This window comes from Cupressus sempervirens, chromosome 5, assembly GCF_028749045.1.
Source record: "Cupressus sempervirens isolate cs-2001-9-10 chromosome 5, ASM2874904v1, whole genome shotgun sequence".
In the NCBI taxonomy this organism is placed as follows: Eukaryota; Viridiplantae; Streptophyta; class Pinopsida; order Cupressales; family Cupressaceae; genus Cupressus; species Cupressus sempervirens.
Genome location: NC_143122.1, coordinates 317579465 through 317867822, shown reverse-complemented (window position 1 = coordinate 317867822; position 288358 = coordinate 317579465). Strand labels below are relative to the sequence as shown.

At 36.6% G+C, this 288358-nt stretch overlaps 1 protein-coding gene across 4 annotated transcripts; it reads right to left on the bottom strand.

The window, feature by feature from the left end:
- Positions 1–47720: 47720 nt before the first annotated feature.
- LOC149555931 (5'-3' exonuclease family protein) lies at positions 47721–282504 on the bottom strand. 4 transcript variants are annotated; one of them, XM_089830036.1, is made up of 16 exons: positions 282327–282504; positions 273236–273439; positions 272866–273085; positions 259599–259678; positions 242695–242733; positions 240292–240310; positions 199003–199059; positions 196351–196478; positions 168227–168295; positions 164859–164944; positions 164566–164675; positions 105999–106049; positions 68124–68182; positions 67912–67956; positions 48453–48527; positions 47721–48103 (listed from the first exon to the last, which is right to left on the bottom strand). In XM_089830036.1, exons 2-16 carry the CDS (start codon positions 273401–273403, stop codon positions 47993–47995), a joined length of 1317 nt encoding a protein of 438 aa, XP_089686162.1. In that variant the 5' UTR covers positions 273404–273439; positions 282327–282504; the 3' UTR covers positions 47721–47992. The 4 variants fall into 4 exon arrangements, with proteins under 4 accessions (XP_089686162.1, XP_089686163.1, XP_089686164.1 ...); XM_089830037.1 differs by lacking the exon at positions 282327–282504 and adding an exon at positions 282185–282292; XM_089830038.1 differs by lacking the exon at positions 105999–106049.
- Positions 282505–288358: the final 5854 nt, after the last annotated feature.

The following is a 288358-nucleotide window of genomic DNA, read 5'->3' as shown; positions in this document are numbered from 1 at the left end:
ATTATACTAATAGTGTAGAGTACCATATCATTTGATTAATGAAGAGGATTTTAAAAGAAGAGATCATGAGATAACCTAGTGAAAGGTTGAGATGTGTTAAGTATCATAGAATTACAATGGGCACTTGATAAGCTGGTCCTTGACATGATGATGTGTTGTTCAATAAATACATGAAAAAATGAAGACAGTTAAATGAAGCTAATAATTGAAACAAGTAAAAATGATAAGCTTGTTCGAGTATCAATATTGCATAGTCAATGAAAGAGTTGAAGAAGAAGATTGAGGAACTTATATAGAAGCCGAACGAAATAGTTCACGTCGAGTGCTAGTTATTTCTGAGAAAATGTATAAAGAAGCATAGTGGCAACTATGTGTGGTAATGGTTGAGAGAGCATGTTTGTACCAAGTGAGACAATATAGTGATTGTCAAGTTACACAGTGACAACTGAGCTCAAAGTGATTGTTGAGTGGCACCAAAAGTTACAGTTTGAGAAATATATGATTATGAGGCTAATAGAGTTAGAATTTTGAATTAGTCAAAGTGCATGGAAGATAAGGATTTTAAATTTGACGTATTTAATGTAGGAGAGTTTGTTATATGATCAATGGAAAAAAATTGATTAGAAGTTTCTAGAAGAAGAAGGAGAACAAAAAGATGGAAGGATTTGATGAATCTGACCTAACCCTAAGATGAATGGTGATGGTTAAGTGGAAAAACAATTAAAATTACCTATTTAAGGAGGCATAAGGAAAGAATTTGAAGGTTGGTTTGTTGTTGATTGGTGATTTTAAGGAGAAGTTGTGAAGAGTAGAACAACAAAGGTGAAGTGTGAAGAGTTTATGAAGAGTGATTGCTTGAGGAGATGCCAATCAAATTAGTGTTGGAGATATCAATTGGGGCCAGTCGATGAACTCATAGCTCAGTGAATGGAGATCTAAATTTGCAAAGTGAGTTGTACTTGACAGATCAAACCTACTATTATATTCTAACCATTGTATCAGTCAAAAATATTTTAATCAAGGTTGACCTAATAGTCATTTTGTAAATCCTCTAATCAAGGTGACATTCTAATGGAATGATCTAAAATCCTCTAACAAGAACAATCCTAACAGGGTGATTAAATCCTTTAACAAGGTCACATTTAACTGTGTGTTGTATTACCTTTAATAGGATTAGCTCTTAACCAAGCTCACTTCAAAAGAGTGAAAATTTGGTAGCATGTTACTTGGTGCATTTTCCCAAATTGGGTTTCCACTTTAAATCCTAATGTCATAGTGTTATTGTTTTTCATGTTGTATTTTATAGTAGTTTATTTATTGGCAATCGGCACATATAGAGATATAAAGTTAACATATTGCATGAAATGTTAAATTGATGATGATATGCTATATGGAATGAGTGGGTTTCTGATATTGATTAATCTATTTGAAGTGATTAAAAGTTTAATTGGTACATCTGGACCCGAGGATAGCTTATTCACACCCCCCCCCCATCCCAGTTATTCCAAATCATTATAACAAATTTCATCTGTTGAAAAAAGGTTGTTTAACATTTTGTTGTCTTCATCAAAGATTAACTTAGAAATATTATTTAATAGATGATTTTGTGAATTGAGGTCAGAGTAATCTCAATTATTTAAGTGTATTTTGGAAGAAGTAAACAACTTCATTAGCAATATCTATAGGGTCTTCATGTAGTTGTCCTTGAGAATTCTTAATATTTGTAATCCTATTGATGTTTCTCCTAATATTGGTGGTACTATGAAAGAAAATTGTATTTTTGTCACCATTCAAAAGCTATTCTTATTTGGATTTTTGTTTCCAAAATGTTTCTTCTTTTCTTAATAAGGATTCATGTTTGGATAGGATTTATTTCTCTTTAATGTATAATTATTTATTAATATCTTCTTTTAAAAATATTTTATTCAATTCCTTGATCTCATTTTCCACCTTTTCTTTTTCTTCAAAGATGTTGCTGAAGTGAGCTTTATTCCAATCAAGGATGTTTATTTTTAGGTGTTTGATCCTAGAGATGTTACTCCTATAGGAATTAAGTGTTTTCATTAGTACAAAAAGTATGGTTGGTGAGAGAAATTGGTCGGTGAACATAGTTATCGAACTATAATATTGTTACCAAGTACAAGAAGAAGAATGTGTGAATATTGAACATAATGGTTATTGAGTCAATTATTACCGAGTGATATAGATGTCAAGAAGATATACATTGACCGAGTGAAGGATTAACCAAGAGAGGAAAGTATGGTAACCAAGTCATGTTCTTACTGAATGATAGCATCATAACTGAGCTAAAATATGGAGGCTACCGAGTTACACTAGATGGATATGAAAGTTTGAGAATTCACAGAAATCAATCTATTTATATTCTATTAAGCGAGAAAATATGTTTTCAAGATTGATGAGAAGATTCAAAATGTTGGGAAGAGAGAGCTGATTGTTTATGATCCCAAGGTAAAATGTAAACCAATTAAATAAAATGAAGGCAAATGAGATGATAAAGATGAATGTAGATCGTGTTGGAAACTACAATTGGAACAATTGTTATGTTGTCATTGATGACGAACCTAATTGGTAAGACTATTTGCTATCTGATTAGAGTGTCATATCTAGATGATTGATGAAGAGGATTTGAGAATGACATAACAAAAGAACCTAGAGGAAATGTTGAGATATGAGGAACTACAATGGGCACTTGATTAGTTCAACTTTTTCAAGGTAAAGTGATTGTTTAAACATGCTACAAGAGAAGAAGACAATTGTACTAAAGCCTAGAGGAAGTGATCAAAGATTGACCAAATACATAGGCTTGAACGAGAAAAAGAGAAGAAGATTATGAAACTTAAAGTTTATGTCGAGTGATGCTAGTGTCATTCAAGTGCCAGTATAAGCTGAGAAAATATAGTGTTGACCAAGCATCAATATTGATCGAGTGTCAGTATATGTGCTAAACATAAAAGTTAGTAGTGACCAAGTAATCCAGTGATGGTCAAATGTCAAAACATAGTGTTGGCCAAGGGACACCATTTGATAAATTATGAGGAAATTGTGATTTCCAACCAACACGGTTGATTTCTTGGAATATGTAAAACATGTGGAAGATAAGGATGGATGACTTGGAGTATTTAATTCAAGAGAAACTATGTTTTATTGTTTCTATGGAAGAATTCAAAGTGAAGTTTGGAGAAATTTCTAGAAGAGAAAAGAGGAGACAAAATGTTGGAAGGATTTGATGAATCTGACCAAACCCTAAGATCTACAGTGATGTTTAAATAGAAAAATATCAAAATTACCTATTTAAGGAGGTACAGGGATGGCCCAAAGGAGGTTGGAGTAATTGGTGATGTTATTGATTGGAAAACTTGCTGGAGGCTGAGAAGAATTGTGAAGAGTTGAAGTGTGATTGCTTGAAGGAGTGCCTGGCATATCAGAGACATATAGAACAATAAAGGCTAGTTAGTGGATCAACATCTAAACCAAATTATGATCTGTATTTGCAAAGTGAGTTGTATTTTTTAGATCAAACCTATTGTTACTTTCTAACCATTTTATCAGTATTGGAAACCTTTAATCAAGGTTGATTGCATAGTCATATATAAATCCTTTAATCAAGGTGGCATTCTAATGGAATGTTCTTAAGCCCTCTAACAGGGCCACTCCTAAAATGGTGATCAAATCCTTTAACAAGGACACATTTAACAATGTGTTTTGTAACCTTTAACAAGGTTGGCTTCTAACAGAGCTCACTTTAAAAGAGTGAAAAATTGGGGACATGTTACTGGTGATTTTTTCCAAATTGGGTTTCCACGTTAAATCCTAGAGTGAAATTGTGTGGATGTCATTTGAGATGTTTTACTGTTAATGTTTTACATTCTACAAGTTTGATAAATATTAGCACAATGGGCTTTAAGTTGAGGTTATTGATAATCTACTTTAGTGACCGAGTCATTCAATGATTAGATTTGAAGTATTTGAAGTGATTAAAAGTTCAATTGGTACATCTAGACCTTGGATAACTGATTCACCCCCCTCCCCTCTCTCAGTTATTCTAAATCATTCTAGCAATTGGTATTAGAGCATTGGTGCTTGTAGAGAAAAGTTTGAAGGTACTTCGAGCTAAAGGTCAAGATGTACAAAAAGGAGGTGTTAACATTGAACAAAGAGAACTTCCTTGCATGGAAGAGCTTGATGAAGTTCCATTGGATTGGAATTGGAGATGGTACAATATACTATACAGAAAATGCATATGTGACAATAACAATAGTTCCTCTAAAAGCTTAGTAGATGAAAGAGAAGCAAGAACATAACATTCTATGTTGGAGATTGCATCAACCCTTAACTATGCCAAGTTTGACAACATAAAGGATTGTACTACTAAAAATTAAATGTGGGATACACTGTAGACCATCTATGGAGGAGACACAAACATTTTGAGAGCAAAGTTAGAAAGCTTGAGAGGTAAATTTGATGAAATGAGAATGATGGAAGGTGAGAATATTGTCCATTATTGTAGAAGAATCAAAGAGGTGGTAAATTCTATAAGAGAAGCAAATGGAAAGATTGCTGATGAGATTATGATCAACATACTTCCTATTTATGCTATTAGAGTTTCTACATTACAAGAATTGAGATGTACCCCTAGTAACAACTTAACTTTGGAAGGTGTAATTGGTAGGCTTACTACTTTTGAAATGTCAAATTTTGATGATTTCACTCCCACTTCTGTTGTATCTACCTTCAAATCTCATTTGGTTATTAGTAAGAAAGAAAAATGAAAGTCTTTGAATAGTGACAGTGAGGCTTTTGATGATGAGCTTGATGAACTTGAAGCATTGATGGCAAGAATACTTTCAAGAGGCAAAGGAAAATACAAAGTTACACTTCCTATAATTTGTTTTCATTGTAACAAAGTTGGTCATATTGTTGCAAGGTTTCCTAACAAAGAAAACAAGGATGAGAGAAGGGAAAGGAAGTATAAATGAAGAAGAGATGATAGATACAACAAAAGAAACAAGGAATACAAAGACAAAGGTAAGAAATCTTGCTACATTGCTGAAGAAGTAACTGACAATGAGTTTGAAAGTAATGATGAAGAAGTTATTTATGTTGCTATGAAAGAATATTCTGATGAAGATGAGAAAACTACATTAATTTCATATGTGAGTGAAGGTGATAGGTGGATAATTGATAGTGGTTGTTCACACGATATGACTAGTGATAAAATTAAAATTGAAACCATGCAAAGGTAGCTATGCTAAATTTGGTAATGATGCACCATGTCTTATGAAAGGTAAATGATCAATACAATTGACCAATAAGATCAAGTGTGACAATGTTTATCAGGTTGAAGGACATAAATATAACTTGTTGAGTGCTTCACAGTTGAACAAATTAGGATACAGAGTTGAATTCCATCACAAGAAGGCCAAGATATTTGATGCTACTGGTGAATTGATCGAAAGTGGTGATTAGACAAGAGGTAACTTGTTCTATCTATATTTATCTGACGAGACATGTTTTTTTGAACAAAATGAAGATATATGGTTATGGAATAAGGGGTTATGTCATGTGAACTTTGATAATTTGGTAAGCATTAGTAAGATGAAAAGATTAAGAGGATTACCAAAATTGAGAAAACTTGATAATGCTATGTGTAAACAATGTCAATTGGAATAATGACAAAGTCTAGTTTCAAGAGAAAGACACACACATCTAATGATATTTTGGAATTGGTTTATACCAAACTTTTTGGACCTATTGGAATGCAAAGATATAGTGGAGGCAAATATTTCATTACATTTGTTGATGATTATTATAGAATGATGATTGTAATGTTTCTTATAGAAAAATCCAATGCTTTTTAGTTGTTTAAGTGGTATTTGGTCATAGTTGAAAAGGAAATAGGTAAGAGTCTAAAGTGCTTGAGATTTGATAGAGGAGGATAATTGATATCTAAAGAATTCAATATATTCTGCAATGATAGAGGAATCAAAAGGAAGATGTCAACACCTATGACCCCTCCCTAAAATGGAATCATTGAAAGGAGAAACAAACTAATCATGAACTATGCTAGAACATTGATAATGAAGAAGAATGTGTCACATAAATACTAGAGAGAAGCTACAAATACATTAGTTTATACTTTAAATAGAGTGCAAGACAAGAAATGTACAAATGTTATACCCTTTGAATTATGGTATGGCCATGCACCTAATGTGAAGTATTTAAAAGTTTTTAGAAGCAAATGTTATATAGTAAAGGATAATAGAAATGAAAAAATTGATGCTCAAAGTGATGAAGGTACATTCCTAGGATATTTCACTAAGAGCAAAGCTTATGAATGTTTGAACTCTAACACTATCAAAGTTATGGAAACTACAAATGTGAAAGTTGATGAATATGTAGAAAAGAATGAAGTTGAATGCAAGAAAGAACCTAAAGATTACAAAGCATTAATTTATGTGGATGAAGGTGTTCCCTACACCTTACCTAAGCAAGAGAATAAAGCTATCAAGCAATAGTGGACATGGAATGCTGAGTTGCAGTAGTAGGCTGCCGAACAATAGATTGTAGGTATCGACCATTTGTAGACCAATGTTGAGAGACATGTAGTTGATGCCAAATATCAAGTAGACAATGCCGAGCAAGAAGAATTTGAACTTGAACCAGAGAGACAAAATGATCTTAAAATCATTTTTCAAGATGAACCTATTCAGTAAGAAAGAAGGAAAGAATCTACACTAGCAAAGTATATGAGAAGACACCATGCACTTGAAAAAAATATTGGAGACAAAGACTTTCGATTTATGACAAGGAAAATACTTAGAAGTGATACATGTTTACTTTGCATGTTTGAGCCTAAATTGGTAAAAGATGCTTTGGAGAATCAGGATTGGATTCATGCAATGAATGAAGAAATTGAAAGATAGAAAAGAATAAAACCTTGACAATGGTACCTAGAGAAAAGGACAAGAATGTTATTGGAACAAAGTGGGTATCCAGAAATAAGTTGAATGAAAAATGAGAAGTCACAAGGAACCATGCTAGACTAGTATGAAAAGGATATGCACAAGAAAAAGTAATTGACTATGGGGAAAAAATTTCCCTAGTTGCAAGATTAGGAGGAGTTAGAACACTACTTGACTATTTGATGCAGGAGCATCCTGGGTTTCCTTGGAATCCTGCACTTTTGTTCATTCTGCCAGTTCCTACCAAGTAACCAGTTTCCATTTGTTGCCAAGTAACTAGTTTCCAGTTGATATCAAGTAACCAGTTTCCAATTGATGCTGAGTAACTAGTTTCCACTTGATGTCGAGTGACTAGTTTCTAGTTGATGCCGAGTGACCAGTTTCCAGTTGATGCCGAGTGACCAGTTTTCAGTTGATGCCGAGTGCCAGTTTCCAGTGGATACCGAGTGCTAGTTTCTAGTTGATGTCGAGTCATCCAATGGGTGCTGAGTTGTCTGTGTCTGGTTCCTATTTGGGCCGACTTTGCTCACATTTAATTTTGATATAGGTAGTTATATTTGCTGAGAGCCGACTTGTGGCTTCTCTAAGTTCTAGAATGTTTTGTAAGCCATTTTGGAAAGTATAAACAGAGTGCTTAGGCTTAGATTAAAGGGAAATTTTGAGGAGAGTTTAAAAAGAGTAGGGTATGAGTTTAGAAATGCGAATTTGAAGTTGGATCGTGGATCTGGAAGTTGTATTCTATACCTAGCTGTAACCCAGAAGGCCTTACAACTGGGCATGTATCCTGTTTACTTGATGAATTAAATAAAGATATCTTGTTCTCTCTCCTTGGTGCTATATTTGTGTTGTGTTTTCCGCTATGTTAACTCTTGCAGGGTGGTTTGGATAGCTGGGTATGCCATTGGCCCTAGTTGTTCACCAACTTGCCTGTGTCAATTGGTATCAGAGCTTGAGGTTTGTCCTTGTGGAGATTGAATCATGTAGAACCCTGATTTGGATTTGGTTGTAGGGTGGTAGATCTGTGGATTTGACCTATAACTTGCAGAGGGTTACGATCTTGCAAGAACCTGATTTGTGAAGATGGTTTGTGGTAGAGGAAATAATGTTGATAATGCTATATTGGATTAGTTGAGACAAATTACAGCTAGATTAGATGCTGTGGAGACAGCCCCAAGGAGAGGAGCACATCTTGATGATGTAAGTGATGACGAAGCAGTAGCACCAAACCATAATCCAGAACTTGAAGAAGACCAAGATGAAGCAAGATTGTTGAGAGTATTGTCTAGAGAGAATTCAAAGCTCGTTGTAGAAGTTGTTCCTTATGATGGAAAATTGGACACCAATGTTGTGTTGGATTGGATCTCTGATATGGAGAAGTTCTTTGAGTATGAAAACACTCTTGATAATAGAAAGGTGAAGATTGTAGTCACTAGGTTGAAAGGTCATGCATCTCTATGGTGGGAACACTTGCAAACTAATAGACAAAGGAGAGGAAATGAGAAGATCAAAACTTGGCCAAAGATGGTGAACAAGGTAAAGAAAAAATTCCTTCCTACTGATTACCAAGTTAGCTTGTTGAGAAAGATGCAAGATTTGAAGCAAAAAGGCATGAATGTGAAAGAGTATACTGAGGAATTCTATAGACTGGACATCAAATCTGGACATGTGGATGATGATGTTGAGAAAATTGCAAGGTACATTAATGGATTGAGATCTAGAATACAAGATGAAATAAGTTTTGTGAAGCTGGAAAGTGTAGAAGAAGCATATCAATATGCCTTGAAAGCTGAGGAGATCTTGACAAAGAAGCATGAACAAAGATAGAGAGGTAGAGGTGGTAGATTCGAGAGAGGCGAAGGTAGATCTTATGGAGAAAGTGATAGATCTTATAGTTCTATGTAGGATAAAGGAAAATTTGAATGGAAGAATGATGACAAAGGCAATACTGAATGAAAAAGTGGTAATTCTTACCGAGGAGGCACTAATTCTTACCAAGGAAGAGGTAATTCTTATTCTAGAGGTGGATTTCATGGTAATTGTTTTAGATGTGGCAAAGAAGGGCATAGATCCTTTGAATGTAGATCTTCTAAAGGTGGGCAGAATAATAGAAATGTTGTGATTCAAGAAGATGATGAGGGTTCACCAAGTGGACCTGAGGCTAGAGAAAATTTGATGGTGAGAAGAACCTTATGTAATAAGGGAGGTGATGAAGAACCTATTTTAAGGAGAAGTCTTTTCAAGACAAGATGTAAGATGGCTGAAAAATGCTGTAAAGTGATCATTGACAGTGGAAGTTTTACAAATCTAGCATCAGAAGAGTTGGTTACCAAGTTGCAACTTTGCAGAGGCTGAAACATCCCAAACCTTATCATGTTTCATGGATCAAAGATGAGCATAAGATATTGGTAAGTGAGCAATGCCTTGTGAAGTTCAAATTTGGACATTACTTTGATGAAGTTTTGTGTGATATTATGCCCATGGATTGTTGTCATATTTTGTTGGGTAGACCTTGGCAATATGATAGATATTCTGTACATGATGGAAGATTGAATCAATATACTCTTTGGGTAAATGGGAAGAAACAAACATTGTTGCCTTTGATCGAAAGTCCAGATGAGGTTAATTGTACTACTATAAAAATTTGCATCATTAATGGGAAACAATTTGAAAAGGAAGTGAAGAAGAATCAGGTTTGTTTTGCTATAATTACAAGAAAATCAAGTTTTGTCAATGGAGACCGAGTGCCAGAAAACAATGTTAACCGAGTGCCAGTCAGTGCCAGAAAACAATGTTAATCGAGTGACAAATGGTAGTATTGACCAAGTGCTAGGAGAAATTGCAGAGTTGCTGAATGAGTATAAAGGCATTATTGCTGAAGATATTCTTGATGGTTTACCTCCTATAAGAAGTATAAGTCATTTTATGGATTTGATCCATGGAGCTAGTTTTCCAAACAAAGCACCATATAGATTGACACCTGTAGAGAATGAAGAACTTAACAGACAAGTCCATGAGTTGTTGCAAAAAGGTTTGATTAGGGAAAGCTTGAGTCCATGTACTGTACCTACTGTATTAGTACCTAAAAAGAACGGAGAATGTAGAATGTGTACTAATTCCAGAGCCATTAACAAGATAACAGTGAAATATAGGTTTCCTATGCCAAGGATGGATGACATAATGGATTGTTTGAGTGGAGCAAAGTATTTTACCAAGATTGATTTGAAGAGTGGCTATCATCAGATTAGAATCAGAGAAGGTGATGAATGGAATACTGCTTTCAAGACAAAAGATGGTTTGTATGAATGGTTGGTTATGCCTTTTGGTTTGACTAATGCACCTAGTACTTTCATGAGGTTGATGAATGAAGTTCTAAAAAAGATTCTTGGGTAATTTTGTGATTGTTTATTTGGATGATATTCTGATATTCAACAAGACTAAGGAAGAACATCTTGAACATATTAGACAAGTATTATAGAGGTTGAAAGAGGAAAAGTTGTTGATTAATCTAAAAAAGTGTTCTTTTATGTAAGAGGAGATTGTGTATCTAGGATTTGTGATTTCAGCTAATGGATTGAGGATGGATCCTGAGAAGATTAAGGCAATTCTGGAATGGCCTACACTTGAGAATGTGAGTGAGGTAAGATTTCATGGTTTGGCTAGTATTTACAGAAAGTTTATAAAGAATTTTAGTGTTGTTTGTAATGCTATGACTGAAACAATGAGGGGAGATAAAAAGGAATTCAAGTGGACACATGGAGCTGATAAGAGTTTTGAGACTTTGAAACAAAAGGTTGTTGAATTACCTGTATTCACTTTACCTGATTTCAACAAAGTATTTCAAGTTGAATGCAATGCAAGTGGTAATGCAATAGGAGCTGTATTAAGTCAAGAAGGTAAGCCCGTTGCTTTCTTTAGTGAAAAGTTGAATGATGTTAAAAGGAAATATTCTGTGTATGATCAAGAATTTTATACCATTGTTCAAGAATTGAAGAAATGGAGACATTATTTGATGCCTAAGGAGTTTGTGTTGTATACTGATCATAAAGCTTTACAATACTTGGGAAGTCAACATAAATTGAATCAAAGACATATGAAGTGGGTTGAGTATATGCAGAGTTTTACATTTGTGATCAAGCATAAGAGTGGAGTTACTAACAAAGTTGCTGATGCATTGAGTAGAAGATGTTCTTTGTTGACTAAAATGAAGGTTGAAGTTCTTGGTTTTGATGAGATGAAAGAATTATATGATGTTGATCCTAATTTTTCTGAGGCGTGGAGAGAGTGCAGAGTACCAAATTTGATAGATCACATAAGTAAGTATGATGAGTATTTCATTCAAGAAGGTATGTTGTTCAAAGGTATTTAGTTGTGTATTCCTAGAAGTCCTATGAGGTTGAATTTGATTAAGGAAAAGCATAGTGGTGGATTAGTTGAATATTTTGGAATTGATAAGATATTGAGTTTGCTGAAAGATAAATATTATTGGCCACAAATGAATAAGGATGTTCAAAAATTTGTAAAGAGTTGTGGAGTTTGTCAAATTGCAAAAGGAGTGAGTCAAAATACTGGTTTGTATACACCTATTACTGTTCTTGAGAAACCTTGGATTGACATTAGTATGGATTTTGTTCTTGGATTGCCTAAAACAGTGAAGGGGTATGATTCTATATTTTTTGTAGTGGACAGATTTTCTAAGATGGCTCATTTCATACCATGTAAGAAAACATCAGATGCTGAGCATGTTGCTGAACTTTTCTTTCAAGAGATTGTGAGATTGCATGGATTATCAAGAAGCATTATTTCAGATAGAGACAATAAGTTTGTTGGTTATTTTTGGAAGACTTTGTGGAAGAAGATGGGTACTGAATTGAAGTTTAGTTCTACATTCCATCCATAAATAGATGGACAGACAGAGGTTGTGAATAGAAGCTTGGGTAATTTAGTTGGGAATAAGCCGAGTAATTGGGAGATGGTATTGGCACAAGCTAAATTTGTATATAACAATTTTGTGAATAGAAGTACAGGGAAGACACCTTTTGAGATTGTTACCAGAATGCATCCTAGAGGTATATCAGATTTGAGAGATGTTGCTAGTGAAGAAAAGAAAGCATTGCAGGAGAAGAATTTGCTAATTTTATTGAGTCCTTGCATAGAAAAGTGAAGTTGAGGTTGGAACAAAGCAATTAGAAGTATAAGGAGAATGCTGATCAGTCTAGAAGACACCATGATTTTCAAGTTGGTGATGAGGTGATGGTTCATCTAAAGAAAGGAACATTCCCAATTGGAACATATAGCAAGCTGAAGATGAAGAAATTTGGACCTTGTAAGATCCTGAAGAAGTTTGACAGTGGTAATGCTTATGAAGTTGAGTTGCCTGATGACATGGATATATCTCCTATATTCAATATTGCTGATTTGTATAAGTATCATGAGTCAAATGATGAATTTGTTGTACCTGATGATTATCCTAAGAAACAAATTGAGGAAGTTGAACAGATATTGGATCAGAGAGTTGGCAAGAGTACAAGAGGAAAATATTACTATGAATATTTGGTGAAGTGGAAGAATAGACCTATTGAAGATGCTTCATGGATTTCTCAATTTGAGTTGGATTCAGCTTAGGTTGGCACATCTCAATGATTTAGGAGAATCATTTCTTTCAACCCCAGTTGTCTGATGTAGGAGCATCTTGGGTTTCCTTGGAATCTTGCACTTTTGTTCATTCTGCCAGTTGCTGTCGAGTAACCAGTTTCCAGTTGATGCCGAGTAACCAGTTTCTAGTTGATGCCAAGTGACCATTTTTTAGTTGATGTCAAGAGACTAGTTTCCAGTTGATGCTGAGTGACTAGTTTTCAGTTGATGCCGAGTGCCAGTTTCCAGTGGATCCCGAGTGATGTTGAGTGCCAGTTTCTAGTTGATGCTGAGTCATCTAGTGGGTGCCGAGTTGTTTGTGTTTGGTTCCTATTTGGGCCGACTTTGCTCACATTTAATTTTGATATAGGTAAGCTGAGAGTCGACTTGTGGCTTCTCTAAGTTCTAGAATGTTCTGTAAGTCGTTTTGGCAAGTATAAATAGAGTGCTTAGGCTTAGATTAAACATATATTTTGAGGAGAGTTTAAAAAGAGCAGGGTACGAGTCTAGAAATGTGAATTTGAAGTTGGATTGTGGATCTGAAAATTGTATTCTATATCTGGACATAACCCAAAAGGCCTTACAGCTGGGCATGTATGCTGTTTACTTGATGAATTAAATAAAGATATCTTGCTCTCTCTCCTTGGTACTGTATTTGTGTTGTGTTTTCCATTGTGTTAACTCTTGCAGGGTGGTTTGGATAGCTGGGTGTGCCATTGGCCCTAGTTGTTCACTAGCTTGCCTCCGTCACTATTTTAATTATAAAGGATTTAAAGTGTATCAAATAGATGTAAAATCTACATTTTTGAATGGAATACTAGAAGAAGTTTACATTGAACAACTAGAAGGATTTGTAGATCCTAGCAAGAAGAACATGGTATATTAATTGCACAAAACTCTATATGGTTTGAAATAAGCCCCTAGAGCATGGTATGAAAGGCCGCATAATTATTTGGTAAATATTAGATTTGCAAGAACTAATGATAACAATATTCTGTACTTGGAGACTGGAGGTAACCATGATATATTGTTATCTAATTTTTTTGTTCATGATATCATGTTTGGAGGAAATGATGCATTATGCAAATCATTTGGAGATGAGATGAGGAAGGAATTTGAAATGTCTATGTTTGGTGAGATCAAATTCTTTGTTGGTGTAGAAGTGTATTAGATGAAGCAAGGTATCTTCATTACTCAATCAAAATACATCAAGGAGATACTGATTTTTTTGGGAATGAAAGATTCAAGACCAATAAATACACCTATGGCTACATGACATAAGATATCTAAGAATGATGTTTCTACTGATGTGAACTAGAAATTATATTGATCAATGATTGAGAAATTACAATATGTTGTTCACAACAGACCTGATATTGTCCTAGTAGTTGAGATTTTTGCAAGATATTATGCAAACCCTAAGGAGAATCACATGATGGTAGTGAAAATGATATTAAGATATCTAAAAGGAATAGAAGACTATGGTTTATATTACAAGAAGAATGACAAGTGCGAATTGAAAGTGTTCACTGATTCTGATTGGGAAGACAATGTTGATGACATACAAAGTTCTAATGGTGGAGCTTTATTTCTAGGAAAGAGACTAATCTTATGGGCAAGCAAGAAACAAAATTGTATTTCACAATCAATAGTTGAAGCTGAATATGTGGTAGTAATAGTAAATTGTGCAAATATTATATGGATTAAGCAATTGTTGAAACGGATGAAAGAAAAGATCACTAATCTTGTTGTTATCTACTGTAACAACACAAGTGCTATAAACATATCAAAGAATCATGTGATGCACATAAAGACTAAGCATATTGCTATCAAGTATCATTGCTTGAGAGAGTTAGTTCAAGAAAAAGAAGTGAGATTGGAGTATGTGAACACTAAGGAGCAAATAGTTGATATTTTTCACTAAGGCTTTACCTAAGGATGCACATGAGTATCTAAGAGGTAAATTAGGGATGATTCCCCTAGACAAGTGTACTTAAGCTAAGATGGAGCTCTGCATCAAATGAGTTGATTAGAATATCTTACAAATTGATGTAGAAAGTCATACTTTAGGAGTTGCCTAAAGTAGTGAAGGAAGAAGGACAAAATGTTATATCAATCATAGACCAAATGACATAGGTGAATTCCATACTAACATGAAGATCTCTACATGATAAAAATGTATGAGACCAACGAAGTGTCTTTGGCATTATTATCAAAGAGGTAGAATATGATAGTTACCATGGAGTGACAAGAAAGAGGGAGAGTATGTCAATTACCATATGAAGATGGAGTTATTCAACAAGAGGTGTTGTAAAGAACTAGAATCCATGTAAGAGGTGTTGCTAGAAATACTAAGAAATCTTATTGATTTCATGATTTTATATGATAGAGGGAGCTTATGTGAGTTGCATGGATGAGAATTAGAATGAATTAAGAGAGAGAGAGATGGTTGGACATAGTGATAAGAATCAGAATGAAACTAAGGATATTAATGAAGATCTAATACTAAACAGAGAGGGAGATGCTCGAAACAGTAATTTTTTTGATTGCATGGTAACTAGAGGTGTTGTCATCAATGCCAAAGAGGGAGATTGTTGGAAACTATAATTGGAACAATTGTTATGTTGTCATTGATGTCAAACCTAATTGGTAAGACATTTTTCTATCTAATTAGAGTGCCATATCTAGATGATTGATGAAGAGGATTTGAGAAGGACATAACAAAAACACCTAGATGAAAGGTTGAGTTATGAGGAACTATAATGGACACTTGATTACTTAGAATTTGACAAGATAAAGTGATTGTATAAACATGCTACAAGTGAAGAAGAAAGTTGTACCAAATCCTAGAAGAAGTGATCAAAGATTGACTAAATACATAGGATTGACCAAGCAAAAGAGCAGAAGATTCTAAAACATGAAGTTTATGTCGAGTGATGATAGTGTCGATCGAGGGCCAGTATAAGGAAAAAAATATATAGCATTGACTAAGCATTAGTATTGACCAAGCATTAGTATATGTGTCAAACAAAAATGTTAGTAGTCACCCAATAATCTAGTAATGACTGAGTGTCAAAACAAATTGTTGGTCGAGGAACAACAATTGATAAATTGTGGTAAATCATGATTTCCAGCCGACATAGTTGATTTCTTGGAATATGTAAAATGTGTGGAAGATAAGGATGGATGACCTAGAGTATTAAATTTAAGAGAAGCTGTGTTTGAATGTTTCTATGCAAGAATTCAAGGAAAAGTTTGGAGAAGTTTCTAGAAGAGAAAAGATGAGACAAAATGTTGGAAGGATTTGATGAATCTGACCAAACCCTAAGATCTATAGTGATGTTTAAGTGATAAAAGATAAGAATTTCCTATTTAAGGAAGTACAAGGGATGACTCAAAGGAGATTAGAGCAATTGGTGATGCTATTGATTGGAAAACTTAAGCTGGACATTGAGAAGAATTGTTAAGAGTTGAAATGTGATTGCTTGAAGGAGTGCAAAGAAGATTAGAGATAGAGATGACAATGAAGGTCAATCAATGGATCATCATGTGAACTAAACTATGACCTATATTTACAAAGTGAGTTATATTTTTTAGATCAAACACGTTGTTACTTTCTAACCTTTGTATTAGTATTGAAATCCTTTAATCAAGGTTGACCTAGAAATCATATGTAAATCCTTTAATCAAGGTGGCATTCTAATGGAATGTTCTTAAGTCCTTTGACAAGGCCACTCCTAATAGGGTGATTAAATTCTTTAACAAGGTCACATTTAACAGGGTTGGATCATAACAGAGCTCACTTCATAAGAGTGAAAAATTAGTGACATGTTACTGGTGGTTTTTCCTAAATTGGGTTTCCACATTAAATCCTAGTGTCAACTTGTGTGGATGTCATTTGAGATGTTTTACTGTTAACGTTTTACATTCTACAAGTTTGATAAATATTAGGGCAGTAGACTACAAGTTGATGTTATTGATAATCTACTGTAGTGACAGAGTCATTCAATGATTAGATTTGAAGTATTTGAAGTGATTAAAAGTTCAATTGGTACATCTAGACCTTGGATTAATGATTCACCCCCCTTTTAGTTATTCTAAATCATTCTAACATATTGTAGATCTTGATAAGATGCGATCTCCAGAAGTTCCCTAAAACCTAATTAGGTTATGCATCAAAGAGGAAAAAATATTTCTATTCAAGGACCTATCTATAACATATAAAGAGGTGTTGCTATGTTCTGTTGATCGAATGAATAGGTGAAGAATCTACTGCAAAGCAGAGTGACAAAGTAGCAACAAATGATGTATTAGAGATATCAATCACAAAAGGTGATATAATTTTTGTTGAGCATAAAGGAAATCTAAATTAGCAAAGTAATTGCATTTCAATTAGGTCACTATTGTTACTTTCCTACCATTGTAGCAACAATTTTTTTTAACAAGGTAGACCTAATAGCTTGTATTGTAAATCGTTTGATCGAGGGCACATTTTATGAATGTTACAATACTCTTGAGAAAGGTAGACTTTGACATATCTTATTGTATTACTCCTAACAAAGTAAGTCACTAGAAGTGACACTTTTGTAAGCCCTAAAAGGCAACCTTTATGCTGTAGGGTGTCATCCCCACTACAATTTTCCCTCTAACCAAGCGTTTACATGTGACCAAAACTATGTGTTATATATGTTGATTTGATGATGTGTTTATATGCCTATGATGAAGTAGATTAGATAAGTTTCCTTTCATTTTAGTTTATGAGATTATGGATATGCATGCAAATGATTGATTAGTTAAAAGATGGAAAACATATTTTTAAAAGTAGATTTTGATTTTACCCCCTCTCAACACCTTGCCTTTCCCTATATTCCAACAATAAACAAGGATGTGTGAAATATTGGAATAAAAGAGGCAAGTAGTGGATGAGAAGAGAATGGTTGAATATCATAAAAGATAGATCACTACAAGACTAGATGCAAAGGTTGATGAAATTATGAGGTTAACCTAGAACCACTATGATTTGGTCAATCACCTACTTGATGCAAACAATGAGATTGGAGAAGCAAGTTAGTAAGACTATTGCCACTCCTAGATTTGATGGTTAAATTGTTATAATTGCAATAAGTATGGTCATCAAGCATATGAATGTGGATCCAAGTTAAATTAGTCTCTTAAGAAACATGAGTTCAATGGTTTTTGTAACACATGCAATAAGTATGGGTACAAGTCAAAAGGTTGCAAATCACATAAATAGTTCAAGCAAACAATGCAATACTGTCAATCGAGATTACAATACAAGGATTACCTGCACAACATGTGAAATATATGGTCACATTGCAAACAACTATATGAGTTTACACTTCGGAGGAAGATTTAGCAATTGGAGGAATACTGCTATGGCATGTTTTCATTGTCATAAGCTTAGTCACCTAAGAAGATACTACAAATATTGAGAATCAACACCAAATGAACATGATACCACAGAAAATAACAAGGTTGATGTTGATGATATATGCAATTAGATGGGTAAGATGTGGAAAAAGAAGATTGAAGAAAGTGGAACATCAAATGTATTAGTTAGTGACACCTCACCTAATGAAATAGGTTAATCCACTACTAGAAACTAAACCATACAAGGATGTATGTGAACTATATTAGAATTACTATATATTACATTAGCTCCTTATAATCTTGAAGTGGAGTAAAAATTTTCATATTGAAAGATGCATTGGGACAACTCATGGTACATTGAAGGATAGTATGGTTGGTAGACTTGACTGAGCATTGTAGATGGTCAACGTAAATGAAGTGTGAACCGAGTTGATAAGTCAATCAATAATGAAAGTTGAAGCAATTGATTATGGAGATGTAACTATGTTAAGTGTGGTGGTTGGTATGGTGTGCCCTACCTACCACAACAAGTAACTTTACCTATAAATACAAGCTCAAACAACTCATTTTCACCTTGTATACGAGAAGCGCATTTGAGCGATTTTAAGCAATTGAAAAGAGAAATTGAAATTTGAGCCGAGATTAGTAAAATTGTGAATATTTTGAGTAGCATTAGTGATCTGCTGAAGTATTTATAGTATGCTAAGTAAGTTTGAATAAACCCTACAAAACCTTAAGTATTCAATGAAAAATAACATCAAGCCAAGCACCTACAATTGCACCTAGCTCCATTCAATCCAAGGGTCAAAAGGTTGAGAAGTTCAAGTTGGGGAAAAAGGAATATTGTGAAGAGCCCTATTATAAATTATAATCTAAATTCATTGTACAAATTGATGAGAAAGAAAAAAGTCATCCATAACCCCTAGGGTTCTACTAGTTTGTGACATTCATACATACTTTCATTGCAAGATCGGTGAGGTCTAGGATTATGAATTGCAAACGACCAATAATAAACTTTGTGAGAATGGGAAGCTGAAAGATGATCATAAAAGTCTTGAAACCAAGAGTTTGAACCATGTTTTTCTATTTCCCAAAGGTCTTTAAGACCGAATGGATAAGATTTTTTTAAAGATGAATTCATGAGACTACAACATGTTTGGATGAGCTAGTAGGGATTACAAAGGATATACTTCACATGGTGACAAAATACCCCATATCCAAGAAAGTGAAGTCAATTAGGGTAGCACTGAGGAAAGAGATGGAGAAAAAGATTGGAGCAATTCAAGATGGAAGATGTTTGAAGGTTGCTACAATTTTAGATCCCAAGACTAGGTTTGGCACCTATGTCATGCCTATAAAATATTTCACTCGAGTAGACCAAATAGTGTTCCATGTAGAGCAGTTGATTTGGCATACAAAATTGTCAAGAACAATTTGAAACCTAGCCAAGTTCCTATTGAAGTAATTGGAAGATAAGATGAGGAAAACTCAATTCCTAAAACTAACACTTGTAAATTTGGTTCTCCATTGGTATGTTTATTTTCCTACTACTAGCAATGTTGAATGGGGTGTTAAGAGACAAGTTATATACCAAATAAATGAATTTATTCATGGTCTCAGTGATAACTTTGAAAGTGTGATGGATGATTATTTTAGTCAGTTTAGAGAAAGAATGCATAAAAGATATTGATTTCCCTAGAAATTAGTTGAAGAGTATGGGATGAAATATGTTTCTTAGTAGACACAGACACTGCATTGATTAAAGTAATGGAACCAAGAATTGTCTGATTACAACCAATGGAATATAAGTTGGATATTGATCAAACCACTAGCTCAATTAAAAAAATTAAAACCAACCTAAGGATCCAAAAGAAAAAAATTGGTACTTACAAGGAGGCCAAAGAAAAAATTAAGATGGATATTGTTGGTCCTAAGTTGATTAAGAAATCAAAGAAATGATCAATACACTTGAAGGAAAGTTCGGTGGAGAAGAACATGCAGGTAAGTCAGTTGTAGCTACAACCAAGAGCAATGATGAAGAAGGTGGTGATGAAGCAGAGAAAGAGGTTAAGGTGGAGAAACCTAAAGCTAAGAGAGGGAAAACTAAATAGACTACCACACCACAGAGTCCTAAAACTATGTGTTATAGGACTAGAGTTGCTACCTTGTCCACCCCACCTATTAAGAAAGGTGTTGGAAGATAACCAAAGCTATGCAATCACGATAAAATCTTATTAGATGAGAAATGATGTTCAAGAATCCACTAGGAAACTATTAAAGAGAAGAAGAAAGTTGATTGTTGAAGAAGATAGTGACAAAATTGAATTAGATGATAGAAGCCAATTTAGAGTGGTAAGGACAAAAAATACCAAATACTATTGACGAAATTGTAGATTCAATTAGAGAGACTGAAGGATTAGCTATAATTGGGCACTTCAAGTACCCTACATTCAATGATGAAGACAAACTCAAGCTTAAAGAAGCAATTATTGACATGATGTAAAAATTTAAGTATGTGCATATTGAGTTTGGTAACATGATTCCTAATGATTTGTATCAAATTTTTTTCACAAGATAGAGATATGCATTGGACATTGAGCCCCAATTGAGAGAGCACACTTGTTGTCACAATGCCACATTTATTGGTAGCCAAAATGAATGAAGCAATGTATAAATATCGAGGAAGATTCATACATAAGCAAAGAACCCTAAATGTACTAACTTAGAGAATCAAAGAAGTTGATGAAGTTGATGCAAAAGTATGGAATAACATATTTAATATAAATGACACTGAAGAGGTAGTCCATGTATCAAACACCGAACCAGAAAAACAAGTTGAACTGGACAATAAAGAAGATGCATATGAAGACACCTCAGTTCAAAATATTCTTTATGATTTATCTAATATGGTTAAGGATACTGAAGAAAATGTGATAATTGAACATTTGATAGACAAAGATCTAGATGGTGATGTTAAGAAAGATCAAGATATTATGGACACTACCAAGCAAAATCCTGAAGAGAAACCATGTACCGAGACAACAATTATAAAAATACCATGATATGTACCTTTGATTGAGCAAGTCAAAGCTTATCAAACACCTGCTACACAACCTAAAATACAAAATATAAATACTAATGTAAATGATTCTTTAAATTCTTTAGCTACTAATATTCCTATAGATGCAGATAATGCAAATACTCAACAAACTGAGGAACAAGGTGATACAAATAAAGAGGAGGAAAATAAATGAATCAAGATAACAATTGGAGAAAATGATGGTAAAATATAGAATAAGGGGGACATTAATGTGAATACAATAGATAATTTTTCTATTGGCACAAATATAAGCCTAGATGCTCAAGGACCTAAGACCAAGGGATTAAAGGAGAAAGTTCAACAACCTCAACACGAACGAGTATCACAAGAAGGGAAGGAAAAAGAAAAAGAGAAGCCTACCAAGGATCAAAATCTTGTACATATCAAGAAATTTTTTTTGAAGGAAGCCCTAAGAAGCAAATAGATGATTCAGAGAAGAAGAAGAAGACTATTTTGCAAACAAAGACAAATAAGGAGCAGAAGGCTCCTATGCCACCAAAAGCATTACTGAGCACAAGCTCAAACACTTCAAAGGAGGAGAAGAAGAAGAAGAAGAAGAAGAAGATAAGGAGAGATCTAGTTACATTGGATGAAGTGATTATTATTCCTGAGTGTAACACTCTCACACTTGATCCATAAGCCTTGAAAGAGTATGGTGACCATGTACACGAAATGCAGAGTAATATAAACTTAGAAAATACATAAAGAATAAACAGAGTAAGATAAACTTAGAAAATCCATAAAGAATAAACAAGTGTTGATAGATGTCAAGGACATTTTGTTAAAAGTATGTTTGACACACCTTTGGAGGAGAAAATGCCAATCTTGGAACAATTGTCATTACATGTAGAAAAGGTGAAAGCACCTGACATAGATGCACAAGAAAAGTTGTTGGAGCATGCAAAAAAAAAACTTGAACACAAGGTCATGGAAATAGTTAGACAATTTATTGCTATCCAACAAGTGCAACTATCCATGTTGGTCTCCGAGATTGAGAAATTGATAAAAGTTGTAGTTACTTTATTTCAAAGATTGTGCAATATATAATTCTTTACTGAGGACACCAAAGAGAAACTGGGGAAAATGAAAGAAGATGTTAAGAATAATGTAGATGGCCTAATTTTTGACCCAAGTTCATTTCAAGTTCTCTTTTGAAGGGTAAAATATTTTTTGGGAGTTCAACATCATCTAAGAAAAGAAGAAGATGTGAAGAGAGTAGAATTGAATGAAATCCAATATTTGTTGCTACCTCACATTGAGGTTGTGCAAAAACATGTAAAGAAGGCCAAAGATCTCGTTGCTACTCCTGGTCTATCAATCACCGAGCATATGCTAGATCTTTCAGCATAGTAACATGTAGAGGAGCTCACCCTGCAAACATTGAAAGACATCTAGAATTCTACAATGGACAATCTCAAGAAGACCCACAAGCATGTATCTAATAAGTTGTGAGCCTATGATGTAAATTTTTTTTAGTTTTGAGTTTACCTTTGGCATCGAGGAGGGAGATATATAGGAGATATGTTGATAAGGGGAGTTATATGTGATGTTATGATATCATGAGATATAAGGATTCCAAAAAAAAATATTTTACAATTTTTTTTTTTTGAATAAGGTTTTGAAAATACAAGGTATACTGGAAGATTACGTATTTAAGGGGAGATGTGCAAAATTTTCACTAAGTCATTTTTGAGTCAATATACACAAAAATTTTCCACTAATGCTAAAGGGGGAGAATCTTACTCCTATGTGCATTAAGTGTTGACATTAGTGTAAAAAGTATGGTGAATGGCTATTGAATAGATTAGTCAGTGAACATAGTTATCGAGCTACAATATTGTTACCGAGTATAGGAAGAAGGAAGTGTGATTACATAATAAAATGATTACAGAATAGAATTGTTACTGATTCAATTGTTACTGTGTGATATGGATGCCAAGAAGATATACATTGACTGAGTGAAGAATTAACCAAGCAAGAGAAGTATGGCAACCGAGTCATGTTATTATCGAATGGCAACATTATAACCAAGCTAGAATATGGAGTTTACCAAGTTACATTAGATGGACATAAAAGTTGGAGAATTAACAGAAATCAATGTATTTCTATTCTACTGAGAGAGAAAATATGTTTTCAATATTGAGAAGAATATTTCAAAAGATTTTTTGGGAAGAGAGATTTGATTGTTAATGATGCCAAGGAAGAATATAAATGAATTAAATAAAAGGAAGGCAAGTGAGATGATAAGGATGATTGTAGATCATACATCTTGATCAAATGCAATATCTAGAAGTTTCCTTATCCCTAATTAGGTCATACATTGAAGAAGAAAAAATATTTTAATTTAAGGACCTATCTATAACAAATTAAGAGTTGATGTTGTGTTATGTTGAGAAGGTTATGTTGATGGAACGAATAGGTGAATAATCTACTACAGAGTATAGGTATTGAGCAACAACAAGGGACATATTAGATATATCAATCATAGAAGGTGGTATTGTTGTTGAGCATAAAGGAAACCTAAATTAGTAAAGTAAGCTAAATTTCAACTAGGTCACTACTGTTACTTTCTTACCATTTTAGAAGCAAAATCCTTTAACAAGGTTTAATACCTAACAGTCTATATTGTAAATCTCCCAACCAAGTGCACATTTTATGAATGTTGCAAAATCCTTGAGAAAGGTGGATTTTGATAGATCTTATTGTATTACTCATAATAGAGTAAGTCACTAGAAGTGACACTTTTGTAAGCCCTAACAGATAATATTTATGTTGTGGTAGTGAAGGATTTGTGGGTGTCATCCCACTGCAATTTTCCCTCTAACCAAGGGTTTCTGTGTGACTAAATATATGTGTCATATGTGTTGATTTAGTGATGTGCTTATATGCCTATGACGGAGTAGATTAGATATGTTTACTTTCATTTCAATTTATGAGATTATGGACATGCATGCAAATGATTGATTAGTTATAAGAAGGGCAAGAAATTGTTAAAAGTAAAAAAATTTAAAAGGTACTGATTCACCCCCCTCTCAACACCACCTCTTTCCCTAAATTCCAATAGGAGATAAATATGTACATCTTGGAGCCTTCTATTACTTTTTCTAGACCACTAGTATTATAGAAGCTTCATAAAAATATCATCTAGATACCAAATATTTTTGAATTTAAAGTAACATCTCGATGGTTTAGATTCTTCTATGATATTTAGTTGAACCGAAAAATGGTCAAATCTTGAATTGGAAAGAATAGATGCATATATTCATGATCAAAGTTTAAGTAATTTCTTGAGAGGAGAAATCTATCCAATTTCTCTGCTATGCAGTCTGATCCTATCCTCTTATTGTTCTAAGTGATGTTATTATTATTATTTTTAATATCTGTTTAGAACATCTGATTAAAGTCCTTCATTGATTGAGTTATTGTTCTATCATCTCTAGTTTTTCACTAAGATTTATGATGTCGTTAAAATCTTCCCCTATAAAGTAATTAATGTTATTATTATTACTAATAAAATTAGGAATTTTAGTCCATAATCATGTTTTTCCATTAGTAGTAATAGGGCCATAAATATTTTAAAGAAAAATTGAGAGATTGCTATTTATACTTTTTACCTTACCACCCATCAAATATAGATTGGAAATTGATAGTTCAAACTTAATTCATCTGGTATCCCATATTATTGAGAGACCACCCGATACTTCTACTAATATCCCAATTCCTATCTTTTTGTTAAATTTATCAAGTTCCTCTTTATTTAATTTTATTTCCTTAATTAATACTGTATATGATTGAAAAGTATTAACACATTGTTTTAAAAGATGTTGTTTCTTAGGGGCATTTAAGCCCCTAACATTCCAAGTAATGAGCTTCATGGCAAAGTGGGAAGGTACTTCCCCTTCTGTGCATTAAAGATGGTCAAATTTTAGTTTGGTTTTCAGCCTCATCGTCTCTCATTCTTAGTTCTAAAGCTAATTTTCTGCCTCTTTTTTTAGGGTTTTTTTTTTCCATATTTTGGCGAGTTGACTCCTTTTCAATTGGGTTCAACTATTATCAATTGCTATTTTGAGGCTTTCATTATCTATATTTGTACATTCAATATTACTTTGGTTGTCTATTTCATTATAAATTTTAAAGTTGTTAAATTATTTTCCATTCCTAATTTATTATAAACCACTTTTGATTCTAGAGGGATTTTGTTATCATGTTCTGTGTAATGTCCCCTTTTTTGAGGTAGATTTTAATAATAATAATATAGTTAAATATAAGATAATAAATTAGTACTAAATCAATATTATCATTATAATAATCTAAATTATATAATGATAATATTGCTATGATAAATGTTATAAAATATTTCATCAAAAATGTGTTTATGTTAAATATGATAATTATTAAATATAAAACATTTAATACAAAATATTAATTATAATAATATATATATGAAAGTGATATGTTAATGGAAAGCAACCTAACTTTTAAAATAAATAATTATAATAAAAGTAATATTCAATTATTAGAACTATAACATGAATATGTAATATATGTCTATATTTAATCATATATATTTAATAATAAAACTATTATGAATTGTCTAAAATATATATTAGACATAATAATAATATCAATAAATAAATAAACAATAATATCAAAAGTAAGCAATAGCTTCAAAAGGGCATGACCATTCGATCATCTTTTTGATATATATATATATATATATATATATATATATATATACTATTAGGGAGGTATTTTTGATATTACTACCTTACCTTTATAAATTAGTTTAAGGGAGAACGAATAGAGCAAGAAACCATAGGTCAAAGCACATCAGAGCTAGACGGGAATTGAAGAAGACCATGAAATCCAAATAGAATCGCAGGAAGAGCAGAAGGGAGACATTCACGTCATGCACAAAAGATGGACGGAGGAGCATGGACAGAGGAGAGAGAGGGTAAGACGACAGAGCACCAGCAGTCGGAAAACGGCAGAGGAAAAACATGAGTCCATGCCCATCAGTCGAAAGGGTAGAGATAATAGTGAAGAAAGCACTATCACCAACCCAGTAACCCGCACGAGGTCCAAGATGAGAATAAGAAGCAGCCCATCCACGACAAGCACAGAACCTTCATACTCTTTTGGCGATATCAATCACAGGACATACTCCAGCATACCCGACATGCATAGCAAGGAGGAAATGCTGGGAAGTCATATTCAGAGGAGACTCGAAAAGGAATGGAACAAAATATATGTTTTGAAGGAAATATTTCTCAAGGGACCTGTATATAGTTGCATTCTATCCATTGTGAATAATCAGTCAACGAAGAACACATTAAGGAACAACATGAATACTTCAGTTGACGCACTCATCAGTTAGTCAAAATGCATACCCAACGTGAGAAGACAAATGTGAGTGAGTGAATAATAAAGCATTGTATATAGTAAGGAACGAGGACAATTCAGAATTGACATGAAGCGACAACAAGGATGGATTGGACTTTGATGTTTCTGGAGCCATCCAAAACTTAGTAAAAACCCGATGAGAATATTGATATATACATTTCTTCTTACCACATACAGTCTAGTGGCAACAGTAACAACTGTCAGATGAACTATTGAACTTGGCATCAAATTTACCCAACTGTGGAGTAGCGATAGATAATTCCTATTTTGGCTTTCAATATCCACAATATGATATGCAGGAAAGGCTTAATGTACGTAATATTTATTAGCCAATTACATTCAAGCATATACTGGAAGACATATGGAAGGGCTTAATGAGATCATACATTGAAACCCAGATAGCAGCATTGTTTAAATAAACAGAACAGAGAATCCATTATCGAGTAGATAAGAGGACTATTTTACATTTGAAGACAGTATAAGCGAGGGGAGGGATATCTATCCATGATCATCAACATTATCAGCTAAAAAAGGAATAAGAGCAGTGATAACCTTACTACAGATCGTCAGTCTAAATAAAATTTATCCAAGGAGGGCAACCAGTTTCAGATAATATTTGGAATGGAAGACTAGTACTTGCTCATATCAACAATAAATGGATAAACATCCTATCATATTCGGAGGTGAATACTAGTTTATACACGTTCAGATCAACCCTTTAATTCACATTAGTCTGTGAAGTATGTCTGATATAAAGTCAATCTTGCCTGGAAAAGGAATTCCTCTTATATTTAAGTATATCATTATAAAAGGTCAAATCAAGATATTGATAGACATCACTACTCTATCATAGCATCAGGACAAATCTACATTGGAAACTATATATATATGCTAAGTAAGGTGTCTTTATATAATCCAACAATTTGGGAAGAATTAAGCTTTAATCCTCAGTTTGAAAAGAAAAAAAGAAAGTCTCTTACAAAATAAATAATGAGAGTTTAATTCAAGGGATTAAGTGGGGATATTACATTCTGGTGCTAGGGTTTGTCTTTAATGACGACAACCATTTGGGACTGACTAATGACTCTTTTCTTAGCTTCCTCTTAACAATGTGTTTCATCCAGTTGGTATTTTAAAGATTACCAAGAGAGTAGATCTTGACTTGTATCATAATGCATTTCCATTATATCTCCTAAGAGATCACTTAGGTCTCTCATTTTTAATTCTATGCTTTGAACCAATTTCTCATGTTTAAGTAGGTTAAAGAGAACAATGGTATTTGTTATTAAGTGCTTTTCTTGAGGCGTAGAAGTCTCGTGCTTCACCCCTGTGAGCATCACCTAGATCCAATGAGTGCTAAGTGTTCCATTTATTCTCATGAGAGGTGGATTCATGTTGAATCACTACTCATGAAATATGGGTCATCGAGTTTGACTCAAAATCACATAGTTAAATCCTGATATTCATATCACAATTTGACTACCTGTGGAAATTATCTCCTACTTATCAACTAGTAACAAAGTTATTCTTTGTCAGAGTTCATTTTCAGAAAGAATTACAGGGTTTTTTTATGGTTGAGATAGAGGCTACTATGTTGGGCTAAACCCAAACCTTTGGATTCGATGCCTATTTATCCCTTAATTGAGAACCACAAGGGGGTTTTGTGAGGTTCTACCATGTTGGTGTCTACATTAACTGGATGGTCTTTATACAGTTTTCTTGTTGTCGTTCTTCATTTTCCTTAATTTTTTTTTTTTTTCAAAACCAAGCTCCCGTTATCTATAAATTTAATATCTAAATTATTTTTATCGATAGACAGTGTGGGTTTTTTTTTTGTTAATGTGGATTCGGTGATCATATAATCCTATTCAAGTTTAGGATTATGAAAAGTTATATTTGTATTAACCGCATTATCAAATTTTGATTTCAATACATAAACAAAGTTATTAGTTATTATTTGACATTTGTTTGTAAAATACAAAATTGGAATTAGAATTCGCCTATCCTAATTTGACTTCAAAATGAATATAGCAGAATTCCTAAAAAATGTGGAATAAGAATAGCTTATTCTTATTTTAGTTTTTAATAAACCCAATTTGATGGGTTGTCCGGTCTATGACTGTCGTTTGATGTATTTTGCCACTCATGCATTTTTAGACTATTTTCTCCATTCATCATAAGATATAAACTAAGTCAACATTATTTAATATTTAATATATGTTTTTTTTTAATGACAAAAAAAACTAATATCATATTTGATATGTTTTCTAAATTTTCATAAAATTATCTTTACATATAAATCTTGTGTTTAGTCTTATAATTAAAACTATGTTGAAATATCATATTAATGATTTCGACTTATTTATATTTTTTATTTTCTTTAATATATTTAAAAATAAAATGATTTTAATTTTGATCTTATACTCATTAAAATAATTTGATTTAATTTATAATTAAACTTATAATATACAATATAATATGTCCTTTGAATTTTGATGAATTTCAAAAGTTGTGGTATATCTTTCACTTATAAAGTCAATTTAAAAAATAAAATAAAGGCTAATTAATATAAATTGACTTTTAAAAATAAAATAAAAACCCAGTTTTTATAGATTAAAAATCTTGTTTCTTTAAAATATTACCAAATGAAAAAAATAATTAATTGTTAAAATTTTAAAACAAAATTTATGTTAATTGTTGTAACCAAACATAGAATATGCATCTTTCAACTCCTCTTCTAGGTCAACCAAATACGTCCGAATGATATTCCAGAACTTATTTTAAGAATGCACAAATACTAGAAGAGAGCTTATTCCAGCATAGATGAATATCACATTTAACAATTCATGTAGCCAAATGGACCCTTACCAATTTGAAAGATAATCTTGCTATGTAGGAGTTCTACTAGGAATTTCAGAATAACAATCTTTTTGAGAACATAGCAGTTTTTATATTTGTCAATATTAAAATTTGGATGCCAGTCAAAAAAATGAATGATCTTGTATCAAAGTCCTAAATCTTCAAGTTGTGGCCTTCGCAGGTTGGTAGCTCAGAGACCTTGTGCTTCTAAGTTTGAACCCTCCATCCAAAAGGGAAAAAAAAAAGAAGAAAAGAAAAAGAATGAAAAGCCTTCTTGCAGTAAATGTGTTTGCCACGTAATAATTGATTTTTAGCTCTTTGTTTTTACATTCAATCAAAATAAATTTGTTTTCTTGAGTTGTCCTAAAAAAAAGAAAAGAAAAAGAATGAGAAGCCTTCGTGCAGTAAATGTGTTTGCCAGTAATAATTGATTTTTAGCTCTTTGTTTTTACATTCAATCAAAATAATAATTGATTTTTAGCTCTTTGTTTTTACATTCAATCAAAATAATAATTGATTTTTAGCTCTTTGTTTTTACATTCAATCAAAATAAATTTGTTTTCTTGGGTTGTTATACTTACCTGGTCTGCAAAGTTCTTTTCTATCCAGCCAGGGAAATCAAAATTTGTGATGTGATTACCTTCCCATAGAGCAAAGACTCCTTTGTCTTTGCAATGATTCCACAGACCGTTTGAGAAAATATTACTGGAGATTATTGTTTTCGTATCAGAAATCGTAGTGTTTCTCATCTTCATGTTATGATATGAAATTTTTTGGTTGCCAAATTTGTAAAAATTTTTCCCTTAAGAGTTTTGAAAAGAATTAATTCTTTTTGTTTCCTTCCAAGACCCCTGGACGTTTGTGGTTCCCTTACAATGCCTTTGATAGTCTCTCTGGTAGCCAGATTTAGGGCTACTTTTAAGTGCTTGTGATTTGATATGCATTCTTTTTAACCCAATCCTAGCAATCCATTGTTTGCCCTAATTTCCGAGCTCAAGGATGATTTTCCTTTAATTTTCCTCTCGGCAGAGATAGTTTTTCGGCTACGAACAGTGACCAATACCTCATCCTTCTTGTTGCTTTGTTCTGGACGACCATAGTCATTATTAGGGCTAGGAGGTTTGCTGCAACATATGATGTTGGGATGATTAATTGTTAGAGAAGCATATTTAGTGTGAGCAAAGTATGAAACCTTCCTATTTACTACATTTTTTCCTATTTTTAGTTGGCTTTCACCACATTTGTCACTTTTATTTTGGGTTCTCTACCCACATTAAATTCCTACATTCGTACTTGGGTGCATTTCGCCAGCAGAATCTGAAAGTTTTTGTAGACCTTGTAGACATCCTAATTTTTGAAACACCAATCGTTATTTGTGATGATAGAAAAGGGAATACCTTGTCGAAAAATGATGTAGTTGAAGATAAATGTAGTAATTTATTTGTCATTGATATTTTGCAATGGATTAATTTAGATCGATATTGAAAACATTATGTTGTAGTGATAGAGAATTTATAGTAACTAGAAGAAGGCAAATAAAGTTATTCTACGAGGTTGACTCTCCATTGACAAAAGTGCCAAGGAGTAGTAACTAGGTATAGTTCTTGAGCAAGTGCATGTATCAGAGATCCGCGTATCTGGCATTGTTTGCATTTCTTGACAATATAATAGGCATATTTTCCCATGGTAGGCTAGCAGTAACTCATACATAAAACTTTCTTAGCTAGGGCAAGATTGCTAGGATTTTCCCCAAACATACCTAGGTGCACTTCTTGTAAGGAAATGTTGGACTCATTCACACTCAAGACATCTAAGTAAGGTACCATTGATAACTTGATGATATAAGGTGTCAACGACAATGATGTAACAATAATCTTGGTGAATAAAGGTTGAGAGCTATTCAAAGAGTAGATGATAAAATGTTGTCACATAAGTAAGCATATATTCTCCATACCATTAGGAATAGGACCAATGATAAGGTGTATCATCTCATATTAAAAAAAATTATAGGTAGGTTCTAAGAGTGCCTTCACCAAGAACTCATGGTAAGTAATTTTATTTGGCATCTCTATGAGTAATGTCATAGTGGTCATGGAACTAGTCTCTCTATTCTTATTTCCTCAAGAATTTGCTCAAAAAGTTATTTATATGAAATCATCTTTAAAGTTGTCCAACATTTTCTTATCAAATCTTATTTTACAATTATTATTAATCTATTTGATCATGGGTTTAGAGTCGCCAAAAACACATAAATCGAGGATTTTCCATTGTGCAACCATATAGAGTCTGATAGTCATTGTTACAAATTCTACAATATTATTGATACACTAAAAATGGGTCTTGTAAGATTTTGGTATACAATGTTGTGATGTGGAGCCTAATTAGACTCAGAAGTTAAATTTTTCCCATTATATTTGGTGTGGTTGTAATGAACCCATTTTGGGGGTCCATTGTTTGTGCGACTTTCCTTCTAAAACCATATGAGGTTGATAATTGTTATGACACATCCAGTGCTATTGTCATTGCCACTTCATTTCGTCTTATAATTCTTGTTCAATTCTTCCATTGACATGCCTTCTATCTCCATGCAACTTGTGGCACTTTTCTCTGTGTCTAATTGATTGGGAATCTTTGTATAATGATCCACATCATTTCTATATTTTTGTTTCAATTTGTGATTATCAAAGACTTTTTCTTTCCTTATTACCTTGATCTATGTACTGGTCGCTTATTACTCGACTATGTTCCTTTTCGACTGTAATCACTGTGATTGGCTGCTGCTGTTGTATTATGTGAGACGTGTTTAGTCTGAACATCGTTTCATTCAATTCATATCTTCCTTTGTGCAATTCAATCTTTAGATATAATAATTTCTCAAGCTGTGATTTTCTCAAGAATAGTGGTGTCACCCCTTTGAATGCCGATTACACATATTTTGCAATCCGTATGTAATTTAGTTTTATATCCGTTGGAACGCTGCTTTGCAAGTTAAGATATAAGCTCCAATGTTTGATGAAAGGATGCGGTGGAAAAGTCGCCACCCTTAATAAATAATGATGGAAGGTTTGTTGGTTCACCATGATAACCATTGTTAGATTTAATATTATCAATATTATTTTTACCTTTATTTTAATCTTGTTATATATAATTTTTTTTACTTAATTTATTCATCATCTATTTATATTATAAGTAAAATAACATAGTTAATTTTACATTATCAAACTTCCTGAATCCCATTTCTTTTTTTAGATAGAAAACTTGATCATTCATATATATATATATATATATATATATATATATATATATATATATATATATATATATATATATATATATATATATATATATATATATATATATATATGTTTTAGACACTCAAAATATGATAAATAATTATATACTATTATAATGGTATACTTACATGATAATATTATATATCTATAGAGTCTTTACTTTCTTTATTAATAATATTTAATTCTCAATTATATTATAATATTATCCTTGAATATGTCCATATCATAATATAATATCATTAATCGTTTATTTATATATTTTTATACTATCATTAAAATAATTATATATCAATATTATATAATAATGCTTGATGCACTAATTCAATATTTATTTAATAATAGTGTACATAATGTATTAATAACATTATTGTTATTATTATGTGTACGATTGATATCCATGAATCTTGATTACCTTACTAATATTATCAATCTTTTATTTATTATATCTTAATACTGTTATTATAATTATAATGTAATATCATACTGTATGATAATAACATTATTATTATTATTTATTAATAATGATTTGACCTTTAATATTACCTTATTACCTTAGTAACATATTATTATATCAATAGTATATTATTATTTGTTCTTTAATAATATATTATACCATTAATAATATATTAATATTTCTTTTAATATATTATAACATTAAGAAATAACATATTTATTTATTCATAATAATTTACTTATATTACCCTAATTAGGGGACATGACAGTGGTTTCCCCCCATATATTACTATGGGGGTTTGGGCCAACAATTCCAAGATGGGTTTAAGGGGTAGCATATGTTCTCTATTGCAGTATAGAGTGAGGTAGAGGGGCAATATGCCCATGGGGGTTTTCGAGGGCAACGCCCCCAAAAACTCAATCGACTTTATTATTGTAAAAGGCGCCAACTGCTATTTTTCTATTGGACAACTTATTCTAGCCCTAATTTTGTAAGCGGCAAAAAACTTGTATAAAATGTCTTAGGGTTATGGATTTTAGAATGTATGATGAGATTGTAGCTTCTTGCAGCGGTATTGAGCTATAAGGGATTGCGGACAATAATAATAATATTGGACTTGTTATTGGTGGACATAGCCCAAGGATTGGTTGAACCACGTTAAATCTTTGTGTTTTTTGTTCTCTTCTATGCTAATTATTATCTGATATTGGTTATATTTGTATTTAATTGTTATTTATGTCTATGGTTAATCCTAACATACAATCTCCCTGCAATGTGACAAAGAGGATGTCGACATCATACCCACTCTATATGTAAGAGCCATCAAATATAACATCAAAAGAAGTGTAGATTCCACATTGAATATTAATTCATTAGGTAATTCTATACTAAGTGGATGATCATTTTCGATATGAGTGTCTACCAACTAATCCGCTACAACTTGTCCTTTTATTGTTTTTCTTTCCACATATTCAATGTCAAATTCACTCAATATCCTAATCCATTTACTTAACTTCCTTGTAAGTATTGTTCTTATCAAATGTATTTAAGAGGATCTTTTTTTACAATAATCTTTGCTTAGTGTTTGAACATATAATGATGTGTCTTTTGTGAAGCTATCACTATGGAAAGGCAAGATTTTTTAATAGGATTTTAGTTCAATTCATAACCATTAAACTACAACTAATATAATAGATAGCCCACTCTTTTCCATCTATCACGTTGTGCCAAAAGTGTCTGCAATGTTTTGGTAGTTGTTAATATGTAAAGGATTCGTGACTTTTCATATAGGAGGTACTAAAACTAGTAGTGACATCAAGTATTCCTTGATCTATTCATAAGTGTATCCACATTTGTCATCCCATTTAAATGAAACATTTTTATGTAACAAATGTGAAAGCAACAACATTTTTCTGAGTTGTTTTGTTAAGTGATGAATAAATTACAAATCATCTTGCAATGATTTCAGTTGACTAACATTCTCTAGTGGTAACATTTCTAGTATAGCTTTAACTTTAGTAGGATAGACTTTAATTCCTTTAGCAAAAATAATGTCTCATAGGATCTTCCCAATGATTACTTCAAAGACACTTTTTTTTTCTCGATTGAAGCATACATTATATTAAAAAATTACCCAATATTTCCAAATCTCCAACTCTTATGCAATATTATCTAAGCAAGTCATCCAATAATCATCTAGGTATGTATGCAACATGTCATGAGAAGCAATAGTGATAACTCGTTGGTATGTAGCTCTATAATTTTTCAACTCAGGGCATTACATTCTAGAAAAAAGGTCCCCAAGAATAATGGAGTCTTGTCTTGACTTGATCTTATGGGGAAATTTTGATATGGTTATAACCCAATAAACCATCCATAAGGGAAAGCATTTCATGTCTTGTGGTGATATTGCTATCAGGATTTAACTGTGTGATTTTGAGTCAAACTCATTGACCCATGTTTCATGAGTAGTGATTCAACACAAATCCATCTCTCATGAGAATAAATGGAACACTTAGCACTCATTGGATCTAGGTGATGCTCACAAGGGTGAAGCACCAAGACTTTCCGAAAGGTCACCCATCCTAGTACTACTTTAGCCTGAGTGCACTTAATTACGGAGTTTCCTCCAGGTTAAACCCAAAGCTTGCAACCCCATTTGCAATCTTGATAGCAATATCACAATTTGACTTGCGGTGGAAATTATCTCTTACTTATCATTTCATGTCTTGTCGTTAGATATAACATTGTGTCAATGTTTGGAAGTAGGAAGTTATATTTCAAACAAGCTTTGATGATATCTAGCTATGGTTACAATTACATGAGACTACCCCATACCCTATGTTAATTATACCTAACTGTGCTACAAGAAAGACATACATATCTTCTCTATTTAGATTTTGAACTAAAGACCTCTTACAAGAGTATAGACTCTCCATGACTCCTATAATATTTAACATATATAAATCTTATAAAATAATCACACACAAAGATCTTTAATCATGTCATATTATAAAAGATCACAAGTATATAGTCATTTAGCCATCATGATGCTCATTTGTTGATAAAGATATATATCACAAATAAATTACATGAATAATTGTATGCCTTAAGAAAATAAACAAAACCCAAACAAATAAAGCTTTATAGAATCTTATTTTATTTTCATTCTCAATAAAATAAAATAAAATTTAATTACTTATTATCTATAACTAATAATTATATTTCAAAATTAAGAATTGTGTGACACTAATTTTATATTGTTTATTATTTAGTTAAATAATCACATATCTAAAACTCAATTAGCACAAAATTTAAGATAAATCAAAGCGTGAGTATATTAAAAACTCTTGAAATTAGAAATCTATACAAAAATCTAATTAATTAAAAAGGTGTATGCTTTAAAGATGATAAATGTTAAGAGGTTCAAAATGCTATAGATGTTTAAAGATGAATGAATACTAAAAATGTGAACAGAAATATTCAGGATCTTAAAAATTTACAAATTAAATCTTAAATTTTTTGAAAGTGTAATGACCCCAACAGGTTATAACTTCTTCAAACACCAAAAAAATTTATACTTCAGTTGTTTGACATTTCGTCAAACACTTTGCAAGCAAGCTCTGATACCACTGTAATAACCCTCCTCAAATCTGCCCTAAAAAAAAATGCCGATGAAAGCTCAAGGAATTTCATCAAACAATTCACATGCAAGGGACGTATGACTGATATAGTATTTCAGCTAGCTTCATATGACTTTTTTCTTCAATTTGCATCAATGAGAATCTTGTGCTAGAAGACTACAATGGACTACACAATGACCTAACATGAGTGTGCTACTAATTTTGACAATATTCAGTGTATATTTATGATCTAAGCATGAGAAATGAACACCTACAACCAACTGGCATTTTAATAAATAGTTGGTATGCAAACTAACTAGCTGATAAATAATGATATTAAATTGCTTAAATGACACCAGCAACTATTATCTTCTTAATTGCAATGAAAAATACAATGCTCATGAAATATGGCCAAGACTTTGGCATTTACATGGATTACAAAATGGTAATGTTGGTATAATGTACACTTACAGTTGAAACTTATAACACCCTAAAAAACAATACTAATAAAGGAACCTGTTTGTAGATGGCTGTAATAATTTTCTTCAATGCTGCCCCTTCTGCTTTGCATTTCTGATTTGCTTTTTCAAACTGCTTTTTCGGCCTGCTTTTTCGATTTCGCTTTTTCGTACTGCTTTTTCAGTTCCGCTTTTTTGGACTGCTTTTTTGTATCTTCTTTTTGAGACTGCCACCCTGTTGAATCTCAAGACCATATCTTTCAATGGCGTCAAGATTTCCAGCTTGAAGGGATTTCATCCTTCAAACTATTGAGATATAATCTCCAAAATTTTTTCCAATTTCTTTGATATTTCCAAACATGCTAAAAAGAAGCTCTTCCATTTCTTTTATAGTGTTCTCACAAGAGCTCCATCTTTCGTTTTCTCAATGTGGGATAAAAGATAACTCTCTTTATGTAACTTATGTCTCCAATGTGTTATAAAATAAAGGGGACTCTTTTAATTTAAATATTTTTCACAAACTATAGTCTATGCATTAATAAAGTTAAATATTTAAATTTAACTTTATAAAATAGCTTTATCAATGCATAACAAATCTTTCAATGATAAACAAGTCTTCTTGTCGATTTTAAACAATTACCATCGACATACCGCTGCCACTGGATGTCCGACCATATCCAAGATGACTTACTATAAATAGTAAGTATGCCCAAAGTTGCCTCAAAACCCCTTAGAAAGACCTACAACTGAAATTATCTAGGCCAAATGGCCTCTAAGTCCCTTTAATGTCCTGGTTAGCCTACAAGACCATGGGGAAATAGGCTAATGACAACATCATGCTATGAATGCTAAAAAGGGGACATTATAGAAAGTTTATTATTCTGTACTTTAATACATTTACAATAATAACAATTGTCACTGTTATCATAGTTAATAATTAGAGTTAATTGAAATAGCTTTGAAAACATCAACCATACCAAAATTGTGTTCATTGGATTTGAACTTTTCTCCCTCTAAAAGTATCTCAAATTACATAACCACCAAGCAATAATAAATAAAACCCCAAATTACTATCATTATTTTCTTTGACAATTTACAAAGTTATTTGTAAAAACCTTGTTCCAAAGAATATACCAAATGCCAAACTTGTAATATCAACAATTGCAATAGTAAACAAATACAAAACTATTGGTATAGTTTTATGTGTTAACCATTGCTCCCATACATTTATAAATAAAAAATCTGGATTGATAAAGAATTTACTCAAAATTTTATGTTGTCTGGTTTCAAGAAGCCAATATTATGAGGTTATTTATTGACCATTAATGAGATATAGGCCTTGCAACATTAACTAATGATTTTATCCAAAGGCCATGAGTTTTTATGCTTGACTATATTGCATGTTTACGCATTCACATGAGATAGTGCATGTTCTTCATTATTGTGGCTTCCATGTTCTTCCTTTTTCATTTTAATATAGAATCATTGTTGTTTTATATACATTTTAACTTGTAAACATCATAAATTTTTATATTATCTTAAATTGTTTCATGGAAAGATGATTGGTTTCAATTAATATACATTAGCTAAATTTGTTATTGTATGCTAAGTATAATTTAAGTACATGTAATATAGAAGAACGAGTAAAGAACAAGAAAATGAAAAACTATTAAGATGTAACATAGAAAAATGGAGCTAACTACTCCTGAAAAACAAAATCCCAAACAAATTTGTACATAACTACTATAAAAGAGGAAACAAATAGAGAACAACATCACACCAATGACTTGAATATGTAAAGCTATTATATAAATGTAAAACCTTGGTAATCAAAGTCATAATTGAGTTTTTCAGCATTGAAGATAACATTCAAGGGTTACAAAGGTTCGCAAGATGAAAAGCTCAAGATAATGATGGGTTGCAAGTTGAACATCTAAAATGGGCCATTGACATTCTTGCCCCTCATATCAATTGTATCTTCAACAATGTCACTAAAGACGATTTTCCAAAAAAATGGATGACTAACATTGTGATTCATATCCAAAAAAGCGGCAACATGAATAATGCATCAAATTACCACACTACTATGGTTAACCCCATTCTTGGAAAACTTTTTGGAAGTATGTTTGAATGCAAAATTATCATGCACGCATAAATAGAGGGTAAAGAGCTGAAGGGCAGGCTGGTTTTAGACTAAAACATTCCACTATTGATCATAGTGTTACCCTTAGATTCTTTGTTGATGGAATACACATGGTGGTGAAGTCTTTTATTGTTTTGTAGATTGAAAAAAAATTGACATGGTACCATGCGACAAACTTTGGGATATGATAGAAGAACTGAAAATCTTAATGAACTTAGAGTTGCGTTACATTGAATTTATGAGCAAGTCAATCCTAAAATCAAAACCATTGATGAGATATCAGAGTGTTTTAGCAGTGATATTGGTGTCAAACAAGGTTGTGCTCTCTTCAACTCTATTTGGATTATATATTAAGAACTTAAAGAATGGCTAAACAAGACTAATGGTGAGGGAGTTCAACTAGCGAAATTTGCAACAAAACGATTTCTCTATGCATATGGTCTCATTTTAATTGCTAAAATAGTTGATCAACTAAGGGAACACTTGAAGGTCATTCAAACATTTTGTCAGGAGGTTGGGATACAAGTGAATAATAAAAAAAAGAAAATGATAATCTTCTCTTTGAGAAGAAGTAAGAAGATGCAAAACACTTTAGTTCTCAAAGAGAATTCTTTAGAGATGGTGAACAAGTACAAATATCTTCTGACCGATTTTCACAACAAACTCATTTGGGAATTGCGTAGAGTAAAAAAATACAAGGATGTTAATTAACACTAGATTCATTACAAAATGGATGTAAGAATGCAGAGTTATAAGATTGAAAAACCAAAAAATGTTTTTTGATCACTTGGTGATCCTCTATGAACGTGAAATTTGGGGTAACATGTCAGATCAGAAAAGGAGGAAGTAGAAACAATCCAAAAACGCTTAATCATCAACAAAATGGGTGTAAAAGTCTACTCTATAAAAGAGTTTAATACCACAAGAGACCATGGGGGAAAAACTTACATAGGAGCAAATATTAAGAGGAAAGCAAAAATGCTAAAAAATCAAACGAAATTAGTTCTCATCATTTAAGTGTAATGTCCCCTTTCTAGCATTCATAGCATGATGTTGTCGTTAGCCTATTTCCCCACAGTCCCGTAGGCTAACTAGGACATTAAAGGGGCTTAGAGGCCATTTGGCCTAGATAGTTTCAGTTGCAGGTCTTTATGAGGGGTTCTGAGGCAACTTTGGGCATACTTACTATTTATAGTAAGTCATCTTGGACATGGCCGGACATTTAGTCACAGTGGTATGTCGATGGTAATTGTTTAAAATCGACAGGAAGACTTATTTATCATTGATAAGATTTGTTATGCATTGATAAAACCATTTTATAAAGTTAAATTTAAATATTTAACTTTATTAATGCATAGACTATAGTTTGTGGGAAATATTTAAATTAAAAGAGTTCCCTTTATTTTTATAACACATTGGAGACATAAGGTACATAAAGGGAGTTATGTTTATCCCACATTGAGAAAATGAAGGATTGAGCTCTTGTGAGAACACTATAAAAGAAATGGAAGAGCTTTTTTTATGTATGCTTGGATGAAGATTAATGTTATGTTGCTGGATATCTGATTATCGGGCTTGGAGGACGGAATCCCTCTTTGCTAGCATTCTCTTCGCTGTTGGAAGACACAGTCAGGAGGATCAAGGGTGTTTTCACTTCAGGAAATACACTGGGTTTCATTTGGGGCGTTTGCATAAAGAAATTTACAAGGGTTTGAGGTGCAGATCTGAAGTTAGTTATTGCTATAGTGCCGCATGAACAATATTTTGCTACAGTCAGCATGAACAGTATTTTGCTACAGTATGGCGTGAACAGTGTTGGTATCAAGTTTACTTGTTTTTCCGGTTGATTAGAAGTTTGGAGGGCTGGCCGACTACATCTGCAAAATACTATGGCAACTAATTCCAGGTTTCTTCTGTCAAATTTTGATATTTTGCATAATAATTGTTGAATACAAGTCTGAATAGTTGTTGCAGCCTTTAAGGCAGCTTTAAGTGCACATCTACATTTAAAAATCACCCTTTATTAGCAGATTGAAAGAGTTTCCAGAGTTTTCATATACTATTGAATGTGTGCCAAGTGTTTGTGAAAATGTTATGATGTGTATTATGCATTTTAATGTCACTTCATAGTTGTTCGTAAATCTACTCATTGGAAAGCAATTTATTGAGGAAATCAACTTTATGAGTTTGCATACAAAGTGTTTGACAATATTCCTTAAGTTAAATTTTTGCAAGTCAAAGTTCAAATCAGGGGAGGATATTATAGTGGTATCAGAGCTATAAGTCCTGCCATCTTGTGGAGGTCTTATAGGAAATTTGGAACTGGCGGATAGAGGGGAAAGTGTTTGATGAAATGTCAAAACACTAAAAATCAGAGCATTTATGTTTGAGCATGCGACAGGGGCCTTATAATTTCCGCAATACCAGAGCAAGACAAAGTAGGAGTTCAGACCTGCAAAGCAAACGGTCTAGTTCATCCGTATAGAGGGGTATAGAATCCAATCATACAGACATAGCGGAGGTATTCTTTGATCAAGACATCAATATGGGTGACCGAGATGACAGGAATACAAGATTAGGTGGAGGCGGGAATGCCGGTCCAGACCCTGTAGAGGAAAGATTCTTACAGTTATTAGAGACCTTGGTACAGGGTCAGTGAGTAGCAGAACAAAGGGCACAAGAACAAAATCAGAGATTGGATCTTATGATGCAGATGATGGCTCGTCAAATGGGGTTGAATGCTAACATGGGTGGAGGAAATAATCAGAATGGAAATGATCAGGATGGGACACATAATGGAGATGAACAAGTTGGGAACAATTTCGGTCATGCACCCCAGCGAGCTAGGACAGTGAGTTCAAGGCCCATGATTCCTACATTTCCTCCTAGAGCTCCAGAGCAGCTCGTACCAGAGCCCCAGATTACTGATATACAGGACTAGTTGAGGAGAGATTGGGAAGCCAGAGGGCCAAATTTTACTGCTGCAATTACCTTTAGGGAGTATATGGATGTGCAGATGAAACATATGCCACGTGGACATGACAGGAACCAGAGCTATGAGATACGGAAGAAAGTAGGGAGACTTGAGTTACCATATTATGATGGCTCAGGAAAGTCTACAGCAAGAGCTTGGGTTCAAAAGCTTGACACATACTTTCAATTGAACCCTATGCCCGAGGAAAAATCTATTAAGTATGCAGCAATTCATCTGGATGGGTTAGCACACAAGTGGTGGCATCATGGTATGGTCACTATGGGACATGAACACATTACCTCATATGTGGAGTTTACAGAGAGGCTGATTGAACGTTTTGATAGGAAGGATCCAGAACTCCATTTCAAGGAGTTAGCTCAGCTTAAACAGTGGGGATCATTGGAAACATACATTTCAGAGTTTCAGAAACTTGCAGTGTTAGTAACAGATGTATTTGAACGGAGGATACTAGTTCTATTTATGGATGGGTTAGCTGATCCGTTGAGAGGGTGGATTAAAGCTCTCAACCCTCCCACTTTGCAAGAAGCCATTAAGAAAGCTCGTGACATGGATTCCTCTTCATCTTCAAAAAATAAATTGCAAGCAAAGAGTTTCCCTTCAAGGAAAGATAAGGACAGCAAACCTTTTCATAAAGAGGTTCAGCCAACTAAGGAGGAAAGTAAGAGGTTGGACAATGAGACACTTAATGATCTCAGGAAGAAGAAGCTTTGTTTTCATTGCAGGGAGCCTTGGGATTTGTCACATAAGTGTCCATTGAAAACAAAAGCTAAGCAGATGGAGTACTTTTCAGCCGAAGAGTCAGTAGATGGAGATTCAGAGCAATCATCCGAATCAGATGGAGATGATGATAGTTCTTCACAGGAGGTAGCACGCGGTGATAACACGATAGCTCAGTTGTCAAGTATACAGGAGGCCGTCACTTTCAGAGTTAGGGGAACCTTGGATCGATAGAGAGTTGTGGCACTCATTGATACAGGGGCGACACATAACTTCATTGATGAGAAGTTTGTGACACGCAGAGGGCTACATACAAAGGAGCATAGGGGATTTAAGGTGATGGTTGCCGATGGCTTCAAAATTGAATGTACCAAGAAAATCTCCAACTTGCAGCTTCGTTTGGGAGATTATGACATGACAGGAGATTTCTTTGTGGTCAACATTGGTGATCAGGATATGGTGCTTGGGATGAACTGGATGAAGTCTCTGGTAGAGTTTACATTTAACCTTGAGAAAATGGAAATGAGGTTTGAGGCAAATGGTAAGAAGATAGTGCTCAAAGGTTTTTCAGATGGGAGACTTCGAGTGGTGTCACTCAAGCGAATGCAGAGTTTCTTTAGACATGATCAGGTGCAGTGGGCAGCAGAGTTTAGAGTAATGCCTGAGATGACAGAGCAGCATAAACTAGAGTATCCACCTAATGTACAAAAAATAATAACCAAACATACTAAGGTGTTTGGAGAGATACCTCCAGGGAGACCCCCGGATAGGGGAATCGAGCATGTTATTGAATTAGAGGAAGGGGCTAAGCCAGTTATCATCACACCTTACCGCCATCCGAAGAGATATAAGGATGAAATAGAAAAGGCAATTAAGGAGTTGATTGACATGGGGCACATACGGCCAAGCAAAAGTCCTTTCGCTTCTTCAGTAGTATTGGTGAAGAAGAAGGATGGTACAATGAGGATGTGCATTGATTATAGGGAGCTAAACAAGAAGACAATCAAGAATCGATACCCTATCCCGCGCATCGATGAGCTTATTGATGAATTGCATGGTGCATGCTACTTCTCCAAGATTGATTTGAGATCTGGCTACCATCAGATACGGGTTAGAGAGGTGGATGTGGAGAAGACAGCTTTTAGATGCCACTATGGACATTTTGAGTTCTTAGTCATGCCCTTTGGGTTGACAAATGCCCCTGCCACTTTCCAGTCCTGTATGAATAGAGTGTTCAGAGATCAGTTGAGGAAGTTTGTGTTGATATTTTTTGATGATATACTGATATACAGCCATACTTGGGAGGAACATTTGAAGCATATTGATACAGTGCTCAGTATTCTAGAGAGGGAGTCATTATATGCCAAGATGAGTAAAAGTGAGTTTGGGATGACAAAGTTGCTCTATCTAGGGCATATTACTAGTGCAAGAAGTGTTCGAGTTGACCCAGACAAGATTAGGGCCATTCTGGATTGGCCACCACCGAGGAACACTTCACAACTCAAGGGATTTCTCGGGCTTTGTGGATTCTACCGTAGATTTGTGAAGGGATTTTCACAGATAGCAGCACCACTTACAGATTTGACACGGAAAGATAGTTTCAAGTGGTCAGAGAGGGCTCAAGATTGTTTTGACAGGTTTAAGGAGCTGATGAGTACATGCCCTGTTTTAGCCATTCCAAATTTCACCAGACCTTTTGAGCTGCAGTGTGATGCCTCGGGAGAGGGCATAGGAGCTGTTCTCATGCAAGACAAACATCCTATCGCATATGAGAGTAGAAAATTACGAGGTGTGGAGAGAACCTACAACATCTACGACAAAGAGATGCTAGCAATCATGCACGCGCTAGCTAAGTTCAGGCAGTACTTAGCGGGAAGCCGATTCACAGTAAAAACAGATCATAATAGCTTGAAACATTTCTTTGGACAGAAGGACCTTAATGACAGGCAACAGAAATGGGTGAGTAAATTATAGGCCTATGATTTCGACATAGCCTATGTCAAAGGGAAGAAAAATATTGTTGCAGATGCTTTATCTAGAAGGCCTCATTTGCTTGATGTTGGGATAGTCATGGATGATTGGAGAGAGATGATCTTGGCAGAATATGCTAAGGATAGTTGGGCATCTAGCATTATTGAGGGAGCTATTCAAGAGAGTCGATACACTGTCGTAAATGATCTGATCATCTACAAGGAAAGGGTTTATTTAGTACCCGAGTCTGCTATGAAGCAGAAGATTTTGAGGGCATTTCATGATTCACCAATGGCAGGACATCCCGGATTCTATAAGACATATCGGCAAGTGAGAGAGCGCTTCACTTGGAAAGGACTCAAATCTGAGGTGCTTCAGTTTGTGAGGGAATGCCCTGTGTGTCAGCAGAACAAACAGGAACATTCTTTTCCGGGTGGTTTACTACAACCCCTACCCATACTAGAGAAGAAGTGGGATAGCATTTCCATGGATTTTATCGCAGGCCTCCCCAAGGCACAGGATCAAGATTGTATATTTGTTGTGGTAGACAGATTGACGAAATTTGCACATTTCTTTGCAATTTCGTCTACATATTCAGCAGCACAAACAGCAGAACTATTTTTTCGAGAGGTATTCAGACTACATGGGATACCACAGAGCATAGTCAGTGACAGAGACAACAGTTTTATGAGCCACTTTTGGCAGGAGTTGTTCAGGTTATGTGGAACAGAGCTCACTCCGAGTACCAACTACCACCCCCAAACTGATGGGCAGACAAAGATAGTGAACAAATGGGTTGAGGGGTACCTTCGAAACTACATTGCAGGAGAGCAGAAGGCTTGGGTGAAGTGGCTACATCTAGGGGAGTACTGCTATAATACCTCTTTCCATATGTCTATTCAAATGTCCCTTTTTATGGCACTGTACGAGTATGATGCTCCTAATTTTTTGGATTTGTTATTTGGGGACAACAGGGTGCCTAAGGCCAAGGATACTTTGCAAGAGTGTCAGGACATTATGCAATCCTTGAAGGAAAATTTGCAAAAGGCACAAAATCAGCAGAAGCAATATGTTGATCAGCACAGGGTTGAGAGGTCTTTTGAGGTGGGAGATATGGTGTACCTCATGTTATAGCCGTATAGACAGTCCTCTCTCAAGAAGAGTGGAGCAGAGAAATTGAAACCACGCTACTATGGACCGTTCAAAGTAATCAAGAGAGTGGGCGAAATAGCTTATGAGTTGGAGTTGCCTGCAGACAGTAAAGTGCATAATGTGTTCCATGTGTCACGCCTTAAGAAGGCATTGGGTCACAATGTGGTGCCTTCAATAGTATTGCCACCTCTTGATGATAAGGGAAAGCTTATCTTGGTTCCCGAGGCCATACTTGACTCCAGGGAGAGGGTGCTTCGCAGGAGGACTATCAGGGAGTATCTAGTGAAGTGGAGGAACCTACCTGTCGAGGATGCTACTTGGAAAAATGAGTAGATATTGCAGCATCCAGAGCTGAAATTGCTTGAGGACAAGCAATTTTGGGAAGGGTGGACTGTAATGTCCCATTTCTAGCATTCATAGCATGATGTTGTCGTTAGCCTATTTCCCCACAGTCCCGTAGGCTAATTAGGACATTAAAGGGGCTTAGAGGCCATTTGGCCTAGACAGTTTTAGTTGCAGGTCTTTCTGAGGGGTTCTGAGGCAACTTTGGGCATACTTACTATTTATAGTAAGTCATCTTGGACATGGCCGGACATTCAGTCACAGTGGTATGTCGATGGTAATTGTTTAAAATCGACAGGGAGACTTATTTATCATTGATAAGATTTGTTATGCATTGATAAAGCCATTTTATAAAGTTAAATTTAAATATTTAACTTTATTAATGCATAGACTATAGTTTGTGGAAAATATTTAAATTAAAAGAGTTCCCTTTATTTTTATAACACATTGGATACATAAGGTACATAAAAGGAGTTATGTTTTATCCCACATTGAGAAAACGAAGGATTGAGCTCTTGTGAGAACACTATAAAAGAAATGGAAGAGCTTTTTTTATGTATGCTTGGATGAAGATTAATGTTATGTTGCTGGATATCTGATTATCGGGCTTGGAGGACAAAATCCCTCTTTGCTAGCATTCTCTTCGCTGTTGGAAGACACAGTCAGGAGGATCAAGGGTGTTTTCACTTCAGGAAATACACTGGGTTTCATTTGGGGCGTTTGCATAAAAAAATTTACAAGGGTTTGAGGTGCAGATCTGAAGTTAGTTATTGCTATAGTGCCGCATGAACAATATTTTGCTACAGTCGGCATGAACAGTATTTTGCTACAGTACGGCGTGAACAGTGTTGGTATCAAGTTTACTTGTTTTTCCGGCTGATTAGAAGTTTGGAGCGCTGGTCGACTACATCTGCAAAATACTATAGCAACTAATTCCAAGTTTCTTCTGTCAAATTTTGATATTTTGCATAATAATTGTTGAATACAAGTCTGAATAGTTGTTGCAGCCTTTAAGGCAGCTGTAAGTGCACATCTACATTTAAAAATCACCCTTTATTAGCAGATTGAAAGAGTTTCCAGAGTTTTCATATACTATTGAATGTGTGCCAAGTGTTTGTGAAAATGTTATGATGTGTATTATGCATTTTAATGTCACTTCATAGTTGTTCGTAAATCTACTCATTGGAAAGCAATTTATTGAGGAAATCAACTTTATGAGTTTGCATACAACGTGTTTGACAATATTCCTTAAGTTAAATTTTTGCAAGTCAAAGTTCAAATCAGGGGAGGATATTACATTAAGGTGTGAAACATGTAGATGGATGATATCTAAGGAATAATGGTCGGAAAAGAGAATATGCCTAATTTGCAACATAGGAATGGTAGAGATGAAGTGACATCTTATCATGTAGTGTCCAACATACAATAACATTTGTCCCAGCTATGTGGATATTTTAGAAGCGAACAATTTAAATACCTCTATTTGAAGAAACAAAGCTTGCTTTGTTATCAAAATTTACTGTCAAAGGGCAGATTTGAAGACGAACTTGCAAATTCTTGAAGGTTTTGGCACCCTATTCTGTAGTATGTGCTATTTTGTGGGTCCCATTGGGTTCTTTGGCCTTGTGAATGTTATTAAAATCTTTTGTTCATTCAAATTCATGCTTCCCCATGAAGCAATCTCAATAAAGGACACAAAACAATGATAATCCCCCGAAAAAGGCATAACTCATTTACAATTTTTTACTTTCAATCAATGTACTTTACATCACAAACTTTTCTGAGAATGACCAATGCTGAATTGCTCCAATTATCATAAGATATGCTACAAAACCTCGAAGTATTCATGTTTTATCATTGCAGCCCTTTCCAAACATACAAAGCTATCTAAATCATTAATGAATGAAGAGAAATCAGTGCCACTACAACAATAAGCAAGATATGTGCTAAATTGAACAATTGAATGTGTCCATGACAACTAATACTTTTCCCAAAGAGATAAGGTCTGGGTTTCAATAAATTTGAAAGAGGAACCTTGAGCATATGCACTCATTGCTCTCAGAAGGTTTACAAACTTCTCTCCTTGGTCCTGAATCAGAAGAACATTTCCACCAAAAAGAGTTAGTATAGGATATGATGTGAAATAAAGTACTCTAGTTTTTTGGAATTTACAATAAATCAATTTCAAATTCATATAAGTGAGATGCATCAACAATTTTTGCTATAAAAATCTTTGAGATAATTTTCAAAGTGCTAATAAAATTGTCTGAGCTGCTTACTGTGTCATGGTTACATCTGTGTAAATTGGCTGTGCATAAAGCAGTTATTCTTCCAACAGATTTTCAACTAATAGTAACCAGGAGCGAAAGCACAGAGACCTTAACAGAGATTATAAGAGCTTTACTCTAGAGATTACTTTGTAAATAAAAAGAATATACCTCGGGCTTCTTATAAAGAAGATCAGTTGTCTTAAATGGAACCATATGAAATGGAAGATCCCACCTTAGAGTTGCCTGATCAACAAAAATCTGATTAGCTACCAACATCTTGATGACACACGATTGTGGCATAAATATTTGATCAATACAATTTTGTAGTAAACCATACCATATGTTGCCTTATATAGCTGTATTCTAATCAACGTGCTAATCATGGCAATTATTTAAAAGTAACATGAAAGAAAAGATGTTTATCATAATCAGAATCTGATTGATTTACCTGGGACCATTTGTAAGGAATCAGCTTATTCTAGTAAGATCTTATTCTGTATAAACTATGATAGGAAATTTGTATCCATAACTAGGTCATAATCTAATAACTGTTGTAGCTCAAAGCAAGACATCACATCCATTTCCAGTAAAGAGATGTTTTGAAGTTCCATTGACAATGAAAAACGGTTTGCTACCCAGATTGAAAACTTAAGTGGACTGAGATCAGTTGCTGATGCAAAATGATTTTTTAGAGGTTTCTGAGTCTATGTGTAGACGGCCAGTATGGTAAGATTATGGTGACGTAAAAACTATAAATTAAGAGCTACTTGGAGACAACATTTTTAATAACTAAACTTCAATAAACATATTAAATTATATATTATATATTAATAATTAAAATCTAAAAAACATATCTAGAAATATTAATTATAATGCTATAATATGTTAAAGAAGATAAAAACAGAATAAAACAATAATACACTTTAATATATTAAATTTTATTAAAAGCAGAGAATATTTAAATATTGCTCTTTTTTGAATAAATCATACAATATCAATTTATTATATTTTAATTACAGATTTTAAATTTTTAATATTCTAAATTAAAATATAAATTCTATAGAAACCCCTATATACAATGCTAAGGATATAATTAAAAGCATCTTACATTTGCAGACACTTCACTATATTGAAGTGTAATCTTGAAGTTTGGAGGACACCACTTAGTTTTGTAAATTGATTTATGGAGTTTTCAAATATCAAGATGTAAAAACCCACAAGGCTGAAACACGCATTTTGACCTAGTTTAATGCTGACGTCAAAAAAATATTGTAGGAGACTTGGAGCCGTGGGGAGACGTTGGAGCCTAAGTACTCAAGTACCTTAATAGTCTCCAATTAAGTCACAAGATACGCCAAATTTCATCCATAAGTCCGAATTTCAGCAAATTTTTACCCTTTCCAAACTTCATCCGAACTTTATAATATAATATTGTTATTTATAGTAATATTATTTTATTTTAAAATTATAGAGTTATTTTGTTTAATTATTTAGCAATGTCCAACTATTTTGACAATTTTCAGGAAATATTACTTATATTTATAAATAAATAAATTTATTTAAGCTTAATTTAAATTGATTTTGTCCTGAAAGCTTAACCTTGCCAAATTTCATCCAAATTTTATGATCGACAAAATCAAACTCGATTTCGAAAGTGAACCTTGTGACTTAGGTCTCTAGAGACATCTTGAAGGCAAGAGATGTGTCCTAGTTCCAGGGTTGTAATCTCGGGTGTGGAGACATCTCCCAACAACAATGGTATAAATTCTTACAACTAAAAATTATAACATTAAATCAACTGCTAAATAAAATCGGATCCTTGTGACCTTAAATATGAAATTTAAGGCATTTAAGGCAATCAATGAACCAATAAGATATGTTCATCCAAATTTTTAATGTAGTTTTTATGTTCTCTTAAATGCCTTGGGTACAAGATGTATTGATCTCAGAGGTAGGAAATGTGTCCTAGTCCCAAGGACATGTCCTAGAGGTCTAGCGAAAAATCGTTTCCTTTTAGAATAGACAAGAACACGGGAACACAAGCAAAAACCCTTGGAAGGAGGGAGTATTGGTCTTACAAATATGTGCACGAGAGGGGTGGGAGGGAAGGAGACTTCCACATGCCTTGAAGTGAATAAGAAGCATGAGGACACAGAGGACAAACTAATGCACCAGAGTCTAGTGACATAGGGTTCCTATTGAATGCAAAGGATGAATCCAGACAAGCAAAATTTTCCCATATTCAATGGGGATGAGTCAAAGGATCTCGCCTGCTACTGTAAGACATGCACAACCATATGGGAAGTGAATGGTCAAAATGATGACGACTACTAGTTGGAGGTGTTCCTAGCAACCCTACGTAGTATAGGAATTGATAAGTGTATATACCTCATAGCAATAGAGTAAACATAAAACGACTCGAAACAAGCATTTGAGATTGAATTTAGATTGCTCTATGATGATAACGAGGTACTAGTTTTGAGATCTATAATACTCGCCAAGTAAAGAACGAGATAGTTTGGGCCTACCATTCTAGGCTAAAGGAGCTGATTGGTAAACCAGAAAATCAGCCAACAGACAGGTTCAAGAAGAGATGGTTCATATAAGGATTAACCCCATTCATTTGCATAAGAAAAATGAAGATAGTTCCTCCATCTTATGAGGGGTGTAATAGAGCTACAGCCATTGAAAGTGAGAACAAGACATCCAAAGTAAAGAAAAAGGTGAGTGATGATGATAGTATGGATGATGTCAATGAGCAAGAATCCAAAACAATACAAACCTTTTGAAAGGACAAGATGGAAATGATGAAAGAAATGTGGCAGACAAATAAACTAAGGAAAGAAAGGAATTGTGGTGTACGGAATGCAAAACTAAAAGACACACCATGGCTAATTGTCCAAAGTAATCCTTTTGTGACATATGCCAAGAGCTCGAACACTCTAATAAGGAAAGCCCATACGATCTGAAGGTGAGAAGCACTCAAGTGCTCCTCACACAAAGGGAGCAGGCAATCCTGCCAACCATAACACTAAGACCCATAAATTCTAATGCCTCCTCGGATAGTTACTACAACAACTGAAGAGGCCGCAACAATACTAGAAACATCCCAGGGGTCACATTCAGTATGATATAAAGGGACAACCCATGATACAATGTTGTAGGTGTAGCCAATGGGTTCACATCGGGCAAGATTGTCCGAGCAAGAAAGGGGGTGGAAGTCTGCTATACAAATGGTGTGGTATTGGCAACTGCAAAGCTGTTGATTGCTCAAGGAGAAGGTGGTGAACATGATAGAAGTAACACACCTCGAAGAGGAAGTCATTGCAATCATGAGACTCTAGGTGAAGAAAGCCAAATCCCAATCCATGTATGAAAATAATAGATTGAACGAGGCCAAAATGGAAACATAACTGGCAATGAAGAACAGAGGTGGACACATGGCACAACCTATACACCTGTAATATGGTCAACATCAGAAACCAATGTCATACAACAAATGTTACAGGCAACAGTCCCAGTATGAATCGTGAACCTACTGGAGACCCTACCACAATTGAAGGTGGCAATCACGAAAATAGTGACATACAAGGTGGTCAAGAGGTTGGCAACCAATAGACGAAGGAGATAGAAATAGAAGGCCTTGAGAAGGCTACTTCCACAAGTGGCACCATAGACCTTGTGTTGTTGGCAATAGTTGTTGGACGAACCCCAGAGTAGTTGAAATGGAAATTATGTGTCAAATCCTCAATAACACCATCATGGATGGAGGCTCCGAAGTAAATGTACTTCCAAAAGAGACTTGGAAGGCCTTTGGCAAACTGACACTAAGTTGTCAACTTTTCACTTGGTAGGAACAATCAACACGACAAAAAACCAATTGGGACACTCATGGCCTAGAAAGTAATTATTGGGACCCATCAATTCTTTCTTGACTTTGTGGTAATCGCCCTAGAAAAGAAGGGGTATGACACCCTCCTTGGTAGAGGATGGCTCATCACGACGAAGGCCAATCACAATTGGAAGAACACCATTTCCATCCAGAGCAAAAAAGATGAAATGTGTCATCAACCTCCAAAACTAAACAATGAGTTAGGAATTGGCATCATATTTTGAATCCTATGAAGGCAAGTTCGCTAAGGAAGGAATGGACCCTGATGATGGAGCATTGCGACTAGGGAATTGCTTGGAAGACAAGACTGGTTCACTCAATGGGTTATTCCATTGGCTGATGGAAGACTATGAACTGTTTCACCCCATTTGCAATGTACTGGAGATTTTGGGGATCGAAGTGAAAAAGGACACTTTTCCCCTTAAGTATGGAGATTACAAGGTAGGTGAGGCAAGGGTGGATGATTCCCCAACCCATCAGTTCGAAAGGGACAAGGAAGTCAAATATGAAGAACCAAACATGCACGAAATGAATCTCAAGAAGGAAGAAGACCCCAAGGTGATTTTTGTTGAAGATGAATCGGTACCCACAAAGAGATTGAAGGTTGGCCACCGGAAAAGACAAGGACCAAAATAAAGGAAAAACATTTGAAGAGATTCAAAGGAAAATAGCCAAAATGGCACAAAGATGCCAAGGACCACAAAAGTGAGAAATTCAAAGGTACGAACACTTTTTAAAAACTCTATTTGAGCAAAACTAAAGAATTAAGATTAAAAGGATGAGAGTAAAAAGAGTGAACAAAGTACAAAAATATAAAGTCACCATCATAAGACTTCTATTAAATGTGAAAAGATTAAAAGAAATGATATTTTGTAAAATGGCATGCCTTATGAAAAACCTAGGTTCCTTCATCTTTTTCGTTGTTAGTGCCTTGCCCTTCTTGCTAGAGATCGCCATTACGCTATGAGTTTGTAACGATTTTTTAGACGAGGTAGCCTATGGCTAATGGAGGATGATCATCAGTTATAGGCTTCATTACACAAGGTTGAGGTAGACAAAATTGTTTTCATTTCTATTTTTAATTTGAAAGAATATGAACTTGTCTTGTGTACCATGGTTCAAGGTTATGACAAGAACACACACAAGTCCATAGTAAGGTATTTGCATCAGACTATCATAGTATCTTATTTAGTGAAAGATTTCAATAGGGTATTTGAGGTATTGAATTAAGGACACTCAGCAACAAAACCTTCTTCCAGAATGTCCAAAGAGGATAAGAAACAATAGCTAGAACACATATGCAGAGAAGACCTCGCACCAAAGCAGTTTAATAGTTTTTGGAGTAGTAACAACAATTGGGGTATGAAATAAAATCTTTAATTATCTCCCTAGAGTGGAAGTGTATAATGGATTTACTAAAGAGAAAGATCACAAGGGTAAGTAGAGCATTCAACATTGTGATTTGGATGTTAAGTCTAATGAATAGGGTGAATAATGGCAGAGTAAACAAGTGGGATCAGTGCTTGTCAAATAGGATTAAGGAGTTCCTAAAACTAAAGCATAAAACATTTTATATGCCACACTAAGTTATTGTGTTTTTTTCAGAGGTACTTTGTACACAAGTGGTGCTAGAACACTAAGGCACTTTTATTGTTGCTAGTTGAGTGCAACCTATAAGCTAACTATAAATTACAGGTTGCATCGAGACACATTTTCAGTAGGAAATTTTGAACACGTAAGGAAGGAGATTAGACAGGAAATCATAGCTAGTACGAAGGCGGGAAAAGATGAAAATGGCAGCTCGAAGGAGGAAGAAATAGTTGAACAAGGTACCTCTTTGAATTCAAAGGATGTGGAGGTAGGAGATTAGATAGGAAATCATAGCTAGTGCGAAGGTGGGAAAAGATGAAAATGGCAGCTCAAAGGAGGAAGAAATAGTTGAACAAGGTACCTCTTTGAATTCAAAGGATGTGGAGGTGTTTAGAACAACACCTTGTTGTACTAAACAAAAGGTAGCAATATAGGAAGATGTTGGGGAAATGTTAGAGGAGATTGAATTTGTTCTGGTATTAGAAAATGCATTGGAGGCTCCAAAGGGTAATGTGTCACCTAACACGAAAATCGTACAATGTGAATTGGATGCGCGGATCGAGGAAACATGACAGAAGATAGTGCAAAATGAATTCATAAGTGGAGTTAGCAATGGAGAGATGGAAGGTAGATGGTAGATGGCATTGGGATGGTTGTTGGCCATGGAATGATAGTTGGCAGTGAGATGGCAGTTAGTAGTGGAATGGAAGTTGGCAGTGGAATGGCACTTGCTAGTGAAGGGATGGTTGTTGGCACCCAAATGGTGTTTGGCACCCCCATGCTAGTACGAACACACGATGTGGGGATATGTGGATAACATTTACAACATACAACACTCTTTTTGAATTGGGGGGGCGAATTGGATAACATTTACACCATACAACCTGCTAGCAGTAGCACGCTTCATTCCTACGGATCAATTGCAACAAGTGAGGGTAGATCTCAGATCTACTAAGGGATCCCGCATAGTACGAATCACCACCGCACACAGAATCGAGAGAGCATAGTCGGTAGCACTTGTGGTTACACTAGCAATGACACCTCCCACTATCATTGTCACTCCATCTACAGTACTTACCACCTCAGTGGCACCACCTTCCCCTACTTCACTTCTAGGCATGGCAAGAGACCAATAGAAGAGGGAAGTGGATGAGGAAGCAAACAACTTGCTAGCAAGGTCCAAAATGGAAGTACATGACATTCCCCCACCTTTACTTGCCCTAATGATAGGGAAACGAGAGGAAGAAGCCACCCATGGCCAAAAGATGGCAGAAGAAGATCAAAAGTTGGAAGGAGCAAGCACATAGGGGAGCAGGGGATAGGAGCCATGGAAGGTGGCAGTACAGAGAGCAATACCCCTCATTTTGGGGACCATCTCGGCATTTTCTTGAGAAACTAAAAGCTATGGCATCTACCACCTGAGACATGGAAGATAGAGCAAAAAAGTAGGATATGGAGTCGGCGAGTATGGCAGCAGAGGCATTATTAAGGTTCATGATAGAGGGATGCCACATAGTTCATGGAGAGCCTTTCAAAGCAAGGATGGCCGGACATAGAGAGGGAGGAGAAAGTGTTCGAATGGAGTACACAATAGGAGGTGAGAGGACATAAGGGGCATATAACTATAATGGGCATTGGGAACCCTCCTCAAATGGAGCAGATTTTTAGAGACACATTCTTGCAGCTGTAGCAAGCTATATGGTGAGCTCACAAAGTCGAAGGAGAACAGGCCACCCTAAAAAGGAGAGTAAAAGAGCTTGATGTCGAGTTGGCACAAGGGCAGTCCACATGTGGAGAAAAGGAGAAAAAGTTGGCCACAATAGAGAAAGACCTGATGAGTGCTCTTAGGCTAGTAAAGTTAGCTAGGGAAAAGCAACTGATGCAAAGAGGGACTTAAAGATTCTTCGGTAACCACAGGCCACCTCGTCTACTACTCTAGGGATGTCTTTTCACTTGTCCAAGTAATAGATTTGTGATGTTTCCATTTTTATTTTTTGTCGTCTGGAAGACAAGTTATTTTTTGGTTACGAGGGTGGGGTGGGGGGGGATGAAGTAGGTAGATGATATGCCATTAAGCCTCCATCTTCCTTCCGCCTACCGTGCCTTGGGTTCTACTTAGACAACAATGCCAGGTATGTTTATGCCAATACGATAGAGATGTTGCCAACCACATATGCATATATAATTTATAGTGCTATTATATAATTTATCTTGGTAATTGAACAATACAAAAGATGGTAAAATATATCTTTTATTAATTGTACCAAATAGAGTTACATACACGTACCAGTGGTCGTCCAGAATTACCATGCCAATCTATTCCATATGCGTACTACATATAGTGCTCAAGTTGGTTACTAATACCAACCGACACAACGCTTGGTACAACTCCTAATAACTACTTAATTACTTTTATTGCAAAAATACTCACTACAATACTTTTGTTAATTGAAGGGGTGGGTTAAGAAAATAGTTGTTTCCAAGCAGTGTCGATTAGAGACGGTTGGCAGACTTAACCAACTGTCGGATCTATTTGTATCCATGCTGGAACGAAGCAAATTGTTGTTGTGTATTGGAAATTATCATGTTATGAAAAAATAAATCATATCTCATTGTATGTTTTGTATTCTCTTCGGATAATTCTGCTATTTATGTTTGGTATTGATGTTAAATGGTCATAATTGCATCGTGTTGGTAATACAAATCTTGAATCAAGCATTTAACAACACGTGCTTTAATGATAGATTGCTTTTTATGTAATGGATGGGAGTATCACATCACATGGCTAGAAGTCAAACTCACTTCTCTGAGCTGCTTACAAACTTGGAGCACTATACTATGAATCATAAATATATAAGTAATCCAAGCTCTAGGTAGCAAGATTGCCAACTCAATAGTGGATAGGGACATGAAGCTAGTTGTGGGCACATTTTCTATAATGAGAAGCATGGAACATTCATTATTTAATGGCAAGAGGGTTACAAATGATGATTGATGCATTCAGAATGTTGATGTTTGATAGCTTCAATTTCATTAAATTTGAGATATAAGTTTATTGTTATATGAGAGAAATTGATATTATGTGTGCGTGTGTGATTAAATATGATTGTATTAATTATCTGATTAACGAATAGACATGTCCCATGAAGGGACATGTCCTTTCATGGCTTATTCTCAATATAAATAAGAGATCTCTGTCATTTGGAAAACACATATCGAACATTATGGCAGTGCTATTACATCTACAGCAGTCCCAAAAAAAACAACACAGACCATGGTTTGGAAACTGAAAAATGTGAAGATTCATGACCATAATGAAACTTTCATGATATTCACTCCTCACCTCCATCACTCGTGAAATTAATTTGAGCCTCACTTATTTCTTGGTGCTTGATCATGCATCAGACACATACATTTTCACTCTTGCTTCTCTATATTTGCATTATGGAAACCCCTATTAGTCTTGTAAGCTCTTATAAGCAACTCACATTTCTTGGCATGGTATTGAAGAATAAATTACGTGTTTTTCAAGATGTAACATGGACTAATTCTGTTCACGATTAAATGGGTTTTCGGTGGCAATTTTCTCATACTGGGGCAAAGTGTAACAACCCCCTATTGACATGCAACATCCATAAACATATGTAACATCCATTACCTTAAATGTAAACAAACATATACTTGAACCATTGTTTTGGTTGCCTATAGTAATTAATAACAATATTAAATGTATTTATACTATTCAAATGATATGTATTAAAAAGGAGACATATGCAATCCTAATACGTTGATATATTAATAGTCATTAAAAGATAAAATAACGAAATTATTGAACTAACTATAGGATAAAATTAGATTTATATGACTAAACACAATATATATTTCATGACCCATAGACAAGGGGTCGCGAGGTGGCAGTTCCACCACATATTAATAATCAAAGACATCAAGGGGTAGAGAGATAGGTAGAAAATATATACAACTTATAATGCAAGGTTGATGTGGATTTGCAGTCTTCAGACATTGCAAATGGGACAGGAGTTTAATAAGGTCACAAGCATCAGACCCTACCAATGAAATAGGATGGTATGCCACAAAACTGATAAGAGTCAAGGGTATGTAAAGTGAAATATGTTGTGCTTTATTTCATTATTGTTATGGCAGTAAAGTAACGTTTTCTTATATTATTATTATCAAACCTACATTTGTATTAAGATGTCAGATATATGATTATATACATATACCATAGTAACATCACTCGCAGCGAGTCATGAGAGTCACGCGAGTCAGCGAGCTGCGTTGACCCCGCCGAGTCACAATGACCCGTGACTCGTGAGCGGCGAGTCACGTGGCTTGACACGCGCAAATCGCGAGTCACAAAGTGACTTGCCTGACCTGGCTGAGCTTCACCCGGTCGCGGCAGGCAAAAATTCGACCATTAAAATATAATTTTTTTGCAACTTTTTTTAATGTTTTTTTAAATCTTTCTCACTCTTATAACCCTAAAAGGGCTCCCATAACACTCTATAGTGAAAAGAAGAAAGAGAGAGAGAGGTAGAAGAGAAATAGAGTTTTCTTATTTTGCAACCAGCTGAAAGGAAGAGGAGAAAAGTTTGCATTTGTGACAGTGGAGCTTGCATTTGGATCATCAAGGAGTTTATAGGAGCTCTTCTCAAAACTTTCCAAAGCATTTGAAAGAGGTAAGAGTTGATTGTTTAGATTTTGATGATTTTTTTCTCTATGCTTATGGGTTTTTTGCATGAATTTTTTTTGTTTGTTTATGAGTTTTTTTTTACTTTAGATCTTCATAAAATACAATGCTAAAATGGTAATATTTGGTCTAAAATGTCTTATTGCAGCAACCTTTACATTTTTCTTTACTCATAATGGCTTCTGGAGGTAAAAAACCCAAGCTCTCTAAAGGCAATAAAAAAGATGAGTGTTGGAAGTTCACCATAGACTTTTCGGGTAGAAAGAGAACTCAAACAAAATGCCTATTTTGCAAAATCATTAATAGTGGGGGAATAAATAGATTAAAATACCATATTGCTAGCATACGTGGTCATGATACTGAGCCTTGTGGAGCTGCAACTGTTGAGGCTAAACATTTTTGTTATGTAGCCTTGGAAAAATATGAACAAGAAAAAGAATTAAAAAGAAAACAATTAGAAGAGTTAGCTCAGATTGGTTCTAGTTCCCTTCCACGCTCATCTGCAAATGTTTCTGAGTCAGTAGGTTGCGTTGGAGAAGGTTCTTCCCGTCCCCCCTATCGTCCTAGTGCTTTTGTTGCTCATTTTTCTTCTTCATCTATTCCTTGCACTTCTAGTGGTGCTGCGGTTGCTGCCCCTTATAGTAGTACTGGCTTTGCCTTTCATCCTAGAGTTAGAAAATCTAGTAGGTTGGACAATTTTTTTGAACCGCGTACCACTCCTGGTGCACAACCCTCACTTGAGAGCACAGGTTGGAATAGGGAGATACATGAAGCTGGAGTAAGAGCAATTTGCAAGTTTTGATTTTTCTACAACATTCCATTTATAGCAGCCAAGTACTTCAACTTCATTGATATTTGATTGTTTTACATTTTAAGTTTTAAAATTTATATTCAATTTTATACTTTTAACTTGATGTTGAAAATTTGAAATATGCTAATTAAAATATTTTTATAAATATTGTTAATGTTATAATTCTATTGTATAAATAATATTTTATATATATGAGATATATAATATATGACAACGTTATTTTATTTAATTAGCTATATGGAATAGTTATAATGTCGGATAAATAGTTTTTATAAATATTGAGAGTATATTATTGTGTTATAACTATAACTAATGTAAGTTAATATATTAAAGAGACATGTCTCTTCAAGAGGCATGCCTCTTTATATCATATACATATTCATTGGAATAGTAACTTGGAAAACACATAAAACTCCACAAGTGCTATTATAAGTTCAAATCCTTTTTCACTAACATGGTATCAGAGTAGAAGATCTGACGCCTGTGTATTGAAGATGAACCACCACAGAGGTATAAATTAAAAGATTGAAGAAATTATTTAAAAATTGCTGGTAGTGTGATGGATGCTCATTAATAGAATGTGTTGTTGGCTCTCACCTTTCCAAATTCTTTAGTTGTGTTGAAAAGAATATAGTCTCATGTGCTGGACATTCGTGACTCAAAAAGAAACACCCTGTGGAGGAGATTGGAGTAAACTGCTCGTGGTAGAACAATATCAGATTGTTGAACATAGACTACAATGTCGATGTTGATTGGTGTTGTAGAATGTGCCTATTGGTGGGTTTTGTTTGAGTATCTGCCCAGTAGTTCTTGGACCACTACAGATGATACAAAGAGATGCAAAGGCCTTCAAACCACAATAATTCAAATAGATTTAACTATATTGGTCAATACACATGCAGAGGCCGATAAAACATATAACAAGGTCAGAAATAACATTGGAGATCGGTACAACTCAGATATACGACAGTTGAGAAATATAAATATATACTGAGATATATATCAGATTGTCAGGACTCAGACAAATACCTATAATGCTCATTGATATTTGTACTGGTAACAATCTGATATACATTCTGCAATCTGATCAGTTCCAGTGATATTCAGACAGTTTGACATATAATTTTTGAAGATCAATCTCAACATATAGTCAATTGGATACATATTTCAGAGTATTAGTTTGCTTCAGTTACGTTGCTTGAAGAGGGGATTGAATCGGGTCCATTGCCTTCTACACCTTCGTTGTTAGTCTTCTTTGTAATTGATGCGTCATTAATAACTTGGTTTCATTGCTTCATTTTCGCCATCATCATTCCTTATTATGGAGGACAAAATATGTTTTCTTGAACAGTTTGGTATTTATCATCGATAGGATGAGAAACAACCACCATTATGGATTTCGTATGCGTCTCTTTAGTTTTCTTGGATATGGTTGTGCTTAAAAAGTCATAATGAGACATGTTGATTGAAACTCAAAGTTTTGTGAATTATATACAATTATCTACAAGTGCTACGATCCACACCTTTGGGAGTGCATAGTTAATTGTGGGACCTTTGATACAAAGTGAAATTCTTGTTCCAACAAATCTAATGACAAGTGTGAGTTGTAACTACAAACACACAAGGGGTGGTAAAAGGAGGAAAATGCAACAAATATATATTAGACTGTCTGCCACGCAAGACAAGGGTCTCGCCACATGCAAACAAAAGTCCCGCAGGGAATAAAGTAACGTAGTTGGACATAAATATTGTAAGAATTGATCGTGTCGGGTCATCTGTCATTGTGTTGAAAAATGGAATTAGTCAATAAAACGTGTATTTTAAAATGAATGCTATTCTGCACAATAAAAGACGAGCAAACATTAATGAAATAGTTTGACCCCATGCTATAGTGTGCTGCTATCATTGAAGATAGGGGAAGATTGGGGAGTGTATAAGAAAATGAGTTTGAAAAGATTTAGCCTTCAAGTCCCCACCTACGCCATGGCGGTAAGGAGGACCCTCTTTCAATTTACTTCTTGATTGTTGAATCCCAATTTTCCTAACCTGCTATGTATGGATTAATACGATGCCAACGAAGACCATAAGCTATGGAATACACCATACCGAAGACGACATCAACAATATTTTCACTAAATATATATAAGGTAACATTGAAGAAAAAAAAAAAGAGGGAGTAGCTATGATTCAGTTAAACTTTGGTGAATCCAACCATATAATATGCAATGTTGTTGGCATACTTATATTTTCAATAATTTAAGAGTGGGTATCCAACATTGTAAGGGGGTATGATAACCAATGTTCTATTCCCATTTGAACCATTCTTATATGGGAGCAGAAAAGACGTAGTCAAATTGTTTAATTCTTACATGGAGGCATTTCCTGATTTGATGCATATGGACCTTCATTGGAGCAACTTATATTATTATTGTAGATAAGTATTTATTATCCTCGGGTATTGCATGTATCTACTCATTGTAATCTCTCTCTTATTTTGTATTTCTATAATTACTATAAAGAGCTATTTGCCTTGATCTTTTCCTTTGTATCTGAGGATGTTCTTGCAGGAAAAGAAGATTGGTACATTAGGTATGCTACCAAATATTGTGCAGACTCAATCTTATGATAGTAGCTCTAAAGAAGTTGTGATTTAGGATTCACGAATCATCTGATGATTAGGTTAGATAATGTGAGTTTCTTGAAGCAAATATCCTTGATGAGTGAAATTATGAGAGGGAGTCTGATAGTTCATTAGAGGCAACCTTGGAAAGAGGGAGCAGAAAATAAAAATGCTTAAATCAAACTTTTGATGATATTGGTTCAGAAGGAGTAGACCTTGTTGATGGATTCAACACTAGTCAGAAACTATAATAACTAAAAGATTATGATTCATGGAATAAAGTCTCATGTATGTAGGCTGGAAGGCTTTATGCTATCAGGATACCCATTGAACTAAGGAAGCATGACATGACTTGCTACCAAGAGATTAGAAGGATGATAACAGATTCAGAGGAAGTTTGATACTTCATCGAAGAGAACTTTGTGCTAAAAGGTTAAAAAAGTTGATATCAAACTAAGAGGGAGAAACCTTATTCTCTGATATGCTTATGGTGAATGTTGTGACAACACCACATGATAGTAATCATGGAGACTTCATGTGAACTTGTGATGTCATACATGTATGAGCTTGTCCCCTGTGTACATCATGAAGAAGTGACGACTTCCAAATGATTATCACTTGTATTAGAAGAAGTTGTTGTAAAGTGACGTCCTTACAATAACTTGTAGCATGATTCATTTTTGTGAAATTGTTTCATGTAAAGGCTTTATCTTATAAATCAACAACTAGGCGGTTGATATCATTAATTTGATTATCTACAAGTTGCTTGTATAAATATATTTTTCGGTACATGGTGTATATCTTGCCTTGATATTCTGATAGGCCATTACCACATTGAGTACTTGGTGGATAACATTTAGTTGATGTTCTGATAGGCCGTTACTCAGAGTATTTGGTGAATGTCATTTGATTGATATTCTGATAGGCCAATGCTCATGTTACCAAATATGATATCAAATAGTAATTGGTGAATATCATATGTTGATATTCTGATAGACCAATACTTACATGATATCATACTCTAGAAATCTTCTGATCAAAGATTTCTTATATGTATTATTTTTGAAATATTACCTATGGTGTAATATCTATGTGTTTTATCCTTCTTCATTAAGAGAGAGTGTTAATGTTATAATTCTGTCGGATAAATTATATTTTATATATGGAATAATTAACTTATATTAAGAGTGGTATATATATATATATATATATATATATATATATATATATATATATATATATATGTTTCATTATAATATATTGAAAGTATTTTATTGTGTTATAACTATAACTAATGTAAGTTAATATATTAAAGAGACATGTCTCTTTATATCATATACATATTCATTGGAATAGTAACTTGGAAAACACATAAAACTCCACAAGTGCTATTACAAGTTCAAATCCTTTTTCACTTAAAAATGTAATAGGACTCCTTATTGGCAGGGGATGATTGATGCAGTTTCCATCTATGGTGTGGGGTTCAAAACCCCCACTGAAGAAGAGTTGAGTGGCCCCCTCTTACTAGATATGGTTGAGGAGATGAAACTTGAGTTGGAGGACCAGAAAAAGATTTGGAGCCAAAAGGGGTGTACCATTATGATGGATGGATGGACAGATAGGAGGAATAGAACCCTCCTAAATTTTCTTTTTTCTAGTGGAGGTAATTCATCATGCTCTACTTCTTGAAGTCTAAAATTTAATGTATACTATTATTGAATAATAAAATTTTTGTTTTATTGACTATTGATTCTTGAATGATAATTATTTTGTTTAATTTTCACTTTTAGGATCCACTATGTTTTTGAGGTCCATAGATGCTTCCTCTCGTGTGAAAAATGCAACATTCTTATGTGAGACTATTGAGGAGGTCATACGGGAGGTGGGGGAAGAGAATGTTGTCCAAGTGGTGACTGATAATGCAGCTAATTATGTTGCTGCAGGTAAAATTTTAACTTCTAACTTTCCAAGTTCTACTCCTAAAAAAATTGTTTTAGTTTTTCATTAAATTTTGGAAATTAAAAGCCTTTTAATACATCAAAAATTTTCATTGTTTACTAACTAATTTAAAATTGCTGCAGGAAAACTTTTGATGGAGAGACACCCAAAAATCTTTTGGACTCCATGTGCAGCCCATTGCATCGACCTCATGTTAGAGGATATTGGCAAGCTTGTATGGGTGAAATCATGTGTTACCAAGGCCAAAAATCTTTGCAAGTTCATCTACAATCATGCCTTGGTCCTCAACACTATGAGACAATACACGAAGGGAAAGGAGTTGGCTCGTCCTGGTATCACAAGATTTGCCTCTAACTTTATCACACTAAAATCCTTGCTGACTTCAAAGTTAGAGTTGAGGTGCATGTTTGTTGGTCCAAAATGGAGTTCCTCCTCCTTTGCCACCAGCCCTGCATGGATAGATGCAACAAAATGCATTTATGATGATGAAGGTTTTTGGGAGCCGTGTTCGAAGATTGTGGAGGTAATTTAAATTTTAAATTTTAAACGCTTGAGTCTTAAAATTTTCTAAATTAATTTATCTCATACATATTTTTGTTTTATTTTCATTGTGCAACTTTACAAAGTTTCATCATTCACTAAATTGTTTTTTTGTTTAATTGTTTTGTAGATCACTGAGCCCCTTGTATCCCTCTTACGAGATGCTGATGGCGAGAAGCCCTCTATGGGCTACATTTATGAGGGCATGGATAGGGCCAAGGAGGCTATTAAGGCCAAATATGTAGGAGTTGAGGAAAACTATGGCCCTATTTGGGAGATAATTGATAGGAGATGGCAAAATCAGCTTCATAAGCCCATCCATGCAGTAGCCTATTACCTTAATCCAGCATACCACTTCCGTGATGATTTCAAGGCGGATGAGGAGGTTCTTAGTGGCCTATACACAGTGATATCGAAGATGTCCCCTAATCCCACAGATATATTGCTTGAAATGGATGCCTATAATAATGCATCAGGGGCCATTTTTTCAAGTCAAATTTGCAAAGAAGGTCATATAAAATTGCAGCCAAGTAAAAATTGCAGCTTAAGCCTTATACAATCTAGTTTCTAAATTTCTAGCTTTAAACTTAAGGTTCAAATTTTGAAATGAGACTAATATTTTTTTGTTGTCTTTTTTTCAAAATTCAGATAGATGGTGGCAAATGTTTGGGCCTTCAACCAAAAACCTTCAACAAATTGCCATTCGCATTTTGAGCCAGCCAAGTAGCACTTCTGGATGTGAGCGCAACTGGAGCATGTTTGAGCACATCCACTCGAAGAGGCATAATAGGTTGTCTGTGGAGAAAATGAATAGGCTAGTCTTTGTGCACTACAACCTGCGCATTAGGATCAAGGAGATTTTGGATAGTGACACCTCTCCGATTGCTCTAGAGGAGGTTGATCCAAAATCTGAGTGGATCACTGAAGCTTCTGATCCTGTCTATGATGATGAGGACCTACAGTGGCTTGACCAGGCAGATAGAGAGCGCTAGGCTGAGGCTGTGGCTATGGTAGTAGAGGACCAGAGAGCTCTAGTTGTTCCTAGTGGCACCTCACAAACATTGGCAGAGGCGGAGGCAGAGACTACAATTGATCCTAGAGGCACCTCACAAGTTGAAGCTATGGCTACTGAGTCATCCAGGACCTACCTTAGACGCCTTACTAAGAGGCATTTTATAGATTATACTGAGCCTGAGGTTGAGGATGAGGATAAGGATGAGGATGAGGATGATGATGAGGACTCTGACTAGGAGCCATAGCTGTAGACTTATAGTCTTGTTTTAACTTAATATATGATTAGAATTTGGAACATTTGAATTTGATGATGACTATTGAATCTTGATGTGTTGGATTTCATAATACATAATACGTATACATTTTGACAGTTTGCATGCATTTATCATTTTATATATGATTCTATGTTTTACACTTTTACTTTTATAATATTTCCTTTAGGCTTCAGCTACTGTTTAAACTTTAAACTTTAATTACTAGTAATATAGTATTTAGCAATTTACCTTTGTAGTATTGTACTTATGTAATTGATGTTTGACTTTTAAGTTTTAACTTTAAGTATGGGCATTATGATCAAATTATCTTCTATTTAATGATGTTATTGTGTCTTTACGCTTTATTCAATAATGGGTGCATGGAATGTTTTTTAAATCCTAAAAAATCTCAAAATTTTGAAGTTTTTTCACTTTGCCGAGTCACCGCCAAGCTGGGTCATGAGTCAGAGCCGGGTCACGAGTCAAGTTACCCTTGCCAAGTCCGAGCTGAGTCCGAGTCTCATTACTTTGACATATACACACACAAATATATATATATATATATATATATAAAGGTATTGGCAAAGTACTCTAGGAAATGGTATATAGAAATATAATTTAATTATTGAGTCTAAATATTGTCTGAAGGAAATTAGAAGAATAATAGTATCAGTATAGGGACATCACACACCTATATATAAATGGCTAAGTTGGAATTCACAAAAATCTCATAGTGCCAGTACAAGAGATGTGTCCTCTCGTATAAATGGCTTATGGTGCCAGTGCAAGAGATGAATGGCTAGATGAGAATGAGATAATGGCCAGAACTATGGCAAGAATAGTATATCTATAATTGTTAGTATTTAAACCTAACATTTATTTTGCAGGTATTAGTATTTCAAACCAACCCTAATAGTGGGGACATTACACAAAGGTATAGGGTGAACTAAGATATTGCTTCTATGTTTGTGGTTGTTATTTGGTTCTAAGGGAGTTTGAGGACAATGTGAGGAGTGTGGCTACAATTCTAGTCAAAATATAGTTTCTGGGTGGTTTTAACTTTAAACAAATTGTTGAGTTAATTGGTTTGGCATTGGTGCTCCTTTCTTGTTGATTTTCGCCCGCTCTAGGCTAGAGATGACACAGTGAACTGGTTCCCGTCTATTTCCTCCAGTCAATTGGCTTTGATGTTCTAGAGGTGTTAAAAAGTTGTCAAGCGTGTCAGTTTCTTAAACAAGACATTGGGTTTGGCAAAGGCAGACTGCATGCACTGGTCAATAAAATTTTCTTGTACCAACTTGGAGAACTACTAAAGGGCCTTTGCAATTTTTTTTGAACTATGTTTCTCCTTATTTCCTTTTATTATAGGCTACTAGACATTATAAGTTAGTTTATGTATTTAGGAAGGTAGAATCTAAATGCTAGGAAGTTGTTAGTATAAATGGGAGCATCCCCAAGGTTGCAATTTACCAAAAGAAAAAAGGAAAAAATAATATATTAAAATTATTTTATTAGAAAAACTAAGCCAGTCCTCATTTGGTTAGTTCATGATTTTCAACAGACACACCAACACAAGAGTTTATTTGTACCCATAGAAGTGTCAACCTTCTGTAGAGAAAGCAATGGGAAAAAGATATGGGAAAAAACTAGTGGATGGATTTGTTGTATTTCAAAATTCACATTTAAGAATGACTCATGGAGTAGAAGAATGTTCATGTTAAATGGGTAATCATTTAAAACAGACATGTGAATTAGCTATTGGAGGGTTCATGACTGATCGACATGACCAAGGTTGTTTGATGCCTACACTATCATATTTCAACAAACATGTAGTTGGATTTCCACTAGCTTTCAGGATCTCTCTTTGATATTCTCCTTGAGTTGTATTGCTGTAAGTATCAGATAAATTTGAAGAATTTTGTATTACACTTTTTTGATGGTGACTAAATGCCATGTTCTATTCTACTTTCTGAGTTGTTCTTTATTCAATTTTTTCCCATCATCAATACCTGGTGGGTTTAACATTATATTGTACATATATATGTTGGTTCTACTTTCCATAATACATAGTTTACCCCTTTGAAAAGAAGGATGGATTGCTTTAAATGAATATATGACAATCTGCAAGTTTTGCTGCATCTCAGAACAAAAATCACAATCCTGAAAATAATAAATGACAATTGTACTAGAAGAAAGCATTAGTATAAAAAAAAAGTGAGGAAGTGTCCAATGTTACCAAGTCCTTGCTAAGAAATGCTTGACCATTATCAGATAACAAGGCCTGTTAAATTACAACAATGGAATGCTGTTAGCCTTCATAAGGCAGTTCAGGCTATACTCTCTTTCTGTGTGATTAAAAGCTTAAAAACTAATCGAATACAAATGTCATGCCCAAACTCAAACTAATTTTAGACTCTACTTGAGATGGATTTGAAGCCAATAATTTACCTCTTGAATATTCCGTTCTGGTACTTTATCAATATTTTGAAATAGATTCTCCAATGAACCTGGCAATATGTCCAGCAAACTATAATATTCTGAAGCAACATCAATTTTGACAGAAGATAATGTTCTCTCAAGCATCAAGCAGAGAAAAATAGTTCATATGAAAAATGACTTATGGCGAATGGTTCTAATCTATTCTATCAATAAATAATGTTTATACAAGATATATCATAAATGGCCTTTGAGATTAGACATCTTTTGAATATATATATGCCACTAAACTTTTCTTCTAGCGATCAGCATTTGTATTTGTATTCACATAGTGGATAGTATATGAGATTGCAGGATTCTGGACGCACTAGAAAAAGTACTAACATTGGCATCCAGTATGGCAGGTATCAGCAATTCCCTCATTTTGTGCACACACATTGATGTACCAAGTACACATATGGGTACGATACACTTGGTCACAGCCTGGATACAGTATATGTCCATATACAAAAACAAACACGAAATCTGGTTGTGCCGAACAGGGCAGGATACAGTATTCAAGTTGTCCATGCAGTGTCACCAAGTCACTTCTCTTCTTTTTTTCTTTTTTATGTGATGCATTTTATATTATGCAATAAAAATAATCACTTTTTGGAGCTATTAACCCCTGAAACCCTCAGAAAATGAATTCAAGTAGTGGCAGTGATCTATTTCAAGTAGCAAAGCATTTCCATGCAGAAAAAGATCTGTGCTGTGGAGCATTCAAGCAACAACGAAGAGAAGGCAAGGTTTTTTGAGTACTTTGCTCTGTTTGTAGAGCCAAGTCCTTTCTGAAAATGCATTTCTAACCTAAATTTTGTTTTGAAACTCCATTGTGCCTACACAAACTTCTCTCCAATTATTGTGAACTACATTCTGTTTATGATTCGATCTGATTACTGAATCTGCGAAAGAAATCACTTCTCAAATAAATGCAAGGCCTTAGGAAAAATATTTCTTGAACAACCCCTGTAAATCAGATAAAATGTAGTGCAACAAAATCCAAGGTGAAGGTAGTTATTTTCGCTACCATGAAATCATCATTCTTTTTGTTATTGATGGTTAGGGTTCTGACTTTTAGCTAAGACTAATCTTCTTCTTTTTTTTTTAAATATTAAGAATTTCATATTATAACTTTAATTTATGACATTTAATCTTAATCATTTTTATTTTTTATTTTTATTTTTTTTAATCAATAAATGGCCGAAGCCTAGATTAAATATTATTATTTGTTAAGTGAGGGTAGATTTGAACCCAAGACCTCCCACATGAGAGGCTCAAAAGTTACCGTTGCCTTGTAGGCTCTTGCCTATCTTATCGTTTGTATTATCTAATAGATTAATATTATTTTAATAAATATTTTTATTTTCAATTTTGAAAAGGACTGAAAAATATTAAATATGAGGGTTACAATATTAGAATTTGAAAATACTAGAAATAAAGTTAATTTCTTCTTTAATCTGATAACAGTAATATTTGAATACTATCTAATATCTGATTACTTTTTTAATACTAAACCAAGCTCCAAAAGACTTTCTGCCCCATAAAATCTAGAAAGTCCGGGACAGGGATGTCATCAAGACATGGAATCAAGGACGGGTCTACCCATGATCCCTTAAGTGTCAACCTTGGTGGGAATGTTTGATGTAGGGGCATTAGGAGCCTCATACGCGTGCATTATGTCACATTTCGGTTTTAGTGTGTTTACGTGTTTTGGGATGTAATAAGATTATTTAAGACCATTGGGATCATTTTGATCCATTTTGGAGAGTCTGAGGTCAAGTTGTTATAAAAGTTGCACAAAAGTTGTGAAGCAATTTTCTCAAAGTTGTCAAGCAATTTTCGTAATCATTAACAAAATGGTTTTTTGGTTACTTGTAACAGTTGAAATTGGTTGTAAAGGTAAAATATGGCCTCCCAACTCAAATGCAGAGGTTGGGAGAAGAATTGAACAAAAGAAACTTGATTTTAGCACCATTTTTTCCCTGTTTTTCTTGTATAAACAGTTGTTATTTTATGTAATATATGTTTCTAGATTCAACTGTGTCTGTTTTTTTAGCATCAACGTTTCGGATCACCCTCTGTGATCCATCATCAGGATGAGAGACTGCAAGACTGTAAAAGTAAAATATGCAGATCCAGCTACAACAAATGGAGATAAAAGTAAAAGAGATGGGGAAGGGGAACACGCAAAACAAGGAAAGATAATAAGAAAGAAGGAAAAACAAAATATGTTCAGAGCGTCGGAGACTTACATGGATGGAAAGACAAAATATTTGAAGATGTTTATTATTCTAACCAATCTCAAAGAAAAGATTGTTTGACTGGTCTAATAAGGCAATCTTTCTAACAGACCAATTCGGACACTAGGGTTTCCAGTTTTTTGAAAACAATCTGTAACTTTATTTTCCACTGTCAAATCTTGATGAAAATTGGGGAAAAAGTTCTATATCTATGTTACCTTCAATCTCACTGAAGGGATTGGCTTAGTCATTTGTTTTGTGAAAGTTATTAGTGACTATTCTTTGTATTTCACAGTCAGACAGTCTAAAAACCATAGTTTCATGAGGGTTTGTTAAGTGAATATTCTATTTTGGATCTTCTCAAGTTAACACTTGTTTGAATATAATCCTAGGTGTTATAGAAGTTGCGTGATGTCTGCCCTTAGGTGGGTTGAAACAAGATTAATCAAAAATGCTCTTCGTGCATCTAGACTCTAAAGAGAAGCATGTCATTTTATCTATTTATATGTCTAACAAGAACATACTGTATTGGCATGATTGGAATGGTGTTTGTTTTCATTTCATCAAAATGTGTTGTAAAAGGGTTGAAAAGTCCGAGATCCCATGCTTGTTTTGGCGAATGTGCATCCAGTTGCTTGATTAAGTTCACTAAGAATGAATCATGGTCCTAGATTGAAGCTATGCTTGCAATGAATCAAGATTTGTTGTGAAAAATGTTTTCTTTGTTGCTGTTCTCTGCATCAATGTCCCCGGGTACATTTGCTTGTGTAGGAAATGATCAAGAGAACATGTCTTCCCACCATCCCTCCAACTCCACCTGTTGGATGGAACATCCCAAGCACAGTCCTTGAGCAATGGCTAACCATGAGACTCCTTGTCATCCTGATTCCCCAAGACAGCCAATGGAAAATTGGGCATCTCTTGACCATTCCAGGAACAAGAGGGAGTACATAAAGTCATCTCGGTTTGCATACCATCTTAAAAGACCTTGTTAAACCATGCTTCAATCATACACAAAAGGATTTTCTTCAGTGTGCAAAGTCTAAGAAGCTTGTTTACATTGAAGTGTCTCCCCCTTGTCTCTATCATGATTGATCAGCTGACCCATGTAATCAAGGAGGTTGGTAAAATCGTGCCACAAATTAACTGATGTACAAGGTTTGTATATTATTTGTTGTATGCCTTGTACACAATCAATGCCTTCTAGATCTCTTTAAACTCTATCATTAATTCTCCACCATATCTACGGATTCTCTATGAAGGAAGTGATGCTGCCCCCTCTCTGTTATCGGCAAAGTATAAAACAGCCGACCGGATTAGTTAGTATCCAAAAGGTTGTGTGACAGTTGAGTCACCCCTTCAGGATATATATGTATATCGTCCGATTTAACTATGGATCATCATTATTGTACTCGTGATTGTATATTCTGCTTATATGAATAAAGTACTATCTTGTTCTGTGACATACTCTAGTCTCTGAATGCAATAACTATCCATAGTCAAGTGCAATCATTAAATATGTCCATTGATGATTACAAATGTTGATTGATGACAACCGTTAAACTTTTGTTCAAATAAAAAATTACAAGTTTTTTTTTTTCATATTTCATGTTCAACTAAGTAGTGCATGGTTGATGCAAAGTGGTTGTTAAAAGAAATTTAAAAAAGAGAGAACAATTACAATTATTACATTGTTATGTTTACTAGGAAATGATAGTTGCATGGTGATATTAAACATTTGAAAACAAAGAGGGGGGACATGTTGTTTATAATATCCCCACACAAGGATAGTCTTAAATCTGATTTGGGTTATCAATTTCAGATGTTTGACATCTTGTACAATACTTTGCATGCAATCTCTAATACCACTGTAAGAACCCCTTGTGTTTCTACCCTTAAAAGACTCTATTTTGACCTTTTGACGTTTTGTCAAACAGTTGGCATCCAATGTCCAAGTTTTGATTTCTAAGTTTTTATGTGTTTAGTTTCATTGGTTTTGCAATTTCAAACTGTCATTGTTGTAACTTGTAATAGCACTTGTAGTTTTCTATGTGTTTCAAGTTACCTTCTCAATGCGTATGTATTTGATATTAAAAGGTGTGTCTCCGAAGAGACATGTCTCTTTAACTCTCATTAGCTATCAATGACATTTGCTCATTATCATGATTAAGAATGTGATATATATATATAAACAATTTTATCTAACTGAAACTACACTAATGTTAACACTCCCTCCTGTTAACGTTTTATCCCAGAAATAGAGATAAACAACAAACAAAAGAGTACATACAATACAAAAAACACACAAAGCATTTATCTTGGGAAAACCCTTCCACAAGAAGGGAAAAACCCAGCCGCACCAGCAATCATATATTTTATTGATTATTAAATATTCAAGTGCATGACTTTCCACTTCATTGATTTGTAATATATCAAGCAATCATATAAATAGATTGCAAAAGACTCTTCATCTTTCACATGAAGGTCTCTTTGAGTCCCAAAAATAAGACCCTTCATATTTCCACATATTTAACACTTCACATTTCCATATGCATACCTCTTCGCATGATGTACAACATGACTTTTTGCATAAAATTAACTTGAATCTAATCACAAATATCTCTTTTTGCTAAAGATGACCATAACAGTCATAAGAAACATATTTCTATCTCATAAAATTAGAGAGTAAGATCTCCATCACAGCTACAAACTTCAACACTCCCTCTTATCAAGAGAGATCTTTAGTCAAGCATTCATACATAGCCACAACCAAAGATGATAAGTTCACATAACGTGTGTTATCTCAACATAACATAATCCACCATAGTTACTTTATAAGTACATAGAGTAAAGTGATACAATATTACTTTATCATTTACTTTATAAGCACATCCGATCACTTACTTTAGAGGAAGGGAAAGAAATTTTTATGGACTGAAAAATGTCAATCAGCCTTTGAGTAATTGAAAGAAAAATTAACTACTGCACCTATACTAAGAGTGCCCAACCCACAAAAGAAATTTGTAGTCATAATTGATGCATCAGGGGAGGAAGGAGGAGCTGTGCTAATGCAGGATGAACAGGTGATTGCATATGAGTCAAGGAAGTTGAAGAATTACGATTTGGAACTAGCAGCTATAGTACATGCCCTCCAAATGTGGAGACACTACTTGATTGGGAAAACTTTCAATTTTCGATCCGATCAACATGGTCTAAAATATATTTTTACTCAACCCAACCTTAACACTAGACAAAGGAGATGGCTGGAATTTCTAGCAGATTACGAATTTGATATTAACTATATTAAGGGTAAGGAAAACAAGGTAGCAAATGCCTTAAGCAGAAGGAGACATTTCTGCAATGGCTGTGATAGATTTCAAATTAAGAGATCGGGTACTGAACATCTAGAACATGATGAATTTTATGCCAAGCTCTCATCAGAGACCCACAAGATCCCAGGTATTTAGAATTTAGAATAGATGAAAATGGATTGTTAAGATATCTTGACAGAACTTATATACCCAACAAACCTGAACTTCAAAGAGTGATTCTAGAGGAATCCCATTCAGCTCCTTATTTAGGACACCTTAGAGTGACTAAAATGTTGTCAAATATAAAACCACTATATCTTTGGAAGGGAATGAAAAGAGAAATAACAATTTTTTTGGCAAGATGCTTGGAATGCCAAAGAGTAAAAGAAGAACATCATTACCAAGCTAGCCTTTTGCATCCAAATTAAGTACCAGAGTGGAAATGGCAGATAATTTCCATGGATTTTGTACAAGGATTACCTATGACAAGGAATAGACACAACACCATCTTAGTAGTGGTGGATAGGTTGAGTAAGGTTGCTCACTTCATACCGGGAAACCTAATCGATGGAGCACTAGAAATCGCTCACAAACTTATAAAGTAGATTTTTAGGATACATGGAATTCAATGAAAATTATCTTAGATAGGGATGCGAGGATAACCTCCAAATTTTGGCAAACATTATTTTCGGCATTGGGAACTAAGCTAAATATCAGCTCAGCTTATCATCCCGAGACTGATGGTCAAACAGAAAGAGTAAACCAGGTTTTGGAGGATCTTTTAAGAGTTTATTGTATGGATCGGCAATACTAGTGGGAAATGTAACTACTCTTGGTGGAATTTTCTTATAATAATTCCTATCAATTCACCATTAAAATGGCCCCCTTTGAGGCTTTATATGGTCGCAATGTAGAGCTCTTGTAAGCTGGTATCGACTAGAGGATAAAATAATTGTTGGATCCGAAATGCTCAAGGAGATGGAAGAACAAGTAATACAAATTCGTCAAAGATTGAAAGAAGCTAACGATATGCAAATGCAAAAGGGAAACCTAGAGAATTCTTAGTGGGAGAAAAGGTGCTATTAAAAGTAAAACCTCAAAAGAGTACCATCAAGTTTGGAAATCATGAACCCGGTGACCTACAAAATTGCCCTACCTCCAGCTCTTGCTAGGATGCATGACATCTTTCATGTGTCATATCTTAAGAAAAATATATCACTCATCATGATCATATAATTGATTGAAACCTACTGCAGGTTTGAGATCCAAGGGTGGTGGAAATAGAACCACAAAGAATACTCGAGGTGTGTAAGCTATGCTTACGAAATCGAGATGTGACTCAGTGCAAGGTCCAGTGGTTTATCAATATGCAGAGGATAATGCTACTTGGGAAGACTACAATGAGATTTTCCAAAAAAGTACCCCCATCTTTTCTCCAGGGCTAGAGCTTGAACTTTTTATTTTCAATTCTTTTTTTTTAGCTATAATGATTTGGACCAATATTATTTTTAAGTTTTGTTATGATATTCATCGAGAGCAATGAAAACATAACGGGAAGGGTATGTTAAATCCCAAATTTTGACCTAATTTAAATTATTATAGCCATTGAGTTGAATGGATTTTTCTTTCCTATTCATGTGAAAAAGGTAGTTAAATATAACCGTTGTATCTTATGAAACGGGTTGTCATCAATTATTTTGTATAACTGTTTAATGATGATGGTCGTTATCCGTTATTTGTCATATGATGATGATAGTAGTTAGTAGTTGCTTTGTTTCAAAATTATGGTTATTAACTAAATTCCTTACTAATATCTATGTTAATTGTTATTATGGATTTATCATGGAACTTGTTATTATTGTGGAAAATGTTGCAATCACCATGTTATTATTGTGAAAAATGTTGCATAGGTGATTGCAAGAGCAAACAAAGGGGGGAAGCATTGCCTAATGGGATCTACGGAATGGGGTACTACTTTAGTCCATTTATCTGATTGACAGATATGACCTTTAATTGTTTTGGTAAGGACCTAGCGACTTGTATAGCTGAATACAATCGTTGGACATACATGAGCTATTAGATAAACATTAAAACATTAAACATTTTAACTTAATTAAAGTACATACCTTTAATGGCTTATCGTTGACATTCTCATCAATTCAATATAATACATATTTATGCAAGTGCACATAGATATAAAAATAAGGTGACACCATAGTATTAATTTATACAAAATTATATCTATTAAAATACACATATCTAGATATGCATACCTTAGTAGGTACAACCTTGGATAAATATTAAATATTATGCCATCATAGTAATGTATATATGTGCAAATATATAAGTATGTATATAACTTTATAAATTATCCTTTTGATTAGATAACCTTCAAGTTCTCTTTCATATTTATTTATCTTCCTCTTATAAGGCGAGAATGTACACTTGGCAATTTTATTAGTAATTTTGTAATGATCCGCTCCCGTACTTGAATTCACCAACAATCTTTCTCTAGACAATATGGCAATTAGATGGAATAGGAAAGGACATTTTTTCTTCCAATGTGTGTAGAGAGAATGGAGGCCATACGGTTTGTCGCGTGCAGTGCATCAAAGACAATGACAAATGTCGGTCGTACCCTACTAGGAAGTTGGTCGTACGACAACTATGTAAGGACGTACGATATGAAGGAGATGGCCGTACAGATGCTACAGTGGGATGGTCTCGGCAATGAGCCAAAGGCAATATAGTGCAGGCCGTACAGTTAAGGATAGATTGATGTGTGGTGATAGCCAAGATTGCCGTATGGTGAGCCAAACGGGGGAATGGGAAGGGAAGTACGATGGCGTGGTAGATGGTGAGAATGGTGTACAGGGTGATGACCAGGTAGTTCGTACAACAAGCCGTACGGTGAATGGATGGAGGAAGCAAGGAAGGTATGGGGTGTGGTGGAAGATGTGTGGGAGAATGAAGGCCGTACGGGCAAAGAGGGGACTGTACGGAAATGTTGGATGCCACATGATACAAATGCAAATTCATTCATACAAAACAAAAGTAGAAGAGATACAAGATTAGAAACTTGAATACGAATAATTCCTTCAATATATGCCAAAAGATAATGCTCCGATTTGCCAGCTCCGAGCGAAGTGTTACAGGCGATGGAATAGGGTGAGGGTTAAGTCTCACTGAAGTTGGATAAACCAAATAGGGAAAGTCTTTCACTTCCGAAATGGTGAACAACAGAGAACTCCAACCGGAATTCACAATGCAGAGAAAATAATCCAAATTGCATACCTAAAGACTACCTACAAGCCGTGCTTAAATACCCGTTAGGAAAACTTCTAAGGTTGTACAAAGATAGCCGACAGCGACACAAACTACAGAAACAAAATAAAAATGGGTCTGAGATCTATTAAATCAATCGACCCATTAACAATAGTTTGATAAACAATTTATTTTATAACGGGAACATTACAATCCTCTCGTCCCAAAATTTTGCGACTATCTCCCCCACTTCGAAACTCCTCTCCATTCGATGTCTATCGGCGTTCATCTTTTGTTGATTCTGTGCGCGTTGTTGGTTTTCCATTAGGTATCATAGGATGTCTTGTCCCTCCTGAAGCTAATCCCGCACCCTCGGTGTGCGACTATCTCCCAGCATTGTGTCAATGAAGGAGAGGGATTCGTACCCATATAGAGCTTTAAATGGTGTCATCCCAATGGACATGTGATACGTGTTATTGTAACAATATTCTCCTAGATGTATCCACTCGACCCAAGTCCATTGTTGTGTTGAAACATAGTTTCGAAGGTAACCTTCGAGCCACTTGTTCACAATCTCCATTCATCCGTCTGTCTGAGGGTGGTAACTAGTACTTGGCGACAATTCTGTCCTTGCCAATCGAAACAACTCTATCCAGAAGATACTGATGAATCGCCCATCTCGATCACTGACAATGTTTTCTGGGTAACCACGAAAATACAATCCTTTCCATTCACCTTCGGAAGTCTTGTTATGAAATCCATCGAGATACTTTCCCACTTATGTTCTGGAATTGGCAGAGGTTGCAGTAACTTGGCAAGTAGAGTATGTTCGGATTTGGTTTGTTCGCAGACCGCACACTCTCTTACATACTGCAAAAGGTCCCCTTTAAGTCCTTTCCATGAAAATCTCTCCTGGAGACTTTTGCAAGTTTTTAGGAAACCCGGGTGTCTTGCCAAGGGTGAGTCATGTACTTCCTTCAAGATTTTCTGCTTCAATTTGGATTCTGGTACTAAAAAATCTGATTCTTACAATAGATAATGTCATCCACCACTTTGAACCAATCATCCTTGGTGTTGCCATCCATTAGCTCACAGGTAAATGTGTTTTTGGAATATTCTACCAACAGATGTGCTTTCTAGTAAGCTAAAATTTGGGTTTGTAAGCAGATGTTAGGTTTCCTGGACAAAGCATCTGCAACCATTGTTCTTTCCTTTTACATATTCAATGTCAAAATCAAAGGCTTGAACCTTGCTTACCCATTTTTGTTGCCTCTCGTTCAAATCTTATTGCTCTAGAAAATATCTCAAACTATTGTGATCAGTGCGGACGACAAACTTGGCACCTACCAGATACTGTCGGAACTTGGTTAGTGCATGTACGATGGTCAACATTTCTTTGTCGTAGATGGAATATAGGCATTTTGTTTGTGTAAGTTTCCTGCTCTCATAAGCTATGGGGTGTCTTTCTTGCATCAATACCTCGCAAATGCCTTCTTCGGATGCATCGCACTCCAAAATGAACGGTTGAGTGAAATTAGGTAATGCGAGTACGGGACAAGTCCTCATTGCCTTTTTCAGCTTATCAAAAGTCAATTGTGCCTTTCCATTCCACTGGAAAGACCCCTTCCTTGTCAGATCTGTTAAGGGTGCGCTAAGCTGAGAGAAGCTTTTAACAAACCTCCAGTAATAACTGCACGGTCCAAAAAAACCTCGCAAATCCGTGAGTGATTTTAGAGAAGGCAAATCAAGGATAGCTTGAATCTTCTGCTAATGAACTTGAACTCCATATTTACTGATGACATGCCCCAGGTACAATATTTCTATCATACAAAATTCACACTTGGATTGCTTGGCGAACAAAGACTGCTCCTTCATGATCCTTATGACTACATCCAAATGCTTCAGGTGTTCCTCCCATGTCCTGCTATAAATAAGATCGTCAAAAAATACCAATAAGTATTACGCAATTGTTTGTTGAAGATACGATTCATGCATGATTGGAATGTAGCAAGTGCATTTGTCAATCTTAATGGCATGATCAGGAACTCATAATGCTCGTAGTGACAATGAAAAGCCCTTTTTTTCACATCTTCCTCCCTAATGTAGATCTCATGGTATCTGAAATGGAGATCTATTTTCAAAAAAAAGACTGCGCCATGCAATTCATCCAACAACTCATCTATCCTTGGAATGGGATATCTATTCTTTTTTTTTTGTTCAACGTACAGTAGTCCACACACATACACATCGTCTTGTCCTTTTTGACCAATACCACTGATGACTCGAAAAGGCTAGAACTAGGATGGATCCATCCTTTCTCTAGCAATTCCTGAATCGTCTTTTCAATCTCATCTTTGAATTTCTTGGGATGGCAGTATGGTGTGGTTATGACCGGTTTGGCTCCTGCTTCCAATTCAATAGTATGTTCAAACCCTCGATGCGGTGGCATGCCGGAGGAATGTCTATAAAAATTTTATCATGGTGGCTCAAAATTTTCTGGAGATCATAATCTTGGGAAGGTGTTTGTTGCCCTTTTATAGGTTTCGTTGAGACAAAACAATGTGCAACCCACACAACGTCATCATGCCAAAAAATTGCCTCCATCCGATGTGCAAAAACTTCCTTCAAACTTTCATTTACCATTCCACGGAGAACAACCTTCTTTCCATCGACAACAAAAGTGACGTCCATCCGTTTGAAACTCTAAGTGTATTCATCAAGTGTCTCCATCCACTCTATGCCTAAGATAACCTCCATATCATCAAGATCCACTATGAAGAAATCTTCGATCACCGTGTGATTCACCATTATGAAATTTAGCTGAGGAACAAGGTGTGTGCAGGGTAGGAGAGTCCCTCCGGCAACCCTGACTTGAAATCCTACGTGTGTCTCTGTAGGTAGTCCCCTTCGCTTCACCAGAGATGAGTTTATGAAGTTTAGAGTAGCTCCGCTATCGAGCACTACCATAACCCTTTGCCCTTGAAGGGTTCCCCGTACACGAAACACAAAGCACCTCGGGCTACCAGCTAGGACAATAGTTCTACTGCGCCGTACTGAAGCTACAAATCTTTCTGTACAATTCAAATTAACCATGTTGGTGTCATCGTGATGTTGGTTGTCTTCGACGAGTGTTTCTTCTTGTTCGTCCTCATCATCAGACACGACCTTAATGTAATAGATCTTCCCTTTTCCGAGGCATCTGTGGCCAGGCTCCCAAGGTCCCTTGCAATTGAAACACAATTTCTTCCTTCAGAGCTCCTGTCAAGTGGTTTTGTCCAATGACGACTTCTTGGGTGGAGGTTTCTTATCTCTGTCCCTCGAAAACATTGGCGGTTTGGAATGTGAGTAACTTTATGGGGATGATGCCAATGATGATATCGTACTCTGTGCCTTCTTAATGGCCTCCAATAGGGTGGTAGGATTGAACCCCTTTACCCAACCTTTCAGTGGTTTTGTCAGTCCATCCATGAAGAGCACTATCTGTCTTCTTTCAAAAATGTCTATGACCAAAACAAAGAGTTTCTAAAATTCCGCAATGTACTGGTCGATCAATTCGGTTTGTCTCAACTGTGCCAAATCTTTGAAATTGAGTTCCAGATCTTTACCATCAAATCGATCTATCAATCTCTCAATGAATTCCGCATAAGTATTTATTTGATCATATGCCCCACTATGATGATGTCATGATGCCACCATTCATGCGCAACGCCCTCCAGGTGCAATGCTGCAAATTTAATTGCTTTTTCTTTTAGCATGAGATTAAGCTGGAAGTAAGTATCGGCCTTCATTACTCACGCTTGCACAAAGATGGATCTGGATCCGTCAAATGGAGACAAATTTACTTTACTTAACTTTCTCCTAAGATCATCATTAAAATATCCTTTGTTTCCGCCTCTCGAATATCTCATTCTTAGATCTACATAATGTTTGTAAGATATATCTTCCTCATAATTCGCATTCTTCTAGTCTTCTCTCAGTTGTTCTTGCATTTCTTCTAAGGTTGGTTGCTTCCCTCTGGTTGGTGTCTGAAAAGACGACATGGAAGGTCGAGAGCGTGCTGGATGAGAGTTTGTTTTACCCAACACCGAGTCCGCACTGTGACCATTTTGTTCTTCGAATATTTTATTGTCTGCCAAATTCTTGAGTCTCTTCAATGAGTCACTCAGTATCAATGATCTGTGCCTGATTCTTTGCAAGTTCTCTCAGTAGTGCCGCGAGTTCGGCAGCTGTTGTTTTTGTTTTGGCAGCCATTCTATCAACGGAATGGGTTCTTTGTCTCTTCTGGCTCTAAACTCTAATTCACTATTCATAGGCTGGTAGGATCGAAGCGCTCTGATACCACCCTAATGATTTGCTCCTATGCTCGAATTCACCAACAATCTTTCTCCAAACAATATGCCAATTAGATGGAATAGGAAAGGACATTTTTTCTTCCAATGTGTGCAGAGAGAATGGAGGTTGTACAATACATCAAATACAATGACAAATGTCGGTCATACGGTACTAGGAAGTTGGTCGTACGACAACTATGTAAGGTTGTACGGTATGAAGGGGATGGTCATATGGATGCTATAGTGGGATGGTCTTGGGAATGAACTAAAGGCCGTATAATGCAGGTCATACGGTTAAGGATAGATTGATGTGTGGTGAGAGCCAAGATGGCCGTACAGGGGAATGGGAAGGGAAGTACTATGGCGTGGTAGATGGTAAGAATGGTGTACGGGGTGATGACCAGGTAGGACATACAGCAAGCCGTACGGTGAATGGATGGAAGAAGCAAGGAAGGTACGGGGTGTGGGAGACTAAAGACCATACAGGCAAAGAGGGCACCATATGGAAATGTCCAAATGCAAATTCGTTCATACAAAACACAAGTAGAACAAATACAAGATTAGAAACTTGAATACAAATAATTCCTTCAATATATGCCGAAAGATAGTGCTTGGAATTTCCAGATTTGAGCGAAGTGTTACAGGTGACCGAATAGGTGAGGGTTAAATCCTACCGAAACCGAATAAACCAAATAGGGAAGGTCTTTCACTTTCAAAATGTCGAACAACAGAGGACTCCAACCAGAATTCGCAATGTAGAGAAAATAATTCAAATTGCATGCCTAAAGACTACCTATAAGCCGTGCTTAAATACTTGTCGAGAAAATTTCTGAGAGTGTACAAAGATATCCGACAGCGATACAAACTATGGAAACAAAATAAAAATGGGTCTGAGATATATTAAATCAATCGGCCCACCCATTAACAATATTTTGATAAATGATTTATTTTATAACGGGAACATTACAAATTCAAGAAGATGATCCTTCTTCTCTTATAACCGATCATAGAGTCACGGCTTCTTGGAAGCCTTTATGATTCCGAATGCCTCTTTTATTTATGCAAGTCGGGAGAACCGAAACATCATTCTTCTTCTGCACGTTATACCTCTGCTCTCCTACATTTTCTTCATTATATTTTTCCTGCGAATGACCAAAGACAAGTCGTGTTCACTTTTACCCTGAGCTTTGCATTTTGGTTGCTCATGACAAGAACCGGCTGCATAGAGTCAAGCCAAGCCCACGTTTTCCAAATCAGGCTATGTGGTCAGCTTTTCCAATCATAAATTGTTATATATTTATAATTGCATTCAAATTTACACTAGTAGGAGATGTATCCATGAATTCCGTACATTATTATTGTATTGCGATATTGAATAGATATTCGATGAGTCCATTCTTCTCATGTTGAGTCAAGATCAAATGTACATGATATATTCATACATCTCTGTTTACTGATGGATTTCATAATCAAATTATATTCCTTGCAAGTCCATTAAGATCAGTTCTCAAGTCTTAAAGACTGTGATATGACATACTGAAATTTTGTAATATTCTTTACACCAGTTGAGGTTCAGCAAAAAGAGTTGGATTACTCTAGGATTTGAACATCTAAGACTCACCCGATTGTATGGCCAAGGAAGAGGGTGAAGACTTGAGAGAAAAATCTGCAAGAACATGAAATAGAATCAGATGTGATACAATATATATATATATATAAAATTTAAAATGAATCATTTAATAGCTCATGCATGTCCATTTATATTGTTTTCTGTTGTCAAGTCGAGCAGTGGTGATCGGGTATTAAAAACTCATCCAAAAACCTTGGCCAAGGTCGTTAAAGGTGTGCTTCCCTTCTAAAAATTACATGATGTTGGTAGTGCTAGTTATTCAGACATGTCTGTCCATAATTGTGTGGACATTCTAAACACTGGTATTGCTTGGATGGTTGGACTAGTAGTACCCCAAGCCTAGCCCCGGAGTAGGGAGGACCTTTCTTTTCAAAAGATTGTGTGGAGATGGATATGGTCCGTAGTTGGGAGGTTAAGCCTAAGTCAATACTTCTCCTCTTATCCGAAAGCTGAAACTTGCACAACCTATTAAAGACTCACTAGTTACCTTTTTGTATGTTCTTTCTATATCCCTGCCATGCATTTGTTTTCTCTTGCATCGTAGTAAAAATGGCAGTAATTTACTTTACTTGTATACAAAAAATGATTAGGAAATGGTAATTCCATTTGAATGATATTCCAGTTAATCGTTATTTCAGTTAATATCCCATGAACTGGATGATAAGATGTAATGTCTCGGAAGTTAGTTCAAGTATTACTTTCATTTCTACTTGAAAACAGATTTTAGTTCCTTTCTTTTCTATTAAGAAAATTTGTTTGTTACATCCACTATGCCTACTTACAGAGGGTGGCCCAGTGTACCTACTTGCAGAGGGTAGAACAAGGGCTTTCACCTCAGACTTCTCCAAGAGAAGAATACATTTCCACCATACCTACTTGTAAAGGGTGGTCCACCGTACCTACTTGTAGAGGGTGGAACAAGGGCTTTCACCTCAAATTTCTCCTAGAGAAGAATGCATTAATAATTGAGATTTTATCTTCACAAACTCTCTCAACAGGGACAACTTTAATAACTGAGTTTCTCTTAATAGAGATTCCCTCTCAGCAACTAAGGTTTTCTCTTAACAAAGACTCCCTCTCAACAAGGACAACTTTAATAACTGAAATTCTCTTAACAAAGATTCCCTCTCAGCAGGGATAACTTTAATAATAGACTCTCCCTCTCAGTAGGGACAACTTTAATCACCACAATCAGATGGTTGACTATTGCATAAACTTGCAAAGGGTTGGACATCTCCCTCTATCACATAACCTCCCTCTGAAGCTGAATAGTCTCCCTCTCTAAATGATGTGGCATCAATTTAGTCAAGGCTATAAACAACGTTGCATAATCTCTCACCATCCCATTGCATCTTGCAACCATGAGATATTTATCACAACTCATAAGATTTGCTTATCATAGAGATCAAAGCAAAGGTATACTTTCTTTTGCAGGTAGATACAAAAATCATAGAATACTTATCTCTTTGAAGTTTGATCTCAACACATATAAAAAATGCATCCCAGTATTCATATGAACAAAATTTGTTACACAAGAAAAATGCTACCATATAAATAAAAATTGAGGTCTTTCAAAATAACCTGCTAGTCTAACCACAAACAATTAAACAAAGTCAACTCAATATATGCATCATAATTGATGGCATAGAACATAAAAGAAAAAAGAAAAAAATTTGACGGCATAGAACATTAAAAAAAAAAACTACTTATTTATGGTTAATCATTCGATCAATCATCAACATGTTGATACCATATAGATCATGCCAAAGCCCCTTATTATATTCATTATGTTGATGCCAACCTGTAGTCCATTATTTCAATAAATCCCTACACAAGCATAGTGTAACTTTGCATGCACAAATAATGATCATTACTGATCAATCAAAAACTTGCACGTTAATAATCTATAGCCTCTACTCTTGAGGATCACGACATGATTGTAATACTGATTTCAACCTCTGCTAAAGAGTTCCTTGTGACTCACAATAGAACATAGAACAGACCACATAGAGGATAAAACTAATAAAGAATAGGTTACACAAAGAACAAAAACAAATTATGTCCCATGAACAAAAGCACACTTTACTTAGAACATGATACTACTTTCTCATCCCCAATCACAAGAACAATAATTATTCAAGTTATATAAATAAAATAATACTTCTCTTTGAAGTCTAATCTTCCTTCCTTTGATCCTAACACAAGAGTAACGATCCTCAAAAATATTGGTCAGGTATATAGAAGAAAAAAAATATAAACTATATACGTAGACACCCCCCAAAATAGAGAGGCAGCTGCTGGTACACACACAAGTAGGCAACTCACACTATAACACCCACTGATAAACCATACCAAGAATAGGAAGAACATATAATAAAATTGTTCCCCATGGAAAACACTAGGTCAACTAATGTATCAAAAGAACCAACATAAAGTCTCTGCTTCTGATAAAATTGAAAGTTCTTCAAGAGCAAAAGTCTTTTAGTACCAAACTGAGAGGGGTAAGAAATAAAAAGACTCTAAGAAAATCGAAACATAAATAGACTCCATTATTAGCAAAGCATAATATAGAACCTTCATATCAAACCTGTAGATGTCTATAGTGTTGCAAAGTTTCTTTTGAAATTCTTCAAAAACTGAATGAATAGCTAATCTCACACAATGCTCAAATTCCATAAATATTTGTGAGAAAATATATTAAAATGATTGTTTCGGCACCCATCTATTCTCCAAATGGAAATCACTCGACTCTCCAAGATATCAAGGAAGATAGCGAACATTTGATGGTGTGGGATGTGAATTAGACAAGAAAGAAATACTTATCTCAATCTACACAAAAGCTTCAATTGACCATTGCTCTGCAACACACAAAACTATAGAAAGAAAATCTGTTACAGATATCTCCTAAAGGAATTTACCAGCACATACAATCTAGGTCAACGGAATGGAGACTGCCGATACAAAAGAGACAATCATCGACCCAACAAGATACAAAAAATGACAAAAGAAAAAAAAATGCACTAAGTTTGGAAACAATATCAGCAAGATTTATGATGGTGTTAAAAAAGAAAATGCATACGATACACCAAACATAGCATATTATTGAATCAGTCACAATGAATTTTCTCGCCGAGGTGACTAAACTTGATAGGAGAGTCAAATCATCATGCAAGGGATTTTAGATGCTTGAGGCATATGAGGTCGTTTGAGATACATCTCGATCATGATTAACGATCACTAATAACGGCCTTGAAAATTTGCTCCTCATGCTTGAGAAAGAATGAAGAGGGCAGATAGCAAGATGGAAAGACGACATTCGTAGGTGGTTCGAGAAAATGAAAGCAATTAATTACGCAAGCAAGCTACCAACAATTTTGATTCATGGACACATTATTATGACAGGAACTGCACTTTACAGTTACACAATTCACTTTTCCTTCTAGCTCAATAGCATCTCCAAGCCTCAACGTGCCATTAACATGCAACAACATTGAGCTTCATTGTTGAATTCTTATGTCTGAGGTGTTGTCCTACATTTTGTCACCACAAAATGTAGGTAATAGTACGAAACTTTTTCAAACTAGTTTCACATTTTTCTAAGCTTATTTGATTATTTAATTGGTTTGTATTGATCAATCAAACAACACAAATTGATATAATGAATCCTTTTACTGAAGGCTTTCGTCAAGTCTTTTTCGTTTTGCTTTCTGTCGGGCCTTTGCTTGATTTTTGAGGCTTTCATCATCTTTTCTTTGCTTTTGAGTTCGTGTTTGTTGGGTTTTTAGTAGTTTGGTTTTTCTTATGTCATGCCTTTCGTTTTTCCCTTCGATTTGGTCTAACCTAGAGTATAATCGGAGTTGTCAGTCAAAAAATATGGTTATTTTAGTGCCCAAAAAGTGGACATTTTTAATGCAACAACACAAATTAAAAATATCATGTTATATTTCTAATTTGACATTCACTTTTTGAAAAATATAACTTAAATTCACTTTATGTTATGTTTTTTAATTACTTTATCTTTTAATTTTTCACTTAAAGTAACTATAATGCATTTTATGTTATATTTTTAAGTTGAGTTACTTTTTGATTTTTCACTTAAGTGACTATATTAACTATATAGTTCAATTTAATTTTTAGCATTTAAATCAAATGCTCTAGTAAATATTACTTTTTAAATGATATTTACATGTTATATTGTTAATATGATATGTAAATATAATTTATATCCCATTTAAGTAATATTTTAATGAATTTAAACAAACATGTGCTTATTAAATCACTTAAAGTCATCAAAAGTGGACCTTTTCCATGTCTTTGCATATTTAAGTCATAGAAAATGGACCTTTTATATGCAATTACATGTAAAATCTATCAAAAGTGGGCATTTTACATGTCACTGCATATAAAGTTCAACTTGGTGGACTTTTTTGATGTTGTTACATCAAAAGGTTATCAAAAGTGGACCTTTTTGATGTCATTGCATCAAAAGGTAAGTATTTATGCCTTTGCATCTAAAATGTGAGATGTAACTTAAAATATGTAATAGCACCCAAAAGGTCCGATTTTGATGACTTACACATTTTAAAACATGCAATTGACCCAAAAAAGTATGATTTTAAAACAAAAACATATTTTAATATGTGCAATGACTTCCAAAAAGTCCAATTTTGAAGAACATGTCTTTGCCCTACAAGAACCCGAATTTGGAGATTGTGAGAGATTTACTTGATGGTATTGCATGAGATTTTCACCAATAAAGTCGTTTTTTCTTGGCAATGGATTTTCTAACATCAAGAATGGATTTATCTTGCTAAAAAATGTTTTTCCAAGCTCCCATCTAGGGCACTTTTTGGAGAAATCAGCAAAAAAACACCATTTTTGGCTTATGTTTTTGCCCAATAAGGAATCGATTTGGCATTTTAAGTGTTTGTCATTGCATTGTGATACACATTTTCAACTTTAAAAGCCAAAACGTTTTTGTTTCATGTCTTCTTTTTTTGAATCACGTTTTTGCTAAAAACACCCAAAAAATTGAGGTTTTTATCCACTTTTTTTGCGTTTTGGAGTCACTTTTTTGCATTTTGATCTATGTATATGCATTTGGGGAAGTCATTTTTGCATTCACAAATCAAAAATGACTCAAAAACATGCATTTTTTTGCCACGTTTTTGCAAAACCGGCCCAAATTTTTGCATTAAAGTCATTTTTGTTCAAAAAACTCAAAAAATGGCATTTCAGCCCATACATTTGGATCAAGAGGGGTCATTTTTTAGTTTTAATGTGTGCTCTTGTCTTTGGAGACCACGTTTTTGGCCTTCTCATATCAAATTCGACCCTTCATTGCTCATTAATATTTGTTGAATGCAAGTATAGAAAAAGTCAAATTATTGTTTGAGAATCCGGATTTTGAGGAGAACTGGTCTTCAAACTCTATGATTCTTGCTATTTTGGTTCTTTAACCTCCAAGTAAGTGGACATTTTCAAACTTGCTCATCAATTCATGCTTATCTTGCTATTTCCATGCACATAATTGCTTGATGATTGCCACTTATTGAAATTTATGCCATGGAAAGTGCATTTTTCCTTTAAAAACGAAGAATTTGTTCATTTTCATGTTTTTGGTTCTTTCCCAAGTTCCAATTTCAAATTTGAGTGTTGAAGTGTTTTGCATCTTGGCATGTTTGAGTCACTTTCCAAAGGTGTGTTTTTCTTTGTGTTTTTGTGTTTTGTGCTTGCTTGTTGGTTTTCTCCACTTTGGAGAAATTACAAGCTCTTTCCCAAGAACTTGTTCTTTGTTTCACTTCATGCGAAAGCATCATCACATTCCACTCCCATCTTCCATGTCACAACACATCCCATCCAACAAATGCGGTTACATGTTTTCCATCTCATTCACCATTTGCACATGCATGTAATCTCATTTTCCACTTCCATTTTCACTCATCTCTCTCACTTTCTGTATCCATTCACATGACACGATTACACAAAATGTCTTACGTGTAATTGCATCTCAAAGGTCTGATTTTCATTAAAAGTCACTTTTTGAAAAGTCAAAAAGATGTCATTTTTATCTCCTAAGTACTATGACTTACCCTTTTTACCAGAAGTGACTATAAAGCTCATTATCCCTTTTCCATTTTCCATTTCCATTCCTCATGCATTCGCACCTCCATGAGCAAATACATGTTTTTGCATCTTTCCGTGCTTTTCATCTCCCGTTGGATGTTGCATTTACATGTAATCCATTTTCCATGCAATAACATCTTGAAAGCCCAAGTCACTTTTTAAAAGTCAGAAGTTCTCATTTGCACGCATTCCCATGCACCAAACACTTTACTTCAAAAAAAAAGTTAAAGGTGTTGATGGAAGTTATCCGAGTTTACATCTGGACATCGTCAAGAAGGTTTTCAAAGTGTCAGAGAATCTAGAATGTGTCAATCTACAAAAGAAGAATTTACGAGAACTTGAGTGAGAAAAGTTTGATCACATCAAGCTATCAAAAGACACAACACCATGATTATCAAGGTTGCAATAGTACAAAATACAAGTACTCTCAATACTATTATTATCTAGGATAGCATCACCAAGTACAAGGCCCTTCAGAAAAATCCTTAGAATTGTTTCCTTTTCTTCCGTCTTTCTTCTTCTTCTTTCATGTTTGTAATTGGAGAGGATGTATTACAAGAAAATATGTAATTACATGTAATGCGAGTTGCATATGTATGTAAAAGATGTAATGTGAGTTGCATGTAATCCTATATTTTCTCTTTTAGTTAGACTAGGTCAAAGTTGGTTGAGTTGCTCTCACTTTTTCCTCTACCTTTTTCTCAACTCTTGTGCCTATATAAAGGAGTCCCCCCTCATTGTAAAAATCATCTTTTGTTGTATGTAAGAAAGCTCTATCACATTTGTGCAAGCATAACTTTGATTGTGTTGTACGAATTTGGGAGAAAAGTGAATAAAAGAAGCAATTGGATTTGAAGCTTTGACTAGAAGCAATTGTGAGAGCAAATTAGAAGCTTTGACTGTAATTTGTGCCTATTTCTTGATTCATGTTATTATTGTGTGTTCAATAAAAGAGCATAGTGATTTAAGAAGCAATCGGAGCCGAAGCTTTGATTGGGAGCGATTGTGGAAATATATAGCTAGAAGCTTTGTCTGTAGCTTATACTTCTTTCTTAATTCGCAAAATAGTTAAATTATTTTTACTTTTACAAGCCTTTGTGCCCTAACTGTAAAGTTTTTCCATATAGAAGTACGATTGCACTTAGAGCCAAACCGGTATATTTTTAGGTAGCCTTTGAGTTAGTGAAGGTTTATCAGTATCATTGTTTCCAACTCTTAATAGAAGTGTAGTTAGAGATTCACCCTGCCCATTACTTGCTTCACGAGTAAGTGGATTCTTTCTCGAAAAATAAGTAGAAAGGATATTGGTAACACCTATTTTATAAAAATCTCTCGACTTCTTGCTTACCTTGAGTTGATCTAAAGAATGGTGAGAAGGGGGAGCCTTCCCTTTAAGGTAGGAGAGACTCTATCTCACATGTTGTGGTTGGTCATCCTATTTTGCAACTCGATTTTTACCCAAAACTGTTGGTTGCAAAATATCCACCCAAAATGAGGATTACGTTTTAGACGAGCTTACAAATACCAACGAGCTTGCAGTGCCAATAGAATCATTTTTCTAGCAAGCTCTTTCTACTATAGTCCAACTCAATACTTTGATTCCTCTGCTCCTTAAGCCGCCTAAGATTGATAGCTTCACACGGATCTTTCACAACTGCCTCTAGTTTACTTAGAGAAACCTTTCACGCTTCCCCTATTATACCACACACTAGCATTCTCCAGCTCCTACACAATAAGGTCGGACAATATTCTTTCAAACTCCTCCTGATGCCCAGAACTGACAGCCCTGAGAGTATCTTGAAGCATTGAAGTTTTCCTTCGCATCTCCAAAGTGCAAGCGATGTCTAAGGTGAAACTGGAGGAAGTGCTTGAAAAGATTAGAGGTTGATCTCTAGCCTTAGTACAGCTTGAGCATTACAAGAAAGTCTAGTACATATGTAGATGGAACAAAGTGTTAGGAATAAGGTGTCTCAACCTTGAATAATTCCTATTCTTATTATTTGTTTTGTAAATGCATTTTTTGCAAATAATGTAATTAAGTGTGAGTGTACATGTCTAGTTGGCATGTTGATGTGTCACTCCACTTGTATGTGTCGACATCTTGAATTGTGTGTAAAGAGATCATAGTTGAAACAGTTATGATGTATTTCTATGATGCGTCAGAGTTATCTCTAGAAGATTTGATGATAGGTGAAGACGTGAAGACATGTAGCAATTGATCATTGACTATTGTACACTTGAGTCTCCATCTAGCGCACGAGGTTCAGGGCAACAGCCTGGAAAACTTTTTGGGTTCCTACTTTTCCGAAGAATGGTAAAACCCTAATATGGTTGTTCATTGGAAGTTGCCCTAAAAATGCAAAGCGCATGATATAAGCGTTTTTAGGGTTGCAAATAGGAGAGTGTGAAAAGTGTATTGTTGGTTGCTACTGGATTTGTCTTCTGTGTCTTGAAAGAACTTGCATTGCAAGTGTGTTGTAACCTTTTATGTTGAAGATAATACATTATGCAAGTTTTGGAGGGGTGGGGTTGTTTTACCGAAAGGATTTTCCCCACCGGCATATCTTTGTGTTTATGTATTTTCTTTCTCTATCTGTTTTCTATATTCATGGTTGACTGCAATATTATTGTTTACATAATATTGAATTTGAAATTGTAAGGATTAAATAGGAATTTGCACAATACTTTCCTTAAGGGATTAGTGTAGGAAGTTGTTTCCGCACCTAAGTTTCCTTACACAAAGAACTCAGCAAATATAATACATAAACTAAATAAAAAGCACCGCTCCTTAAAACATTGATATGAATAAAACTTTGCAGTATATTCAGAATACATAGATGATGCCTTTTCAACAAGCAGCACAAAACAGTCTCCTTCATCGCTGAAACCTAACTAGGCTCTGATACCATCTTAATGTTTTAGCCTAGAAATAGAGATAAACAACAATAAAAGAGTATATACAATACACAAAACACTCAAAGCATTTATCTTGGGAGAACCCTTCCACAGAAAGGGAAAAACCCAACCACACTAGCAAAAATACCTTTTATTGATCATAAACTATTCAGTGAGTACATGACTTTCCACTTGATTGATTTACAATATATCAAACAATCATATAAATAGATTGCATAAGACTCTTCATCTTTCACACAAAGGTCTCTCAGTCCCAAAAATAAGACCCTTCATATTTCCACATATTTAACACTTCACATTTTCATATGCATCCCTCTTTGCATGACATATGACATGACTTTTTGCATAACATTAACTTGAATATAATCACAAATATTTCTTTTAGCTGAAGATGACCATAACGGTCATAAGAAACATATTTCTATCTCATAAAATCAAAGATGAAGATCTTTATCGCAACTGCAACACCTCTTAAAAAGGGAGGATAAACACAAGAACGGATATAACCTCAATGTAATATCACGAATGACAATTTTAAGGATATCTTTGATAAGAAGATATCCACCATTTAGATATCATCTCATGATATCAAGAGTAATGGCCTCAAAATTTTAAGCTGCGTGATATTCACCAAGTACTCTGAGTAATGCCTCTTGAATGTCAATTTGCAAGATATTCACGAAGAACTCTGAGTAATAGCCTCCTGAACATCAAGTCACGTGATATTCACTAAGTACTTTGAGTAATGACCTCCTAAACATCAAGTTGCATGACATTTACCAAGTGCTCAAATATTCATAAGGTCGTATCCTCAGTAATACTTACCATAGGAACATTATATTCATGGTCTGTTTTAAGGAAATTAATCCACCATGCAAGATATAATCTATCATGATCTTCTAAGACATTATAAGATATCCATCATTGTAGATGGTTAAGTAATTGTAAGATCACCACTTTTCAATAACTTAAACAAATACAAGTATAATCATTTGGAAGTTGTCACTTCCTCATGATGTACACGGAGCCCAAATAATCATGAAATATTACTCATGAATCATAGTCCTCTAACTGCTATAGTTTTTTGATCACTGGAGAATCCATCTCGACATGGTCTACTCACTCTAAATAGATATGATCAAAATCTTCAAAAATCAACAGAAACATATCCTCTATCTGCTCTTTGTGCCATTAAAGCATACCTCTTTGTCCAAGGTTGCCTTTAATGAGATGTCAGGCTCCCTCTTGATATAGAGGGGTACTAATAATATCAATCATCAAAGATATTCCCTTCAAAAGCCTTACTTTATGTAGTGTATCATTCTTCTTTTCCTGCAAGAACACCCTAAAGGAAAAGATCAAGGCAAATAACACTTAGAGTACATATAGATATATAAATAAGAGTGACTAGATAAATGTGATGCTCAGGGACAATAACTACTTATTTGCACATCAACATCCTTTATACAAGTTGCTCTAAATCCTTTACTCAAATCTGCATAAGATATTATATTGAGGAACTAACACATTTCCCATTTCTTTAGTATTCATCAAGAAGTTCCAAGACAACCCCTAAAAAGAGCAATGAGGAAAAATAGAATAATAATAATAGTATATTTCAGAGTGAAGTGTAAAGAGCAATGAGGAAAAATAGAATAATAATAATAGTAGAAGGTGATGCATAATAATAGTATTTGGTTTTATACATATGCGTATATTACTCCTATTGCTTTATTACTCATTATGCTTCTTATCGCCACACACTCACTTCTGATTATTATTCTATTATTCCTCATTGCTCTTTATTATTCTATTTTTCCTGATTGCTCTTTACACTCCACTCTGAAATATATTTCAGAGTGGAGTGTAAAGAGCAATCAGGAAAAATAGAATAATAATAATAGTAGAAGGTGATGCATAATAATAGAATTTGGTTTTATACGTATGCGTGTATTACTCTTATTGCTTTATTACTCATTATGCTTCTTATCGCCACACACTCACTTCTGATTTTACTTTTTATTCTACATACTTATTGGTCTTTTCCATTTCCCCATCAATGAACTCATATAAGCGTGATACAGCTATGTTCAAGTACACTACAGCGCACATCCTGTCATTCAACACAATGTTGCAACCTCTCGTTGTTCCATACACATGACTTGTTAACTTGTTTTCCAGATATCTTTATTTCCAGTGTATTCGTATTAAAAACAGACATCATATAATAACAAACCTGTATACCCATATGTTAAAGATACCAAAATCAAGTAAACAGGGAAGACAGGCCCAACATGATTCTGTAGATTATTTGACACCAGCAAATCACTTTCCAGTTTGATGTCATCATATGTCTCTAGAACAGAACAAATATTAGAGACCAAACCTGATATAACAAATATGAATGCCTTAAATCTGTCGCGTGCTTGAAAAGTTGCCATCGACATGTGTTTCCAATGCTACATGTTCATAGATGGCAAGAGACATGAAGAAACAAGTATTTCGCTGAGATTGTGCTATGGGCACCAACAATCGACATTGTTCATCGAATCACCCAGAATTGCTAAATCTATTTGATTTTAAAAAATAAGCCGCATGAATGCATCTAATTCACACGAAAAGGCGCAAAAATGTATTACTTGAAACATGTCATATACACATCTTGGCATTCATCGGGATTACAAAATATATTTTAGAATTCCATGGCTCCACATTTTACATGTATGTGTAAATACTCAAACACATAATGCCCCTTTCAACATAGCAGCCTTTTTGTTCTTCAAATGCACACCAGTAATTATTTGATGTATTATCCTATGTTCCCCAAGTTTTCGGGACAGATTTTTTTTCTCCATTTTGGGGACAGGGGGACGGCAAATTGGGACGACCACATAACAATAGGGAAAATTAAAATATATAGAGAAATTTAAAATATTTATATGACAACATGGATAAAGCATGTACTTATACATAATAGAACCTTAAAATATAAGAATCAACAAAATTCATATGCCAAATTTGTGTTACTTTGAAAGTCAAAGTCTTATTTGTTGTAGAAGTTAAAGTCAAAGTCCCCTAGGTATCCCCAAGTCTCTGAAACGTTTCCGGGTCACGGATGGCTAAAAATATACCAAGAACGCATCCCCAGGTAACACTAATATTATCCCATGTAGTGGAATGCAATTGTCTGATTTGAATTTCATCATCTTCCAATTTGTAGGGAATGAAAAATCTCCTCCCACACTTTGCTCTGATACCATGTTAAATTTTAATAGATTTGTCATAGTTGTAACTTGTAATGGCACTTGTAGTTTTCTATGTGTTTCAAGTTACCTTCTCAATGCATATGTATATGATATTAAGAGGCATGTCTCCGTAGAGACATGTCTCTACAACTCTCATTAGTTATCAATAACCCTTGATCCAAAATGTACCCCTTGATATGCCAACTGTTGCCTTTAAGAACAAAATGTAGGCCCTTATATTAGAAAATGCAGACTGTAATAAGCATGCCATCCCTTTATTCATTGCAGCAGCAGCAGCCTGTATAATCAAACGTAACCCTCTATTTGTGAACAACCTTAGAATCAAGGCCTTCATCGACCAGACTATCTGCAATAAAAATCTCCGAACCCTCGCAAATTAATTTCTGAGCCTGAGATGACCCTTGCTAATTAAATCAATATTGATATTGATATTACACTAGAGAATTTTGTTAAGTACTTTAACTAAATAAGCGAATCTGTGCTATTTTAGATTGAATCTAACCTCAATACAAATGGAAAGATAATCATGGCAAACACATAGAATAAGCAGTCTGTAATATCTTCTTCATTTATCAAAATATATGACACTGACGTTACATTAACAAAAACATATAAGAAAGCGTTTGGAACCTAAATGGATATGAATCGCCAAAGGTTTGTTTGGGGTGATAACGGGTCTTCAGAACCTTGTATTACTGCTGCCGAATATCATGAACAGTCGATTTTCACAGTAGATAGACCAAAACTGGAGTAGGTATCGAATCCCTGGAGATATGCAACCCGTGAACAAAGTCGACGCCAATTTCTTTAAATATGTCCGCCGGAATTAATCACAGACTTAGTTGAAAAAAGAATCCTGAGAATGGTTGTCGATTTGTTGAGTAAATCGCCCAACCTCTGGAGTGATTGAGTTACTGAATCATCCCAGTTTAGGCCCGAAAACCGCTTCCAAATCTCTTCACGTAAATTGGTGCCTGCAAAATTTATCCTCCCGATTTCCAACCTAGTGATATTCTCTTTGGTTCCGAATTAATCATAAGGAGGGACGCCGGAAATCAGTTGGCCCGCACTTATTTGCTTGAAGAAGAACGCTGCTTGTAATCCCCTTTCTGGTTTTAACCCCTCTGTCCTGAGGCGTAAATCAGACTCTTGCCGGATTCCAATCGATATTTCCTCCTCACTTCCACTGCGAATTTTTGCAATCATGCAATAACTTGAAGGATGGCGATTTATTCTTCTCAATAAATCGATAATGCACAAATCCCTCTCTTGGCCTTAGGCCACAGATTTCAGCTCGGATGAAGTGACTGTAATATCACTTCTAATATTGCAATAATTCGGATGATATTTCACATCCTCAAAATTGCTTACCCATGGAAGTTTTCGTTCCCAAGGATAATCTGAGAATTTGCAAACCAAATGACTACAAATTGCTCCAAATGGAATAGAAGTTGAATCCACAAAACTGCTTGCTTCCAATGGGTGTCCCCTGCTCTCTATTTATTTACTTTTTTAAGAAGTCACTGGAAGCTTCTAGAACATTTTTTATTATAATGCACTTTATTATTAATTAACTTTATAAAATTAAATAAATAACTTTATAAAATTAATAGTGCAATCTCAATTTGTTATTAGAACAAATAGGCCCCACTTACTGAATTATAATTCTCCGAGAGCAAAAATGTAATCTTTCGGCAACAGAATGACTCTCTCTCCAAAATCATTTGCCTACGAGAGCCAATGATAGGCAAATCTACGGCAGAAGTCATGTCACTAGAGAGGGGACATGACGGAGCCAGATATTGAAAAAACTTCTATAAACTCGACGACGAATTGTAACAACGGATGGCACTGAATGATGCCACCTCTGGGCACAATTTCACTAGATAATTTCATCACCTCATAGTGAGAAAAATACTTAGAAGAATTTTCAAATCTTCCAGCTCTCAATATCTGAAACCCTTGTTTCAGCTTCTTCTCCACACACAAACAAAAAATGCACAAATCATAAATGAGTTCTATTCCTCTCCTCTAATGGCTTTTTATAATTCACGAGAAGAAATAGATCATAGCTTCTTCAATACACTTCTCCAGACTTATAAAATATTTAGATTCTGTTGCAGTTTCTTTTTTATCTATTTGTCTTTTGAAATATAAAATTTTATTATATTTCCCTCCATTTGTTGCACAACAAAATAACATCAAGTATACTTGAATAAACATTTACACCTCCATTTAAATTGGAACTTTACATTATACCTCATGCACTTTATAATTTGACTTTATAATCATTAAATAACCCCTTTTAACAAAAAAAGTCAAATAACATTTAATGATGTGCATGTTTTAATTAATTATTAATAAAGTATTACTTTATTAATAATTAAAAGTCATAATTCCAAGATACTCATTCTCTCTCGATTCTATCAAAACCACGAGGTAGCCCACTGTATTCACTATCAACCAGGGTGTCTGACTGAAAACAACACTGAGATATAGCAGATCCTCAACAATGACTTACTATGAATAGCAAGCCTTTGAATAACCTCTCCAATCATCGATATTGAATCTCAACACTTCCATCAAGTTGTTTAGGCCCCATCCTAAAGATAAAAACCCTGACCTTCCCAAAATAGTCACTTACTATAAATAGAAAAATGTGTCAATCTGACTCAAACGAAGAGCAATCCTCACATCACTGACCTCTGGAGTGGGAATTTAGCCTCTCGCTCAACCAACTAAGACCCTTTATCCACCAAACTTAGCCTACACGTGCCAATGATAAGCTAAAGTAAACAAACTCTAATGCTCACAAAAAAGGGTACATTACATTGTTTGGTCCATTGATAAAAAGATTTATTGCCTTTGGTTTGTTTTTAGAGGGCAATAGGGGCATCACCTTTCACATTCAAATAAGCAAGTTTTGAAGGGGCTACATGTTGTAGAAGTACATTTGTTTTGTTGAGAACATTGAAGTTTGGAAGAAAACCAATGTCATTGCACAAGCAAATTTGAAAAATACACAATTGCTTGTAACAAACAACTATTTGCATGCAGATACAAGCTATAAACCTTTGTGGCTTATAAATTCTAATTCATTGTTTGTTCAAAATCCAAGGCCAAAACATAATATTGTTCCTTTAATTTTCCAAGCACTAATGGGGTTGCCCAACTCATATTTGTGTATGTGACTTATGCTCATATTGCTTGCTTTACAACCTTTAATTATGATCACCTTTCATCTATACAATATGGTATCATTTCAAATTAATTTAAGTACAAAACACAAGACAATATTACAATGTTGTTGACAATACAAACAAGAGAAATGAGACTCACCTGGACTTGTGAGTCAAGAGGAAAGTGATGCTTGTGAGCATATTGACTCTAGCCCTGAATTTGGCGGAGTTTTTTTGAGACTTTTACAGTCTATTGTCAGGTTGAACTTTTGCCTCGCATCAAATTAAAGAACCAGTTCTGTGAGATTTGCCAAATTATGGGACATTCCACAAAAGAATGCCACTTCAATATGAAAAACAAGAGGACATCAACAAGTGCTCTTGCCAGAGGAGGCTTCCGCGTCAGGAGGGAACAAAAACACCAGCAATGATGGTGCCACTTTGAGTGGGTACAGAAATAATAGAAGGCAAAACAGCAATACCAACAACAATGCCAACAATAACAATGGGGGCTGCAGCTGAATTCAATACGATGCGAAGAACCGACCGATGGTTCAATGCCGAGCATGCAATTTGTGGGGCCACTTTGCACGGAATTGTACATCAACAAACGCACCAAAGTTGCTATGCAGATGGTGCAGTCCTAGAGATCATGAAGATGCCAAATGCCAAAATCAGGAGTGAATTTGATCAGCATCAATGCGGACGAAGAAGAAGTCTTAGCAACACCCGTAAGCAAGCAAAACTGTACCCTGACCTGACGGAAGAAAAGAAGAGATTGAAAGAAGCACAGGCAGAAATTGAGAAAGCAACACAAGCAGAGAAATCACAATTGAAAGACACTACTAGTACCTCAACAAGGAATTGCGCGGAACAGAACATCATACGATAGATATTACAAACTGAAGTACCAGTCAGAATAAACGATCTGCTGCTCACAATGCCTCAACTTCGATTGACACTCACAAACATCACTCCAACTGCTAAACCACCAGGAGAACATGGAAGGGAAAAGGAAAGTAGAGTAAGTGCAGCGGACCCAATGCTGCTAACCTTCACATCTGGACGGCATCCGGCGGTCGTAGAAATGAGTATATTAGGAATGGTCCTTTCAGACACAATTGTGGACAGAAGTTCCGGGGTAAACATCCTACCAGAAGATACCTATAAGAAGCTGGGACAACAACGTTGTGGCCACCTACATTCCAATTACTAACAGCGAAACAACACGGCATTAAACCTCTCGGGATCCTAATGGCACAACCAGTGACTATTGGAACACAGCCATTCCTACTCGATTTTGTCATCATCCTGCTGAAGAGGAGAGGATATGACGCCATTCTGGGCCGAGGCTGGCTTGTACAAGCAAAGGCTAAGCATGATTGGAAGAAGAATACACTATCAATGGAAAGCAAAGGACGAAAAATTCATTATTGATTTAAATTTTACACACAAATGGTGGGCGAAGAAGCCGTATCATCTGATTTCGAAGAAGAGGATGAAGGAAAGCAGCGATTGGAACCCAATGAGGAAGGAGTCTTACAGTTGGAAGGTGGATCGACGGACGACGATTTGGATTTGGTGAACGGCCTTTTCCACTGGCAGGTGGAGGATTATGAGCTATTCCAGAGCTGCAACATACTAACGATAGAGGAAGGGCACAACGGAAACGAATTTCCAAAAGAATTCGGCGAAATAAAAATAAGGGGATGCACCGCTGGATGAAACACCTGCACATGTATTTGGTAAGGGGAAGCCGATAAAATATGACGAAGCTACAGTACAGACCATGAATTTAGGAGATGAGGCCAAACCAAAGAACATACTAGTGGGGGCTAACTGGAATCCAATACTAAAAGTAGCAGCATTCAAAATATTTTTGGGATACAACGATGTATTCGCATGTAAGGATCTGGAAGGAGTTCTATCCGAGCTGTGTTCACCGCATTCCGCTGGTCGAAGGTGCAGTGCTTGTACGGAAGCGACCTTACAGGATGAATAAAAATTACGCGGCATGGGTTACAGAAGAAATTAACTGAATGCTGGAGGCCAGTATTATTTTTAAGGTTCAAACAAGTGAATGGGTGTCGTCCATAGTAATATCCCTGAAGAAGGATACCACCCAAATCAGGATATGTGTTGACTTCAAATGTCTTAATGCAGTAACAATCAAGGACCCCTTCCGAATACCCTTCAAAGAGAGTATATTGGAGGAAGTAGCTGGACATGAGATTTATTCATTTATGGATGGGTTCTCAAGATATAATCAAATTTGCATAGCAGAAGAGGACAAACTGAAAACAACATTTGTGGTAGAAGGCAGGGTATATGCATACAACTGAATGCCATTCGGCCTGTGCAATGCATTGGCTATGTTCCAAAGAATCATACTGCACATATTCGACAAAATGTCTGTCAGAAATTTCAAAGCATTCCTAGATGACTGGTCTGTATTCAGCACCGAAGACAAACATCTAGCAGCGTTGGGTGAATGCATGGAAAGATGTCGAAGGGCGCGCCTCACTTTAAATCGAAAGAAATCCAGATTCATAGTTCCGTAGGGAAAATTACTGGGACATATAGTTTGTAAGGAGGGATTGAAAAAAGATCCAGACAAAGTCAGAGTGATAATGGAAATGCAGCCATCTACAAATGTAATGGAGGTAAAGTCATTCCTAAGACACAGGATATTATAGGAGATTCATCAAAAGCTTCGCCAAAGTATCATACCCGCTGGACAAATTGACATGTAAAGGGGAACCATTCTAATGGGACAAAGAATAGGATGAGTCATTTGAAGGGTTGAAGGTACGATCGGCCACAACACCTATATTGGCGTACCCAGATTGAAACAAGGAATTTCATGCTCATGTTGATGCATCCAATTATGCAATAGGAGCAACTTTGGCGCAAACAAGCAACCACGGGTTAGATCACCCGATATACTTTGCCAGTCGACTACTGTCAAAAGCAGAACAAAACTACAATACAACAGAACGGGAAGCCCTAGGAATGGTCTATGCAATGCAAAAGTTCTGACATTACTTGCTAGCGACACCATTCGTGTTTTATGTAGACCATCAGGCTCTATTGTACTTGGTGAATAAACCTGTCATCCAAGGCAGAATCGGTCGGTGGCTACTTTTGTTGCAAGAATTCACCTTCAAGATCATTGTATGGTCCGAGAAGAATCATGTCAACACAGACCATCTGTTGTGAATTAAAACAGGTGAACCGGCCGACGGAGTGAATGCTGAATTCCTTGATGTACAATTATTTCAAATTGTAGTATTGCCAAAATGGTACACGAGTATTAGGGAGTACCTGTCCACAGGGCAACTAGCGAAGGAGATGCCACAAAATGAAAGGTGGAAATTAGCAATAAGGAGCCGCACATTTCAATTGATTAATGGATTACTGTACAAAATGGGGCCTGATCACATCTTGCGACAGTGTGTGTTAGAGGAGGAAATACCAAGAGTATTGAAAGAAGCACATGAGTGTCCAACAGTAGGACATATGGGACTTGATACCACAGCGCGAAAAATATTGCTAGTAGGACTGTTGTGGCCAACAGTGTACAACGACACATGTGAATGGGTCATCAAGTGTGACACTTGCCAAATGGTTGGAAAGCCACTAAAGAGAGACTTCATGCCACTTAACCCCTCACATGCACAGGAATTATTCAAACGATAGGGATTGGATTTCGTGGGACCCCTGAGAGTAACCTGAAGGCACTGATGCTGATATATAGTTGTAGTTACGAAATACTTAATGAAGTGGGTGGAAGCACGGGCTCTACTAGATAACTCAGTAGTCAGTACAACGAAATTCATCTATGAACACATAATCACTTGGTATGGGATTCCACTTCAGATAACGAGTGATCGTGGAGGGCATTTTGTCAATCATGTCATTAAACTGTTAATGACGAAATTCAAGACACTCCTTATCGAGCCCGTACTACCCAAGAGCAAACAAACAGGCTGAGGCTACAAACAAGATCTTGGTAGCAATCATCTACAAGTCATGTACGATCGGAGGTGAAGACTGGGAGGAGAAATTGCCCTCTGCCCTCTAGGCATACCGCACGACATACAAGGCGACAACGGGACACACCATTCCAGTTGATGTTTGGACGGGAGGCAGTGATACCAGCAGAATTTATGATACCAAATCCAAGGATTGCACTAGAGAATAAGTTAGGCGACATGGAAAGCCTAAGGGAAAGGTTGCATAATTTGAACAAACTCGAGGAGAAGCGGCTATTGGCACAATGGGCCATGGAGGTGACACAGAACAGGTGCAAAGCATGGCATAATAAACACCTGAAATTGAACAAGTTCCAACCAGGACTGTTGGTGTTGAAGTATGACAGACGGAACGAAATCAAACTAGGCAAGTTTAAAGTTAAATGGGTCAAGCCATACCAAATCCAGGAAGTAGGTGATAACGAAGCAATAATGTTATGGACATTGGAGAGGCAAGAAATTCTGGAAAGGGTGAATAGTTCCAAGTTAAAAATATATCATGCGTGAATTGTCCCGTTGTCGACAAATATCGAGGAGCAGTAAGACTTGTCTTAGGGAAATAAGTCTGTAGAAGATGGAGAAGACCATACGCTGGTAAGGAAATAAGGAAAAAGAATTAAAGGCCACACGTGCAAGACAGAGATAACCAGTTCATACGCTCAAGAAGAGCAAGCAAAGCATAACCAGTTCAAGCACAAATATTGTACGCCGTACGGCCGAAGCAAGCAAGAAGCAAACAAGTATCGTACGGTCATTTTCTGGAGAAAGATTACAAAAGGAAAGGTCGTACAGCCAGTCAGATGAAGTAACCAAAGCAAATTACAGAAAAAGTCTAAAGTCTATATCATTCAGCTGTTGAAGTGAAGGATTGTTTAGCTATAAATCCATAAAGCTGGAGGAAGGGCCGTACAGATCCATATGGACTCTAGGAAAGGGGAAAAATTGTGTGCAGAAGGATAACTAACCTAACCCAGCAGAAGAATAAATGGAGTCTGCAGGCAAGAGAAAGTGGAGAAGAGAATTGAAAGAATCTATAGCTTGGAAAGGCATGAAAATGTCGACCGCAGGTAACTAGGGTGAAGGCACCAGTAGAAGTAACAAGCAAAAGCATAAGGCACAGGCACCTGCAACCGCTGAAATCGCACTGCAGAATATAGCATTCGAGGGACTGAGCGGTATGGATTGTAGGAAGTGGTGGTAGGAAAATCCTGACAGTCATCCGGTAAAAGCCAACATTAGAAGGGCACAAGTGGAATGGGGGATTCGAATGCCTCTTTTTTGCATCCGGGACTACGAGGGTGCCCTGAGCACCATGATTGAGACTTATGGCAAGGCCTCTCGAAAGAGCACATTTCAATACCTAGGAAGAGACCTGGTAGTTTCATTCAAAGCAGCAGATTTCACGCGTGTGTTTGGCATACCAGGACCACAAGGAAAAATGGCATAGCCCAAGAAGATTACCAAGGAAGTAAAAATGTTTTTGATCAGGTTGGTATGCGGAGACATGGCTGAAGCAGAACAGGATGTATTGGCTGAAACATCAAAAGGCAGGGGACTGAAGAAGACGGACATCCAGGAGGGACCATGGCGATGCCCGATGGATTTAGTCAAGAGCAGACTTAATGGATCAAGTAGGGCATCTGATATCTCCTTTCCACAGGTATCCATGATGAACGCCATAATGAATGGGAAGGTGTATGATTGGGCATCTATGCTGGCTGAACGCATGCATGAATTTATGACACTCTAGAATAAGACATTTTATATGCCGCATTATGCCATAGGCCTCTTTCTCGATGCTACAGCACGGATGATTCCAGAAGATAGGTTGGAGGTGAGACCTAGACCATTAGCCCCTGGGGAACCTTCTATCATGCGGTGGAAACACTTAGACTCAGCCAATGGGAAAAAGGGCACTACAGGGTAGAAGAGACCCCAGATAGATACAGGAGGTGATACAGACAGCGGACGACAGGAGACATCTTCTGAAGAAAATAGCACGGGAGAGGACGTAGGGGAAGACAATGATGAAGAGGTTGAGATTGTCACAGCAACCCCTTGTTATTTTCGCGCCATACATTGTCCACCACTCCCTGCCTAGTCCCAGCAAGTGTGCACATGGCACATATACTAGGGTTTGGACAGACACGAGAGTCGATAGTGATGATTGTAGCATCGAAGCAGGCTGTTACAGTAGTTGCACCCTGGCAGCACGGGGTAAGACCTCCCCCAGTCCGACCAATCGGACCAGCAGTATTCCCATGGGGTTTGCACAAGTGCCAAAACCCATCAGCCGAGAGAGTATGCTAGCTCCTGTCGGAGCACTACCGGTAGCAGAAAACATGGCACCTACCAAAGCAAACCAATAGTAGAAACCATGGCACCGGTCAAAGCACAACCAGTAGCAGAAATCGTGGCACCTATAACAGAGTGTATCGAAGGAGAGAGAGAGGAGACTACCATGGCGATGCCCGAACTACCAGTACCAGAGATAGCAGAAAGCCAAAATACATCTCGTGTGCACTTGGATGTAGTAGTTACAATGGATTCAGCACTCTTCGCATCACCTGAGCGAGATAGGGAGAGTCGAACTCAGAGGCTGAGTTCCTACTTAAGTATGCGGTTCCACCGTACTCCAATACCTCAGATGGCCTACATGTAGACACCTACGCGGGACGAAATTCCGGAGAACACTCAACAGGCACAGGTAGCGAAACTAGTACAGGATGTGGGACCGTCACATAGCGCTATTGAGCATATGGTGGAAGTAGTAGAAAAGGCTATGGGGATACAACAGGAACACCCGGTGGCGTCAGAAGCAATGGAAACATTCTTTGCTGATATAGCCGCTCTAGCGACTCGGGCTTGACAGGTGGTGGTATCTGTGGAGGCGCAGGCTTTAAACTCAGTGGTGAAGGAGCTGGAGGGAGTGGCATCTTTTATGAGATCAAGATGCCCGGCTGCCTTTGCATTTTTCTTTGAAGATAGAGGTTGGCCAAGCGTGGAAACTGCAAAAATGCGTTAGGATTGGGCTGCCACAGGGAGTCCGGGCTTGGGGAGCTGGATAGAGACATTGACTTAGGAGATTGAGAAGATATACACGAAGGCATATTACACCCTTCAAAGGAGCCAAGCGGATCAAGCAGTAGTTGAGAGGGCTCGGGAGGAGTCAGTTGCTAAGTTAGCCGCGAAAAGGGCGGCTTGGGAATCCGAGAGGGCAGCCTTGATAGAAAAATAGAGTCAATTACAGCAATTGGCAACAGAGAAAGAGAAGCTAGCAGATTAAAATCTCCTGTTTTCATCTTGTATTAGCATTAAAACAATGTTTTCTCATGTCTTTGACATGTGTATATGAATACAAATTTTTTGAGTTCATATCCATATTTGGTGGCCACAGAAATTAGCCATATATACATATCCCATATCCATATCTAATCAACACTGCCAACACCTATCTATAGAGCATCCAGAATACCCAAATTCCAAAACTAATAGAACAGTGCAGGTATTCAATCAAATCTAACAGTCAGAAGAATATCGTGTCATACCAAATTTGGTGATCAGCCTCAATGCGTGTACAGGGCCTATGCGATCAACCCCTACATGATTAAAACAAATACCCCTTGTCACTTATCATAAATGATATCTCACACAAACAAAGATGTCAAGTATTCCTAATTTTGCAATATTTATACTTGACATTAAGAAAATAAAGGTGCACAAACAAAAATGAAGAAGATACAGCAATAATATTCCCACATATATGATTCTAACATCTAGAAAAAGAACTGATCAAATATACCACTACATATATCCAAGGTATGGCCCAAATATGTATTCACAACTAGAAAAGAACAAATTAAAGTAGGAAGACATATCAGATATGGTGGAGATGGACCAGATATGGTGAGAATGGACCTGTGTTATATTGCATTAAAGCAGCAAAAGTTAAAAAAGCATTAAAAGTGTGTTTTCAATATTAAATTTAAAAAAAGGGAAATGTCTCTCCTACTACTCAATGTCACCCTGCCTTTCCATTACATTGTCAATAGAAAAATTAATTCTTTCTGCTCTCTTCTTTACATATCATGCTCCCAGCGATTGTAAAGGTGATGAATTGAGTATTGATGCATCATTACACAATTCATGGATAAGCTATTTACAACACCGCTTTAGTGCCTCCTCCCTTAATATTCTTATTCACCTTTTATCAAGGTTTTGTTAAAGAAATATAATCATTTATAATTTTATGACTTGGTGTAACTTCTCGAGTCCAAAATTATTGCTTTATCAAATTCTAGCATTATCTATATGTGATACAAATAACTATATTCAATTTTTCAAATTTATTCTGGTGGTAGTTGAGAAATCAAGACAATATAGCTCATATTCTAGTAATCAGTCTAGCCCTAATATCTCTAATCTACCACTCAATTTATTTCTATGGCTTCATAGGTTTTGTTGGAGTCCCTAGCATGTAAAAATGAATGAGAACTAAACCCCTTCATCAGTCAACCAAAGCAATATGTAGTGTCCCTTCTCTTTTGTTAAGTAAAACGAGTATCTTATTCCCATCTTACTGCGTCTTTAATCTCTGGGAAAGGACTGTAGTAAGGTGACTTGGTTCCTTGAGTAAGGGCTCGCTGGGGAAGTAGTCCCTTTGTGGCTGTCCTAGAATGGCCCTTGAAGCTATTTCACCTTCTCTTTACATCTTATCTCTTCCCAAGGCTTAATGAATACACTACACTTTGTTATATCCTTACAATCCTTGGGAAGAGATTCATCTCTTCCCAGGCCATATGAATACCCTATACTTTGGTACATCCATCCTCAAATACGCATGTATTATATATATTTTAACAGTATAACTGACATTCGGAGATGTTCGATCTCTGCCTTAATTCCGTACATGGAATTATGATACTCAAGCTCAGTTGAAAATATCCTGAAACTGAATGCTAAGTACAAAGCAATATATGTATCAGTATATCCTTCTTGTGCTCTATATCATTATAGACTCTTATTACTGATCTTGTATTATATTCTTTCCTTGCAGTATTGACCCCAAGTCTCATTGTTAATTCTGATATAAGTCTTATTTGAAAATGCTGGTTCCCCAAACTGGACAATTGGGGATGATTTCTCGTCTGATTCTTCACCATTTTTCTACCAAGTATTGCCGAATTCTCATTTGATACAGATCTTAATAAGTGAAATGGAAAAGAACTGCATTGCTGATGTGAATCCAAGTTTTCTACTGATGATAGATTTCTATTTAATATTAATCTTCAATTGGATTGCATTCAATGTCTGAATGTCTCAATGGATGACCCGATATGGATACTTAAATGGAAGAGAGAAATACTCTATGCTGTATTTCCCTCCTTATTCACTCATATGCTCCAACTATTGTTTGCTGCTCTGATGATCGACTGCTATTTAGTATTTAGTATTCGATGGTCTTTTGGAAAGAGATCGAATGTCTCAAATACCTGCACTCTTTCTTGGGAATCAATGCATCCCTCCCTTAATTACATCTTGTCATTAGAGATTGACCTCCTTATTTCTCTTGCTTGGGAATGCACGCATCCCTTCCTTAATTACATCTCTTCATTACAAATTGGCCCTCTTATTCTTATTCACACCTTATTAATATTGGTTAATGGATACAAATCAAACTTTATTTCTAATAACTGCTACCGTTACATCTTATAATTCTTTTTAACTAATAGCTGCTATCAGCAATTTGTAACCAATTTGTTTATATTATGTATGTAATAGTTTATCCTGATGATCACAATCAGTGGTCATGACTAATCAAAAATTCCCTTGATTCAAATTTCTTGGTAATTGCTGTTAATATTATTAATAATCATTTAGCAATAATAAGATGATTAACAATCTTAATTGATGCTATTAATTTCTCCATCATTTATGCTTTAGTTGATTTGTCAATCTACTTTCTACTATCACTATGTGATATGCTCGGTGCTTTTTGGCTACCAATTCTGATTAGTCGAAAGATTTGTTATTCCATGATGATGCGTTATTTTGAAATGCCCTGCCAACTGTCCCCTGCAACAATTAATTTTCACAATATGATGATATGAACTTGATTTAGTAAAGTGCAACCACACAATCACAACTAAGATCTAAATGGATTGTTTCTTGTACAAAAATGAAGGTACCAACATAAGCCCAATTTCGTAACCACTGATTTCCACAAGTGCCAAGTACAACAGTTGAAAAACTCAAACTCGATAATATTTCAGCTAGCGAATAACAAAACTAGAGAACATCCTCGATCCACTCCGCAAAGCACAATAAACTGCAATCAAAAGAGGTAGAGGACTTGGTCTATGTGCATTCAAACTTGTGGCCCCTTGCACACAAAGAAAGTGCTACAAGGGGACACAAGCAAGTGAAAGATTGAGTTAGAGCATTTTTTCTGGAAGCTTTTGCTTCCCACTTTGTTGCACTTGATGCTGATAATAAGCCAACTAGTGAGCATGAGAGAGCTAGTGCTAGTGCCAATGCCAATGACATTGCCAGTCACAAAATTCGAGGTTCTCTATATAGCAAACAGCTACATCTAATATGGATAGTAATAGTGTGATTGTTGAAGACTCGTACGAGTAATTGTTATCAATCATTGTTGATTACTGAAACTTGCCATTATTGTTTTAACTTTAGCATATACAATGGCATTCAACTTTGATTTATATTTGAATATTACGGCTTTCTTTCTAATATAATATAAGATGCTATGTGTGGTATATTTCCAACTTAATTACTGATGCAAATATGTATATATTTCTGACCTCTTTGAAAGGGCAAACTCAAACAAAAAAAAAATGAGTTAACCTATGAACAAAAGTACCAAGACCCAAATCTAATGTCCCAAGTTTAAACTATATTATTATTTGACTATTTTTCAGGGTTTTCCAAAGGTTTCTAGGTGAGGTAGGAGAATTCCAGCATCCATGGAGAGCTTGGCTTAAGGTTTTCTTGCCACCAGGTGGTGGTTTGGACTTCATATGGCTTTCAAAATTGTGGTGAAGCTCTTTGTAGCATTTGGGGCCTTTAAGATTGTTCTCCATAATTGCTTGAGAACATAGATGAAATACTCATTGAGAAGTGAAAAACTTGCAAGATTTTATACTTGGTGAGTATCTACCTCTTTTACTTGCCAAAAAAGATCACAAGGTTTTACCAAAACTCAGTGAGATTTCGGGAAAAACTTGGCTATGGCATAATGAAAGGCCCATGATGCAAAAAAATGAGTTCTAATTCATTTTTTGTGCTTCCTTTGAGATCCTAGATACAATCGGAGCTTGTTCGAGGCCACCATCCATGTGAAGAATAGGAAAAAGTTAAATCGGAATAACCTCAGTGACCTTGTCTTTGTGCAATATAATCTTCAGTTGTGCACAGGGAAGGTGGAGGAAACACTAGCAGGTCCAATTGATTTGGATGATATAGATCTTCACAATGATTGGACGTCACAAGAGCAACATCCATTGTTTACAAAGATACTATCTATGGTTTGGATAGACAAGTTGTGGAGGTTGGGAGTGGAGTTGGATTCACAGTATATGATGTTGAGTAGGCTGAGGCGGTTGAGGATGATGAGTCATTTACAATGCTAGCAGCATCCACATCCACGATAAAGGTCAGGCCATGACCACTCATGCCAAAGGAGGCATATCCACCATGGACTCCTAGGGATAGACCCTCTAACTCTCCCTTAGATTTTACCAATGTTACATAGGGACACTTGTCCCTGAAACCCTAGATTTTGGAATAGGGACGTTTGCAGGACATGGGAACGTCATTCCCAAGTCCCCAGCTGCATCGCTCGTCAGACGATGGAACGTCCTGCAATCCTAGGATGTCAAGGGGGGCGCCTAAGCATCCCTCAAGTGTCTCATGGACATCTGTGTCCCTCATTGAAAAATTATTTTTTCCCATGAGTTTTAAAAATATACATATATTTTTTAACTCCTTTTCTGCAAATGAGGATGCAGCAGCTTTAGATGCAAGGTCAGTTGCTGTTCCTTTGACAGATCTTGATCATGATAAGTCTAATAGTTCCAGTAATGAAGAGTTTTCATTGAGGCCCAACAACACGAGGGATGATTAGAGGTCTCCCTTCACTGCATGTTGACATTTTGTATTTGTTTTGATATCATGCTACTCATTGCAATCATCTTTATAATAATTTTGATATAACAGAAATCTTCCATTTGTCGATTCAACAATTTAAAACTTTATTAAGTATTATAATATCTAATTGGCAATTCTATCTTCTTTTTTTAAGTTTTACTTGAGCTGGGAAAAGAAAGCTGTAAATTATTTTGATGTTGTATTTACTATTTACTTATGGTTTTACAAACACAATTTTCAATTTTAATCTACCAGCCATCACATGATAATCCATTTTGTATCTAATCTGCATTTAAATCAGTCAAATATATCTAGAATCAGCTTGTTTCTTTTGTGTGCTCACTTATTCATTTGTTGGATGCATCTCCTAATTTAATTTTGTAAAAAAATGCATTTCTAATTAATAAATTTAACCAGATTTTTAAGTTTCAAAGTTTTTGCCAAGCCTTTTTGGACCTTTGCAAGTTTTTTCTTTTGGTGAGATCTTAACTATGTTTGAGAAACACTATTATTTTTAGCAAGTACTTGTTTTGGCACTTGGCATCCTCCTTTATCATCAACTATGTCTTGGAATCCTCAATTTCAATTTTTGGAGCCTTGGCGAGACTTTCCACATTGTGGTTGAAATTATTTAACTATTTGCACTAGAGCTAGTATTCACTTTAGTATTTAATTAATAAAGTTATGTCCCCACGTTGTTTTGAGATGTTAGAGAGCCTTTTTATGGGAAAATGAAATAAATTAAAATTAAAAATTGCCCTGTTGGAATTAATACGAAAGTCCTTTTGAGGATTAAGGGCAAGAACTCTAATGAAAACACTAGTTTTTGTCAACTGACTGGATGGTTCCGGCGGTGTTTTTGTAGCCGACGGATTGACTGTTGTCGGTGTTTTGTATTTTGTAGCCGACAGCTAAATAGTTTGTAGCGGATGTAATGTTGTGGCCAATGGAACCCTTCGGGAAGGTTCGGCGGCAGTATTTATATCCCGTCTGGGATCATTGTAAATCATCATCATCTACTATTACTGATATTATGAAGCCTAATGTATGTTCTGGCATATGCGAGTATAATTCTGCTCTTCTGTTCCATTGTTTGTATGTGTTGATTTCTTTACCAGTACGGTAAACATTTGGCACCGTTGCCCGATGGACCTGGTACGCAGGCAGGCGGATGAAAATTAAATGCCGAATCTGTTGAATAAAAATAAGAACACGGTGAAGGATAAAGATGAGATTCGCACAGCTCAAGCTAATTTAATTCTGGCACAGCAGGCAGAGCACCGGAGGAGATTCCAGAAGATTGCCGACGGAAACCGAAGCGCAGAGGAATTGCTGGAGGAGACTCGACAGCGGGTGGAGTTGATGGAAGAAGCACAGGAGGCGTTCTTGAAATTGTGTTCGCCAAGGGAAGAGAATTCAGACGGAAGAGCATCGACTCGCACGGCTCGTAGTGCCGAGGGAGCACGAGTGTGGAGTGACCTCTTCGTCCGGGATAGACTTCTGTGGGAAACAACTTCAGAAGATCCTTCTTCTTCACCAAGGTTCGCAGCTGTTGACACCTCTGGTGTGGGAGAGCAATCCGCCAGTGTGGGAGTGCAGTCCGCCGGTGTGGGAGAGTAGACTGCCGATGTGGGAGTTCAGACCTCTGGTGTGGGACTGCAGACCGCCGATGTGGGAGTGCAGACCGTCGGTGCGGGAGTGCAGACCTCCAGTGTGACAGTGCAGACCTCCAGTGTTGTGATGGCGGGACCCAAAGAAAAGCTGCCAAAGTTTGAGGGCGATGGTACAGTCGACCCCATCCGACATTGTAAGACATGTGAGACAATCTAGCGGGCAAATGGAATCACAAATGCCAACGAATGGGTCAAACAATTTTCGACAACCCTACGGGGTGTGGCGATTGATTGGTTTTCGGATACGGATCCACAGAAGCTAAATAGCTGGGATAACATTAAAAAGGAGTTCTTGGCGGAATTTAAACTCTTGCGGGATGATAATGAAATCGTAGCAGAGATTTTCAATACCAAATAGGGGAAGCACGAAACTGTCCGCGTCTACGCCAGGAGATTAAAAGACTTAATAAACAAAATGGAAAGCAAGCCGGCGGACGAATTGCAGAAAAGATGGTTTGTGGACAGCCTACGCTCGAAGTTGCGGAGGAAAATGAAAATTGTGCCACCATCATCATATGTGGACGCGTATAACAAAGCACTGGACCTTGAAAGTGAGCAGAAGACAAAGAAGAAGAAAATTAGCTCCTCTGATTCGGATGACGACGAGCCTGACGGAGATGATAGTAGCGACAACGAAGGCAGCAGCAAGAAGGTTCGTGCCCTACAGAAGGATATGGTTCACATGATGAAGGAATTTAAAAACATGCAAAAGGAGCCAAAAGGCAGTGAGCTGTGGTGCACGGAGTGTAAGACAGATGGGCATACTAAAGGATCCTGTCCAAAGAACCAATTCTGTGACATTTGTCAGATCATGGGCCATTCGACAAAGGAGTGCCCCTTTAACATGAAGACAAGAGGATCTCCGCAGGTGTTTCTCACACAGGAGGCTTCCCCGTCGGGTAGTAGCGGAAACACGAATACCGCCGGTGCTACATCCGGAGGATACAAGGATAATAGCAGATGGCAAAATAACAACAATACAAATAATAACAATAATAATGGGAGCCGAAGTCGAACTCAGTATGATGTAAATGGACGGCCAATCGTTCAATGCAGAGCATGTAATTTGTGGGGTCATTTTGCGCGGGATTGTACAACGGCAAACACACCGAAATTATTATTCAGATGGTGCGGACCTGGCGATCACGAAGATTCCAAGTGTCCAAAGTTTGGAGTAAACTTGATCACTGTCGGCATGGATGTAGAGGATGTTCTGGCAATTACACGGAGGCAAGCGGAGGAAAAGAGGAAATTGGGGGAAGTGCAGGCGGAAATTGCAAAGGCATCATCGGCGGGGACATCTCAGTTGAAGGACATCACCGGCACCTTGGTAAGGAACTTCGTAGAACAAAAAATTGTACGACAGATCTTACAAACAGAGATACCGGTCAAGATAAGTGACCTCCTTCTCACAATGCCCCAGTTACGGACAGCCATTCTGAATCATACACCGTTTTCGAAAGCACCAGAGGACACAAGAAGGGATAGTAGGGAAGTGATGACAACAGACCCAATGCTGCTGGCACTCACATCTGGACAGCACCCGGTGGTCGTCGAGATGGGGATTTTGGGAAATGTTTTGACAGCCACAATTGTCGACGGAGGGTTCGGCGTGAATGTGTTGCCGGAGGATACTTGGAAGAAGTTGGGAAAGCCGACATTGTGGCCACTTGCATTTCACTTGCTCACGGCAGACCAACATGGAATCAAACCGTTGGGAATCTTGAAAGCACAACCGGTAACAATTGGTACACAACCATTTTTATTGGATTTTGTGGTCATTCCATTAAAAAGAAAAGGATATGATGCTATTCTAGGACGGGATTGGTTGGTGCAAGCAAAAGTAAAACATGATTGGAAACGAAATACCCTATCAATGGAGCGTGGAGGCAAAAGATTCATAATTGACCTACACACGCAAATGGTCGGCGAGGAGGCAGCATCGTCAGATTCTGACAGTGAAGGTGAGAGTGATGACGAAGGAAAGAAGAGAATGGAACCGGATGAAGGAGTATTGGGACTTGACGGAGGATCGAATGACGACGACCTAGACTCGGTGAATGCCCTTTACCACTAGCAGATAGAAGACTACGAACTCTTTACGAGTTGTAATATGCTTATGTTCGACGAAGGTGAGAAAAAGGAGGAAAATGAGTGTCCGGAGGAATACAGAGAAGCAGATGACGCAAAGGAGGTTTCGGATGAAGAAGGGAAGGACATACAATACAGACCCAGAAAAAAGAAAGATCCCACTGTTCGGTACATGGTGAATGGACCGCGCGGAAAGAAAAGGTTACACCGCAGCATAAAATTAGTGGAAGGGCACCGACAGCAAGGAAATAATCCAGTTGTGCGACGACCGCAGGCACAGTAGGCGACGGAGGTGGCACAGAACAGACGTAAGGCATATGACGGTCGGAATGAAATCAAACAGGAAAAGTTTAAAGCGAGATGGGTTGGACCATATCAGACCCGGGAGGTCGGTGATAATCGGGTGATAAAATTGGAGACATTGAACGAGCAAGAGGTGCCTCCGGTAGTCAACGGATTTAAATTGCAAATATATGGTGCCAGGAAGACTCCGTCGCTATCACAGAATGGCCAGCTAACTCCGTCGTTGTTGCAGAATGGCAACGCCTGGAGGCAAAATTAAGGTGTTGTCTTTTAATTTTATTTCATTTTTGGCAAAAACAAAAAAACAAAAAAAAAATTTGAAAAAAAAGAAGCAGGCCGAGGGAGAGCCCGTGGGGAAGCTGAGGCTGCTGGCGGGCATCTCTCCGCGGGAGATGGCCCGCGGGCACTTCTTCGTGGGAGTTTGCCCCGCAGTCGACTACCTGCCGCCTGTCTTGTCTGTGGAAGCAACCCGCGGGGTTGTTTTAAAACCACGAAATTCACAGTTTCTTTCAGCGCCACAGACATTTGGTGTATTTTGATTTTCTTAGCCATCCATAATGAAATGGGCTCAGGGAAGGATCAACAACAGCAGGAGTTGCAAAAGTTCTTGGTAAGAATTCCTTCCCACGAAGAGGTGCTGGAGAAATCCGACGTGCAGAGTTCTTCTGTCCACCTATATACGTATAAGCAGCAGAAGCTCAGGGTTTTGTGAGTAGGAAAGAGGAAACAGTAAAAAAAAAAAAAAAAAAAAAAATGACGACAGATTCAAGTTGTTCGGAATGAGTAATAGATGATGCCAAAAGGAAGGGGAAGCAGCAGTGGTTACCAGAAAGAGTCTGGAATTGGCAGAAAATGGCAAAAACAGTGTGTTCCGTGCATTTTTATGTTGCCCCTGGACCCCCAGTCGTTGCTGATATCAGTTGTGGGAGTCTGACCAGTTGAGAAGAGTTCAAGTTGCTGCAAGCATGGACTTTCTATGTACCAGAGGCAGTGGGAGCAGGTGTTGGCTGTGAGGCTGTCTTGATGGATGCGTAGAGAGCTCGGAGGAGCTGATCATCCAGTTGGAGGCAGTGCAGCGACACTTGGCTTGGGGTACCGAGGAGTTGGACAGAGAAAGCAGCACGGGTGGCTATCAAGGTCAGCTTGAGGAGACAGTATTGTGTTAGTAGAGACTACAAATGCAACGGGATGAATGTAAAAGTGATGTGGCAGAAGCAGATTTTTCTTGTTGCAGTTAGTTCGTTAATGTATTTTGTTTGTTAATTTGTCTCAGATATTTTGTTAGTCGTCAGGAGACGACTATTTTTTCTGGGCGGGATGGTGTCAGCCGACTGGATGGTTCCGACGGTGTTTCTGTAGCCGACGGATTGACTGTCGTCGGTGTTTTGTGTTTTGTAGCCGACGGGTAAATAGTTTGTAGCGGATGTAATGTTGTGGCCGACGGAACCCTTCGGGAAGGTTCGGCGGCAGTATTTATATCCCGTCTGGGATCATTGTAAATCATCATCATCTACTATTACTGATATTATGAAGCCTAATGTATGTTCTGGCATATGTGAATATAATTCTGCTCTTCTGTTCCATTGTCTGTATGTGTTGATTTCTTTACCAGTACGGTAAACAGTTTCAGTGATAAATATGGCCCTCTATCTAGTTTGGGTGCATTTCTACCTCTCAAAACACCATTGCTTCATAGTTGCAGATCAGGGTTTTATGAAAACTGAAGACTTTCAAGGCATTTTTGTTAATGCAGATTTCTGAGGTTTGTCAATGGAAATTTTTGCAAAGTTTGTTGTGTTCCTTTTTAAGGTATGGGATACATTTTTCTGAATTTCATAGTGGTGCCCTAGATGGGCCATACCCTTGTTTGACAGAGGAAAATATGAAATTGAACGAATCCCTCAAACCCTTTCTGGGTTACCTCTTCCTTGACTAGGCAATCAGGTTACATCTGATCTTGGAGCAAGCATGCTGCTGGTTGATCTTATTCTAGATGACCACCCCTTGTGCTGGCTGTCCATGTACTAGGAGTTAGCATGTTAGTTAAGGTGCAAATTACAAGGGGCCTGGGAAAAATATCCAACAAGGAAGAGATGCCTAGATCTTGGCACTTATCTGATGGTGTTAATTTACTGGTTTCGAGTATCGGTGCATAAGTAGAAGTTTTCAGGTCACCCTACATTGCACCATGGGCACATGGTTGCCCATTCAGTTAAAAAAAAATGCCTGGAAATGACTATTACATGCAATCAACAAGTTACTCTTCATGATCTGGAGCATGCATCAAGAGATTATTCTTGACTGGAAGTGTTGGATGACTATTAGAGGGTTTCAAAGTGTCCTTGCAAGCTAATATTTGCTGCAGATTTTAAGAACGGCAAACTTGTCATCAGATGTATTGGTTATTACCACTGAAGGGTGATTCAGGGAATTGTTGGAAGTGGGTGACAAAGGATCTCTCTGATGCTGAGACTGTATCAGTCCATTTGCAGATCTATTTATTGTTCAGATTTGCATAACAGTCTTAAGTTCTGACCAAAACAGAAAATAAAAGCTATGCTCCACGGAGTTTCCGGGACAGGGACGTTTTAAGGGATAGGAACATGTTTCGAATACAGGTACCGGTCAAAGCCAAAATTTAGGTGACAGGACCTCAGGGGACGGTTACAAAATATAGGGGATATTAAAAAAATTATATATGGAGTATTAGACTTTAGAAATATATTTCAAATAGGCATATCATAACATTGATAAATCATTCACCATAGAATACATGGAAATTGAAAACTATCAAGATTTTTTCTTTTTTAAATTAACTTTATTCAACGCTGACTGCGTGCTGGGAAAAAGGGGACGGGATGGGGTTCTGGGGATGCCCAAGGGACGGGAATGGCATCCCCAGTATGGATATCCGTACCCAAGTTTCCGGCGAAACAGGAAACGGCATTTCGGGGACTGTACCCGAATTGCCCATTTGGCAGGGAATGGGGGATGGCCAAAAAGGGTACCCGCATCCCCATTTTGTACCCAGTATGGGTGCGAGGATAAAACCCCAGGAAATGAATCCCTGTGGAGCATAGAATAAAAATCATTTGGAGTTGTTACCTGAGTAGTAATTCATGTCTGCAGTCCATAGGTTGTGGTCTCAGGGAAATTGGAAACAAAACAGGCAAGACTGAGTGTTATTGCAGACCTGAGACATCGTTTGGTATCAATTGGAGGGTAAACAACGGAGCTGGCTTGTTGTTGGTGATGACTTCCGGGAGGTATCAATGGAGCAGTTGGTGGTTAATTTGATGGCCCCAAGGTTGCCATAAGCTGCAACAGGAAAAAAAACAATCCTATGGTTAGTATCACTAGTCAATATGGACTTGTATTGTGTCTCTTCTCAATATCCAATCTTTGAGACAGTACTTTATATGACCCTTAATTTAAAGTATTGTTAATACTTGTGAATGCTTAAACATCAGTCAAGTTGTAGACATAGTTATGCAGCATTAATAGTTTATACCAAACTTTTAGTTAGGAGTTTTAGTTAGGAGTGTGTTCCCTATTTGCACATACTGTTATTCTTCTTATTGTCAGAAGACTAACAGAAGACAAATCAGAGGTGACTATTCCACTGAGCTTGAACTAAAACCTATAGAATTTTCTCTAGCTTGTTTTCTCTAGGCTAATCATTCTTGTTAAGACCTATTCTCATGTGTCTAAGTTATTTCTTGTTTTCACTTCATGCATAGAACTACCTATGATTAATTTCAGCTTTTAGCAAACACAATTCTATTGCAATACATTATTTCACATGGAAAATGATAAATAGTAATAGAACAGCAAGTTCAATTAACTAAGACATTATTTTTAGTTACGTGTTGGTGATATAGCTATGAATATCCATGCTAGTCACAGATCAGTGCTTCCCATACTAACAAAGCCATAAAGAATTCAATAAAAACTCATGAAAATTGAGAGAAAGTTTGGAAATTTAGAAAGTTTGAATCCTTAATTGCCTATAATGTCCATCACTTAAATACCTTGTTGCAGTCATGTATTCATTTCAAGTTGTCTTATACTGTAACTCTTCTCATTGTTCACTACCACAGTGTCTGTTTTGTATGCTAATATTGCTGGGACGCCTTCCACTTTAACCATCAGAATTGCTTGGTAACAGTTTCTCCTTCTAAACATTGATAGATCTTATCCTAGCCCTAGGAATCTTCTGTCACTAACAGTTAATGTGAAACCCAATCTCATCATGCTCTGAATAGGGTACCTGCTGCTCCATTCTAAATATTTGTGAGGCCATATGATGTTTTTACTTCATTTGTATTCAACCTATTTCTTAAGAGCATGTCACCAATGCTTTCTAACAGCTACAAATTAATTCATTTGAATTGTATATGCTATTTGTTATCTTCCAATCGTGTTGGAACCTTTTGAGGTTAATATTCAACTCTTTTGGTACCCAACATCCTAACCCAATAGTTCATAACCTTTCTAATCTGACACCATACTTATAGTGATCATTAAAAATATGTGCAAGAAGAAAGAAATGAAACTAGTAAACTCATCTTAATGCAGACATGAATTTGTATTAGTATGTATCATCAAATTTGATTTTCAAAAAACTTAGAAATTAACAGTTATTAGCTATTTAATATTGTTCCTCCGAGGTTCAGGAAGAGTGTTGAGGGCAAGAGACATATACATGCCCAAACATGCACACATTCAAACATACACACACGCACAAATACAAAACCACATACACAAACATTTTTTTCCCTATTGGGTAACAAAACTAATGCATACAGAATGGAAAAGTATTTAACATAGAAAGTAGAGAACAATCATATTATATTCATTGCATAGTCAACATCTACAGTAGTATTCAATACCAATATATCCTCTATGAGAGGGAATCAGGGTTACATATAGCATCTGAGGAGTCGCAACACGAACCATCACAACCATGCAACTCCCTCGGATATGCCAACCATTTAACTACCCGTTTTCTCGACATCATCCTCCCCCCAAAAGAAAAGTCTGTAAGGAAACTTGGAAATAAAGAATATAACCGTTTCCACATAACCCATAATAGATCTAAAATAAATACGGAATTAAAATCCACATGCAAGAGAATAGACAACATAACCACAAAATGTGACACAAGATATACCCTGAGAAACCCTCGTTGAGGGAAAAACCCAGCATCCAAAAGCATCCATCACCATGTATTATTCAGCAAAAAAATCCTTTGTAATACAACCATGAAAGCCTTCAAAGCCATAGCCACCACCAAGCAATCCATGTGAACAAGCATGAATCCACACATCCCATGCCATGCTTCCAACCTTCACAAATGCTCCCTTGGTTAACCTGTCAAGCCTTGTCCCGCTCGACTCTTGCCTTTTTCACTCTTACTCTACAACAACTACCCTTGTGGCTGCTTATATAGTAGCAAGTCCCACAAAACCACCAAGTGGTATTACATAAACCATGTGCTAAAACCATGTGTTACCTAATCCACTGACCCCACATTTCATATTGGGCATTTAATTCTTTTCCCCAATATTAAATAATTACATGAAATATTATCACAATGTTACAATACAACTCATCAAGAATATTCCATAGGAATCTTTATATGTTGCACGTCCATCTAGGCACAACATTACATAATAAAATAAAATAATAAAATATAACAATATTATGCAATGTGTGGAACACCCATTATCTCAACAAAGTCGTCTCCTAGCAACTCAAAATTGACAAAATTAGGAGACAGCATACAAATATAGAAGCAAACATAGACTAGGGAGGAGTTTGCGTCTCTAAAGTGTTCAACAACTGGCGCAACTCGTAAACCTGATCAGTGCATATACGTAAGTCCTTCTGTATCCGTGTGTTGACCTCCAGAGCCTCCTTCAGTAGAAGTGTTGCCTCCATAGCTTGAGTCTGAGCCACATGCAATCCTTTTTTAGTCTTTCCCTTGTCTTGCAAGAGCATTGCTCACTCTACCACCCATGTTGCCTATTGCCTAGCCAATTCAGCAGCTAGCTTCTCTTGAGCCTTTGCCTCGACTACCCTGGACCTCGCAGCTACAACCTTCTTTGCTTCTCTATCAGCCTCTGTGCGTCGATGAGCATAGTAGACGTCTTTATATGCCCCTACTATCTCATGTGCAAGCTACTCCATAGCAATGTTGCACAGTCACAACTCCGGTTATGTAGTCCAATCAGCTAGCATCTCTGACCTTTCCATGACTAGCCATCCTTTGGCCTTCAATCAAGAGTGCAAACACTCCGGACAGCCCCTCTGGATATAAGCCCGAATCAACACCAACTCCCTTCTACGAGTCAAAGCATGTTGTCCAATAATTTGACCTCTCTCCAACACATCCTCCATGGCCCTAATGTATGCCATGGTTCTCTCCTCATCCGACACATAATTCAACCTATCCTCAGTATCGGCATCCTGCTCTGTATCCATCTCTGTCTCCCTCTTTGCCCCTACTGTAATAGTCACGTTCACCTCCGGTGTGGCCCTCTCATCTCCGGGCGCATCCTCAGATTGTGGTACTCTCAACTCTTCTTGTGTTAGAATGGCAGATACTCTTGTCAATACCTCTCCCCACCTCAAGGACTGGATGGAGGGTCCGACATCTGCAGGGGTGAGTTGGAACTGTTGTCTTAAGAACACACTAGCTCGATCCATCACTTCAACACTCTCGTACTCTGGCTGTGTTGGCTAGGCCATTCCAACACTGTCGACCTCTAGTTGTGCTGGTTGCGCTGGCTGGGCCACACTCACAGGTTCGGCCAACTGGGATGAAGCTATAGTGACAACACCCTCTATGCCAATCACGTCTAGTTGAACTTGAGGCTGGGGCTCTGGTGCCTGGTGCATCTCCACGAACCTTGCCATTGGAACTGCGACTATTAGATCTAGACAACTAAATCCACTAGGACGTCTACGATTGGAGTTCCCTCAGGGGTGGCTAGCTAGGATGGCTCCTTGACAACCTCCATCTTAGTCAATACATTTGTAGTCTCCGCCATGGCCGTGGTGGAGTCATAAGAACAGGCACATGCCTCTGGTCGAATGGAGGAATAAGCGGCATGGGGGTGGTGGCTATCAAGTGCGCAAAAGTCAGGAACTAAGGAGTGAAAAGTATCTTAGGTGGGGACCTCCATCTGCCTCATTGTTCCCAACCTTTGTCAAAGTACCATATCCCTCTGAATCGGTCCCACCACTCTCCATGGTATCCTCTCGTCCGCTATCAATGTTACCATGGGCGTCTAAACCCTGCATTACCCTCTTTTGGTCAGTCATCGTGCCACCCGTGTCTGAATGCCTCCAGTAGAATATTGGGGGTTCTCCCAGTGCTAATCTTCCTCTCGGTGGGACTTCAAACTCATCTGCTGGAATTTGATGGAGTGTTGCTTCAAGAAACAACCCAATAGCATGGTGCGGCATATAGAATGTGCAATGTTGTAGTGTCATGAATTCCTCCATTCTATCAGCGAGGACAGTCGCCCAATCATATACAATACCACTCATAATGCCATTCATGAAGCCCTACTCGCCCCAGTTAACCTGCTCTTTTTCACGTCCATGATACACCGCCAATGGCCTTCTCGAATGAAGTCCTATCGTAGTCCTCGACTCTTAGTACCCTTTATGACGGACTGAAATTCCTCTGGCATGAGGTCGCGTCCCACCAACTTCACCCAGTACTCCTTTCGTTCTTGCGGAAGTTTGTGGTTTGTAGTTACCACTTTGCGACCTCCTTGGCCAAGAACGCCAAGAACCCTAATGAAGTCACAAGTTTCAAATGAGACCGTAAGACAATACTTCTTATAAGTAAATATACTTCTTATGTTGTGTCTATTGTATGTTTCAACCATAGCTCTTAATATCGGCTTAAATAGTTGTATGGAAAACATCGAAAGTTGAATCGCCCAGTGTATTTGCGCACAAACTAGAATTTGTCTAATGAGGTTTGTGTCAGTCGTTTCTTGCCATCATCTACGACATTCATTGTCATCCAACCCTTCAAACTGTACTATTGGATGAAAAATGTTGGCCTTCTATGCGGATGGCCGCACTTTAGGACGCACCTTCTACTTCTTGCTACTCGATGCTCCTGGCCCTACAACATAGACTCCTGAGCCCAATACTCTCGCATTCCTATCCATCTTGGCACTATTCTCCTTGAACTGATCCTTCCACTATCTCCTTTTCCTTGCAGACTGCATACTCCAACTGATTAATGGTCTCTTGTTTTTTCTTTATTGCAAAAAAATGGTTAGGTTTGCTCTCTGCAATTGCTTCTCCTTTTATTTCTCCACGACACATCTTGCATCAACCTTCTCGGTTTGTTTCTTGTCCTCACCTCCCCAATATTCTCTATCCCTCTCCCGCAACGTATATTTCCTTCATCCTTCGTGGCACTTTGTCTTACTACCTGTGGAATGCTTCTTTTTTCTTCTTCCTGTAGCAATGCTTCTCTGGATGACAATGGCTCCTTTTTATTTCTTTCTTCTTTCCTGCGACTAATCTTTATCGACGGAGTTTTTGTTCCCTCTCCTCTCCATGAGAGGTGTCTATTTATCCTCCTCTACACATGATGCATTTTTCCCTTTCTTGCGAGAAGTTTTTTCCCTCTCCTCTGTAGGCCACGATATGTTCGAATACTATGCTGACGGACATGTACATCCACGGGACATTTGTGTCTGCGGATACTCGTGTCTGCAGCCATGTTGTGTCCGTGGGGCACTTTCGGCGATTTTTTTTTGTCAGATTTTTTTTCTTTTTTTTTCAATTTTTTTTCTAATTTTGGTGTATACGACCGAACTTAACCATTTCAAGTCTTTGGTTTGCCTGGCTCCCTTTATGCCGTTGGTGATAGATCTTCAATTTCAATCCATTTATCAAGTCAGTTATCACCTGCTTGTCGAGAGTCCACTGCTTGATAGCCCCATTGTCACCAACTTCTCGTACTTTGTATGGTCCTAGCCATTTTACCTTGAACTTCCCTGGCTTAATCTCATTGCATCCATTGTATTTTCGTACCAACTGTCCAGGCTGAAACCTTGTCCGCTTCAAGTGCTTATCATGCCAGGCCTTTCGACAGGTCTAAGCCACCTCTATAGCCCATTACGCCATTAGTCTTCGTTCATCCAATTTGTTCAGTCTATAAAACCACTCTCGAAGACTTTCCATGTCGCCTAATCTATTATCAATTGCAATACGAAGGCTTGAAACCATGAATTTTGTGGGTACCACCGCTTCTTGTCCGAACATTAATTAGAACGGTGTTTGTCCGATTGTCACTTTGTACATTGTACAATACGCCTAAAGTATTGATGGCAGTTTCTCTTCCCAGTTAGCTTGTTCGACCTCACACGACTTATAGATGACCAACACAAGGATCTTATTTGTTGCCTCCACCTAACCATTGGCCCTCGGGTAGTATGGACTCGATAAGGAGTGAAAATTTTTTAACTTTGTCGTGAGAAAATGAATCACATGGTTGACAAAGTGGTCTCCTCTATCACTTGTCAACTGAATAGGAATGTTCTAACTTGTGATGATCTACCCATAGATGAATTTTGTTGTGCTAATGGCCGAATTGTCTAGCAATGTTTGTGCCTCGACCCACTTCGTCAAATATTTTGTTGCTACCACAATGTAGCAACACCTCTGAGTCCTACTTAGCTTAAGGGGCACCACAAAAACTAAACCCCACCATTCAAACAATTCCTCAGCATGTGATGGGTTTAGTGGCATAAAATCTCGTTTCAGGGGTTTACCTACACACTGGTAGGTGTCATAGCTTACCACCCACTCCTTGGCGTCATTATACAATGTAGGCCACCATAGTCTTGCGAGGAGTACCTTCTTTGTCGTTGTGTCCGATCCCATATGCCCTCCTGTCCGATCCCATATGCCCTCCTGTTGGGCCTTTGTGGGCTTCTCGAAGGACACTCAGTACCTCTTCCTCCATAACACATCGTCTGAATATTTGGTCTGGCCCAATTTTGTACAACAAAACATTGATTAAAGAAAAAGTTCTACTCCTCAATACTAGCTTTTGTCGTTCTCCTAGTAGCATCTCCCTCGGAAATTGTGAAGTGGAGAGGTAGTGTAATGTCCCCAGTTTTCCCAGTTAGAAACTAAGGACATTATTCTTAAAACTTTGATAGTATTCATTATTTTCAGAGTCTTCCTATCCTTTTCCTATCATATCTTCTCATGTCTTCCCTTTTAAATCTAATCTCCTTATATACCAAGTCCATATTATGCTCAAAAGACATGACCTATCAAGAGTACTTAATAACATTAGTTTGATAATTGTTTAATTATAATTATATTTATAATTATTAATTTTTATAATCATATTTTACCTTTGATTAATAAGGTATTATGTTTGTTAATATTATCTTATAACACCTTTTTTATAATATTCTATTTTATTATTATGATATTCCTTCTTGACATTATTATAATATTATCATAATATATTTAATAATATTATTATAATACTATAATAATATTATAATATTATTATTATGTTTTCTTGTTAATTATTCCTTCTTGGCTACTATCATATTATAATATTATTATCGACATAATTATTATAATATTATGTTCTCCCTTTAAAATTTATTATTTCTTTGACTTATTATATTATTGAATTTTATTAGAAAAATAGGGGACAGGACAGTCCACCCTTCCCAAAATTGCTTGTCCTCAAGCAATTCAATATTCTCTGCTTGCGATTTGATTGATGCATCTTGAAACAGTAATGTTACTTTGATTAGAACGATAATATTACCAACAACTTACTAGAATAAATTTATAACTATAAACATGTCAGAGCTAGAAGAAAATAAAAAATTGAATACTAAATTAAAATACTCGAAACAATTCAAGGATACTTATCTGGATGTGTTGCAACATATTTGTACTCCTGATTGTATATTAACTTGATCCAAGATGAGTGTTGATAATCCTCAGGAGAGACTTTATCTCGTCCTAAGCCCTTGTGGATATTCCTTTAGAATTATCCCTCTTTATAATTCTTAGGAGAGACTTTATCTCGTCCTAAGTCCTTATGGATATCCCTTTAGGAGTATCCATCTCTATTTAATCCTTAGGAGAGACTTTATCTTGTCCTAGGCCTCTATGAGTATCCCTTTAGGATGTACTCATCTCTATGATCCTTGGGAGACACTGTATCCCATCCCAGGCCTGTACGGATGTCCCTTTAAGACTATCCCTCTTTATTTAATCCTTAGGAGAGACTTTATCTCACCCTAAGGCCTCTAGGGATCTCTGATTAATCACTTGGTAATGATCCCTCCTTTACCAAGGCCCTGTGACATATGTATATTTTTAATCCTTACAATATATATATATATATTGTCTCCTGCAATTTCTCTCTAAAGAAACTACTCTAAAGAAACTGGTAGTTTCTCTCTAAAGAAACCAAGCATTCAAATATTGCCATAATATCGGGTACCTCTGTTTAATTTGTCTTGGTCGGTTAGCACATTAAGTGTCTCTCCAATATACTTGTCTTCCTTTTAAATTCTCCTTCTAAGTTGACAAGTAAAATATATTTAATGATTGTGTATGTGTGATTGTATTGATAATGATCAATAATATCTTTATATCCTTACAATATTTCAATTTATAAGACAAACTTTGGAATGTAAATATATAGATCAACCCTCTTTTCCTATGTCAATAATAATTATGTAATGAACTTCTTGCAGTGTTGCTTATAATCTGTTTCCTATGAAGTGATGATTTGATATTGGTGGGATTGTTCAATCACAAGGTATTGCCATGCATATGTATTCTTTATTGGTGCAATCTTTGATAGCATTTTAGATACCTACAATAGTTGTGCCTACCATTCTTTGCTTTCTTTGTTGTATTGAAGGTCGTCTGTCCACAGTCTGTGATTTCAGAACCTTTTTGCTGACATGTCTGCGTAGTTTATTCCATCTCCTGGCTCATCTTTAAGCAATTCCCTTATATGGTCACTTTGTTAGTGCTGAGTGTAACCATTGCCAGCCTTTATGTCTTCATGTCTTCTCTCTATTGTGTTTAGTCTAAGTGTGTGGAGGCCTTGAAGATGGATTGGTTCTCTTTCCTTACCAACACCATCCATGCCAATTGATGGGAATTCAAGTGTTTGGCAATTCATGTCATATCGAGTTGTATTTAGCAAGTAAAAGGACCTTGCAAACAACGTCTAAATTGTTTCTTGTGATGCATTGCCATGTTATTGTCTGAAGCACTTGGTGATACATTGCCATGTTCATGTCTAAAGCAATTTGGAATGACATTGTCATGATTATCTATCTCCAGTTTATGAAGGTGAATCGGTGCTCTCTCAACTGTCACCGGTAATTATGAACCGTCATCGGGTTTTGCTTGCTGGCAATAGTTGGTATGTGTTTTTCTTCCATTATTATTGACTTTTATGGTTTCAAAATAAAGGGTATCAAAAGACATGAATTGTAACTGCCATGGAATAGTTAACGCTCTATGGGTGGTGACTCTTGGACTACCATCAGTTGTAGTCTTACCAGGCCATGCAAAGTACAGACTGGAGGTTGATCATTGAAGAAAGGAAGTGGGTGACATTATCGTGATAGACAAAGAGCTGTTATTGCGTCCACTTCTAGCTTTGTGGCATCTGCTCTTTGAATCTTTGCTTTTGGTTATAGACATTAGTGCCTTTGCTTATTGTTGTATTTTGGTTCAGGCTGCAATGTATGATCTGTGGCATGACATTGTCCTGATCATCATTCGAGTTTATGAAGTTGAATCCAAAGTCAAATATGTATCTTATCCATAAATCTCTTTGTCCAGGAATGGCTATCTTTTTCTTTCTAATTTGTTGTTTGATGAGAACTCTTGAGTTAGCGTATGCATTTTCGGCCTCTGCTTTATCCATTCATCCATGCAATTACTTATTACCTCAACCCAGCATATAGTTTTGTAGAGGATTATTTTCAATGATCGATAGAGAATTCATTCCCAAATAGATATGGAGCGTATTTTTGATGTACATAATTATCCTTGCAAACAGAATTGAAATCCGCATACTCCTTGGTGATAGGGTTTATAACAAGTAAAAATCTCCAAATAATATTTTGAACCAGACCCGATAGTAGTTACAGCACAAACTATTTTGCTATTTTTCTATCATCCAATATAAACAAGGATATAAAATATGCACTATGCTTTGTTTGTCAAATCATTCATTGTGGTTTTTTGTTCTTATTTCATAGGTCTGCATAAATCTTTATCCATAGGGTAGCAAGTTTATGCTCTGATACCACTGTAATGTCCCCAGTTTCTCCAATTAGAAACTAAGGACATTATTCTTAAAACTTTGATAGTATTCATTATTTTCAGTGTCTTCCTATCCTTTTCCTAGCATATCTTCTCATGTCTTCCCTTTTAAATCTAATCTCCTTATATACCAAGTCCATATTATACTCAAAAGACATGACCTATCAAGAGTAATTAATAACATTAGTTTGATAATTGTTTAATTATAATTATATTTATAATTTAGATTATATTTATAATAATATTTTACCTTTGATTAATAAGATATTATGTTTGATTAATATTATCTTGTAACACCTTTTTAATAATATTCTATTTTATTATTACGATATTCCTTCTTGATATTATTATAATATTATCATAATACATTTAATAATATTATTATAATACTATAATAATATTATAATATTATTATCAACATAATTATTATAATATTATGTTCTCTCTTTAAAATTTATTATTTCTTTGACTTATTATATTATTGAATTTTATTAGAAAAATAAGGGACATGACAAGTAGTTGCCAATGCTTTTGTACCACTGAAATGTCCCCTCTTTTGATTTACAAAATATGGAACAGTTTATTTCTTTCTTTCACCCTTATTTCCCCAATTTCTTATTTATGAACTATATAATCAAAGGATGGCTAGATTATCAGTTCATCCCTAAATCAATATTATATGTGGAGAATCAATTTGGTCTATCAATAATTTCCAATAATTGCACCAAGTATAATTCTCCCTTATATGTGCGATGTTATTCCTTTGCTAAGTATAATATATGCCACCCGTATGGACTTTTATGCTTGTGGATATTGGTGATGAAGGTTATTACTTCTTCAGATATTAGCTTGTCTCCTGTGACTGGAGGTCGTGGATGCTTCAGACACTCGGCAACACTCTTACATCCGATACTTGCTCTATCTATAATAAGGATGTGTTCCCGCTTGGCCCTGTATGTCAATGATTTACTTGGATGGTGAGTTTTGGATGTTATGCATATCTATGCCTTTGATATATGCCTTGACCATTCTGAGTTTGTCGTTCTTGAATACCTCTCTCGACACGCTTAATGTACGCACTTTTATCAACACTGAGTTAGATGTCTAACGCTATCGGCTGATGTTCTTGTGATTGCGGCCTGCTTAATCCCACTGTCTATTTTCCTTCTGTATCGTTCCCTAAATGTTGGCTCTACTAGTGATATCCGATGCCTTGTTCAAGCTTTTCATCTTTTATTTATATTGGCATCTATACTCCTAAGAGACACGTCTATTTACTCACCCAACTAGGATTACTTCTGTCTTAAATAGAATATAATTATTTATTCTCAACCATAGATCATTATTATATAATATTTTCTGTCTTAAATAGAATATAATTATTTATTCTCAACCATAGATCATTATTATATAATATTTTCTATTATATTGATAACATATAACGTGTTAATAATACATTACTATTTTTTATATTTTATTAATTATATTGTATTCTTAATTCATTTTTCTAATTTTTTTTCTGTTATTATTTACTAATTATTCTTTTATTCTTTTATCATCTACATTTTTCAATCTTTTCTTTTAGGGGAGAACGTGAAAACGGGGGACATGACAACCACTCTAGAAGGATAGTTATCTGTAATGTCCCCATTTCTAAGATGTATTTTTAATAGTAATAGAGTTAAATATAAGATCAAATAATAATAATTATGTTGACTAAAACAGTAATAATATTATATATGATCTAATATAATATTCCCTCTAAAAAAATATTTAAGGTGTAAATATCAGTATCAAAATATAAATATAAATAATATTAATTATAAAATTAAATATGAAATAAGATAGATAATAACTAAATATAATATAAATCAACTTAAAGACGTGTCTATTAAATGCTAAGGGGTGTGACCATTCGAGAATATCATAGAAGGGATATAAATAAAGTAAGATATATCAAATACTTGGGAGGAAGGGGTAAGAAGAAAGAAAGACTTATGGAATTTTATAAAGGACATTTAAATCAAGCTCTTAGCTGGAAGATTTAAATGAATTGAGAAGGATTCTGATTTGGAGTCTTTACAGTGGTATCAGAGCATGATCTTGCCATCTTGTGGAAAATAGTGAATGCAAACATAAGATAGAGGAGAATAGGGAAAAGCATAGATGAAAGTGCAAAACCATTAAAGCACAAATAATGGAATCAAAACAAATAGTAGTACACTGAATGATCACAGAGGATAGTGTTGATGTCATTGATGACAAGCACATTGCAATCAAGAAATATTTGTTTGAGATTCTAAAATATTCATATCCATGCTACTACGATGAAGAAGGTCAATCAAACCTGACAGCATACTACTGGCAGAGATTTGTATGAGCAGTGTGTCAAGGGCATAATAAATTAAGAATGCATTTGTCTAAATTTGATAAGTTGAAGAAAGTTGAATTAAACGGTGAAGTATTATCAATGTAATATTTAATGGATGGTATTTCTCTTCTCTGGGCATATAAAAGATTAAATAAAGACAAAATCAGAAAAAGATGAAACCAGGAAAAGACGAACAGAGCAAAAACAAACAATCTCAAATTCAAGAAGATTTGCATCTCAATATTTAACAAAGTGTCGGGATCTGTCTGCTTGTCAGTCTTTCGAGACTTTATCGGGTGCTGCCTGTTTGCCAACCTGTTAAAGACCGGAGATAATGATCAAATAATTTTGTATTATTATACTTGGCCCTAAGATAGTTCCAGTTTGATAAAAAAACGAATCACAAAGGGTATGCAAACATCTATGTGCAGATTGACATATGCAGACATGTGTTTGAATAAAAATAAATTGACCATTTCAGTTATCAATAGTTGGCACATTACCAATGAAAGGAGTATGGTTCATTATCGGGCTTTCAGAGAATTATAATGTTCAGCTAAATATATTGTTCAGTATCTTATTTTGTCTTTTCTTGATGAAACGGTGTGATTAAATCATCATACCTCATGGATTAAGGTTGCCAAATACTTTAACGCCATTTTTTGAGGTAACTTGTTCTGGCTGGTGAAAACCGTTTGTAACTGTCGTAAAACTGGCTCTATTCAATGATTATAAATATACTTCTAGAATGTTGAATGAGGTGTGCAATGTAGGAGGAAGAAAATTCAAATAGCTGTCTTTGAGGTTGAAAAACAAGCTTCAATATAATGGAGTTTGCTGCTTTAAACATATAAATCACAGAGACATGTTCCACAGACACTGTGATATACATTGAAGTTCTTGCAGAACAGATCAGAAAGTGTACTGTTGAATGATTGTTCCAGATTTTCATATCTTTTTTTTATTTAGGAAAATAGATATAAATGAGAAACAGAGATAGCAAGATAAAGAGTTTGTAGGAGATCATAGTCATATCAGGAATACTCAGTTTGTAATAGAGATTGCAGCCTATATACATATGATCACAATATACATGATTGAAGAAGATAATATATAAAATGGGACATGTATAAGAATAAGAATAAGACATAATTTTTTAATTTATCATTCATTACTTGATCTAACGGGAAGCATTTGACTAGTAAGAAAGTTTTGGAAGTTATTGATAGATCAAGTTAGTCCTCACATATATTATTAATCAAATAGAAGCAGTGCTATTGGTATATCTTTGCTATTTAGTTCCTATACAAAAATTTGAATAAGTCAGTACGAAGAAATAAAGAGGTTATCCCAATATTAAGATATTCAAAAGAGGGGACATTACAGTGGTATCAGGGACATCAATAAGAGTTAAAAAAAAAATGGATAGTCTTAAAGGGATATCCATAGAGGCATTAGGGCGATATAAATCTCTCCCAAGGATTATAGAGACGGGTAGTCCTAAAGGAATATCCATAAAGACCTTAGGATAAGATAAAGTCTCTCCTAAGGATTAAGTAGAGAGTGGCATTCCTAAAGGGATATCTCTACTGATCTGAGATGAGATAAAGTCTCTTCTAAAGGATCAAAGAGATGAGTACGTCCTAAAGGGATACTCATAGAGAACTTAGGGTGAGATAAAGTCTCTCCTAAGGATTGTAGAGATGGATAATACTAAAGGGATAACTGTAAGAGGCCTTAGGAAGAGATAATTTCTCCACTAAGGATTAAATAGAAAGGGATAATCCTAAAGAGATATCTCTAGAGACCTAGGAAGAGATGAAGTCTCTCCTAGGGTTAATATGGATTATTCGTCAGGAGTCATCATGGAGCAAGCAATAGGAAGTGCTACGCAGTGAATCAAGATAAGTTTTATCTTTTGAATTATTATTTTGTTTTAAGATTTTTTAAATTAAATAGTATGATGCAATAGTTTCATGTTGATAAATTTATTTTACTATTAATATATTACAGTTCTAACTTCAAGTCAAATTGTTGCTGCAGGATCATTGGATTGGATATTGACATATCAAGTCACTACTAACACTAGAAGTTTGAATTGCCAGAGGACAAGTAATTTTGGGAAGGGTAGACAGTAATGTCCCCATTTCTAAGATGTATTTTCAATAGTAATAGAGTTTATATAAGATCAAATAATAATAATTATGTTGATTAAAGCAGTAATAATACTATATATAATCTAATCTAATATTCCCTCTAGGAAAAAAAGATTTAAGGAGTAAATATCAGTATCAAAATATAAATATAAATAATTATAATTATAAAATTAAATATGAAATAAGATAAATAATAACTAAATATAATATATATCAACTTAATAAAGACATGTCTATTAAATGCTAAGGGGTGTGACCGTTCGAGAATATCATAGAAGGGATATAAATAAAGTAAGATATCAAATACTTGGGAGGAAGGGGTAAGAAGAAAGAAAGACTTCAGGAATTTTATAAAGGACATTTAAATCTAATTCTTAGCTGGAAGATTTAAATGAATTGAGAAGGATTCTGATTTGGAGTCTTTACACTATCAAGAGTGATGTGCATCCGGAAAGTCATCATTGAATCCTTCAGGCAGCTCCCCCACTCTAATTCGGGAGAGTTGATCAGCTATGACGTGGCTCTTCCTAGGTCGTACCACAATTGTAAATGTAAATCCCTGAAGTACTAATAGCCACTGGCTCACCCGCCCCTGAATAATGGGTTTGTTTACTAGGTACATCAACGCCCGGTGATCCACATAGAATATGAAGGGCATTGCTAATAGATAATGCCTGAATTTTTGCACGACATAAACCATTCCTAGGGCCTCCCGCTATTGTGTTATAATTCCTTTCTGCCCTCGATAACAATCTGCTGGCAAAATAGACAAGATGATCCAAACCATAATCAAAATAGACAAGATGATCCAAACCATAATCTCCCGTATGTGCAAGTGTTGTGCCAATTGCAAAGCTGGAGGCATCCACATACACGTGAAACTCTTTATCCCAATTTTGATACGCCAAGATCGGTGCCCCTAGCAACCTCATTTTTAACTCCTGAAAGGAGGTTTCTTCCTCTGACCTCCAAATATAGGGCTTTCCTTTTCGTGTTAGCCTATCAAGGGGGCATGATACTTGTGTAAAGTTCTTTATAAACCTTCGATAGTACCCAATGTGTCCCAAAAAGGATTTTACCCCACTGACATCCGTCGGTGCTTCCATCTCTACGATCACACGTACCTTGTTAGGATCAAGTTTAAGTCCAACCTTGCATACAATGGGGCCTAGCAGCTTATCCTGAGATACCATAAATCTACACTTCTTTGGGTTTAGGGAAAGCTTAGCCTGACGAGACCTTTCTATACATTCTCCGAGTGTTGCTAGATGCATGTCTTGTCCACTAAAGATAAACCAATCATCCAAAAATGCACAGAAGTTTCCCACAAACATCTTATCGAGGATATGAAGAATTATCCTTTGGAAGGTTGTCAGTGCAATGCACCACTTGAAGGGCATCCGGTTATAAGCATACACGTCATCTTCCACCACAAAGGTGGTCTTCACCTTATCCTCGTCGGCAATTGATATTTGGTTATAGCCTGAGAATCCGTCCATAAAGGAATACCAAAATTGTGTCTTTGAATGGTATATGAAAGGGGTCCTTTATAGTGACTGCATTCAAGCACCGGAAATCAACACAGATCCTGATCTGATTCGCCTCCTTTTTCAATGAGATCACAATCGGCGAGACCCACTCACTTGTATCCACCCGAAAGATGATTCCTGCCTCTAGCATATGTTGTATTTCTTCCTCCACCCTTGCCGCATAATTCTTATTCATCTTGTACAATCTCTTCCGCACAAGTACAGTTCCCGGTACTAAAGGTATACAGTGTACGCACAATTCCGATGGGAGACCCTTCAAATCCTTATAACTCCAGGCGAACACATCTTTAAATTCCATGAAAATTTTTAATGTTGTTGTCTTCAACACAGGACACTAGTCATCGCCAACTAGTATGTTGCACTGGTTTTCTTCACCCCCAAGATTCATAACCCGTACTGATGGCTCTTCATATTTTATTGGTTTCCCTATGTCGAAGTTGTGGGTTGGTCTTTCATTCATCCTGGCTTCCCCTTCCTTGTATTCCCCGTATTCCAGCGGAAACACCTCTTTTTCTTCTTCATCTATCCCCTTTATTCCTAACATATTACAACTTGGAAATATCTCATAGTCTTCCATCTACCAATGGAATAAGTCCATTCAAGGATTCCAAGTCACCATCTGAGCATCTTTGTAATTCCAACACTCCTTCATCGTTAGGCTCCATGTCATTCCTTTCCTCGTCCTCTCCACCAAATTCTCTGTCGGAGTCTGACTCCGAAACCATCTCCTCAGTCACCATTTGGGTGCGAAGATCAACAATAAATTTCCTCCCACCGTTCTCCAATGAGAGCATTTTTTTCTTCCAATTATGGTTAGCCCTTTCAGCTACTAACCATCCCCTTCCGAGTATGGCATCATACCCCTTCTTTTTCAATAGGGTTACAATAAAATCCAACACAAAAGGTTGGGTTCCAATAGTGACGACTTCGGCCATCAATGTTCCGATGGGCTTAATTCCATGTTGGTTTGCACCGAGTAGGTTGGAGGTGGGTGGCCATAGGATAGGCTTTCCAAGTTTCTTCCATGTTTCTTCTAAAAGAACGTTTATGCCCAATCCTCCGTCAATGATGGTCTCGCTGAGAATCATTCCCAAGATACCCATCTCGATGGCGGCGGTGACATACCATCCATTGTTCAACAAGTATCATTAGGTTCATGGCTGAGCCTCCGACAACGTTTTGTTGCTGTACACTTTGTGGAACCGTGTGCATATTCAACAATGCCATTTTTAATTGAGGTATCGTGTGGAGGTCTTGTATCTTAATTGGGAGCTCTATTTGTAGTATCTGTCCTTGTATGTTGTTCTCGACCTCCATTCATCCTGATGTACTTGCAATCCCGCAGGAATCCCCTTTGGCTTTCATTAGCCTCTCTATTTTCTCCTTCGCTTCTCGTACTCTCTGCTTTTCTATGCGAGGATCAGGGTAGGCGGCTTGCTTTGCCTAGTCACAAGTGACTACCAATATGTCTTCAATGTTGAGTAAATTCACCCACGGTTTCAGACAATTAGCCTCCTTCTGATCCCTAGGACCACACCATCAACACAATTTCTATGGTATGTCATTTCTTCTCGTAGTCTCGGGCGATGTGGCCCCATTGGCTGCACGCCCGACACTGAATCATCGGCCGACCCTTCAAGTCATATTGTATCCAATTTCTATTTTCATTACCTCTTCTTCCTCCGGGTCGGTTGTTTGGGAACACGCCAGATGATGCATTATTTGTTTGTTGATTGGTTGTGGCTACCCCAGAGGTAGATGGTTGCCCCTGCGTGAAGAGTACCTGGGGCCCTCTTGTCCGTAGGTTATATGGGCAATCTTTGGTAGAGTGGTCTGTTACTTGGCAAATGTTACATATAGACTTCTTCGGACATGCACCTTTTGTGTAGCCATTTCCTTTACACTCTGTGCACCATAATTCTCCCTCTTCACTCCGTCTAGTGCCTCCTTTCATCGTTTTGAATTCCCACATCATACACTCCATATCTTTTTAGAGTGCTTGAGCTTTTTTATTGGATTCTTCATCGCTGCTACTGTCCTCATCAGATGATTCATCGCTTTCAGACAATGAATTGCTTTTCTTCTTTTTCTTTAGTGTTTTGTTTTCACTTTCCAAATTCATGGCCCTGTTGTACACATCTTTGTATGACATCAATGGTGCTATCCTCAATTTTCTTCTGAGAGATGCATTCAGTCCATCAACGAACCTTCTCCTCTTCAATTCGTCGGTGGGTTGGGTTTCTATTTTCCCAAGCAACTCCTTCAACTTTCTATTATAGGCTCGAACAACTTCCTTTCTCCCTTGTTTGGCATTGTATATTTCTGTGACGATCTCATTATTGTTGCGTAGCAATTTGAATTCAGCATGGAATGCCTTCTTGAGGTCGGCCTATGAACCTATTTTTGTTTTCTCAATGTTTGAGTACCAATCAATGGCAACGCCCCATAAGGTTGCAGGAAATTGGTTAAGCCATTCATCATGATTGATCACCCCGTTTGTCGCCTAGATAGTTTCACAAGTACGACAGTGTCTGATAGGATCTTCCTTGCCATCCCCAATAAACTTGGGAAGTTTCTGTTTCTGCGACATGTTTTGTCACGGTGCTTGACCCACTTGTTGTGTTCCCCAACTACTACTACTAGGATTGGATCATGGAGGAAATCCCTAACCACCATGCAGTGTCCTTCTGACACTTTTGGCTGCCTTGATGTCTTCTACCTCTCTCGCTTCCTCTTCTCGTCCAGTGTTTCTGCCTTAGTTCCCTTCCACCCAATGTTTGATGGATAGATTTAACAATTTGTTTACCATACAGCGTAAACAAATACTTATCACATTAAGGTACGGAAAACGCAATTGTTCACGTGTCTCTTCTATCAAATCCAATCTTTGTCGTGTCTTTGCCAACAATTCCTCACTACTTCTCGCTTGTCAGCGTTCTGGTGAACCAAACAATTCCTCTTTGGTTACTACTCCTGCGGTACCCTCCTCGTCACCCTCTCTGACCCCTTCGTAAATCCCTTCGGCGAGTTGCTTTAACCTTCGTTGCCGCTCGATTTGTTGTGCAAGAATTAAGGCTTGATGTTTGGCTTGTAAGACATCTATTTGTTCCTTCTTATTTCTATCCTTATTTAGTGTTTGGCATATAAACTTTTCATGGGTGATTTCAAAACAACACATTTATAAAAGAACACTTTTATTTATATATAATCTCCATACATCATTATGGTCGTCTATGCGACTGTTACAGAGGTCAGTGCTCTTTTCCCTCACACTTTACTCACATTCCCATGACGTCGGGCTCATGGGTGGGGATAGTGGTCGCTTTCATCACACTCTTTTGCTTTTTGTTGGATATTTTCCCTGAAGTTCCGCAAGGTTTGTTGCCATTGTTGTTCTTGTTAAATCGTCTCATTGTTGTGCTTGGAAGGCTTGTCCAAACAGTGTGGGAACCTAATGCAGCAGTCTATTGGCAGTGGGGCTCATGTTGTGTGAGTCCCACACTATGTCCTCGGGAACCACTTCGCGTACGACTTCTCTCCATACGAAAGTTTCAATGCTTGACCGGAATATAACATGGAAATTCTCCGTCAGTCTGTGCTCTCCTTCGAACAACTCGGGAACCCCATTTTCATTTAGTCTCACGTTCTCGTCCAGAGGTATTCCCATTGAGTCCTACGTGTCGTATGTCATCGGTCGCATCGCTTTCCCAGATTCGAAACGGCAACAGCGCCAAATGTTTTCCTTATTGGGTAACAGAACTAATGCATACAAAATGGAAAAGTACTTAACACAAAAAGTAGAGAACAATCATATTATATTCATTGAATAGTCACCATCTACAATAGTATTCAATACCAATATATCCTATATGAGAGGGAATCAGGGTTACATATAGTATCCAAGGGGTCGCGAGGCAAACTGTCACAATCGTGCAACTCCCTCATACATGCCAGCCGTTTAACTACCCGTCCTCCCGAAAACAAAAATTTATAGATACACAAAACATGAGGCCAAAAAATCTTTTTGTATTTTCTTTTAAAACCTACTGTAGGGGTTAAAGGGCACTACATGCCCCATATAATGTCCCAATTTTGAGAAAAAGTGATTGCAAGCATTCACCTCAGTTTTTCAGTTTCCCCATAAGCTTCTTGGTGAGTTGGGAAGAACTCCAACCTTTTTAGTGTGCTTAGGGTTAGTTAGCAATGACTTACGTTCTTGGTAATGAGGTCGATGATGGTCTTGATCATCATGAACGTTTCAAAAGTGATTTCCAAACTTTGGTGTGCTCTCCAAACTTCTTGACATCCATCCTATTTTTACTAAGTCAACTGGTTGATTCAAATCATCAACAAAAGTTCTTTGTTCCATGTTGGTAATAGCAAAGTTTCATTTTGATGTTGCTTCAGTGCTTTCAAAGACTTGGATAAAATCATGTCAATATTCAATTAAGTTCCTAAAGCGACAGCTTAAGTGTGATATCTATTCAAAATAGTTGTGAAGTAAGCTCAAAGTGAACACCTAGGATATGGGTGGGGGTTTTTGTAAAATGAAATGCTATTAATATCTGGCACTATAAATGCAATTAATTCCTATTGCAGGCCAACATTGTCATGTTATATGCATTACACATTGGAAATGAAAGAAAATATATTTCTGCAATTAATGTGGAGCTAGAAACATTGAAGTCATTGACTACATGAAGTAGAAAGGAGAGAACATGCTAGTAGTGGAGGATCCAAGCAAACTACTTGCAATCACAAGACTACAAACACAAATTGCAATATATCCAATGTTTACCGCTTCGGCTAAGAAGTTTAACACATACAAAATAAATAGCAAAGAATATAATGGAACACAACACAGTGTTAGAGAACTCGCCAACTTCTTTATTAATATCATGAAATGTTTACATTCATATTTCCAGACTCACAATGATCACATTACTTCTTCATTCACAATCATGATGCTGATTGGATACAAGTATATAGAATATATAGTGTTGAAGTGTTGCAACTACAACCAACTACCTGAACTACCTACCACTTTGGACATACTAACTACATGTTAACAACTAGTTCTATGGACAATATCATCCCCCCTCCCCCCCACCCACAAAAAAAGGAAAAAAGAAAAAGAAAGTCGTCTCTTGACAACAGGAACAAAATTTTGACACAACCTTACATACAAGAATGATATCAAAAAGGGCTAAGGACGCATCACTGAATAATGAGTCTGTAGAAGCCACCAATTGCTCCATGAGCTTATACACTTGTTCTGTCAAGTATTTTAGATTACTCTCAACTACCATCTGACGCTCCCTAGCTGACTTCACCATATATACGACCTCAAGGATCTTCTTGTCCTTATCTACCAAATCCATAGCCATGGTGAGACAAGCCTCCAACAATGCTCACTCGGCTCAATCGTCCGCTATGTGAGCCTTTCTCTCTGCCAATCTGGCTTCCCTCTCAGCAAGCTGATCATTACACTGCCCCAACTCATCCTCTACCTCCTATAATCGTCTAGCTAGCTCCTCCCGAGTTTTGATTGTGGCCAACCATTGGGCTTTAGGCCCTAAGGCTACACGTTGAGTTTGCCTTCACTGGAAATAACCCTCAAAAAAGATCTGCTCGACTCTCCATATGTAGGTTTGAATGTGACTCACTCTCATAGGCTCACGCAGATCCCAATTCTCCATTATCTCGAGGGTCTCAGTGGTAGGCCACTCCCAAGACTTGAAACACCTAGAAAACTCCTTTGCATAGCCTCTACTTACAAATGCCAAAAGATGCTCCACCTACTGGTCAATCCCCTCACGAGTGCATGGCTGCATTAAATCCACCACCCTCCGGGCACTTGCAACCATGCTTTCCAAGTACAAGTTCAGGTCCAGGTCACCAAATCTTCCCTGAGCTTCCTCCTATAAAGATATTTGTGGAAGTTGTGTCTCCATTACATCCATGCCTCCTGTCTCTATCCACAACACCATGAACCCTCTCTGCCTCAAGTTCTCTCACAAGTGAAGATATAGCCTCCAAATCTACAATGTTGGTGGATAGTGGCAACTGTCGGTGTGGTGAACATACCCTAGGCCTCACAGGTCTGATAGGAACGAGCTTGAACTGATTTAGCCTACTATCCATGTTTGGCTCTGACAGAGTTCCCACCCAAACAAATTAATCCACCTCTTCATCCCTAGGCATGTCCTCACCTACACACTCCAACACAATAGTCACCTTCATCTCTACTAACTCACCACCTTACGACAACTCTCCTACCTTCTCACCACCAGTACTTCCAACCGCCTCTACACCTCTGATTACTTCTGACACTACCTTTGCTACCACTTGTAGTGGCTCAAATGTTGGCACTAGTACTGGTGTGCTCATGCTCACCAACATCCTCATAACTTGACTAAATGTTGGCAATGGGCATCATGTTCGTTGTCGGTAAAATCTATATTGTAGCCGACAGGTAGAATAGTATCCGAACAGGCACGTGACAGTTGAGTCACCCCTTTGGAAAGGTATATGTACACTGTCCGAAATGGACTTTGGATCATCATTGTAATCATCAAAATAATTGTAATCATTGTAATGAGCATAATCAAATTGTAAGCATTGAAGTGTGTATTGCGTATATCAATAAAGTATCTGTTATGTGTTATATCTTGCTATATTACATGCGATAAGTATTCTTTTACCCTGTACAGTAAAAATTTGGTGCCATTGCCACACGAACCTGGGACGAAGGAAATGTTATGAAGATTAATGCCGAATTTGCTGCTTAACAAGGATAGGAACAAGATAAAAGATAAGGATGAAATACGTATAGCACAAGAAGTTTTAATTTTAGCATAGCAGGCAAAGCGCAAACAGAAGCTTCAACATACTACCAAGGGGGTGAAGGGGCACAGACGGAGGGAGCACTCACCTAGTAGGTTGAGGAGTGCCGAGGAATTGCTGGAGGAGACTCGACAGCGATTGAATTTGGTGGAAGAAACAAGAGAGGAGTTCCTTAACCTATATACGCCAAGGGTAGAGCATCCGAAACGAAGGGAAGCAACTCGCACAGCTCGAAGTGTCGAAGGAGCACGAGCGTGGAGTGAACTCTTCGTTCCCAATACACTCGACAAATGAATACAGGCGAAGAATCAAACAACTTGACTTAAGGAGGATCTTCTTTCACCAGGTAATGCAGTTCTTGGAAGTAGGACAGCTGTCAGAAGCAGCACGGGTGTACAGAATAGCGTGGTGTGCAGAACAGCTCAGGTACACAGCAAGTACCTCAGAATCAAAAGAAAGTAGTAATGGCAGGACCAAAGGAGAAGTTGCAAAAGTTTAATGGTGACAGAACGGCAGATCCAATCAGACACTGCAAGACGTGTGAAACAATATGGACGGCAAATGGTGTAACAGATGAGGATGATTGGGTCCAACAGTTTCAAGCAATCCTACGGGGTGTGGCAATTGATTGGTTTGTAGACGCGGATCCTTAGAAGCTAACTACATGGGCAAGAGTTAAGGAGTTCATAGCAAAGTTCCAACTGCTAAGGGACAATAACAAAATTGTAGCAGAGATATACAACACCAAGCAAGGAAAGAACGAAACAATCTGTGCCTATGCAAGACGGCTAAAAGAGCTAGTTGGGAAGATGGAGAGTCAACCAGCTGATGGATTGAAGAAATGATGGTTTGTTGAGGGGCTACGGCCAGCTCTGAAAAAAAGATGAAGATTGTTCCACTAGCATCTCAAGCCGATGCGTATAATCGCGCGATGGATCTGGAAAGTGAACAGAACACAAGTAAGAAGAAGAAGCATAAATCGTTGGATTCAGACGACTCATCGTCCGAAAGTAGCAATAGTGATGAACAATCAAACAAGAAAGTTCAAGCATTACAAAAAGATATGCTATGAATGATGAAAGAATTTAGGAATTTGAAAAAAAATCTAGACTCAGTAAAGGGAGAATTATGGTGCAAAGACTATAAAGAGGATGGCCACACAAAGTGCTCGTGTCTGAAGAAACAATTTTGTGATATCTACCAAGTTGCGGGACATTCCATAAAGGAGTGCTCATACATGAAGTCAAAAGGACATCAGCAAGTATTACTGACGCAAGAAGCATCCGCAGGAACAAACACAAACAACGATGCAACCTCAAGAGGTTATCGCAACAATAACCGACACGAAAGGAGTGAAAATAATAATAACAATAATAATAATGGAGGCCGGAGTTGGATTCAATACAACGCGAGTGCATGACCAATGATACAGTGTCGTGCGTGCAACCTCTAGGAGCCACTTCGCCAGAGATTGTACCACGAAAGAGACGCCACAGCTATTATGCAAATGGTGAGGTCCGAGAGACCACGAAGATTCAAAATGCCTGAAGCAGGGGGTAAATTTGCTAAGTATCGAAGCATGTGATGAGAAGGTACTAGCCATTACATGTGAGCAAGCTAAGAAGGCAAAATACCCTGATGTAGAAGAAGAAAAGGAGAGGTTACAGAAAGCACAAACAGATTTGGAAAGATGGATGAAAATAGGAAAGTTGCAAGTAAAAGACACTGTCGATACCTCAAAAAGGAACTTGGCTGAACAAGACATGATAAGACAGGTAATGCAAACAGAAGTCCCTATTAAATTAAATGACCTTCTCACAATGCCTTAGTTATAGACGGCCATTATAAATAAATAGGAAGAGATGGTAGTAGAACAACGACAGTAGACCCAATGATACTGGCACTTATGACAGGAAGGCATCTGACAGTAGTTTAGATGGGCATTCTGGGCACTGTATTAAAAGACACAATTGTGGACAGAGGGGTCAGGCGTGAACGTGTTCCGGAAGATATATGGAAGAAGTTAGGACAACCTACACTATGGCCACCTACATTTCAGTTACTCACAGTAGATCAGCATGAGATCAAACCATTGGGAACTTTAATGGCACAGTCAGTAACCATTGGAACACAATCATTTTTACTAGATTTTGTAGTCATTCCATTGAAAAGAAGAGGGTATGACGCTATGCTTGGACGAGGTTGGTTGGTGCAAGCAAAGTAAAACATGACTAGAAACGAAACACCCTATCCATGGAACGCAGAGGCAGAAGATTCATAATTGACTTACATACACAAATGGTAGGAGAAGAGGCAGCATCATCAGACTCAGAAGGTGAAGGCGAGAGTGATGATGAAGGAAAAAAAAGAATGGAACCAAATGAAGAAGGGTTATTGAGATTAGAAGGCTCAACTGATGACGACCTAGACTCAGTGAACGGACTACTACATTGGCAGATGGAAGATTACAAACTCTTTTTGAGCTGCAACATGTTGGGTGTCGAGGAAGAAAACGAAGGAAACGAGTTCCTGAAGGAGTATAGGGAAATAAAGGAGGGAGAAGCGCAAGTGGATGAGACACCGACCCATATGTTCAGTGAGGATAAACTGATGAAATATGAAGAGCCTATGGTAAAAACAATGAACTTGGGAGATGAGGCGAATCAAAAAAATATTCTTGTAGGAGATGATTGGAATCCAGTTTTGAAAGCAGCAGCGTTCAAAATATTTATGGAGTACAAGGACATCTTCACCTGGACATATAAAGACTTAAAAGGAGTTCCACTGGAGTTATGTGTCCACCGGATATTGTTGATTGAAGGTGCAGTACCCGTACGGAAGCGGCCGTATTGAATGAATAAAAACTATGCCGCATGGGTCATGGAAGAAATCGATCGGATGCTGGAAGCAGGAATTATTTTTAAAGTACAGACCAGTGAGTGGGTATCACTGATCATGATATTTCGGAAAAAGGACACCATGCAAATAAGAATATACATAGACTTCCGATGCCTAAACATGGTAACAATTAAGGATCCGTTTCCAATACCATTCACGGATAGCATCCTGGAGGAAGTAGCGGGGCATGAGATTTATTCATTCATGGACAGATTCTTGGGGTACAATCAGATATCCATCGCTGAGGAAGGCAAATTAAAAACAACACTCATTGTGGAAGATGGAGTATATGCGTACAACAAGATGTCGTTCAGACTGTGCAATGCCCTGACGACGTTTCAAAGGATTATCCAACATATATTTGATAAAATGTCTGTCGAAAGTTTTAAAGCGTTCCTAGATGATTGGGGTCAATCTTTAGCACAGAGGATAAACACATCACGGCGCTCGGTGAATGCATGGAGAGGTGCAAACGAGCAAGATTGGCACTGAATCCGAAGAAGTGCAGATTCATGGTGCCATAGGGAAAGCTGCTCGGACACATAGTTTGCAAAACTGGGTTGAAGACGGATCCGGACAAGGTTCGCATAATCTTGGAGATGTCACTGTCGACAAATTATCTGAAGTCATTTCTAGGGCACATCGAATATTACCAGAGATTTATTAAGAACTTTGCGAAGGTTTCCTACCCGCTGGACAAACTCACCTGCAAGGATGAACCTTATGAATGGGAAGCCGAATAGAATAAAGCTTTTGAAGGATTGAAAACAAGGTTAGCCATAGCACCGATTCTAGCCTATCCGAATTGGGACAAAGAATTTCCTGTTCATGTAGATGCACCAAATTATGCCATTAGAGCAACACTGGTGCAAACAGGTGACCACGGATTAGACCATCCAGTCTATTTTGCAAGTAGATTGTTATCTAAGGCAGAGAAAAACTATAGTACGACAGATCAAGAGGCACTAGGGATGGTGTACACAGTACAAAAGTTCAGGAATTATTTTTTGGCGACGTCATTCGTATTCTATGTAGATCATCAGACATTGCTATACCTGGTGAATAAGCCAACTATTCAAGGAAGGATAAGTCGATGGTTACTATTATTGCCGGAGTTCACATTTACGATCGTGGTGCGCCAAGGAAAAGTCATGTAAGTGCAAACCATTTGTCGAGAATAAAATCGAGACCCATCGAAGGGAGTTAATGATGATTTTTCTGACGCACAGCTATTTCACATCACAGTACTACCATCCTGGTACACACATATTGGAGAATATCTATCGACAGGACAGTTTCCAAGCGAGATGCCACCAAATGAGAGAAGAAAATTGGTGTTAGAGGAGCCGGACATTTCAGTTAATCAACGGGCTACTATACAAAATGGGTCCTAGTCAAATTCTAAGGCGATGCATCCTAGAGGAGGAAATTCCAAAAGTACTAAAGGAAGCACATGAAGGACCGGCAAGATACATGGGGCCAGACACAAATGCGCGAAAGATACTTCTGGCAGGATTATGGTGGCCAACCGTACACAACAATGCCAAAGAGTGGGTCATTGCATGCGACACATGTCAGCGAACTGGGAAACCATTGAAGAGGGATTGCACGCCTCTGAATCCTTCGCACACACAGGAGCTTTTTGAAAGATGGGGATTGGATTTGTCGGACCCCTCAAGGTAAGCAAAACCAGAAGCTGTCGATACATTGTTGTGGCAATAGACTACTTGACCGAGTGGGTGGAGGCACGCACATTACCAAACAACTCGGCAGTAAGCATAGCGAGATTTATTTATGAACAAATCATCACCAGGTACGGGATTCCATTGCAGTTGATAAGTGACCAGGGAGGGCACTTTGTTAATCATGTTATCCGACTACTCACTACTAAATTTAAAATCGATCATTCATTGTCGAGCTTGTACTATCCGAGAGCCAACGAACAAAGCCAAAGTCACAAACAAGATCCTGGTCGGAGTAATTTATAAATCTCGTACAGTTGAGGGAGAAGATTGGGAAGAGAAGTTACCATCAGCCTTATGGGCCTATCATACTTCATATAAAGTAACTATCGGACATACTCCGTTCCAATTGATGTACGGACAGGAGGCAGTGGTGCTGATCGAATTCATGGTACCAAGTTTGAGGATAGTGATCGAGAACAAGTTGGGCGACATGGAAAGCCTAAGGGAAAGATTATACAACCTGAACAAACTGGATGAGCAACAATTGCAGGCGCAATGGGCCACGAAAGTCACACAAAACAGATGGAAGGCATGGCATGATAAGCACTTAAAATTAAATAAGTTTCAACCAGGCCAGTAAGTGTTTAAGTATAAAAGGCGGAAGAAACTAGACCTGGAAAATTCAAAGTTAAATGGGTCTGACCATACAAGATACAAGAAGTTGGCAATAACAGGGCAATCAAGCTATGGACGCTAGACGGGAAAGAAGTACTAGACATGGTGAACGGGTCAAAGTTAAAAATATATCATGAAAGAAATATTCCCCCGCTAAACATCTGACAGAGAAGAACGACAGTAACTAATGTATATATGTCAAATAAGTAACTATAGATAAAATATAAAATTGAAATACTTTCTGAGTACGGCTGCGGAAGTAATAAAATAATAAAAGACAGTAATAGAATAATAAAAGATGAGATTATTAAAATAAAGGAAGATTATGAAATTAAAAAGAGTAGGTAATAAAAAGAAAGTACGACCCAGAAAGGAAAAATTTGAACCCTATGACAACTAAAGATAGGAGTAGTTGACGTACAACTCATGTATAAGATTGGTGAAGATTTAAGGCAAAAGTAAATATATTATTAAGCACCGTACAACCTTTGAATTCTAGAAGCAAACAAGCCACCACCGAACGGCTATACGGAAGGAGGCTAAGTTCGGATACCGTACGATGTACGGCCCGTACAAAGGGCAAAAACAGGCAAATCACAAAGACCGTACGACAACGTGCTTCTGTACGGCTTAGCAAGAAGAAAGCAATCAACGAATGATTGTTCGTACGGCCTAGGTGTTTGTGGGAGAAAGGAAAATAACTGTACAGTCTCATTTTTGTATGGTCTTGAGGAGAACAAATCGCCCTAGAAAGCAGAGAAGTGCAGTACGGCATCAAGAGCAAACATCAAATCGGCACATACTAAGGTAGAGGCTCGCAAGTACACACCACAGTCATACGGCCAGACGTACGGTAATAGGAGCAAGGAAGTCATACGCCTTGGAACAAGGAGAATAGGGAACATATAGCATCAGCGACTACAAAACTCAGAACAGGAAAGGAAGCCATTTCGTACACCAAAGAATTCGGAGATGGAGCCACATCTTCAATTCCCGTATGTCTAAGAGGAGTACAGAAGGAAAGTACCGCACAATGTACGGACCTTGTGTTACCTAAAACACTTTATTAAAAAAATCAAGAAAAAGTGTCATCCGTACAATCTCAAATGGAGAAAGGTAAATTGTAGTTGTACATTGAAAGAGGGCAATCGTACCAAATCACCCTACGAGAGGAGTTGTACTTCTCAAGAAGCAAGGACCTTACTTTTCACAGTCTTACAATAGTAGAGCAAGACAAATCCAGGATCCGTACGAATGCCAAGGCAGGAAAGGGATTTTGAAACAAGATTGTACGAGGAAATAACTGACCTAACGGTTTGTGCTCCATCCAGCAAAATGACAAAAAGTGACAGTTATGCATTCAACTCGCAAACAAGCTTAGGAAAAGAAACTAGACGAAGATTCAGCCATGAATAGGAATGTGAAGACATTGCCATCCGAAGTCCATGTAGCAAGAGGAACCAATACAGGACCAAGCAAGAAGAAAGTAAAGCAACCAAAACAGTCGGCTACGACAGATATTCCTATAGTGCAAAGTGTTACATTTGAGGGATTGAACGGCGCAGAATGCCGGAAGTGGTGGTAGGAGACACTAGATAACCATCAGGTGAAGGCTAGCATTCAGAAAGCACAAGTGGAATGGGTGATACAAATGTTGGTATTCTGTATCAAAGACCATGAAGGGTTTCTACGCATCATGATAGAAACGTATGATAGGTTCTTTTGAACCAGTACGTTTGAGTATCTTGGTTGCAACTTGGTGGTGTCATTCAAGCTGACCGACTTCACACAAGTATTCGGGATACTTGGCCATGCTCAAGGCAGTAGGAAGATAGAAAGTAAACCTTAAAAGATGAGCCAAGAAGTAAAGATGCAATTGATACAGCTCGTGTGTGGGGACCTGACGCCGACAGAACAGGAAGCCCTTTCAGATACATCAAGGGGCAGAGGGTTGAAGAAATCCAACATACAAGGTGGTTACTGGCGCTGTTTGATGGATATCGTGAAGAGTTGACTCACAAGCTCTAGCCGCGCCTTGAATATTTCATTTCCACATGTAGCGATGATGAACGAAAATCTACACGATAGGGTATATGATTGGGCAGCATTGTTGCCCGAACAGATGTCGGAATTTATGACATTACAAATCAAGACATTCTACATCTCGCATTATGCCATTGGCCTATTCCTGGAGGCAATGACGCGGATGATCCCCAATGATGCACTGGAGGCCAAACCGGGACCACTCGCGCCAGGCAAACCACCGATTATGCAATGGAGACATGTGGATACACTTGGCACCAAGACCATCGGACAGAAATGACCGAGGCTAGTGGAAACATGGAAGTAGTCGAGAGGAGACTTCTTCGGAGGAGAGTGGGACCGATGGGGAAGAGGAAGAGGACGAGGAGGTAGAGGTGATCAATGGTAGAGGCAGTAGCAGAGGCACATCCATCACCAATGGAGATAGCCGCTTCGGAGGTAATGATGGAGCTTGCTCGTGAGGCTTTACCAGAGGTTGGAGAGGAGACACACGTACCTGATACTGAGATGGACACGAAGATAGGGGTAATGGAGGTACCGACAGGCGAAGGTTTGGGGGCGTTGGGTTTCTAATTGGACGTAGTAGGTTCAGATGCAGTGGTCACGGTGGATACGACATTGCAGGAAGCAGTTTCGGAGAACCCATTGCAAACATAGGATGAGGGACTACTGCATAGCGTTGTTGAGCGTATGGCGGAACCAGTAGAGAGGGCTATGGGTGTGCAGCAGGAACATCCACTAGCGCCGGAAGCAGGGATGAGAGAGACATTCTTCGCTGATATAGTCGCTCTAGCGACTCGGGCTTGCCAGGTGGTGGCCTCTGCAGAGATTTTGGCTTTGGACTCAATAGTGAAGCAGCTAGAGGGAGTAGTATCCTTTATGAGATTAGGATGCCCAACTACCTTTACAGTTTGTTTCGAGGAACGAGGATGGCCGAGTGTGGAGACTGTAGAGATGCGATAGGATTGGGCCATGAGGAAAGGACCTAGTATGGAGAGCCGAGTGGATGCTTTGACTCACGAGATAGTGGAGATATACAAGGAGGCATATTACACCCTGCGGAGGAGCAGCTAAGAGGGCTTGGGAGGAGTCAGCTATAGAAACTGGCAGTAGAGAAGGAATAGACAGCAGCAAAGAAAGAGAGAGTAGCAAAGGAGAAGGAGAAAGAGTTGGGAGAGAGATAGCAAGGATGATGCAATTAGCTTTAGAGCTTCAGATGGAGGCAGAAGTAGAATTGAAAGCCAGGAAGGAGCAAGTCTACAAGTTACGGGCGGAGCTAAATGAGTTGAGGGCACGGATGGCCACTAAGCCAGGGACACGTCCCGCTATTTAGTATCTATACATTGACGTAATTAGTTGTTTATTTTTGAGTTTTGTTGTATTGCCATCCAAAGACGACTTTTCTTTTGAGGGGGATGACGTTGTCGATAAAATCTATATTGTAGCCAACGGGTAGAATAGTATCCAAACGGGAGCGTGATGATTGAGTAACCTCTTCGGAAAGGTATATGTACACCGTCTGAAATGGACTTTGAATCATCATTGTAATCATCAAAATAATTATAATCATTGTAATGAGCATAATTAGATTGTAAGCATTGAAGTGCATATTGTGTATATGAATAAAGTATCTGTTATGTGTTATATCTTGCTTTACTACATGTGATAAGTATTCTTTTACCCTGTACAGTAAAGAATGTTCATCAAACTTGTACTAGTGGTCGAAGGAGTTTAGTGGGCCTCTGAGAGTAGTGGGGGAGCAAAAAGATATGGGTCATTGCCAACTCCACCACCAATTGATGCAGATCTGTTATGTGTTATATCTTTCTATGCTACATGCGATAAGTATTCTTTTACCCTGTACAATAAACAATGTTCATCAAACTTGTAGTAGTGGTAGAAGGGGTCAAGTGGGCCTCCAGGAGTAGTGGTGAGAAAAAAGAAATGGGTCATTGCCAACTCCCAAGCCAACTCCACCACCAATTGATGTCGATGTGATCATCAAATCTACTATCGCTACCTCCAAGGCCTTGTTGTCACCCAACTCCTCAAACCTCTCACTAGTCTCCTCTCTGCTACTACCAATGTCTCCCTCTGACTTTGAGTCGGAAACTACCTAGCGCTTTCACTTATATCAGCCAGGTGTTCTACTAACATCCAAATGTCTCCAATAAAATATCAAAAGCTCACCAAGTGCCAAGGTATCCTCTAGATTCCCTTCCACCTTGCCATGCGAAATCTACACTTGGTTAGCATCCAAGAGCTGACCAATAACATAATGCGCCATATTCAAAGTCACGTACTGAAGGGTAAGAAACTCATACATTTTCTCTCCTAGTAAGGACACCCAATCATACACCTATTAGTTTGTGGGACCATTAATGAGAAGAATCTATGGGAGAGCAATATCTGAGGCTCTATTAGAACCAGTAAGCCTACTCTTCACCCCATCCATAAGACAACATCATTGTCCTTCTAAAATGAATGACTTCTTCATCCCACATCTATTAGAGGCATTTGCTATAGAATTATTCTCTACTGGTGTGAGTCCTTGAGACCAGTTTTATCAAATGTTCTTTCTCGTCATGGGTCATTTTCTTTCCATTTCTTCTAGGGATATCGAACACCCTTGTAAGTTCAGTCATTGTCAAGGGGACCTTGAGATTGTACCCAAGATACTCGAAAGAGTTGGTGTGCATAAATCTATCAAAGCTTTCGACCAGCATACAATGGGCACCTTCATAACCCCAGGTGCAAAATATGGGCATTTGTATCGCCCAATGAACTTCACTATAGATATTTTGTTTCACCAAGTCTGTATTTGTTGTTTCTTGCCATAAGTTTTTGCACTCCAATCTATTCAGCCCATTGAAAACTAAGTTATCTGTAGTGAAAACTTCCTCGGTGTGGGATTGCCCTAGCGGCTTTGGTCTCACCATCTCCTTCTTCCCCAAGTCCATATCAGTTTTTCATAAAACTCACTCCTGAAGCCAAAAATTTGGTTGTTTTGTTCATATTGGAGGAACTACTAGATGTTACAGCGACTGTAACTTTTTTTCCAATCTTTCTTCTTGCTCAGACCCATCAATAATTGTCTTTCCTAAATCGTTTTGTGCAATATGAACAAAAAGAAGTTAAGTGCATACCTTGTCGACTTCTTCCTTCACAACTAACTTCAACCACAATCCACAATCAATTTGGTCATCTTTCTATTGTGTATCCACTGAGCGTCCATGTCCTCCTTCACTGTTTCACTGACATCCTAATTTTCTCTTCTTTGCCAATCAAGTGTTGTACGTCAACCTTCAAAGAGCGCACAACTTATACTACTATTAAACCACCAATACGCCAAAACGATCACCACTTGATAGGTTAAGTGTGTGTGTATGCCCCTCTATGTGTGGTTGATGCCTCTAATCGTTACTTCCAATGATGCCTCCTTGCGATGCTTGTCCATTATTTTGTCATTCGAGCTCCATACTTCTAACTTCCACTCTTCATCCTAAATCTACAAAACATGCAACCACTCTAGTCAACGATGGCTTATCACAGATGTCGTGGCTTCTTAAATAACTCCTCTTGTAGTTATCTAACACCATACGATTTCTGTAGTGTGCTTCCCTTCCGCACAAACCTGCAACCCCTTATTATTCTTTGTAAACGGTGTTTGAGTCTTTGTAGCTCTCTAACTACTCCCATCCTCTGTCTCCTTGTATTTTGTGTGCCTTATGTCTATACCCACCATACGATGGTGTGTTTTAAATATCTCTACCAAGTGTCATATGGCCTCCTACCTTCTATTCATCTCCTCCAGTATGGTGAGCACGTTTTCGTCTTTGCCTCCTGTACAATATTTTTTTCGTCTGTCTCTTGATCTACATTGCTATTTTTTTGTTGCAATATGAGCTGGACCTGTATAATTGATCATGTGCACCGTGCAATGACCACCACATGGGCCCATCATACGTTGACCACTACACAAGCATGTCATACGCAATGCACCGCACAAGATTACAACATGATGACCACCACACAATGAGCTTTTTCGAAAAAAAAAGTGGAAAAAAAAACCTAATCTATTTCACCTTGTGTGGTATCGTCTACTGGCTCGAGATGCCCTTCCTTTCACCTTCGCCTTTCATGGAAGGTCACCCTTCCTTATCATGCTTTCTCATAAATAATCTAATAGCCTTTCGAGATCTTTAGGAAGACAAAAACTGAGAACTATGTTAAAAAAAATACTATAATCAATAATAGTATAAGGGGAGGAAATGAAGGAAGAGAAGCGTGAAACAAGCAAACGTTATACCTTCAACAATTACAACAATTAATGCCTCTTCATTGAGACTAGGGCAAAATAAGACGTGTTGTGCATACTCGAGAAGAGAGAGGACGAATATGGGTGAGAAGATCTCTCAAAATCAAAGAACAAAGTGAGACGCGACAACAATTGCTAAGAATCGTCAAAAAATCTTAAGGCCCTTCATGAAGCAAAAGTTGAAGTGTTAGCCAAAGTCTGAGTCGAGATACGCAGAATGTAATGACCCCAAATTCCTAATAAAGCAACTATAATGTCCCCGATTTAGCGGGTTTCTGGAGTTTGGTTTTAGTCAGCTCATCAGCACGATCCCTGTGACTTGACGTTTGGTTTTGGGGGTCTTTGATTTGGATTTGTTATTTTTGGACTTACTATTTTTAGTCAATCACTTTTGGCCATTTTATATTTTGGTCAAGGTAGTTTTGACAATGTCTGTCACTTATCATCTTGCTTTTGAGCTCTGAATGAATTGATTTGGTGGTCATATTTATTGCAATTATATTGAGTTTTAATGATTATTTAATGCACTAGTAATTCATTATGGTGCTTTATATTATAAAGTAATTGGACTTTATATTATAAACAAATCTTTAAGGGACAAGTGTCAAGGTGAAGTCAGGTTGCACAAAGTCTTATAAATATGACTTCATTTCAAAGAGAAAAGGTATCTTGAATATTATATATTTCCTTGTTCTTACATGGCCTGAGGGTTTTATATAGAATTTCTGAGATTCATTATTGATAATTGTGCTACAGTGAACAATTATCGTAATTATCCAACTGTATTCATTGTGGCTATGGAGATTGATCTTTTGAAGAAATCAATTGATGCATATTGGCAATCGATTGATTAGGATTTTATGAATTTGGTGACTGTTGTTTCATTGCTGAGATTTTGTGTCAAGGCGGTGGGGTTTGAACGAATTCTTGGAGATATATATGCTAGGCAGAATTGTATTAGATGGCACCCTAAAATCAATAGCCTACATTTGGTGAATTGAGAGGATATTTGAGTGGTCGAATTGCCTGCTGCAGTTGTAATTCTGGAACACGCATGGCAATTTCTAACTGTTTCGTTAACACATAATGACACCATCAGTTGGGCATCAACACACAGCTAGCAAGGATACGACATTCACATTCAGAAAATTCACGTGGGCACCCCTGCAATTTCTGATTGTCTTCGGACATCCAACATTCTGCTTGCCAATTATTCCTGTAGTTTGAATTGCCTGCTCAGCATTGATCAACTGGTGCCTAGGAAATTACGTTTGCAGTTGAAGGGTGTTGACATTGTGTTGGGAGCTGCCATTGATGCATTTTGTGGTGCGATTGAATACTGCAATCAGGTTCTTTATTAATAATCTCATGAAAATTTAGATTATGAATTTGATCAGAAATCTTGTCTTTGCTTAATCAATAAATTCAAGTATTCTCTAGAGTTGTTTTTAGCCTTAAAGTTTCTTGCATCATTTGTTTAATCTGAAAAAAAAAAATTTAAAAAGAATATATTTCAAAAACAAAAAAAAATTCAACCTCTAGCAGACAAAGATTAGCGGAAGTGAACATAGGGATTTTACAGCGACTTAATTGAATTGATTAATTAAATGGTCACAAAATTTAAATGATATTATAAAGGACCTTTAATCACTTAACAGTGGGGGAGGGGCAGCCAGTAATAAAATGATAAATAAAGTATGTTGGTTATTTTGTAGCCCTTTAGGAAACTTCCTAGAGCTCTTTAAAAGGTCACATTTGGCATTGTAGAAGTCATGTTTAATCTTATATTTTCTTTCTATTTGTAAATTCCAATTGGAGTTCATCTTGGTTTACTGTTTCAGAGGTGAAAGATCCTCCCTACTTGGTATCTGCAGCTTTGGTGCGAATAACTAGTTCTGACATTGCTCCATTTGTTGATGATGTTCTGACTCATTTTCATGAGTGGGATGCTCTTCCTCAAGCATTAAAGGATAAGTTGAGTTTTGACAGATATCTGACACAGAAGAGTGAGCATTCCAAGGGTAGACCTGCAACTGACTGACAAGGGCCTAGGTAAATTGAGCTCCAGTACGCAGCTAATAAGATGACATTGGCTCATTTTGATGGGAGTGGTAGAGTGACTGCTAGGGCTTGGGTCTTCAAGCTCGACACCTACCTCGCTTTGCGTCCTATGACTGAAGAGGACGCCATCAGGTTTGTTGTGCTACACCTTGATGGAGTTGCACACGACTGGTGGTATCATGGTTTAGTATCTTTCCATCATGATAAGATCATATCATACCAAGAGTTTGTTGGCAAGTTGATAGAATGTTTTCACAAGAAGGATCCTAAGGTTTATTTTAGGGAGTTGGCTCAGTTACGACAGATAGCTAGTTTGGAGGCATTCATTAGTGAGTTCCAAAGGTTGTCAGTGATGGTGTATGACATATCTGAGCGGAGGAGGGTTATGCTTTTGATTGAGGATCTTGCTGAGCCACTTAGAGGGTAGGTTAAGTCATTAGATCTCCCTTCATTGCAGGAGGCAATGAAAAAGGCCCGTAATTTGGAGGCCTCTACACCTAGAGGCAAGTTTGCTTCGAAACCTGCTACGTCCTCTTATGATAGGACACCTCCCGGGAGAGAGAAGAAGAATGAGGGTAAGCGTCCTATGGCAGCATTCTTGGACCGGTAAACAATTGATGATTTGAGGAGAAAGTTGTGTTTCTACTGCAGGGGTCCCTATGATGTCGACCATGACTGTCCTATGAAACCGAAGGGTAAAAATCGGATGATGGAGTGGTTCTATGATGATAATAGCAGTGCTGAGTTTCAAGATCAGTTTGGGGATTGTGATCAAAAACAGCATAAGAGTGATGATGTTGATGATGAGGTGGATGACTCCAACCTCAAGGTAGCTTACTTATCCAGTATGAGGAAGGAGGGAGCTTTCAGGATGCGTGGGCTCATAGCTGGAAAGGGTTTTGTTGCTTTACTTGATACTACAACTACTCATAATTTTATTGATGCACATTTGGTTACCAAGAGAGTATGCAAACTGAGGATTTTGAGAGCCTAAGGTTACAGGTAGCTGATGGTTACACTTAGAAGTGTAACAAGATGATTACAGATCTTCCTGTAAAACTTAATACATATCCTTTCTCTGTAGATTTTTATGTGATACACATGGGGGGGCGAGATATAGTTCTTGGTATGGCTTGGTTACACACACTTAAGGATATCTACTTGAGTACAGAGAAGATGGAGATGAGGTTCATCAAGGACAGGCAGCCCCAAGTTCTTAAAGCAATCCGTAATGATGAGCTAAAGCAGATCTCCCTTAGGTGTATGCAGCATTTGGTTCGTCATTAGGATATTATTGATTGGCCGGTGGAGTGCACGATTATGCCTACTCAAAAGAATATTGAGGAAGTAGAATATCATCCAAATATCCAACAGATGAGAATTAAACACTCTAAAGTGTTTAATGATTTACCTCCTGGTGGGCCACTGGATCGTGGGATTGAGCATATTATTGAATTGGAGGAGGGCACTAAGCCTATTATGGTTACTCCTTATCGCCATCCAAAAAGGCTCAAAGATTAGATTGAGAAGACCATACAGGAGCTACTTGATCAGGGGCATATTAGGCCAAGTAAGTCCCCATTCGCTTTTTCTGTTGTTTTGGTGAAGAAGAAGGATAGCACCCTTTGGATGCGCATTGATTACTAGATGCTGAATAAAATGACCATTAAAAACCAGTATCCTATTCCACGGATTGATGAGCTCATTGATGAATTGCATGGCGCAAAGTATTTTTTGAAGATTGATCTGAGGTCTGACTATCATCAAATCCAGTTTATAGAGCAAGACATAAAGAAGACAGCATTCAAGTGTCACTGTGGGCATTTTGAGTTTTTGGTCATGCCTTTTGGTCTTACCAATGCCCCTACCACCTTTCAGTCTTCTATGAACAGGGTGTTTCACAGTCAGCTCCACAGGTTTGTGCTGGTTTTCTTTGATGACATTGTGATTTATAGCAAGACTTGGGATGATCATATTATTCATTTGGATACAATTTTGGGTATATTGGATAGGGCTTCCTTGTATGTCTAGGAGTCCAAGTGTGCTCTTGGTATGACAGAGTTGCTTTACTTGGGGCATATTATTAGTGTTGATGGAGTTCGCATGGATCCAGATATAATCCATGCTATTGTGGAGTGGCTTACACCTGAGACCTTGACACAGTTGAGAGGGTTTATTGGATTTTGTGCCTTTTACCATAGGTTTGTGGCCATTTTCTCACGACACACTGCTCCCCTTACAGATTTGACCTGTAAGGGTGCTTTCTAGTGGTCGGCCCTGGCGTAGGAATGTTTTGAGAAATTTAAGACTTACGACTTCATGCCCAGTATTGGCTTTACCTAATTTTTCTAGGCCTTTCAATTTGCATTGTGATGCTTCCGGAGAGCGTATTGGTGTTGTTTTGTCCCAGGATTGACATCCCATAGTTTTTGAGAGCAGGAAATTGCGGCGTCTTGAGAGAACTTTCAGTTTTTATGATAAGGAGATGTTAGCTATCATGCATGATTTGGTTAAATTCAGGCAATATTTAGTGGGCAGCAAGTTCTGCATTAAGACTGATCATAATATCCCGAGACATTTCTTGGGGCAGAGGGATTTGAATGAGAGGCCGCAGAAATGGGTCAGCAAGCTACAGTCTTATGATTTTGACATCTCCTATATCAAGGGAACTCAAAATGTAGTTGCAGATGCTCTTTCAAGGAGACCTCACCTTTGTATAGTTTTTGATATCTCAAACGATTGGAGACATTTAATTATAGCTAAATATGCCAAGGATCAGTGGGTGACAGGTATTGTGGATGGTAGTATCTAGGATGATAGATATTCGCTTTGAAGAGAGTTGATTATCATACAAAGCGAGGATATATTTGATTCCAGAGTCAAATGTGTGTAAGATTATCCTGTGGGCATTCCATGATTCTCCTATGGCTGGTCACCCCGTGTTTTTTAAGATTTATACATAGATTCGGGAGAAATTTACATCGAAGGGGTTGAAGGCTGATGTTCACCACCATGTCCGAGAGTGTTTGATTTGTCAACAGAACAAACATGAACACACATATCCTGCAAGTTTATTACAGACACTTCCTATTCCTGAAAGGAAATGGGAGGGAATTTCCATGGATTTCATTGTGGACTTGCCTAAAGCCCAAGGACGGGATTGCATATATGTGGTAGTAGATAGGCTCACAAAGTATGTTCATTTCTTCCCTATTACCACTACCTATTCAAGTGTGTAGTTGGCTAAATTATTTCTCAGAGAGATCTTCAGGTTGCATGGTTTACCTAAAACCATTGTGAGTGACCGTGACAGTAGATTTATGAGTCATTTCTAGCAGGAGATTTTTAGATTGCGGGGGACTGAGTTGACTCCCAACACTAGCTACCGTCCGCAGACTGATGGACAAACAGAAATAGTGAACAAATGGGTTATCTGCGGAATTATGTCTCTTCTCAGCAGAAGGCGTGGGTAAAGTGGATTCACTTATGTGAGTATTGCTACAATTCTACTCATCACATGACTACACAAACATCATCTTTCAGGGCTTTGTATGGGTACAATCCACCTAGTTTTATGGATTTATTATGTGGTGCTAGTAGGGTGCTAAGTGCAGGAGATATGTTGCAGAGTAGTCAGGATGTGGCTAGATCATTGACAGACAACATACAGAGAGCTCAAAATCAGCAAAAGCGGTATGTTGATCGGCGAAGAACAATTCGGACATTTCAAGTGGGTGACATGGTTTATCTAATGTTGCAGCCGTATCGGCAATCTTCGATCAAAAAGAGTGGTGCTCAGAAACTTAAGCCACATTATTATGGTCCCTTTCGAATTGTGAGGCAGGTTAGTGAGGTGGCATATTAGTTGCAATTTCTGGATGATAGCAATGTTCATAATGTGTTTCATGTTTCCCGCCTCAAGGGGGCTTTGGAACATCATGTGATACCTTCTCTTGTATTGCCTCCATTGGATGATGAAGGAAGATTGGAGTTGATTTCGGAAGCAATTCTTGATACTAGAAAAAGGCAATTGCAAATGAGGACCATTTGTGAGTTTTAGGTTAAGTGGCAAAATCTTCTAGATGAGGATGCCACTTGGGAGCCTGAGGATATTCTACAACATCCTGGACTGCGATTGCTTGAGGACAAGCAATCTTGTGAAGGGAGGACTATAATGTCCCCGATTTAGCAAGTTCCTGAAGTTCGGTTTTTGTCATCTCATCAGCACGATCCCCGCGAGTTGATGTTTGGTTTTGGGGGTCTTTGATTTAGATTTGTTATTTTTGGACTTACTATTTTTAGTAAGTCACTTTCGGCCAGTTTCTATTTTGGTCAAGGCAATTCTGGTCACTTATCATCTTGCTTTTGAGCTCTGACGAATTGATTTGGTGAGGTCGTATTTATTGTAATTATATTGAGTTATAATAATTATTTAATGCATTGGTAATTAATTATGGTGCTTTATATTATAAAGTAATTGGACTTTATATTATAAAGCAATCTTTAAGGGACAAGTGTCAAGGTGAAGCCAGCTTGCACAAAGTCTTATAAATATGACTTCATTTCAAAGAGGAAAGGTATCTTGAATATTATATATTTCCTTGTTCTTACATGGCCTGAGGGTTTTCCTAAAGAATTTCTGAGATTCATTATTGATAATTGTGCTAAAGTAAACAATTATCGTGATTCTCCAACTATATTCACTGTGATAATGGAGGTTGATCTTTTGAAGAAATCGATTGATACATATTGGCAATCAATTGATTAGGATATGAGGAATTCGGTGACTGTTGTTTCATTGCTAAGATTTTGTGTCAAGGCTGTGGGGTTTGAACGAATTCTTGGAGATATTTGTGCCAGGCAGAAATGTATTAGATAGCACCCTAAAATCAATACCCTGCGTTTGGTGAATTGAGAGGATATTTGAGTGATTGAATTGCCTGTTGTAGTTGTAGTTCTAGAACACGTGTGGCAATTGGTTACTGTTTGGTCAACACATAACGACACCATCAATTGGGCATCAGCACACGGCTAGCAAGGATATGGCATTCACATTCAGAAAATTCACGTGGGCACCCCTACAATTTCTGATTGTCTTCAGACGTCCAACATTCTACTTGCCAATTATTCCTGAAGGAATTGGCTGCTTAGCATTGATCGACTAGTGCCTAAGAAATTACGTTTGCAGTTGAAGGGTGTTGACATTGTATTGGGAGCCGCCATTGATGCATTTTGTGGTGTGATTGAATACTGCAATCAGGTTCTTTATTAATGATCTCATGAAAATTTAGATTATAAATTTGATCAGAAATCTCGTCTTTGCTTAATCAATAAATTCAAGTATTCTCTAAAGTTGTTTTTGGCCTTAATGTTTCTTGCATCATTTGTTTAATCTGAAAAAAAAAAAATTTAAAAGAATACATTTCAAAAACAAAAACAAAAAATTCAACCTCTAGCAGACAAAGATTAGTGGAAGTGAACATAGGGATTTTACAGCGACTTAATTGAATTGATTAATTAAATGGTCACAAAATTTAAATGATATTATAAAGGACCTTAATCACTTAACGGTGGGGGAGGGGCAGCCAGTAATAAAATGATAAATAAAGTATGTTGGCTATTTTGTAGCCCTTTAGGAAACTTCCTAGAGCTCTTTAAAAGGTCATGTTTGGCATTGTAGAAGTCATGGTTAATCTTATATTTTCTTTCTATTTTTAAATTCCAATTGGAGTTCATCTCGGTTTACTGTTTCGGAGGTGAAAGATCCTCCCTCCTTGGTATCTGCAGCTTCGGTGGGAATAACTCCTCACCCTATTCTATCATTGTCTAAATCTGTTATATATTGAAATATACTATTTGTCTCTCCTCTCTTATAGACTTGTGATATACTTTGCATCAAAGATTAGAGTGTTTCCACAATTACAACATTTATTCTGGACAATATTGTTTCTATGCACAAAAGGTTGAAGTTGTGTGTCATTCGCATAACCCAAACTGTTATACAATCACGCAAGACCTTCGTGAGGATTACTCATCTGCCGTACAGACACCATACTCACCGTACGATGAGAGATTGTCTACCATACAACTCCAATTTCATCATGCACACCGAGGGTTGGTTGTACAAAGAAGAAGTCAATAGAAGGAGCATACAAACATATTGTATGGTGAATCACAAGCACTTGAGGCTTGTACATACCATATGGTGTACTACAACTGTACACTATCTATCTAGGTTGCCATCGATGTTGGTTGCTCTGGATTATTGTACATTGTTTGCCTTGGCCGCAAATGAGGGCTCTTTGGGTGTCATACGGTTTGATAGCCAAGTCTGGTAATTGCACGAGAGATACATTAGTAATCATTGTTGTGTGGTGTATGTCAAACAAAACATTACTGTGTGGTTAAGATCATACAGGTGAAACGCTATTCTAAGGAGAAACCATGCGGTGATCTTTAAACCTGCGGTACAAAAATTCAAAGTGATACATTAAAATGGTATCAAAGTTGTTGATCATGGCAACCTGTGCAAGCGAGATTGAGAGTATGGGGGCTTGGATCTTAGAATGGCACCCAATGGTGGACAGTGGTTGTTGAATAAGCTAAAAAGATTGGCAAAGAGCTCAACAATGGTGTTGATATTCAATTAGATATATTGGAAGCATGTTTGAGTAAGGTGAATCGGTCACCTTAACGATTTATATAGAGGATCCTTGCACTTATTGAGATTGCCCTAAGACAACCCAGTTTGTTGAGACACCATGACAAGGAAATCCAGTGAACAGCTACAACATGTCTAAATGATATTTTAAGAATCTTAGCTCCTCGAGTACCATATGATGATGACACCATGATAGAGATTTTGCACTTGATTATTGACAGCATTCCGAGCCTTGATCACATTAGTAGTGATCCATTTTCTATGAGATTTAGAATACTGGAGATCTGTGCAAATATCAAAATAACCTCCTCTTAGATCTAGGATTGCAAGATTTGATCCATGATATGTTTCATCACTTTTTGGTCACAATAAAGGAGCATCATGATAATGAAATTTTCTCTGCCATGGAGAGAATTATGATTTCATGTATTGAGGGGATGGGTGTAATATCTCACCCTATCATATCTATGCCACAATGGAGAATGCATCTCTTCTATTGCAACATCTAGATTGCTCAATAATTTATTCAAGCATTATGAAGAAAACATGAAATGTCAGTTGCACAAGACTAAGGAGGTTGGTGACAACATTAAGAGTGATAAGGAAGACGAAGAGCAACATGAGGATATGCAAGAATGTACTACTATACCTACATGTAGAGGAAACCTAAGCCAAGATGTGAACAACAAGGTTGAAGAGGGTACTTGAGTGGAGCGTGTTAGGCCAACATTGATCAATAAACTACATGGAGATGAGGACACTAACAATGACCTAATTCATGAGAAAGGTCTACAGTTTGTTGACTATGGAGTTTTTCCTTTCTTAGAACTTGTGCCATACACACAAATTGGATGTAACGATTGGAGGCATCAGCCGCACATAGAGGGGCATACACAAACATTCAACACATCCAGTGGTGATCACTTTAGCGTATTGTTGGTTTAATAGTAGTAGAAGTTGTGCGCTTATTGGAGTTGACGCACAGAACTTGATTGGCATGCCAACTCTTTCAATATGTTGTCTATGAAGGGGATTGGAAAGGGGTCTTTGATGGTGACTGCATTGAGGCATCTAAAATCGACACATACACAAATTTGGTTCGCCTCCATCTTTAATGATATAACTTTGGAGGAGACCCACTCACTTGTCTACACTACGAAAAGAATATCCACATCCAACATCGATTCTATCTCTTTATTAACTAATGCAGCATAGTTCTTTTCCATCCTGTATGGTCTCTTCCATACCAATGTAGCACCAGGTACCAACGGAATGTGATGCACATAGCTTTGCAAATACTCCCTGTAAATATTTAAAAGTACAAGCAAACACATCTTTATAGTATTATACTCCATAAAGATCTTGAAAGATGTTGCTTGCAGAACTGGGTTCTAGCCATCACCTACAAGGATGTTGTGTGGACCAGTCTCATCGCCAAGGTTTGTAACTTTTAATGAAGGTTCCTCATACTGAATTGGCTTTGTTGTGTCAAACTAGTGTGTTGGTGTCTCGTTTACTTGGGTCTCCCTTCCGTGTACTCTACATATGGAGGAAACAAGTCCTCCAACCATTGATCCACCTAAAGTATATTGCAATGGAATAATTCATAATGCTTCATTTGCCAATGGAAGAGGTCATCCACTGAATCTAGGTCATCCTCCGAGCAGTCCTCTAATTCCAAGAAACCCTCCTCATTGGGTTTTATCCGTTGCTTCCCTTCATCTCTGACCTTTGTATCCCATTGGGGACTCAAAATCTAACAAGGAAGCCAAGTCCTCGCTTACCATCTACGTTTTGGAATCAATAGTGAACTTTCTTCCGCCTTTCTCCATGGATAGCGTGTTTTGTTTCCAATTGTGGTTCACCTTTGGTTCCACCAACCACCCTCTCTTGAGGATTGCACCATAGCCCTTCTTCTTGAGTTGAATCACTACAAAGTCCAGCACAAACAGGTAAGTGCTAATCATTACTCTTTGTGCCATCAGCATTCCAATTGACTTGATGTCATGTTGGTCCACACCCACCAAGTGCAAAGTTGCTGGCCACAACGTAGGTTTCCCCAACTTCTTCCATTTGTCCTTAGGAAGCACATTAACACTAGACCCTCCATCCATGATTGTGTCTATTAGGATGGTGTTGAGGATGCCCATCTCCACCACTGCAAGATGTCTACCGGAATCAACTGCCAACATTGGCTTTGATGAAGAGCCAATGTAATCCTTTGTTTAATCCACACAATGTGTATACAATTCAAAATAGATGCAGTGTATATAAGTGTCATGCATAGTCGTGTCATAGTTTACAAGAGGACTTTGAGTTTGGTTGAAACTTCTATCAACATCATTTGGCATAAAATGTTTTGCTCAGCCTTAGTCCTCAATGAGGTGTTCGCCATTTCATGTGTCTCCTTCTTCTCAGTTGTCATTTCCTTTCTTTATGCCGGCTTTTGCATCTCATGCTCTCTGCTTCTTCATATGGGGGCACAATATGTGGCCTTCTTTGTTGTGCACAGATGACTACCAACACCCCTTCTTCTGTGCCCAACTTATAAATATTTAGTAGATTGACACTTGACTTTGGATAATAGACATCCTCGTAGTTTCATCATCCGCACAAAAGTTGCATTTCTTCCTATGAACAGTCACAAGTGAAATGTCCCTATTGGTTGCATACGTGGCATTGGATCATTCGTCGTCCTTTGGCATCGTATTGAACACAGCTCTGACTATCATTGTTATTGTTATTGTTATTATTAATATTTCCTTCCTCTGTGCCTATTGTTCCAGAAGCCGCCAAAGGATGCCATGGTGTTTTTCGCCTGAGGGTTGGCCTAATGAATTTCTGTTAGTAAATGTCAAAATTATGTCATGCGTCAGTAAAGGTGTTGGCCACACACTAATCCTTCCATGTTTACTAGAAATCCAAATACATCTCACATTCTTTGTAGCTCAAAGTATGTTGCATTGCTAATCCAATAATATTGACATATCTGCATCTGCCCCTCTCCGTCTGCAAGAATAGGGAACATACTCTATACAATTATCCAAGATCCTCGCAGTGAAAACAGTTAAGATGTTCCTAGGAGTACTTTGCAATAAAACAAGCAAGGAAATAATTAAAGTCGTCATTAATCTGACATAGCAAATGCCATACTGGTTTCCTTCTTTCATAAAAATTCCTTTGACACAACAAATGCTGAAGAACGCAATAAAACATACTATATTAAAAAGTTAAAGGCCACAACCTGGAATATTATCGCTAGGGTCTCCAACAAGTGCCATTACATCTACAATTTGAGATGGCTTCAGATCCCCATATTTCTCAGCAAACTGCTCTACACCAAAAGATATGACCCTACATATAAAACAAAACAATGATTCATATACCAAATCTGAATTCAATTCAGGAAGTGAAGTTATAAGAAAAACTGAAGCTCAAGAATTTGTCCCTCGGCATTAGTGGAGAGTTGCATGTGTTTAGAATGATGAAGACAACAAAAATATGCACCAAATGACAAGTGAAAATTTTATTTTTAACTGTGTTCCACGAGAAGCAATTCTTAAAAGCCGTACTGAAGGACATATGATCTGGAAGAAGTCTTTGTCTGGTGACACAATCCGCACCTAAAAAATATCTTCACCAGTTAGAAAACTGAACAAAACCAGCATTATGTTTACTGATCTAATTCATTATTAAAAAGGTGCAGTAATATATATAAATAAACATGATTTATGATCATAAAAACAAATAACAGTAATCAGATTTATGAAGTACATCGTGTAGCCAATGTATGGTTGAACATATTTGAAAAAGCAATATAGAAGATTAGGTGCTCTCTCTAAGTAAGCATTACCATCAACTACATTCTTACACAAGGTGACCAGAAAATCCAATGCCAACATCTTACGCAATCCAATCTCGTTTACTATAAGACACTGCTAATTGATGGTTCGAGTAAACACTCAAAGTGATGATGGTTTCATGTTAATTTTATCATCTTGATAGGATTCTGGTTTATTAAATTATGGCCTCAGTCAACTCTCCCAGTCTTCCCCGACCCCCAACCCCAATATTATATGATTATTGTGTTACCAGCATTCCTTCCGAAGAGAAGACTGATTATTTGCACTCCAAGATACACAAACAGCATTTCTGCCAACTTAAACTGGATGAAACAGTTAATCAATCTGGTGTTGCCTTGCAAAGCCCAAGGCATTCAATTGACTAATTAGAAATCTAGATTTCCTCCATACAAATATTTTTATTTCATAGTGGAAGAATAAACCATCCCCTAATTATAAAGAAATACACCATTATTCAATGCTCCTTCCATCCTCATGTGAAGCTGATATAGTTGCTTAGATAGTGAACTTAAAATAAACTTAAAATAGTTTCTATTTTTAAAAAAAGAGTTTGATTGAAATTGAGTGCACAAGAATACTTCAGATACCAGCCAACACTACAATCAGCACAGTAAAAGTTGCCTTTTTTAGAAATTTGTGATGTTTCTATTGCTGGAGCACAGTTTCTAGCTTAAAAAGGCTTCAATATAAGAAAAGACATACAATAATTATAATATTCTCAATCGCACAGGTACCTCCCCTCGCCCACCCCCCCTCACCAGGAAAAGTTTGAACCGATTTGCAGATCTGGTCCGGTTTGGACTTGGTTCGACCAGGGTACTGTTTTTGCCCTGCGGGTTCGAACCCAGGCTAACCAGCACCAAAAAGTTCAAACCCAGTTCGAACCCGCATCGAATTGGGCCCTGTGGACGGCTGGAACGTGCTTTTTTGGGCAAAAATTAAATGTGTTTTGGTGTCCACAACCCCAAAAGTTGTTATGAATTGCTTTTGGTGGCCTCTAATTGTCATTATATGTCTCCAAATAGGGTATTTTGTCAAATGTTTTGAATCTTTGATGTTGAAGTTCATTGAACTATCTGATGGTCTGATCACTATTTATTTTTTTAAATTTTTACATGTTTTTGTACTAACGAACCCAAATGAACCCAAACCCCTTTCCAAAAGTTTGACAAACTTGCGAACTGGTTCTCAAATTTCAGAATTGGAACTGAACCCGAACCAGGAACTTAGATAATACTTGTAACTACTTGTAATCTCAAAGCTATCATCAAAGACTCCTTTCCTTCCGGCTGGTGCCAAATGAAATTTACATTACCTTCAGATATGCGGTAGTTATGTGGACTCTGACCTTATGGTTAACTGCTGGATGGTAATGGCTCTTTGTGGTATTCTCCGGGCCTAATTTTCGACGCCTTAGATACCTCAGATATCCTATATCTTATTGGAACTCATGAGAGCCTTATTCTTCCCCATCCAAGCATCCCAAGCATTCAGTGGTTAGATGTTTGTCAGATAGAGATTAGATTATCAGGTGGTGTTTGGGATTTTGGTGGGGTGGGATGCTTGGTTCGTGATTGTATTTGGAGTCAGGTTTCTGTACTTCATTCTAACACTTGGGCTAGATTCATGCGAGTCTCTGTTCACCGCACTATCGATCATATCAGGGATCTCTTTTTTGCAGTGTGTTACTTCCCGCTGACCTCCTCTTCCAATGCCATTCACTTCAACATTGATCGAGACCTGTATAGTAACCTTTTTGATAGTATCTCCTGTTTTACAGCTGATGGTGACCTTATTATCGGGGCCTTCAATACCCATACCCAGATTAGTCAAACTCCACTTCATGACAGAGTTTCTGATTCTGATCTACAATGGTGACTGGGTTTAAACCAATGAGATATCTTTCACAAATGCCAATGACCAGTACCTGGTTTGTTTGAATCTCACAGTTGTTTGTTTATTATAGAACTTGAAGTTTCTATCTAGAGTTTATCCTAAGAAAAGTCTTGTCTGACAGAGTTATTATTTATAAAAAGTTATAGCTTTTCCTGCCTTTTTATGCCAGTCCTTTCTTGTTTTTGAGCTTTTTTAAATGGGCATTTGGTAATGTTTAATAATCATGCTATGTATTTATAAAATGACACATTCCCATAACAGAATTATTGAAGAGTTTCTCATGAGAGGAGTTATTGCAGGAAATCCGACTTAGCTTTTTCATTGGCCAGCTCAGGTGATTAGAGGTTCAGTTCCCAGTCACTTGATACTTAGCACAAATGCTGGTATGAAACTGTATAATTTTGTATCTTTAATATTTTTTAAAACATGTTATGTCTTTTGTTGAGATTTTCAAATCCAGGCCAGCCTCACGAGTTGGTTTTGGAGGATCCAAGCCAAGTCCAATTCAGACAATTGTGGTTTCTTTTGTAGTCATTTCATTCAGTAATGCTATAACAAATCTGTGCTTCAAGTCTTGCACAAATCACCAACATCTTTTAACTCGCCTGAATCTCTTTGATTGTCAAAAATTCAAAATAATCTTAAAACACATCGCCCATAATTTTAAAAGTAAACATTCATTATCCCTAATTACAATATATACATACATGTATCATACATTTATAACCAACTTCAGGTCAGGCCACTAAATCAAAGCTTATAAGGAAAACAATTAATCATTCCATATACATTAAGCATTGAGACAGAATAGCATTCCGTTTTTCATTGCTCAAATAAACAACAGATTAAATGTTTGAAGTATAATGTGTCCAAAGATATGGATATTAATCTCCACCCTCTGTCCAAATATATATCCTCTCTTGTCACCGAAATGAATGTATCGTAACTTCTCATCATGCAATAGCACTTAGTCACAATGTTTTTAATCTTCATTTTTTAATCCATAAAAATGAAAATGCAATACTGACAATTACTAATGAAAATCCAACCTCAATTCTAGGCCTACTGGCATACAAAAAAAAAATCAATGTTGTTTCCTAAAAATTGTTTGTACATCAGCACAAGCTACAAGCAATTTGAGTATACCTTGGCACCAGCAGCTACACCATTAACTGCTAATGTTGCAATCACGTCATCAGCTTCTACACCTGGAACCTGCTTAGAGAAGCCAATGTCAGCAGACAAAAGCACCAAAAAAGCCATCCTTAAGTCACTTAATCTCATTCTGTTGGAATTCGTAATACATCTATGATATGTATGGTATAGATTAAATAAACAAATAAATAAACAGAATAGTTTTTTTCAATATTAATAATTAATAGTGTTAATTGGTTTTGGGAGTTGCTTTCCTGTAACATAGTTTAGACAGTCTGTATGGGATAGAAAGGCCTTATAAGCCAATGCAATGTAGAATCTGTGTGAGAATCTCAATTAGTAAAACTATCATATATTCGGTATCTATTTCTGCAATGATGAATCCAGACCTTTTCTTTTGTTTGCTCGACCATTTTTAATAGTGTATCACACCAGTTGCTAGCATTAGACAAGACAAGAGGCTGAATGATGGAAGAACTGTGGAGAAGGAGCACCCAGTCAATACTAATCAACAAATTGCAGTAAAACACTCATAAGGTGTGACAGATGTTGTCCACAATTTCATATTCACAAAATTGGGGCAACCCTACAGAAACTTTCATAGAATAAACTCTCTAAGATGTTTTCTTAGTTATGCTTTCCCCTAAGTGTGTGTGTGTGTGTGTGTTTAGCTTCATGCTAATTGAAGCAATAAATATATATTTGACTTATATTAAATCTGATTATTCATTCAGATATATATGTATATATATATATATATACAGATTTTTATATTGCCTCTTATGCTTTCATATTCTCTCATATGTGTGTGTGTGTGTGTGAAACCTTGTAATACTAACCAGTCAAATCAATGTGTATCGAATGAGATAAGTATTGGGTATTGAGTATAACCGACACCATGAACCATCACTAGTCTTAATTAAAGTTGTGATTATAAAGTGAATGGGTAACATTGATCGGTGCCTTGCTAAGTGTTAGTTATGCATTGGGGTATGGTTACGTAGGGTCGTACCCCTACGTAAATATATCTCAATGCATACATATATATATTGCATGAAATTCTGAATTCTGGATCAATCAATTACAAAGGCAATTGCATCTCAACTAATTCAGATCTGCCCATTATATATAAAACTGTATCAGTACAAAGACAAAAGGAAAATCAGTTCTCATCATAGAAGGATATTTATTTCAGTACAAAAATACATATATATTTATAAGGAATTGAATTGAAGATTGCTCAAGATAATTACATAGACAGATTATTAGTTTAGTTAGTCTCCACCAATAAATGATCTTTATGTTGAGTTTTTGTAGATCGATTTCTGCAAATGTAATAACACTGCCATCATATTGGTGTTTTTTCCAAATGCAAATCCCAATCTCTTATAAATATAAGAGTAGGAGAAATGTCCCATGAAGAGACATGTCTCTATGATTAATCATTATTAGTTAATATATTGACAATATAAATCACAATATAACATATGTATTATATATAGTATTATATATAGTATTATATATATATATATATATATATATATATATATATGTTAAGATTAAATCAATCTGACTGTAGCTATAAACTTAACAGTCCCTCTTAGTTAGAGAGGATTGATATAGAACACATTATGCTCTTAAATATATGAAGAGATGTCATCTCAGTATGATATTCCTAGAATGGTATATTTAAGGATATCAACATTAATCCATCAACACACACATATATATATTAACATATATTACAAATGGAATTTGCTTCAATTCACTATGAGGCTAAATTTCTCAACACTCCCTCTTTAGCAAAGAGAGAACTAAAGTAATTATAACACATGATTTTAACACCACCTTAAGTGTAATCTATGATAGATTTGAGTTATGGTGTCTGGCAAGATCCGGCCCGAAGAACCATAACAATTGATTTTCATGGTGTTTGGCAAAATCCGGCCCGAAGAACCATGATGAGTTGATTATCAAGGTGTCCAACAAAATCTGGCCTAAAGAACCATGATAAGTTGGTTATCAAAGCGTCTAGTAAAATCCGGCCCGAAGAACCATGATAACACTTTCTCCAACACATTTTGCTGTTAGGAGATAGATCAACTACTGATAAAGTCGTCACCTTACAATAGTTACCTTTTGTTCATTATCGTGACTTCCAGCACTCTGGGACAACTTAATGAAGTCTGTCATGATAACAAGTCTACCATTCATAAGATCGTCACCTTACAATGGTTACCTTTTGTTTATATATGTCAATGAAACCTTTCATTACATATCATATGTGAAATAGTAACCACCATCAACCAAGTCAAATGGTGGTACAAAAGCTTTCACCTCAATTCTATCTCATAGAGAAGAATGCATTACAAGAAATTTCACTTCGAACTTCTCCTCATAGAGAAGATATCATTTACAAAGAATTGCACCTCAAAATTCTCCCTCTGAACAATGATCGTGGGAAGTCACGTCCTCTAGTTACTCCCTTAGAGACTCTCTTCCCCAAGGATTCCTGTCGGACTCACTCTAAATCTGATATCGATCTTCCAACTTTCTAGTGATAAGTCAATACTTCCTCATTATACACAAAGGAGTAGGGCCATCAAGATCATGCAGTCACACACATGTATTTCTAAACTCCCTCTTACTATTAATCTTCTAAGTTCCTGCATTGCCTTCAAGAGTGTCATACTCCCTCTTAATGTAGAAGGATACTCATAATCTCAAACATCAAAGATATTCGCTTCAAGAGACTCACTTTATCTAGCCTGATCATCAGATGACTAATGAATTCTAGACCACAACTTCTTTAGAGTTGCTTCCATAAGTTTGAGTTTGCACAATATTTAGTAAAGTACCAACCTTCTTTTCTCACAAGAACATCCTCAGACATAAAGGAAAAGATCAAGGTAGATAGCTCTTTATATTACATATAGAAATAAAAGAGAGACTACAATGAGGAGATAAATGTAATACTTAAGAATAATAAATACTTATCTGTACATCAACATCCTTGATATTAATTTCTCCAAACACACACCAAATCTCCTTTAATGGGTATGAAACATTGATTAAGGTAATTATTCACCCCCCACAATGTAAAATTCCCACAAACTTCATTTTTTTAGTTTTCAATCTTTTAGGGATAGATCATCAGAATAAACTAATATTTTCTTCATAAGTCTTTATCCCTTCTAGTAAAACATTAGACAAAGATTCACAGGCGTATGGATAGGGATTTCCCTTTATTGGTCCCTCTTTTATGTCCTCCTTTAGATTCTAAGGCTCAGTAGGATGTCATCATGACACTGCTAAACATCTCTGTTAGCGATGATTATTTTGCAAGGTCCCAACAAACTCATTACTTCTCATGTTGCACGGACTATCTCTGAGCACCAAATTGATTCTCTTCTTTAGAAAAAATTTCTTCTTCAACAAATCCTTACTTTCGAATTATACCATGCAGCTGCGTAGTGGTAGAAGTATGGTCTAGTTTCAAAAATCCTTAAAGACTTTGCTTTCATATTTGCACTTCACCAATATTTCTTCATCATCGGGGACATAACTCGATAACTATTAAGGATAAGTAATAGTTTAAGTATGTCCAATCTAATATAGTTGAAACATGATATTATCCTTTGTCTCCTAATTAATATCATTGGCTCAACATGCTTTATCAAATTCACAAACACATTTACTAATTGCTATGGTATATCTTTCCTCTTAGTGAAAGTGACTTTATGCGTCAATCCTGGCAATAAAGTGTTAAGTTTCATATAGTATCAAAATGTAGGTTTGTAATCTTCCCTTTTCAAATCTTCTTATTTTTGAGTTCTTCTCATTTATTTGATCATCCTCTCTCCACAGTCATGATTTAGAGTAAGGTGGTGAATAGAACCAAAACCCTATCTTCATCATTGTTGTTGCCCACTGAATTCACAAATCTCTACTCTGCAATTGGCTATTTTTTATATAAGAATATGAGTTATGTTACTAATTAATTCTTAATTACTTGTATTCCTTCCTAGTATGTTGATGTTAATATATTGTGTATCTCTTCTCCTCGACTCGTACTGATGAAGTAGATTCATAACTTCTAATTAAGACTCTTGAAGCATGCGGTAACCTTCCCAATATCACTTATAGTAATAAGCGAATTTCTATGTCTAATTAATTTTTAGTCTTTTAATGTCGATTAATAATATATTAACAAATAATAGGTGCCTCTCTTCATGTATAGTCTCTTGCCAGATGGTTTTAATAGCCACTTTTGATCGCTGACTGGATTGTCAGACGTTGTTTGGGTAAGTTGAATCCAATGTATGCTTTTTCAATGAAGATCATCAATCTCTTCATAGCAACTATGATAGATTGTTTAAGGTTGATATAATCACAAATTTCCAAGTCCAATGCTCATTGGGTTACTCAATCATGTTCATGTTTCAAAAAAAAATTACTTAGCACTTGAAGATTTCTCTTTAATGGACTTGACTCCTAATATGCGGCGCTATCTTTTCCCTTTCCCACTTTATCAAATGTTGTTTCTTAAGCCCAATTAATGGAGAGTATATAGTTTATTATGAAAAGCAATATTCATGCACTCGAAAATGCTCACTATGACCCTATGGCTCCAATTTTCCAATCTATACCAAAGAGGAAACTTAGATACTGCCCAGAAATTACCATGACTCAGTATCTGCCATGCAATCCCAATATATTCTACTACCAACAAAAGCCTGGTAATGATGATGCTTTTAGCTCAAGAATCCCTGTCTATGGTTGGATGCGATCCCTCTTTCATTCCAGTTGGATAGCTATCCCAAATGGTTCCATCATGTAAAATACTCCCAATGCGATGAAGACAATGTACTTAGCAACAAACTCCACGTAACCTGATGCAAGAAGAATGTCAACTTGTCGGCTTCACTACGACACTCTTAATCGGTCAAGGACCAAATGCAAACTTGCACCAAAGATGAGATTTATGAAAATTATTATTAAACTCCTTAGAATTATGTGTTGATGCAGATGTTGTTGCTAGTCAAAATGAAGATTCAGTTCCCCAAGTCTAATCTTTTAACTCCTGTGATTAATGGTCTGTCATACTATTCTGCAATAATATGGGTTATATTAGTTGGGAATTCCAAAAACCACATGTGATAGGTAGAAAAAATTTGTATCCTCGATTGATTGCTCTTTGGGTGTTTTGTGCTTAGCGTTCCTCTGAATTCCTCTCGACCTTTTCACTTCAATCTTCGTTGTGAGAAACAATCTACTTATCCGTTGCTTTGGCAACCTTCCAAACTACTCCCCGCGTCTTATGTTACATCTTTCAATAAATTCTCCCAATATATAAGTGTATTCTTATACTGGCTGCAATGTGTATCTTTCTTGGCAATCCTCTTGTCTTTCCCTATTCGATTTCAATCGTTAAGAGTCAAGACCAATCGCTTAGCCAACTCTCTTTATCATCCAATGTTTTGTTCTCTAATGAATACGCCCGCCAACATAGGTAGTCTCTTTGTTTTTAGATTTACATGCATTTCTCTAATTTCTTTGTTACATTTGCAACCTTGCTCTGATACCATGTTGAGTTTTTGTAGATCGATTTTTGCAAATGTAATAACACTGCCATCATATCGATGTTTTTTCCAAATGCAAATCAGAGTAGGAGACATGTCCCATGAAGAGACATCTCTCTATGGTTAATCATTATTAGTTAATATATTGACGATATAAATCACAATATAACATATGTATTATATATAGTATATATGTATAATATAATATATATTTATAATATTATATATTCAGTAAAATTATAATATTATATATATAATATATTATATCAACATTGTATGTTAAGATTAAATCAATCTGACTGTAGCTATAATCTTAACACTTTAAACATCAAATGGTATCAGAGCCTAGTTGATAGAAGAACTTCTAAATTTAAATTCTTGAAACAAAAGTGACATGCCAAACAATGTTAGAGTAGAGGAAAGGCTTGAAGGAGGAAAGAATTTCTTCTCATGGAGAATTTGAATTATAACAATTCTCGAAGAATTAGAACTAGAATCACTCATTGAATCAGATATTTCAATACCTAAAGATGAGGCAGAAAAGGCCACTTGGGAAAGACGAAATAATAAATCCAGGAAAATCATTGTTGATTTAGTAAAAGATCATATTCTTCCATCCATCTCAAATCTCAAAAAGGCATTCGAAGTATTAAAGACAATTAAGGATACATTTGAAATCAACAACTCTAGCAAATTAATTACATTAAAAAATCAACTGATGAATAGATAAATGAATAATGAAGAGTTAATTTCATCCTACTTTGGAAAAATTTCTGAAATAAAGAACCATCTATCTTCTATTGGAAGCAAAGTAGAAGACCAAGAACTATCCATAATAGCACTTAGAGGATTACCTATATCTTGGGAAGCATTCATTCAAGTTGTCAGCAAACCCTCAATACTAGACTTTGATCGACTGAAAAATGATTGCACATTACAAGAATCAAGACTAATTTAGAGAGGTATCATTTCAAATCAAGAGGGAGAAAATCAAGCTCTTTTCTCAATCTCCAACAGCAAAGGAAAGAAATATGATAAAAGGAAAGGAAATAATAATTACAAAAGAAATGACTTGTCCAATGTTCAATGTTAAAAGTGTGAGAAATTCGGACATACTTTCAGAAATTGTCTAGAAATGGAGAAAAACCTAGCTTCCTTAGCCGAAACAAAAAAGGATGAAAATTTGTTATTTAACTCTGCTATATCAAGTGAGATAAAATCCAACGAAAATATGTGGATAATAGATAGTGGTGGTTCCTGATATATAACAGGATTCGGAAATAAGTTTGAAACTTTTGGAAATTATCTCATTGGACGAGTCACCATTAGAGACAACTCCTCATATCCAATAAAAGGAATTCGAACCTATTCCATACAACTAAGAACTGGAGTTACACTAAAATTGAAAGATGTTCTTTTCGTACTAGGCATAAAAAGAAATCTAGTATCAATCTCTGGACTTGTTGATGAAGGATTTCAAGTCACCTCAATGAAGACAAAGTATTGTACTAGCCTAAAAACACTAATCTCAAGAATGCTATCACCATAAGGACTAGAGTGTAATATCCCTATCCAAATCTGATTGAAACTTGCTATATTTGTTTTTAGAAATTTTGTCAAACACTTGTACAGCAGAGGGATATATGACATCTATTCAATGCAAATTAACACTTACAACCAAGAGACATTATGTCAAACAGTTCGCATGCAAACTAACATTATATTTCAAACTTCAAAATTGATATTTTGCTGATATAAAAATTCTGATATAAAATCAGGTTACAATGCCTTCAACAATCTAACTAGACTGTCCATACAAAACCATGTAGATGTATTTTCAGATAATGCATAAACATGAAGATAAAATGAAGGGAACCTGAGATTGGTAGGCAGCTTTAAAACTGAGCAAAATCTATCATGCACTGTAACGGTATTGCTCACAGCATTGTAGCAATACTATTCACGACCACTGTAGTGATAACACTATTCACGATTCCTGTAGCAATGACACTGTTCACGATTCCCGTAGCGATGACACTATTCACAATTCCTATAGCGATGGCACTGTAGCAGATGAGCATAAACTTTTTAATATGCCTCTGAATTAGTTGCTTAACTCCTTCCAAAGTACAAATAAAATGAGGGCATCGAATGACCCTTAAATCTGAAGTGTATCTTCTTCATGAATTGCTATAAAAACTCAATAAGCTTCAATGAGATGACTGAAATATCACCTCTAGCAAATTCAACAATATCAGCTGATAGTTTCACAACCTTAAAGTTGCCAATCAAAGAGAATTATCGTTCTCAATGACTGAAATGTCCTGCAAAAATCCTTGGCTCCACAAGTGCACAAGCAAATGTCAATATCAAATCTGGATGCCCTACAATGAGGCTCTCTCCTCTATTTATTCTATTCCTTCACCCCTTCTAGAAGAACATAAAATATTATTTTATTGCACTTTTCTAGAAACTTCCTCCTTTCCAACAATAATTAGTTGTGCTTCTAGAAGATTCCGTTTTCCATATAATACTATTATTTTAGTGACTTATGATTTAATATTTATTTTTGTCACTTTTTAATTAAATTAATTAAATATAAAGTCACCTTTTAATTTTTAAATTATTTAATGACTTATAAAAAATTAATTTAATTATTTCACCTTATTTCTCCACTTAGCCTTCAAAGAATGAAAGGCTAAGAACTCCATTGAGAGGTCAAAAAGATGGGGACATTACATAGAGATGGGACCCTATATAAACTATGCAACATTCAAAAGCAAGCTCCAAGCCGTGAAGTGACAAATTCTAATGAAGTATGGCATAGAAGGCTAGGACATATTGGATTCAGTTCACTTCCAAATATAGAAAAAAATCACTACTAGAACACCTAGCTTAAATTCAAAACATATAGACACTTGTCAAGGATGTGCTCTAGAAACGAATATAAAAAGACCTTTTCCTCCTAGTGAACACAAGTCTAAATCAATTCCGAAACTAGTTCACTCTGATTTATGTGGACCTATGCCAACACTTTCTCTAGGAGGATTCTCTTACTACATAATATTCATTGACGATTTCTCTAGGAAAACCTAGATCTATTTTTTAAAGGTCAAAGATTCAAATGAGGTCCTATCAAAAATTTAAAGAGTTCAAAAAAATAGTGCAAAATCAAATGTCAAAAAGAATTCAAACGCTAAGATCAGACAATGGATGAGAATATACCTCTGAAATTTTTAAAGCTTTTTGTATCTCTATTGGGATTAAGAGGGAGTATACACTACCTTATAATCCTCAACAAAATGGGGTAGCAGAAAGAAAAAATAGAACCATTGTTGAAGCAGCAAAAGCCATGCTTCATGATCAAAATATACATTTCTCATTTTCGGCAAAGGCCACCAATACAATTGTATACATTCAAAACAGATGCCCACACTCAATACTAGAAAACATAACTCCTGAAGAAGTTTTTATAAGAACTAAACCTAACTTAAGTTATCTTAGAATATTTGGTTGCCCTGTTTACATTCACATACCTAAAGAAAAAAGATCCAAGTTAGAAGCATCCGGAAAAAAAGGAATATTTGTTGGGTACAGTGAGAACTACAAAGGGTATAGAGTCTATGTACCTGGACAAAGATCAGTTGAAATGAGCAGAGATGTCATATTTGAAGAAAACACTGCTTTAAAACTATCTACGAGTACATAAGATGAGCCAATCACAGACTTAGATAATAGAGACGTCACTAATTTCAAGAAAAGGTCATTACGGGCAAGAAAAATAATTGAAGAAAATAATGTTGAGCAAAATAAAATTTTCGGGGAAAGCAAGAAAACCAAAAACAAATCTTGTTACACTGCATTAGTAATTGGGCTTACTAAATCTGAACTGCTAATTGTTGAAGAAGCCCTAACTTGTCATGCTTGGAAAGATGCTATAGTTGAGGAATATCAACCAATATTACAAAATGATGTTTGGGATATTGTACCTGGACCAAAAGACAAATCAGTTCTTTCATCAAAATGGTCATACAAAATCAAATATGCTTTTGATGGCAATATTGAAAAACATAAAGCAAGGTTTGGTGCTCGGGGCTTTTCTCAAAAAGCAAGTATTGAGGAAGCTTTTTCTCCAATTGCTCGCTACACTTCGGTAAGAACAATTATTGCAATTATAGCATCCAAAGGATGGAAGATACATCAAATGGATGTCACGACCGCATTCCTAAATGGTGTCATAAATGAAGAAGTATATATTGAACAACCTGAAGGTTTTGCTATAAAAAATAAGGATTAATTATGTATGTAAACTCAAGAAAGTTCTCTATGGCCTCAAACAAGCACCTCGATCTTGGTATGAAAGGATAGATAGCTACCTCACCAAACTAGGATACTCAAAGAATGAAGTTGATCCTAACATATGCTTCAAAATATCTAATGATGGCATGTTAATACTTGTTTTATATGTTGATGATCTATTGATAACAAGTAATGATCACTTAATTGAAAGATGCAAACAAGATCTTACAACTGAATTTAAAATGAAGGATCTATGCCTACTACACTATTTTTTGGGCCTAGAAGTCTGTCAAAAGAAAGATCATATTTTTCTAAATCAAGGGAAGTACACTCAGGACATCTTGACTAGATATGGAATGATGGACAGCAAACCTCTAAAAAATCTGATAGAAACTAATGTACACAAACTAAAAGAAGAAGCTATGAATTCAGAGTCTATTGATCTCACTCTTTACAAACAGATCATTGGATCACTTATGTATCTTGTAAATACTAGACCTGATATCTATTATGCCACAAATGTTTTAAGTCATTTTATGTGTGAACCAAAGAAGATTCATTTGAAGGCTGCCAAACATATCTTGACATATCTACGTAGCACTATTGGTCTTGGTTTGAAGTACAAAAATGTACAGATGAAACTTGAAGGATATACTGATTCTAATTGGGCTGGTTGTTCCAGAAATTGCAAGAGTACTACAGGGTGTTGCTTTAGCCTTCGATCAGCAATGATATTCTGGTTTAGTAGAAAACAACCAACAGTCGCCTTGAGTTCCATCAAAGCTGAGTACATGGCAGCCTCCATGAGAGCACGCGAAACAATATGGCTAAGAAAGTTATTATTTGAACTCTTTGGAAAACAACCAAGTCCTACAGTGATTTGTTGTGATAACCAAAGCTGCATCAAACTTTCTGCAAATCCTGTTTTCCATAATCGATCGAAGCACATCAAGACTCCTTACCATTACATAAGGGACATGGTTGATAGAAATGTTATCAAGCTGATTTCTATCAGCACAAATGAGCAAAATGTTGACATTTTCACCAAGCCTCTTGCAAAGTTAAAAATAGTGTACTTCTGAGATAAACTTGGTATGACAAATTTGTAAATACATTTGTAAATTAATATATTCATTATTAATTGAAAGTAGATTGTTTGCAAACTTGTGTTATGAAAGGTGACGATCTTTCTTGTGTAAGATCACTATTATAAGGTGACGACCTTATTTATAGTTGATCTATCTTCTAACACCAAAAGTATTGAAGTAAATGTTACCATTGTTCTTCGGGCCGGATTTTGCCAAACACATTGATAACCATCATGGTTCTTTTGGCTCCATGAAAATTTATTCTGGTTCTTTGGGCCGGATTTTGCTGGACACCATAATTGACTACATTCTAAGTGGTGCATAACCTTGTGTTATGATTCCTTCAATTCCCTCCTTGCTAAAGAGCGCGAATTAAGTATATTAGCTTCATGGTAATTGAAGCAATATATATATATATATATATATCAAGCCTTGTAATACTAACCGACCAAATCAATGTGTATCGAATGAGAAAAGTATCGGGTATTGAGTATAACCGACACCATGAACTGTCACTAGTCTTAGTTAAGGCTGTGATTATATGAAGTGAATCGGTAACATTGATTGGTGCCTTGCTAAGTGTTAGTTATGCATTGGGGTATGCTTACGTAGGGTCATACCCCTACGTAAACATATCTCAATGCATACATATATTACATGAAGTTCTGAATTCTGGATCAGTTAATTACAAAGGCAATTGCATCTCAGACTAATTCAGATCTGCACATTATATATAAAACTGTATCAGTACAAAGACAAAAGGAAAATCAGTTCTTATCATATAAGGATATTTATTTCAGTTCAAAAATACATATATATTTATAATGAATTGAATTGAAAATTGCTCAAGATACTTACATAGAGATTATTAGTTTAGTTAGTCTCCACCAATAAATGATCTTTAAACTTTGCACGCACACACACCCACATATATATATAGTTGCAAAACAAAGTAATTTCTCAGCATGAGTAATTATTGCTTGATCATTCATCATTGCCAAATGTACACGATAATTATTAAACACTCGCTTATTAATCTATCTTCATGATTGTAAAGAAAATCATTCATTGAATTACTAAATTGCAAAGCTTAGACTAGTTCATCAAATAATAAAGTTTGAAACATAATAATAGATGACAAGTTTTTAATAATTTATCAATGATCATAGTATCAAATGCCTTTCAAGGGTCAAATGGATCATCAAAAAATGAGGGATCAATGGCCTCATCCCCAGCTGCAACTATATCTAAATCCTCATCATTGGAACCCAAACTGGTTCCACTAGTCCCAAATGCTGCTACATCATCATCCTTCTCCTCAACATGAGAGATTAGATGAGTGAAATGGTTTTTATTAGGTTCCTTTTAGGGTTACATAAAAATAAAAATAAAAATCTTTAAAATTGTTTCATTTCACATTGTCGACTCTACTACCTTGGATCCTCTTGGGTTCGTCATGGGTTTGTTGTGGGTTCGCCCGAGTTGGCTCCAACAAGGACCCGAGCGAACCCACAATCCAAAATAAAGATCATGTTCGGACCTGCAGTGAAACCCAGACACAAATCCACACCTGTGTAGACCTAGACCCAAATCCAGGCAGCGGGAGACAAATCCAGCTTCTCGAGATTTCTCCCAAGGAATGTGGCATTTTCAATTTTGCTCATTTTGAGCTATCTTGGGCCTCAACCGAAGTTGTATTTCAAGGGTTATTCAGGAATTAAGAACCCTACAAGTGAGCTTTTTAAGCCTGACTGCATGTCTTCATTCCTAGTCCAAACTCTTGCACAAGTAGGCTTTTTTGTCGATCACAACATGACGTCTTGGGTATCATTTACATGCGATCTAGACTTGGAACTCCACCATCCACGTTTGCAAGGAAATATGTGAACTTTAATTGAAGATTTTAATGCGTGGTAGGCTTTTAAAATCTGATTACATGTTTTTCTTTTAAAAAGGTTATAATGCCAAACCCATTTTTAAACAAGGAGATGTTTTTAAACTTATATTTATTGGTGCGCTTTTTGATTCACTTGCAAGGTATGAGTTTTTTTATTGTTTTTAACTTGCATATGAAATAAAAAATCACATTATTAACTTTAAAAAGTTAAAAGTGGGGATGTAAGAGGTCATTACATATTTCAAATGACTTGCAAATGCTTTACAAAATCCTGTTATTTGTTTTATAAGCAAAAAATGGTGTTTTCAACATGTGTTGCACCCATTAAAACCCATAATACATTGTTTTGACAATCTTAAAATGCTAAAGTGGCGATTTTGAGGAGCATCGCAAGTATTTTAAATGTTGAAATGACATGTAAAAGGCTTTTAAAAGCCATAGATACTTGTGAGTAGCTAATAAAAATCTGTTTTCACTCAAACATCGTTGAAACAATGTGTTGTTTGCCTTGTAAAGCTCGTCTTTATAAAAAAACATAGCCCCAACAATATGTCTTTGGGTCTCTAAAGCCCGTTATGATCCTAGGGAGGCATTCTTGTAGTGCTTTACATATTATTTAAGCAGCATGTGAATGTAGATTCAATATTTACAAATACTGAATCTCAAGGTATAACTACCTAACTCAATATAAGGCAGAGCATTAATGAATTTCAACACTCTCTTGCCTGGCCGAATATGAGCATATATAAGGTTTGAATAGACTGTCTCGGGTGCAATTTATTTGTGCGAACTAACTGATTACCAACCGGTGTCAATCATGATAAGGTTGAACTTAGTCAAACCTCACAAAGTCTCTGATCTCCAAGGGAATTTAATCAAACTTCAATCTAATTACATATATGCAAATAAGTCGATCATGATCATGGCTCGATGAATATATGAACATTAAATGTCAATGAATAAATCTGTATGAACAGATTGATGATGTACTTGGATAAAGTAGCAGATTTAGTGGATGACAAATAATTGATCTGTATTCTAATATATAGGTTAAGTTATGTTGATACGTATGCATGTATGTTATGTGCAAATCAAGATTGATTATATTGTCATCCAATTTGTCCGTACGAAGCTATTCCTTCAACACAGCATTTTTAAAATCATGTTTTACGCTTTCCAAAGCCCAATTTTGCCTTGCACATGCCTTTGAAAAGCCAACGATTGTTTATATAAAATGCAAATCCCATTCAAAATCCATTTTTCTACATAGGTGGCAATTGTTATCTTTGATACCTTGTAATGTTCTCGTTCCCTTCTGCCACTCTGGAAGCTAGATGATGGAACAATTGTGGAGGTTGTACGGTCTGAATGGGAACTATACAGTCAGAGCGGATACTGTACGGTTAGGTGTGCTAGGCCAGGATATCATACAGTCTGATCAATAGGTCATACGGTCAAGGACAATAGGTTGTACGGTGAGTTGTTGGGTGTGGGGAAGTGCATGGAAGGATGTAATACGGTAGTCAAGGTGGTCGTATGATAGTCACAGAAGGTCGTACGGTAGTTGGGTCAGTGAGTTGTATGGTGGGGATGGGGATAGATAAGTACAGTTGTAGGAAGGCCTTGTTAGGTGAAGAATGTAGTGAGAGGGATCGAATGGTGCAAGCTACGAAAGGGTGAATCAACAATAAGAAGTAATTGCCAATGATAACGCAAATTATATAATTATGTAATCAACACGAAGATAAGAAATTAGTACTCACACATACCAAAAGTTGCATTCTTGATAACAAAATATAATTGCATACACAGATGGTGCTCCAGATGTGCCAAACCCAAGGCGAAGTAATACATAGACAAAATAGGGTGAGGGTTGAATCCAACTGAAACCGGATTAGCCAACTAAGGAAGATCTTTCACTTCTGAAATGGGGAACAACACAAAACTCCAATAGGAATTCACGGTATAAAGAAATAATCCAAATCACATACCAACTACTACCTATATGTCGTGCTTAAATACCCGTCGGAGAACTTTCCGAGGGTTTACAAAGATAGCCAATGACCACACCTACCTACTAAAACGATTAAATAAAAATGGGTCCGAGATATACTAAATCAATCGGCCCATTAACAATCGTTTGATTAATTATTTGTTTTATGACAGGAACATTATAGTCCTCCCATCCCAAACTTTGCTTGTCCTCAAGCAAATGCAATGTCGAATGCTGTAGAATGTGTTCACCTTCCCAAATTGCGTCGTCCAACGACAAGTGTTTCCAGCATACCAAGTATTCCATCAAAGTGCGGTTCCACAGGGTCTTCTCACGTACATCAATGATCTCAGCCTTTTCCAATATGAGCTTCCCTTCTTCATTGAGCAAAGGAAGCTCTGCAGTTACCGTGATGTTCTGTCCCACAGCTTTCTTCAAGCAGTAGACATGAAAAAATTATGAATGCGGCTTCCTTCAGGAAGTTCCATCTGATAGGCAACTTCATTGATGCGGCAAGCTACACGATAAGGGCCATAAAACCGTGGCTTCATTTTTTCTTTCCCTTTTGCCTTCAATGAGGACTGCATGTATGGCTAGAGTCTAAGATAGACCAAGTCTCCCACTTGGAAACTTCTCTCGATCTAGTGTCTATCAACGTACATCTTTTATTGATTCTGCGCCTTTTGTAAATTCTCTTTCAAGCATCTCAGGATGTCATGCCCTTCCTGAAGCCAGTCCCTTGCCCTTGGTGCATGATTGTCACCTAGCACCATGTCAATAAATGAAAGGGGTTCATACTCGTATAGTGCTTTCAAGGGTGCCATCCCAACAAACATGTCAAAAGTGGTATTGTAACGATATTCCCCCAGATGCATCCATTTGACCCATGCTCGTTGTTGTGCCAAAATGTAGTTCTAGATGTAGCCTTCTAGCCACTTGTTCACAATCTCTGTCTATCTGTTTGAGGTTGGTAGCTCATTTTTGGTGACAATTCCATTCCTACTAACCGAAACAATTATGTCCAGAAAATACTAATAAGCCGCCCATCTCTACCACTAATAATGTTTTGGGGTAACCCATGCAGACAAAAAAATTCTCTGAAAAATAAGTCTACTACTTGCACGGCCTGAAAGTCTGAGGGGATGGCGAAGAAGTGTGCATACTTGGTCAGCCTGTCCACCACCACAAAGCTACAATCCTTCCCGTTTACTTGAAGAAGTCTAGTGATGAAGTCCATAGAGATGCTTTCCCACTTTCGTTCTAGTATAGGCAAGGGCTGCAGTAACTCAATAGGTAAAGTGTGTTCCGATTTGTTTTGTTGGCAGATTGCAAATTCCCGTACCATCAAAACCTCTCCCTAAGCTATCTATAGGTTTTGAGAACCCATGGGTGCTCGACCAAGCGTGAGTCGTGTATTTCCTTTAGGATTTTCTATTTCAATTTGGATTCAGGCACCAAGTATATCAGATCCTTATAGTAAATGATGTCATCCATCACCTTGTATCAATCATCCTGAGTGTCATTGTCCATTAGCTTACATGCAAATGTGTTTTTGGAATATTTCACCATAAGTGTGCTTTCTAGTCAACTCAGATCTGATATAGTAAACAGATGGCAGGTTTTCTTGACAAGGCATCTGCAACCACATTATTCTTCACTTTCACATATTCAATGTCGAAAAGCTTGAATCTTATTTACCCATTTTTGTTGTCTTTCATTTAGATCTCGTTGCTCCAGAAAATATCTCAAACTATTAAGAATCGGTAGGAATGATGAACTTAGTGCTTACCAGATACTGTTGGAATTTGGTTGGTGCATGCACAATGGCCAACATCTCTTTGTCATGAATGGAATCTAGACACTCTACTTTTGTAAGCTTTTGACTCTCATAAGCTTTAGGGTGTGTATCTTGCATTAATACTGTGTCGATTCCCTCTCCAGATGCATTACACTCTAGAATGAATGGTTGTGTGAAATCGGGTAAGGCAAGAATCAAACAAATGCTCATTGCTTCTTTTAACTTATCAAAAGTGCATTGCACTCTTTCATTCCATTGAAAGGAGCCTTTCTTAGATCTGTTAACAGTGCGCTAAGCTGAGAGAAACTGTTTACAAACCTCCGATAGTAACTGCACAAACCTAAGAACCCTCGCAACTCAAAGAGCGATTTTGGTGGTGGCCAATTCAAGATAGCTTGAATCTTCTCTTGGTGGACCTGCACTCCATATTTGGCAAACAAACACTGAGCCTTCATGATCCCTAGGACTTCATTCAAGTGTTTTAGGTGTTCTTCCCAAGTTTTGTTGTAAATAAGGATATCGTCAAAGAATACCAACAAGTACTTACGTAGTTGTTTGTTGAAGATGTGATTCATGCAAGACTGAAAAGTAATTGGTGCATTTGTTAAACTGAACAACATGATTAGGAACTCATAATGCTTGTAGTGACAATGGAAAGTCGTCTTCTTCCCACATGCAAATTTGATAATATCCGAAACGGAGATCTATTTTAGAAAAATAAACCACACCATGCAGCCTGTCCAACAATTCATTGATCTTGGGAATAAGGTATTTGTTTTTTATTGTCTTCTAATTCAGCACACGGTAGTTACACACGTGCATCGTCACATCTTTCCTTTTTACCAAAACCACTAATGATGAAAAGGGCTAGAGTTGGGACGGATCCATCCTTTCTCAAGCAGCTCCTGAATCGTCTTTTCGATCTCATATTTGAATTTCTTGGGATGACGGTAAGGTGTAGTGATAACTGGTTTGGTATGTTCAAACCCGTGATGGGGGGTATGCCAAGAGGAATGTCTATAAAAACTTTATCATAGGTACTCAAAATATTTTGAAGATCATCATCCCAGTAAAGTGTCTGTTATCCTTTTATAGGTTCCGCCAAAATGAAACAATGTGCAGCCCATGCAATGTCATCATGCTAAAAAAACGCCTACATCCGTTGTGCTGAAACTTCCCTCAGTCCCTCATTGGCCATTCCATGAAGAACAACCTTCTTCCCATCGACAACAAAAGTGAAGTCCATCCGTTTAAAGCTCTAAGTGTATTCATCAAGTGTCCCCATCCACTATATGCCCATAATAACCTCCATATCATCTAGGTCCACTATAAAGAAATCCTTTGTCACAGTGTGGTTAGCCATGGTGATACTTAGTTGGGGAACAAGGTGCGTACAAGGCAAAGGTGTCCCTTTGACGACCTTGACCTGGAATCCTGCGTGCATCTCAGTAGGTAGACCTTTCCCTTTCACGAAAGATGAGTTTATGAAGTTCATAATCGCTCCACTATCAAGCATCACCATGGCCCTTTGTCCTTGAAGGGTTCTCCGTACACGAAATACCATACATCTCGGGCTCCCGGCTAAGGTGATGGTTCCTATGTGCCGTACTAATGCTGCAATTCTCTCTGTACAGTTCAGATTGACCATTTTGGTGTCCTCATGGGGATGGTTATCTTCTATTGGTAGAACCTCCCAATCGTCCTCATCATCAATACAACTTTAATAGTGTATTTTTCCTTTACCAAGCCATCTGTGCCTAGGCTCCCACAATCCCTTGTAATTGAAGCATAATTTATTCCTTCAGAGCTCCTGTCTGATAGCTTCGTCCAACAAAAGCTTCTTCGGAAGAGGATTGTTATCTTTGTCCTTTGGAAATACTATCGATCTAGAGTGTGAGTAACCTCAAGAGGATGATGTCGATGATGATGCCATGCTCCATGCCTTCTTTATAGCCTTCGGAAGGGTGGTAGGATTGAAACCTTTTACCCAACCCCTCAGTTGTTGCATCAGTCTGTCCATGAAGAGCACTATCCGTCTCCTTTCGGAAATGTCCTCGACCAAAACAGAGAGTTTCTAAAATTTTGTGGTGTACTAGTCGACCAATCCAATTTGCCTCACTTGTGCCAATTCTTTGAAATTAAGTTCCGAATCTTTACCATCAAATCGATCTATCAATCTTTCAATGAATTCCGCATAAGTGTTTATTTGGTCATGCCCCAGTGTGATGGTGTCGTGATGCCACCATTCATGCACCACTCCCTCCAAGTGTATTGCTGTAAATTTGATTGCTTCTTCTTCTGGCATTGGATTAAGTTGGAAGTAAGTATCGACCTTCATTACCCATGCTTGAGCAGATATGGACCTGGATCCATCAAATGGTGACAAATTTACCTTACTCAACTTTCTTCTAAGATCATCGTTAAAATATCCTCGGTTTCCACCTTCGGAATATCTCATTCTCAGTTTTGCGTAATCTTTGTAGGATATATCCTCCTCCAAATTTACATTCTTTCAGTCTTCTCTCAATTGTTCTTGAACTTCCTCAAAGGTTGTCTACTTTCCTCCATGTAATACCGTTGTTCGTGGAGGGAAATACAACATGGAACGTCAAGAGTGTGTTGGATGAGGGTTTGCCTTACTTGACACTGAGTCCACGTTGTGACCATTTTGTTCACCGGATATTTTATTGTCTACCAATTGCCTGAGACTTTCTTCCATAAGTCGTTGAGTATCATTGATCTGCACCTAATTCCTCGAAAGATTTCTTAGTAGTGCCATGAGTTCAACAGCAATGGGTTCTTGTTCCGCCATTCTATGAACCGAATGGGATCTTCTTCTCTTCTGGCTATAAACCTTCATTCACTATCTATAGGTTGGTAGGATCGTTTGCTTTGATACCACTATAATGTTATTGTTCCCTTCTCCCACTCAAGAAGCTAGATGATGGAATGATTGTGGAGGTCGTACACTTGAATGGGAATGTACCGTCAAAGTGGATATTGTACGGTTAGGTGCACCAGGCTGGGATATCATACAGTCTAATCAATAGGTTGTATGGTGAGTTGTTGGGTGTGGGGAAGTGCATGGAAGGATGTTGTAGGGTAGTCAAGGTGGTCGTACGGTAGTTGGGTTGGTGAGATATATGGTGGGGATGGGGATAGATAGGTACGGTTATAGGAAGGCCTTGGTAGGTGAAGAGCGTAGCGAGAGGGATGGAGTGGTGAGGGCTACACAAAGGGTGAATCAACAATAAGAAGTAATTATCAATGATAACGCAAATCATATAATTATGTAATCAACACGAAAAATGACAAATTAGTACTCGCATATACCAGAAGTTGCATTCCTGATCACAAAATATAATTGCATACTTAGATGGTGCTCCAGATGTGCTAGACCCGAAGCAAAGTGATCCACAGATGGAATAGGGTGAGGGTTGAATCCCACTGAAACCGAATTAGCCAAGTAGGGAAGATCTTTCATTTCCAAAATCACGAACAATATAGAACTTTAACAAGAATTCACAGTACAAAGAAATAATCCAAACCGCATACCAACTACTACCTACATGTCGTGCTTAAATACCCGTCGGAGAACTTTCCGAGTGTTTACAAAGATAGCCAACGGCCACACCTACCTACAGAAACAATTAAATAAAAATGGGTCTAAGATATACTAAATCAATCGGTCCATTAATAAAGGTTTGATTAATTATTTATTTTATGACGAGAACATTACATAGATAATACAATGCAGCGTTTGGGCATGTTGTTTCCTATACAAAGCTCGTCATTTTGTTCTAGCATTTTTAAACTTGTAGTGTGCATGAAAAAACCCGTATAGGGCATTGTTGATGTGTTTTGCAAGGAAATACAATCTATGCTTGTAGTGATTTCCTCAAAGCCCATCTATGGCACAAAATGGCATTAGAGGAATAAGAAGCTTGTTTCAAATTCGTAGCAGCAAGTGTAAAACTCATCCAAGGAAGACCAAGGATTTGTGGCTTGTTTTCACTTATTAAAAATGTGTTTGTCTCTATAGGCACTGTTTTTAGGTTCTCTTACATTGTGACATGCAATCTTCATTAAAAATCGCATCTTCCAGGTTGAACCAGTCATGTTATTCTCAAGCAAATTGTTTCTCATTCGTGACCTTTTGTGGAGGAATCATCAAAGATGGCAAAATCATATTAATAGAGGAGAATTCTAGTGCATTTTGGCTACTATTACTTCAAAAACATCAATATAGAGTTATGAGTTTAAACATCTTTACGCTGCCTTAGGCAGCGGCTTTGGTTCCAAGTGATGCAAGTTTTTCTTGTTTCAATTGTTCTTCTATCATATTCTTGAGCGATTTTTCTACATGGTTGGTGATTCAAAAGAAAAATTTTGGCTTTAAAAGTTTGATTGTATTGTTCTCACAACAATACAAGTTCCTCCCAAAATGATGTAAGAAGAGAAGTACATTCTTCCCACAAAGAAAAAGCCCAAGTATGTATTTTCCCTTCACGTGCACTAGGGATTAAAAACCTTGTTGGTAGGCTTGTCTTCCAGAAAAAGAGAAAATTTTTTCCCCATATTTGTAATACGAACTAGAAAGCCCCCCTTCAAGTGTTTTCCAAGCACTTTTTGACTCTTTTTCAAACTTGCAAATGGACTTCAAAACCCGTTTGTAGGCGGCAAGTACTTTCCAAAATAACTTGTAATGGGACTTTAAAACACCAACTTGCAAGAAGAAGAGGAAAATGTTCCCACTTCTTTATACATGCTTAAGCAAGGAGGTGAAAATGAAAATGATTGAAAGCATAGAAAGTTTTCAAGACTGATTTCAAGTAGCTGGTTTGTTGATGCTATCAATGTAAAACAATCAAGGATGCATATTCATATTCCAATTCAAGACGCTTTCACAAAACCCGAACATTTCAAACATTAACATTGTGTACCAACATGAAGGCCATACAAAGGATGATTTAGCAGAAGTTGTGTCTTGTCACACTTAATTATTTTCACATGCTTTATAAATAAGTGTAGTTTTCTTGACAAATTACATGTAATTGGGTAACAAGTTGTAATTGCACATGATAGTAATCACCTGCAAAGTTGTAACATGTAATCAAATTACATGTAAATTAGGCTTTGTAATCTTGAATAAGTCAAAGGTAGTTAAGGGTTTCCCCTTTTCCTTCACCTTTTTTCTACACTCCTTCCCTAAAAATAAATGAGGTCGCTCATTGTATTTCAAATCTTTTGGCAATGCAAGAAAACTCTATCAATTTGCATATGCACTCTAAGAGCTTGTGCTTGGATGTAGATTAAATTGCTTTCAATAAAAAGAGACAGGTTGTTTTTAGATTGTGTCAATCCAAACTACGGTTTGACGAAATTTTCTTGAGTTGATTGTGAGTTTTGTACTATTGTTCAACAGCAATTTGAACACAATCTTGCAAGCTTTAAGTTGCTTATCATGTTCAGAGTTTTACTTTGGTTTCAAGTTTGTTCTTGCAAACTTTGAGTTGTGTATCAAGTTTGAAGCTATTGTAGGACACACAAACACGGAGGTAACTTGCAAGGTTTGTGTTGCTTTTACTTTCTCAATTTGTGCATACAAGGTGGAATACGTGGTGAAGACTTTGAGCTACGCATGTTTTTCCTTGTTCTTAAAATATCATAGGAAGCCATAGAAAACCTTTGAGCTTTCACAAGTTTTTTGGTTACATAAAATGCTGGTACACTAAAGGTTATTCTTATGTCTAATCTTCTATTTACCAGATTATTGCTCCAAAAGATTCTTTGCAAGAAAAATACACTATTGCTTTAAGGTCGTATCGCAATAGTAACATCTATTCTGAAATAAGAGAATAGGGTGAATGACCCACCCTGATTTAGCTTAGTGTAAATAGCAGTTGGGTGTTTTGTTGACTCTAGTAGCAAAAGAGGGGGAAGCCTTCCTTGACAAGAAGGAGAGACTCTATCTCACATGTTGTGGTTGGAACCACTGTTTTGCAATTGATCCTTAAAATTGTCAATTGCAAACTATCTAGGGTTTTGTAAGTTGTGATCAAAGTGACTTAAAAGATTGTCACCCAACAAAAGACACATTTGTTTTTGGTTTTTACTTGAAAGTTTTGTTTGATGTTGTACATCAACAGTGTGGGTTGTTGCCATGATTTCAATCCCCTATACTTTTCAAACTTCTAGGATTAGGATTAAGTCAATGTGATGTCATGTTTGTGTCTAGATTGCCTTTAGGATGATCTCTCTTCTCATCATCCCCTTGAGCTAACCTAATGCGAGAAATCATTTGAGCAATGCACTAGTCAAAAGGCTAGGTGATTAGGTTTTGGAGGGTTTGTTCATGCATTCCCCTGATGAGAAGAAGGTTTGGAAACTTTACTGATCCATCATTCCCAATTCTTAATCATGTTCAACGTGAAGATTTGCGTTGTGTTACAGTTTTCCAGGAAGATATCGCAATGATCGGGCTCAGAATGCAGAGAAATTGATTTGTATCAAGCAGCTACGTGGATGAGAGGAAAAGTCAATCAATAAAAGGAGCAAATGTGATTGGATGGTTGAAAGTTAATTGCCTTTCAAGATAGATCCTTGGTCGTCAAATGAAGATCAGATCAAGGGTGTGCGCAAGGTCGCTAGCCAAGAAGTATTCAATATATTTTAAGTTGCAACCTGGAGAATGCAGTAACAGTTAGTCCTAAACAATTATCCCAAGGTCGCACGCAGTTAAAGCTTTCTTGAAGTTAAGGCAGCAACAAAGCGAAAGTGTATAAATCCCATGATTGCAAGGTCGTAAGCAAGTTAAGTTAATCACGGGTCAAGTCCATGAAGCAGCGAAAAAAGAAGAATTGCATGGTCGTTGGTGACTAGAGGTAACTCAGAGTTAAGGTAACGACAGAGCGAAAGCGTCTAAATTGCATGATCGCATGGTCGTTGGCAGTTAAGGGGAACTTGAAGATTATGTTGTTAAGTAATGACTGCTCTAGTCGCACAATCGCAAAGGTTTAAATTGACTCTCAAATTTGACCTACGAAGCTGCGAAAAGTGATCTAGACAATTAAGTGTGAGGTGATCGCAACGTCACCTATAGTAAAACAGTTAAAAGACTTTAAGTGGCGAAACTACGAAAAGTAACCCAAGATCAGCAATTTGCACTGTCACACTATCACGAGTGGGTAAAGATAACTCGGAGTCAACTCAGCGAAGCTGCGAATACCAAAGATCGCAAGGTTGCAAGCAATTGAAGGTAACCTGGGGTTTGAAGATGCGAAGGAACGACAACAAGTGTTCGCATGGTCGCAAGGAGTTAAATGAAACCTTGAGTTAACGTAGCGATGCAATGAAAAGCTATAGGTCGCATCGTCGCTGGCAGTTTAAGTCAATCTTGGTTTAAGGTCGCGAACAAGTAAAAATCTATTGATCGCATCGTCGCATGGGAAGAAGACATCAAACGAATGATGGTTGCGAAGAAGCAAAAAGGGAAAAAGTAAAAAGGGTTTTAATGTTTTAATCATGATCATTGATAGAAGATCGACGATAGAGATTTAAATCTACAGTGACCGTTGAGATATGAAATACAAATTTTGGCACCATGATGACTGCTACACATCACAGAGGAATATTAATCATTATTGAGAGTTTCTAATATTTTCTTCTTTTCTTTCTCTAAAGTATGGAATTCTAACTAATGACTGTTGGATTTCTAAGCGATTCACGTACTCTGTTAATGGAACTGATGAATCTGTAACTGGCCAAGAATACTAAGAGGGGGCCTATATATGTAATTTTCTAAGTTAATAGAAAGGATCGGCAATTTGTTTTGCAATCTTTCCCCCTGTAGCAGAGACTATTGAGTGAGAATCAAAAGGTTGTAGGGGAGGATCTGATGATGTCTAGTTATTTGCTTTCCATTCGTTGTCTCCGGTTTTCCAAGCTAACATACATGTAGATTAGCTTTCTCCTCGGAATTGTAGGCCAAGTGCATGTGAAAGTGTTAACGGCTAGCTAATCTAAGAGTTAGTAAGGATTAACAACTCAAGCAATCCGAGTGTTGTCATCATATGCATTTATGCTCTTTTCCTTGGCTGCATTTCATATAGTGCCAAAGAGTGGGTCTAGCTAGTGAGAAACTGTTCGAGTTAGGGGCAATCTGAGAGTTGTTGTAGCTTGACAGGGTGAGCTGAGTCTTACTGCATCATTTAATCTTTTCTACTTTCTTGTTGCTGACTGCATTTAGTAAGTTTAATGTGCATTTAGGAGTAGGAGTAGAGTTAGTGTTAGACCTAAAACCTCGCCTAGGTTGCTTATGTCTATGAGCATCTTGGTTAGCCTCTTTTGCTCTCAGGTTAAGAGCATACCCCTGGTTACCCTTTTGATCACATTAAAACATAATTCATTGCACATCTTGCATATAGGGGAGCTGTACCCTTCAATTCAGGGATTAGTGACATCAGATTGCACTAATCCAATCTGTTGTAGATAGCTTGTTTCTCATCACCTTGGACATAAGGAGTCAAGGTAAAGCCAATTCAAGGTGAGGGACAAACTGTTTACCAACATGGGCCACCATTATTAAATTATGGGTGTTATATTCCGTTAGCATTGCATGAAATTATTGTTTATTATTTTCTGAGATACTAGGAGGTGTGGTCAGTGGCATATGATTCTAAGTGGCTAGAGAGATGCATAGAAAGGAAAAAATCTTACCAGTGTGTATTCTGCCCCTCAAGGCTTCTACAAAGATTCTATGAGAATAAGATATTCACATCCATTCCTTGTTGTGATTGTTGAAAAGACAACAATTATCATGCTGTCTATTCCGTGCCAATAAATATGGCTATTCATTTGCTATTGTTTTTTTGACAAATCAAGAAGCGTGCTTGCTAAGCAGTAGGTCAAGGATTATATAATTATCAACTAGTCATTTTTTTACTGGCATAGTCACTTGCAAGACTGAAAAATACAATCCCATCAAGCCTATTCTCAAACTGAATACTTTTTCATATATTTTGAAATAAGGGCAGTAAGTGACAAGTGCTTTAACTTTTGCCATGGTACCATTTCAACTATGTTAGGTAAGTTAGTGAAGGTTTTAGTTTTGATTACAAAGAGCTCATGGGTTCAAATTCAAAATGTTGTGTTCAAAACGCCAAATTTATATCTTTCAAAAGAATAATTGCTTGAAAGGAAGCTGAACTTTTTTCATTTTGAACTCGTATAGTGAAATCATATGTCAAGTTTGAGGGGAATGATTTTAATATGTTATGAATCAAGGTGCAACTGATTTTAATTCAAACAAATTTATAGGGTATTCTGGAAACATAAAAAAGTCAAAAGATGAGAGAATCACCTTGTGGTGTAGTGGTGACTTGGTTGCATTGCTAATGGTGCAACCAAGGTTCAAATACCCGTCTGGACCAAACACAAGTGTTAATACTGGTTTGGACCCACCTTGGTGGCCATGTGGGTAGTTGTTGGTTGGGATGACAATGGTGGTCATGCTAAAGATTATATATGGCAGGAAGGAGGGTTTCCCCCTGGTGATTATAGTTGTAGGTGTTAATGCCTCAGCTTGTTCTCAGGGATGAGGTCCCCGTTTTGACCCCAATGGTTCAAAGCTCCAATCAAAAGAAATTGTCACTAATCAAAAAAAAAAGGTCACAAGACGTAGAACAAGCCACAAAATGAACAATTTTAAAAATCATAAACCCACAAAACTCATTAGTCTAGGATTATTAGATGCATATTTATCACATTGATCTTACAAAGATCTCAAAACAAACGCAGATGGTCTTGAAACATTATTTGGCTCCCAGAGTTTCTAGTTCCAAGATGTAAACCAAGGAAAAAACTTATTGGGCCAACAATGAATGAAGGTGAATATATAGTTCAGCACACCGATAAATTTGGATCTCTTCAAAATTAACTTGTTGGTTTCCCTGTGGTGATTAAAGGAGTAGGTGTTAGTGCCCCAGCTTGTTCTCAAAGAGGGAGTCCCCCGTTATGACCCCCCATTGGTTTCTAACTTTCTAAGCTCCAGCCAAAAGCAACTATCACTGATAAAAAAAAAAGTCCCAAGATGTAGATGAAGCCACAAAATGAAAAAGAAATTTAAAGATCGTAAACCAACAGCGCTCATTAGTGTAGGATTATTAGATGCATATTTATCACGATGATCTTACAAAGATCTCAAAACAAATCTGGGATGATCCCAAAGCTTCTAGTTCCAAGATGTAAATCAAGGAAAAAAACTTATTGGGATATATATGAATGAAGGTGAAAGTACAGTTCAGCACATCAACAAATTTGGATCTCTTCATAATCAACTTGCTGGTATTAATTCTGAAATTGAAGATTATTATGCTAAAGCAAGTTCATTGAGTAATATGCCTTCAAGTTTGAAGAACATTATTTATATTACAGAAACTTAATACGAGATTGGAAACTTTGATTTCTTCTTTGATAGACAAAAAAAGCTGACTAATATAATCAATTATTTAATGAAGAAATTGCTCTGCTTGTCAAGAAGAAGCTCATCATTTCAATAGAGAAGGATAAAGTTTTTAAATGTTTCTATGTAATCAAAGAGGGCAAATCTTGATGAATTGTATTCAGTGTGCCAAGGAGTAGGGTGTACATGGCACTATCATGTGTTATATCTGTGCATTGTTGCGGAGTCTCACTCCATAAACTGTTGACTGTGTGGATACTTGGCAATATCATGTGCTGTATCAGTGGATAGATAAGTATGTCTCAATCCACAAACTTAGCATATATATTATATATTATTTTATGAACAGTTGACTATATAGTACATCTCAATCCCTAGACTTAGAGGTATCTATCCATGGATAATTGAATATGGCCCAATACAAAACAAATGTTTTTGTTGTCAATAGGAGAGTATGTCTCAATTCATGGGTTAATTTTCAACAATCAAGACATCCCCTAATCTGACCCGTTTGGTGTGTTCTGGGTGACTGAGGAGATTCGATTGAGGTGCTTCATAAGATCTCCAAATTGCCAGTTGTGTTCACTCATGCAATTTTTCACACTTTGTTTCATTGATGTGATACAGGAAGGGAGAGAGTGGGAGATCGGAGATGTTGGCATTAATCTTACATTTACAATATACAGTTAGGCTACATTAAAAAACAATTATACTCTATAGTTAGGCTGAATAAAAAATAGGTGTTACTTTTAACATTCAATAATTAATAATGTGCATTGGTTTTAGAGTTACTTTCTCGTAACATAGTTTGGAACAATTTTCTATGCAAAAGTGAACCTTTGTAAGACAACGTAATGCACTGTAATGTAAATTCAGTCTATGAGAATCCCAATTAATAATAAAAATTATCATGTTTCAATATCTATTTCTGCAATGATTTAATCTAGAGCTTGTCTTTTGTTTGCTCTGCCATTTCAATGCATTCAGAATGCACACCTCAATAACTTTGAGTGACATGGCCTTCAAAGCTGCCTTCAAATACTGGAGAGCCTGAACTACAGTATCAGGAGTAGGAATGCGGTTGCCCTTATAAGCAGGATACATGGTATGCCTGAAAGTCAAACCTTCAACCATAACACAATTGTCAAACAAGTTTAGAACTTGTTATATCATATGCAAAAGAAACAATACAACGAAAAGAAAAACCACTCTCGACCATTTAAAATCAAGAATCTAACAAAAAAAAAAATCTTAGCTAAAAGAAAACATCTTGGTCCCTCAAACAAATTAAATCTTTCACCCAAATCATCATTACTGATTGAATATGTGAATTTAACATAGCTATACTGTGAGAGTGACCTATAGCATAAACTTTAGCAGTCATTTCATAAGAGTTAATCCTCAGTGTTCATGTTGTGACAGGTTACATAGGTTTCTTAATTACAAATACATTATTTGAAGGAATATTGTAGCTCTACTTTATAAAGAATGCAATGTAAAACACAACAAAAGGTGCTTGAGGGATAAATCTCTGGTGAAACTGTGACTCAATAACATAAACAATGTGCCCAATTATTTGTTTACAAATTTATGTACTTGAAAAATAGCTTTGGAAAACAGCAAAACCCAAAAGTATAAGATTCTTTTGAAAAAATGGAGAAAGTTGGATTTCAGAAAAATATAAAAAAATTTAGAAAAAGAGACAACTAGCTTTTTCTAAACTTCAGCTCCTTCAACACTATCTCGTATGCCCCACACAATTTTGGATGATTTAGGCCCTTCAAATTTGACTGTCATTTCTCTTTTGTTTAGGGCTTTCCAAAGGTCGGAAAGAAAACTAAGGGACTGGATAACGAAATATTGACACACCGATTCTGCATCAATTTTAATTCTGTCCTTGAACTGGCCCTATTTCATAGGGATTCAGTAATTTTGTGAGTAATTCTAGGGTTTTGCAGGTTTTATCAGTGATTTTTTCACCTTTTTACCATTTTGAGTGGATTTTTTCATGATTATAACCCAATTCAAATGCCAAAAATCATTCAAAATTAGGTCAACAATTTTTTCACGAATTGGGATTTTTCAAGCAAAAAGTCACTTGGCTCCACAATTCATGATGAAACAAATATAATCTTAACTTTTTGCAGATTATTGCTTCTCTTTATGAGCAGTTGATAGATTAGAAGAAGTCAACCAAACAATACAATTGGCTGATACCACACATAAAGTGCAAACACAAACGGTGTAACAAGGTAGCTAAATGTACTCAAAATTATTATATGCCCTCATATTCAGATCTTCATTGACATAATTTAAACATATATGCACCTGCACTCGATAATAGCCATTTATTTTGACTGCAGTAATATTCATTCCTTCCATAAATTTAGAAATAATGACTAATTATTGCTAAAGAAAATAAAAAAGACACAATGAAGCCTAATTCTCCCGTGCATTATTTATAAGAATGAAATTAAAAATAACTTCTTGTAAGATAGACTTCACTGTTGACTAACAAATGCAATGATTGAATAAAAAATTTAGAAATAGTTCCAATCAACAATTATTATGCCATGTATTACACACTATTAAAATATTAGCAAAAAATTACACACTATTAAAATAGTAGCTATATAGCACTATTTCTACTGTGGTAACCTGAGCCCAGATGTATACAAAAAATTAAAATAAAAAGCAAAACATGACAAACCGTAGTTCTATGCATGGCTGCCCCAGAATTAATATAGACCATTTATCAACAACAAACTGTCTGAAACATCAAAAATGCTGCCCAAGTAAAAAAGTTAAAAGTTGATTTTTAGAGAGTGCATGAGATTCAATAACTATGAAAAAATATGTATAATATCTCATTATCATTGTACTTGCATCATTATGGTTAGCAGACTCCATGACACTTATGTTTCAAAAATAACTCCTGATAAATTAAAACAAACACTTGCAGTTGAAGAGCTGACAGCTCGCTTCCTTTGGCCTGTCACCAGTAGTCAACAGAAGAAACTGAATCCTGCTCAATACCCAGTTTCTCCACTTGAAAATCAAAAAATATACAGCTTAACAATTGCCAGCCAAAAGTGTAATGTCAAAGGTAATCATTAGTAGCAACAATTTAAATATACAAGATCCCAGACTGCTCAAAAATGTAAAAAAAATTAATTAAGAAAATTGAAATCCTCTGGTGAATAAAAATATTCAATGAAATAAGATGCTACACGATGTATAGATGAGATAAAAGAAAAGAAAATTTATGTATCATATCTGATCAAATCAAAGCATAAGGTATGAATATAACTAGAAGGAAAAAAACACGTCAATTAAGCACTTAAATAAAATAATATAAGAGTAGACTAATAGCATGTCTACTTCTCAACCAGACAAGAATGTCTGCATGATCAGCCTAAGTATGTTGTCCAGGTAGATAGAACAATCCAAAGGAATCAACTTGGAGGACGAGGTACAATCTTGTAGTTAATCTTTACAAATGTGAGCGTCTAAAAAACAACACCACTATACAAGGTATAACATGAGTTAAAAAAGATCTGAAAAACACACCTAGTCCCAAAACCTTAAACTCAATCATGACAATAATGTTCAGAATCCACAAATCTAAGTTAGGTGAAAGCGTCATACCTTTTGACATGAGAACTTGTTGGCATGAATCGTTAGGGTTGTAACAACATGGCTCTCCTAATAAAAATGGAACATAGACATGTTACTCAAGGTCAGTAACATGGAACACTCCAAGAAACATCACTTCAACCAATGAAAAAAGAATCAAAGAAAAGAAGAAGCAATTATATTACCATTCACAAATGACAGAAAGGATGTCAAGGGGACTAGAGCACTTTCAATTTCAAAAGAGAAGTATAAGGGGTCAAGTCAACATTCAATACCAATAGGTAAAAAAGAACTAAGTATACAAGAAATATAATATAACTCAGAATAAACTTCAAATGGTCAATACCCAGATTATAATGGCTAGAGTGAAAAGAGCTTCATGAGAATGCAATCCTTCCAGGAAGAATCTAACAAAAGCAAGAGTATAAAATCATGAGAAGGGACTAGCAATGTCATATATGCTCATTAAATATCAGATCCTGCACCAACAAAATCATCTTCTATCCCTGCAAAAGGGCCAAAGCAGGATCTTATAATGCTGCTCAAAGAATTAGGACTGATGGGGCAAAGCTGGACAATTGAACAAGGGAGTAATCCCTCCAGAACCTATACTAACATCCATGCCCAATAAAAATCTCATGAAAGAGAAAAAAAGAGTGAAGAGTTACCTGAGAATCTAAACTATCAAGTACAACCAACAGTAATATCTATCAAAAAGCTACAAGGAATTAACAGAGTCAACCTAAAGCCTGGAACAAATGAAAGCCTGTCGCATTTCATGCCACAAAATGAAACAGATGGCATTCTTTGAACTTTGACGCATGGCTTCGACTGAAAGCAGCAGGCAAAGAAAATATTTTGAGCTAAGTGAAGAAGATGAAGCTCTCGTAATCTCCAGAGCCAACAATTTCTTGCACGCAGTAAACAAGCTAGCACTATGGTCTTGGTCACAAAATTGGAACTGGGTATTGGAGCACCATTCCAATGGTCTAGCATTATATCCATCAATAGACACAGAAAACAAAGTGCATTTCATGCCACTGCAAAATATCATAGAGCAGAAAAAATCATAATTAAAATTATGGATTTGGAAAAACTAATGGCTGTTACCTAAAATTTATATTCTCTTTCAAAAGAATAAGAAATCTTTTGTATATTGACGTAAACATACAGAACGGAAAATCTTTGAAAATACAGTACATCCTTTGTAAAACTTATAGCAGATGAAGCTCTCAAAAAAAAATGTCACTTGGCCTCCCCATGTTCTGTGTGAGGGATACTGTGATCTGGTGAACTCACAAATGGGTAAAATGTTCTCCACTGCCCGTGTCAGCATTTAGGTGTGCAGGAACCATTCGCAGATAATATAATGGACTGGTATGATTCACTAATGATTATAATGATCTCTATAGATGCAAACCATCAAGCTATGATCAATCGTCCTTGGTACACATTGTATACTATTTATAGACTATTCTTATGTAGGTTACACCCTCTATCTAGCCAAAATATCATCAATAAATTTGTGTGTTACCTCACTGTTAATCAATATTGTCACCTTCTGTCCCTTGGTATCCCGAGTCAGCAAAACACAGGTGTACTTAAAGTTTATCTAGAGTGGTACTAGTAGCCCTCTCCTCTTCAAGCCTCTTCAGGAATGTTTACCTCCCCCTCTACCTCTTCCTCCTCTGCTACTAGCTATGGTTCCTATTTCTCCTCCACATTCTCAAAGATTTCCTCTATGTAATGAGCTTGTCCTTTCGAGAGACACCATGTCGTAGTTCCTAATGCTCTTTACACGAATAGCGAAGTTTCTTCCTCTGGAACTCATTTCTAGATTCCACCTAGTAGCTTGAAGAACTCAATAGGCAAGGTTTCTTTTCCGGCCCAATTATTTTAATCCTTGGTTGTCCATAAGGTGCTGGTTTGGATTGCCCAAGAGGTGGTGATATTTACTGCCCTAAAGGCTGAATCTGTCCTTGTTAGCTGAAGTTATGAGATCTAAGGCCTGCTTAATGGCCTCCTATTCGGATATAGGATGGAAAGCTCTGACCAAAACCTCTAAGAAGTTCATTTTATCCCTCAATAAATAAAACTGCCAGTATCCTCTATAAAATTTTAAGTACCATAACTGACTGCCACTATAAATCAGTAGCATAGGAAAAAAAATGTGATTGTCTGAGCTCAGATAACTCACACTAGAGGAAATCTGGACCAATTCTGTCAAATCTCTCAATCAATTTGTCATTAGACTTCACATACAAATGAATCTGATGCTACTCTAAAGTGATCACCCTGTAGTATGATCACTTATGTGACACACCCTCAAGATGAATGGTAGTAATTTTGATAGCCTTACTCTCTGCCAGTGGTCTTAATGATAAAAAAGTGACCATTTTTTTAACCCAAGAGAATGTGATACACTTGTTGATCCATTAATTTAGGAAGTGTCAATTTTCTCAATACACGTTGGAGATCTCATGGATGTTTCTCTTGTGCTTTCTCTACTCTCTGACCACCCTTCTTTAAACTCATAAAATTCAACAATGACATGACCTTAAATTCAGTTTGTGGAAATCTATACTCCTCAGAATTGGCCACTAGGTCATCAACAATGAAAATCTACATTTTTTCTTCAAAACTACCTTTTCCCTACAAGATTGCAAAGACCACCAGTATCCTCTATAAAAATGAAGTACCATAACTGACTGCCACTAAAAATCAGTAGCATAGAAATAAAGTGTAATTTTCTGAGCTGAGATAGCTCACAATAGTGGAAATCTGGATCAATTCTGTCAAAACTCTCAATCAATTTTTCATTAAACTTCACATACAAATGAATAAGATGCTACTCCAGAGTGATCAAGCCATGGTATGATCACTCATGTGACAAACCCTCAAGATGAATGGTAGTAAATTTGTGAGTCTTACTCCCTGCCACGGGTCTTAATGATAAAAAAAGTGACCATATTTTTTAACCCAAGGGCATGTGGTACATTTGTTGATCCATCAATGTAGGAAGCATCAATTTTCTCAATACATGTTTGAGATCTCATTAATGTTTCTCTTGTTCTTTCTCTACTCTCTAACCACCCTTCTCTAAACTCATAAAGTTCATGAGTGACATGACCTCCTTAAAATCAGTTGGTGAAATCTATACTCCTCAGAATTGGCCACTAGGTCAACAGCAATGAAAATCTAGAAATTTGCTTCAATGCAGGAAGCAACAATTTTCTCAATACATGTTTGAGATCTCATTAATGTTTCTCTTGTTCTTTCTCTACTCTCTAACCACCCTTCTCTAAACTCATAAAGTTCATGAGTGACATGACCTCCTTAAAATCAGTTGGTGAAAATCTATACTCCTCAGAATTGGCCACTAGATCATCAGCAATGAAAATCTAGAAATTTGCTTCAAAACTACCTTTTCCACAAGGTGCTGGTTTGCATTGCACAGGAGCTGCTGGTATTTGCTGCCCTAAAAGCTGAATCTGCTATTGTTAGCTAAAGTTATGAGATCTGAGGCCTTCTTAATGGCCTCCTATTCAGATATAGGACTGAAAGCTCTGACCAAAACATTTAAGTTCATTTTATCCCTCGATAAAAAAAACCACGAGTATCCTCTATAAAATTAAGTACCAGAACAGACTGCCGCTAAAAATCAGTCGCATAGGAATAATGTTTGATTGTCCAAGTGTAATATCCCCTTTCTCAAATAAGATTTGATAATAAACAATCATTAAATAATAATAAAATTCTTGTAATTAAATATTAAAAATACATAATAAAATTTTGAATATAATATAATATTTTAATACAACATAATATATACTCAACTTATTAAAAAAATGAAGATGAATAAAATTAATAATTGATTATTTACCATTAATTAATAATTAGATCAATAACATATAAATGAATAAAAATAATGGATATAAATAATTAGGCGACAACTAGGACATTTGAAATTTAAAATCTTAATTAGGATGTCCTCACCAAACCCTGCCAAGGTCAAGGACACAAAATAGGCGAGTTATGTATTTGATGAAGTATTTGTTTAATGGGAGTAAGGATTTGTATGTATCTACCACTATTCACTTAAAAGTTAGAACCAAATATTAATATTTGTCGAACTATTAAAGTTTAATGTCCCCTTTTTTGGACATTAGAGAATTAAGAGGCTAACCCAAATATATATTAATATTGACTATTGGAAGACTTAAAGAAAAATTATTAAAGTCGATTTAATATTATAAAAAGGGTAAAATTGGTAAGAAGACAAGGACAGGAATGGGTAGCTAAAGAGTCACAAGTTCGGTCCTTAAAAGGAGTTCATTTTGGACATACTTGGTTTTGTGATTTGGATTTCATTTTCACTCTTGGAGAGTTATTTTTGAATGCTTCAGCTTTCAACAAGTCAGTGAACAAAAACCCTCAAGCTTCGACAGTGGACGGAAACCCATTGTCGGTTGGAGACATCGCACAAGTGTTTCACATTGTATTCCAAGTTCACTTTTCTCTTATCCAATCTTGTTGTAGTTAATGTATCTACAAGTGAATTTCTTGGTCATTTGGCTGAAGAACTTCAATGAAACATTATTTTAAAATGTATTTCTACTGGAGATTTATTGCAATAATATTTTGAGACTTCTTTTTATCTAGTTATTTAATAGGGTTTTGCAGGTGAAATCTGAAAAACGTTGCCTGAATTTATTTGTTTAAAAATTTATGAGATTTGGGGAAATATTCGGTTAGGGATATTACATAAAGCCTTTATTTATAGGGGTTATTTATTGTGATTCAAAATTTGAAGATACCAATATGTACACTAATAACCAAGCCTTTATCATGGGCTCAATAATACAATACGAGCTGGATTCATGTTAAAAACAGAGTGATAGTCATCAATAAAAATTATCACGAAAACTTCATTTGAAAGTACTGTGATATCAAGAAGAATGATCGAAGAGGCACATCTCACCCACATGGCTGCTCATTCACAGCTTATGAAATAAGAAAGAGATTAACAACCACTGGATATACGATATACAATCAACGAAGAAGGAAAGAAAATGGACAACGCCCATTCTTATTGCAGAGAACTGAGTTAGATTGGCAGAGCGATTTGAATACAATATAGATATGGAGCCTTCTATTACATAGTTCGCACGCACTCACTCAAGAGATTAGGAGGTTCAAAAACACAAGGAATAGTGACTTGTTTGACTTCTCAGAAGTTCCAGAGAGCTGTCAACTCGGCATAAGGAGTCAATGGCATCGAATAGGAATTAGAGAAGACAATAAGAAGAGGAGGGCCAGACGTTAACAAATCCTTTAGCATAGAACATGGAACGAAACATATAAATATTAAGCATTGATTATAATGAAAGGGAGGATTACTGAGAGGTCCAATATATTAATGCAGTTTGGGGACTAAACTTTTTTGTTGTAAGAATTATTGTTCAGAAAGTTAATATAATGAAGAGGTGATACCATCGATTACATTGGATACGTTATTATGGTTAAAACTACAATTGCCTTCTAAGGCTAATATAAGAAGAGGAATTGCATTAGAAGGTTCAGGAGATTCGATTAATCTTGAGACCTTATCCTATTGTTTATGTCACTGGTACACCACTGAAATCTACAATAGGGTTTCTTGTCGGTGGTACTCTATTACTGGTCTGAGCAATTGGACATTTCCCTCAGCGAGCCAATCATTTTTTGGACTGAAAATTAAGCATTAAACATTCAGGAATAGCAACAAAGATTATAGAATCACAGGGCAAAGTAATAAATACAATGATCAAGTTCATATTTCCCATTCAGAATAAGTAAATCTCACACAGCAATTTTATATTTGAAGTGCAAAACCATATTTGTACTGATCTTATCATTAGAGAAATGAAGGGCGTATTTTCTATCGCAAGTCAAGGTGAAGCTGATAGCACATGAATCTGATTTATAATCAGACTCGTAGAGGTCCAATCATGTGGTCATTAGAAGACCAGTTAAGAACAACAATCTACCACAGAAAGATCAGAAGTTGGTTCTTGTGCAACCAAGCATAATAATGATAACATGGTTTGCATATTTTAGAACTGACATCCCTTGGACAGCATTTACAACTTTAATCAAATAAGGAAGGTTATATAATAGAATTGACCAGTTAAGCCCCTATATTAGAAGTCACTTTGGATATGGTATTTGCATAGCAGAAGCCCATTATATAGTTCCAACCAAGAACATAATATCCATAAGCATAATTGATTCATTGAAGTGCAAATTTTGAGAAACTTATATAGGGGGGACATTACACTGAGCTGAGATAGCTCATAATAGTGGAAATCTGGATCACTATTGTCAAATATCTCAATCAATTTGTCATTAAACTTTGAATATGAATGAATATGATGCTACCCCAAAATGATCAACGCATGGTATGATTGTTAATGTTAGTGTAGTTTGGGAGGATAAAACTCACTTGATATATATATATATATATATATATATATATATATATATATATATATATATAAGTTATTATCACACTCTTAATCATGATAATAAGCAAATGTTATTGATAACTAATGACAAGTAAAGAGACATGTCTCTACGGAGACATGCCTCTTAATAAATTATACACATGCATTGAGAAGGTAACTTAAAAGACACAGAAAAATCATAAGTGCTATTACAAGTTACAGAAAAAGACAAATCTTTTAAAATCAACATAGTATCAGAGCAGGTTCCCTACCTGTCTATGATCATGTAACTATTATTAAGAGTTTATAATGGACTAACATCAATGATAATGGATCTATGGTCTCATAGACTAAAGGTTGCCTTTTACTTTACTGGAACTGCAGGTTGAGACTGTGTAGAAGGGATGCGCTCTGTGTAAGAAACCTCCAGTGATATGAATGTGAAAAAGGAATGACAGATGCAGACCGGTCCCAAAAAGGAATAATACTTCTCTATTATAAACATTCGCCAGTCTTACTTGATACTTGACAGGTGTATTTTAACAAAGGTCCAATGCCAACTTTTTGGCCTCTCTATCTGCTTTTGCTACTGTAAGTTGGTAATACCAGACAATAGAATCAGGGATAACAAGATATAACATCCACCAGTGAATGAATATTGTCTATAGAAAGAGCAGAAGTAAATATTCAGGGACTTCATTATATTGGTCTATGAACATACAAGAATTGCAACTGGTTATTGAGAAGATATATATCTGAAACTTACTCTTAGGATGGAATCAAAATTGTATTACTAATAAAGATTTTAATCATCTTGGTAACAAACAATGGTCATGGCATCAACTTATTATGATTAATGGTCAACGCATGCAAAGCAAACAAAAAGGATCAATCGCATAAGGGAAGAAGATAATACAAACATGTTAAAGGGATGGGAAATTTATCAGATCACGTTACCCTGCATTAATACCCCCATGCTGAAACTGCCAAATGGGGTCATGCCGAGATTTTACAACTCAGCAGCCTACTTATTGGGAGACCAGTTTGACAGAGCAGCCAATGAAATCGTGGGACTTTTCTCTGTAATGTAAACTGCATAGGAATTGGTGAAGGTTAGTTGAATTTTAAGTGCCTCCACGTAAGTGGAATTAAGGAAAAAGATTTGATCGGCCAACCTAAGCATCAAACCCAAAGTGGGCAAGAACATAATGGTATAATGAAGAGTCACCCGTATTATGGAAGCGCAATAAGCGCAATAATACCATTGCGGATTTATGAAAGGCTTTATCCAGATGATATCATTGATGCTTGGTGTTTCACATATGAGTTCAACTACTAGGACTACTCTATGTCTAGGATGTATGCGACACATTGATCAATTGGTGAAGTTGTCAATGTCGCAGTATATCAATAAACACGATATCATGGACATGCAGAGCCTGGATATGTTCACTTCAATCATGCGAAGTGGATGGTTCTTTAGACCATAAGGGAAATATTAAGTTTGCAGTGCTGAATCATATTTACGAATGACTTTAACAATGATATTAACCGTTGGGAATTACACTAGAACATAAACAAAATTACTCTGGGTTTGGAAGCATTTCCTATCCTTCCTAGCTTGCATTCAAGTCTTTTAAATCACTTGATATCCTTTGGACACCATTTTCCAAATTCTTTGCCTGTTTCATATTGCTTGGTCAAAACGGTTGCTAAAATGATGCAATTTTTTGCTCTAACTTCCTTTATGAAACAATTTTTTTAATCCATAATGACCTCGTCCCGCATATCTTTCCGTCGCGTCACGATCATGGATGAGCTACATGTCTCATGGCTTCTGTCTACGTGAAGGCGGGGGGTTTCATGCTGGGTATTGCTATTCTCCATCACCGTTTGTTCCTTAGCTTTGTTTCCACAACGTCTAAGGGTTACGGATCACGATTTTTGCCTATATGTTTGTCGTCGTCTGTTCCTTCTTTGTGTTTGCTTCCATAGCGTTTGCTTCCACGACGTTTGCTTCCACAACGATCTTTGTGCTTGGATTTTGTGTGGATTTTTGCAGACAAGTTTCTCTTTTTCGGGCTCGGACATGCGACTGGGGTTTGTGTTTCTTTTCCCTGCGAATGATCCAACCGGATTTAGGTGCTACAATTTGTATTAGGTTTTATACTTGTGACTTCTGCCATATATACAATCTGTGTGGTTTACACCTACGACTTCCAGTTTCTTTGCATTTTGTGTGGGGTTTCCCTTGCGAATTCCTACAATTTTTTCTCTCTGCCATACTTATCCACTGTGGGTAGAGTGCAAAGACCTCTCTCCCTATTCTTCTTTCCTAACCATAACTATGAATACAGGAGATAACTGTCCTCCCTAGGGCCAAACTCTGACTTATCAGAGATTATGTGATAAAGTGGTTAAGCTGGAGGTAGACAACACCATGCTGAGAGAACAGATTGGGATTTTGATAGTGGAACTTTTAGAGCTCAAACAGTTAACCGAATCGAACATCAAACATTTCTCGGACACCTTCATATCTGAAACAACAGGGCTGAAATCCAACCTCAAGGCGGTTATTGAACAACTGGATGGGCTAGATAAAATCAAGGAACAAAAACCGAAATAGCTACAATACTCTTCTCTGATTGTGAAAACCGAACAGAAAGTGAAACCATGGGCTTCGATCTGCACTAACACTGATACTTCTACACCCAGGCTGAATATAGACAAGATCGTTCAAGGTAAGATTGATGATGAGCGTGTACGACGTGCATGTGAGCTCAACTTGCATGTCTGTGGTCTTACACCCACTTTTGATCCTGTTGCCGCTGGGCATTCCTTTCTATCTAATAAACTTGGTATCTCGGATATTACCTTAGATAGGTGCTGGTTTGGTACGGGGGCCACCCTTTTCATCATATTCTTTTATTTTTCAGACAGACTTCGTGCCCTTAGAGCTAATAGAAAGTTGTTTTCTCTTCCCTCAAAAATTTATCTGGATAAAGATTTTACTAAGACACAGGTTACAGAACTCAAAGATGCTCGAGGAATTGTGGCAGAGGCTAGGCGTGTTGGGAAATGGGCTGTTATTAGGAATCTTCGAGCAGCGGTTTGTGATTCTCCTCCTTCGGGTTGGGTAGAGAGGACAACCTCCAAATCGACATGACAATCTCGACAGCAGTCTAACAAGAGGAAGCCCCCTTCTCTTCTTGTCAACTGTTGGAATGGTAATGGCTCTTTATGGTCATTATTGGGTCTTTTTCAGGATGCGGTGGGGTCCACAAATATTTTGGCCGTTACTAAGACTCATGAGAGCCCCATGCGCCCTCTTCCAGGTTATCCTGCTATCAGTGGCTGTCAGTTTGTAGAGATGACATCCAGACTTCTGGTGAGGTCCGTAGGTCCAGAGGTGTTGCTTGCTTGGTTCGGAATGATATTTTCAGTTTCACTTCAGTTGTTCACTCTAACGCCTTTGCCAGATTTATGTGGGTCAAGATTGGTCAGCGAAAATAGTGATAGAGAGATTTTTATTCTTGTTTGTTATTTTCCTCCAACCTCCTCTCCTTATGCCATTCATGACCCGGAGAATGGGGATCCTTTATGTGACCTTCAAGAGAGCATTTCACAGTTTGAGGCTTTGGGTGATATTATTATTCTTGGAGACTTCAACGCTCGAACCAGGGATCTTCAGACTCCTATGCATGATCATGGTTCTGATTCGAACTACACTTCTGAGTTAGACCCCACTAGTATGGAACTTCAGCGCACCTTGAAGGATGTTCTTGGACCGCTCTCAAGCTATGGTCGTCACCTTCTCCAGCTCTGTGAGTCTTCTGGGTTGTTGATTTTGAGCGGTTTATCCTTCCTGGATCAGACCTCTTTACCTGTTGGCCACACTGTGGTGGTGCAAATGTTGCTGACTATGTCATTTCCTCTCATTCCTTCATTTCTTCCATTCATATTTTCACCATTTCACGTCTCCCCTTAGTTGATCATGCTCTTCTTAGCATTTTTGTTTGCATTTTACCCCACCCATCCACACCTTCTCACTGCCTGGTTGATACCGTCTCCCTTCCTCGCTTTCATTACCCTGAGAGCGATGGTGAGCTTTTTACTTATCACCTCAGGAGACTTTTGACACCTGCTAGCTTTAATGAGTCGCTTGCTGCCTCTGACATGTTTGATTTACTTGCCTCTCCCATCTAGGATTCTGCTCTCCTTTTTATTCCCCACCTTTCCCCTCCCTCTCTTAGAGCTAAGCGTCAGAATACTTGTCCTATGAATAAATGGTTTGATGCTGATTACAAAGCTTTCCATCGCTCTGTTCGTGTCGCCTTTGAGGCTCAGTCTCCTGCCTTCACCCATCTGCATCTTTCGTACCTCCTTTTTCTTCATCGCAAGAAACATTCTTTTGCCTCCATTCAGTGTAGAACCCTTTGCTCCACGCTTATTTAGAATCCCTAGATCTTTTGGCGTACCCTTTTCCCTTGTTGCTCCCCCCTGTCCTCCTCTCTCAATTGCCACTCTCTAACCTCCCATATCATTACACTTTACAAGATTCCTAGGCAGCCTCCTCTCCACTCCACTCCACCTCCTTACTGTCGCTTGTTCACCTACTCTAGTATTATGGAGGCCATCAAACTTTTGAGATGCAACAAAGCAGCAAATGAAGAGGGTTTCCAAGCAGAATTTTTCAAACTTGGTGCTTCGATTCTTGGATCTTACCTTCCTACGCTCCTTAATAGAGTGGTTTGCACTGGGTTTCCTGAATCGTGGTCTAGACATGTAGTTTACCCTATTCACAAGTCTAGGCCTGCTTCTGATCCGAGTAACTACAGAATTATTATGATAGGACATACTTTTGCCAAACTTTATGCCACTGCCTTGAACACCATGTTATCTAGTAAGCTTGATAGAAGACGCTGTAGAGCTAAAGGACAAGCTGGTTTTCGGGCAAACTATCAGACTATGGATCATGTTTTTACATTGTGAGCTATCATTGATGAGGCTAGACACCGCTCTCAGAAGGTCTATTGTTGTTTTGTGGACTTTGGTAAGGCTTTTGATTCAGTTCCTAGGTTGGCCTTATTTCAGCGGCTTCACAAGATTGGGATCTCAAATATGTTGCAGACTGCTATTATGAGGCTTTATGAGAGGGTAACTAGTAGGCTCAGGACTCCGAAGGGCTTTTTTGTTCCGATTTAGGGCACCATTAGGGTGAAGCAGGGCTGTCCTCTTTCTCCTACACTATTTGGTTTGTATATTGATGAGTTGGAGGATTTCCTTCTGAACTCCTCTCAACCGGGAGATGGGTGTTATTTGCATCAGGTCTTGATCTCCATTCTCCTGTTTGTTGATGATGCGGTTCTCTTGGCCTCTTCTCCCGACAGCTTACAGACTCCTTGATGGTCTGGCTTCTTTTTGTGATCAGTGGCAGCTTGTGGTCAATTTGTCTAAGACTTGGGTTATGGTCTTTAACTGTTTAAAGACCTCTCATCTTCATTTCTTCTTTCAGGGGCAGAAGGTTGAGATTACTCCCTCTTATATATATATATATATATATATATATATATATATATATCTCGGTGTGAAGTTCTCGGGGCCACGCTTTAGCTTAAGACCAGCTATTCAGTCCAAAGTTAGTAAGGGCATGGGTTCCCTGGCTTTGCTGGAAAGACAATGCTTCAGACATCATTTTCAGGATATCGTCCAAGTTGTCCCTTTTTGACTACTTGGTTCGTCCGACAATTCTCTATGGTTCGGTTGTTTGGGGGCCTTCTCTTATTGCTTCTAATTGGGCTTCTACTAAGCGGGTTCAGACGTTGCTATTACAACGTATCATTAGATGTCACAGACTCACCCCCCACAGCATTGTCTTGGCTGAGTTTGGTGCTCATCCTCTCAAACTTGTCGTCATTTTTGACTTGATTTGGTTTCTTTATCGGCTTCATGGTTTTATGGACACCAGTGTTGACTAGGACAAATACTCTCATCTGGCATATTGTTCTTCGGTGGAGATTATGAGATCCGACACTTCTACTAGATCTCGATGTTGGTACGCCCAGGCCACTTCTTTGTTGGGTTCGATCGGGATTGAGATAGATCATCTTCCTCCTTACAAGTTTTTGTTGGATGCTCCTGCTCATCTTCTCCCCTCCAGTTAGGAGTTGAATGGCCATATCAGACAGGATATTTATAGACAATACATTACCACTACTTGGAGTAATCCCCCGGGGGGTTTGCGACCTAGGATGGCTTTCTATGCTGAGCATTTTCTTGTGATTCAGGATGGTATTATTATTTCCCCTGTTTATCTCTATCAGCGCTAGAATCATGCCTTGCAGTTTTTTTTAGGCTCATTTAGAGTTGGTTCTCATCACCTTAGGACTCAGACTGACCACCATATGGATCGGGCTGATCGGATTTGTCAGTTATGTACTCTGGCAGAGGTTGAGACTGAGATCCACTTCATATTTTGTTTAAGAGGTCAGAGGGAGATTTTATTGCCTTTTCAGAGACTGTTCCTCTCTTTTGATGTTCTTCAGCTATATTGATTAGCGATGTCTTGCACTTTATCTTCAGGAGGCCACCCATCTTCGAGAGATTACCCTGCAGTCTTTTATACCTCAGAGACATACTTCAGATCAGCTCATTACTGCCTTTTTCTCTCCCTTGTCTCCTCCACGGGGTTTGAAAAGGCCTTCCACTACTTCTCATTCAAGATCAGTCAGACACTGCACTAGTCTCTCTAGGCAACGATAGTCCTATAGCGGTTCTTCACGGCATTCTAAGACTATGGATCGTCCACGGATTTACCCCTCTATTACTGATTTCTTTGTGGCAAGGAAGGACCCTTAGTCCTTACCTTGTCTTCTTTCGTGTTTTGTCTCTTGCTTCTGTTTCTTCTCTATCACCATTTGGTGCTTCTACTTTGGCCAACTCTTTTGTTTGTATTCTCAGTACCATAAACCGTGTTGCTTTTTCATGGACATTAATAATATTATCTTATCTTATCTTATTACTCCCGAAAAATTACTTAAATTGCTCATAAAGATGAAACAAGTCATCCACAATTTGAGCACAACAATGTGTTGATGTTAGTTTTGTACCACCACATAACATATAGCAATTGAACACTTGATATGGGATATCAAATCCTCAATTCCTCTCTTGAAAAGTTAATACTCATGAAGACATGAGAATAACTCCAATGTTCCTTACACCTGTGGATACTAACTCAATTATCGATGTGATTTGTTGGTAATCACGCAGGCAGGCTTACGTTATTCATTTGAAGATAACTTGGTCTTTGACAGGATGATGGTAAAGGTGATTCGGTGTGAATGCCAAATGATGTTGATGAAGAAGGTGATGGTGATGGAGGGTGAATGTTCTTATGACTTACGCCTTTCTAACTTTCCTCTTCAAAACTCCAACTCCTAACTACTGGCTATTCTACTCCTACTCCTATGAATGGAAAGATTAGCAAATGGATGGGGATCGAATCTAATGAAAGTTAACCAGCGGCTCCACCTCCATAGATGCAATTATTCAAAGGAAAATGAACTAGTTTACCACACAAGGCTTCCCAACAAGCCGCTAGGATGCTAATGGCCTAGTTATTGATCCTTATCAAACATCCACTAATGCTACCATGCAACTATCCATTTACTCTTAATCTTACTTAGCAACTTGAAATTAAATCTATTTTAGCAACTTTAAAGGAAATCTTATTCTAACTAGTGGAAGTAGAAACCATGCAACAACACCAAAAGTTCTTAATCACCATGCAAGTCACAACAATGAGAAAGAAAAACGATTTTGGCATTATCTTATGCAACAATTTTCTCCAACCATTACAAATGAGAGCAAATGGCTTTATATAGAGGTCAAAATCTACAATCGACGGTAGAGATAATAAGGCAAAACCGACCAGATTGAATCCTAGAAACCCTAATTAGGGTTGCTACCCCATCGGCCAATGAGAAGATGCCACCTCATCAATGGACCAATGAAAAAAGTGAAAAAGTAGCAACCAATGAGGAGGCACCAAAATAGTGGCCAATCAAAATTAGACACTTGTCCTACCCTAGAAGAAAGAGAAATTGCCATTGGGCTTACATCAAATGATCTTCTAATATAAATCTTCCTTTTTCTTTCGTTCTTTTAGCTAAGGCAATGAACCTAGCTAGCCTTTCATTGACTTCCTCCATGGGAGGGCAGGGTGTATGCTTTATCTTGAGCTCAGTCAATTTCATCATGCTACTTGCTACCTGTAGTGTCTTCTCATGGTCCTCCTCATATTCTTTTGCAAAACAAATAAAGGCATTGAAGGAGGAAAGGGTACCCAAATGTTTCTTCTTGATAGCAACCTTTCCTAACTCATCCAATCTTGATCGAAGTCTTGTCTCCTTGATGTCCTCTTCTCTGATGTCTTCAAAATCAAGTGCCACCTCAACATCACTCATCATGGTTGAAATGGAAGTGTCAACACTTGGGTTGTGATGTGCAACTGCCTTTTGTATCTCCTCGAGTGTTCTCAATCTAGCAGTCAAGGCAACAAACCGAGACTCAACCATACTCAATCCTCTTTCATCAACCAACTTGACCCTTTCCAGATATGTCTCTAGTAGCCCAATGAACGCCTGTAGCCTGGGAATAGCTAAATCTTTAACTGGAAGGAAATCCTTCCACTCCTCTTCAAATACTCTGAATTTGTTTCTAACAGTCACTAATGACCGGAATGTCGAGATGAAGGAAGGCAAGAAATTATGCCCATCTTGGATTGTATCATGGATCCAATCCCTGACTTCATGTAGCTAAGCCGATATCTCTTCTAGGTTGCTCCCGCTGTCTTGAGGAAGTGTTGCCTGGTGCAATTGTTGGATAGGCTGGCAATCTCTCCAATATTTGTTCTCGGCCTCCAACTTTATGATCCTTTCATTTTCCTTCCTCAATCTTTCTCTAATTGAAGCTATACCTTCGTGGACCTCCTCACATTTCATGTCATCCGTGTTTCTTCCCAAATTATGCTCCACTATCTCATATTCTTGGGCCGCAATCTCATCCAATGCCTTGTTGACTGTTGGTATAGCAATCTAAACCTTTCGGTGACCATCATTGTCGCTCCTAATTACCTTTGCCACCAGTTTTGCCATTTGTTTTTGGTTCTCACTATCACCCTTTTCTATTAGTCCTTAGATGTCTTCAACTGTTCGGGCAGTTACTACCTCGCCCCTTGGCATAAGCATTTGCCTTAACCATAGTGGTGTGGTGCATCTCCCCAAATCTAGATTTGGTTTGACTAACAAAGCATCACCAATAGCCTCGGGTACCGAACTTATTGCCTCAATATCAATCGGCCCATCTCGTTCTTCACTAGTAACTGGCATGTCATCTCCACGTTAATTTTCTGAGAGAGGAGAGTACTCGATGCTATTACTATAACCACTTGACTCTGAACCAGAGCTCACTTCTACTGCGGTCCTTTGTTCACTTGTGTTATCTTCTTGACCTCTAGCCTCAATTATACTTTCCCTTGATGGTGTTGCATGTTGTCTCTTTGTTGGAGGTTCCGGATGTTCCTTGCTTTTCTCAACCTCCAAAGCTCTCTTCTTGCCTCTAACTGTTTCTTGTTGCCGGCTACTTCCCTCACCTTTCTGTCCGACTGATTCCGCTAGACCTTCTTTTGGCTTCATCTTCTCACAAGGGGGATCCTTTGACTTTATAGCTTCCTTAATCTTTCATTGTACCATGACTCAGTATGCAAATCAACTGCTCTTGTAACTGCCTCCAAGGAAGGATCCTGATGATCATCCCAATCTACTGGATTCAACTCTATTCCTTCTACTATATCATAATCCTCTCTCAACACATTTCCATCATCTTCCAGTTGATCAAGAATATCAAGGCCTCTCTATTTGATATTTCTCATCATGTTCACCAACAATCTTGAGAAAGCTAGCTTTCTCACATGAAAGTCATCCTTGGCATTGGTCAAAAAATCTTCTATAGTGGGAACATGTTTAAATGCATTTCCATGAGATACCTTAATAAGACCATTAGGATTGAATCATTGCCTTGCTCTGTACCATCCTAGATGATACCATTCCAATTCCTTCTCCGCAGCTGCAAAGGTGACCCGATTGGGGCAACTATCATTGCCAATTCCGAATGAGAAGGTGATCCCCGTCTTACCTTCGAGTCTCGTTATTATGTCATAGTGCTCAAGTTGCCTAGCCAATTCCATCAAAACTACCTTGTCGAGTGGGTATCTTGGAAGCCTCTTGGGAAAAACTGTACTTCCTACTACTCTAATGTAGGTGAATTGCAGAAATTGGATAAGCCAACTCCCATACTTCTTTATCTTTGTTTCTGCTTCCGGTGAGTCTCTTAGGAGGTGTCCCTTGTAATACCCTTACTATCTTCATGGCAAAGGCGTCACAGAACATTTTGTAATCTTTATTGTTGTGCAAATAAAGCTGAGGATAGCATTCATGCACCAAATACTACCCCAGCCCACTGCCAATTTCTCCTAAGGCCTTAAGTTCCAGACTTTTATACAATCTAGCAATTAGGTAAAACAAATAGGATCCCATGTAGAATTGCTTTTGGTTTTGTACGGTTCTAAGTTGCAACTCTAGATTCTTGCTTATGATCCTAGCCCAATCAAATATTCTTTTTCCTTTTTCAATTTCATCAATAGAGAAGTACATCCAATTTTCGATTTGCATACCTTGAGCTAGGCCCATGATCCAGCCGAGAAGCACAATGAGATCGCCATATTCTAATTTGAAATCTGCCACTGTGAGCCTCGATGATCTGGTTACTCCTTTCTTTCCCTCGTGTAGCCAATCCAATTTTAGATGCATGAAATAAGCCTCTTGGTTATCTTGAAATGACTTGGCCGCCTGGTCCATCATTACCACTGTCATGCTCTTGTACTGGGGAATGTTGAATACTTCTTCGATCACCTCTCCGCCAATGTTGGCCAACATTTTTTTTCCCTTCATAAAAAATGATAGATTTGCTAACCAAATCAAACCTGGATGCACATTCCATAACCAATTATGGGCAAGGCAAGGTAGGAGGAAAGGCCGCCAAGTGTCCAATTCCGCTCCTGTATATCTTCTTTGCCATGGGAGATTGTCCTTCCTTTAGTCTGTCTTTTACCTTATCATATTTGTTGTACTGACATTGGTATTGGTTATTCGCTTCATTTTCGAGAAGAAAGTTGTTTTGGGCATCATATCCTCTTTGTCTTTCTTAGTGTTTGTTCCCTTAAGGTTCTTGCTTGCACTAACATCTACCATCCTAAACACTTATTTCTGCCCCTTCATTCTAAGTGATATGGACTACTCTTATCGATCTCCAACCTTCTTTCTATCGATGGATTCTACACTTATTTTTGCCTCGCCAAGTCCTATCACTACACTTATCAATTTCCAATCTTCAACCTAGGATGGGACTAACACTTATTTCTACCTCACCGTTACCTTAGGATGGACTACACTTATATCTCCCAACTTCAACCTAGGGTGGTTTAGCTTATTTCTGCCTCTTCAAATGTCCTATCATGGATTCTACACTTATCAATCTCCAATCCTCAACCTATGATGGGATGATGAAGTGGTGGATGGTGAATGCAAAAAGAACCAAGGGAAACAAAACTAGATAAGAGCAAAAGAGCGAAATCCACTTAAGGACCCCTTTCAACTCTAAATGAATTGAACTTACCTTTACCAATGGCTGGGTCTTCTTTTGGAATTTAGGATCAGATCTAAGAATTTCAAATCCTTTGCAAATCTTGATGCTCTAACTGGAGAACTTAGAATTTGGTGCTCTTGGAATTGCCCATGCATGTGCTACAAAAATCTGACTTTATCACTTGTTTTCTTCTTCGACCAAAAATCGTCCAACCTTGGGAGAAATTGCAGCTTCTTGCTAGAAAAATCAGAATTTTGTCTTCCACAAATTTCGGCTCCACAAAAATCACCTTAGGGCAAGAAATTCTAATTTGCCACAAAAAGTTGCATAGGGCAAAAATGCAGCCTTCATGGAAAAAAATCAAATTTCCAACAATGGAAATCCACCTTTGCAAGAATGCCAAAATTTGGAAAAAAAATCGCCTTCCTTAAGAAAAATCACTGCCTTCCTCAAAATTCGCCCAAGCATAAAAAAATCAGAATTCAAACACACAAATCTGCTCCAAAATCGCCTAGGGCAGAAATTCGCAAGAAAAAAAAATGCCTCCAAGCAAGGAAAATCTGCTCCAAGAAAAAAATCGCCTAGGCTGGAAATTGCCTCTCCACAAATTTCACCCAACACATGAGGAGGAAGATGGAATGAGAAATGAAAGAGGGGGGAGCCTCTCTTATACCAACATTTCACCAATCCTCCAAGCTGGCCGACTTGCACCTAGGAGAGAAAAACACATTAATTAATGCACAATTCTGGCCCAGATTAAATGATAAGCTAAAAATTAATGTTGCCACAATGAAATTTGCATTTTTAAATTGCCGGTAAGACCAAAATTGCAAAAAAAAAAACTAAAGCCTTGGAAATGCTAAATGTTTCCATTTAATGACGAATTAGTAATTAATATATCATTAAAATTCAGATTCGGCAAGCCAAAAACAATTTTTTCAATTTTAAATTACTAATTTCTTTAAAGACTTAAAAATTTCAAGGCAAATTTAATCCATTTAATGCCCATTTTTTTGCAATTTAAATCCAAAATCAATTTTGCCATGCAATTTTAATTTTTTATTTGAACAAAAATAAAATCATTTCTCTAAAATCTAAAATCGATTTTCCAATTTGATTTCACCATCACAAAATTAATTTTTTCACCGAAAAAAATTCAAGATTTTCCAAAAAACTTAAATCTAACAAAATTTTATTTCTTGAAAATTATTCAAATTTATACAATTATATCCAAATTTTCAAAAAAAATTGTCTAAGTACAAAATATACAATTTTATCCTGCCAAGTGTTGTTCTTTGAAATTTGTTCAACCTAAGGATAAAATTGGTCGTTCTAGAAAATCAAGTTGAAACCAGGTGAAAATAAATCTAACCCTCTCCCTTTTGGCCTAAAGGCATCCAAGACTTAAAATTTTCAAAAAAATAAAAATTTTTGGACAACTTCAAAAAAATTTGCCAAGGCGACCGAAAAAAGGGGGGTCCCCAAAATTTTGGGGCAATGGTGTGAGAACCTCACAACACAATGATAAAATACTTTATTATTTGTTAGGATAGTAATCAAATTGAAATTTGAAGTTTGATGACTTTGTTAGGATAGTAATCAAATTGAAATTTGAAGTTTGATGACTCCTAGAAATGAACAATAAAAATACTGTGGTGATTGTATTCATTTAGGAACCAACAATTATAGAGCATTTTGGAAACTTCCAACATTTCATACTTTCTATTATAGACCTATTCCAATCCATTCTTTGGCGCTTCAATGTTGTTTGAATGTTCTCACCTTGCACAAGAATATTTCAAACGATAAAATAAAGAGGCAAAGGTCATTTTCAAGCATCATGTGAGTGAAGGGATTACAAAGTTTCAACGGGCTCTGAAAATTACACTTGAATATAGAAGGCTTGACAAGTTAAAAGAAGCAATCATGAAAGCAGAAAGCATGATCTCTTTCTATTGCATCCTCCCATAAGTACAAATAGACTAAGGGGGGAATAATAACCAATGTTCCATACCCTTTGTTTGACAAATGCATATATGAATACATTTTCTAATTTGATGCATATATCAAAGATGTTGATGTACAAATAACTATGTATTATCCTTAAGTATTACAATTATTTACTCATTGTAGTCTCTCTCTTATTTTCTATTTCTATATGTACTATGAGAGCTATTTGCCTTGATCTTTTCCCTTGTCTCTCAGGATGTTTTTGCAGGAAAAGATGGTTGGTACTTTACACATGCTACCAAATATTGTGTAGAACTCAATCTTATGACAATAGCTCCAAAGAAGTTTTGATCTAGAAATCATTAGTCATGTGATGATCATGCTAGATAAAGTGAGGCTCTTGGGGAGAATAACTTTGATGATTGAGATTATGAGTATCCTTCAAAATCAAGAGGAAGCATGATGGTTCATTAGAGGCAACCTTGGACTAAGAGAGGGAGCAGATAGAGGATATGTTAACATTAGGAAGTCTAACATCTGACACTTCATCAGAGGTAACTTTGAATGAGGTACTCAAAAGTTGATATCAGATTCAGAGGGAGTTTTGACACTTTATTAGAAGTAACCATGGCAAGAAGGTCAAAAGGTTAGTGTTTCTTCGTGAAGAAGTTTCAAGTGCAATCCCTTGAAATACATTCTTCTCTATGAGAGATAAGTTTGAGGTGAAAACCTTATTCTCATATACGGTTCATCGTGGATGTCATGACAACACCACATGAGAGTATTCGTGGTGACTTAATGTGTGTATGGGCCTACCCTCTATGTACATCATAAGGAAGTGACAACTTCCAAATGATTATCACTTGTAATTGCAAAAGTTATTGGAAGGTGACGATCTTACAATAACTTAATCATGACATACATTTTATATAAATGTTGAAAAAGATCATGATGGATTATATCTAGTAAATCAACAACAAAGTGTTAGATGTCATTCAATTACAGTCTATGAGTGGTTCATATATATAGAATTTTGAGTACTTATATCATGTGTCGATATTCTATAGGCCATTACTCGGATTATTTGGTGAATATCATGTGTTGATATTTTGAAAGGTCGATACTCATGATATAAAATGTGATATCAAAATGGTGGAGATCTTCTTATCAAAGATATCCTTAAAATTGTGTTATTTCTAATATCACCAATGGTGTAATATTCATATAGGTGTTTATCCTTCTAAAGTAAGAGGGAGTGTTAATGTTAGTGTAGTTTCAGTCGGATAAAACTCACTGAAGATATATATATATATATATATATATATATATGTTAGTGTAGTTTCAGTCGGATAAAACTCATTGAAGATATATATATATATATACTTTTTGTATATATGAGAATACTTATTTCATTTCATATATACATATATTATACACATACAAAAGTTTTTATCGCACTCTTAATCATGATTATAAGCAAATGTTATTGATAACTACTGAGAATTAAAGAGACATGTCTCTATGGAGGCATACTTCTTAATACAATATACATATGCATTGAGAAGGGAACTTGAAACACACAGAAAAATCGTAAGTGCTATTGCAAGTTACAGCAAAAGACAAATCTATTAAAATCAACAATAATCACTCATGTGACACACCCTCAAGATTAATGGCAATAAAATTGATAGCCTTACTCTCTGCCATGGGTCTTAATGATAAAAAAAAGTGACCTATTCTTTTGATCCAATAACATGTGGTACGTTTCTTGATCCATCAATGTAGGAAGTGTCAATTTTCTCAATACATGTTTGAGATCTCATGGATGTTTCTCTTGTCCTTTCTCGACTCTCTAACCACCCTTCTTTAAACTCGTAAACTTCATGAGTGACATGACCTCCTCAAATTCAGTTTGTGGAAAGCTATACTCCTCAGAATTCGCCACTGGGTCATCAAAAATGAAAATCTATATTTTTGCTTCAAAACTACCTTCTCCCTATTAATGAAATTAGATTGCATAGACCCGATAGAAAAATCTGTAACTAGCCTCTAGATGCATTGGTGAGCATGTACTCCTAACAAGCTAACTTCACCAATATGGGCCCTCAATATGTTATTATTTTAAATAATCAAGGCCAAGTGTACAATCATATCTACTACCCATTCATTTCCTTGCACAAGCCTCTAAAAGCACACATCATCTACATTCATTTTATTTTATTTTTAGTTTTTTCCATTACTTCCTCGTCTTTTTGGGAAACCTCCATGCCCTGATGTCCACCTCCTCTGGTAAAATTTTAATTCCCTAGCTCCTTTGTGAATGAAACCCAGTCTAAAAAGTTTTCACCAAATATTTTTCCCACTGCTAGCGACAAAGGTGCTCCAATACCACCACAAAATTATTTTTTAGGATTTCCAAAGATTCCACAAAAAAAAGACTCAAATTTTTTGCCAATACTATTTCCATTTCCAAGAATAAGTTTCTATTTTATTTTGAATCTTTTGAAAATATTCATTTCAATATGAATAAATTTAATATTTCAATTCAGATAAAATACAATATAAATACCTTATGAACAGAGTTTTATTCAAATTTAAATGTTATTCAAATGAATTTAGGAACCTGATTCCTGCAGTCCATTTTTAAATGTTAACCGTCAACAATGTTGGATATGGCAGCCAATTAGAAATATTATTTTTATGACTTCCTGATGCCTACCTAAGCCTCTTCCCAAACTACAATTCCTTTCCTTCTTTTCCAATAGTAAATCAAAGGCAAGTAGTGGTTGGGCTGGAAACAGCAAACATTTGAATGTGTCCCACACATATTTTTCATGCAACCAATTCCTTGGTTAGAGTACGATTCCCTAAGGGCAGTCGAGCAAGGGGATTATGCATCTCTTGAGAAACAACAATTAGAACTTTCAATTTTGCCTAGATATACATGTTGATCTATCAACTTAACTTTTCTTTTCTACCTTCTTATTTCAGCAATAACCTTTAGCTGACATTTCCTAAAAGTTGGAAAATGGTGGTTGGTGCAATGTCTACAACAAATCCTATCCCATTCGCTACAACTAGGATTAAGTCCAAATCTTCTGAACATATTTGGAGTCCTTGCTGCTCAATTTGGGATGCTAGTCCAAGAATGGTAAGCCTGATATTTTGAAAATAACAATAGACGTAGAATAGTGTAGCTTGATTAAACTGAAAATAATAATACTTATGAATTGGTGGAGTTCATGTAGGCTCAATTTTGACCTTGCAATAAGCTCAACCTATGAGAACTAAGAGATTTTTGTCTCCAGGTTCTCAATGGTCCAAGAGTGTTTTGATTCTCTAGCAAAAGTGTTGAAGATGAGCTCTACAAAAGGTCTTTGAGAAACCAATCATAGAATGAATTGCTTTTCCAAAATATTATTTTTTATGTTTTTTCCAACCAACCCAATAAATGATTAATACTTATATTTTTATTTGATTTTGAATATTTATCATTTGTCACCTTGTGACTTTTATTTTATTTTTGGCCCAAAATTATAATTATGAATTGGCATTTTCTTCAGTGATATAACTTCGCAATTTTACATAACTTTAATAAATTATTATTTTATTCCCCTACAACTGCTCCCTTTAGACTCAAGGAAAAGATAGACAACGATTCCACAAATTCAACTCAATCGAAAAAAGGGACATTATAATGTGACAAAAAATGGAACAGAAGTGCAATAGAAGCACTCTTTGAATTGGTAGAGAAAGCTCCTCGTAAATAAAAAAGTAACATAATTTGCACAATATATGTGCTATTTCTAACAAGGTTGCATGGACACAGGTATGGTATTGGATACGGGTACAGGTATGACCATTTTTTTGAACCTCTCATTTGGGAACGAGAGGATACAACATTCATTAAACACTTATTTATATAGATACATATATAAACAAAAAAATTGAGTCAATAAAGAAGATTTTCATTATAATGAAAGCAATATGAACACATAATTACGACATATTCCAAAACACTATAGTTCGATATAGTGTTATTATTAAAACTAAATTCAAATACATAAATAGTTTGGCAGAATCACATGCTATCAAAAATATCATCACCGTTCTCTTGAAACTCGAGACCTAGATCATCAAGATTCTCTAAAGAGTTAGAATAGTTGGATCGAGTGCGACCACCACCTACTCTCAGAACCCATTGACGATTCACCTAAGGAGCCTCCGACCGTGTCAGAATTCTCAACATTGAAGTTGAGATGTGTCAATGTATTTATGGATACATCAATCTCACTTATCTTTGGTTGTACATCCCAAAGTCTATTAGGTCCTTTGATGTACTCTGTGGAGGAATGTGACAATAGACGAAGATTGAAATGCGCATAGACAAGGTCCTCTGCTTTGTTGGCTACCAACCTATTTCGTTTCACAGAATGGATAAAACCATATGTACTCCAATTCCTCTCAAATGCAAAAGAACTAGAAACCTACAATATAGTGTTTATATTATAAGTTACAAAGACACAAACAATCAAATAAAATTGAAATAAGAAATAACTCTTATTAGAATAATTAGTATAAAATCAGACCTGTGATAAAAGTTTGATGGCTAGCTTTTGCAAATGTGTAGTCATGGCACCATGGAAGTTCCACCACTTTATAGAATCCATTTCTTTTTTATCTGCCATTGCATCAACATCTACATACATTCCATCAGAGGAAGCAAATGTCCCAAACTCATCTCATATCTCTGCAGCAACTCTCGGATCTGTAAACATTTTCTTGAAAGCTTTTTTATATCCTTCAACAACCTCAACATCCCTATTTGATGCTGTCCTATTTGGTAATGCTAACATATCAGCATGGTAGTACTTAGGGTTTAAAGCATTTGCCAAAAGTTTCAAAAGGAGTTGTCATTTTATCCCATCTCTTTTTTATTACCTCATATATTTGCTTATAAAAAAATTCAGCAGGATCTTGCTCTTTTGCTATAATAATATCTCTAACTTGCTCCACCATTGTATCTATGCCATCATAGATGTCACCTAATATTGGCTTATCAGTATCACACCGACGAATGAGGGTGTATATCGGCTCAATGATAGATAGTAAATAATCTATTTGAGCCCACCAATCCTCATCAATAATTAACGTCCTAATATTATTTGCTCTATATGTTTGTGATTGTCTCCATACTGCCCAAATGTCACCAATCACCATACTTTTCAAAGCTTGTTTGACATCAACAACCCTTTTGAGAATGTAGCGTGTGGCAAAGCATGTATCAACCATCTTCAATCAAAAAATAATAAATTTTAAAAACATATAAATCTTAAATACATTTCAATTAAAAAAAATTTGAATATTTTTAAGACAAGAAATTTACCTTTAATAACTCCAGCTTGGTGAATCGTCTGTAAATGGCCTGTGACATGTGATGATTACAAATAAACATCTAAATTTCTTTGGCTTCTTCATAAATCTTTTGTATCCATTGAATTTTGTCAATTTTTTCTAGTATCAAATTCAAAGAATGAACTACACAAGGAGTCCACCAAATTTTTGGATATCTTGCTTTCACGACCAACTCGGCTGCTCTACATACTTTTGCATTATCTGTGATCGCTTGAACAATGCTTTCTGGCCCCACAAATTCAATTGCTTCAATTAGAATGTTGGCCATAAATTGTGCATCTTTCTCTCCACCCTTGCATTCCACTGCTCTAAAAACCATTACCCCCTTTGGGCTCATTGCAACCACATTGATTAGTGGTTTGTTTCTAGCATCCTTCCATCCATCACAAATGATGGAAACCCCTGAAATTTTCCACAAATCTCGAACACTTGCAACTGTCTATCAATAATATTCTTTTCTTTAATCAAAAGAGTAGTACGAACCTTCTCGTACCCGAGGCTTTTGTATCCTTTTGGAGCTTCATTAATAGACCTAACCATCTCTTGCCAATATGGGGAGCAAACCACATTACATGAAATTTCATTCACACATAGACAACGTGCAATACTTTGATCTATATCCTCGCGACTTTGCAAATTAAATGCCTTTTCAAGAGGTCCTAAATTGCGCCTCTTATCACTAGTAGATGTTCCTGAAGTTGAATGTGAATCAGGTTTATTGAGTTGACCTTTGTGTTGACTTTTGAACTTGACTATTAGCTTCGTTCTCTTCTTTTTGATACTTTCCAATCTTCTCACATGACAATCCCTTCCCTGGTTGACCATCAACCTTTGAACCAGGGCACACTTCACATCCTATACCTTTTATGTAACAAAGCTGTCCACGAACCCTGATATAAGACCATTATAATCAATTACTATTAGACACTCATGACACCTCCATTTAAAACCTCCACCACCTTGAAATTTTTCGATGATGGTTACATGTTTCCATAATGAATATTTAGCATTGGTTTGATCCACTTGTCATTTTCTGATGCTCTGACATATGTTGGCGATGACGCCACGATTAGGTTCCTAAAAAAAAAATTTAAATATAGTAAAATTATGAAAAAAACAAATTTACATTGAATTTATAAAGCACAAACTTAAAATTATAATTTATAAAATTATTAAATTAAATATATGGTAAATAATTCTTATTTCAAATTTAATTTTACAAGAATATAAATTTAAAACTTAAATCTAAATTATTTATTAATTTAATAATAAATTAAATATACTTATAATATTAATTAATTTCGTCAAAATATATATTTAATATTCTAATGGTAACTACTCAAACAATTATTAGGCTTTATAATTAATTATTGTTATTTAATGATATTTATAATGTTTTAATTTTTAGAAAACTAAATAAAAATATAAAGATAAAGTTACTTTTAATTTTAGTAATTGTAACATTCTAATTTTAATTTTAAATTTAACTTATTTTTAAAACTAAATAATATTAAAATTAAACTATTATACTTTTTATTTATTTATTTATTTATTTACTTTTCTTAACTATATAAGATTACAAATTAAAATAAAAAATTAACCTATATTAATTTATCAATAGTCATAAGGTTAAAAATTAAAATCAAATTTAAACTATATGAAAATGGAATCATATTATAAAAAAGTGAAAAATAAAACTTAGACAAACAATGCCTAAAATGAAAAATCAAACCAAATAAATTTACTTTACCTGTGGGCTGCGACGAAAAATAACAGACGAACACAAGCAAACACCAAAGAAATCAAATGCAAATTGCACCAGAGAACTCACCGCAGCAATGCCCAGCACTGACCAAAAACCCCAAAATCCCCACAGATTGCCAAATCGATGCAGAGCAGGAATGCCAATCGAAAATTGTATTATTCAATCGCTTGAAGGATTTATTTATAACAATTTATTTTTTTATTTTTCCTATTAAATGTTAATTGAAGATTTTGCTAATTCTGACTCCATTTATTTTTAGAACTCGTATTCACCATTTCATCTCATTGCAAAAATAACAGTCTTTTTTTTATTCTCTTTGAAATTGATAGGCTAGCTAAAGTTATTTCTTTTAAAACTATACTTAACTGGGTTTTTTTCCAAACACTGGAGATATTTTTCTAAATTTGGCTCTAGTTTTTCAGCAATCTACCAATTCTGGCATGGGTCTAAAAAAGGCAACTCTCCAAAAATGGGTGGAAACGATTTGCTCTCTATATTTGCGCCATTTCGTATTCATATGCGTATCAAATACGGCAATACGTATGTTTGAGTTTGGGGGGTGATGTTTCCGATAACTCTGATTTCTAACCTTCATAGCATTTTTTGGGGTGTTTCATATTCATATTGAATAAAAGTCAATGTGTATCTTTTTGGATTTGCCTCAACCAAAACATTGACACGCATTTTAATGCTAAGGGAAAAGGTTGTTTTGTCTAAATCTACCTACGGTAAAAATAATCTAAGTAAAAGATACCTATGATTGTCAATTAGATGCACAAACTAAAAACCATAACTGAAACAAGATCATATTGGAGAGAAAATGTTAAGCACCAAAGCATTACTCACAAAGTTGCAAGACCTCTTTCAATAATAATAATTGTAATACAATGCTTACAATAATTATCAAAGTGTACTCAATAGAAACCAATTGAACATCAAAACTTAAAAGTAATGAACAGCAATTTCAGCAATAGGCAAGCCTGAAAATTATTATTGTTCCCTATAAGTGCAAAACAGTACTTACACTATTTAGAAAGATGAGTGAAATTAGATATTTCTTTACTAGGAACAATGTGATCGCATCAATGCAAACTTTACTGAAAACCATCCTCTCCACTAACTCTAACTCTAAGATATGATAAGTGACTACCACTAAGCTGGTGACTAAAAGTATTACATGAGAGGAGATCTATAGACAGGTGATCTAATGATAAGCAACTACAAGCTATAGATAGAGAGCCCTAGAAAGTATTAAGATAAAAATAAACTTTTGGAAGGAGGTTCTAGAGTTGATTCCAGTAGGGTTTTCCTCTTTCTCAAACAGAGAACCATCTAAAACTTTGAATCTTTTATGATACAATCGATAATTTCAATGTGTAAACCTTCTTAAAGTGCCCCCTGCTGACTGATTTCAAAAGAAGAAATAAATGTTGTCATGCCTAATTTATTTTCAATTATGACTGCTTTTTCTTTGATAAATAAAGAGTTCTTTTCATTCCTAAAATCTTATCATTCTATGAAACAAAGAATATTATTCAATGTCAAGTCTTCCTCTAAATGTATGACACCCTTCCACCAAAACTAACTGCTCTCTTCTAAACAAACTTTGGTTTGTCCCTATTTCTCTTTTAGTCTGGCTGAATCAGTTAGAACTAAAAAGTCAAATCTGCATTTCATAAATGGTTTGACCACTTTGGCGTCAACTTTATTTAGCACCATTTTCCATCCAATGTTTGCAGCCCATTTTGTATTTTCCTCATCGGCACAAATTACTTAACATTAACAACCATGTTTGTAAGCAAACAAAACGAGAGCACTCAGTATGATTCCTCATAGGCACAACTTTTCTATCGATATCAACCTTAGCAAGGACAGCCAAATCTGAAAAGTGCACAGCCTATATTTGTCTTCACTGGGCATAACTTAAGGTTACAAATGGCCACATGTTTCAAACAACAAATTACTTTCAAATATTCAAGAGCAAAACCTTGGAAACCTGAATATCTCTGAGCTGCTGAAATAATGCTGAGGGGGGGACAGAATCAAAGGCCTTGCGAAAGTCCACAAAGCAACATTAGAATTTCACGGAGCAGTGCCTAGCCTCCTCAATAATGGCCCTAAGGATGAGAATATCATCTGTGGTCTGAAAAATCCGCTGTGAAGCCAGCCTAGCCTCTGGCCTTGCAACCCAATCTGTCCAGTTGCCTCATGAGAATAATGTGGAGGACTAGCATAGAGTTTGGCAAAGGTATGTCCAATCATAACAATCTTGTAGTAGTCGACCCAACCTTGTGGATCGGGTGAATAGTATGGTGAGATAAAGAAGATGGAAAGCCAATGCACACCACTCTGTTGAAGAGAATAGCATGAGACAAACCAAGAACAGAAATCCCCAGCGTGCAAAGCTTCCTTCGACACCCTTCCTTGTCGATAGCCTTGCTATAACCCATAAACTCTAATGGCATTGGAAACGGTGGAAATGGAAAAGAGGTGCTGGGGGGGGAGTGATGCAAAGGGGAGGCTGACCAAGAATGTCATAAAGGATGACGATGTGAGAGACGAGGAACTAAAATCCAAGCCAGTGGGGAAAGCAGGGTGGTGGGGAAAGAGCATGCGCCAAAAGCACTTTGGAGAGACCTAAAGGGAAGAGCTAAGAGACCTGCACTACTCAAGATAAAAGGGACACTTCTTCCAACGAAGGAAGCTACAGTATGAGAGCCTGACACAAGGAAAAGAGGGATCCTTCTTGGTGAAGGTGGAGCGGACAAGGCAATGGGAGGACTTGCAAAAGTCATCAAACCAACCATTTTGGGGATAGTAGTCAGAGTTGGAGGGACAGACAGCGAGAGGCGCGGAACAATGCGAGAAAGAGATGATGGCAGCCTCCCAGATCGCCATGGAGATGTGGTCAAACATGGTGGAAGCACAGGGTAGGTCCGTAAAGGGAGTGGCCCGAAGATAGCATCTGAGGTGGGTGATAAAGAGGTCACGATCAGTGTCTACGAAAGAAAAGGTGGTGCGGGTGGGCGAGGGCAGCACAAGGGGACAAGGGAGGGGGAAACGGGGTGGAAGGGGGGGGGTGAGGTGAGGGGCACAAAAGGGAATCAAAGCTCTAAAGCAACGAAACAAGGATACGATTTGTACGCAACATGTATTGTCCCCTTCTAGGGACTACCTATTTGACATGCATCTTTATACATTATTGTGCAATGTTAAATTAAGAGATAGCTAAATTGTTTATAATGCATCCCATAATTGCTATATTTTACTGAAATCAATACTTATTTCCTAACCCTAAAGCAAGATTCACAGGGTGCTTGAAATCATTGCCACAATTATGCCCAAGGGTTTCATGAACCCTACCAATATCACCACTTGACCCAAGGGTTTCATGAACACCTATCAGTACAACACTTGGGAGTTGCCTAATTTGGGATGGAATTACTCACCTATCCCCACATAAAGCAACCTACCCTTCAGAAGGCATTACCAAAAATTTTAAGGTAGGTCCTTATAATTGTCTTTCATCTATCATAAATTATATGTTCTGATACATATATTCACATCACATATAGCATATACACGAATTCTAATTATTGTTATAAATATTTACTATATGCCTATTTACTATATACATCTGTATATATTATTAAACACATCCAAAATATATATTTACTGCATATGTCTCTTAATTTACTATAATTATATTATTATAATATATATATAATCTTTTGTTCCATTCTTATTCCTCCTATGAAGAGTATCCATATATATATTCTTCTCTTACTCCATGCCTTCGGGATTGATTTCATCCTCATTAAAATATCATTGATATTGAATGGTTGCATCTTATATGGAAGAGACATATCCTTTTGTCAATAATAAATTAATATTTCTTTAAATAATACCCTCTCTCTCTTGATGTATGTGTTTTATCTTCTTTTTCTCCCCCTTCCAAGTCAAATTATATTCTCCCTTTTATATTCCATGTTTGCGGGAGTTGCATCTTTTCCATTCATGTCTTTGTGTAAAAGCCCTAACTGGCTTCTAGTTTGAATGCTGATGCACAACTTATGTTTTTTGACATTTTATGAATTTTAAATATCCTTTATAGGAAATGTATAAACAACTTCAAGAAATTTAAAAATGCCAATATGAGAAATCAGCATGAAACTGGGAATTAAAACCACATTGCACTTTATTTGGTATTACTATCAATCAGAATTACATATTATTAAATGGCACCTAGATTGCAATATATATTTGACAGCCGTCTCACCAAATTGCCCTCCTACTGTCCACGTTAGCTCCTTATTGCCAATACCAAGCCACATACACTTGTGCCTTCAATGTGGAAGGCTATGAGAAGAATGGCATGCACAATTGGTGCTAAAACGTGGCTTCCAAATACTTCCGTACGGCTGTTGGAGTGTAATGCAAGCACAGTCACAGTTTGCAGACCTCCCAATGATGATTAACGTCCACCTTAAATGCCAACTAACACCTTTGTTCACTGGTGTAGTTCCTTTCCCTTGTAGATTACATGCCGCAAGAAATCGCAAGACAATTTAGGAGTGACGTTCTCCCAAACTCAACCGCTAGCTCTCCATTAGCTTGATTTCCCTCTGATTGGTAATTGCAGACCCTACCACAACTAGCTGCCCAATTTTGTAGATCACAAACATTTCAGATGTTCATCCACAATGCTAACAAATTCAAAATTCTACCTTTCAGCTATATCGACCTCCAATTCAATTTCCAAAATAATTTAATAGTAAAGTCTCAACATCTCCACTTTCGTTGACCTCCTTGAACAATAAAACAATAGGAGGATTTTTACAACCTGTTATACCTCAGGAACAAGTTGTAACCCAACTTCGATAATTCTCAGTAAAACTCCACAAAAACCCTCAGCCAGATTGTCAATGAGAAAAATACAAATTTCAATGTCATAATCAGGATTGTTCTCCTTAGCCACAGAAAATATAGTAGGAGAATGTTGGCCAATTGTATACTTCAGCACAATTGCTAAGAACTTCTCAGACTTACCCTTATACTTCAGCAAGGGCATACAATTCAAAACTCAGAAAAAAGCCACAAAGGCATAAACAGAAAATATATATTCAAGCGTGTTTTTCCCAATGAAATGAGCTCTCATTTATAATCTTTCACTGGCCAAAGTTTCCTACAAAACTCCACTTTAGAAATTGTGGAAGTTTCCCAAAAGAACTCATCACTTGAAACTTTCCAACATACTTTTTAGAAATATCTCTTAATGTCATTATTATAATAATATAAATATCATTATAATAATGCAACTTAATAATTATTGAATAAATAAGAGCTCATGCAATTATTATCGTGATTTACTGAGGTGACGACCAACTGCCAAGCCACTCACTACACTGCCAAAAATAGCAACTGCCAATAATAGACTTACTAAAAATAGTAAGTCCACAACTAAGACCCCCAAAACACCCTATCATCTCACGAGAGTTGCTATGATGAGCTAACTCCATCAACTGCACGGACTTGCCAAAAACGGGGACATTACGCTTTTGCCCATTTATTAAACTTAATTACATTGTAATTTAGTTCTTTTATACTTTACTTCTATTCTTTTCTATTTTAATTTAGATTTTATTTATATTATTTTTTATATTTTTATATTATTATTTATTATTAAATTCTCTCTCAAAAGGGGGACATCACACAACATAACTTATTGATGATGTTGGTGCATTAAAGAATGCTTGAATTGAATGGATATCGAATAAGTTTAGGGGCTAAGAACAAGTTTACACGTAGAAACAGCAAAGTTTCATGTTCTCATTAATATTTTGGGAGCATTGTTTCTCAAGAATTCTAGGAAGTCGGTTCGGGTTCAGGTTTAAGTTCAGGTATGAAGAACTAGTTCACTTGTACAACAAAATATTGAAAAGGGGTTTGGGTTCCCTAGTACAAAAACATGTAAAAAAATATCTATATACACATATTTATGAAGCCTAGAAGCATGAGTTAAGATCGAATTGTTACATAGTATCATGAAAACATTTAAGAAACATAAAACCATAAACTTGTAATCATAGTATCATGAATCATGACCACACCATCATAGCATCATATACTTCAAGTTTGAAATCAAAGATTCGAAACATTGAAATGTAATTGTCAAGTGATAAATCATAAAATCATTTATCATTGTTTCAACTAATGGATTAAAAATTTATTGATATTCTTCTCCTTCTTCATCTTCTTCTTCTTCTTCTTCTTCATTGGCATTAGTTGACTCACAAACAAAGCTAAGGCCAATGGGATCATCTACACAAATAATATTATTGGTTAAATTTTTGCTTCTGGATTTAGATTGTGTATATCCTTTTTGAGCCAACATTTCGGACTCACACTCTGTGAACCATCATTAGGGCAAGAGAGCACTAAGGAGATGAAATGTTGATGGTTCACAGAGTGTGACCCGAAACGTTAGTTCAAAAAGGATATACACAATCTAAATCCAGAAGCAAAATAATTAATATTAATGTGGAGACAAATTTGCAATAATATTGGTGTCGGGATCTTAAAATTCATCAAGTGCAAGCCAAGAAGTGGAAGCATTCAAGTCCTCAAGCTCTATATTTATATCCCACCTCTTCGTCTCCCCTTCATTGTATTCTTTACTCTTGTGTGAGAGGAGATGCAAGTTGTAATGCATAAATACCAAGTTCTCCAATCTTTTTTATTGCAACCTATTGTGCATCACTGAGTGGATGAAAGAATATGGCTCCAACTTCTTTCTGACACAGATGAATTAGCAACCTATAAAGACAAAACCAAGTAAACAATTAAAATAAAATTATTAGTCTTATAAAATATAAATTACTAGCAATTCATGAAGATAAAGTAAACTAAAAAAATTCAAATATAACTTACTAGTGATATAATTTTGATTGCAAGAGGCTGCAACATTTGGCATGTTTGGCCATGGAGGTACCACCAACTATGAGCATCCTACCTAAACCGATGACAGAGAGCATCATTATTTAGACCTCTTGCATTCACTCAATAAATGAACTCATCTGTAATCAAATCTCACATATTATCATCTAGAAAGAGTCTTTCAAATGTTGCCTTGTACCCATCAGACACTTCTAAATCTCTATATGATAACAACCTTCCTAGAAGATCAATAAATTGGGTGCTATAGTATTTGGGCATCAATGCATAGGCAGGAAAATGTAGAGGAATCGTCATTTTGTTCCATCGTTCTATAACAATTGCTTGCAATTGTTGGAAGGTATCTTGGGGATCTTGCTCTTTTTCATTTACAATTTGCTTGATCTTCTCAAGCATTGCATCTATGCTAACAAAGATCCCTCCAATGCAAGGATTAAAAATATCAGTGTACCAAAGCATGCTCATAATGGGATCAATGAACTTAATAAGATTCTACACATTCCCACCATAAGTCATTCAATATCCTATACTTTATTTTGGTTGCCCTCTCACTATTGCTTTGCCTCCATATAGACCAATTGATTATGATTACCATATTGCAAAGTGCCTCTGTCACTTGCGCAAGTTGTCTCAAGATGATTAATTTTGATGCAAAATGGGCTTCAGCCACCTGTAACATAAATTAGGGCCAAAAAAAAACTACTAGAGACATTACACAATCAAAATCAAAAAATCAGAAATTGAAACATACTAATGTTTTATAATTAAATTACTAACTTGAGTTCAAGTTCGCTTACCTTCAATAGCAACAAACGTGAGACAATCTGAAAATTCCTTGAGTCGTGGTGGTTTGTGATAAAGATCTAGGTATCGTCGGCCTCTTCATACACCTCTTTGATCCGCTCAATTTTACTCCCAATCTTTTGTAGCATAAGATTGAGTGAATGGACCACGTAAGGTGTCCAAAAGATATATTGATATCACTCTTCACAATAAACCAGCAACTCTACATTTCCTTGCATTGTCTATTATGACTTGAAGAACGTTTCTAGCACCCACTTTTTCAATTGATGAAATTCGCAATAAATGTCCCATCTTTTACTTGCCCCTCAAAATCCACTAATTTCAAGGGATGATTTCTTGCATCTTTACACCCATCTGAAACAACTGATACCCCAGTCTCAATCCATGAATCCCTTATGGGCTTAAATTGATGAGCAATCTCCTTGACCTCTTGATCAAACAAGGTGGTCTATACTTTCTCATAACGGGGGCCCTTAAACCCTCTTGGAGCTTCATTGACACTTTTCAACATCTACTTCCAATATGGAAAGCAAACAACACTAAAAGGAGGCCCATTTGCAAATAGGCATCCTACCACATCAATGTCAACAATTTCCATAGTCTAATTTTGAAATATAGTTTCCAATGGTCTGTTTCTTTTATGTATGAGGGGTGCTTCACTTTTAGCATCAAGGCCAGCTGAGGTAGTAAAAAAGGGGTGGTCTTTTATCACAACATTTGTAGAGAGGGTTTGCATTCCCTTTGCTTTTATTTTTATTTTTACAACCAATGGTTGTATTTTGTTTGTGTTCTTCTCCCTCTTCTGCTGCCTCATGCTATGCAATATATTTTAATACTATTACATTTGGTATAGGTGCATTATTTTTCCAAGGGTATTTTGTGACTCCTCTTCTAGGTATTACACACAAATGACCTACCACATGATAATAGGAGCTATTCCTTTCTACATCACAACCCCAACATAACCACCAAAATGCACCACCTACTAGAAGTGGTCTTACTATATCAACATACTTCCACAAAGGAGAATCAAAATGGTGTTCAATTCTTTGTTCAGTATTGCCTATGGAGGAAGAGGTAGAGATGTCATTGTAGTTCCTTTTCCTATTCCAAGAATTGTATGTGTACCGTCTTAAAATGGACGCACTTCATTTTGAGGCCTTTTAGCCCTCTTTAGTGTGGTTTTGGTCTCTTTCTTTCCTCTCCCCTTCCGTTTCATGCTTCTTTATCATCTCTCACTTTCCGACATGGTCTTCTAAGTGTCACTTTGCTACCCTTTTCACCATTTCTTCTAATCAACTTGTTATCTTCCAATTTCACCTGCACCTCCTTCTAGACCTTTCTGAGGCCTACCTGTCCCCTCCCCTAGGACTAGGTCGCCTAGATAGACCTAGTCCCCGGTGGTTGTGGGGTTCGGGGCCCAAAAGTCCTTGAGTTTACCAATTAAATTAAATTTACTCCCCAATCAACCTAAGTTGTTTTCCCACCCGAAAACTAGTATATAAGGAGGCTTGGAGACATCATTTTAATATCATGCATTCACAAGACATACACAAGCAAGCAAGCAATCAAGGCAAGCATCTCCAAGCATTCAATTCTAGGCATCTCCTTGCATCAAGCTTCTTCCTTCAAGGTGGTAGAGAACTTTGGCTCTAAGGAGAAGATCTATCATTCCAATTCAACCAAGTTCTATTATTTATCCACAGCATGTCACATACATTTCCATAAATGAGGTTTTGGCTTCTTTATGGTTTCTTTGAGTAAAGGCTATCACACTTACATGCTTGATCACATATCAAAAGCAATTGCATCAAGGTAATTGTATCTATCATTTCATATTATTAAGATTTACTGCATGCAAGCACTTCTTTTATCAATTATATTTCAATTTGCGGTTGATTCCTTAACCTAGGGCTTGACCAATGCAAGCCCTCATCCAACCCAACAACAAAAACCCTTCATTTTCTGTGTAGGAGCAGAATAGCAGGATGTCACGTGCAGATCTAGAAATAACTCCTCGGAAGATTTATGGAGAAGTTGGTTCGATTTTGTTACAGTTTCGTCGGACTACATCAACTTCATGGAAAGATGTCCTTCTTCATGGTCGACCTAGTCCTTTCTGCTTTCTTGACAAATGATTTCAAGGTGTTGTTCCTTTCATCAATTCGTTCAAGAATCCCAAGTCGGATGTTCAAAAACAAGCTTGGATCCGTGACTTTTTGAGCTAAAATACATCTTCCTCTACATATTTCAAGGTGAGTCTTTCATATTTCATTTCCTTTCATATCCATATATTAGATCTATATTTTAATTGGGCCGATTATATACACAGGATCTAGATCTACATTATTTAAGCAATTGGTTCAATTCTACAAACACATTATCCTATAACAACAAGTGTATTTCCTTGTCTTGCATTCCCCTTTATAATTCGAATTTGGTATTGGTGCCCTTTCTTCCTTTGGGTTCTAGCTAATCTAATTTGGATTATAAGAGGAATCATATTTGGAGATTTCCCTCTTTCCCTCACATCCATATTTGAATGGCTTAGTGGCCTGAAAAAGCAAAGATCTACAATCCTATTAAGGTGTCTCCCTTTTCCCCCTAAACAGTATGCATATTCAATATAAAAGCAAGAGAAAGAAAAATTCTAAAACAAAATAGGTAGATCTTATGGACAAAGAAAGAGAAATCAAAAAAGAAAGCAAATGGAACAAGAACTTAGCTTTTCCACTCATTTTAAGCATGCAACTGTGTAGGAATGAGGCACAAGCACTTGAAGAAGATCCACAAGTCAATCTTCCAAATCATTGCACAACCAAGCTCTTGCTCAACCACTTAATTGTTCCAGCTCAAGACAAAATATCCTATTTGCACACCACAAATGAGAAATAGAAATCAACATAAGCCCTTCAAATCCACATTTTAGGGTTGTAGATGTCAAAAAATTATTAAATTTGCAACAACAAAAAAAAGAACTTTGTTGTCATTCACAAGTCCCAAGTCATGTGGGTTCTATGCAAGTTTGATGGTTTCTTGTGTGGTTTGCCCAGGTTCGAACGACTCGTGTTCTGGTTTGAACCAAGCCTATATAAGACAAACCCTGTCCGGACCCACAAGCGAATTGGAGCAGTGCCATTGGACTAGTTCAAACTATGGCTTGTCCAACGTCCAATTTGGATAAAATGGACATCCTAGCATAAATTGTATATTATTGCCATCTTCCTCTTCCCTACTCTAGTGAAAATTTGGGTAGGTATTAATCTTTGCACTCTATCATAGCTCCTCCCTCAACACTGAAGGATGTGTTTGTGGCTCTAATTCTATCGGATCAAAGGACACCTCTAATTTTTTATCTGCATTTCTCGTGCAAAGTTGAAGATTGCATTATATTTTATAATAATAATTGCACTTGAATTTTTGATACGTTTAATATTACGTCATTGATCAATGATAATATGATAGTGATAAAGGTAATTGTCTGAGCTGTCAATTCTAATTTCCACTCCCAAATCCCCTCATTGTAATCAATTTTTTTATTTGAGAAGACAACCCAATAACAAGTGAGGGTCTAGCAATAGAGATCCTAATGTGGTTGAGAGGTGACACCTAGAGTAGGGGTCTTAGTGCAATGCCCCCAACAGCATTGAGAATAAGCATCACTTGTATGTTTCTAGGGGAAATGCAAAATTAAAGCCTTTGAAACCACGAATAACTTTTTGTTCCAAACCATTTCACAATTTTATCACTTAGTAGAGAAATGAGGTATTTGGCACATTTATATGAAGAAGAATTGCTCTCCAAGTGTTATGTGAGGAAGCATGAGGGGTGTTCATGCATTTATAAAATCAATGTAACTTTTTTGACTAATTAAAAAAAAAAATTTCTTTATGTATATGCTTTAGATTTTAATGTGTCAGTTTTTTCTCAAACTCACAAAGCTTTTGGCAAGTACCCACAAAAACATCGACAAGTACTCAGCAAAACTCAACAAGCTTTCTAGCAGACAATGGGAAAAAAATCATTTTGTATTTTACTTGGCGAGTATACCATCTATGGTACTAGCATCTAAAAAAATCAAGTGCCCAAATAAAATTCCTTATCCGCAATTATGGCTCCATTCACTATCTTGCATATATCTTTGTTCAAAACCACCTATACACCAACATTAGTCAAACTACTTTTAGAAAGTAGGTTTCTCATCAAACACAAAATGTAAATAACATTGAAGCAAGTTTTGGTCCTTCCATCTTCATCTACGAGCATGATTTTGAGACAAGAATTATCTACCAAGTACACTCGTCCACCGGTGAATCCCTCAAAACCTAAGAGCTACTCCGTATCAAGAATAATGTAAAGAAGGCTACAAAATCAATTATCCATGCACTCTTATGTGCATGTGTAGCAAATACTATAAAAGCATCACAACCATAGTCATTAGAACTATTAAATTAGAATCATCATCACACTCATTTGCCTTATTTTGCTTGCAACACTTGTTGATGTGCCTAATCCTACCTTAGTTCCGACATTTTATCTCAAATGTGTCAAGAAACATAATTCTCCCCTTAGGCTTAGCACACTTGTTCTTTTCCTGCATGCAACCTCTAACAATCAAAGCATATGTGACAAATTATGGTATTTTTCACCTCATCTCCTCATTGAGTGATGCACCTACCAACTCAACAAGCTTTAGCTTTCAGATGGTGTCATTAATTGTCATTACCAAGTTATCCATTGAACCAAGAAAGGAACATATAATAGTTACGCGCTGGGCCTACTCATCCATTTTCACATTCACAAATGTCGATTGGCTTGCTACAATGTTAAGTGTATTCACATCCTCCATCACGAAGTCTCAATCACCTGTCCTAATAGTATTGCTTCTTCCATGGAAAGAGCTAGTGAACAAGGGACTTTATCTAGTACAAGTTTCCTAATTTCTTCCAAAGGACCCTAGTGGTGGTTTCTCTCAATAGAGATATGAATATAGAGGGTGAAGCCAACAAAGTTTTGCTTTTTAGTCAATCCCTACCCAATCCTTCATCTTGTGCTTGCAAAGCTCAAAGTTTGTTTAAATTTCACTGCCTTCATTTTAGAAGTGTGCGTCATATCTATTTATTCAAACTAAAGAACAATTGTAAAACCCGCACTTGAACAAGGATTAATACAAATAACAGGCCTACTGTCAGGCAATTTTTTAATTTCATATAAATGTCAGTAGATTTTTGCCATGGTAACAGCAAACAGAATAAGAATACAAGTAAAAGAAAATAAAACTACAACTATCTGTGGCACGATATGTACCTTGAGAAAGCCCTCGTAAGGGGAAATCCAAATCCCAAAGTACCGCACCTAGTGTATTAATCAGCAACAAAGGTTACCATACAAAATCAGGGTCTCCATGTTTCAATGAGGTGTACAAGCTAAAATCGAAGGAACTGGAACAGCATAAACCTGATTTGAATTTCACATAATATGTTTGTCCTGCCCCATGTATATATAAGCCAACAAGACCCAAGAAATCAAGTATGGTTTTCCATGACCATGGCCTCAACACCATGACCAAAATCAACACAAGGTTGTCTAAGTCAAACCCATCCACTCAACCTTGGGGACTTACTCCACAATGAGAAAATGATTCCAAATTGACCAATATGATCCCTGTGACTAAGGGTTCCAATTGCAACTCCCAAGCAGTACAGCACGATACAATAGTTAAACTTACACACCTCTTCCACAACACCTTATAGTTTATATAGCCAATCAAAGATGCTAGTCATAGTCTGCCTCATAACCCCCTACTTAACTTTCTACAAGTGGGGTGCCCTTTTTCATGTTTTCACATAATCTACAATTTTACTGACATTATATAATTGTTCCCATACATGGGACTTTGCAAGGTGTACAACACCACTTGGTCTGCTACTCCTAACAAACAATCTTATTACTTTTCTGAAATTTGATTAATTGGTATACATGATAATTACACATTTTTGATCATTTTTATCTTTTCAAGATGATAAAAAGTTTAAAACTATCACAAAGATGCAACTCATAAGTTCCTAACAAAGTTACTTAGCTATCATTTTCTCAAGTACTATTATGTTGATCGTCGTAGAAAAAAAGAATATAAAACATTCAAATGATGGGCATAGAAATACAATGTGTTGCTAATGGGAACCAGCACCATTATATTTATGCCAAAAAGTTGGACCTCACCATCATAATCAAATACCACCTGCAACATACAAATAAGAGTTCAGCACTATTGATTGGAAAAATATACCCAAAAAATTAATGAATTCCAAAAACATTGAAGGTTGTAAAATGCATTTTTTAGAAAAACATAAGAGAAAATAAAACAAAACAATAATATAGAAACAACAAAATAGTTGCTAATACGCTGTTAAATAAATGTAAGTCAAACAAACCATATGCATGTGATGGGAAAATCAAATATAATGGCAGACATAAAACATAAATTTTGGCAAGGGGCTTCCTTAACCTTGTTCAAAATTGGAGAACGGGACCAATCTGAAAATTAGATAATCTGCAATTGCTGGAAAGATAATTATAGCTGTGCAACACTAATTGCAGAACAAAGAAGCCCATTAAAGAAATTGTTTCATCTGAGGATTTGAGGTTGGCAGGCCAGAATTGAAGGAGAGGACTCGACAAGGCCTGTTGAGTCACTAAGTGTGGATAGCCCCAAGGCAGTGCCCAGTGTCAGCACCAAACAGCAGTGCAAGCCCTCCACTAGTGGTGCAGAATAACAAAGGCAATCTGGACAGCAAATGGACAAATGATCAGAATGATATCTATCATTTCCAGTTACCTTGTGAAGTGTTGCAAGTATCTTAAAGGGAGGTTAGGAATTGATTGTGACAAATCCAAGATGTGTTTAGTGAGATAGACATGGAAATTTAACAAGAAGCAAGGAAAAGGTGGTTCTATCCACACAGCGGGAGATTGAAGGAATTGGTATCCAGTTTGAAAACCCTCCTATGGATGGATCAAAGAAAAGATTGTTGAATTTGTGTAAGCTGCTAAACCAAAAATCATGATGATACTACAGATAAACACAGAGATTTATAACACAGAGCCAAGAAAAGGTGGCTCTGTCTGCATATAATAGGAGATCAAAGAAGTTGATCTTTGAGTTGGAAAACCCTCATGAATGGATCAACAAAAGATGATTAGAGATTGAATGAATTGGTCTCAGTTTGAAAACCCTCATATGAATAAATTAAAGAAAAGATTGTTGAACTTTTGTAAGGTGTTAAAACAAAAATCACAGAAATAACAAAGATGAACATGAAGATTTATAACACAAAGCAAGGAAAAGGTGGCTCTGTCCACATATAATGGGAGATCAAAGGAATTGATCTCGAAGTTGAAAAGCCCTTATGTCGACGGATCAAAGAAAAGACGATTATTTAATTTTTGCAAGGCATTATACCAGAAATCAAAATGCTGCTAAAGATAACGCTACTAATGACTTACACTGAATGTACGACAAAGCAACCAACATAGAAAGTACAGGAAATGACAACTCACAAGTCCAAAAGCTAGGGAACTATGGGGTGAGGACTCCTCTGAGTCCCCCAAGATAAAACCCTCACAAGGAACATATGATGAGGATATTCAAGGAGTTAGAAGCCAAAACAAATAAAACAAACAGAGTATGGTGTAGAAAATGGTGTGTGGAACAGCATACAAGAGACAATTGTCCAAGTAATCAATTTATGGACCGCATGTTGAATATGAACAACAACAAGAAACAGCAACAATCAGCCACTAAAGCGTCAAATTATAAGGAAGCTACAAGTGGTGGATGCAACAACCCTTATAAAAGAGGAAGGAATAAATAATACTCACAATAACCACATTAAAACATTTGGAGGGATCAAAATTCAAGTTAATGGAAAAATATATATATGGATCACTCTGCTCTCTATGCAAATAAAAACAAGATCACCAAATCAAGAACCTTGTTGAGCAATTTCATTTCATTTGACTTCACTATTTATTTATTAGCCTCTCTCAAGAATAGGTGGACGGATAAGGAAGACAACCAACTTTCTTATGTTGAGGCTTATTCAGAAATCTTTCAATCTCATATTGACAGACCACTAAGAAGCCAAAGTTGAAACAGATATATCAGCTATTGAATTTTCACCTTGCCTTGAGAAGAGAAACAATGATCAGAATTCAACTTTATAGCTTTAACACAGTAAATAATTAGTGAAACATTTTATGTTGATGAAGTACTTGATATCACAAACTGGTACCCTTGAACTAATCACAACTAGCATAAAACGCACTCCTCAAATTACACATTTTGGATTTCTTCTGTTACAATACATTTTCCCATTTTGTATCTTGTAAAAATAGAAATGATTTTCTACAGAAAAAGTTTGATTTTTGCAAGACAACAACAAACAGGAATGGTACACGAAATTTATTGTTTCCAACCAAAAAAAATACACCCTTGCTCTCAAAACATGCCCACACATATGCTCTTAACCAAATAAATTGTACAGGAAAAAGCCAAGAGAACAAGAATTTTTCGTTTTTCCATTAATTTCTCTCCAGCATGACAAGTATATTTAGAAAAATTACCGCTACATGGGAGGGGAGCAACTCCAACATTTCAACTATCTGCAACAGATCATCAAAATCAGAAAATCTGTGAGCATAAAAGACCCAAAATAATGTATTAATAAAAAGAATGTTTTCAAGCCATCATAACTATTATGTGCAAATACAGGGGCACAGCAAGGAAGCTCATTTTTAAAAACAATAAGAATTCAGGCCATTAGATTATTGTGATGTCCCTGTCCAAAGACTAACATAATAGTTATAAATCACGTATGTGGTCAAGGGCTGGCAGACCTTGAGCACCTCAAGATAGTTGGGAAATAGTAAATAGCAAATTGTGCATAACAAAATATGAGTTCAAGTAGATAGTTTGCACTTTCTTTCCATTAAGAATAAATAAGCATCAAGTGTATCAAGCAAAATCCTGAAGTCTTATTAATAAGAGAAATTTCCTAGCTAGCACTAATAGACCCAGCAGAATGTGACATGATCTAGGATGACAAGATCAAGACAACAAGGAAGAAGTATGGTGTTTAAAATAGAACATCATACACCCATCACAAATTAAGAGTATTTGTAGCAACACCATCATAATGCATCCATCGCACATGAGGAGTATATACACATCGATACCATCATTGCAACAATCATCATACGTTGGTGAGATGATAAAGATAACAAGTAACATGCTGAAGATATAATATTTCATAAAGGCTCATAGCACCAAACATTAGGACAAGTCCTCTTTGCTACCTTTACTGGCTACCCTACCAAGAGTGAAAAGTATCGTCAAGTTCTAAAGAGTGAAGAGTATCCTCAAGTTCTAATATGTCGATAGCAAAAGGAAGTTTCACTTCAGCCAATCAGACTAAGGAAGCATGCTGAAGAAATGAATGACATATCACAGCGTAACCTTTGCTGATATCAATATCATATGAAGTAGAAGAGCCTCACCATGATGAAACAAGAATTTGAATAGCAGATCAATCACATATAAGCATTTACTAAAACATCCATATCTAGAAAAACCATGTCATATATGGCAAATGCAGAAATCTGCATAAAATCTTTAATATAATGTCCCCTTTTTGGAATTGCCCTAACTTTTGCCCTAGAATCACCAATTCCATTAAAATAAGCATTGTAAGATGCTTAGAGATATAACTTTACTAATTAAAATGCCTTTTTACAAGATAATTTCTGATTCAGGTCCTGCAACACCAAAAAGGAAACAAGAGCACAAATATACATTATAGAGTAAATTTTTTTTTAACTTGATACAATCTATCTTATACATTTATGACTTGATAAAGAGAGTTCCAATCCATAAAATGTAATGTGTAGTATTTTGCTTGCCTAAAGGTGGGTGAAAAAATTACAAAAGGGTGCCCTAGTCCCACCCTAGGCCTGAGGGTGGAACTCTATCCCCCTCGGCCCCACACTTCATGGGTTTGGCATAGTTTATTGTAATTTCCTCCATCAATGTGAATTATCCCTCACAAGATAATGCTTTTGTATGATGCAACCTATGCCCACTCTATCGTAGGCCTTATCTAGTGCCTTTGTATGATGTTAACCCGTGCCCATTCCACCACCTTACCTAGCACCTTTGTACGTGCAGCATAGTCTATTCCACCAGAGGCCTTACTTTATCCTATGACATAAAAATATTAATGCAGTTAAAAATATAGATACACATAGTATTATGACCATATATATACTATAGATATGAATCAATAAGTATCTGAGTATAAACACATTACATCTTATCGTCAAGAAGTATGATAATACCTGGATGTTTGTTGTGAATAATATGCAGTTAGTGATGAGCAATAACAATTACCACGTCATGTATATACATCCGATACCCATATTTATATGAATGATTATAGAGACAGGGATCTATAAAATGAACAGTCATTTATAATTAAGCGATTGTAAAAACCCTCAACAAGCTATATCCTTAACAAACATCAATTTGCTTTTGCTAATCAACAGTTTGATATTTTGTCAAACATTTGGCAAGCAAATTATTATCACTCAATAAATAATGCTTTAAATTCACAGCCAGCTGCTCACAATTTTAATTGATTAAGTCTTTATCAATTTGGTCAAATGAACATCACTAAACAATTCAGAAGTAATTCTATAATTGATGGCAATGCTACTAATATCCAATTTAAAAATTGACTTCTGGAAATTTACAAGAATGCAATAATGAACCTGGAAATTGACTTCTAACAGATGAAATATGGATTGCAACTCTCAAGAAATAATCCAATTTACTCGTAGGTTCAGAAATACATGCTCCTCGCTTATAATTGCAAGTGCTCTAAAACCTCATTGCTGCCTTCCAATAATTGATTGCAGCCTTCCACAAAGTCTGAAATCACTGCCAAATACAAGGACGATAGCCACAGTACATTCCTCTTTAACCACACCAAACAACAAACAGTAATGGCGTTCCAAATCACAAATTCTCCAGCCACAATGAAATTCTCAGGTACATTACATAACAGTCGGGAAATACTATAATTTAATTAAGACAATTCTCAAAATTAATTCACAATACCTCAGCTGTGAATTACCAGACACTTCTTAATTCCAAACCCTTATACTTCAGTAAAGGCAAAGAAATTGGCAAACTTAGAAACTCTTCATAGGGAACAAAAGAAAATAATCAACCAGATGCTTTACTCATCAAATGGGCTCATATTTATAATCTCCAAATGGCACAAAGTTTCCCAAATGAACTTCACTTAAGAAGCTTCCCCCACACAACATTAAAACATAATAAAGTATCATTATAAACTAATTTATTAATTGCTTTTGGCTCTGAAAAATGACCTTTTCCACCATAACTTCAAATTCTAACTTGTAAGGCCACTATTTCTTGCTCCCATGATTTAAAGCTTTTTGTCTCAGTTCCAACGAGCTATGATATTGACGTAATCAACAAACAACACCAACAAAAATAGCAACCTCGACGTATTTAGATGAATAATAATAATAATTCACCCGTCTTGCGAAAACAACAAAAGAAGCATCAAAATAGAAATCTTACAACACCAAAGTGATCCTGATGATGAAAGATGATGAATGAACCTCATGGGGTGACTCACTATAAATAGACACTCCCTCCAAGATTCTTGGAGCTCAAACTGGAAGCCCGAAATAAAAATTGAGAGCATCCTCCAACTCCTCTAACTCTACTGAGCTCATTGGAACCAACAGATTGACTTACTATAAATAGTAAGTCCTCAAACGGAGCCAAACACACCATAGGCTGTTGGAAATCCTATAACCACATAATTGAGACCCTCAAATCCCACTGTCAGCTCACAAGGGTCGCAATGGTGAACTAACCTAGCCAATTGTAGGAACTTGCTAAAAAAGGGGACATTATAGCAATACACACATGATTTCAGTATTTAGCAGACAAGGATACCCATATATAATGATTTGCTCATACCCAATGCCTATGAGTACTGATACAGATTGATAGTTGTACGAATATGGTGTTGCAACTTTTCCTTCGATTGGTGCTTGTGTAGTCTCCTTCTCATTCCTTGCATCGTGTTGACACGTGGAGATACTTAGACTAGAGATTGCAAAATTACAATCATGATTATAATGGATCTTCTCTTTGATTCACTTCTATCTGATTCCATGATTCACCTTTTTACTTGATGATCAATTTCAATGATTATAAATATTTTATATCGATGGTCCTTGGGATGGAGAGATGCATCTACTCCTCATGAAGGTTGTCTCTCTTCACAATAGGACTTCTTAATATTATCTAATCTGATTATTATCCATTGTAGTCTTTTGGATAATGATAGTGCATTCTCTTAATAGTGGAAATGTCCAAGTCACCAGCCGAATCATCAAAGTCATTTTATTTGTCATATTAGTTATCCCCTCTTCCTTACCACAGTAGCTAAAAATGGAATTAGCCAATCATATAACAATTTATCATAGGTTTAAACGTTCATTGCATGGATAATAAACCATTGACATCGATTACTATATGCAATTACTTCATCTAATCTTTCCTTATTCCAAGTCGATTATATTCATTTCTGCAAGGGGGACAGACCGAGACTAAAAGTGTTTTTTATTGGGGGTGAGGCATGCAATTTAATCGATAACTTTTCAATTTTTAGGCTACTTTAACCTTAGCCATGTCTATGACAATGATTGATGCGGAACCACACTGGATCATTGTATGAGTTGTTTGCTATCATCATTGTAACCAATCACTGTTTTCCATCCTCTATTTTTCCCACACAACAAAAAATATACGTTCCCTGTCTTCATTAAATAGAACATAAGTCTTGATCTTTCATAAATCAAAATCCCTTGTAATTAGTTTATTTCATTATTATTAATTATCATCTATTATTAATTTACTTATCACTTAATTGATTATTATTCATTATTTATTTATTTTATATTTTTATTATTAATATTAATTATTATTTATTAATATTTTACTGTTCTATTTATTATTAAATCCCCTTGAAAAGGGGTACATCACAGCTCATCACTGTTGAAAATTGCTTGCCCTCAAGCAATAATTAGGAATCCATCTGTAACCTGTCTTTGATTGCGCTGCTCCAGCATTATCATGTTTGTTTCTCCCTTGTTGATAGTAGAAGCTTGGTATAGCTTATGACAAGTTTTCTCTCGTCTTCTAGATAAAAGGATCAAAGCCATATAGTGATGCGAATCAAAATAAATTTATATTTTTACAACTTACTCTCATCATTCTCCTCTCTAGATCAACCAATAATATAAAGAAAGCACAAAGCATACACTTAAAGATACAAAGTATACTATGACTGGATGAGGCCAGAGAGCGTAGACAAAGTTGACAAAGTATACACCAAATATAAACTTTGTTAGATTCCTCGATTAAACACTACAATTTGCAATAAGCCAGGGTTGGGGAAATGATTTATAAAAATTTACTTCTCCATTATGCTTTTGATTATGAACCCTACAACCAAAAAGTGAACACAAAGGCATACATTATAGTATCAATCTTAATTAATTTGGGTCGTAGAGATTGAGTCATGTTAGTCCAAGCAAATCACTTTCTAAGCCTACGAGTGAAACTTGGCCCCCTTGGCCTTGGTGATAGGACCTGGACATCCATGTGAGGTAGTCTACTTACCAGGATGCTTGTCTTGCTTCCTTATCTATGCCCCCACCCGAATAGTTGATTACATCATCATGGTAGGAAGGGTGGGATGATTCAATAGGGTTCTTAACTTGTCAAATCTAAGCCCAAGAGTGAAACTTTGACCCTCTTGGCCTTGGTGGGAAGACTTTGACATCTACCAAAGAGGTTTACTTAGATATGTTGTTTTTCCAAGGACCATTGCAAATGTAATAGCACTGCCATGTTTTATTGTATGTGTTTTCCAAATGGTAGTGGCCTCCTATTTATTACGAAAGTAATTGGTAAATATTTGCTTGATAGTAATAGAGACCAAAAGGTCAATTTATACAAAAGAATGAGATTATGTTTCCTTAGGAAACAATTGTAAAGAATAGAAACATTCTATTCTAGAGAAAGCAAAAAACGAAAGCAAACTTAAAGCTAATTAGATATTTACAGTAGATAACCATTAACTAATAATAGACGACTTATCTATTATTGTAATACCCTCCCTTAATGGTTAATCTATCTAGAACACCAAGTTGTCCTCTGAATCTCTGGCAATCCAAGAACAAGCTCATCCTGAGCAAGCTGTGAGAGATAATGCACATTTAAGTGCCCATATCATTGATGCCCATAAGATCGCTGAGCAGCCATAGCTAAGTCCTGAGAATCACCAGAATCAGTAAGTCTAAAAAAACCATGATCCTCAAGACACACTGCAGCAATAGACTTAGTCGCCCGATCAGTGATAGTGCACTGATGTAAACTGAAGGTGACTGCCAAGTGTGGAGAATGTTGCAGCAGCTAACTGACTAAGAGTAGATTTAGTTCCATCCCTGGAACATGGTACACATCAAGGAATATGAGATTCCTCCCAACAAACTGAATCTGATTGTTGCGTTTACCGACAATTGTGTACTCTTCTCCGCCACCAAAGATAACAGAATCTGAATAAGGCTGGTAGTCAGTAAACTAGTCTCTACGGTGAGTGAAATGTCGAAAGGGACCTGAATCAATGTACCAGGCAGACAACTTCACATGATCTGCAGGTCTTTTAGCCATGAAGGCGTAAAAGGCCAATTCCGCCTACTCAATGTGCTCTGCACTGTTTGCTTTGGGCTGCGAACCTAATTCCTTAGATTGGGAAGCTAAGCATTTCCGACATTCAACCTTCATGTGACCAAACTTGTGGCTGTAGTTGCAATGAATGTTCTTCTTTCTGGAACCATCGGATGTTGGAGCAAAAGACTTCTACTGAGATGGTTGGTGAAACTTGCCCTTATCCTTCTAAAAGGATTTCGCAGCAAAGGCTTGCTCTGTGAAGGTGGAACTAGAGCTGCTACCGAACTATTGTTTCCACCAATCTTGCTGAAGCAGCTAAGTGCAGAGATCAGTGAACTTCAAATCAACACCAGTAGATGTGATGTTGAGAGTCTCGATAAAATGCTCATAGGATTTTGGTAAACTCCGTAGAGTGATAACCACAATATCCTCTTCCTCCATCTTGCGATCGATGGCAAGTAGCGGATCACGGATTTCCTGAATCCGATTCAGGTGTGCCTAGAGTGGGGTGCGCTCATCCATGACAACAGAAAACAATGTTTTTCAAAAAGAAGGCTCTGCTCTTGTTGGAAGTCTCATTAAGACTTTTGAGATGTGTCCAGATTTCGGCAACCGTCTTGCCGGATGGAATCTGAGAAAGTTGATCATCAGTTACAGATAATTTGAGATAATTTGAGAAGCATCACTGCCTCTCAATTATTCAGATCCCATGTATCTTGATCAAGACCCAGAGAAGTAAGACGCTTCGTAACACCTAGAACAAGTTGGTCGGTGTTCCGATATTCAAAAATTGCGATGATGTGCTGCTTCCAAGTTCCATAATTGCGACCATTGAATTTGGAATTATGCTCAAGCAGAATATTTGTCAAAGATGCCATGGCACATTTTTCAATGAAAAAATGTGAAAATCTATGAAGGCACGTTCTTCGAGGCAAAAATATGTAAGACCCAGAAGAATCAAAGAGTGACCCAAAAGACAGCTCGAAAAACCCAAAAGTAATATGTTGTCGTTTTTTGGATTCGCTGGCACGAAAATTGAGGCACAATAATCGAGGCACCCAGAAAAATGGGCAATAACTCAGTTGAGCTCTCGAAAAACCCACCAAGAATCTACAATCAAAAAAAAATTCCAACCCCAAAAATTAGGGTTTTGGGCTAAACCCTAGCCATCGGATTGGAGAATCGAGACACGACAAAAAAAACCAGGTGTTATTCAAACATTGTTTTTCCTAGCTCATAAAAAATCCGTCACCTAGCAGTTGTGTGAACCAACAGTCATGAATCCGGCGGGGCAAGAAGAAATCGCAAGCAAAGAAATTGCGAGTTTTCAACAACAAAAAAATCGACGCGATTTTCATAGACTATTTTGCAAACGATTGAATCCAGGATGCGGTTGTCTGCAGACTGGGAGCAATCACGGGATTTGCAAACCGCAAGTCTTAAACCATGAACCAGACAAAACGCAAGCCGACCAAAGAAACACAGATGGTCCAGTTGGAGAGCCGCAATTTGTAGAAAAGTTCGGCCCCCAAAAGAACGACCATTAAGGCCACGCAATTTGCAGACACGAATTCAGGATTTTCTCTAAGCTGAAAATCCTAGGCGGGTTTGAGAGAAAATCGACGGAAATAATTTTGAAAAAATTTAAACAAATAATTTTATGAAGAAATTATAAATTTTTTCGAAAATAAATTAAAGTATTAGCTCAGATACTATATTATGGAAGTAATTGGTAAATACTTGCTTGATAGTAACAGAGACCGAAAAGTCAATTTATACAAAAGAATGAGACGATGCTTCCTTAGGAAACAATCATTAAGAATAGAAACATTCTATTTTAAAGAAAGCAAAAAATGAAAGCAAACTTAAAGCTAATTAGATATTTACAATAGATAACCATTAACTAATAATAGACGACTTATCTATTATTGTAATATTATTTATATAGAGATTATTTTAAGAGACATGTCCCTTGATGTCCCTTCATGGAACATGTCTATTCATTAAAATGATAACAACGTAATTATATATATAATATTTCATATATATAATTTATTATAATATTTGGTTAATTAACTACACACAAATATATATATATATATATATATATATATATATATATATATATATATATATATATATATATATATATATATATATATATATATATACATATATATATATATATACATATATGTATATATATATATATATATATAACTTCAGTTTAGTCTCATGAGTTTATCCAACTGAAGCTACCAAACATCAACACTTCCTCTTAGCTAGGGAGGAAAAACGCAAGACATATATTACACCATTGGTAATATTAGAAATGGCAAATTTTAAAGATATCTTTGATCAGAAGATTATCCACCATTTTGATCTCATATTTGATATCAAGAGCATTGGCCTCCAGAATATTAACATACCATATTCACCAAATAATCTGAGTGATGGTCTATAGAATATGAACACAAGATATTCACCATTTATTCAATAAGGTTTGATATCACATCTGATATCATGAATATTTGTCTTTCAAAATATTGACACATGACATTCACCAAATACTCATTAAGGTTGATATCAACTCTGATATCATGAGTATTGGTCTTCTAGAATATTGATACATGATATGCAACAAGTACTCAAAACAGTTTGATATCACATCTAATATCATGAGTATTGATCTTGCAGAATATTAACACCAGATATTCACCAAGAACTCAAAAATGTTTTTAAGGTATGTGCACACGTATTCTCATGATATGTACCATATAAACATCCACCATGCAAAGTATAATCTATCATGATCTACATAGACATCATAAGATATCCATCATAATAGAAAATTAAGCTATTGTAAGATCATCACCTTTCAATAACTTCTGCAAATACAAGTGATAATCATTTGGAAGTCATCACTTCCTCGTGAAGTACACAAGGGGGTAGGCCCATTAAATCATGCAGTCACACGCATGATACCAAAAGTTTATTTAAAGTCAAAATGCCCTCTCACTCTGATATGATCAAAATCTTCAAAGGTCATCTAATGTCCCCTTTTTAGCATTTATAGCATGATGTTGTTGTTAGCCTATTTCCCCACGGTCTCGTAGGCTAACTAGGACATTAAAGGGACTTAGAGGCCATTTGGCCTAGATAGTTTCAACTGCAGGTCTTTCTGTGGGGTTTTGAGGCAACTTTGGGCATACTTACTATTTATAGTAAGTCATCTTAGATATGGTCGGACATCCAGTGGCAGCGGTATGTCAATGGTAATTGTTTAAAATCGACAAGAAGACTTGTTTATCATTGATAAGATTTGTTATGCATTGATAAAGCTATTTTATAAAGTTAAATTTAAATATTTAACTTTATTAATGCATAGACTATAGTTTGTGGGAAATATTTAAACTAAAAGAGTCCCCTTTATTTTATAACACATTGGAGACATAAGTTACATAAAAGGAGTGATGTTTTATCCCACATGGAGAAAACGAAGGATTGAGCTCTTGTGAGAACACTATAAAAAAAAGGGAAGAGCTTCTTTTTAGTATGCTTGGAAATATCAAAGAAATTGAAAAATTTTCTGGAGATTATGTCTCAATAGTTTGAAGGACGAAATCCCTTCAAGCTGGAAATCTTGACGCCATTGAAAGATATGGTCTTGAGATTTAACATGGTAGCAGTCCGAAAAAAGCAGATACGAAAAAGCAGTCCGAAAAAAGCAGATACAAAAAAGCAGTCCGAAAAAGCGGAACCGAAAAAGCAAGCTGAAAAAGCAGTTCGTAAAAGCAATTCAAAAAGCAAATCCGAAAAAGCAGTTCGAAAAAGCAAATCGGAAAAGCAAAGCAGAAAGGGCAGCATTGAAGGAAATTATTACAGCCATCTACAACCAAGTTCCCTTGTTAGTATTGTTTTTAGGGCATTATAAGTTTCAGCTGTAAGTGTGCATTATACCAACATTATCATTTTGTAATCCATGTAAATGCCAAAAGTCTTAGCCATATTTCATGAGCATTGTATTAAAAATTTCATTGCAATTAAGAAGATAATAGTTGTTGGCGTCATTTAAGCAATTCAATATCATTATTTATCAGCTAGTTAGTTTGCATACCAACTGTTTGTAAAAATGTCAGTTGGCTGTAGGTATTCATTTCTCATGCTTAGATCATATATATGCACTGAGTATTGTCAAAATTAGTAGCACACTCATGTTAGGTCATTATGTAGTCCATTTGGAGTCTTCTAGCACAAGATTCTCATTGATGCAAATTGAAGAAAGAGTCATTTAAAGCCAGCTAAAATACTATATCAGTCATACGTCCCTTGCATGTGAATTGTTTGATGAAATTCCTTGAGTTTTCATCAGCATTTTTGAGAGCAGATTTGAGGAGGGTCATTACAGGTCAACTGAAACATATCCTCTATCCGCTCCTTCAAACAAACATGTCAACTCCCTCTGAACTTCAATCTTCTGAGCTCCTTTACCTTTGAAGAAGTGTCAAACGCCCTCTGAATCTGATATCAATTTTCCCTTTTCTTGCAATAAGATTCTTGAAGGAAAAGATCAAGGCAAATAGCTCTTATAGTACGTATTAAAAAATAAGAGAGACTAATATAATACTCATGTTGAAGTTGTCATTTATTATTCCCTTTATAAAATTGTTCACATAATAATTTTACCATTTTAAACATTATCATGTTCATATAGATACTTGCGAGATTCTACTATGTTAATTTTATATTACATTTTATCATAATCTAATTTTAAAAAATGGGAGGAATAAATAAATACCTCAACTATTCCTGATTGATTTGAACCCTATGCTCACGTCCTTTAAGTAGTATCATTTTATCTTTATTTTCCTTATCACCTTAAGGCTGACCACATAATTAAGTGTCATCTCATGTGTGACGTCCTTGTTCGCCATTTGTTCTCAATCCTTGTTTATATACTTTCCTTAATATTTTTCCTTATCTCCCAGTGGTGGCGTGTGGCATCTTAGCCCAGTTTATATTTCATACAATAGTGAGCCGACTTACCAATGAGGTATCGCCCTTTAATAAATTTTCCCATTCTAACTCTTTGCCTATCAACTAGACATGTATATTTTTAGTGGTAATAAGGATCGAGCCAATCATAGGCATCCCTTTTAATACCCTTTTTTCTCTTTTTTTGTCGTTATCTTTCTGTAAATGCCCTCAACGAGACAAGGAGGTCATGTGCAGAACCATCCCTTATGACCTTGGTGACTATGTGTCTTTTTCTTGCTGTAGTATCCACGTCGGGTTAGCTTATTAGGCTGGTCAGTGCTTCCACGTTGCTATCCCATTGGTAAGTATTTTCTTCCTTACGTGGTTTTATATTCGAACTCAAGCACCAATAATATATATCACCTACTTTGACTTGCAAAAATTCATTTCCACAATAGCAGCATCTTGTTCTAAAACAGACTAAATCCTTAAAGTTCAATCTTAAATGCCTCCAAATATGGCCTATGCACAGGTTAAGTATACTCTTATTAAAATACCATGATATTAACAGTAACAAATTTCCACAATCCATTTGTAAAGTACTAAGTTTTCTGGATTCGATTGTGTTTGTTTATTTCATCAACGTTTCGGATCACACTACATGATCCATCATCAGGATAAGAAAGTGCAGGATAGTAAGATATCTTACTATCCTGCACTTTCTTATCCTGATGATGGATCATGTAGTGTGATCCGAAACGTTGATGAAATAAACAAACACAATCGAATCCAGAAAACTTACTATCCTGCACTTTCTTATCCTGATGATGGATCATGTAGTGTGATCCGAAACGTTGATGAAATAAACAAACACAATCGAATCCAGAAAACTTAGTACTTTATCATAATATGTCCCATATAATATCATCTCCTTTGCATCATATGTGTTTTGTCAACGATATATTTCGACACTAGTATTCCATAACCGGCTTCTGAACAAATCTTATGCCGACGGGTCACGTTTCTGAATAAGCGTTGAGCTTCTTACTAGCACTGTTGGAGGACTATCGATTGCCAAAGAGACTCTCTTTCTTTGCCAACACTGATAACTTCTCTTGGCTGGTATTTGAGTAATTAACTCACTTTGCTGACTGAGTCGTATTCGCAAGGATGTATTTTTCTTTTTTTTTCCTCTATTCAATTGCACATATCTACGACTAAGGGTTTGCCAGTAGAATTAAATTATCAAGTGGTGACTGGTCTCTAGTCCATTTTCTCCCCGTTCAGATCAATGTTTAATTTTATCAAATGTTGTTCGCTGCAAAAGGGGATATCTCATAATGTTCGATGCCATTTTCCTTTCTTCTCTTTCCATAAACTAATCTATATTTGGTGATCTGTTCGCTGCCTCTAATCTCTTCATTCTAACACATCTAAGATATATTTTCTGTGATATATTTAATTACTGTGCTCTCACAGTTATCTATCCATTTGATGTTGGATGTTTATGTCCCCCTCCATTATCTCTTCTTTAATTCTATTTGTTACGTATAACAAGACTTGTATTGAAACTTCAGAGGGCTGGTAAAGAACCTGCTCTAATACCATGTTGTTTTTCCGAGGACCGCTGCAAATGTAATAGCACTGCCATGTTTTATGCTGTGTTTTCCAAATGGCAGCAACCTCTTATTTATATAGAGATTATATTAAGAGATGGGACATGTCTATTCATTAAAATGATAACAACATGATTATTATATATATATAATTTATTATAATAATTGATTAATTAACTACACAAAAATATATGTGACTTCAGTTTAATCTCATGAGTTTATCCAACTGAAGCTACCAAACATCAACAAGATAGCAATCTTAACCTCTACATTCATTGTAGTAGAGTGCTTAGTTCGTCCAACCTAAGCCCAAGGGTGGAACTTTGGCCCTCTTGGCCTTGATGGTAGAACTTTTGCTCCCATCAAGATTGTCTACATAGATGGCAACCTTAACCCTCTTACCTACACCTCTCACAGTAAGAATGGTATGAAGAATGTAGTGACATTCTCAGCATGTCTAATCTAAGTTCAAGAGTAGGACTTTAACCCTCTTGACCTTGACTGCAAAACTTTGGCATCCATCAAGATGGTCTACTTAGGCAACCTCAAACCTTCTACCTATGTCTCCCTCTACATCAATTTCACATTTCTTTTTATTCCTGTACTCTGGATCAAACAAAGGTCATGCATATAGAACATACATATGAATGCATGATAGAACCTTAAGGATTAATCTACTTGTCCATCCTAACAGTATAGCAGTTGCGTAGTTCATTCCATAGGATGGCAAGATCATGCTTGGATACCACTTGTAATGTCCCCTTTTCGGATTGCCCTAATTTTTGCCCTAGAATCACCAATTCCATTCAAATAAGGATTGTAACATGGTTAGAGATATAACTTTACTAATTAAAATGTCTTTTTACACGATAATTCCTGATTAAGGTCCTACAACACCAAAAAGGAAACAAGAATACAAATATACATTCATAGACTAGATATACTGTTAACATGATATAGTCTATCTTATTAATTTATAACTTGATAAAGAGAATTCCAACCCATTACATGTAATGTGCAGTATTTTACTTTCGTAAAGGTGGATGGAAAAATTACAAAAGGGTGCCCTAGCCCCACCCTAGGCCAGAGAGTGGAACTTTGTCCCCCTTGGCCCCCCACTTCATGTAGTTGGTGCACCTAGTCAGCCTCACCATTCCCCCTTATTGTAACTTCCTCCATCAGTGCGGATTATCCCTTGCAAGATAGTGCCTTTCTATGAGGTAGCACAGTCCATTCCACCAAAGGCCTTACCTTATCTTGCGAGGTAACAATTCTCATGTAGTTAAAAATACAGATACACAGTATTATGTCCATACATCAACCATAGATATGAATCAGGCATTAGCCAAATATAAACACATTACATCTTATCTTCAGAAGTATGATAATATATGGATGTCTATTGTGAATAATATAAACAGTCACAAGCATTGACTACATGCACTTAGTGATGAGCAGTTACAATTACCACATCACATATATACATCTGATGCTCATACTTAATATACACGTGATTATGAAGATAGGGATCCAAAAGGTGAACAGCCATTTAAAATTAAGCGATACACACCTTGTTTCAGCATTTAGCAGAAAAGATACCCATACATAGTGAGTTGCTCATATGGGTACCTCTAAATACTGGTACAAATTGCCACCTGTATGAATATGTTGTTGCAGGCTTTCCTTCTATTAGTGCTTGTGCAGTCGCCTCGTTATCTATGTCGTGTACAAACATGAAGATATTCAGACCAGAGACTGAAGACCTATATTAATTATTGTTACGGGTCTGCTCCTCAATTCATTGATTATTTAATTCCATGATTCTCTTTGTTCTTTTGATGATTGGTTTCAATTATTGTAAGTATTTTGCATTGATAGTACTTGAGATGGAGAGACATATCTGCTCCTTGAGAAGGTCATGTCTCTTCACGATAGGATTTGCTAATATTGACTAATCTGATTAATATCCATCATTGTCTTTTGGATAATGATAGTTGCATTCTCTTACTAATGACAATCTCCTAGTCAACAGCCAAGTCATCAAGGTCATTTGATTCTTCATATCGGTTATCCCGTCTTCCTTACCACAGTGGCTAATAACGGAATTAGTCAATTCAATAACTATTTATCATAGGTTTGGACGCTCATTGCATGGATAATTAACCATTGTCATCAATTACTATCTGCTCTTTCTTTCATCTGATCTTTCCTTATGACAAATCAATTATAATCAATTATAATCAATAGTATTTCCATCTTTAACCTTAACCATATGTATATAACAATGTTTGATGTGGAGCCACGTAAGGTTATTGTATAAAATGTTTGCTGTCATCGTTGTGACCAGTCACAATTACCCATCCCCTATTTTTCCAGCACAGCACAGAATACGTGTGTCCCTGGTTTCAAAAAATAGAATGTATGATCCTGATCTTTGGTAGGTCAAAGTCTCTTGTGCTTAGTTTATATCATTATTATTTATTATGACCGATTATTTATTTATTTATCATTCAGTTGGTTATTATTTATTTATATTTTAATTATTGTTATCTCGTCGCTCCTATCACCATTAAATAATTACACATAGTTTGGACATGTTGTGGAATCTCTAAATAATATCTGCCACTATTTGTGCAGATCATATAATGATTATTATGAATAATTTCAGAAATCTTGCAAGTCCGGTAGGGAGCTTGCTCTGATACCATGTTCAATTTTTCTATTTGTAAGCATATTATTCGATGTCATTAGAAGAAGACTCATTCTTCCTTCATATATGTTGGTGGTGCCCTATCACCAAGGAACGCCACTTCTCCATAATAATCATTTTATAGATATTACATAATTATATAATATAATTGGCCAATAGGCTATTTTATATGGGAATGAACTCCCGCCAGATCCTCGTGTCTCACAAACCCGGCAAAAGAACTTTCCCGATGTGCAAGCATTTTGAAAGGTAAATTTAAATTATTCATCGCAGGTAACGGTAAAAGGGAATCCGATGCTGGGAAATTCGCTAACAGATAGACCACTATTTCACCATTGAAATCAGGTTTTTAAATTGGTAATTGGTAATTGCTTTGAAATGGTATTTTTGTCATAATGTTTTTAAAAAGTAATGTATGAGAGTGGTAGAACAAATAAAAAGTAAGTAATATTTTTAGTTAGGAAAATTGAATGGTGTATAATATTGTAGGTCATATATTTGTGATTAAGGATATGCTATTTTTAGATATATAAAAATGAATTTAAATGTTTTTGCTAATAGATTAGATAAAAGAGTAGTTTTTGAAATGTTTTTATATGATAATTTTTAGTTGAATGTAAATAAATAAATAAAACTTTGGTAAAAAGAGGTTAAATAAGAGTTACAAGGAATGAAAAATCTAGAAACATTTAAATATACTTGATTTACTTTAATGATAAATTTATCATATAATTTATTTTACTTCATTTTTCAAATTCTAAATATTTTAGATAGATTATATCTTAGAATCATAATACTAAATTATTAAAATGTTCTTTGTTTAGAGGGTGACATTTTATCATAGTGTTTTAGAAGCCAACATTAGTTCATTCATTCTCCATACTATGAAGTATATATTTCTATCAGCATATCCATTGCACCTTTTTTTGGGTGCAAGTGCTAGTTATTATATTATCATATAATATAATAAATATTCTATATTTCAGTCTTATTGGCCAGAATGAGATATTGTATAATCAACCAATATAAATGTTTGACAAGAAACATATGGGACCTACCCTGTACATAGCACTTACCACAAAAAAGTTTTGGATCAAATGCAGAAAATATTCACATTATATTACAACGACCACATTAAGATCTAGAATTCAGAAACATGTAATTAGAAACTGATTCAACTTTGAACTTAAATTTCGGAGAACTGGCATGGTTTTCTTTCACAAAATCACATTGAATAGCCATTTTTTGTCCCATTCACTAAGCATTTGTTATCTTTAAAACATGTGAATATGAATTTGAATTTTGTAGATCTAATGTGAAATATACAGAGATTTAAAAATTACATGTAGACACCCATCATGACACAGTTGAAATTAAAGAAACTTACAATTGAGATGGCTTTGAAGATAGTTAGAACCCAATCTCCATTCCCATCAGCATGTCGTAGCCCACCATGTCGCAGATTTGCTTTGTACATAAGGGATTTTTGTTAGCACCAAACTCAAGGCAATTTAGTGAGAAAGGAATAAAAGGCAATTTATCACACCTTCAAGATATTCTACTAGAGTATTTCCTACTAGTGTCTTTTCACGGTCATTATGATTTTTGTAATCAAATAAAATTTTGTTAATGGATTTTATATGTATAATTTTCAATATTACTTTTAAGTATTAAATTTTTTAAATATGCAAAAGGAAAAAGGGTTAAAAGTGGACCATCAGCTAGATAGCCTCTTTGGTCTTCATAGTAGAGCATATTTGTGGAACAAGTGGCTTTTGTAACTATATTTACAAAGAATGTGTCTTGCACATCCACCAATACTTTAAGACTGAGTTTGATCCCATTTCTCCTAAAAAAGAAAATCAGTTGCAACCTACACATAACAGATCAGAGACGGCACCTTGATCCCATGAATAGAAGGCTAATAAGAAACAATGACATAATTTGAAGTTGCAAGCATTTAAGTATTGATCTGATACAGCAACATGTCACTCATAGTGGTATCATTATATGTGCATTATTAAATTGACATATCAGATACAAAAAACCATTGCTGCAAGCAATAATAACAGATTGCACAGATATATAGTTAATATCAGACAAAGAAACATCCTAATATCACTATAAGTGATAGAGTGGCCCCAAGATTAGAGAAATGATCCTCTTTCTAATGGAGTCAGAAAAGTAGACCAGGATGGATAACCAAATAAATCAAAAGTCTAATAGAGAAAGCTAGTCATCCCTATGTTTTTTATGGTTGTAGAAAACTGCCAACCCCTAAGTTTGATTGTTGTAGAAGTTATCAGTAAAAATCTTGAAGAAAGCTGCCCATTTTTTCCTGATTAAACATTGCAGAGGATTACAAAAAAAATTGTCACACATTTGAGTTTTGTCAAAAGCCTGACAAAGATGGGAAGAGAGTAATGTCCCCTCTTCTGATAACTCAAGAAATCGGAACAATTGACTTGCAAAATCAATTGCAAGAGACTTATTTCCTCCAAATCTCAATCAACACTATGAATTATGATCTTTGATACCATTCTTGAATGTTTAGATTATGCAATCACTAAGACACTAAGACAATATCACTGCTAACTCTAGTAGCATGACAATTGGATATGTGCAAGGTGATTAAGTCTACATATAGACACTGGTAAGATAATCTTGACAATATGTGTAATCTGCAAATGATAATATATGGACTGGATTTTAGATGACTGTTGTATCTGAAATGACTTAAGGAGTTATGCAAAGCTTAGATATTCCTATCTGAAGATATTTAGATATCTCTGCTCTTCCTGATGTACCAATGTAAACTATGTAATGAGCTTCCTTCTAATTATAGCAATGAATCTATGATATGCCTGACATTGATCCTTCATACATGAAATCACTTTCCAATTATTGCTTATAGTAATCTTTGATGTGTCTGATATGTTGATATAATTATACAATTAAGAATATTCTGTACTGTCTGATGTATCCATATAAATGTGCAACAAGAGAGGCAATCACTTATAGAGATAAGTTGCTATTTCAGATTTGGATATATATTCTTGCAACAATAATGGTGCAGTCTCTGATTATTACCTTCGAACTATGCCACTGGAGTATGCCAGAAGGCTGATACTCAAATAAGCAGATCCAATAAAGGATACAAATAAGAGATAAAGCATTTCTGAATTGATGATTGCCTGAATGAATCAAACTCCATCTTATACCTAATACAATGAGAAGGGTTGCATTCTAAAAGACATGTCTCATGTCTCTCCACCATTGTATCTCCTCATAATGTGCAAGTTGTACCTCTTTAGGCATAACAAAATAATTTATTAACAAAACGCTTCACTTCATGATGTCGATTTGCTTTCAACCTGTATTAGCGACGTTGAGCATTTGTCTGAATAGCTGCTATCTATAAGTTGACTAATTGCAGATTTAGGAGTGCATTCTCCTTAATAATCAGTATTCCTGATAGTTTGCTATCACTGCCACCTACAATTTACACAGATCCATCAGACTACAAATAGCATCTTTGACTACAAATAGCACCTTTACCCTTCATGGTCATCAGTTATCTCTATGATCAAACACTGCTCTTACTACTACTACAGAATTATTATTTGTTAATGATGTGACAGGCTCTGTTTAAGAGCTGCCTTATTTCTTTGGGGTATATTGGATTTCATCAATAAACTCACTCCTTAGCAACCTTGATCCTCTGATGGTAACTGTGACGGAAGATCTTCAAATCACGCATATTTCCTTTGCATCGGCTTTGACTCAAAAACCATAGTTCCTTAAACAATCAGTGTTTTATAATAAACACCTTAGGCAATCAACTCCTTCAATCATATCAACTAATGAATACTAAATGTGAGCTACAATCTTCTTTCCTACATGTGATGGTATCAATTATAGACAGATATTCATTGATGTATCTTAGCTTTGCTTGATCGCTATTCTTTTAAAGCAATACTTTGTGTTGATACTTCTATAGACACTTATAGCATATATGATGGTGATCTGTAACAAACCCATAATTCACACATGCACACACATTCAAATACTGCTAAACCATGTTAATCGATAATTCAGAACGTTGATGGTGCCTCAATAGCAAGCTTCTTTGGTGATGAAGCTTACTTTTGTTGATTCCCATTAGTAGGACTATGAGCAACACTTGGAAGAGGCTTTCTTTGTACATCCTTGTGAGGAACAAAGAGCATACCTTACACTATTTGATTTTCAAGGGCAAGCAACTCATTTGCCAACTTCTGCATCGCAAGATCCGTCCTTGTGATGGAAGAAAATGAATCTAAAGAAAAAGTACTTTCTTTGAACCCACTTGCTTTAATTCTATCTGCCCAGCAAGAATGAGATCATCCTCAATTCTGACTGCCAATGTCTGTGCAGCTCTAAGAGTGCACAGGGCCGCTCTTCTTACCAGAAAACTAATTTCGGGAATTCAAGTGTCGGCAAAGAATCACTTCAAGTTTGCAGTTGTAGGCTGAGCAACACCATGGGAAAGTTTCCACAAACAACCTCACTGACATGTAAATGTTCAACACCATGAACACCATGCAATGTAGATAACATAAGATAAGATAATGATATTAATGTCCAACAAAAGACCACCAAAAGGTCTATGGGACTGGAAGATTACAACAATGAGGTTGGCAACAGGAGCACCAAACGGTGTCCGAAAACAAAAGCATACAACAAAACAATAAAAACATAGAAACAGAGAGAAGGCCAAGAAAAGACTAAGAGTCCTTTTTAGGCAGAAAGAAATCAGTCACAAAAGGATACACCTGCCGATGGGTAGAAGCTCTGCTCTGTCTCTAAAGAAACAATATGTTTGTTAGGATGTTGTTGTCCATCACTAAAGAAATTTGGAAAATTCATTTGCGCTCGAGCCATTGGGAAGTACATGTAGAGGTAGAGTCAAATTCAATGGACCAAAAGCATTTCCCCAAGGACCTTTGTCAGCCATTTACATGTCCTTGAAAAAAGCTTGAAAAACTACAAGAAATAAAATACAATGCATATTTATAATGAAAAGGACACAAGTACTTGAGACGAAAGCATGAGGCTTTCAAATGTGCAACGTCTCCCCAACAAAGTCACAAAAAATTGTTGGGTGGTGATTTTGTATGTCACTGTGACTACAACTTACAAAAGTGTGGGTATTTTGCAGCCGACAGTTTTATGAATAAATTGCAAAACAGTGATTTCAGCCACAGCATGTGAGACACAGTCTCTCTTGCTTCTCAAGGAAGGCTCCACCCTCTTACTGCTCTTGGAATCAACATAATACTAAACAACTATTTACAGTAAGCTAAATTAGGGCAACACATTCATCCTATTCTCTTATTTTAGAATAGATGTTACCATTACAGTACAAACTTAAGCCAATAGTATAACTCACAAAGTATCTGTCGGAGCAATAATTACATTGACCGAAAGATTAGACATATGAATAATCTTCAGCATACAAGCATTTTATGTAACCAAGAAACTCATGACAGCTCAAAGTCTTTCCATGGCTACTTATGAGATTTTGAGAACAAGAAAGAAACACGTGCAGCTCAAAGCCTCCACCACATATTCTACTTTGCATGCACAAACTGAGAAAGTATACACAGTTCAAATCTGCAAGTTACCTCCTTGTTTGTGTATCCTACAATAGCTTCAAACTTGATAAGAAGCTCAAAGTTTGCAAAGGCCAAACCTGAAATCAAATTATAACTCCAAATACAATAAGCAGCTTAAAAAGCGCACTCATATCTTCAAAGTCAACTAGTTTACAAATTTCCTTTCAAATGTGTAATGGTGGATTTTAATTCCCTTAATGCAAGTGAACAACACCCAAGACAAGTTGCAATGACTCACAAAAAGGCCATATTCCATGACTTAAGAGGCCTTGGTGGACTTTTGATTCCATGTTGTAGGCTTTTAATAAAAGAACAAAGACCCGCACTCGAGCTTAAAAACCCCACCTGCAGGTTGCTTATTTCCTTATTATCTCTTAGAATATAGCTCCCAATCAGGCCTACGATAGCTCAAAACAAACAGAATTCAAAAAGCAACAAAACCTGGGATGGAAACAAAACCGAAATCAATCAAAACAACAAAGAAAAATCATTCAAGTACTTGAAGATTACTACAAGCTGAGTACCTGCGATCAGGAAATACAAACCTGTTTTTGCTAGATAAACAAGGAAAAACACGACAGAAACCTTTGAAAATAATATTTGTAGGATAAAAAACCTATGCCAATTTAAGGTATAATCGATTGTCTTGAAAATCATTTTTAGGAGCAACTAACTTAGGGAACTTGAACTACAAATTGATGAGAAACTGCGTAGGGTTGTCCAATTTTGTGAATACAATTCACAAAATTGAGGACAACAATGAGTAAGCCTTTTTTATCCTTATGAATGTCGTCGGTAGAAATTGTGCATCGGCCGACGGGTCCCTTCAGAAAAAGTCTTGTTATGTACGGACACGATCGTCGACGGAGGATCCGATGTCAATGTGTTACTAGAGGATACTTGGAAAAAGTTGGGACGGCCGACATTATGGCCACCTACCTTCCAGCTGTTAACAGCCGATCAACACGGAATCAAGCCATTGGGAATACTCATAGCGCAACCAGTGACAATCGGAACACAACTATTCCTGTTGGACTTCGTTGTGATTCCTCTCAGGCGGAAGGGGTACGATGCTATTCTGGGCCAGGGGTGGCTGATACAAGCAAAAGCAAAGCACGATTGGAAGAAAAATACTTTATCACTCGAAAGCAAAGGTCGGAAGTATGTCATCGATCTGCACACTCAGATGGTCGGGGAAGAAGCCCTATCGTCAGATTCTGAGGGAGAAGAGGATGAAAAGGGGCAAACTATGGAACCGGATCAGGAGGGAGTTTTACGACTGGAAGGAGATGACGATTTGGATTCAGTAAATGGTCTTTACCATTGGCAGATAGAGGATTATGAATTGTTTCCAACCTGCAACGTACTGACAATAGAAGAACACAATATCGATGCATTTCCAAAGGAGTTCACTGAAATAAAGGAAGGGGATGCGTCACTCGATGTGACCCCAGCACATCAGTTCACTAAAGGAGAAACCATCAAATACAATGAAGTCGCGTTGCAGACCATGAATTTGGGAGACGAAGCAGAACCACGAAACATACTGGTAGGAGACAATTGGGACCCAGTACTAAAGACAGCAGCATTCAAGATATTTTTAGAGTATAAGGATGTCTTTGCACGGACATACAAGGACCTGAAGGGCGTACCACCTGAATTGTGTGTGCATCGCATTCCATTGATCGAAAGAGCAATACCCGTACGGAAGAGGCCCTACAGAATGAACAAAAATTATGCGGCCCGGGTTACGGAAGAAATCAATCGGATGCTAGAAGCCGGAATTATTTTCAAGGTGCAGACCAGTGAATGGGTATCCCCGATCGTGATCTCCCTGAAGAAGGACTCCATTCAGATCCGAATATGTGTTGATTTCCGATGTCTGAATGCAGTCACCATCAAGGATCCGTTCCCGATCCCATCCACGGATAGCATCCTGGAGGAGGTAGCGAGACACGAGATCTACTCATTTATGGATGGTTTTTCCGGCTACAATCAGATCTCAATCGCAGAGGAGGATAAACTGAAGACAACATTTGTTGTAGAAGATGGGGTCTATGCCTATAATCGGATGTCGTTCGGTCTGTGCAATAAGCCTGCGACATTTCAGCGGATCATACTACACATTTTGACAAGATGTCCGTTGGAAACTTCGAGGCATTTTTGGATGATTGGTCAGTGTACAGTGCACAGGACAAACATCTGGCAGCCTTAGGCGAGTGTATGGAAAGGTGCCGCCGTGTGCGTTTGGCCCTGAACCCGAAGAAGTGCAGATTTATGGTCCCACACGGAAGGTTGCTCGGACACATAGTCTGTAAGGAGGGACTGAAGACAGATCCGGACGAAGTGCGGGTCATATTGGAGATGCAACCGTCCACCAATGTGACAGAGGTAAAATCTTTTCCTTGGGCATATAGGGTATTACAGGCGTTTCATCAAAAATTTTGCCAGGATAGCATATCCGTTGGATAGGTTAACTTGCAAGACAGAATCGTTCCGATGGGACAAGGAGCAGGATGAAGCATTTGAAGGACTCAAGGTACGACTGGCTACAGCACCTATTTTGGCATACCCGAATTGGAAGGAGTTTCATTGCATGTGGATGCATCGAACTATGCGATCGGAGCAACTCTCACGCAGACGGGAAGCCATAGCTTGGATCATCCGATCTATTTCGCCAGTCGGTTGCTATCAAAAGCTGAACAAAATTATAGTACCACCGAACGGGAGGCATTGGGGATGGTCTATGCTGTGCGGAAATTTCGACATTACTTGTTGGCCACTCCATTTGTGTTCTATGTTGATCATCAGGCCCTGTTGTATATGATCAACAAACCAGTCATTCAAGGAAGAATCAGCTGATGGTTACTCCTGTTGCAGGAGTTTACTTTCAAGATTATTGTACGGTTAGGAAAGAAACATGTAAGCGCAGATCATTTATCACGTATTAAAATAGGAGAACCGGTAGACGATGTAAATGATGACTTTCCTGACGCACAGCTGTTTCAGATTGCTGCACTACCAGAATGGTATACAAGCATCGGCGAATACTTGTCAACAGGACAGTTTCCAAATACCATGCCACCGAATGAAAAATGGAAGTTGGTGATACGGAGTGGAACATTCCAGCTGATTAATGGATTGTTGTATAAAATGGGACCCGATCAGATCTTGAGGCGTTGTGTCCTGAAGGAAGAAATTTCACGGGTACTGAAGGAAGCGCACGAAGAACCGGCAGGAGGACACATGGGGCCGGACACAACTGCACGAAAAATACTTCTAGCAGGATTATGGTGGCCAACAATATACAATGACGCCAGGGAATGGGTTGTTGCCTACGATACATGTCAGCGAGCTGGAAAACCTTTGAAAAGAGATTTCATGCCTCTGAATCCTTCTCATGCTCAGGAGCTCTTTGAACAGTGGGGTTTGGACTTCATAGGACCGCTGAAGACAAGCAGAATCAGAAGGTGCCATTACGTTGTTGCAACGGAATATTTGACTAAATGGGTGGAGGCGCGTGCACTACCGGACAATTCAGCGGTAAGTACAGCAAAGTTTATTTATGAACAAATAATTACTAGATACGGCATTTCGTTACAATTAACAAGTGATAGAGGCGGACATTTTGTAAATCATGTGATCCGACTGCTTACCACGGAGTTCAAAATTTATCATTCGCTATCAAGTCCGTACTACCCAAAGGCAAACGGATAGGCCGAAGCTACCAACAAAATCCTGGTATCAATTATATACAAATCCTGCGCAGTCGAAGGAGAGGATTGGGAGGAGAAATTACCTTTTACTCTGTGGGCTTACCGTACGGCATACAAAGTTACAACAGGACACACGCCGTTTCAACTGATGTTCGGACAAGAGGCCGTTGTACCAGCGGAATTTATGATACCAAGCTTGCGGATAGCACTAGAAAACAAGTTGGGTGACATGGAAAGCTTAAGGGAGCGGCTGTATAAACTGAACAGGTTAGAGGAGAAGCGATTATTAGCATAGTGGGCAACGGAAATAACGCAGAATAAACAGAAGGCATGGCACGATAAGCACCTGAAGCTAAACAGATTTTAGCCCGGACAGTGGGTATTGAAGTACAACGGCCGGAATGAGATCAAACCGGGCAAGTTCAAGGTTAAGTGGGTCGGGCCGTATCAGATTCGAGAAGTAGGGGACAATGGAGCAATCAAATTATGGACTTTGGATGGACACGAAGTGCCTCAGCCGGTGAATGGGTCGAAGTTGAAGATTTATCACGGGCGAAAGACTTCTGCGTTAGAAAATGGCCTTCGGGAGACCCCTTCGTCATTGCAGACCGATGGTGACGACGATTGAAGGGTAAACTGACTTTGCTATTCTTTCTTATATATATAAAATTTAAAATTTAAAATTTTAAAAAAAAAAAAGAAAAGAAAAGTACCATACGGTTTCATATCTGAACTGGAAAGTACCGTACAGTTTCATAATTGCAGGGAACAACACCGTACGGGTTTTTCATCTGAAGGGAAAAGGAAGTAACATACGGTTTTTCATATCTAAAGGATGGTGTACGGTTTTCCAGACAATTTAATAATTGCAGTATGGTTTTTAAAGACAATGTACGGATTTCATATTTGTAGTACGGTTTTTAAAGACAATGTACGGATTTCATATTTGTAGTACGGTTTTTAAAGACAATGTACGGATTTCATAATTGTAGTACGGTTTTTAAAGACAAGGTACGGGTTTCAAATTTGAAGTGCGATTTTAAGGCAATGTACGGTTTCCATCTTGAAAGTTGGTGTACGCTTTTGCTGTGGTACGGCTTTTTCTTGCACTGTACGGTTTTTAAAAGTTGCATATTGTAACACTGAAACCACCGTATGGATTTTGATAGCCTCAGAATGTTAACGTACGGAATTTGGAACCAAAATTTGTTAATTTCCATTGTACGAATTTTCAAGACTTGGTGGGATATTGCAGTACGGCTTTTCCAGAAGATTGAAATCCAGATAGTATCAAGTTTGAAGCCGTACGGATTTCATCACAAAAGGGTCAAGTTACCATATGCACCTTGCAGGGCACTGTACGGCTTGTTAAAACATCAACCATACAGAAGGCTTCCAGCATTTCAAGCATACGGATTCCTTCTGAAGAGTAGGGTATGGATTTCATTGTACGGATTATTGAATGCAAGGTCCTCCAGGTTAAGGTACGGAGTTCACCAGTAAGCAAGGCGATATACCATGATCAGTGGAGGGCATTGAAAATACCACCGTACGGATTTGGGGAAGGCAAACTATGGTACGGAATTGTGGTCTTCTGATGGTACGGTTTTTTTAATTTGATTTTCCTTCCAACTTTTCCTGCATACGGATTTCTCATTCCAAAGGTTGCAATTCACCGTACGGATTTGGAAGAATTCTTCACTGTACGGATTTGGGAGACCGTTAGGAAAAGACAAAGAGATAATTAATGGAATCTGCAGGTAAACGGCAGTGGAAAAAACAATTAGCACAGTCTAAAGTTGTGGGAGGCAGGAGCATGGCAGGTACAGGTAACCGGAATGAAGGCTCGAGCAGCAGCAAGGAGAAGCGTAAGACTATAGCACCTGCAGTAGCTGAAGTCACACCACAGACTATCCAATTTGAGGGATTAAATGGAACGGATTGCCAGAAATGGTGGCAAGAAACCCCTAATGACCATCTAATTAAAGCAAGCATCAGAAGAGCGCAGGTTGAATGGGCCATTCAGATGCCGGTTTTTTGCATTCGAGATTATGAAGGGTATCTACGTACCATGGTCGAGACATATGGCAGAGCTTCTCAGAGGAGCACATTTCAATATCTGGGACGGAACTTAGTGGTATCATTCAAGGCAGCAGATTTCACACGTGTTTTTGGCATTCCAGGGCAGCAGGGCAGAAAGATTTAGCCGAAGAAAATTCCAAAGGATGGGAAGCTATTTTTAATCAGATTAGTATGTGGAGATTTCACTGAAGCAAAACAGGCGGCATTAGCCGAGACATCGAAGGGAAGGGGTTTAAAGAAAACCGACATTCAGGAAGGACCATGGCGGTGTCTGATGGACTTGGTCAAAAGCAGGCTCACGAGATCCTCTAGGGCATCGGATATCACATTTTTGCAGGTATCCATGATGAACGGCATAATGACTGGGAAAGTGTATGATTGGGCGTCTGTGCTGGCTGAACGGATGCATGAATTCATGACTCTCCAGCACAAGACCTTCTATATGCCCCATTACGCCATTGGTCTATTCCTTGATGCCGTAGCACGGATGATTCCAACGGAGGAGTTAGAGGCAAAGCCTAAACCACTGGCTCCAGGAGAACCTCCTATCATGCAATGGAAGCACTTGGACATAATCTCTGGGCAGAAGGGTTCAGTAGGTCAAAAGAGGCCCCAGATGGACATGGCAGATGATACTGACAGCGGCCGACAGGAGACATCTTCTGAGCAGGACAGTGTGGAGGAAGAAGAAGGGGAGGGCGAGGATGATGAAGAGGTTCAGATTGTCACGGCTACCCCCTTGCTATTTCCGCGTACTACAGTTCCTATGACTTCCGAGTTGTTACCCCGAGGTCTACACATGGCCCACATTCCAGGGTCTGGACAGACTCAGCGACCGATATTGATGACTGGAGGATCCCACGAGGCAGTCACACTAGCCGCACCATGGCAACACGGGGTACGACCTTCTCCTGTCCGGCCGAGAGCAGGATTTGCGATCGGCTTTGCCCACTTGACAACACCCGTCCATCGAGAGACTTCTTCTGCCCTTGAAGCACTTCCGATAGCAACACCCACGGCGCCTACCATAAGTCAGCCAACAGCAATTGTTACCGTAGCACAATCAGCAGAAGCTCAGGCACTTCCAGTAGAGAACATACCAGACGGAGGAGTGCAGGAGTGTACGGACCCAACGCAGAGCTAGTGTTTTTCTGAGGCAGCAGTTCCGACTCGTCCCTGACAAGCGTGGCCCGTCCATTCAGTTCCCCAGCTATTCCAGAGTAGCACCTGTACCAGAGCCTCAGTCTCAGAAGGAGGGAATGCCACATGCCGTGATTGCGCCGACAGCAGAGGAGACGGCACCGAATGTAGGCATGGCTCCCGCTGATGAGGAGGACAATAGTGATGCAGAATGGTCATTCGATGACTTCGCCAAGGAGGATTACAGGTCGGATGAGGACAGGTGCAGAGACTACCTCAGGACTATGAAGTCTACATTGAAGAAGGGGCATGATGTGGCGATTCAGGCTCTCACTCGGTGAAGGGAGTGGCATTTGATCCGAGCGTATATTCATGGGATTTGTCCTAAGCGATTTCAAACTTGTTTTGTGGATAGAGGTTGGCCGACAGTTGAGACACCAGAGATGTTGGCAGATTGGGCCACTGAGCCCGATTTGGGACCGAGTGACACTCCGATGATGAAGTTGGCACATAAGATCATGGGACTGTACAAAGAGGTTTACTATGCGCGGCAGCGCGCGGAGGCAGATAGGGCAACAGACAGTGTTGCAGCCCAGAGATCTCTCGCGGTTGAAAAAGAGACAAGAGAAAAGTTAGCCACTAATTTGGCCGACAAGCAGGCAGCTTGGGCAGCAGAGCGGGCAACACTATTAAAGGATATGGCAGCAGTGGTATAGGAGAGGGACGCAGCTATCCGGGATAAAGATGCGGCAGAGCATGAGTTGCAATTGGCCAAGAGGCAAGCTATGGATGCCGCGCTTCTACTAAAGGAGGCCGTAGAGGTTAATTCACAGATTCAGACAGATCTGCGCATCCGGACTGACCAGGTGTATGAGTTATGTCGTCAACAACACTCTTCTAGGACACCTCCTTCTTCTCTCTAGTATTTTCTTTCTTGATTGTAGGTTGTCTCCTAATTTTGCTAGTCGTCAAGAGACGACTTTTCTTTTTGGGGGGGATGATGTCGTCAGTAGAAATTGTGCATCGACCAATGGGTCCCTTCGAAAAAAGTCTTGTTATGTAGCCAACTGGTAAATAGTTTGTAGCGGGCATAATGTATCTGGCCGACAGACTCCTTTGGGAAAGTTCTTCGGAAAGTATTTATAACCCCTTCGGAAAGCATTGTAATCATCAGATCTTATCATTCAAGCATAATTTAATGTTCTGGCATATGCGAATAATAATAAGAATTCTGCTGGTTTCTGTTCATATTCGTGTTCATTATCTGTGTGCAATTCTTAATTAACCTATATGGTAAACAATGAAAGCAAAGGGAGATTGGAGAGATTAGAACCTTAACAATCCAGCCTTCCCTAGTGTAACTTGTGGGGCATGTATACACCTCCCATCTTATCAATCATTCATTCATGTTCCTATTTTTGTTTCAATTTAATATACAAGTGTCTACTCTTCAATGCTTCGTTATATCCAAGGAAAACTTAATTCTACCAATATCTAAGATATGCCCAAAAGAAGGTACATAACATATTAGCATGCATATTTTGCAATACCCTACTTATTGAAGTAACTACCTCAAAAATGATAAGAGTCAAACACCTCTGCCCATGATAATCAACGAAGATGGATGGCACACAGCCTGAATCTTCATGCAAACAAGACTACCTCCCATGGATCTCAAAGAAGATGGTACTGCTGAAAATAAAGATCTCATTTTCCACCTCTCAGTGAGAGCAAAGATGACATACTTTCATCACAAGAAATCCACCTAGCTAAGTTATTACTGGAAACATATTCAATCAATGGGTGACTCGCCTGCATAGGTGACCTGGGGTCATGTATAGCCTTGTTTTTAATAATATTATGTATATGTAATCATAAAAAGAAGCACTCAAACTACAAACTAAGGCATATCCTACATAAATTAAAGTTTCGAAATAATTGAAATCTTGTGTCATTGTCAAAGTTGGCATGCATCTGCACTGAGCAGAAAAAGTCTTTGATCATATAAAAAGCAACAGTAATTGCAGACAAACAAAAAAGTTGTGGAGTTATAGCATACCCATTATCTTGTAATATGCTCTATATACTACATGTGTCCCATCTATTAGCATTAACCGAGCACTTGAAGTAGACCCTGCACCATTTGAGTGTACTTCTGAAGCATCTGGATTCTTATTGATCTTGCCTGTCTCAATAACTACAGGAATTGTGGATTTCTTATTTTTTGATAGTTCATAGGTCCGTGGAGGATTTTGATTGTCTAGTAGCTTGAAGCTTTCCTGTTAAATATAAAAAGAATAAGTCGACATCTTTTACAGATGTTTCATCTACAGCATCACAACAAACTGCTGGCTATTCCAGATGAAACATTATTTTAGATAATAAAGATTAGAGTTCCAGCCTTCTCAACTAAAAACATTATTGGTTACCTTGAGGTTCAAACTAGCTGAGAAATACCGCTCTTGAACATATACAGAAATATGATTTCGGGCACTGGAATCTTGCCTTCCACTGACTTGGGGGAAAATGCCTTCCAACTTTAACAATGGCCTCCATAGTGTGCGGAAGTGCTGGTGTGAAACCCAGCAACATGCCATTCGTCAATATCAGCAGCGAATGATGTTTCAGATTACCTGATGACCAAAACGCAACCCTCATTAGAGAGAGAGATATATAGAACCAAACCACAAAACACAAGCATTGGCAATTGTTTGTAAAACACACTAAGAAATGGCATAAACTGCTTTGCCAAATGCCAAATTGCAATGTTCCTCCTTTTAAACCTAAAAACAAAAAAGTCACTCAAATCAATTTTTTCACTAAGTTGTTTATTATATCAAATAATGAATAGGAAGGTTTTGTGCTGTGCTGTCAGATATAATTATTATAAAAAAAACACTATGTAATGGACGGTAAATATTTTTCATCTCAAGATAAAATAAATGAAACTGGTCATGCACTTTCTCCTCTGCAAATCCAGAATAATTAGCCAGGAGAAATTTAATTAACTTTTTTCCATTATCATTTAATGAGGCTCAGATATCGAACAGTTTTCCAAGCTTATCAGGACAAGTTCAAGGCTTGTTTGCAGAGAAATCCTCCAGTGAGGGAAAGAGTCATCAGGGAGCAACCAATCCTGCAACTCAGGAATTACACCTTCAACATCCTACTTCTAAAACCAATAATTATTTCAACACCATATTCACTTCTTTTCTATTAGCATATACATTATATAATATTAACCCAAATGAAATTAAAAAACAATTGTTTACAGAAATAACTAAAAGAAGAAAAATCATATTATGACAATCTTTCTAATAGTCTAAAAGAGAACTCAATATCAAAACAAGCTTTGTTTATTGTGATATTGCTATTAAGATACAACTGTGTAGTTTCTCAATATCAAAACAAGCTTCGTTTATTGCAATATTGCTATTAAGATACAGCTGTGTAGTTTTCTAGTCAAACTCATCGACCAATGCTTCACCTCTGCGAGTGTCACATAGATACAATGAGTGTTGGTTGTTTCATTCATTTCATGAGAAATGGGTTCTTTTGAGCCACTACTCATGAAACAAAGATTAACAAGTTTGACTCAAAAGCACACAACTGAATCCTAATAGTAAGATCACAATTTGACTTCTTCTGTAAAATATCTCCTACTTATCAAGCTTCGAATATCTTGATCTTTTTCTACTTTACCTTCCAGTAATGCTTGAGAATTTAATGGGACTTAGATGTTTCAATTTGAATTTGAAACAAGTAGTACAGATTTCCCGATATCTAAGTGTCCAAGTCATTTACTATAGTCTACACTAATGCAATGTCTTTGTTCCTCATATATTTGCCTAGAAATTAATTAAACTAATTAATTAAATATCAAACGGTCTTGATATTCTTTTACACATTTGACTATCTAATTTATTTAGTTATTACATGTATTTATGAAAGTACTTGATACATTATTTAATGCAATAAGTGAAGTTTAATTTTGATCAATAATTGCAAACGGTGATGAATATTATAAGGCATGGCTACTCAGAAACCTATCTCCAATGCTCTAAGATGCATCTTGGAGACAATAACCTGTCTCCAATGCTCTAAGATGCATCTTGGAGACAATCATGTGTTTCCAATACCAAGGGTGTCTCCAGAAACATTCCAACCCATAGAGTTCTTTTGGATGTCATCACCCACCATCTCTACAATCTCCCGACCAAACATTAATGTCTCCTATAAGAAAACTTCGGGCAAAACACGTTAAAAGGCAAAAAGGCAAATAAATAGTGTAACACTAGTACTGGGGTACATCGGGACGGCGGGATGTCGGGATGAGTTTCTGAGACGTAGGATAAATGGGCCTCATTTTCGGGACAGCCAAGGGATGGAGGTAAGGAGAGGACAAGGCAAGGAGGGGTGTTGTATAGTACACAAAGAACTTGAAATGCTAGTTATGAAATGATGCTTTAGTAGAACATACCAAATTATAATACTTGAACATAGCAAAATTGCAACATGAACTAGAACCTTTGAACATTCAACATAGTAACATATTATATACCCAATAGTAACATTCAAAAATCAAAATTCAAATGGAAATTCAAGTACCCATCCCAGCAGTGACATGGTTGCAAAATGGCAAAGGTGGGGGTACTTGGGTACTCAAGTACCCAGTGTGGGGACAGGTACTTCGAGGTTTGGGAGGGGGGTATGAGTCCCCATGTTACACTGCAAATAAATAAAATAAGCCTGCATAATATTTCTTGTTGCGATACTAGATGATACAATAATCCATGCAAAGTTATAGCAAGAGGATCTACTGAGAGTGTAGACTTTTGAGCTGAATATATATAGTTGTATAGCGGAATGATGCAATCAAATTTACGTTACTACAAGCACCAAATTGAACCTCCAGACTATAAGTTTCAATACTACAGAGATTGTTGCTTATGAGGGATTTCATCCTTATGAACCGTTGAAGACGAATTCTCCAAAACTTTCATAAGTTTCTAATTCAGTCCAGCATACTCGAATGAACTTTCAAAAGCCTTCTATAACATCCCAAGAGAGCCCATACACCTCGACAGCCAATGTGGGATAAATTGAGATGCATTCTTTTGTCTCCAAGTATCTCTAATCAAGGGACATGTTTATTATTTAAAATTCCCTTAAGTCCCCATATCAATGAAGTTCAATATTTTAAATTAGCCTTCTAACTTTATTGATAAATAAATTAAGAGTGACAAGTGATTATTAAAATCTCTAGTCGATATTAACAATTATCATCAACAAGATATTACCCATAAATCATTGATGATATGGACTTGGCCCAACTAACTTGCTATAAATAGTAAACATCCCAAAACCACACCAAAACACCTCAAAATTGCTTGCAGCTGGAGTTGTCTAGGCCAAATATCCTGAAGATCCCTTCAATGTCATAATTAGCCTACAAGACCATGGAAAAATAGGCTAATGACAACCTCATACATCACGTGCTAGAAAGGGGATATTAAATCCCCTCATCACAAAGATGAGGTTAAAGAAGCTATTGTCAGATGGACACCATGTTGTCTCTTTGCAACAAGTTAAACTAAGTAGTTCCCAACTTGCCTCTTCTTTATCCAATGTATGGGGAGATGCAGATTTTTCCCAATGTGTTATAAAGAGAAAAGAGGGGTGGTGCCATTGTAAAGAAAGTAGGTATGTCATTAATAAAGGGGAGGATCTATCACATAGTTGTGTGTATGTCTTGCCCTTTATTGATTGTTGGCCCATTGGTTTCTACTTCATTAATGCTTTCAATATTGCTAAAGACAGATGTGATTAATGGAAATAGATGACTTCTAATTTGCCTCATGCTAGTTGGGTTGTTGGAGGAGATTTCAATATAGTTGGACATCAATTGTATTAGAACTAGTCTACTGGTGTTAAGTTGAGCAATGAGAATTTGATAATTAACTCTTCTACAAAAATTCTTTAGAGGTTGTTGGTCCTATTTATGAAAAAAATTCAAGCAAGAAAAAGAATCGGTTCACTTGGTCTAATTGTAGATTAGGAGTTGATAGTTAGTAGACTTGATAGGTTTTATATCATGCCCAACCTACAACTTGATCAAGTTTCCAAGGGGTGTTATGTCAAAGTAGATTATTCTACTATAGTATCAGATCACTTACCTACCTCATGCAGCCTCAAGGAGGAAGTGTAAAGACGCAGATTAGAGGATGCCTTTCAACCATAATACATCACATCTCAAAAACCCTTAATATGTTGCTGCATTGGTCGGTAATTGGAATTCTATTCCTAAGCCCAAAGAAAGTGATTCTTAAGGGTCTGGTGGCAAGAAGCTATTTCTCATTGTGCCATTTTTTTTGCGTTCATTTCGTAAAAGAATGGCTTGGCAGCAGAAACGTAAAGAGAAATCTCTCAGATGGAAACTAGAATTTAACAGAAAATTCCTGTATTCAGAATTTGGCAACCTTGTTGTTCAAACTATTATTGCTTCTATTGAAACTCAACTTCATAAACTTGATGTGTATAGAGGGCATGGCCAAAATCAGGGCTAGACTTCATTCGATTAAGGAAACAAAGATACTAAATATTTCTTCATTTACTGAAATTACAAACATAAGGAGTATGTTGGTGCAATTAAACATGAAACTGGGCAGATCCTAACTAGTCCAGAAGACATTAAACATTTGTTCCAAAAACAAACAATATAAAAGTCTCTTCAGGGAGGATCCTCAATGGCTTGATGTTCAAGATACATTGGAAGACATTTTCAAGGATATCATTGTAAGTAGATTGTGAATATAGTATATATATCTTAATTGAGATCTTTCTTTACAGGATTTGGAACATGCAGTGTTTTAATGGCCCCAAACAAGAGTGGTGAGATTGATGATTTCTCCATTGAGTTTTAAGAAACCATATGGCAGCATATTAAGGATGACTTTTACCTTGTTTGATTGGAAGCTTGTTAGGTCCTCGTATTATCAAAGGTTTATTAAGCTTCTTCCTAAAGGTGAAAATGAAGATTCTCTCTAGATGGTGCCCTATCACATTGCTTCATTCATATTATAAAATCCTTGCTAAGGCCTTATCTTTAAGAGTTAAACCTGTGGCTAGAGGAATAGTTAGACATTAGCAAACTAGGTTCCTAGGCAGATGTTTTATACTTGATAACCTAATTCTTACCTGAGAAACTTGTGATTGGCCTCAACAATCAAGTCAGAATACTTTGCTTGTGAAGCTAGATTTTGATAAGGCTAATTACAGAATGAGGTGGAAATTTATTATCAAAAATGCTTCAATGTTGGGGTTTGGTCCCGAAATCTGCGAGCACACTGACATAATATTTCAAAATACATGTGCTCAATTGGTTATCAATAATTGGCTTACTGATTCATTCCTTTACAACAGTCTATTTGTTGAGGCTGCCCTTCATCTCCCTTTCTCTATGTGTTGGTTCCAGATGCTCTTGGCTACCTGTTGTAGAAATATAATCAAGGTATCCATATTCCTAACGATTTCATTGTCCTCAGCTCCCATTTTTCTGATGACAATTTGCTGTTCATTCAGGATTCAGAATTAGAAATCAATAATGTTCTGAAAGTTTTACATTTATACTGCTACGTTTCGGGTTCCAAACTGGTCCTCCACAAAATTGAATTCCTCGTGATTAAATCAAACTCAATTCCTTATTGGATACCCAAGGAATGGAAGCAAATTAGGCATGGTCAAATTGCCTGATGTTTGGGTATTCCCTTTGATTTGAGGGGGGGTTCTTCAGCTGACATGTGGAATTGATTTATAGTAAAACTGAAAAATAAGATCTTAAATTGGGATAACAAACATCTCTCAATTGCAGGCAAAATTCAAGTTGTTAACAAAAAAAGGTTTGGCTTCTCATGTTTATTACTCTGCTTGTTGGATGCCTTCCAAGAAGGGTTGTGATGAATTAAACAAATTTGTTTGGCAGTTCTTGTGGTCAAACTAGGATGGAAACCTGGATTTAAAGTTTCTTCTTGGTTGCATTGCATACAACCTAAAAATAAGGGTGGGCTAGGATTGTTGTGTCCTAAAACTCAAGGGGCTTGCTTATCAATGAAATAGATCACAAGGGCGGTGATTGATGATGAACCTTAGAAACTCTTAGTTCGTCAACGTACTACTCTAGCTGCTATGAATAATAAGTGGCAAAGTGTGAGATGGATTGATAAGATTTTTGATGGCTCCCTATTTTGTTTAAGAGCCTCCTTTCCTTCACACCCTATTTGGAAGGCCTGGCAACAAATCTACAATTGCTTAAATTGGGGAGAGTCTCTTGAGCATGAGTTTAGTTTCGGTTTCTCTTCCATTTAGGGGAACAAACTAGTGCAATAACATGGACAACTGCTCGCATTTATTTTTTCCCAAACAAGCTCATTATGTCTTCAAGAAAGGTGTGCAACAATTCAGTTAAAATTGGGATTTTAAACAGTTTGCTTGGGTTGAGTAGCAAAGTGCCAAAAAATCTTTCGAATTAAAGGTTTTATCAGAATTTTGAAATCACCTGCAGAACTTCTTATGGAAATTTGCACTCCTCAATGAAATGTTTTTAAAATTGGCTTTGGCTGGAGAAAATTCCCTTTTTATTGCTTCCCTTTAAAAAATATTTACTCAAATCTTCTTCCAAACTCGAAAATAAACCCATAACTTAATGCCAAATAGGGTGGCAAACATAAAGAGAAGAAGCGGAGCAACTTAACTGCTCAAATCTGAAGGTCTGAGCACAAGCTAATGCCCATATCTTGGCATGGAAAATCTTTCACTTTAAGCTGCCTGTTAGGGACCGAATGAAATACCTAAGGATTGCTCCAACTAAATGTCCTTTTTGTCAACAATCTGAATATATTAAACACATTTTTTTTAATTGTTTCCGGGCTAAGAGAAACTGGACTACTGTTCTTGTATACTCTCCTGTCATCTTTGATCATGTATTGGGTTGGAAAGAAGCTGTTCTGGGTCTTGGCTTTTATAAGAATGTTATTGCTGATTGAGGCAAACTGTTTTATTGAACATCGGATAAATAGATGTTCAGCATTATTTTTAGACCATGTTATTCATCAAGAAATAGAAATGATACAGTTTTACTATGACCTCTTGTTACAATTTGCATTTTTTGAAAATTTAGCACATGGATGAAATCAAATATCAGTTTTTGCAATTGAATGATGGTCATGTTAAATGCTCCAGACAGATTTTAGCACATGGATGAAATCAAATATCAGTTTTTGCAATTGAATGATGGTCATGTTAAATGCTCCAGACAGCTACAAATATTCTTTAAGTTTCAAATTTAGGTTGTGCTTTCATTTGGTATATTGTTGTCTCTTGTGAGAGCTTGGTACTGTCAATAGTTCAGCTAATGCTTATAGCTATTTCTTGCTGGAACTTGGCTTATGTATTTTATAATCTCTTGCTGATTCTCTTAGTTGGTTCAGTTGAAGTTTTGCAATGGATTTTATATCTCTCTTTTGTTTACTTTTCTGCAGTTCTTCTTGAACTGCCATGTTTTTTAAGGTAATTTGTTTTGATCATTAAATAAAATGGTTGTAATTTTATAGTACAGGAACTTCTTTTTCTTTTCATCTCTCACTAATGCACAAGAAGCTAATCTAATGTAAAGTTTAAACCTTCCCAAGGAACGGTGGAAAAGACCCACTGTGTGTACACGGTTATGAGACTTAAACTATCTAGTTGAATGTCATGTCACTCCATGATGCTGCAGCACCATGCTGCCATAGTGTCCAACTTAAGCAGAGTCTAAATCGTTATTATACAGAATTGTCAATTATCCAAGAACCCTGAGTGCAAAGCGGGATTGAAATGTCACTACAAAATCTATAAAAATAAAAAATACATATTTATAATAAGTCGTGTTTTGTCCATAAAGGGTCCTAAAATACACAACCAAGACTAAGCACAAGGGCATTTGGTACAAATGAGTTATAAAGTTATAATTGACATTTATAATTATAGTTTATAATATGATATTTTTGTAAACTAGTCAAACCAATCATCGTATGGTTGTTCAGTGTTCAACTTTCAATTGCAGCTCTCTCCTTACAGCACAAAAGTCGAAAAGAAAAATGACAATGAGCGAGAGAATGGTCACGTGCAGTTTTGGGCGAATATAATTCCAGCACCATTTGTTGTTTAAAGATAAGCTGTAGGATGATGAATGCCTTTTCTCTTTTTTGGTATTACCATGTTAAAGTTTAGGGGGGTATGGCTTTTCAGGGTAAACATTACCAATCCAATTTATCAAAACCTAGTTTTTTTAATCATCTATTTAGCCAAAATAAACTAAGTAATGCAAGTAATTGAGCTTACTATGGATGCTATACATACTTGCCCACACAGAAAATAGAATCAGTGGATTCAAATTCCATCATAGGGATGTGCCATTACATAACTTTTAGATTAACAGACAAGATATAGATAACAACAAACACCTAGATAACTTGTGTGCCCTTGTACTGAGATATTTGTAAGAGCCAATGCTACGAAAAGAATCAGATAAATTTCTTCCTCTCATAAAAGAATAGAATGATCCTTTCCATCCAGCACAGTCTAAGCTCAACCCATGGGCAATCCTGATCAATGCGACCCATTCAACATACGTAATTGTGTCTCTCAATTCTAATCCAGTTCATTTTATCTCTTGTCGTTGACAAACAAGAGAGTGGGCAATGCATATTCGGGGACCATCCACATAGCTAATGAAGAATTTCGCATTCGTCCGAGCAGATTTCTAAGCCGCTACAGTTAATATCAGAAGAACGCGCTAGATAACCTATGAATAAACTGGGACTTGAATCTCTTATTAGAATGCTAGGGCGCTCCACCAACTTAGCTCCTGGCCCAATGGAAGTTCAGCGTATAGCTGCTGGCCAAATAGCAGTCCAGTGTATAGCTGATGACGCTGAAACAGCTAGTCATGTTAGCACCTAGGGTAACAACAAATTAACACAGGGACGTGCACTTCGAAGCCAGCTGCCCAAAGATGAGTGCCTATATTTAACTTCAACCATAATCATTGGAAGAAAACTATTGAGCTCATAATTTCAGAACAATAAATATTCTTAAACCTTAATTATAGGAAGACCGAAATCGGGCACTTAAATGTTTAGCAATGAAAATTCTTCAGGCTTGGATATAACAAAACTGAAATTGGGATCTCAAGTTCTGACCTATGAGCACTTTAAAACCTTCGACAATGCACGTCTCAAATTGAGCTTTAGACAGCCCTTTTCTCTGTAAATCTTCTCTAAGACCATGAATCTTTAATGAAAACTAGTTTTAAAAATAATTTGGAAAAAAAGAAGGCCTACATGAGATTTGTCATTTCGTTCGGCGGGTTTATGCTAACTTTACATTAAACATGGCATCCAGACCCACATTCGAGGGGGGTCCAATTCGAGGCAACTGAAGGTACGGGAAGAAGCATAGTGAAGAGGAAGAATGAGATATTACCTGGATTGTAAACATTGGAATAATCTTGCTCCGCTATCGAACAAAATTCCCACAATCAGCAGCGTCGAAGTTTACAATGCTCTGGAATTGAATGATAATAAGGCGCCAAATAGTACTGGAGTAACTGATGCATCAGAATATCAGCAAACGAGGTACATAATTTGATAATATAAACGATAAAAGAAAATGATGATATGATATGATATAATAGATTTTAATAATGTCCACGAGGCTAAAGTAGTCTATGGGACCCATGCAATCACCCTCCCGAGTCAGGAGCGGAACTAGTCAGTTGTAAAGTTTTGGTTAACTTGTCTCTCTTTCTCTGAAGTTTGGTAATCAAATCCGCTGCTCTCTTCATTTGATCTTCTTCGAATAAATAGTTGAAGTCCTTGTTCTACAGTATTTTTGTCTAACCGGATCTGATGTCATTGTAAGCCAAGCAGTCCTTGACAAAGAGCTACTTTATCTCAACTATTCTCATATTACAAAATAAACATGTTCTATCTGTCCACTCTTCCTTTGGAACTTGCCACCGACCAATTTCGCATCGCAGCTGATGTGAACTAGTTCTAAGTTGTGCCATCAACATTTTTGCTTTCTAGTTAATAGGTGCTCTTATATAGGCCTTTTCATCATGACTAGAAGTGGGATTAAATTTTTTAATGTAATAAAAAAAATTCCGCCCTATGCGTCTTGTCCATAGAATATTGAAAAAAATTTCATTGACAAACTTTTTTATTTTTGTAATGTTATTCGGGCACATTTGGATGTTGGTATCCCATTTTCACATCCATTTGTCATTTTGCTTCATCCATGTGCTTTTCCGCCTCACAAGTTTTTCCTCTATGATCAACTTGGGCCAACGATGTGTTTCCAGACCTTGGGTTTTCTTTAAGTAGCTTATCATCCGAACCAAAGCAACGGCTTCTAATAGGAAGGAACCCACCTTTGCCAAAAGGATCTCATACAGAAATGTGGTCTTGACTTTAAGATTGCATGTGATGAAGTGTTTTTGAATTCTTTCTACTTGCCGCCATTTCTGTTCGAACATACTACCTCCCCACACTTCACATCCATATAGAATAATCGGAGTGACCAGCAAACCAAAAAGAGTTTTCATAGTCGTCCAATCCCATAATTTTGCGTTCCTGCACTTGTTTTGTAAAGAGTATAACGCCTTCCAGACCCCTTGGATCCTTTTTGATCTACAAGTATCCCAATTGAGTTTGTTATAAAAATCGATGCCCAAGTATTTGTACTCTTCCACAATCTCAAATGGGCTATTTTCAAATAGAAACTCGTCTTGTATGCCTCTATTCTTCTTCAGCGAAAAGATCATAATTTTAGTTTTGCTAGTGTTAACTAACATTCCTACTTCATGACAAAAAATTTCTAGTGCTATCAAGTGCTCTTTCAAACCTTTAGCTATTCTAGCAAGAATTATGAGATCATTTGCATATAAGAGCAATCTTATCATAAAGTGGGTCAGCTGCACCCCCTCACCATTGGTCTTGTTTATCCACTCTTCTAACTTGTCAATATAGAGCCCGAATAATGTTGGAGATAGCGGACACCCTTGCTTAACCCTGATGTTTCTGTCAAAATTTTCTGATAACCCTTCTGTCGTTTTAATTTTAGCTTTGACCTGCTCATATAATCTATAAACCGCTGACCTAAGTTCTTTAGGAACTTCCAACTCTTCCATTCTATCCCATAATTTATTACGTGGCACTATGTCGAATGCTTTTTTAAAGTCCACGAAACAACAAAAAGCCTCGTTCCCCGGAGTGTCCCAAACTTTCTCAATCAAGTGTCTAAGAGTGATGCCATGATCTATAGTAGAGTGTTTCGGTCTAAAGCCTGCTTGCCCTATTGCACGTTTGCCTTATGTTTCAGCCCAGTTGCTGATTTTTTGTTCTACCAAGCTGCCAAATAACTTGCCAAATAGTGGATTGATCATGATGGTTCGGTAATTAGAAGGATTATTTATATCTCCACTTTTGTGGAGTGGGATCACCACACTTGTTGTCCATTTTACAGGGAAACCATCTCTATTGACACTATTGAAAATTTTAGTGATGTGTGGTGTGAGGGTTTCAGTACCCCATTTTAAGTATTCAGCTTGAAGCCCGTCTATATCTTACGCTTTACTAGTAGCTAACCTCCTTATGCTTTGGGTAATATCCTTTTCGATGAATAACTCCCCTGTAGTCTCTGTTTCCATGGTTCTATGTTCTCCTAGATCACACTCGTAAAGAGTCTTGGCATATTCCAGCCATTTGGTTCCTATTATGTTGTTCTCTATCTGAGTTTTTCTCTGTTGAAGTTCTTTCCAAAATTTTCTAGGGTTGTTTTTACCAAGATTAATCAACTCAATTCTTCTCTTGTTTACATACTCTCCTTTCTTCTTTTTAATCAGTTGATCATACTCCTTTCTACTTTCTTTATTTATGTTCTTTTTCCAATTTCTTTTTGCTGTTTTGCATTCCTCATCAAACCACAGATTGGGTGGAAAAGTGTTCTTGGCTTCTCTTGTGGCCCTAGATCTTTTACACTCCTCCAATGCTTTAATGATAGTAAGAACAAGATTATCCTTGTCCATGACATGTTGTCTATCAAACTCGGGATGGTTTCCCGGAACCCTAGACTTCCACAAAAGAGAGTTTTGGAAAGTAGCATGGTTTTCTTGTGTCATTAAAACTTTGCCAATTGGAATCATCTTCCTCTTTTGTAAAGGTTTTGGGACATTATGTTGATCTTTAAAGTGAGTGGCCACCCTTATCAAGATGGGGTTATGATCAGATTTTAGCTCCATGGGGCAGTCCTCTATCTCAAAGTTAATTATCTTTGTGAGCATATTCTTGCGAGCATATTACATAGTCAACAACACTTTGTCCTTTGTATCTTTTACATGTGATTCCACCTGATTTAGGCCACTTTTCCAAACCATTACATATGACCATGTTATATAGGCAGCATAAACCTAGTAATTCAACACCAAAATGATTAATCTTTCCCATGCTATCCTGTGAAGATCTTTCCCATTTTTGTGTCCCTTCTTCTTCAAGCCAAACTGGGTCTCTACTTTCATTGTAACTCTCCTTAAGATTGAGAGTTTGGTTGTTTGTTATTCTAGCATTGAAATCCCCTATTATCATTATTTCCCCTAGAGAGCTAAAGGTTGCTATGTCTTTTCTGAGTGCAGCGAATGGGTCTTCTCGATCCAATCTATGCTTTTTATACATTTTTGAGCCTTTTGGGGTGAAGTAACAGACAACCATCCTTGTAGAAATATGATTCTCTGTTATTTTAATCCAAATATATTGCTTGTTTACATCTTCTTTCTCTAAGTTTATAAATCTGCTCCAAGTTTCTTTTATTAGAACGGTGATTGCTCCATGCCCCTTACCATTATCTATCTTCTCATTCCATAGTGATACCTTCTTATACCCTTCAAAATCTGGAACTCTACATCCATCATGCTCATGTGTCTCGGTAAGCATAATGATGTCATTATCTTTAGCTATCGGCCCTAACCTAGGTCCTCTTCTCCAAGGATAACCTCTACAGTTCCAGCTAACTATAGTTAAATGTTCCTGGTGGGCCCGAGTTCCTATTTATTGCGTGTGATTCTATCGCTAATTTGGGCTTTGCCATTTTGTAGCTATGCCCACTTGTCGTTTTCTCTTGTTGTTTTCACTTTTTCCCATCCCTTCCTCCTTTCTTCTTGCTGAGCTACAATGAGGTCATCATCGAGATGTATGTGTGTGCCCCTAAGAAACTTCCTCTTGCTGAAAATGTTGTTTTTATCTCCTGTATTCCTCATTGTCACTATAACATGTCTGTCTTTGCCTCCTCTAATCCATTTTTCGATTCTTTGTGCTTGTATGGTTGTTTCATGCCAGTCTAATTGGTCTTTAAAGAAGTCTTTAACTAAATCCGTTGTTTTCTCTTGTTCTCCATAGTCTTGTAGCCCTTTGATGACGCTATTTGCTGCTTTTTCATTTCTTTCTTTTTCCTCTCTAATCTATCTCCGAACTTGCTTTTCTATGTTGTCAATAGGAGTGTTTGTTGGTTCCTTTACTATGTTAGCCCATGATCTAACTTCTTCAATTTGAAGTGAACCCAACTAAACTGATCGACTGATATCGTATTATTACCTGCAGTGGAACGAATGAGTAAAGGGTCTACAAGACCAAATACCAGGGGACCACGGAATTGCGATCTTAATCATGTTACATACAGAATGAATGAAGACAAATTAACCTTATAATTTTACTATCCATATTTGCAACTTATGGTTTCTAATTGTTAGTTCCTCGTGGAGGAATACTTCTTAGTTTATGCCATGGGCAGAAATACTTATGCATTCATGTCAATGCTAATATGACATTAACACCGACCAATCAAATCAAAAAATTTAAAAGATTATATGAAACTTCAAATGTTTATTTTTTTTCCTAATTTTTCATTATTTTATAAATCACATTCTTCATTCATTCTATTGATCCATACTATTTTTGGTGGGAGAGAAAATTAATTTTTTTCAATAAAAATACAAATATTTTCTACCATCATGCATTAATTACAACTTTAATAATTTCTAACAACTTCATCATACATTAATGAATACATTAATTACAATTTTATCTTTTCCACATTTGTGACAAATTGATAAGAAATTTTTTTTCCAATCATTTTATCTTCCGCCTCACACAACATGTCTAATCAATACTAAATCTCAATAGCATCGTAATTTGAATATGTTATATCTTTGTATTTGAATTTCTAATTTTTTTTAAATTTTGATTTTTTAATTAAAGTAGTTAACTTATTACTATTATTTTACTTTTATAAAAATAAATCAAACAATATTATTTTTTAATTATATTTTATAATAGTGTTTGTAATATGTATAATTGATAAGTGTTACAATTTATTAATTATATCATTTGTTATTATTAATATTTTTATTTAAACAATTTATCATTTTGTTGAAATATATTTAAAACTTAAATATATATTTTAATATTAAATTAATAATTATATTTTATATTTTACAATAAATACTAAAAAAAATAACCACAGAAAAGAAATAATTCAATTCTAAAATATATATTAATTATTATTAAATTTTTATAAACTATGTATTAAAATTAAATAGTTATATTCTATTTCTTATTTATTACATCATATTTATTCATCAACATCAATTTATATGTATTAAATCTATTTATTATTTACAAATGTACATATTAAATTATATAGATACTATTTTATAATTAAAAATTACTTAATTTTATGAAAATTTTGGAAATACAAAACATTAAATAGTAAACCTTTTCTAATTGTGTAAAATTAAATAATTAGTTTTACTTATAAAATATTTTTATATTTCAATACATTTCATTTTTTCTTATACAAATGTGAGTATTAATATAAAAATTAAATTCTTAATTTCATTAATTAAAATATAATATTTTTTAATTTTTTATATCTACTACAAAATAATTATAATTTAATTTACTACATCTAAAATTATTTATATTTCATTTTATCTCTATTTATTTAGTTTTTTACTAACTTAATCTTTTTATTTTAATTTCTTAAAAAATAGATGATTTATATCTCCAAATATTATAATTTAAACAAATATTTTATGTGGTATTTATTAAATTGTTTTAAAAAGTATATTCTATTTATAATAAGATTTAAACTTTTGACATGTAGATGGTTGTCAAATTTAATCTAGAAGAATAAAACTTAACATTAACACGCTTACACCATCCCACTCCTCTATTTTGCCATTGTAGAATGTCTATCGTCATTAAATATTAAAAATAAATTATTATTTTCATTAATTGAAATATAATACATTTTAATTTTTTATTATAACCATGATTTTATTTTGACTATTTGTTTTATTAAGAAAATAATTATATTGAATTCTCTCTCTCTCTCTCACACACACACACAAGTTATGTTGGTATCACTCTATCTTACTATTTTATCTCTCTTCCTCTACCTCC

Excerpts from the sequence above, each read along its gene's own strand:
- LOC149555931 (XM_089830036.1), bottom strand. The coding sequence starts at position 273,403 with ATGGCATGTTGCTGGGTTTCACACCAGCACTTCCGCACACTATGGAGG. Across the intron at positions 106,050-164,565 it reads CCCTAGCGATAATATTCCAG|GGGTTGATCGCATAGGCCCT; the intron begins GTTGTGGCCTTT and ends TTAATCATGTAG. Across the intron at positions 48,528-67,911 it reads CATTTCTTAGCAAGGACTTG|GCAACTCTAAGGTGGGATCT; the intron begins GTAACATTGGAC and ends TTTGTTGATCAG.